The sequence below is a fragment of the Pyrus communis genome, chromosome 12 (genome assembly GCF_041283825.1).
Source record: "Pyrus communis isolate YQ-2024b chromosome 12, ASM4128382v1, whole genome shotgun sequence".
Classification (NCBI taxonomy): Eukaryota; Viridiplantae; Streptophyta; class Magnoliopsida; order Rosales; family Rosaceae; genus Pyrus; species Pyrus communis.
The window spans coordinates 18,586,163-18,846,036 of record NC_142576.1 but is presented as its reverse complement, the minus strand read 5'-3'; the positions used below and the strand labels follow the sequence as shown (position 1 = coordinate 18,846,036).

The 259,874-nt window shown below is 37.7% G+C and overlaps 20 protein-coding genes, 2 long non-coding RNA genes and 1 pseudogene across 49 annotated transcripts in view; 6 read left to right on the top strand and 17 right to left on the bottom strand.

The window, feature by feature from the left end:
- The first annotated feature begins 13,363 nt into the window (after positions 1-13,363).
- LOC137746203 (zeatin O-glucosyltransferase) lies at positions 13,364-15,062 on the top strand. The gene has a single exon (XM_068486277.2). It carries the CDS (start codon positions 13,445-13,447, stop codon positions 14,864-14,866), a length of 1,422 nt encoding a protein of 473 aa, XP_068342378.1. The 5' UTR covers positions 13,364-13,444; the 3' UTR covers positions 14,867-15,062.
- A 19,438-nt stretch (positions 15,063-34,500) lies between these two features.
- Positions 34,501-38,684, bottom strand: LOC137746012 (uncharacterized). Of its 2 annotated transcripts, none has more exons than XM_088680734.1 (5): positions 38,145-38,684; positions 37,831-38,001; positions 37,623-37,754; positions 35,515-35,930; positions 34,501-34,855 (listed from the first exon to the last, which is right to left on the bottom strand). In XM_088680734.1, exons 2-5 carry the CDS (start codon positions 37,956-37,958, stop codon positions 34,827-34,829), a joined length of 705 nt encoding a protein of 234 aa, XP_088536860.1. In that variant the 5' UTR covers positions 37,959-38,001; positions 38,145-38,684; the 3' UTR covers positions 34,501-34,826. The 2 variants fall into 2 exon arrangements, with proteins under 2 accessions (XP_088536860.1, XP_068342156.2); XM_068486055.2 differs by having other exon boundaries at positions 35,529-35,930.
- Positions 38,685-52,137: 13,453 nt separating this feature from the next.
- Positions 52,138-61,562, bottom strand: LOC137745892 (nuclear pore complex protein NUP93A). Its single transcript, XM_068485925.2, has 15 exons — positions 60,984-61,562; positions 59,786-59,877; positions 59,470-59,536; positions 58,923-58,982; positions 57,891-57,980; positions 57,261-57,530; positions 56,816-56,911; positions 56,555-56,689; positions 56,264-56,317; positions 56,073-56,156; positions 55,223-55,309; positions 54,248-55,150; positions 53,602-53,783; positions 52,719-53,010; positions 52,138-52,485 (listed from the first exon to the last, which is right to left on the bottom strand). The coding sequence occupies exons 1-15, from the start codon at positions 61,083-61,085 to the stop codon at positions 52,408-52,410; spliced, it is 2,592 nt and encodes an 863-aa protein (XP_068342026.2). The 5' UTR covers positions 61,086-61,562; the 3' UTR covers positions 52,138-52,407.
- Positions 61,563-68,611: 7,049 nt separating this feature from the next.
- LOC148692439 (uncharacterized) lies at positions 68,612-75,573 on the bottom strand. 3 transcript variants are annotated; one of them, XR_015953965.1, is made up of 6 exons: positions 75,513-75,573; positions 73,202-73,424; positions 73,041-73,107; positions 72,366-72,427; positions 70,330-70,423; positions 68,612-69,655 (listed from the first exon to the last, which is right to left on the bottom strand). It is a non-coding gene; the product is annotated as an uncharacterized LOC148692439 (long non-coding RNA). The 3 variants fall into 3 exon arrangements; XR_015953967.1 differs by lacking the exon at positions 68,612-69,655 and adding an exon at positions 69,662-70,165; XR_015953966.1 differs by lacking the exon at positions 68,612-69,655 and adding an exon at positions 69,663-70,128.
- Positions 75,574-76,955: 1,382 nt separating this feature from the next.
- LOC148692438 (glutamate dehydrogenase 1-like) lies at positions 76,956-78,911 on the bottom strand. Of its 2 annotated transcripts, XM_088682040.1 has the most exons (5): positions 78,479-78,911; positions 78,071-78,184; positions 77,400-77,576; positions 77,157-77,270; positions 76,957-77,027 (listed from the first exon to the last, which is right to left on the bottom strand). In XM_088682040.1, the coding sequence occupies exons 3-5, from the start codon at positions 77,505-77,507 to the stop codon at positions 77,019-77,021; spliced, it is 231 nt and encodes a 76-aa protein (XP_088538166.1). In that variant the 5' UTR covers positions 77,508-77,576; positions 78,071-78,184; positions 78,479-78,911; the 3' UTR covers positions 76,957-77,018. The 2 variants fall into 2 exon arrangements, with proteins under 2 accessions (XP_088538167.1, XP_088538166.1); XM_088682041.1 differs by lacking the exons at positions 78,071-78,184; positions 78,479-78,911 and adding an exon at positions 77,676-77,786 and having other exon boundaries at positions 76,956-77,027.
- Positions 78,912-80,411: 1,500 nt separating this feature from the next.
- On the top strand, positions 80,412-85,915 carry LOC148692437 (enhancer of mRNA-decapping protein 4-like). 12 transcript variants are annotated; one of them, XM_088681286.1, is made up of 7 exons: positions 80,412-80,646; positions 80,790-80,851; positions 81,153-81,317; positions 81,670-81,753; positions 82,310-82,381; positions 83,052-83,105; positions 85,545-85,915. In XM_088681286.1, the coding sequence occupies exons 1-4, from the start codon at positions 80,553-80,555 to the stop codon at positions 81,700-81,702; spliced, it is 354 nt and encodes a 117-aa protein (XP_088537412.1). In that variant the 5' UTR covers positions 80,412-80,552; the 3' UTR covers positions 81,703-81,753; positions 82,310-82,381; positions 83,052-83,105; positions 85,545-85,915. The 12 variants fall into 12 exon arrangements, 10 of the variants coding, with proteins under 10 accessions (XP_088537412.1, XP_088537411.1, XP_088537409.1 ...); XM_088681285.1 differs by lacking the exon at positions 85,545-85,915 and adding an exon at positions 83,194-83,307; XM_088681283.1 differs by lacking the exon at positions 82,310-82,381.
- LOC137744152 (receptor kinase-like protein Xa21) lies at positions 85,251-93,125 on the bottom strand. Of its 8 annotated transcripts, XM_088681274.1 has the most exons (7): positions 93,055-93,125; positions 92,234-92,342; positions 91,886-92,159; positions 91,334-91,469; positions 90,922-91,103; positions 85,955-88,624; positions 85,251-85,826 (listed from the first exon to the last, which is right to left on the bottom strand). In XM_088681274.1, exons 5-7 carry the CDS (start codon positions 91,058-91,060, stop codon positions 85,459-85,461), a joined length of 3,177 nt encoding a protein of 1,058 aa, XP_088537400.1. In that variant the 5' UTR covers positions 91,061-91,103; positions 91,334-91,469; positions 91,886-92,159; positions 92,234-92,342; positions 93,055-93,125; the 3' UTR covers positions 85,251-85,458. The 8 variants fall into 8 exon arrangements, with proteins under 8 accessions (XP_088537400.1, XP_088537402.1, XP_088537403.1 ...); XM_088681276.1 differs by lacking the exons at positions 91,334-91,469; positions 91,886-92,159; positions 93,055-93,125 and having other exon boundaries at positions 92,234-92,319; XM_088681277.1 differs by lacking the exons at positions 90,922-91,103; positions 91,334-91,469; positions 91,886-92,159; positions 92,234-92,342; positions 93,055-93,125 and adding exons at positions 88,817-90,013; positions 90,127-90,915.
- On the bottom strand, positions 91,218-92,403 carry LOC148692436 (RHOMBOID-like protein 1; annotated as a pseudogene). The gene is made up of 3 exons (XR_015954132.1): positions 92,234-92,403; positions 91,886-92,145; positions 91,218-91,469 (listed from the first exon to the last, which is right to left on the bottom strand). The product of XR_015954132.1 is annotated as an RHOMBOID-like protein 1 (transcript).
- A 3,085-nt stretch (positions 93,126-96,210) lies between the features above and the next one.
- Positions 96,211-97,118, bottom strand: LOC137744481 (uncharacterized). The gene is made up of 3 exons (XM_088680942.1): positions 96,653-97,118; positions 96,316-96,388; positions 96,211-96,218 (listed from the first exon to the last, which is right to left on the bottom strand). Exons 1-3 carry the CDS (start codon positions 97,076-97,078, stop codon positions 96,211-96,213), a joined length of 507 nt encoding a protein of 168 aa, XP_088537068.1. The 5' UTR covers positions 97,079-97,118.
- On the bottom strand, positions 97,082-98,014 carry LOC137744480 (uncharacterized). The gene is given in 1 exon segment (XM_088680941.1): positions 97,082-98,014. A coding segment is annotated over 1 exon segment (933 nt).
- Positions 98,015-119,572: 21,558 nt separating this feature from the next.
- On the top strand, positions 119,573-127,052 carry LOC137744669 (putative calcium-transporting ATPase 11, plasma membrane-type). Its single transcript, XM_068484436.2, has 7 exons — positions 119,573-120,159; positions 122,946-123,000; positions 123,102-125,059; positions 125,146-125,304; positions 125,444-125,615; positions 125,712-126,010; positions 126,272-127,052. The coding sequence occupies exons 1-7, from the start codon at positions 119,989-119,991 to the stop codon at positions 126,575-126,577; spliced, it is 3,120 nt and encodes a 1,039-aa protein (XP_068340537.2). The 5' UTR covers positions 119,573-119,988; the 3' UTR covers positions 126,578-127,052.
- A 189-nt stretch (positions 127,053-127,241) lies between these two features.
- LOC137744670 (UDP-URONIC ACID TRANSPORTER 1) lies at positions 127,242-131,159 on the bottom strand. The gene is made up of 4 exons (XM_068484437.2): positions 130,572-131,159; positions 129,771-129,874; positions 128,352-128,580; positions 127,242-127,676 (listed from the first exon to the last, which is right to left on the bottom strand). The coding sequence occupies exons 1-4, from the start codon at positions 131,013-131,015 to the stop codon at positions 127,530-127,532; spliced, it is 924 nt and encodes a 307-aa protein (XP_068340538.1). The 5' UTR covers positions 131,016-131,159; the 3' UTR covers positions 127,242-127,529.
- A 3,322-nt stretch (positions 131,160-134,481) lies between these two features.
- Positions 134,482-135,276, top strand: LOC148692435 (uncharacterized). Its single transcript, XR_015953994.1, has 3 exons — positions 134,482-134,704; positions 134,903-134,984; positions 135,088-135,276. It is a non-coding gene; the product is annotated as an uncharacterized LOC148692435 (long non-coding RNA).
- A 2,668-nt stretch (positions 135,277-137,944) lies between these two features.
- LOC137744479 (putative CCR4-associated factor 1 homolog 8) lies at positions 137,945-139,868 on the bottom strand. The gene has a single exon (XM_068484283.2). It carries the CDS (start codon positions 139,504-139,506, stop codon positions 138,475-138,477), a length of 1,032 nt encoding a protein of 343 aa, XP_068340384.1. The 5' UTR covers positions 139,507-139,868; the 3' UTR covers positions 137,945-138,474.
- Positions 139,869-142,245: 2,377 nt separating this feature from the next.
- LOC137746090 (increased DNA methylation 2) lies at positions 142,246-145,019 on the bottom strand. 3 transcript variants are annotated; one of them, XM_068486155.2, is made up of 3 exons: positions 144,892-145,019; positions 142,918-143,964; positions 142,246-142,775 (listed from the first exon to the last, which is right to left on the bottom strand). In XM_068486155.2, exons 2-3 carry the CDS (start codon positions 143,936-143,938, stop codon positions 142,516-142,518), a joined length of 1,281 nt encoding a protein of 426 aa, XP_068342256.2. In that variant the 5' UTR covers positions 143,939-143,964; positions 144,892-145,019; the 3' UTR covers positions 142,246-142,515. The 3 variants fall into 3 exon arrangements, with proteins under 3 accessions (XP_068342256.2, XP_088538273.1, XP_088538274.1); XM_088682147.1 differs by having other exon boundaries at positions 142,918-143,940; positions 144,892-145,003; XM_088682148.1 differs by having other exon boundaries at positions 142,652-142,790.
- A 1,465-nt stretch (positions 145,020-146,484) lies between these two features.
- On the bottom strand, positions 146,485-149,494 carry LOC137745847 (threonine-tRNA ligase 2). Its single transcript, XM_068485878.2, has 5 exons — positions 149,308-149,494; positions 148,193-148,235; positions 147,975-148,066; positions 147,737-147,835; positions 146,485-146,736 (listed from the first exon to the last, which is right to left on the bottom strand). The coding sequence occupies exons 1-5, from the start codon at positions 149,380-149,382 to the stop codon at positions 146,719-146,721; spliced, it is 327 nt and encodes a 108-aa protein (XP_068341979.2). The 5' UTR covers positions 149,383-149,494; the 3' UTR covers positions 146,485-146,718.
- A 927-nt stretch (positions 149,495-150,421) lies between these two features.
- On the bottom strand, positions 150,422-154,454 carry LOC137745513 (glycerol-3-phosphate dehydrogenase [NAD(+)] GPDHC1, cytosolic). Of its 3 annotated transcripts, XM_068485477.2 has the most exons (7): positions 154,194-154,454; positions 153,843-153,949; positions 153,059-153,722; positions 152,447-152,668; positions 151,506-151,753; positions 151,144-151,283; positions 150,422-150,864 (listed from the first exon to the last, which is right to left on the bottom strand). In XM_068485477.2, the coding sequence occupies exons 3-7, from the start codon at positions 153,714-153,716 to the stop codon at positions 150,705-150,707; spliced, it is 1,428 nt and encodes a 475-aa protein (XP_068341578.2). In that variant the 5' UTR covers positions 153,717-153,722; positions 153,843-153,949; positions 154,194-154,454; the 3' UTR covers positions 150,422-150,704. The 3 variants fall into 3 exon arrangements, with proteins under 3 accessions (XP_068341578.2, XP_088537531.1, XP_088537530.1); XM_088681405.1 differs by lacking the exon at positions 153,843-153,949 and having other exon boundaries at positions 154,194-154,414; XM_088681404.1 differs by lacking the exon at positions 154,194-154,454 and having other exon boundaries at positions 153,843-153,967.
- Positions 154,455-155,626: 1,172 nt separating this feature from the next.
- LOC137730149 (uncharacterized) lies at positions 155,627-159,703 on the bottom strand. Its single transcript, XM_088680995.1, has 8 exons — positions 159,364-159,703; positions 158,641-158,821; positions 157,508-157,788; positions 157,056-157,293; positions 156,715-156,933; positions 156,502-156,600; positions 156,334-156,414; positions 155,627-156,232 (listed from the first exon to the last, which is right to left on the bottom strand). The coding sequence occupies exons 4-8, from the start codon at positions 157,242-157,244 to the stop codon at positions 155,732-155,734; spliced, it is 1,089 nt and encodes a 362-aa protein (XP_088537121.1). The 5' UTR covers positions 157,245-157,293; positions 157,508-157,788; positions 158,641-158,821; positions 159,364-159,703; the 3' UTR covers positions 155,627-155,731.
- Positions 159,704-169,130: 9,427 nt separating this feature from the next.
- On the bottom strand, positions 169,131-172,517 carry LOC137744476 (uncharacterized). The gene is made up of 3 exons (XM_088680940.1): positions 170,307-172,517; positions 169,820-170,216; positions 169,131-169,715 (listed from the first exon to the last, which is right to left on the bottom strand). Exons 1-3 carry the CDS (start codon positions 172,391-172,393, stop codon positions 169,131-169,133), a joined length of 3,069 nt encoding a protein of 1,022 aa, XP_088537066.1. The 5' UTR covers positions 172,394-172,517.
- A 7,865-nt stretch (positions 172,518-180,382) lies between these two features.
- LOC137745283 (S-formylglutathione hydrolase) lies at positions 180,383-185,214 on the top strand. The gene is made up of 7 exons (XM_068485213.2): positions 180,383-180,610; positions 181,361-181,478; positions 182,310-182,357; positions 183,077-183,273; positions 183,483-183,581; positions 183,665-183,730; positions 184,874-185,214. The coding sequence occupies exons 1-7, from the start codon at positions 180,464-180,466 to the stop codon at positions 185,054-185,056; spliced, it is 858 nt and encodes a 285-aa protein (XP_068341314.2). The 5' UTR covers positions 180,383-180,463; the 3' UTR covers positions 185,057-185,214.
- A 57,860-nt stretch (positions 185,215-243,074) lies between these two features.
- LOC148692434 (uncharacterized) lies at positions 243,075-247,516 on the bottom strand. The gene is made up of 6 exons (XM_088680939.1): positions 247,351-247,516; positions 246,156-247,297; positions 245,867-245,990; positions 245,431-245,491; positions 244,149-245,016; positions 243,075-244,064 (listed from the first exon to the last, which is right to left on the bottom strand). Exons 1-6 carry the CDS (start codon positions 247,514-247,516, stop codon positions 243,075-243,077), a joined length of 3,351 nt encoding a protein of 1,116 aa, XP_088537065.1.
- Positions 247,517-255,198: 7,682 nt separating this feature from the next.
- LOC137744475 (uncharacterized) lies at positions 255,199-257,499 on the top strand. The gene is made up of 5 exons (XM_088680805.1): positions 255,199-255,320; positions 256,074-256,328; positions 256,433-256,663; positions 256,747-256,931; positions 257,016-257,499. Exons 2-5 carry the CDS (start codon positions 256,087-256,089, stop codon positions 257,330-257,332), a joined length of 975 nt encoding a protein of 324 aa, XP_088536931.1. The 5' UTR covers positions 255,199-255,320; positions 256,074-256,086; the 3' UTR covers positions 257,333-257,499.
- Positions 257,500-258,393: 894 nt separating this feature from the next.
- LOC137744059 (uncharacterized) overlaps positions 258,394-259,874 on the bottom strand; it is a 2,151-nt gene continuing 670 nt past the window's right edge. Inside the window, exon 1 of the mRNA XM_068483919.2 lies at positions 258,394-259,874. This exon is cut by the window's right edge and continues 670 nt beyond it. Within this exon, the coding sequence (XP_068340020.2) occupies positions 258,685-259,874 (1,190 nt within the window). The 3' untranslated portion in view covers positions 258,394-258,684.

The following is a 259,874-nucleotide window of genomic DNA, read 5'->3' as shown; positions in this document are numbered from 1 at the left end:
GAAAGAAAGAGAGGCAGAGACATGGAGCTTGGGTGAGGATCGATTCTAGTTGGGCTAAAGCTACGTTACGATTGATTCCAGTTGAAGAGGATAATCTTATACCTTTAATTTTTTTTTTCGTTCACTAGGGGTGTTTTTGTTGGCGAGAGAGGGGGAGAGTAATCTTATACCTTTAATTTTTTTTTTTCGTTCAGTGTGGGTGCTTTTGTCGGTGAGATAAGGGAAGATTAGGGTTGCCTTCGGCGGGAGAGAGAGGTGGAGAGAGGGAGTTGGTGAGGTTGGGAGGGTTTGATTTCAGGTCGATTGATTGGGACCTGGTAAATCATATATCTTTATTTTTTATTTTTGTTCATTGGTGTGTTTTTGGACTGGACTTGGTTTAAATCGTGAATTTGAAATTTAGATTTTGTTTTTGTCATGAAATTTAGATATATAGGGTGTAAAACTTGTGTTGGGTTGTGATACATTATGTTGTAGTTGTGAAGTTTTGTAGTAGATAGACATTGAAGTATGCTTGGATGGGGGATGAAATAATATTTTTCTGTGGGCATGGTTGTTTTAGAAAGTTTCAGGGTCACACCAGTGTTGGAAATTGTGCTACACAAACTATGACATATGATGAATGTATCTGAATATTTGTGGCAGCTTATTAACATTTATGACAATAACACTTGAGTGACTTACAGAAGCTTGACATTACGATATTCTTAAAAAAGTGTGCAAAATGTACATAACAATGAGTCGTAAATATATAACAAGGCAAATTTGACCTTAAGGATCCTTGGGTGGCTTGTGAGCCGTTTTACTCGTGCTCCTTGTAATCACCACCATCTCCTACGATGTCCTCCACGGGTGAGGGCAAAATGCAGTCCCAAACATATCCCTTGCGGTTACCATGGAGATAGGAACGAAATTTCTCAAACCTATAAAAGAAAGCAAAGTCACACTCTTTCTGGAGCTGCTTTGTCGCCCATAAAGTGATTGACGTACAATATACATCTTCCTCCTCCTTTAGAACTAGTTTATCATGCTTACGCGTTGGGCTAAGTATTTGGCGTTTGTACTTGGCCGATTTGTACAACTCCTCGTACAACTTTGTTGTAACATAACCAAGGCGGACTCCTATTCGTCGTACTTTTGATGCCACACAGTGATGGACCATGATTAATTTCCGAATTTGATATTTACTTGTGCCATTTGATCAGTCGGATCAATGGAATAAACATTACACCCCGAATCACAAATGACATATGTGGTTGCCATGGTTGTGGATGAAGTGAGTGTTGGGACATGTATTGTCCTTCGCTTGTATTTATAGGAGATAAATTAAGATGTCATTAAATTATCTACACCAACAAAAATCTAGATGGACAAGATGAATATATGATGGTCTATTGTAGGTATATTCAGTTCAAATACAGTTTACAACCAGTTGATTCCAAATTCAGTCCAAATCCTTAACCTTTTTCTATAACTACATTAAGGATGTGTTGTGGTTGATAGGAATTATTTAGTTCGTATAGTCACATTTAATGGGGTGTGACATTTGACGGTTTTGGTTATGTGTGGGTTTATGAGCAGTTATGAATATTTGTGTCCACTCTGCTGCAGTTTTGTCAGTTAGGTCCTTCCAGAAGCACAAAATAAATTTTCATAATGACCATTGACACAAAATCTGACAAGTACATGGAAACATATCACCACTCCCACATGCAATGTTAAACACATAGTTTGAACATTTGAGAACTAAAAAACATGTTATCCAACCCCCACACCCAATGTTAAAGACATTGTACATGTGCTTGTGCTCCAAAAAACATGTACTTGTCCCACTCAAGGTTTTGAAAAACGCTAGGCGCTAGTCGGGCGGCAAGCTAGCGCCTAGCGCCTAGGCGGATTTAAGTAATTTTATTATATGTCATATAAATTAATTCAATTTCCTACATAATATGTGAATAAACATTGAATAATATGTTATTTTTTTTAGACCTTTTGTATTATTTTCTAAGCCTATAAATGTTTTTGGGCCTTTTTCATTAATAAAATGTAAGGTTGTGCCTTGTATTCCTTGTTTCACCTTTGAATAGAATTGTCCAATCCATTATAGATGGGCGCAATGGACCCTAACCAAAAACCCAAAGCCATCTAATCCATTTGTTATCCTATATTTCCTACAGTCTCCTTATTCCCAATCAGTGCATTCATCGACTCACATTTTTCACAATAAAACCCTAAACTGCTCACTGCAAAAATCATTGCCGTCGTCAGCCATATTACCACATCTGCAATTGCAGATCCATACTCTCTCTTTCGTCTTGTAAACCATCGTCACACTAAGAGGGAGATGGCAAGACTCGGGGAGAGAAGACGGCAAGGCGCAGAGCATCCATATTGGCCAACGTCCGCCTGCTTCTTGGTAGACCAGTCGTATTTTCTTAGGCCGCTCAGAACGTCCAGCTTCCTTCTAGCTTGCCCAAGCATCCGCCTTACGCCGCTTAATAACTTTCCCTATTTAGTAAACAATTTTGGGTTAATTAGGGTAGAGCACCGCCGTCTAGCGCCTAGGTGCCGCCCAGAGTGTTTTTTAGAACACTGTTCTCACTACCACATCCACTCTTAAAGACATTCTAGAAAGGATTGAGAACCAAAAAGAATGTACAAATCTCACATACAGAAACTTAATTCGGTGAATCATTACCAAATGCAAGGATCTCGTGTACGGTTACATTATGAATGGGTTGATTATTGGGCAGCACAAATTGGGCATAAAGCTTAAAAGAATTGATCCCTTCATGCACAACAAGTTCTTCCTCAATTCCACTTCCTCCTTAGCGTAGGTGCAACCCTTGGATTTCTCCAATGGTTGAGTTTGTTCAAGTATTTCATATGGTGGAGGGAGGTAAGAATCCCCGTTGCTTCTGTTTTTAATTCTTGGTTTGCCCTTTGAACATTTCTCAACTCACGACGAATAAGTTCGATTCCCCAACCAACTGAACATGTTTTCTCTTGCAAAAGAAAAGAGAGTGGTTTGAGCGATGTATTCTTGAAAACAGACGGTTGTAATGACGCCTACCACCACTGCATCTTGAGTGTGGCTGCTTGTTGCAGGCTTTGGTTTTATTTATTTTTTCAGGGGGTGTATTCATGGTGATTGGTTTACGAGATTTGGAATTGGGTGTTGGACAAACATATGTGGGATTGGGAGTATCAAATAGGTTAGATACATATAACAAATAAAATATAAACAAGCATGATGATTTACGTTTTATCTTCCCACAACATAACATTAAGCGGATGCAAAATTGATGAGTGTGAAGCCCATAATATATTATTTCTCACACTTGGGCAAACATTCCTCAAAATTTCAAGGTTCACAAATAAAAGTTTCAAAAATAAAAACATAAATAATGATCACGATTTTTATTTTATTTTAATATTCGAGAAGACATACTTATGTGAATATTAAAAAAATAGGTCGCACAAATATTAAAATGAAGCCCAATAAGATAATCCAAACTCAAATTCATGTTTTAATTCTAAAACAAAGTCGATTAAAATAATCACTTAGTTTAGTTATCTCAATAACATGAATTTTTCAACAATAATTTTAATCCAATTTAGGACTCAGAGAAAATTAAGGCAAGAGATTGGCACCTTTACTTATTTCGTTTTTTATTTTGCAAAATACACTATGGATATAGTCGAATTGTGGAGGATCGAACCAACTTTACAACGAACCCTAAGCTTAGGGATGACAATTTAACCCATCAAATTTGATCCCCGCAAGTAACCAATCCGAATGGTTCGGATTTAGGCATAAAATTTCGGGTATTTTACTGTTATGGGTAACCGTCAGGTAAATTTTTCGGTTTCGGGTTTGGTTATGGTTATTAGGGTATCCGCCCCAAACCCATACTCGAAACCGAACCATTTCATCTATGAATAAAAAAATATAAATATTTATTATATGAAAAGGGGTTGTTAATAATCATGCAGTATTAAATATGAAATTAATTATTTACTTTTATATCATTAATAATAGGAATTATATGCTTATAATTTTCAAGAGTGTAAATGTTTTCTTAGTAATATAAAATTTTAATAGTACTTATTAGATGCATTGTATCAATTGTATTAATAATAGCAATTTATTTAATATCTTTTTGTTTTTTTTTAATATTCTTCATTTAGTTAATAATATAAATAATTATATAAATATCATAATGGGGAAAACTGTTCCCCGATCAAAAATCCGTCACCTCACGGGTTTGGTTATGGGGAAAACCTGTTCAGGGATTCTACAGGTTCAGGTTCGGGGAAAATAAACGAGTTCGGGTATGGGGATGGCACATCCGAACCCAATCTGCCCCGTTGCCATCCCTACCTAAGCTTGTTGTGTGGCTTTGATACATGTAAGACATATTTTGGAATCACAACAACAAGACATTAGGATCACGAATATAATAAATCGAATCAATATAAAATAGAGAAGTAATTATGTGACATCCCACATCGTCCAGGGGAGTGGATCATGTAAGCCTTATATGTATATTCCCATCTCTACCTAGCACGAGGCCTTTTGGGAGTTCACTGGCTTCGGGTTCTGTAGGAACTCCAAAGTTAAGCGAGTATGGGGCGAGAGCAATCCCAGGATGGGTGACCCATTGGGAAGTTGCTCGTGAGTTCCCAGAAACAAAACCGTGAGGGCGTGGTCGGGGCCCAAAACGGACAATATTGTGCTACGATGGAGTCGAGCTTGGGATGTGGTGGGGGCCTGGGCAGGGATGTGACAATTTGGTATTAGAGCCAATCCCTGGCTGGAAGTGTGCCGACGAGGATGTCAGGCCCTTAAGAGGGGTGGATTGTGACATCCCACATCGCCCAGGGGAGTGGATCATGTAAGCCTTATATGTATATTCCCATCTCTACCTAGCACGAGGCCTTTTGGGAGCTCACTGGCTTCGGTTTCCGTAGGAACTCCGAAGTTAAGCGAGTACGGGGCGAGAGCAATCCCAGGATGGGTGACCCATTGGGAAGTTGCTCGTGAGTTCCCAGAAACAAAACCCTGAGGGCGTGGTCGGGGCCCAAAGCGGACAATAATGTGCTACGGTGGAGTCGAGCCAGGGATGTGACAAATTATGTTGAATTTATCTGTAGAACATGAAGGACATGTCACTTCTGGATGACAAAAGAATCGTCTTATGCATAAGAATGTCTTCTAATCTTTCCAAACTATATGTTCTTGCTATGAATAGGGTTTAGCACATACTAGAATGATTATTGTGAGAGCAGGGACAATCCTTGTATAGTTGCTGGGATATCTCTCAATTAAGCCTATTATTAAATAAGAAATCCCATTATCACGATTATATATTTTATATCCTACCACACTAAGTCTTTAATAAATAGGGATTACGTAATAGGTTAATTAGAGGTTAAGGATCTATTATTCTAACCACATTGGGCCATAAAATCACTTCGACAATCAAGTCACCTAAATAATACGTTACTCAAGAATCAAGTGATTGATTGACAAGTCATTGATACTCACAAATATGTTTACACTCTATAGACTCTCTGTCACCTTATGTTTTTAGCACAATGTTTTATTATATGAGTATGGAAAATGACGTTAAAATATGAGATGGTAGAGAGCCCATAGAGAGTCTCACTTTGACAGTCTCCTTAGCATTTCTCAATGAAAAAACTAGTTCTGAAAAATTTATTCGTCACTTCATGTATTTGTAAAGGTTGAAAGGTACTTATTTTAAAAACTGGACGAAAAAACCTACAATTATTTAACCACATACAAAATATTCACCAATTTCACGTGAAATGACAGAGGAGATCCCTCACGCATATAACAATTATAAAATTTAAATGTATGTCACTTGTATCACGTGTACTTATAAAGAAGGCATACATCAGCTACATGAAACAAAATATAACCAAAACAGTTTACGACATACATATTAATTTTCCTGTTAATTCACGTTATGTTGGTAATAAAGTTAGTTTAGCAACAAAAGAAAAGTTGTAGTTTAGCAACAAAAGAGACGTTCAACAATTACACGTGTGATGGCAAAGAAAAATAAAATAAAATATGATAATTAATCACAATCGACTATGACAGTTGATAATAAAGTTTATCTTTATGTCACTTCACGTGGTTAAATCTTTCAAAGAAAGGTTGTTCAAAAAAAAGAAAAAGAAAAAATTCCCTTTTAGAGCATGATTTCAAATCTTAGGCAGTGCAGACTACCATTAAAAAGTGTCGGCTGACAAACTTGGGCTGGCTTGCGACTACATGCTCGAAAACTAAACTTGAAAGTTCGAATCCCATTATGTCGATCGAAGAAGAAAATCTTATCCATCAGACAATCCAACACATAGGTTAGAAATTTGAGTTTTATGAAAGTGATTCTACTTCTTGAGTTTTATATATTAAACTCATGAATATAATTATTAAATAACAAGGCATTACTGGCATGTATGAGTATGGCAAGAAATGGAAATACGAAAGCATACGAATGAGAAAAATTGGGTATGGGATAAACATCTCCCACTGTGTTAGAACCTTGAATTTTCAGGTACCCCATACCAAAATTTAATGCAGGACCCACTTATTTATTCACCAAAAGAAACCTGCTAAATGACCAACTTTTTAAAAGAGAAAGAAAATAACCAAAAGTTGATTAGAAACTTCCACTATGCGTTCTGAATTCGAAACTTAGATCTTCTCTTTTTTAAATTATTGTAATAGTTTCAAACTTTTTCTCTTTCTCTTAATAATAGTAAATAAAAAAAAATTTAAAAAATACCAATATTAGATTAGAAATTTCAATCCCAATTCCTATGTATAAAAATCCATTTATCCCATGAGCAATCAAACATGTGGATAATTCCTCCCTCTTACTTTTCTTCATCTTTTTTTCAACGAGTATACATCTTGCAAAATGCAATCTCTAGTTCTCGACGGACTATTACTTACTAAACATCCTCATGCTAATATCTCGTGGGGCACTTCTCCTAGTTCAGTTTATGTATATCTGCAAGGAAGTCTTTCCGTATAAGAAAATGATTTTCGCATCCATTCTCTCTTTACACACTCTTAAATTTTCTAATCTTAAACTATAAAAAAGGTGCGAAGATCATTTCCCGTTCTATCTAATGCCAACGACCAAAAACATAGCGTGACATGTTGACACACCCCGACCCAGAATGTCCACTAGGACTCCGAATCGAGTTGTGCTGGCCGACACCTGGAAGGTGACAAAGCCATAAAGTTTAGTGATGTGGAAAATGTGAATAAATTTAAATCTAAAACTGCCTAAATATAAGAGTGCGCTGGTGAGCGGGAATAAACCCATTTCATACGTGATGATAGAGCATAACTAAAGTACAGTAAGGTAGGATAAGGATTATACCCTCAAGGGTGGCCACCTATACTAAGACTTGCCAAGAATCCTCGTCGATACAAAAGTTCAGCAACTAAAACCAGGAGGGGCAAAAAATAAGGGTGAGTGGGCCTGAAAATAAAGTTTTATAAAAACCTTTCCAAAAACATTGTAACCCCTCGCCGTAAAACAAGTATAGTTTCCAAAATATACTTACTATGTATAGTATAAAAATATTTACCATAGCCTGCAAAATCTCAAGAATTCATTACGGCACAATATCTCGAAACTAAGGATAGGATACCCAAAATCACAAAATCTTAATAGTAGTATAAGTAAAATCAGGTGCTCAAACAATCTATGCTAGCACACAAGTCAGAGTCGCCTAATGCAACTTGTACAACTGAACTGATACTCATCAATTTATGCTAGCACACGAGTTGGAGTCGCCTAATGCGACCTGTATGACATGACTGAGTGTAATCATAATATATGCTCTCGTGCTACAATCACGTGAAGACTGACGCTATTCGTGATTACCTACGGGTCGGAGTTGCCTAATGCAACCTGTACGACATGACTGACACCTACTTGGATCCAAGGCGAGGGTGTGGTGCGGAGGTGAACATACACGTGAAAGACTGGTCCTAACCCTGGGTGAGCACTAACACCGGGGTGCAGCAATGATGAGTAGACTACATAAATATAAGCATGCCATAACGATTCAATAATTTTAGTCAACATAATAAACTTACCTGCGCATCTCGTAGGATTTAGCATATTTCATAAATTCCGTCATTTCGCTAATTCTTATAAACTTTTGTCTAATCCAAGCACATGTAAGAAATTCTTTTTCAAATGCATAAATGGAAACTATAAATTACACACACACACACACACACACACTATAAAAAGGAAAAGACACACTTACTTGAAGTTCTCGCTACAACTCCTTAGCACAAATATCGAGGCATCACGAATGATCGTCGCCTAGAACAAATATCAAATTACGCCTCAGAATTCTTATCGATAGAACATGTAACTTACATAAAACACATCCCCAAGGCCATTCTATGATGATTTGTAACCCATTGATCAAAAGTCAACCGTCGGTCAAAGGTCAACTGTAAGGTCCACAACCCTACGTAACTCGATCCGGAACATCGGATTTCTGATCCGTAACTTCCCAAGAATTTCAATACGCTTCTAGAACAACATCCTAAAGTTTTAGAACGATCCAACGGTCGGATCTCCGCCAATCGCCAAAATTAAGTGACGGTCGACGTTTACGTTTACAAACTTAGAAAACCCATCCGGGAAGATCCATATGTCAGATTCCTGATCTGCCAGTTCCTAATATCCTTAAATATCACGTACTATAATATATTAAGGTTTGGTGACGATCCAAGGGTCGGATCGTTGAATCATAAAATGGTCAAGTGGCGTAGTATTCCATTTTAGGTTCAAACTATCGAACTATAACAAATTAGTACATCAAATTTAACTTAAAAAGGCAGCCTCGGCCCACTAGCCACGTGCCACCGCACGTGGCGGTCGGCCGTCCTGACTCGCTGGAAAATTGAACAACTCCAAAAATTCCCAAATTTTACAAGAATGAAGATCTCAATGAGTAGAGAAAGTTTTATACCTATGGCCAAGTCCAATTTGGCTGGAAAAAGCCTCAAATCGCCACGAACCCGTTGAAAACCCTAGAAAATGGTGGTTGTCGATTCGTTGTCTCCGATGCTCCGACGCATCGACCAAGGCTTGGGACTTGTTCCTAGGTTCACAAGGAGTTGAACCATGGTGGTGGTCGACGATGGTGACTTCAGACACGGCGGATCGCTGCCGTGGGTGCCCTTAAACTCGTTGGAGAAGACGACATGAGTTCGTCGTGAAATCTCCACTAACTGCAATCAAGTTTGTGTGGAATTTGAAGAGGGAATGTCGTTGAGTCGAATGGTGGTGGTGGGAGACTCCAACTCGCCGGAGAACGGACGGAAATAGCGACAAAAGAAGCCACCAGAAACTGGGTCAAGGGGATTCGACCCTGGTTGGTTGCTCTCCCCCTTTTCTCATTTCCCTCTTTGTTCTCTCGTCCCATTGGTCATCTCTTCACCTCCTTCTTTTGGTCGGTCCATCCTCCTCCTTTCCTTCCCTGTTCTCCTTTCCTGATTGGGCAATTCCTTCCCCCATCTCTCTTTTCTTCCTCCTCTCACCCGTCTCTCTCTCCCTTCCTCTTCTCTCAACTAATTTTAAAATAATAATATAATAACAAAATAAATGTTAAAATAATAATATAATAATTATGAGAAATATATACAATAATAATTAGTAATTTTTACAAATGTACTTTTCGGATTTGTAGTTCCGTAAAACCTTCGTCATAACCCTGGCCTTGATTTTGCTTGCGCCTATGAGTTCGTATTGTCGAGTGCTTTGAGAATACAGTAAAGTGATAGCCCATACACGTCACGAATAATGGTCAACGAAAGTCAACGATCTCGCCTCTAGTGGCATTTTCGTAAATTCACCCTTTTGAAACTTATAAAATTGTAAAATTAGGGACGGGTCGTTGGGTCCTCTACATGTACTACTATCCCTGTGTAAATTAAGATTCTTAGTTTGATGTGATAAGTTCATCTTATCACTGTTTTGCATGGTGGACCTTTAAGTTTCCGGCAGGCAGAAAAGAATGCTTTTCTACCTTCAGAGGAGCAAACTGTATGTTGAGAGACTGGTTGGTTCGGACAAGGATGTTGAATGACCAATTATTTGATAAATAATGCATAAAAATGTATATAAATCGTGGATTTTGAGTAGAAATACTAATGGGACAGGATTGTAAAGATGTGACAACAATTAAACTTGTGTTCAGAACTTTGTAATGGCAGTCTCGAATTGGTTGCACTTCAACTCAAACTTTTAAATAGTTGTTACGTGCACGAACTTACTTACCATATTAATAATAGAGGATTTGAAAGCTAACTAGATGTTTAATCCTTCAACATCTCGTGGCATCATGTTTTTAGAGAGGTAAACATTGTCGGTAACATCATTAGAAATAGTCGTTACGCAGTAGATGGAACTTATGGCATGTCACGTATGCATGAGGTTTTAACCATATGAAACGGAAAGTGTGCTACAAAGTATGTAAACACAATGTTAGACACACCTAAAAGGACTTGAAACTTTTACGTAAATCCCACAAAACTAGTAAAAAATATTTATGGAGAATACAAACACATATTAAACTTATTAATTTCTCATACATCTTTTCTATTTTATCCGTTAGTCCATTCATACATATATATGCAAGCACATGATTTCATACATCCTAAGAAATATATAATAAGGGAAGCCATGAATTAGCTAAGGTGACTGATAAGAATTCCTCATGAAGTCATACTTCCATGAGGAATCGGTCGAATAAATTATTTCTTGAGCTAAAAGCCGACTGACCTAGGGAATTTTATTGGTCTGAAGATTGTGGCTTTTTAACTCGAATTGGCCCATTCTCGTTATTTTAGACTCAAACACAGTGATTACATAATGTTTCATTTCAATAACTAAAACTGCAGTAGTCTATCTTTATTGGAAAATTAGCTAATATACTCATTATTTGTTAATTTTAAAGAATACTCACTTTAGTATACATAGAGTTGAACTTGAATTATTATTATTTTTTTTGTTGGGATTTTTGCCAATTTTTCCTATACATAAATGTGGGTGATGATTGTTCCACATAGTGAGGGAAGGGCATGTGTGGATTTTTTTATGCAAAGACTCAGATCCAGATGGCCAATCACCTCCTCGACACAAATACGAGCTCACCTCCAAATCAAGATTGTTGTGTTTGCCCTACTGTGTTGCCGACATCAAGGAGAATGTGATGCAGAAAATGTACACAAACTTTTGGTTAATGCATGTGCTCCAAGATACCAAATTTTGAGTTCTCAAAGCAACTATATGCTTGTCTCTCAGTGTACTATGAATGGTTTCAATCAAGCACAGTTAAATGATGGAAAAGTCGAATACAAGTTAACTAACGAGAGTGATAGAACTCGATCGTCTCTTCGAATTATCATTTTTGCAGTCACAAAGACTACGAGTTCGATGGGATTTTCGAGTTCTACTTTGCTTTATCTTAAATCTTGCATTATTTCCCAAGACAAGTCGAATACAAATTGGCTAAAGAAAGTGGAGATGAACTCGACCGTCCGTATCACATTCGCAGCCTTTTTCGCAGTTACAAAAGACTGCGTATTCAATGGGACCTTCGAATTCAACTTGCCTTCGCATAGTTATTAAATTATTTCTCCAAGACAAGTTGAATCCAAGTTAACTAGCGAGAGTGGAGATGAACTCGACCGTCCAATCACATTTGCAACCAATTTGGTAGTCATAAAACACTGTGAATCTTGCCTTAGCCTAGTTCTTGCATTATCCCATTGGATTTATCTAAAATAAATCAACCTTTAAGTGGTCTACTACATGTAATAGGAATGTAATATTGGAGAATTATGTTGATTATGATTTGATCTCTTAAAGTTATCAATCTTATATAAGGTGTCTTATTTTGGAAGCAGGATTGATGGAATCCTTAATTGGATATGATTATGATACATAACTTGGAGGCTAAGAAAGTAAGTTTAAGATTCCCCTAACTTTTAGCCTATATAAAAATACCGGTCCCTATAAGCCCTAGAACACACAACATAATGCTTCTCATAAAATAGTTGTACTCGGCTAGGTGTTTGTAGAAGATCTTGGTGTTGCCGTGCCCTTCTTCCTTTCGTGTTCAACTTCCTTAGCTACCGTTGGAATTAGATCAGTTACGCATTCGTATGTGTTTTAATTATATGACCTTATAAGCCTAACACCCAAGACAAGTTAAACCCAAGTTATATAGCGAGAGTGGAGACATGAAGTCGGCTGTCCAATCCCATTCGCAACCATTTTCGTAGTCATAAAAGACTCTGAATTTGGTGGACCCTCGAGTTGGCTGACAAATTTCCTAGCTAGCATCGAGTGAAAGTGGTGACGGTACCCCTCAAGTTCAACTTAGCTACCAAAGGAACAATGCTTATCAACCTCCCCAACCCACCAATAAACTCAGTCTGGCAACATGCAACCATCAAGTAACCGAAAAAAAAATGAAAAACGAAGCACAGAAACCCTACTGTTTAAGCAATCTAAGAAAACCAAAACTTTTGAATGAGATTACTCACAAGTGGTATGTCAGAAAACGACAGGGGCAAAGGTGGCAGAAAGGTGGCGACGGATCTGGCTAAGGGGTGGGTCTGTATGTATCTTTCTTGATGCCATTGTTGTTTATTTAACAAATGAGAAATGGCAACTTTTTAAATCCAAAAATGGATAACTTTTATAGTGCCGATGGCTAAGGACAAAAAGAGTGAAAGGGACATGGATTTTTATATTTTAGCCAACCTTTTTTTCTTAAGATAATTTGACCTATGAGTTTTGACCTTTTCACCTAAGATGCAATTAATAACTCATTTTCATGAAATTTGATTGTAAATTATCCGCGCCAAAGAAAAATTTACAATTGTAAAAATAAGGGAATTATTATTAGCACTTCAAAAATCTCATTTCACACTTTAAACTTTCTATAATTAGAAAGAAAAATATACTTGTAAGGAATGTAGAATGAGATTTTTGGAGTGCTAATAACAATATAAATTTTTTGGAAGTGTCAATAACTTTTTATGAGAGATATATTATTGGCACTTTCAAAAGTTATTTTTCCTTCATTACTAGTGCGTTTTTGTTTTTAGATGTAAAATTTTAGACTATCAATAACAACACCAAAACAAAAGTTAAAGGAATAAAAGCTTATAAATGTTATTAGATTCATAGTGATGTCCATGACCAATGAAACCATGTTAATAATATATATACGTTTTAAAATCCCAATTTGGTTCTATAAATAGAACCTCAAACCCACTTCAGATTCATCTCAAAACTGAAATCATTTAAGCATATTAACACTTTCATCCAAGTCTCATTTCATTGATGTATCATATATGGCTGACGGTGACCAACACCATCAAAACCAATCCCAAGTGGTAGTTGTCATGGTGCCGTTGCCAGCACAAGGTCACCTCAACCAACTCCTCCACCTCTCTCGCCTCATCTCCGCCTACAATATCCCCGTCCACTACGTTGGTGCCGCCACTCACAACCGCCAAGCCAAGCTCCGAGCCCACGGTTGGGATCAAACCTCAGTCTCCAACAAGATACAATTCCATGACTTCCCAACGCCTCCTTTCCTCTCCCCTCCTCCTAACCCCAATGCTACAAACAAGTTTCCTTCTCATCTCCAACCCTCCTTCGAAGCCACCGCCCACCTCCGCCAGCCCCTGGCGAAGCTCTTACGCGAGTTGTCACTCAAGGGAAGAAGGGTCATCGTCATCCACGACTCCATGATGGCTTCAATCATTCAAGATGTTGCTTCTATACCAAACGGAGAGTCCTACACTTTCCACTCCGTCTCTGCCTTTACGATTTTTTTGTACTTGTGGGAAGTAATCGGAAAGCCGAAAAAGCTCGAGGAGCTCGATGTCAAGCTCCCAGACGGCATCCCATCTCTCGAAGGTTGTTTCACTGTTGAGTTCAGGAATTTCATTGGTGAACAACATAAATACCAAAAGTTGAACAACGCAGGGAACCTTCACAACACTAGTAGAACCATTGAAGGACCATACATGGATTTACTCAACAGGATTGGTGATCAGAAGAAGCATTGGGCCATAGGGCCATTCAACCCTACAACGGTTGCGTACCCTAATAACAATTCAAATAGTAGTAGACATATGTGTTTGGAATGGTTGGACAAACAAGAACAAAGGTCAGTGATGTATGTGTCTTTTGGGACCACCACAGCCATGAAAGATGAGCAGATTCAAGAGCTGGCAATTGGGTTGGAGGAAAGCAAGCAAAGGTTCATTTGGGTTTTGCGGGATGCTGATAAGGGTGACCTTTTCAATGGTGGGGAGGTTAGAAGGGCTGAGCTGCCACAAGGATTTGAAGAGAGAATCAAAGGTAGGGGATTGGTGGTTAGAGACTGGGTCCCACAGTTGGAAATCCTGTCCCACAAATCAACAGGAGGGTTTCTGAGTCACTGTGGGTGGAACTCATGCCTGGAGAGCATCACCATGGGGGTCCCTATAGCAGCTTGGCCAATGCACTCTGACCAACCAAGGAACACTGTTTTGATCACAAAGTTGCTTAGAGTTGGGTTTGTGATGAGGGATTGGGATAAGAGGGATGAGCTTGTCACGTCACAGAACGTTAAAAATGGTGTGCAGAAATTTATGGGGTCTAAAGAAGGGGAGGAGATAAGGAAGAGGGCGGCGGAGTTGGGGGCTGCCGTCCGCCAGTCGAGGGTTGCAGGTGAAGCTTCTCACATGGAGTTTTCTTCCTTTATTGCTCATATCACCAGATAATAGTATTTGAGTACTCTATTTGTTATCTAACAGTGGAGCTTGTAGGCCCTTGAACTCAGTCTCGTACATTTCCATCGTGTCATAGCTCGAGATAAATTTAAGAATCTCAACCTCCTCCTTTCGAATCTCAAGTGTTTCCTTCACTAAAAGAAAGAAGAGTCCTATTTCGACAATAAAAAATAAAAGAGTTATTTTAGTTTCGGTCTATAATCAACCTAGTTGTTAGAATAAAACCTTATTTGTTTAAATAGTTTGATCAAGGTCCCTAGCATCATTTAAAAGATTTAACTCATGCATTTATGCATCCAATATCTCACAAATTATGAAATTTAAACAAATCCAAATAATATTGTTACAAATCTAACATTTACTTAAAAATCAATAACATAGTAATTTGTTCTTCACATAGTTCTAGCAAAAAAAAAAAAAAAAAAAAAAAAAGTGCCCATGTAAGTATTAATAGGAGTGTGCTATCCACATACCCCTTTTTACTTTTCACACACCATTTTTATTTCCCGCCGTTTGATCGAATGAATTGAAGAATATCAAATGACAGAAAGTAATTAGGGGTGTGTGAGAAGCAAAAAGAGGTGTGTGGATATCACACCCCTTATTAATATAGTGCAAGAAATAACTATTTGTTACAGTCGTATTAGATTAGAAATGTGATTGTGTAAATCCTAGGATATCCTTATGAGATCCTACCATATCTCTTAGACTAGATATTATCCTATTAGAGTTGTAATCTCATTGCGGTAAGGAATTTACCTTCCTACTACTATAAATAAAGGCGCAATGGGGTGATATAACACACCCCACAATTACACATCTCTCTCTTCTCTTTCTATGCCGCCGCACCCCATCTCTCTGGCCTCCATAATTGTTCAGTAAATTAAAACATATAATTAGCATGGGTACGTTCATAAAAAAAATATTGGTACAAATAAATTAAAAATATGGGTACATATTAAAATTCAAAACTATGGGTACAAATTAGATTGAAAATATGGGTACATATTAAAATTCAAAATTATGGGTACAAATTAAAACTAAAAATATTGGTATAAATTAAAAAAGAATACAAATTATAAATAGAAATATATGAAGAAAAAAAAGATTATATTTGAAAATGATTAATAATTTTTTACTTTAAAATTGACATATAATGACTTGTAAATAATTTAATATTAAAAAAAAAAAAATCAAGGAGCCCTTAATAAAAAATAAAAAAAGAATAAGGTTTCAATTAATGGCAATGATAAATGAGGAATAAAAACTTAATTTATCTAAAAATAAATAAGTAACAATTTTATTTTATTTTGTATATTTTTATGACACAAGCAAGCTACACGTGTTAGTCCTTTCGTTTTGGTCACGTACACATTTGAGTCCTTAAAAATCCACGTTCAGCGCACACTTTATACATGTGTACTCGGGCTAGCTTTTGCGTCAACTCCAATCACTTTCGTCCAAATTTAATAGGGCAGTTATTTGAACAACGTGTTTCTTTTTTCGGCATTACGCTATTCCAAAATTGGTTGCTTTCACTTTCATGCTGATTGGTAGATGAGAAATATCAAATATACACATCAATCTCGCGTTGGTTCCATTTTTTTTATTTTTTTTATTTTTTGAGTGGTGGCCTTGCCACGAAGGCTCATTTCGTGGCTGATGGTTTCTATTTCAGCTTTAGGGTTTTTTTTTTGTTGTTATTCAGCTAGTTACTTTTGAATCTTTTTATTGTCTTTTTGAGCTTTGTATTTAGGTTGTAGACTGTCCTTTGAACTATTTTTTTTTTTATATTAGTCTTTTTATTTAATGGAAGTAATCTAGTCTTTTTTTCAACGAGTATTCTTGCAAAATGCAATCTCTAGTTCTCTACAGCGGGCACTTCACCTAGTTCAGTTTATGTAAGTCTGCTAGGAAAAATTTTCCTTATAAGAAAATGATTTTCACAATTCATTCTCTCTTTACACGCTCTTAAATTTTCTAGCGTTAGACTAATTAAAATAAAAGAAAATCAAATGATAAAAACTAATACAAGTGTACTAAAAAATGTGCGAAAATCATTTTCCATTCAATCCAATACCAATAACCAAAAACATAGCGTGACATGTGGGTCCTCTACAAGGTACTATTATCCCTGTATAAATTAAGATTCTGAATTTGATGTGATAAGTTCATCTTATCACTGTTTTACATGGTGGATCTTTAATTTTCCGGCAGGCAGAAAATAATGCTTTTCTACATTCAGAGGAGCAAACTGTATGTTGAGAGACTGGTTGGTTCGGACAAGGATGTTGAATGATCAATTATTTGATAAATAATGCACAAAAATGTAAATAAATCTGGATTTTGAGTAGAAATATAAATGGGACAGGATTGTAAAGATGTGACAACAACTAAACTTTTCTTTAATACTTTGTAATGGTGGTGTCGAATTCGTTGCACAGTTCTAGATATTTCAACTCGAACGTTTAAATAGTTGTTTCGTGCATGAACTTACTTACCATGCTAATAATGGAGGATGTGAAAGTTAATTAGAAATTTTTTCCTTAAATATTTCGTGGCATCATGCTTTTTTTATTTAATTATTTATTTATATATATATTTTTTTTATTTAGAATAAACGATATTATCTACCTTAAGAGGTAGGGGGGATGGGCGAAGCCTTATAATGAGCCAGCACTATTGAAATTCAAATTCGTTTTTGGTGAAAATCGAACCTAAAACCTCTTACTTACAAGTAAAGATAAATATCTTTAAACCGTAATACCAAGTGATATCATGTTCTTAGAGAGGCAAATATTGTCGATAACATCATCATAAATAATCGTCACACGGTAGATGGAATTTATTGCATGTCACATATGGATGAGGTGGCACAACGTTAGACACAAAAAAAAAGGACTTCAAACTTTAACGAAAATCCCACAAATATGATATTGCCCAGCTCAGGAGCAAGTTCTCAAAAAATCTCCTTCACACATAGCTTCTGAAGGTCTATCTTGACAGCTAATGCAGTGGCTATACTTGGATGTCAGTATCATCGTAACTGCCACTATAAAAACAAGCTCATAATCGTCTTTAGTATTAGTTGTACTCAATGCGGTGGGTAAAAACTTAGAAGTGGCTAATGAAGTGGGTAAAGACGAATTCATTTTTTTGAAGCACTTATAAGGCTTTACTCATCTCATTTTGTACAACTGAAATCATTGGAAGACTCTGGTTGTAATTCCAAGCTTGTTAGAAGAAAAACTGAGCCAATGAAATATAACATCAATTTGAAGTTAAATTAATGACATAACATCAATTTACACACACATGTATATATGTGTAAATATATATAATCTAAAGAAACGTGATATGGTAGAATTTCTTTCTTGACATTAATCAAAACTAGGATTACAACTTTTTATGAGATCAGATACATTCCTGATCCTAAACTAAAGCCTATAAACAAGGAAGTCAAATATAGAATAAGTAAGTAAATAACTAATTAACAATTTACAATATTTACTAAATCAATCTAAGATAATATCTTCCTTAACACTTCCCCTCAAGTTGGAGTGTAAGTTAATGACACCCAACTTGCTGAGTAGTGTTTCAAACTGTGTTGAACTCAACGGCTTGGTGAAAATGTCAGCTGGTTGATCAGTTGTTCGTATATATGTTGTACGAACAATTCCTCCTTGAATCTTCTATCTTACCAGATGACAATCAATTTCTATATGCTTTGTCCGTTCATGAAATACCGGATTTGAAGCGATGTAAATGGCTGCTTGGTTGTCACAATGCACTATGACTGGTTGTGGATAACTCACTTTCAAATCCTTTAAAATGTTCTTCAACCATGTAATCTCACAACATGTAGTGGCCATGGAACGGTACTCGGCCTCTGCACTGGAGCAAGATACAGTAGTTTGTTTCTTTGTTTTCCAAGAAATTGGTGCTTGACCAAGCTGAATGCAGTAACCCATTATTGACCTCCTTGTATCCTTGCATCTAGCACAGTCGACATCACAAAATGCCCTTAATTGCAATGATCCCATAGAGGGCAAGAAAATACCTTGTCTCGGTGCATTTTTGATGTACTTGAGAACCTTGTATGCAGCCTCAAGGTGTGGTTGTCGAGGCTTTTCAATGAATTGACTTAGCATGTGAACGACATAGGCTAAGTCCAGCCTTGTTATGGTCAAGTAGATCAATCTACCTACAAGCCTTCTGTATGGTGATACATCGACTAGGAGCTTTCTTTATGTCTATGTGAGTGAAATGTTGCTCTACAGGAAATTGTGAAGGTTTGGCACCTAAAATCCCAGCATCATCTAATATCTCCAATGCATACTTCCGTTGGCACAAGGTGATACCACTTTTGGACTGTGCAACCTATATCCCCAAGAAATATTTGAATTGTCCCAAGTCTTTCAATTTGAATTGTTGCGAGAAATTGCTTTGTATCTTCAATTTCTTGCAAATTATTTCCTGACAGTATTACATCATCAACATAGACCAACAAAGCGATGAAATTACCTTGACGACTTCGGACGAATAGAGAGTAGTCAGACCATGATTGGTGAAACCTAGTAGCCTTGAGAGCATTGGAAAGTTTAAGAAACCATAGTCTTGAAGCTTGTTTTAAACGATATAGGGATTTATTTAACTTGCAGACTCGAGTTTCCCCTTTTCGTCCGAAACCAGGAGGCAAGTGCATGCAGACTTCTTCATCAAGATCACCATGTAGAAAGGCATTGTTGACGTCGAGTTGGTGCAAGTGCCACCCACATATGGCAGCCACACTAAAGAGCACACGGAGAGTGGTCAGTTTAGCAACGGGAGCGAATTTTTCTTGGTAATTAACCCTTTCGATTTGACTATATCCCTTCGCAACTAGCCGCACTTTGTACCATTCGATGGTCCTATCAGGTTTGAGTTTCACCTTATAGACCCATTTGCAACCTATCAAGCGTTTGTGTTGTGGTAGCAGAACGAGGGTTCAAGTGTTGTTGGCATGAAGAGCATCAATTTCGTGCTTTATGGCAGCACACCAGTTTGGATTTTGGATAGCCTGCAAAAAGGTGGTAGGTTCTTGGATGGTTGTGACGTTAGTGACGAAGGCTTTATGGGTTGGTTAGAGGCGATGGTAAGATAAGTAGTGAGAAAGAGGAATAGAAGTACCTGATGACTTAACCACATTTGTTGAAGATGAAGGAGCGGGCCTTGACAGGAGAAAGGTCTCGACATGAAAGTCCTGCAAAAAGAGCGGAAGTTTTGGTGGGGTATGGGCCCCAATTTGGCGGTGGTGGGGTAATAGCTACGGGTTAGACTGGAGTGTAAGTGGTATATGGGATTGTTGGGGAATGGGACATTAGTGGGCTAATGTCAAGAAGGGTGGACAAAGAGGATGTGGGATTAGGGATGAGATTAATGGGATGTGGGGTGGACATAAGGTTAGGCGGTATGTCGGTGGTAGGTGAATGAGATATGGTAGGTGACGTATCAAAGGATAATGGTGGAAAAGTGGGGTTGGGCAAATAACTAGGAGCAGCGGAATTATTGATAGTGTTGTATGGAAAATGGTCTTCAAAAAACGGTACATCCCGTGACACAAAAACTTTTTGGAGTGTGATATCAAATAACCAATAACCCTTTTGACCATAAGGATATCCAATGAAGACACAACGACGTGCACGTGGGTCAAACTTTGAAGGTTTTTATGCATGAATGGAGGCAAAACACAAACATCCAAAGACATGTAAGTGTGTGTAATTGAATTCCTTGTGAAACAATCTGTGGTATGGTGTTTTCCCTTGAAGTAGAAGTGTAGGTGTGCGATTTATGAGATTGGACGAAGTAAGGATGACGTCCCCTCAAAACCGTTTAGGAAGATTGTCTTGGAAAAGTAGGGCTCGAGCAACATTGAGCAAGTGTCTATGTTTGCGTTCAGCAACACCATTTTGTTGTGGTGTGTTGACGCAACTAGTTTGGTGAAGGATGCCTTTGAGGTTATAAAATGTGTCAAGTTTGAACTCGGGACCATTGTCACTGCAAACCATTTTGACCTTAGTGTTGAATTGATTTTCTACCATGTGAATAAATTGAACAAGGAGATCTTTTGTATCAAAATTTTGTTTCATCAAATAAGCCCATGTGCATCTAGTATGATCGTCTACAATGATGAGAAAAGATTTTGCACCTGAAATGGAAGCAACTTGATAACCACCCCAAATATCAACATGGATTAATTCAAAACATGACCTAGTAGATATAGAACTTAATGAAAAAAATGATCTTGTTTGTTTGGCCAATGGACAAATGAAACATTTATTTGAATCACAAGGTTTATTGTGCAAAAAGGGAAATAACATGGACACTTTGTGGGATGGGTGCCCAAGGCATTGGTGCCAAAAACTAGAAGATATGGTTGTAACAGTGTTGCATGTTCCTTTCCTTGGTGGGTTGAGATAGTAAAGTCACTCCCATTCAGTTCCCGTCCTGATCATCTTCCCCGAGTGTAGGTCCTGTATGTCACAAAATTGCTTGAGAAAAATGGTGATGTATAGGGAATCATAGGCGAGTTTACTAATGGAGAGTAAGTTTAACTTAAACAATGGCACACATAAAACATTATCAAGGATGAGGTTGGGAGAGAAAACCATTTGGCCAACATAAGTGATCGTAGCATGAGAGCCATTTGGTAATTCGACTGTGTGGTTGTCAACACGTTTCGAGGATTGAGAAATTTAAGACTACAGACGATGTGGTCGGTGGCACCACTATCCAAAATCCAAATAGTTTGCTTTCCATTACGTACGAAAGAAAATGTTTTACCTAAAAGTTCTTCATGGTTTGAAGAATTACCCACTTGGTTCGTGAAATAAGACTTGCTCTTGTTTAATAGTTGAAGGATTTGTTTGCAATCTTCCTAGGAAAAAGGGAAGTTAGGCATTGCATCCATTTTGTCGTGTGTCGTGACTCGGCTACTTTTAGAAGGGCAACCTTGTTCAGCTTCAGCAGCTGCCTTTCATTTGTGGCAAAACTCGAAGGAGTGACCCTTCAATCCACAGAACGTGCGCTTGAGATGTGCACACCAGTTCTTTGCACTATGGTTTGTCTTATTGCACTTTCCACAATGCTATCCACCATCTTCAGATTCATTCTCTCGCCTTGCACCCTTCACAGTAAACATACCAGCTTCTGGTTGGGCAACACTGCTCTTTCCACTTGAGGCTTCAGCTTGTGTCTCATGGCGAAGCATAAGTGCATAAGCCTTGTTCACAGTGGGCAACGGCTCTAGCATGAAGGTGTTGTTGCGAACCGTGGCATATGAATCATTCAGACCCATAAGGAACTTCATCATTTTTTTAGTTTTGACATACTACGTTATCTCCTTATTCATCTCACAATGGCATAGCGGGATCAAACACAAGGCATCATGTTCATCCCAAAGACTCATAAGTTTAGTTGCACATAGTTGTGAATTTCTTCTCCATATGAAATAGTTAAACAATATTCACATGAGAAAATCTTTCTTGCAGGTCGAGCCACATTTACCGTGCATCCTTGCAATGTATGACACTTCCTAAGATTTCTTTTGACATGGAAACAAGCAGTCGTGTTTTCACCAGGTTGATGCATCGATTTCATTGTTGTAATTCTTCAATCTGTTCATCACTTGGCTTCTTAATCATTCCATCAACAAGCCCTAATTTGTTTTTGACCATCAAGGCCATGGTCATGAATTGAGCCCACATACCATAGTTGTCTTCCACGAGCAGCTGTGGCACAAGTATTGCACTAGGTTGATCCGAGTGGTGGAGGTAAAGTGGATAATTGGGGTTTTCCCACTTCTGATCAAAGTCATGCCTTAAAAGGTTGACTTGTCTGGTTTGTCGCCTATGGCTATGTTTGCTAGGGTTTGTATTTCTTGCTCTGTGTTTTTCCCAGATCGATCACTTTGGTACCATCTAAAGAAATGTGATATGGTAGAATTTCTTTCTTAACATTGATCAAAACTAGGATTACAACTTTATATGAGATCAGATACATTCCTGATCCTAAACTAAAGCCTATAAACAAGGAAGTCAAATACAGAATAAGTAAGTAAATAACTAATTAACAATTTACAATATTTACTAAATCAATCTGAGATATATCTTCCTTAACATATAATATATATATATATATATATATATATAGACACACAATATGTTGATCCTAAAAATTACAATGCTTACGTGGCTTGCAAGTCGAGTAACTATGAGTTAACTACTTTCTTGTAAATGCGAGTATGTCAACTCACAATTGAGCTCGGTCAAGCGAGTAGAATAGATGTGGTGGTGGTATTAAATACGTTGCTGACTTTTGCACTTGAGCAATTATGACCGAGGAAGAAACATGTATGGGCTTGGGGTTCTAGAACCTGAATATAAGGTTGTCAAATCACTGCGAAGTCCAATAACTAATTCAGCTTTCAATGTGCCGAACGCAAGATAACACCTCACTTCATCGAGAAGTTAATAAGGTGACCTCTTTAGGTGAAAGAATTAGAAACTCTTCACTAGCCAAGACTTGGATAGATAACCAATCAACCAGAAGCAGTGTTGTTTACTCATCTAAACTGAAGGTGCTGCTAAATCATCTGGTTTTGCATAATGTTGTTTACTTATCCAAACTGAAGATGTCGTCAGTTGTCAACACAATGCTGCTTACTTATTTCCAAGATAAAGGTGTGTTGATGAGAAGGTTATGATAGTTAGTGTTTTTCTCAAGGGTGTAACAAGTGTTTTTCTTAGGGGTGTACTTATCGCCAAGCTGAAGGTATGTTTGTCAAATCTACACCGAAAAAACGCTCTTGAAGATATGTTTGAGGCTTCATTATCTTCTTTACCTTCTTTTTCAACCATACCTTTTTAAGATTTGGAATCGACGGGCCTTGTTTTCTTTTCAATAGACATCACCAATTACTTCTAGCCGCCAAGAGTTATTTCAACCTTTTAATGCGCAGTGGGGCCTGGTGTGACGGCAATACAATGCTCATGTTCCAGTTATACACCGATAGACACAATTGCCTGGTTTTCAAACATATAATTTGTAAATGCCTGATTTGCAGATGATTGCCCCATCATTGTTTTCTTCTTGACAAAGAAAGTTTCTACGATCTTCATAGTTATTTTAGCACTAGTCCCACTGGACGTGCCAAAATGTTGACTCTAAAAATTACAAAGTTTACATGGCGCATATGCCAAGTAACTATGAGTTAACTACATCTTTCTTATGAATGCGAGCGTGCCAACTCGCAACCGAGCTCGGTCAGGCGGGTAGAATAGATGTGGTGGTAGTATCGAATGCGCTACTGACTTCTACACTTGAGCTCTCGTCCTTGGGTTCTAAAACCTAAATACAAGGTTACAGATAACTAGTTCGGCTTTCAATGTGCCGAACATGAAGTAATTTGGTACCACCTTACTTCGTCGATAAGCTATGAGATGACCTCTTTAGGAGAGAATTAGAAACTCTTCGCCCGTTAAGACTTAGATAAATAACCAACCGACCAGAGGCAGTGTTGTTTACTCATCCAAAATGAAGGTGTTGCTGAATCATTTGGTTCTGCAGATCCAGTGCTCCTTACTTATCCAAATTGAAAATGTCGTTAGTTGTCAACATAGTGTTGTTTGCTTATCCACAATGTTCTAAAAATTAGTCTAGGCGGCACCTGACGGTGGAGCCCCGACTCAATTTAAACCAAAAGGCGCTTGCTAGGCCCTCTAGGCAGCTTTAATCTCGTTACAACCTTCACACCGGATCTACAACTCCCAATCTCAAATTATATCAGCGGAGCCTCAACAAAAATTCTGCAACTCATCGTTTGTGCATAGAAGGAAAAAGAGAATGCGAAGAAAAAAAAAAGAAACTTTGTTTTTTAGCATATTAGTCTGTGGCAGTGCGATCTAGATTTGAGATCCAATTAGAGGTTCTGAAGGAAGAAAAACAAAACAAAAAAAAAAAAAAAAAAAAAAAAACCTCAAAATGAAGAGTATTCCATTTTCCAAGGGTCAAAAGGTTGTAATTAGAGTGGGTTTGTTACGGTTACCATACCACAACCCACATATCGATTACCATACTGAACTTTCAGTTTGGTAAAATCTGTGCCAAACTTCCAGTCTACTAAACTTTGGTATGCCAAATAGGTTGGTTGGCATGGTATAATAATGTAATTGTTATTTATAGTATGTTAAACATAGTTATGGCATGGTAACTGACAACATCATCTTGTTTGAAGACATGTTTATGGCGCTTAGCAATGGTGAACCCAATTATTTTTTACTTACAACATCTAGATTGCACTTACTCCTTCCATATTACAAGAAGGTTCATCCATATTACAAGAAGGTTCATAAACCCAATTAACTTTAAAACAAAACCAATTAACAGAGATGGATGAGTGTGGAGTCAACAGCAGAATATGAAAGTGTTCAAAGAGAGAGAATGTGAGTTAAAAGGTTTTATTTTATTTTATTTTATTTTTTCCTGTCATTAGTTAGGTCAGGTGAGGGGATCAAAGCATACAAATATTGTAGATAAAATTATAAACATATATATATATATATATATATATATATCTATATATTATGTTATATAATTTATAAATTCTATATTATTGTATTTTTCAGTAAGATAAGGTAATGTCGTGGTAATAATGTTGAATATCAAAAATGTACGATAAAATTTTGGTTCGGTACAATACCGTGCCATTACCGATTTGCACAAAATCAGTATGGTATGATTGGCAGTTCGGTTAACATGGTAATTTGGTAATAAAATCCCCCCTAGTTGTAATGCAATGGGCTCTACCGTTTGGAAATCTTGGGTGACCTAAGAGGGGTTGGATGGAGGGGTCATATGGGTTATTGAATAAACTTTTGCTTTTTATTCTTTAAGAAACCACCCACCATGTCTATGTCTATGTGGGGTTTATCCTTTTTAAAAGCTTGGGATATTGTATATATGTGTTATATATATATATATATATATATATACACTTATATAAAAATTATTTGGATAATGTTTTTTTCTTACTTAAAAGATGATATATATTAATCATTCAATGTCAAATTAATATATTATATAGAAAATTTAATTAATTTATATTATATACTACTTAAATCCGCCTAGTCCTACCTAGGTGCTTAAGCGCTAGGCCTTTGCCGCTACCCGATTAGTGTCTAACGTCTTTTAGAACCATGCTTATCCAAGTTGAAGGTGTGTTGACGAGAGGGTTAAAAAAGTGAATGTTTTTCTGAGGGGTGTGAGAAGAGTTTCACGTAGAGCATTAGAGTTGGTTGAGTTCACGCTCCAAACCATGCTTTAAATGTCTGGTATGTTTGGCGAGTCTACGCCAAAAAAACACTCTGGGAGGTATGTCTAAGGCTTCAACATCTTCTTCATATTCCTCTTCAACCATACCTTCATGAGGTCTGGAATTGGTGGGCCTCGTTGTATTTTCAATAGACATCGCCGATAACTTTTGGTTGTCGAAAGTTATAGCTCTCGACGCAAGTGGGGCTTGGTGTGACGGTAATTTAATGATCATGTGCCAGTTCTACAACGGTAGGCACAATTGGTTGTTTTCAGACATTTGATTTGTAAATGCCTAATTTGCAGATGATTTCCCTATCACTGTTTTCTTCTTGACAGAGCAAGTTTATGTGGTCATGATCTTCATAGTTATCTTAGCACTAGTCCCACTGGGCGTGCCAAAATGTTGACTCTAAAAATTATAATGCCTACATGACTCGTATGCTAAGTAATTATAAGTTAACTACGTCTTTCTTGTGAATGCAAGCCCGCCAACTCGCAACTAAGCTCGGTCGGGCATGTAAAATAGATGTGGTGGTAGTGTTGAATATGCTATTGACTTATGAACTTAAGCGATTACGGTTGAGGAAGGAACACGTCTTGGCCTTGAATTCTAGAACCTGATACAAGGTTTCCAGATCACTACAAAGTTCAATAACTTGTTCAACTTTCGAAAGCTTTGCCTCCAATTGTTTGATTCTTTTGGGGCACTTTCACGGTGGACTTAGGAGATGCACCACTAAATCTCATTTGTTTCTTCTTGTCTGATTTTGGATATTCCTCAATCTAAATCGAGTGGATCCCCTTCTGAACCTCATCGGTGCTGATCTAGTCCATATCAACGATTGGGGATTTAGAGCAATGATATCCTTGCCATGTTCCACAAGCTGAGCAAGAGAAGTTAACCACTTCCAGTTACGATGTTTAGCAGGAATTTAGAAGGCATGTTTTATCAACTCCTGACGATGAAGTCCAATGTTTTTCAGATCGTTGTCTGGCCGAAGATTAGGCAAAGAGGTGTTATTAACTCATACGCTAGAGATGTCATCCTTCCAATTTCCATCCACAACGAGGATATCCTAGTACCAGTCCTTGTCTTGCCATGAAATATTGGTAATGTACGCCTACCATACAAGGGTGGGCCTTGGTTGGAATAAGTAGTAGTTGTCTGAACTTTTTTCGCACATTATACAATATATAAAACTCTTGAAGCCCAAGCTAGCCGTAAACCATTCGTTCAACAATTCGAAGCAAGAAATGACTCTAAAACCTGCAAGAGCCAAATTGTTGAGAGTCGTGTCATAGCTGATTAAGTTTCCTTTTAGGAAAGCTGGCAATGAAAGTTTTAACCATATGTCCAAGTACCAAGGATGAATTCCGATACATGGTTGTGGGGGATCAGAAGGTTCAGGTAAGCTACATGAGTGTTGTAACCAGACCTAACCTTACATTCGTTAAGAAGGTTCTAACGATGTTGTACATAGGTTTCTCCTTCTTCCTTACAATGAATCCTAACTGATGAGTCCATATTATATTATATATTTTAACCTAATCTTAGTATTAATTTGTTGGTTATTTTGGTAGAATTTTGATACTTTGGGTTATATTTTCAATGCAGGACATTCAACTTCCTCTGAAGCAAAAAGCGATCAAACGGATGAATTTTTTGGAGTGATTCCAATTGGAGGATGTTCATGTGCCTTTCAAGATGATTGTGTCAAAATTCCAGATTTTTCTACAAGCTGTTTGACTGTGGCGAAGAAATTAAGGCCCAGCGCGCAGCTTTCCCATATTGACGTTTCTGGACGTTTTGGGTATTTTGGGTATTTTGGAGGTCAAGATGGCGTATTTTGAGGAAGATTCCTTCTGAGAATTTGTAGGGGACGTCTTCAGCTTTAAAAAAAGACCTTTTGGAACCAAATCAAAGTTGATTTGTTAAGTTAAAAGTATAATTTTCTGAGAAGTCCGAATTTTAGTTTAAATAGGAAACTTTTTATTTTCTGTTTTATTATTTTATTATGTTTCCTAGTTTTATTCTAAGACCTTTTCTAGGAAGGATTTTATTTTGTAGTAGTATAAATAAGGCTTTTTAGCCATTAGGTTAGAGGAGGGGAGAACGCACGCACTATTTGGAGAATTACTTTGGGCGATTCAAGTTTATTTTCAAGGTGTTCTCTATTCATGTTCTTAATAATATTTTGTTTCATGATTGTTAGTAACTAGTTTCGTTCGCTAGGGTGAGGCCATGATTCTTAGCAAATATGTAGTTTCTTTTTAATTTTCTTATGAATTTATGCATGCAAGTTTTAGATTGTTAATCTTTGTGCTTTAAACTATCTATTTGTCTTAGTGATTCGCGATCATTAGGATATTTAGAAAAGTAATTTGATGCAATTTTGGCGGAGGGCTGTCCCTGAAATTGGCGCTAGCTTCTTGTGGTTAAGATGTGTAACTTCTTAGGATGAACAACACGTCTTAAGGGTTATATGGTTTTTCAAAAGGTTACACAAAACTTAATGAGTCTTGCATGTTCACATTCAATCTGGACGCCACAAACATGTTACATGTTAGATATACGTTATATGTTGGAGGTTCCAAGTAGGATATACTTTAGGAAAACCTAACCTTCAAAATATACATGTGTAAGTCATAAGTAATTGGAAAAACTATGTAATATTGTTAAGGTGATGACAGAACCCTAGTGCTTAAATAGATTGCAAAACTATTTTCTTTTGGTTTTCTTTACTTTGCCAATTTATTTAATTGTTTTTAATTAAATTCGTTTTTAATATTTTAGGTCATAAAATCAACATCTTTCAAACTTTGTTTTCAAATAACTAATTAAGATTTGGTTTTAATATAAATTATTCATTCAATCCTTGCGGAAAACGACATTGTTTGAGTTGCTATACTACGATAACCTTGTACTCTTGCAAGTATTTTTAAGTGTTTTTATCCCTACTTTTGCAGGTGGTAAAAAATCCTATCACTAACCATTGAAGGGTCGTATTGAGAGTTGTAATTGGTGGTTGGGGCAAGAAGGACGCTTGATGAAGCAGACATACTTTGTGGATTAAAGAATTAAAGAAAAAAGGGTTGAAAGAGCAAAGGATTTCAGATGAGTAGAGAAGAAAATGTTTTGAACTTTTTCTTAAGCTAAAGACTTAGGAATTTTGAAGAAGATGGAGAAGGAAATCCGACGATATTTTAAAATCATCCTACCGTAGAATTGGGATCATCTCACCTCGAGATCAACAAATTTGACGGCCGAATTTAATTGTGAAAGTAACGAATAGACCCTCGTTCTTCGTGCACACAAAACTAAGACATCATTATCATTGTGATAGTAATGGCATGTCTATCAAGACAAGATGCCTGAACAACATCTCGATTGCTTTGCAACATTCAAGAGGCTAAATAGCCATGCGTCAGAAGATTTGAAATGGTATATATTCCAATTTACCTTGAAAGACATAAGCTTTGGATAACTATCCATCCTCAATGGGAATTTCAGATATGTAGTTAGGAGTTATTGTGGGACCATGATTTTTCAAGGTCCAAGTAAGGCGGATCATAATACGAATACCTCAGAAATCCAGTCATGTACTCAACAGTTCCCACATCCACTGTTCTAAAAATCCCCACCTAGGACCATCTAGGCCCGCTTAGGCGCTAGGCAGTTAGTCGTTGCCTCGATTAGTTCCTAGGCATTTGAAAATTAAGAAAGTGCACCTAGACCTGCTTAGGCGTTTGCCTAGCCGGCCTAGGCGCCCGCCTAAACCCGCCTAGGTCTCGACTCTCACTTAGACAGAAAATCGATAAATTTCATTTTGCATTTTAATTATTCAATAAAATGTATGAGACTTGTTGAATACTTAGATGAACACTCATTATATGCTTGTTTCCCATGTTTTCAATATGTTATGTACCTTATAATATATGTCATTTTATTTTACAATTTATGTATTCCAATATAATTATGTGTCTTTTTTTAAAGTATAAATAGACACTTATTTATACAATACGTAATCAATTTACTTAAATTAGCTTCGCTTAGGCCCCAGTCTGCCGCTCGACTAGACCCTAACGTCTTTTAGAACTTTGCCACAATGGAGCTACATAGACAGAGCAACGATGTCACCATCAGCTTGTTCTGAAGCAGTGTGCGAAGTCTAATGACTTCGCTAAGATTGACCATGCTTGTTCCGTAAGACGAAAACCTAGTCCAGTAAGGAATTAGCAGGTTTCCTATATTCTTAGAATCCTTACAATATAAGGATTGGCATGCACCGCAAGTAATTACACTTCTAAGAGGATGCAATATCTACTCCTATACTTTGGGATTCTCCCAGTTTAATATGGATTTCATATCCTAAAAGGCCTTCAGCTCTGGTAACTTAATTGTCACACACTTATTATTTTGCCTACTTCTTAAGTCTCAAATATTTGCTTACTAACTTGATTGTCAAAAAACTTTTGACTGGCACCCCCACCCCTAATCCTTGGTTACTTACGGTTGCTTCTTTTTTTTTAACAGGTTAACGAATTTGTGCATCTTCCTTTACACACGATGGTGTGCGAATTTGGTTCCAACAATTGGTAAATCCATGCTCAGATTATGACTAGTCAAAACTAATTTTTCATTGTCAACAATAAATTCAACATCTAATGTTGTTACACGTGTCATTATTTATAACCTTTAAATGAGATATTTGGTTGTTGGGTTAATAAATGTAAGGATAGAGAATATTAGACATGAAAACCTCATCTGGTAAGGAATCAGCAGGTTTCCTATATTCTTAGAATCCTTACAATATAAGGATTGGCATGCGTCGCAAGTAATTACACTTCTAAGAGGATACAATATCTACTCCTATCCTTTGGGATTCTCCCAGTTTAATATGGATTTCATATCCTAAAAGGCCTTCAGCTCTAGCAACTAATTGTCACACACTTATTATTTTGTCTACTGCTTGAGTCTCAAATATTTGCTTATTAACTTGACTGTCGAAAAGCTTTTGGTCGGCACCCCCACCCCTAGTCCTTGGTTACTTACGGTTGCTTGTTCCTTTACAGGTTAACGAATTTGTGCATCTTCGTGTGCGAATTTGGTTCCAACAATTGGTAAGTCCATGCTCGGATTATGACTAGTCAAAATTAATTTTTCATTATCGACAATAAATTCAACATCTAATGTTATTACGCGTGTCATTATTTCGTTGTTGGGTTAATAAATGTGATATTTGGTTGTTGGATTAATAAATGTAAGGATAGAGACTATTGACCATTTGGATGTTATGGGAAATGTGGCCTCTACCATGATATTTTGAAACATACCATTACATGGTCTAACTGAATAATGCTAACAAAAAACCATTTACTGGTATTCAGGTAGTGAATTACACTAACACCCCCTGAGGTTTTTTGAGTTTTCACAAAACCCCCTCAGGTTTGGAACATTGCACAAACACCCCCTTCAGGTTTAAATTCACCTTAACAAATACCCCTTTGGTCGAAAATCTAACTATAAAAAGACAAATTTACCCTATAATTAATTACTTAACAAAATAAAAAAAACTTTTATAAATAAATAAAAAAATCAAATCAAATTAAAAGTTATACAAAACATTAAAAAAATAATTTTAATTGGAAAACCTTCCTCGCTATGAGGGATTGAGGAGGACTAGGAACCTGCCTCTATAGGAAAACCAAAGACGTGATTCACTTTTCTCATATACCATATGCAACGCATACAATGAAATCGAGAGGGAGAAAGTTTGATCACTTCCTCTCCGTCTCCAATCAAACACATCTTCATTTTTATATTTTTACACTTTCACATTTGAATTTAATTATTCATTGTGTTCCAATTAGAAACCTTTACTACAAGATCATTGTTTTTGTCAAATTGCCTGCGAAAATTCCTATTGCTTGGGTTAATATTTGAACATGGGCTGCAAATGCGTGAAAGCCCATAAACGTCAATTAAAGGAAAGACTTGTCCAAAGCCCAACATCAAGCCCATAGACAAATTGACACCTTCCTATTAATGCATAGGTCACGTGCCTATGATTTAAATGTCATGTGATGAGGACTAACTCACAATCAGCCAAAAAACACTTTTCAATGGCAATACAAGTAAAAAGCTGATGAGTCACTACCCTCCAATTGCTTTCGGGCAAGAGTGAAGCTACTGCAGTCGGGCTAATCTGCCTATAAAATGAGGAAAAGGCCCCCAGAGACAAAGACACTTAACCAATCAAACAAACAAACATACAAACTCTGCTCTCAAGCCAGATTTGCATCTAAAAGTGATAATTAGCCCAGATCTCAGTCATTTTCAGGATCATTCCCTACAAAAGCCATTTTTTGTCTAGTTTAAAAGCTCTGCTATCACCCCTAGCGGCGTAGTATCGGTTCCCTTGTGTAAACTTGTTTACCATCCATCCTTTTTAAGAGTATAAACCTTGTAAACTCTAAAAAGAAGTGATTGCAAGAAGTTCAACCTTACCTGACAAGGTGAATTTAGCTCAAAGCTCTTTGTTTGCTTTATAAGTTAATAGATCTACTACTTAATGTATTTTCCAATATGTATTCAAGTCATATTCATCTGTTTTCCTACTTTAATAGTCTCATTTGTGCTTGGATCTGGTCACTTTAATGGATATGCCTTCATTTAAAACCAATTAAGAAGCGAGTAGATGACTTAAGGGGATCTGGACTCCTTTCACTCAAACATACAAGATTATGAACTGAAAGTCCTTGGTCACAAGGCAAGAAAAAGAACTTAATGTGGACTTAACCCATCCACGACAATCCTTTGATAACAAGAAGTCTGAATAACTTGGGGCAGAAGTAATCAACTAAACACACTTGTTTCTACATATGCTATACTGAGATAGCAATGGCATGCCTAGCACTCAGTTAGTTTTGATTGCAAGCCTCAAGGCTTACACCTAAGGCCCTACAAAGGCACCTTTAAGAACTAACTTTGTCCTCTTCTTGCTGCACATCAGCAAGCAAGAGCCCGACTACACATTCAAAGTGCCAATCCCTTAGGGAGCTGTGCTGAGAGCCAATGAGCCCTTTCCAGAAAGATCTTTGCCCGAACACCTATGACTCTCGATTTTTCATCCGACTATTGAATACCCGCAAACGGGTCACTTTGAAGCCTGCCAACAACGACGACAACAATGTGGATCCAGTTAAGCTCCAACTCTAACCCATCACCCGATCTAATCTCTTCTCCTGCACCTCCAAGCACAACCCCAGATCGAGCATCTTAATCTTCACCTTAGTAGCCATCGCACTAGCTCTCACAGTATGCTACTTTCTCGTCTTCGCACAAATTCGAGAAATTTTGGTACTAAATGGTGCTGGATTGTCATCAACGGTGGGAGTATGGGCAGCCAGATACTCGTATTCAAGTACGAAGTCGACAACAGTAATGGCGCTGTGTTTGATTTTGAAAAGGACTAGTTTGGCATTGATGCGAGTCAATGCCGTGTTTGATATATGATCTGATATTCTTTTTATTTATTTATACAGTTATTATTTTTTGTAAGTAATTAATTAAAAGGGTATATTTGTCTTTTTATAGTCATATTATCAACCAAAGGGGTATTTGTGAAAGTGAATTAAAACCTCAAGGGGTGTTAGTGTAATGTTTCAAACATGAGGAGGTTTTGTGAAAACTCAAAAAACCTCAGATGGTGTTAGTGTAATTAACCCGTTATTCAGGCCATCTATCAAACGTTTGTGCTAAGATTCACCAACAAATGCGACACGCCGTTGATTACCTTAAGCATGACAGTGGTTTTCAACATGAGCTCATGTGCAAGAACGCTGTAGTTACCTGGAGCCATGATGTTCATAAGCTCTTGCATCTGCATTGCACTACCAACGCTCATGACAAACGCATAATCCATCAACCAAACACAACCCAGCTGTTCATGCATGTGCCTTCAATCGCTATGTCAAGATTCAATGAGTCCGAATTCTCGCTCGTGTTTCTCTTGTTCTGACATGACTTCAAATTCGACCTTAACCTCACCTATTCTTGATATTCCTGCTTTTGCATCGAGCGGGAAGAAGAAGAATTGAGAATCTTTTTGGTTTCTAATGTTGATGATCTCAACTACTGCGAACGAGACATAAACAGTAGCAACCCTGGAGGAGATGAAAGAATGTATGACTTATCTATGACGAAATATGAAATTATTTACTGAACAAAATTTCCTTTAGTAAAAATAGAAAAGTAGGAAAACCTACCAACGTATGAAAAGAGCCTCTCTTCTTATTTTGGGGATCAAATGAATAAACCTATGTTGAACTGAGGAGATTAGCAAAAGTAGACAAGTTGTACAAAAACAATGCAGGATCTGCTTCAAGTAACTTGAAGAATACAAATATGCTTTTAGCAAAGATTGATGTTAACATGTTGTTGGTGTAGCGTCGACTCGTGTAATATAAAACATCACCAAATCCAGGTATCAAGGAAGAATTGGAAGTTCCACCTTGTCAAAGGAAAATAAACTCACACCCCCCTGCTCCACATGACAAACCTTCACGGGAATGTTCCTGCATCGTCTCTCGAGGGCTTCTAGGTCTGCTTTGGATGGTGGATGACCCCTAAAAGAGAGAAGCCAAGCGTACATTTCAATATAATTACATGAGAATGAGACACTTAACGGATCATTCAATAATACAGAGAATTAGGAAAGAACTTTTTTTAAGAATGTTGAGTTCCAACTGATTTGTTTGGGCAAATGTTCAGTTCCTACCACCAATTCATATTGGGTGAAGAATCTAAACTCTTCAAATATGATAAACAGGGATCCATTAAAACTTTCAAGGTGGCAATATCTGTTAATTACTGTTAATTACTAGACATGTTTTTGTATTTATAAAGGAATTATCTGTTCATACTCACAAAATATTAGTACTCGTTTGGATGTGCTTCTAAAATGATTGAAAGCGCTTTTAAAAAAAAATTATTTTTGGGCTCTAAAAGCATTTGAAGTGCTTTCTGCAAGAAACACCAGTTATGTGCTTCTTCCAAGAAGCATTAAGTAGGATTTACTTGCATTTTTACTAAAGATTGGTTCTAAAAACATTTTCACCAAAAGCGCTTTCAATCATTTTAAAAGTACATCCAAACGAGCTCTTAGTCTTTGGACTATTCAAAGAGTAGGCATATCTGATGATAATGATTATCAATATCTAAAAGAAAAGGAAAAATGGCAGCTAATCACAAACAGAATCAACTTCGTTAAATTCTTACGATTTACCAAAATATGAATACCTGGTAAAGCAGAGCACAAAACTTGGGTCACCAGGAGAAGACTTCCTGAACTTGCTGTTTGGGAGATAAACATCAAAAACCAGCCTTGCTTCATCAATTTGCATCTCATTGAACAATCCAAAGACAGACCTAGACTCTTCTGAATCCAAGTCCACTGCCTCATCATTGTCACGGCAACCGTAAGAAGAAACAGATTCATGATTACTCTTCACAATCTTCATAGACCAGGGGATGCCATGTCGCCCAACAATGTAACCAAGAGATTTGAGTTGCCTATAAGCTTGAAATTCCTCCCAACTGCACCCGTGCTTTCCATTTGAAATCTTCACATACATGTCTTCCAAGGAAAGGCTAATATCACCATCATCCATAAGAAGCAAAGCCCCTATTTCAATCAAAAACCTTTAAAAGGACTGTTACAATTTGCTAACACTTCCATTTCAATGGGACAATGCACAAATTTCATGATCATTACCAGAATTCACATTTACATCATGCTGACAAGAGATGCTTTCAATTTGGTGAATTTACAACATCACTAGCTTGCCAATAGACGGCAAGGCAGTGATTGCCAAACATGTAAACGGCATTAGCTTTTGAAAAGGCTTTTGGCAGAGTCCCTAAGGCGGATGAAATTTATTCTAATGGTTTGAATTTTGTAATTTCACATTCTATATTATTTTGTACCTTTTGAATCCCTGTCATTGAAGTTTTATCCTTAATGTTAAATTGTGGTGTCATTCGGTTTGCTGTCTTTAGGTATTTGTTTTTTAGCACGCTATACGGTGTTTAGGCAATTATGTGAAACTTTTAGAAAATCATCTTTTAAAGGAACCATCAATGCTCCCGCAGTGATCAAGCATTCTTGCTCATTATTTGAGAAATAATCATACTCGTGTTGATGCTGGCTAGTACATAAATCTTTTGAGGCTATTAACAGAAAAGATGCAAGTCCTTCAAATTTAATCTCAATCTTCCTTCCTTTTTTTTTTTTTTGATTGCTTATCATCTTTTGTTTTATTTGTATAAAATTTGTTTCGTAGATCTCATAGGAGTTGTATTGACGGTTTGGAAAAATTTCAAGGTCCATCGCAAATTTGATAAACCTTCATATTGTGGTCCCATACCAAGCAAATCACTTTCCCAGACAGTTTTGGAATTTGACGAGATAAAAGAGACTGTTGTTTCACAACTAGTTACACTGCACCCCTTTACCAGACCATAATATGAAAATTTATCAAAACAGTTACACTGCATCCCTTTAAGACCAACCTTAAAACTTTCCCAAAACCCCGATATGCGGTCTATGAGTAATTCGAAACAAATTATATACATATAAAACCAATAGTAATAGGCAATTAAAGAAAAACAAAGAAGAGATCAAGCTAGCATACATTTTTTCGGTTAATTATCTCAAGATTTCTACAATGTCAACATCACCGTGAGCATAATTATTTCTCAAATGATAACCAAGAAGACTTAATCAGTAAAGGAGCAATGACCAGTTATTTGGGAGATAATTTTCTAAAAGTATTGCATAATTGGCTAAAAGACTTGTAGACTGCTAAAAAATACCTAAGAGAGGAAATTGTATGACACCGTAATTTAATATTCAGGATAAAATTCACTTCACCAAAACAAAACCATCACTCCCCAGGCTAATAGATGTGCAGCTCAACATTGTTTTCACTACATTTATTTAAATGTCCCATGTTTTGATAAATGTGCTGGTCAATTGAAGCTGGCATTCAAATACGCAGCCTAAACTTGTTCCTTTTCATTCAAATACCAATACCTTTTTAAATCTTGCATAAAATTATTGAAAGGAACAATTTCATAAGGTAACTATTAGGCTATCAAGACATTGAAAGGCATATATTCAGCTACAAACAGCATGTCCAAAATCTAAGGCTTCTCGCAGCAGAAAGTAAGACAATGAAATGGAAGGAAATCAAGATTGTTATAGTTGGGTTACTTCAAGTCCAATCTATTATATTTTACGGTTTTACCTAAACAAAATCTTTCAGTGATTTGCATGAAACTCCGCAGACACTACGACAACAATCAAAATTAAAATATAGTTTTTTCACTTACAAAACTTCGTCTATGGAGAAATAGAGCTTGCTACTACGAACAATTCCCGTGGTCCTCCAAATTGTACCCCTTTTATCAACAACCTCAGCCATGCCCGTCTCATCACTCCAGCGAGCCTTCAATGCCACTTTCCTGAAAATAAAGCTCAACATCAGAACTATACATAAACAAGCTATTCTCTAACTTTTTCATAAAGTTAATTAATTACCTGAATTGCGACTTGGAAGAAGACGCAGAAGCATAGTGATCTTCATGTTCATCAATGTCATTGGATTTTTGTGAATAGGCCTCAATAACACCCTCTCCTAAGTAATTCTCTCGGTCCGCGACCTCCATTGTACCAAATTCCAACCCAGAAGTTTGTTTTTACAGTATAATTCTGAGAAAATAACAGTTCTAGCACTTTAAGAAAAACAACAAATGCCTTCCCATTTAGTGTTATCAATCTAACATGAGGAGATTAAAAGAACTAATTTAAAAACAAAAAACAAAAAAAAGCAGATGAATGATTGTCTATGGTACCTGACAGTTGCCAATGTTGCTATTGATGCCGTCGGCCGGTGAATCTTGGACGGCTGCCAGCGTGCAGGGGTTGACAGTCGACAAACCTGCGCCACCCACCCCAGCCGAGCAACCAACTCCAGACCCGCATAGAGTCTTCAATGTTTTGGAGATCCTTTCAAGTAATTAAAACTTCTTAACACATCCTTCCCTGCTGAAATCGAAAAGTAGGGAGACAAATATATACGTATACAGATAGAGAGAGAAAGTTTTGGGGGGGCGGAGGAGGAGATAAACACGGGTGGGAAGAGGAGATATAAACTTCGGGGGAGGGGTGGTGGGCGGGGTAAGAGACTGAAAATGGTGGGGTGGAGGAAAACACAGCGCGGGGGCGAGACGGGGAAAGAGTTAGGGGAAAAGGTTTTTAGTTTTTATTGGCAGATTTGGATCCCATCTGGTTCCGGTTCCTAACGTAAATTGGCCGCATGTGTAATGAACGAATAAAATGTGAAATCTAAGATCCTCACAAAGTGAATTTGAAGAGCCTCATCCCTCTTTTGGCTAATATCGTCTTCTAAAAAGTCCGAGCTTTGATATAGGAGCTATATTTTTTAATTTTTTTATTAAACATTTGCTCTTTTTATGTATTCAATTAAACATTCTTCCTCAACAATTAAGGTGCCACATATTTTATATGTAATACTTTTTAATGCAATATTACATGATTTGCCATTTAATTTACCTATAATTAATTAATAATTATCATATCAATATCCTAAATCTCCTAAAATGTAGTAGATAAGTTTTAAAAATCTTAAAACACCTCAAACTTGATCTAGTTATGCTCCTGTGGGAGTCGAACCCACCGCATAGGTGCCCTGTTCTACCGAGAGATGCCTTATGGCATTAGGGACCTTCTTTCAGGTCAATTTCATGTTTTTTGGCACTCGGGTCTCGTCCTTACCACAGATTTTTTCTCATTGTTGGCCACCGCAGCAACATCAAAAGCCGGAAATGCTATATCCCTTTGATCATGGTACTATTACAAAGGTGCAACCTCCGCGCCCATTCCTTCTGGGGCCAGGGTCAAAAGTTTTTCCATCTCCGGGGATCAGATCAGGCAGAGCCTCTACGCTTTCTTCCTGCGTGTTCCGCCCACTCTTACCCCGGGTGCTAGCGCTTTCGCGCTAGGAGCATGACGAACCCCTCCTGTGGTATATCCGCCGCTCCTAAGTGCGCTTTCCCGGTAGTAGTCTCCCAACTCTGGACAAACAGTATCCTGTCGTCGTCACCTGCGAGTCCCTAGGAGCAAAGGTTCCCCGCGTTAGCCATTAACTTCACTCTCTTTGTGACTCCTCGATCAACCAACCTGTCTATATGGGAGCTAGGCCCGTAAACTCTTTTAGGAGTTCCAAACACGAAATAGATGACCGAGGGCCCTTCTAGATGGAGCCAGGTTAGGTCACTTCGATCGCTTATAGATAACGCAAGAGATAACTTATGACTTCGCGGATGGAGAGGGATTCGGAAATCTGGTTGGTCCAACCAAGAAAGGCACGGGAGTCTTTGGGCATTGCTTGGACTAAGTACAGCTTGAGTTGAGGTACTCTCCATTCTTCTTTGTCGGTCATATTCACTTCCTTCATGTTTCATTTTATGCACACTTCTTGATCTGAGTATCCGTACCAAAGGGTAAGTTTTTTGTTTTAGCACACTTTATACTCATCTTTCCATCATTTTCACCTACCATGGACCATGGTACATTTGGGAAATAGAATTTAGTGGTACATTTCCTTTTAAAGGATAGTTTGAATTGTGTACATAATTTAGCCGATATGTTGGTATGTTTCAAGTTGAAATAGATACGTTTTAATAAAAGGAAAATTAATCAAAAGAGCTTGAAAAGTTTTAGTTTTAATAAAAAAAAAATCATGTTATAAGTTCTGTTTAATGATTAGTACAAGACCCATATTAAAGTAGTCCAACTAAAAATGGCCCAACTATAATAAATTATGATTTGTCGATTTTACCCTTCTTGAGCAAAAAATTGTACACAATATGTAAACAAATAATTCACTCGACACAATTTCACCCTCGTTCATTTTTTTGAAGAGGGTTTTATTAATTTGAGTTCGACCCATTCTAGGCTATGCGCCTATTAATTACAACCCTTCTTTTGGGAAAGGAATACCCTTTGATTCTAATATGAATAAATCGTAACTTGGGGATTTGAGTGTTTATTTGATTTTGTGATTGCACCTAGGTAGAACCCTAGATTGCCTACGTACCCTCGTTGAGGGATCAAGTTACTCGTAGTTCCTTGGTATATGGTACTTGTTTGTATTTTATGCCTTGTGTAGTTTCAACACGTGCAGGCAAGGAGCATTTGATGCCTTGTACAGTTTTAGCTCATGCGGGCGAGGACTTTTAGGCCATTGGAGCATTTAATGCCTTGTGCAGTTTTTAGCTCATGCGGGCGAGGACTTTAAGCCATTGGAGCATTTGATGCCTTGTGCAGTTTTAGCTCTGTGCAATTTTAGTTCATGCAGGTGAGGATTTTGAGCCATTGGAGCATTAATGCCTTGTGCAGTTTTAGCTCATGTGGGCGAGGACTTTAAGCCATTGGAGCAATTGATGCCTTGTGCAATTTTAGCTCGTGCGGGTGAGGCGGGCTAGGACTTTAAGCCGTTGGAGCGATTGATGCCTTGTGCAGTTTTAGCTCGTGCGGACGAGGACTTTAAGCCGTTGAAGCGTAACGTAGCTTTGTGCCATTTGAGTCTTGTTACGGCTTTGTGCCGTTTGATATTTGATACAGCTTCATGCCATTTGAGATTTTTCTTCGGCTTCGTGCTATTTGATATTTGATATGGCTTCGTGCAATTTGAGATTTTTCTTCAACTTTGTGCCATTTGCCATTTGATACGGCTTCATGTCATTTGAAACTTGATGTGACTTTGTGTTGTCCGACCCTATTTTTATTCACGGGGTCCAAAAATATAAAGCTCACGTGAATAGAAAATTGTTGTTTTACTTCAATCTCACATGGAGCAACATTCCCTATAAAACTAGGAACTTTGTTGCATGAGCAGCATCCATTAATTGGAAGTCTAGGAACTTGTGCTTGAAGACTTCTCTTTTACTCTTTGTAGAATTTGTAATTACTTGATCAAAGTAGCAGGAGTGAATTTAGTTTATATAAATTAGGGATTTGTTTCGGTTTCACGGTTGCATCTAAAATTTGATATCAGACTACCTATGTACCCTTATCGGAATCAAACCGGTGTAGTTCGTAGATTTGGGATGACTTTGTGCTATTTGACGAGGCTTTGTGCCATTTTGATTTGATTTAGCTTTGTAGAAATTTTGTATCAATTATATGCCAACTGATACAATGGACGAATTTACTTTGGAGATCATGTCCATTGATTTCACTTGGAAAATTATACCAATTAATTGTTAATTAGTATAAACCCCCTTTGACTGCAACTTTGTTTTATGAGTTCAACTTGCTTCGTATTTGAAAGCTTTGCTTCAGATTTTTATTCCGCAACAAGACCAATTTAGAGTTCTCTACCAATTTCATTGGTAGCTCCGTGGTGGTCTTGTATTTGTTGCTTGGAAGTACTGATAAGCCTTTGTAGAATTAGCTTTGTCTTTTTGGTTTTTGAACAGATAGACACCCTTTTAATTGTTGGGTCTTTCATCCTTTGAACCATCATGTGATTGCCTCATTCCCTTCGTTGTGCAGAGGCTTTATTTGCACGACCAGGCTGAGGTATTTGCCATAATTTGAAATCCCCACCCAGGATATTATCATTCTTTTATCCTGTATCCACTTCAATCCTTTCATAATAGTTTGCTCGTTTAAACACGTGAAAGGATCAGGGGGCTTTGACTTCCCTACAACACACTTGCCCTTTTTTTTTGTCTTTTACTGCAATCCTCCACTACTTTGGCATCAACTTACCTTATCTTAACAGCAAGGCTTTCGGTGGAATAAGAAGGAAGAACAGCTATTAAAGCTGCGAAGCCAGAACATCAAAGCTAGCTACTACGGTATCGTCGTCTCGATTACTCTACAAAGCTTTCCTTGACGAAAACTTATTTATTTTCTTTTACTTTTGACTTGTAGCTTCTATCATTTTGTCTCCATTTCATCTTTTCTTTTTGTTTGCGTCAAATCTTCTGGCAACTTGGAAGACAACTTCCTTCATTTTTTATTCCCTGCTATAGCTTTCTTCTGCAGACTTTACAATCTTCATTTTTCCTTCTCTTTCGAATCCCTAGCACAAAAAGCTTTTGGTGGAACTCATATAAGACGCAGCTCCCATGTTAATTTTGTCCACGAGAATATTACGTTAACGCCTGCCGGTTTTCGGCTACAAGTGAGATTGATATAGAAGTCAGTCTTGCTGCTACTTGTTGCTTGTGTCTGTGATAGAGACAATCCTCGACAGAGGCGGGAGTCGGCAGGAGCCTCGAGTGTTTCTTGGATAGCTTTCTATGGGATTTAGAATCCCGTATGATGAGCACCCTTTCTTTCTTTTCCTTTGTCTTGTAACCTTTTCCATTTTGCCATGCTCATTTCATGCACCATATTCAATTAATGGGGCCCAAGTTCATAATGCTCACGTGAATGGCATTCTAAGTTTTGGAGGAGCTTTCACTTTCTTCCCTTGCTTTTGCCTTCGGATTTTGTAGGATTTTGAGAACATTGGCCGCTTGTTCAAGTCTTGCCAAGCATATCATTTTCCTCCAGGCGGGAGAACGGTACACGGCAGCTCCATGCTTTGGTATGTATCTGCATATTTTGACTCATAGGAGAGAACACAAGGGCTTTTGAAGACGACCACGACCCGTCGACTGAACTGGAGGTCTTCCTTTCTTGTTACTGGCGCAAGACTTACGCAGGATTGAGAGTGCTACAGTGGCTTAGTGCACGGAGCACTTAGATTTGATTGGAACTTCACGGGGTGGTTTAGACCACCCCGAAGAAATTCATGGGATGGCGCGCCAGGAAGGGGAGGTTGCTGCAGCTGCTTGTGACCGGTGATGTAACGACTGGGAAAAGTGGGGAGGTTTCAGTTGCGAACATTCAGAGGCCTACGGCTTTATATTTTGGTTTGAAACCGCAAATGATGGTGTTGTGATGGGAGAAGCGAGGAAGCCTTCCTTCGGTCTTGCTCCATTCTTTGCTGAGAACGGAGAGGGAACCAGAGTCTTTGGAAGTTTGACGAGGAAGAAGGAGTTGCCGGGAAGGATTTTGCAGAACCCAACCTTTTCTCTTCTTACTTTTTTTGAGAACTGGCATCCATTAAAACCAGGGCCGAAGCCACAACACAACAGAAGCTCACCAAGAGCAAGCAACAAAGGAAACCCAATCAACACGCTAAGGAGGAGGAACAACACAACCGACCCAGCACCCAAGCCACGGCCACCCCCTCCCCAACCAAAACAAAAATTAATGGGGACAGGGTAACCCATCCTTGTTCAATACATGGACTAGCGAAGATGGGGGGTGATTAACCCAATTAAAGTCGCACATCTCCGGATTATGTCTCGACGCCAACGAGTGCGCCGCCATATTGGCCGATCTCGGAACCCAAGACCAGCGACAATCCTGAAAGTCTCCCCTAAGGCGCAACACCTTAGAAATAACGGGGAAAGCCTCCCAGCTGCCCCGCGCAGAACCCTGAGCTAAACAAAGGATATTCTCCTTTGAATCAGATTCCACAATGATGCCCTCCAACCCCAACGCTTTGGCCAACTCACACCCAAGCAAAATCGCAGAAGCCTCGGCCACAGCCACACACGGCGCCCCAATTTGCACCCGTTTAGCAGCCACAAAATTCCCCTCGTGATTCCTGATTACAACTCCAGCAAAGCCTCTCTTAGAATTAGCCTCCCAACTCGCATCCACATTCACCTTCATGAAAGGATGGCACAGGGGAGCCCAGCGAGCAGGATGACTAGAGTGAACCAGACCCCTCTGAGGACGACCCTCAGATGCACCAGTCGCCTCCATAAACCCATTCATCGAGGTCACAATTGCCATAAGGACTTGGTTTGGAGAAATGCGCTTGTTGTCGTACACAAAATTACATCTGGATTTCCAGATGTGCCAGCAAGTAAAAGCCACAATAGACAAAATCCTATCAATTTCTTCCTTTGAGCCCAAGTTAGACTCAATGAAGGAAGTAACCCACGCTGGAAGATTCGAAATATCTGCTCTAGTCACTCGATAATTCAACGGGCCACCAAACCAAATCGGCTCAACCCACGGGCACAGGAGAAGCATGTGCTCCATAGATTCATCCTGATCCAAACAAATTGGGCAACGCGGTGAGGGGGAGCAACGGCGTTTGAACAAATTCTCCATCGTGGCCAAAGCGCAATTCAAAGCCCTCCACATAAAATTACGTACCTTCGGAGTAGTCATCAAATGCCAAACGCATCTCCAGACTTTGTTCGGGATTACAGAGGAAGACAAGGAGGCTCTACCAATCATAGGGCTCGAGCAAGCATGCTTCCAATGATAACCAGATCTCACAGAGTACACCCCATTCCTCGTAGCCGGCCAAATAATCCTATCCTCCCGATGCCTATCTCTGATGTAAGTATCCAGAATGGCCTCATAGTCCTCCGAAGCAATAAGAGGCTTAATGGCCTCAATATCCCAAGATCCGGACAAATCATTAATCATTGTATTCACCTGCATGTTCCTAGACACCCGCACGTCCCCAATGGCCGAAGGTTTCCCAGCAGGGATAGTCGGCAACCATCTATCTAGCCATAGCCTGACACTTCGACCATTCATTATCTGCCAATGAGCACCTCTCAGAAGAATCTCTCGCCCAACCAATAGACTGGACCAACCCCAAGACGCTCTCCCCCCCAACTTAGCATCCAGGAAAGAGCATTGAGGAAAATAACGGGCCTTAAGAAGCTGCGCCCAAAGCGAGTTTAGCTCATGAATCAATCTCTAGCACTGTTTAGCAAGCAGAGCATCATTAAAATCTTGAAAATTCCGAAACCCCATACCTCCTTCCTGTTTCGGGTACCCCAAAAGACCACGAGACACCCAGTGGATACTCTTCTCCCCCCCCCTTCTTTCCCCACCAAAAATCAGCAATTAAGGCGTCAAATTCCGAACATAGAGTAGTAGGGAATTTAAAGAGATGCATTGGATACGCAGGGATTGCTTGAATCACAGCCTTAATCATTATTTCTTTCTCTGCTTGAGAGAGGGTGCATTGTTTCCATCCCTGAACCTTTTCTAGAATCCTGCCTTTCACGTAAGCAAGCCCCTGTTTTTTTGATTGACCCCAGAAAGAAGGGAGACCAAGGTACTTCCCCGGATCCTCCGCCAAAGGCATACCAACGATGTGACTTAGCTCCCCCGATAGGCATCTCGGCACGTTAGCTCCAAAGAAAACGCAAGACTTCTGATAACTCACCTGTTGACCAGAAGCATTACAGTAAGCATCTAAGATCTTCATCAGACTGTCACAGTTTTGTTTATTCGCGCGCATAAAAATCAGAGTATCATCCGCAAAAAACAAATGAGAAATAACCGGGCCTCCATAGTTCAACTGGACACCCGTAAGCTGCCTCCTGTCCACCGCCTGTTGAATTAGCCTTGCCAAGACCTCGCCCACGAGGATAAAAAGGTACGGAGATAGCGGGTCTCCCTGGCGGATACCCCTAGATGGGATGAAAGGCCTCCCTGGCTGCCCATTCAGGATTATAGCAAATTCCACTGTTTTGACACATCCCATAACCAGGTTCCTCCATTGGGGACAGAATCCCAGCTTTTCCATGACTGCCTCAAGGAAATCCCATTCAACCCGATCGTAGGCCTTGTGCATATCAAGCTTCACTCCCATCTCAAACTTACTCCTAGCCTTTCTGAGTTTTAAAAAATGGAACATCTCATGAGCGATACCAATGTTATCTTGAATTTGTCTCCCCATCACGAAAGCGCTTTGCGTAGAGGAAATAAGCTCCGAGAGAAGAGGCTTTAAACGATTCGCAAGAATTTTTGAGACAATCTTGTAGGAGTAGTTGCACAAGCTGATAGGCCTGAATTGTCCGACCGAGTCCGGATTTGTAATCTTCGGTATCAACACGATATGTGTCGAGTTGAGACGTTGCGGAGCCAAATCCCCCTGCATAAAATCCTGCACAATTCCATTCACATCATTCATAAGGGAGTTCCAGAATGAGTGGTAGAAAATTCCCTGGAACCCATCAGGACCCGGGGCTTTCATGCCTCCCATTTGGAAGGCTGCCGTCTGGATTTCCTCCATTGTCACCGGCCTGACCAGGCCGTTATTCATCTCTGCACTCACCTTATTTTGTATGCAGTCCAGTGTCGTTCCCCACTCTCTAGGGCCAGAAGTAGAGAAAAGGTTTATAAAGTGATCTTCAATATACTTCTGAACCTCGCTCTGATTATCAATCCAAACTCCATTTCCATCTTTTACCTTTACTACCTTATTTCTCCTTCTCCGTTGAATCGTAGTGTGATGGGAAAATGCCGTATTCGCATCACCCTCCTTAAGCCACTTCACCCTCGATCGTTGTTGCCAAAATTGCTCCTCTATCTCCCACAATCTGTCAATACGCGCAGAAATCCTCTTGATTTCCTCCCAATTTTTGCTCCAATTTTGTTGAAGGGCCCCCAGCCTATTGAGAAGGCCGTCAAGAACTCGCCCTCTCAATTTAAATTCCTGCTGGCTCCACTTGTTTAATTTTACTCGGCAATCATCCATTTTTTTCTGCCATCTCATTATTCCATCGCCACTACATTGTTGCCTCCAACAGCGATCCACGATATCCTTACACCTCTCTTCTTTGGCCCAGTAAGCTTCAAAACGAAATATCTTCTTTGATTTCTTTACCCGAGGTTGATGTTGAATAATTAGAGGGCAGTGGTCCGACCCAATAACAGTTTCATGAATAACCATAGTATTTGGCCATCAGTCTTGCCACTTCCTATTAGCCAAACCCCTGTCCAACCGCTCCTCCACAAGTTGCCCATTTCTCATGCCTCTCCAAGTAAAGCAAGGCCCATGAAAGTCCAGGTTCATAAGCTCCGTACCATTAAGGAATTCCTCTAGGTACCTTGGACGATTATAGTTCAAACTTGTTCCTCCTAACTTCTCATAATCCCACAGGATCTCATTGAAATCTCCTCCGCAAAGCCACGGAATATTAGTCGGCTTAAACTAGTCTTTCATCCACCTCCAAAATTCCTCCTTTTCATTCCTATATGCAGTTCCGTACACCCAAGTAATCCGAGCCCATCGATCCGAGTCGACATAATTGATTGTAGCATCAATAATATATTTGGAAGTATAATCAATCGTCACCTCTAAAGAATCATCCCACCACATACTGAGGCATCCAGCTCTCCCAATGGGGGACACATGAAACCCCAATTGATACCCCATTCGCCTTCTTACTCCATCTACTCTATTATCTCTCATCTTTGTTTCAGCTAGAAAGATCATAGCAGGCTTGTGCTTTCGAATGAGCCCATGAAGAGCCCGAACTACAGTGTCCGACCCTAGACCACGGCAGTTCCAAACGAGGTGTGTCATGTTTCTCTTGCGGCTGTTGAGGGCCAGCCGCCACCACCCTGTTTTCCGTTGAGCTCCTGTTATGTTGTCGACTCAAGTATCTTCGGCTCAGAATTTTCTTCAATAATATCCCACTTCTCTTCTAACTGACTCTCCCCTGATGTCTTTTTCCTGGCTTCTGGTAATTCCAACTTTTTTCCTTCAACATTGCCCACCCCCAGCTTATTTCTTTTCAAAGGATAATTCCTTGTCTCCAAACTGCCCCTCTTAGCTCCGCTGCTCCACGCTCCTTCCGGTCTCCAATGTTGCCCACTAAACTCAATCCTCGGCACAGTTCCACTCAGTCGCAATTCATGTCTAGAAGCCGATGCAGTAGTATCTGATTCAGGTATTTTGCCCTCATTCGAACTACCTTCGTTGATATTGAAAATGTTTCCCCTTTTTCCCCTGCTTTGGCTTAGAATATTTTCTCTCATTTCCTGTATCTCTTGAAATCGGGCTGCCTGGGAGAGAAAATGTGGGCTAGGATAATTAAATATTGTAGTGGGCTGAGGGCCCAAACACCCCATTCCCATAAACACTTGATGGGCCACGTGGGCCATATTTCCATCTACCACCCACTCTTGAGAGATCCCATCCTGACCCTCATTTCTATTCTTCATCCTATGCCACGTTCTCTGACCTCTCCTTGTATTGTGTGCCTCCGCCTGGATTGTTGTCTCCCTCACTGGCCCTCCCACTTCCAGACGCCCAGTGGACTCCGTGGTCACCACGCGCCGTTGCATAATGTTCTGGTCCCCTCCTCTGATGGCTCTTGCAAGACTTCTCTCTCCCATATTAACCACCAGTGGTTTTGGCTTGACACTTTCATCTCTAATAGGTCCCGTTTTCGTCCATTCACCATACCCCGCAGTGGAGCTCTGCCCAGTCTCAAAAGAACACTCGTTATTTGCATGTCCTATCCTCCCACATTTGTAGCAGAAGTCCTGAAGCCTTTCGTATCGAAATTCAATCCACGAATCCGTATTACTCTCCCGCGGTATCCAGCATCCTTTAGCTAAAGGATTTTTTGTATTGATTATCACCCGTACCCTGAGGAAACCGCGAGCCTTTGCTGGGTCCTCAATCTCCACTAACTCTCCAATCTCTTTGGCCAATCGTCTCACATTTTTTTCTGTACACAAACATAGAGGCACCCCCCGGATTTGGTCAGCTCCATTGGGATTTCCTCTATCGCAAGCTCTGATGGCCACCTTTTAATGGAAAAGTTCTGCTTCATCACCGCCCATGGGACCTGACTCAAAATCCTCTCAGCCGAGCTTTCATCCTTCACTGTGATTATAAAGGTATTGTCATGGGCCCATTTAATTTCAAGGTCGCCCATCTCCTTCCACGCAGCTCTAAGGATGTTCCTGACTCCCCATTTATTCAGCACTTTGTTGGTTAGGGCAGTCCCCACCAGCTTTATCCCACGTTCCATTGTCGTTATCTCCATTGACTTCTCCAGGTGGACCACCAGCTCATCCACTTCCTGATTCGCCATTATCCAGAAACTATCTCTATCTCCCTTCTCCTGGCAATCAGCGTATATACAGTTTGCTTTTGTATACTCAGTGCTTACCTTGGTTCTCCAAACGTGGTCTCTTGCCTCTGATGTATTGCTTGTTTTCCTTTTTTCCAACTGAACAACAATCAGAAATACCACAGAGAGGATAGTAATATTTAGGCCTTCGTACCTTCCCAGAAGGTTTTTACTCCTGCTCCAGAGATCAGATTTAGCAGTAGGTAATCTGCATTTAATTTCATTAACTGTGTTAGGTGACATCCGGTAATAAATACCCCCAACCCCCTCCATCAATGATGGATTGAAGGTCCGCATCCCCCAGCACCCACACCCCAGAGCTCCAATAATTACAGGTGACCCAAACCCCTAACCAAAAGGAACTCCCTACCCCACCAGAATACACCTCTAGTCACCCCACCCTAGACAGAAAAAGAAAATAAAAGAAACTGAAAACTGTAAACCAACACTCCCACACGGAGAGAAGGGACACTCACCACGGAGGGCTCTCACAACGGAGAAAATTTTTGCTTCTTTTTAATTAGGTATGATGTTTGGTACTTTTCTCTTCTTATTTTGCAGAACCCAACCATTTATTTGTTTGCCACTCACATTCCCACTTTCCTTGAATTAAGGAACCCTTTGTTTTTTTTTTTTTTTTTTCACTTCAACAACCCCTAACTTTTTTAGGTTGAGTTCCAGATTTTCGTCTTTAATGGAGTTCATCATTGTTTTGCAAACTTTCTTCTTTTTCTTTGAAAAAAAATATAGATCCTCATGCTATTTCATTTATATTTTGTATTATTTCGTTGAAATGTGATTGTCAATAGTATTCATAGTGTATTCAAGGTACTGTTTTTCAATTTTCATCATCAGTGGAGTTCATCGTTTATTTCTCCAGAAAATAAATTTGAGATCTGCATGCTATTCAATAATAACGACGGGTCACTGTTTCTGAATTTTAAGTAACACTATTTCTGAAATCTAAATCACTCTTTTTGGATCCAAATGAAATAGACACACTGTTTCTTAAACGTAAACTAGAAAAGAAATAGTGAAATTCACTGTATTTGGATTCATCGCAAAATAAACACCATGTTTCTTAAATGTAATCAACTGATGCATGAAAGAAAAGAAACAGTCAAAGTTTAAAACATAGACTATTTCTAAAACTAAGTCACTGTTTCTGAAATTTAAGTCACTGTTTCTGGATTTTGGTTTTTTTTTTCCAAAAATAGTATTATGTTTTGGGTTATCCCAAAACAGTTTTATGTTTTGGTTGTTCTTTTTTTTTAGACACTTTTTCACTGGTTTCTGCCATTAAACTTCTTTGAACTTGTTTCGGTGGCTTTGTTCCAATGAATGCTTCCTTTTTCAACTTTTATTTGAATTTTGATTTGGTTGTTTTTGAAATGGGAGAATTCGATTTGATATGAAGACAGGGAGTTATTATGGCAATTTCCTGCTGGGTTGAGGTTGGTGAAGAGTCAAGACAATATCAAATCATTTAGGGAGATTTACAGAAGTGTAGATTTGTAGTGAGGGCTTGTAAGTTTGACCCGTGGACAATAGTTTGGGTGGTTTTTTATTAAATATTGAGCACTTTTGGTTAAATAACATTTTGGGATGGTTTTTGGTTAAATATTTGTTGGTCCAAGCTTTTTTCATTAAAGCTCCCTTTAATTTAGCATTAGTACGTTTCAAGTAGGAATGGATACATTTTAATTTAGCATTGATACGTTTCAAGTTGTTTTTGGTATGTTTCAAATTGGCATAGGTCAGTTTGATTAACAAACGATCTCATTTTTTAATATTTTTTTGCAGATATGATCTTTACAAGATAATTTATAATATAAACCGTTTTGATCATAAGAACGAAATTTCATAAATTGATAAGGCATATTGAGGAGGTAACTTCTCCTCATCCGTTGAGGAGTCAAGTTAATTCCAAAATAAATAAGTAAACTTTTGAAAAACCAAACGCACGTAGCATAAAGAAAACACTACCCGCTCACTCAATCAATCAATCTTGCGGTTGCATTTGGTCACTCAACTCTGACCTCTTCTCCAAATTCGTTTCATCCCAGCAGTGCAAGGTTCTAATTTCCATCTTGTTATCTTCTTTAGATAAACGACACAAGAATCTACAATAAATTTTGAGAATTGGGATTCAAACACAGGACCTCAGATGCAAAGGCGAATGTTAATAATCAACTGAGCTACAAGCCACTTGCTCCATTTTTCATTATCTAATTGTGTGTTTGTGCACTAGATTATGTTTTTAGTGCTTGTTTAAGTTTTGTTGGTAATCAATCAATTTGCTGATCGTAATTCTTTTTTAAAATGCATTATGGTCGTTCAAATCCATCAAATTTGACAAGGGAAATGATTTTTACACTCTTTTTAGATTATCACACACCGCTTTTTATTTCTACCATCCGATTAAATAAGTCAAATAGAAATGGTCAAATTAAGCTGGAGTATATAAAAGCTTAAAAAGGTTGTGGATTTATCAGACCAAGAAAATGGAGGCGCATCACTCCCTGCCGCTCCTCATATCGTACGATTATCCTTTAAATTTTACCTAGGAGCTCATTTCGGGAGCTAATTAGAGACGCTCCACGAGAATAATATTAACTTATGAGAAATGATGTACAAACCAAATAATGTACCACCAAATTTGTAAATTAAATTTACAAACCAAATGATATATCACCAATAGGATATAAGCACATTAATCAACACTTAAGTAATAATCCAATCGTCAACCACCATGTCATTTGGTTCACAAATTTGGTTTAAATTTTAGGTCTCCCTAACATTACCCGTTAGTTATTCAAATCTTTTCGACGTAGCAGAAAGAGATCAGTACAAAATAAGGGTCACTTTTTTCCAAACGTTCGCTATAAAATTGGGAATGAGAGTGACTTTGGTGCTCATATTCCACATGACAAATCAGACCCATCTCACTTCAGGTAGCCCAGTTGATTTCAAAACAGAGGAAACCGCTAATATCAAATTAACAACTCACTCATCAAAGTACAATTGCTACTTCAGATTGTCTTTTACAATTGGTAACACGCATTGTACTATCAACCAAACCGTACAGGTGTCTTCCATCTCTCGTGGTTCATCGGCTTCACAAGCTCCGCGCAACTTTCTCATACAAATCACGAGGCCAGTTCCTATTGGAATTGTTTGCTATGAAGCTAGCAATCTGCATAAACCCAATGGACAGGATACATCATGAAACAGACAACAATACATATGTAACGGAAGATGATTTCAATATAATTAAGCTTCTAATCCATCAACTTTATGAGTATCCCAAGTCACGCCTTAATTTTAACAATCAAACAGAGAATTGCATTATTTTTTACCAAAACAGAAAACAGGCATGGATAAGGATCTCATTAAGGTCTTTTATTTTGGGTGGTGGAAAAAGAATACCTTAGCCCTCAAGGCACGTAGAGACCCATCAGAATCCACCATGTTGTCCAGACAAGTGAGGGCGACCTTCAAGAGGTCTGGAACACAGGCTTGGACATGTGGAGATAAATTCTGGAAGACATCAGTGGTAACATCTGGTGTCCCAGGAACTAAGGGAAGAAATTGAAGCCTGGCAACCTCCCTTAAGGCATCAGCGTAATGGCCTCCTCTTGCCAACTTATGGATTGACAGTACGGCCTCGAGTTGTCTTAAAACAATGGACTGCTCTGAAACACTTTCCGTCTCTTGAGGACTGCACAGTACACTCAAATGACTCTTGCGTCAGAAAAATTGCATACACAGAAAGATTATCAGAAATCATCTGAAAAGAGTAAGTACGGTATGATTTGAAAATCCATCAAAAGATACAGTTTCCAAATTTATATTCCTTACAAAATAAACACGACCCTTTGTATGCACTTCACGTTCTTGATGATGTTACAATCTAAAAGTAGGAAAAACTCCAAATCGAAACTATTTAAATAGGATAGTGCTATACACACACCCATTTTTACTTCTCACACACCCTTGTTAATTTTTAGCCATTGATCTTCTTCGATTCATTCGGTTGGACGGCCGAAAATTGAGATGGGTGTATGAGAAGTAAAAATACGTGTGTGGATAGAAAGACATGTTTATTTCAATCATATTTCCGCACTTATCGAAATTAGATTTACATATTCAAAGAATTCTCAGTTTAAAAGACCACCTCTACATGAAGGTCTGTCGTGCTCAACTATTTATATTACCAGTATCCATCAAAATTAGCACCAGTATAAACAGAAACATTATTCAACCTAGCTGAAGTTCAGAGTAAACATAAGATGTTGAGTGTCAAAATGACCTGATATCAGGAAAGTATTTATGCATTTCCAAGATCTCGTTTCCAGAGTGAATGAGGCCAGCAGTTCGACTCTCACCATCCAATCTACCACGTGAAAGGGCACAAATTGCTTCAGAGAGGCACTTGTTAATAGTATCCAATGCCATCGAGAATGCTCCTATTCGTTTCTGAATTTCTATAGACTGAATGGACAGAGAAGAGAGGGAGAACACAAGATTCAAGAAAAGAGCAAAAGCAATTAAAGCATCAGAATATATATTTTTTTATTAAGAAAGAAACAGCATACAAAGAAGGAAGTACTAATACAGAAAAAAATATATTAACATTTGAAGATGGCAGAATTAAGATTAAAATCAATTATCCAAATTTGTGGTTAAAAGAATCCACTCCTAAGTAGTACACTGGTACTAGGCCCTATTCTGACGGAAAAGGATTAAATTCATCACCAAGGCCAAAAAATAAGAACTGAACAACGAGTAATAATTAATGTCCGTTTGAAACCATCAAAACAGCATATAAATGGAACAGGAAGAAGATATTTAAATAAATAACTAGTGTAAACAGGAAAGAGGATTAGTTCTACTTGCAACTTCTCCATACAAAACTTGCAAACTAAAAGCATGGAAAGCAGGGCAAAAAATATTACCTTTTCATACAACCCAGCTTCCTGACATTGGTGTGCAGCTTCAAGAAGAAATTGTTGCCTTGTTTTTACATCAGTCAAAAATCGCCCCAATTCACCTTCTTCTCCGGCACCTCTTGATCCAAGTAGTAGATAGATCCCACCATCCCGCAACAACAGCTCTGTAAGGAGCTGCTTCAGCATCAAATTTCTCTGCCTTTGCTGGTCCACGTTGCCTCTTCCAGACCATGACAACTCCCCACCACCAACCGCAGCAGCAGCTTGTGCATAATATTCTAATGCCACTGATAGATTACCAAGACGTAAATATACAGATCCATACTGCCTGATTATGCTTGATGCCTCTGCGTAAGCATCCATCACGCCCATTTTCTGTCCAGCGCCAGCACCTTCAGAAAGGAACCCATGGTCCACTAGCACAATTGATATGTGGGCAGCATCAACGTTATATCCCTCATCTCCAGTTTCTTTGAACAAGTATACCACGCCCGGTATCAACTGGATGCTTAAAAGCAAAACGTATGGGTACACAAGGGGGTCCTTCCCATTTTTTGTATAATATGATGGGTCGAATTTATTTAAGTACATCTGTAAATCATCCAATGTGTATGGTACCAAGCTCTCATTCATAACAATGGGTGCAGCTCCACCAGGGCAGTCTCTTACAGCAGACAATTTGAACCACAAGAAATCCTCTATAGTGTTGAAAAGGGTTGGTAGATCTCTTAGTAGGCGGTCGATTTGCCTACGAGAACCAGATACAAGAGCATATAATAACAACTTTTTCTTGTCATATGCAGCTCGGCCCACACGATCACCCATTCTTAACATTTTTTCACATTCTTCTGAAGCAGAAGCTGCAATCGCCACAGGCACCATACCTCCAGTATTAATCCACTCCGTAAGCTGTACAAAAATGAAGCATGACTAAGGCACTGCATTTGCTATAACATTATATGCATATGCAAAAGTCTTTACCAGAGGAGCAAATTGGTGTGAAGCACGAGATGACAGAGCAACAGATCTTGCCTCATCGTAATACCCAGTTCTCAAGCAAAAGTAGATCTGCCACATATAATAATAGAACTCAGTGAAAATCAACTTCTTTGGATGACTATTTCACAATAAAAACTACGATATATGTCCAATTAATTTTAATAAAGAAATTTTGGAAGGGAACAAAGGGAGCAGTTAAACATTCTATTAGAGATTCATTTTCTGCTTTCAAATTACTACTCCTTTTACAATAACAGGGAATGAACGACCCAAAGATACATTCAATAAATCATTGCGCCTTCTCCAAATTCTTAAAACAACTAAATGAATAACAAGAGGTAAAAAGATAGTAGAAGGCCTAAACAGTGTTACGAACAAATAGAATTTAACACCAACAAACAAATGAGACACTGCCATACGAGAGAATGAATATCTCCATCAGCGCAAGATAGCCTCAAGGATCAAAAGGGCACAAGTTCCTATAGGATTCTTGATCCTATATACATAGCAAACATTTTCGTAGCATTGAAGACAAGGGCAATGAGAAGACTCTGACATAAGATCTAAACAAATGCATACAGGCAAAGTTCCGTCTAAACATTTGATTTTCAACATGCCCTTAGTCTACATAAAAACTTTGTCACACAAAAAAAATGATCAAATGACATACCTACAATTTGATCTAAGGGATGATTCAGATTTATGAAATGTGTACATACAACTTGTAAGCTGATATATTAGTTATATTGAATTTGAAGTACATCTTCATAAATAAGGTCGACATAAACAAGAATGGAAATTGTAAGAAATGTAAAAGACAAAAACTGAAGACCTGCTGCCAAGTGGTATCAACAGGAGGCTGCCTGCGAGCATCGCCTGCATCAAAATCTAGAACTCCATAATCTCTTAAACGAATCTGCAGAAACAAACAAATACTGAATTGCATGATAAAGATTCTACAGGATAACAAAGCGCGTAAAACATGAATGGTATCAAAGTTTAAAGAAAAATATGATTACAAACCCGAAGAAAGGCACGGATTCTTTGTAAATTTCCAACTCCTCCTCCAAGGGCGGCCTGCAATGAGATCAAGAGGTGACCATGAATTATGATTGTTATGATGAAAAGTGAAATGTGTTAACAGACAATGCAAAGGAAAAAGTTGCTGCAGAAGTATAATTGTCCCGATAGAATTTATAGAGCAGAAAGTCCAAGAAAGTAACAAAAGGATAGCATGTAACCATTGGGACCAAGCAAATAAAAACACATGTATTAATCTGTTTCACAACCAACATACAGAAAAAAATTTAGTACCTGGCCCGGATGACTTTGAATTGTATCCATGATGTATTTTTCATGGCCCCATTCTAGGTGCCGCCTTGCCCCAATAACCAATGACATTCTTTTTGAAACACTATGCGGTAGGGTTAGATCTTCACCCATCAATGTCTGTTAACATAATGAGAATCAGATTGTCAACTGTTCATTATCTAATGAATATAGCTATGGAGACCTCCAAAAAAAAATACATGCTAACATCCAGCAGATTAGAAAAGCACATGTCTACAAGTATACCTGAAGAAGGTGCCATATCTTCTGCATGTTAACTGATTTTCCACCAGATCCATCAAGGCCTAAACTCTCATAAGCACCCTTGAAAGCTGTAGCAGGCTAATGAAAAGAAAATAAATTAACAGCAAACATTTACAGCAAATCTCATTATTTCGTAACATCACACGCATCAAATAAAATTTGTAGAAGGACAAAGCCCACCAAACTGAAAGGTGAATGCATTCAAGTCAAGTATGCATACTCTGCCATTGCATTATAGTTTAATAATTCGAAGCAGACTCTTGGGTATTTATCAAACAATGGAGCATGATCAAATTCACTCGAGCTCATAATTTCAGATTCCTCAAAATATGATAGAAAAAGAATTTTAAGCTTAAGAGAAAAACTTCCTTTAAGCTCATAATTTCAGATTCCTCACAATATCATACATTAAAAAAGAAAAACTTACTTTAAATGGTAATCCATGCTGCCTTGCGTTGTTCAGAATTTTTACAACTTCAGCATAGACAGAGGCTTTCTTGTCACGGATGGGCTTGCTAGCTAAAGGTACAAGCTCCATGCTAGATGGAGAAGATGACACTTGACGGCTAGAAGTTATAGATGCTATTTGACCAGAACGACTACCACTGCTGCTAGTATAAGTCATGTTAGTCCTGGGTAATGTCGAAATCTGGCTTAAGCTTTGAAGGAAATCACGTTTTTCCTTTTGCCAATCCTCCTGACAAATATCAAATTCCGCCATAACCAACTTTGAACATAGAATGAGTGTAAATAATCATCCAACTGATTTAAAACACTTTCATGCCAATTCTTTTCCTTCTCTAAGTAACTACTTTTTGTCAAAACTAAGGCAACAGGATCTTTAAACTGAAGCAGCTTGCAATCATTCATTATTTTGTCCAACAATAACTAAAAAGCAACAGAAAGAAGGAATTAAAATGATTCTCCAAGGATATCAGAGCATACACAGCCATGAGAGCGGCCATATATAAAAATAAATAAATAAAAACTAGTAAAATTTTAAACAAGGGAGACCCAGTGAATATGATATCACAAAAATCCATTGGGGTACACTAACCTCCAAAACCTTTAACATGTAATCATTAAAACTTCTAAGGTTATCCTTCTGAGCTTCTTGGAGAGCTGAGACCATTGCCATTTGATGGACCTAATCAGGAAAAAAATTGTATACATTAAGGTCAAGGAATCACCATCAATCTCTAGAAATCAGAACAGGTAGGCCCTAGAAAAGTGAAACAAAGCATTTTAAAGTATGAAAGAAAACAAATGCGTGCAACCATATTATATAGATCGTGCTCATACACCAATGAAAAATTAAACGCATGTCTCTAACAACGTTATATGGTATCCAAAAGAAGGCAAATTCGTAAGGCCATATAAATCATTGGTCAAATTTTTTAGCTGCACTCAGACATCACAATAAATAAATAAAAACTCAGACATCATAAAAATAAAAAAAATAAAAAAGAAAATTAGCTGACCAAAAAACAAAGTCATAAAGAAAGAAAATTAAGAAAATGAAAAATAATGAAACACAAATTTATCTCAATTATAGATGGAAATATAATTTCTCTGTATGAAGGACCGTTAGATGCCCCAAAGACAAATATTCAAAAACAAAACACAAGCATGTTTTCTTGGAGAGTAAATAAAACAAATGTATGTAGATTTTTACTTTAGAGAATGAAAACATAATTTGATAAAAATATAAAACTCATCTAAATGGTCCAACATTCAGTTTATCCGTACTTCATTACATTAATTACAAAACCTGAGTCCAGTCAATATGTAAGGACGCAAAATAATAATTAACCAGCAACAGGCATGATGAATAGTTGTATATGTTGGAGTTCCATCTTGTAATACCGACATTAATAGCCAAATTTTCTATAAGAAAATCTCGCTAAATAAATGCATAGTTTCTAATGTCTATTACATTAGTTCCATCGTGTTACCCCACAAGATTTAAAGCATGTATCAAATAAAATCATCTTTCAGAAGATCAGGGAGGACCCAATGTTAAAGTAATGAAAGAAACATACAGCAATCTAATCAGATCATTAGTAAAAAGTTATAGAGTTAAATCTACCTGCTGCAGATACTCTTCAACAGTTGTTGCTTCAGACGGAAAAACATCTTCAAATGTTGTCTTTTAATGAAGAAAGGGAAAACAACAGAAATAAATTAGTATAACAGGATGAGGAATGAGAAAGTATTTAAGAATCTAGAAAATTGCAAGAAAATTGTTCTCTAGAGGTATAAACCCAGGAGTTCTAAGCAGCCATTGACTTCACCTAAGAAAATAACTCAAAGCAAATACAGTTAATTTTGAGCTAAGAATTCCTTGATCACTATTGGACTTAGACAATAAATGAACTTCGTGTGTTAGTATATGAGGAGATTCTTCTCAATATTAATTCTTCTTTGACATAGTTCTACTACTTAGCTCTCTCTCTTACAAATATTGTTGAACACATGGAAATGCCTTGAGATTCATGAAACAAAGAAAGTTTTAAAATGTAGCATCCAAATTGAATTATCAAATGATTTAGTACAGTTGACAATTTTCAAGAAAAATTCTGATGACGCACATTTCTACAAAAAGTAGAATGTGTAGATATTGATCCTATTAGTACCTTCAATTCAAAGGACTTAAGGTCGCGTGCAAGCTGCTCTGCATTTAGTCCCTCACGTGCAAGAAGCCTGTAAAAATGAATAGGATAAAGTTGAACACATATACTACCTAATAAATTAAGCACCGGACACAAAACACAGAACAGAACTTGATATATACCCTCAAACTTATCTGCAATATCAAGTTTTGATTCACATTCTTATATTTTAAGAGCAACTAGAATTAAAGTGACTTATGAAAAGAAGAGATTTATCAACATGAAGGAAAGTGAATCTGAGAAATACAATATATTTTTGAGACAGAAATCATTCTAGTACCTTGTGGCAGCAACGGATTGTTGAGGAGCCTCATTTCGTAGGGTTTTTGCTTTGAGTTTCTTAGATAATGTTTCTAACTGATCTAAATTTCTCTGAAAAGATAAATATATCAAAACAGAGCCCATAAAAACAAGATAACTGGATCCATAGAAAGTATATCTCCTTTTGATCTCATTGTTATAATATACAGAAAGTTTTACTGTTTGTAGTCAGGATCATAGCCTGAATGCCTTGCTAAGATTGTGAACAAGAGTGGGGAGTGAGAGAGGGAGGGTTGAACCTGACCGCTATTTTTGGGCATAAATGAGTGGTTCTTTATGTCCTCTTTGACAATTAATTATTTTTATTTATTTAACAAATAATGTGAGACTCATAACTAAAATTCAAAAGGGTTGAAGTCCCAATTTATTGCTTTCCATAGGGTTTTTTCAGCTGCCTAATAAGCATAAATGGAAAATAAAAAAGAGAACCTAAAAATTTCAATATAAATGTATAAATTTGTTGAATTGGCTGAACTAAGAAAGGACTATTAAAAGATTCAAAAACTCATATTATCTCAGCATTTTTCAGCAATAAAACAAGATAAGAACTTCGCTATTTGTATCCTGCTAGTTTTCTTCCTCACACAAGTGTTTCATCAATGAGAAGAAAGTTTTCAAAAGAACATCTCATTCAAATAGACATTTATACATTTTCAGTCAAGGAATACCGCATACGAGAGAAAAAGTCACAAACATAAATTTCCATTCAGTATTGCATTCCCATTTGCGGAACACTAATAAGTTGAACCTTATTACTAAAGTAAAAGAACTTAATTTTGAGTCCTTATTAACAAATTAAGTGCATTCGCAGCGAACCTTTATAATCGCATCAGGCTGAAGATAACTGTATGCTCAAATTTGAGTAATGAATCATCCAAAATACAAATTTATCGAAACTCCCAATAATGAAAATCAAACACTACAAAATGAACTTTCCTTTCTTTTCCCGAATTTTCTAGGAAACCAAACACTGCAATTACAGAAACACAGCAAAAATCTGAACAGTGGATTGACAATGACTAAGCGGATTAACTACTTCCTCAATTGTTAGAGAACCCTAACACTAGAAATTTCTCACCGAGTCGTCAAATTCCCTTCGTTTTCTCGGTAACAAAACAAATGAAAAGTAAAACGAGAAGAAATGGGAGGAGCTGAACCTGTAGCGGAGGGAACTGAGCGGAAGGCGCCGCTTGTTCGAGAAGCTTGGTGGAGGAGTGGAGCAGATCGGTCCAGCTACTCATGTTTTGCTCCGTCGCCATGGCTTCTCCGAGAGAGGGAAAGGGTTTAAGACTTCTTCAAAGCCCTAACGAAACGAAATTTAAACAGGCACCGTAAAAACTGCAGATAAACGCTTTCGGAATGTTTCCAAAAAAAAAAAAATGCTTTCGGAATTTGTTGGGCGAATTATTAATCCCAAAGTTATTATTGGAAAAATTTTACCTCAAATTTTGTAAATCAATAGTTGTTGATGATTAGATTATTACTTAAGCATTAAAGTGTTTATTTTTCATTAGTGACACATTTAAGGATGGCAATTCAAACACTTAAACCCAATAACCGCGTTAATGGAACGAATTTGGAATGATGATTCGAGTATATTTTGGATATGGGAAAACTGGAAATATTATTTGGTTATTGTTATAAGGGTTTCTGATCTGTATCTAACTCTGAATCTGACCCGAATAACACACATTATGTATCGTATAATATAGTATTGTATAATATATATGTATTTTCACCGAACTCATTACTTTAAAGAGTTACAAAAGTTGCATTATATGAGAAAGTTCAAAAGTTTTAAACCAAAATCAATGAAAATTCAATGGTGCTTATAGGAGAGATCAAAAGATCATGCAACATCATTAATTTTTTAAATTCAATGCTCTAATTTTGTTGTCGCAAGTTCTAGAATTATTTGACAGCGATTGTTGTATTTGCTTTTGTCATCCTTTTCTTTTTTCATTGGACCAATTTATGATATTTACTTATCATGAACAACTCCAAAAATCAATGTTTTTTATGATTGGACATGGATATTTAATGACGAAATTAGTATCTATTGTTGCAGTCCTAATTAGATTAGAAATATGATTGTGTAAATCTCAAGAAATTTTTATGGGATTCTACCATATTTTATACTTTAGATATTATCCTATTAGAGTCGTAATCCTATGGGGGTAAGGAATTAACATTTCCTGCTACTATAAATAAAAGCGCAATGTGGTGAACAAACACACCTCAAAGATCACGCAATGCTTGCTGCATTATCTCTCTCTCTCTCTCTCTCTCTCTAATTCTTCAGTCAAATAGGCTTACAACACGTTATCAGCACGCTCTTAAGCTGTGTTAAAGAGAGTTTGTTCATCTTCAATCAGGGAGTATTACGTTTGAATCATTATTTTTATGATTAATTTATTATTTTATTAAATTGGTCTACATGTTATTGATGCAATTTACTTGTTCTGTGTTGAATTTTTGGTGTTCTTGATTGATTGCGATCTTCTTCTCTATGCACTTGTGCAAATTGGTGCATCTTGGAAGTGTGCGCACCAAGTGTTCGACGAATTGTGTAATTGAAAGTCTTCGTAATTTTTTTGCAAATCTCTCTACAATTTGTTCTTCTTCCTTCGTTTTTTCAAGATTCAGTATAATTTGAAACCCTAATTTTAGGTTTTTCTCAAGATTTTCTTCTGTGATATCCTTTTTTCTCATCAAGAATTATGAAAGCATGGTGACTGTTGCTCAATTACAGATTATGCAAATCCTATTACTAGTTTAATTTCTACTGTGTTGAATAATGTGACTGTTAAGGTTGATGATACAAACTATCTTGTTTGGAGTTATCAAATGGTTCTTCTTCTTGAAAGTCATGGCATACTTGCCTTTGTTGATGGCACACAATGTTGTCCATCTCGATTTGATGAAAGTTCTGATAAGGCAGGTGTTGAAATTGAGGCATTTCAGATCTGGAAAATGCATGATCATGCTTTGATGCAATTAATCATTGCCACTTTGTCTACTACTGTCATGTCTTGTATCATTGGCTGCACTAATTCTCATGAAATGTGGCAAAACTTGAAGGATATGTTTTATACTATCACAAAGGCTTGTATCTTTCAGTTGAAAATTGAATTACAGAATATAAGAAAAGGTATGATTCAGTCTCTCAATACTTGCATAGGATCAAAGATGTTAGAGATCATCTTTCTACAATTGGTGTTGTTTTTTATGATGATGATATTGTCATTCTTGCTCTTAAAGGAGTACCTGCATAATACAATACTTTTAGGATAGTAATTAAAGGCAGGGAAGATGTTATTACATTGATTTTCGAGCACAACTAATTGTAGAAGAAGCTATTGTTGAAGCCACTCCCACTACTTATTCGTTCATGTCTGCGATGATGGCAAAGGAGAAGGGCAAACTTCTGATGCTTGATGAAGGGTCATCAAGTAAAAATAGTTCTTTTCAGTCTGATAGTTCTCAGTTTCAGTCTGAGATTCATGGCAACTCTTCTTCTCAAAATGGTACCAATAGAGGCTATACTCACAATGTTGGGAATTATAATGCTGGTGGTTATAATGGTAATAGCAACTCTTTTAATCCCGAAGGCTATAGGAGTTACAATTACAGAGGCAGAGCTAGGGGAGAAATCAATATGGTAATCATCCTCGATTCTCTAACAATGGCTCTCCTAATGGTGGTGCTGGTATTCTTGGTCCAGCAAGGGGTCAACCACATGTTTCCACTTGTCCTGATCATGGTTATGACATTCCAATTTGTCAAATCTGCAACAAAAAAGGGCACATTGCTGCTGATTGTTTTCAAAGACACTCATCTACAACAGTGACTTGTTCTCCTATTCAGTGTCAAATATATGGCAAGTTTGGGCATTCTGCAATGCAGTGTTGTCACAGAGCTAATTACTTTTATCAAGGGAGATCTCCATCTTCAAATCTTACTGCAATGCATGCCAATTATCAACCCTCTGCTCCCCAAGAACAATTTTGGGTCGCAGATACAGGAGCAACTTTTCACATGACTTCTGATCTTACCTCTCTGAACACTGTAGCTTCTTTTACTGACATTGATTCAATCATTACTGCTAGTGGTTCAGGTTTGACCATCTCTCATGTTGGTTCTTCCACTCTACATGCTCCCAAATATGCTTTTCAATTAAAGAAAATACTGCATGTTCCACAATTATCTCAACGTCTCCTATCCATTTATAGGTTGTGTAAGGACAACAAATGTCGTTTTATTTGTGATGAATTTTGTTTCTGGATTCAGGAAAAGATCACAGGGAAGGTACTTTTTCAGGGACTATGTAGAGGTGGCTTATATCCTATACCCTTTTACATACCACAACACATTCTCAATCAAGTTGTCAACGTTCCTGCACCTCACTTGTCCAAGCAGTAACATTGCTTTCTTGGTCACCAAGTCAAGTCCAATTTGTGGCATTAACGATTAGGACACCCGTCCAATGTTGTAGTTTCTGCAATGTTACATCAGTCACAGGTTCTTTTTTCTTTGGACCACTCAAAACGTGTTTGTATATCTTGTTTATAAAGGAAGTTTACTAAACTTCCATTTCCATATCCAGCAAATAAAATTGTTCAACCCTTAGAAATCATACATAATGATGATGAATGTACCAGGTTCACCTAGATATTTCCTTGAATGAATAAAAGTGAGGTGTTCAAAGTGTTTGTGCGATTTCATGCCTATATACTTACTCGGTTTTCTATCTCTATTAAAAAATTTCAAAGCGATGGTGGAGGTGAATATTCTAGCAACAAATTTAAACAATTTTTGCTTGAACAAGGAATTTCTCACCCAAAATTATGTCATTATACACCTGAGCATAATGGTCTTACTGAGAGAAAGCATAGGCACATTGTTGAGACTGCCATTACCCTACTTCAAACTGCCAAAATGTCCTCTCAATTTTGGTTTCATGCTTGTGCTACTTCTGTTTATTTAATTAACAGAATGCCATGTCAAACCCTGTTTATGCAGTCTTCTTATACCTATTTGTAGGTAAACCACCAGTTTTAACACATTTAAAGGTTTTTGGGTGTTCTTGTTTTCCTCTTCTTAGGCAACATAATTATCACAAATTACAGTCTAAAACTGCTCAATGTGTTTTCCTAGGCTATGCTGGTCAATACAAGGGTTATATATGTTATAATCCCCTTTTGGGAAGACTTTATATGTCTAGGCATGTCTTATTTGATAAGTCTAGTTTTCCATATCCTACCTTGACATTAGTTACACCTGTTTCACAAAGTCTTACACATTCTCCACCATCTGTTACACCTGCACAGGTTACCATTCATAACACCATTATTCCTTATCCATCACCATCAACATTCTCCTCAACCCCAAGTGCCTCAAAATCTTTTGACTTCAACCCCTAGTGCCTCAGATTCTTTGCAAACACTTCCTAGTGCCTCAGAGTTCTTGAGAACCTCTAATCCTATACCAATGTCACATGTTACTACTACACAATCACCTATACCTGTGGATTTTGACTTCCTACCTGAAAGTCTACATGTTGTTCATCCAGTTCTTCTAGTTAACTTACACCCTATGCAAACTCACTCTAAAAGTGGGATATCCAAGAGAAAAGCTTTTCAGCTTCTGTTACTTCTGGGGATCCTTCTTTTATTGAACCAGGTTCGTTCAAATTTGCCTGTAAAGTAGTAAAGTGGCAGGCTGCTATGCAAGAAAAGATCAATTCTCTTCATGCTCGACAAACTTGGACTCTAGTTCCCCTTCATTCAAAGAAGAATTTGGTTGGCTGCAAGTGGGTTTACAGACTTAAAAAGAATCCTAATGGTTCCATAGTCTGACATAAGGCTCGGTTAGTTGCAAAAGGGTATAGCCAAGAGGAAGGCATTGATTATAGTGAGACATTCAGTCCTGTAGTAAAACCCACTACTGTCAAGTTGATCTTAGCACTTGCTGCACAATTTCAGTGGTCTTTGAGACAATTAGATGTCAAGAATGCCTTTGTCCATGGTGTTCTTAATGAAAAAGTGTACATGGCTCAACCTCCTGGCTTTGTTAGTACTGCATATCCTTCAAATTATGTATGCAAGTTGCACAAATCATTATATGGGTTAAAACAGGCTCCCAGAGCCTGTAATGAAAAGTTTACTAGCTTTCTACCTAGCTTGGGGTTCAAAGCTTCTTTTGCATATCCATCTTTGTTTGTTTAGACTTCTTCACTTGGTATGGTAGTATTGTTGCTTTATATTGATGATATCATCAGAACTGGTAGTGATTTATCTCTTATTTCTGATCTTATATTGGCTTTCACTAAGGAATTTGACATGAATGACTTGGGTCAGTTGCATTATTTTCTGGGTTTGCAAATTTCATATCAGTTTTCAGAGCTATTTGTTTCACGGACCAAATATACTCAAGATTTGTTACACAAAATGGATATGCAGGACTCTAAATCCTGTGTAACTCCATGTCTTCCTTCCCATAGGTTGATCAAGGATGATGGCAAGCCTTATAAACATCCAGAACAATACAGAAGCATTGTTGGTGCTTTGCAATATCTGACATTCACCATACCAGATATTGCATTTGCTGTCAATCAGTGTTGTCAGTTTATGCAGCAACCTATAGAATGTCATGTTGTTACAGTTAAGCGGATTTTGCGATATCTTAGTGGCATAATCAATTATGGTATTCATTTTCAGCCTGGAAAATTGCATCTTCAAGCCTATAGTGACGTTGATTGGGCAAGAGACCCTAATGATCGCAAGTCCACTTCTGGTTATGTAGTCTATCTTGGTTTAAGTCATATCTCTTGGGCTTCCAAGAAGCAACACACAGTGTCCAGATATTATACTAAAGCTGAATATAGGGCTTTAGCTATTGTTGCTGCAGAGTTGTCATGGATCAGACAACTTCTTTGTGATCTTCAAGTTCCTTTGTTTACAGCACCAATGATCTACTGTGACAGTATTTCAGCTATTGCTTTATCCTCCAATCCTGTTTTCCACTCTCGAGTTAAACACATTGAGATCGACTACCATTTTGTTTGAGAAAGAGTCGCCAGAGGTGATCTCAATGTGCAGCATGTCTCATCAAAAGAGCAATTTGCTAATATTCTAACAAAGGTTCTATCTAATTCATTGTTTGTTCATCATTGTTCCAATCTCATGCTTAGTTCCCATAAGCATGAGATTGAGGGGGATGTAAAGATATAAAGAACTTAGCTTAAGTCTCAGATGGTGACACTTGTTAGAAGATTATGTAATTCAGTTAGCTTAGTCTGTAAGCAAAGTCAGTAGTATAAATAGTCTTGTATTGTTACATTGGTGGTTAATGAAAAATACACAGAAAGACTTTTTTCTCTCTTGTTCTTCAATCTGTATCTCTTTCTGTCTCTAGATTCTTTATACTTTTGATTTGTGATCTTCATCCCTATTCATTTGATAATGCTCTCCATTGTTGAAAGTCTTTAACTTCTTTTTCATTTTGCTTGATAGCCATTTATACCCTGGAAAGCAATAAATATGTCGTGTTGCAAACAAGCACATAAAAAAGCATAACTTTGATTTGATGGTTTTTATAAGCTCTGGATGTTTTCTATATCGAAGATTGATTTTTTTTTTTTTTTGTCTTAACAATTTGGCAGATAGGAAAATTGCCTGAGATAGTTCCCACTTAAATTATGCCCTCTCTTTCTTTCTCTCTCTCTCTCTCTCTCTATCTCTCTCTCAATCTAAAATAGAGACATGATTCAAAATTAACATCACATATTGTTGAGAAGTCATGAAACAAAAGACATGTTGCTAAGATCCTCAAAAATTGAACAAAGTTATTTCTTTATGATTATATCAGTTTTAAGATTACCCACTGCCCAATAGTTGACACAGTCAATGCTTGGATGAATAGTAGAAGACACGTGCATGAGGCAGCACAGAGGGAAATCATTCCCGCTTCTTCCATGCTCTGGGTTCGCAACCTCTGCCGTTTCCAGCTTCGAACTTGGATCCGAAGGCCTCATGGGTATATTCGCTCTTGGATTCGAAGGCCTCATGGGTGTATTTGCTCACACTTCTCTCTCTTATTTCCCTGCTAATCATTCCAAATTTCATTTTTGTGTCAAATTTTAAATTTTGAAATCAAGGTAGGTTACAACCATGTGTTACACATTTGGGAATTTGAGTACAGATAGTATTTCAATTTTTTCCCTCTTTGTTTTAGAGATAATCAACTGTTATTAAACTGTTTTTGTAGTGATTAGAACTTCCTTTAGAACTAATGAATCAAGTGATAATGAGATAAGCTAATTGAAACATCACAAATATGAAGGAAAACAGGTTCTGCTTTCTTAAAGTTTCAATTTTTTTCAAGTTTGGAGGCTTATATCAATCTCTAACAATTGTTCGAATTGTTGTATCTAAGTATCCATTATACATTCAATTGAGCCAATGAAGCATGTGTGCCAACGAATTTTGAAGAATTTGGCTTGGTTTTCTCTCTTTGGTCTTTAATATTTAAGTGTGAGGCACTGTTTGTTGACTAATTAAGTCCATTCTCTAAGTTTTTAGTAGATATTGTGTAATTTGCTTTTAGGAGCACTTCTTTAAGTTGTCAAGTTCCCAAAATGTACAAGGAGACATTAAGTTTAACAAGTAACGACCTGTGGTCAATTCAAATGCAATGAAATTAGGGATTTTACACTTAAAAACTCAGTTAGCCTTTAGACCATAGGATTAGCATTTTGCACATGTGAGTATCATTGACCTGCTCATTTTATTTTTCTGGATAAGAAACAAACCATTATTAAAGGGAGAAGAAAGTGTACAAAAACAAGGTTTCTATAAGCTTGCACTCGTATGCCTAATATTTTAATTTCTTTTCTTGGCAGGTATTTTCTCTGATATTAGAGGCCACTAGAAAAAGTGCCCGCACGTTGTTGCGGGACTTGAATGCATCACATTGAACTCCATAAATAAGATACATTTTACCTGAATAATTCAATACAATCATGAATGAAGTGAGGGATAGATGAGCAAATGGGTTGGTAAGATATGTAGCTTTGTTTTTATATACATTAATTTGAGCTGGTTTTGAAAGACATTGTACGATGAACAGGATAAAACATAACGTTTTGGTTTCCTAATAAACAGAAGTAACATGTAGTTAACACAAATCTTGCCCCTGTAGTCAAGGTGGGAAAATATATATCTTGTAGGTTAGGCACATGTCTGAATAGTTGACAAAAAACATAAAAACTATTTTGTTTTTAGTTTAGCATTTTTCAACAACAAACGTGCAAAGCAAAAAACATGCAGGACGTTTGTTTCCGTAAGAAACATATGTAACATGCAGCCGATACATATTTTGGCCTTGCAGTTAAGACGGCAAAATATATGGCTTGTAGGTGAGTTATCTGTTTCGGTAGTGAACCAAAAAAGAAAAAAAGTGTTTCGTTCTTGTTCAAACAGCTAAGTCTTAAAGCAAAAATGTTGAAAGCTAAAAACATGTAGAACGCCCTACAACAATCGGAGATTGCGGCATTCATTTTTTGTGACAAAGGACATCTTCTGCACTATAGCAAAGAATATAAATGATAGTTTAATAATTGCTAGTATGATGTTTGTTATGTAGGTGTATGCGTGAAAAACAAATAGTAATTTACTTTCTTTGGTTTTTTTGGTTTGAGATTTTGTTCTGAGTGTGGCTATTGGCACTTTGTCTGCTGGTTCAATTTTGGGGACAACCAGATTGTGAAATTCTCTAGCGATTTTGGCAGAATTGGTTGTCTCGTGTTTGCTCGTTGCGAGGCTTTTTGCTGTGAATCAAGGCATAAATTTAAAAGGTTAGAGAGAAATGTAAGAGTGACGAAATAGTAGTGTGAAGGTTTTTAATGAGTAGCAATACATTTTTGTATACCCAAGAGACACATAGTTTGTAAGATTTACATATGAGATCAATAAGAAAGAGGAAAACTTTACCTGTCAAATTTGTTTGTTTGATCAGGAAACAATGCTCTCTTTGAAGTATTTGTGGGTGTAGCTGATTAGGGTTGATATAGTCGCTGGGAAGGTGTCAATGGGCTGGGGGTTGCTTCAGTCATAATTTGTTTTCCTGCGGTGGTAGCAGGTGTTTGTGGTGTGACTAAGGCAATTGTTGGGCTTGAGAGCGGTTGGTTTTGGAGTAGTCCATGAACGATGAAGTCAGTCTTCCCGAAGTCAATGTTTTGATTTCCAAAAAAGAGCTGGAAACGTTTTGTCTCACCGATCAAATTATTCAAAGCTGACGGAACTACGAAAGGATAGTGAAAGAAAGAACTATCGGACCTCTGGAGAATTAGAGGTTACAAATATAATGAAGAATGAGAAACAAAGCTTAGAACAAACGTATAATATAAGCCAAAATAACCAAATAGTCATTTTAAAAATGATAAAATCGCTTTGTCTGAAATGGAAAGCATGGGGAAACAATGTATTGAAGTTTAGGACATACCAAAGGCTTGATTGAAACGTAATGGCTCAGGACCCCTTGATTAAAGGCAGCAGCAAGAGCAGATTATTATTCTACGATGTGAGCGCGATCTAAACTGCAAAAAAGCAGTAAGACTGAGATTAAGAATTTGAAGTGCAAACAAACAGTTACAATAAAATTAACTTAAATTGTGATTGTATAACGGACTCAATCTGTGAAAGTTTACCAAATAAAGGGCAAGTTTCAGAACATTAAACATACAAACTGAAACACCCTCATCTCTCTGCAAATCTTACAAACAAAATCCTAAACGCAATCCTTGAAATCCAAACAGACCTAATTCAGAAACCGTTTCTCTCGGACACCCTATACCATAGAAAATGCACCCTATACCCCAAACATAATGCTCAGTGGCCAGATAGCAATCTGTGCAGGTTGATCAAGACGTCACTAATTAGTTTTTGCGAGCAGATGGTTAACCATTTTGCCAAATTTTTTTTTGCAGAAAGTGGACCATGTTTAACTTTAAAAGACGATCTCTATTTTGCCTAGACAGATTGCATCACCAATGGCTTGCCACATATTCACAAAAATGAGCAGTGCCGATTGACAAATGGACAGACCTGAATGGTACCAACCGAAGCACAACAATCCTCCAAAGAAAAACAAACAATGAAATGACTTCAAGAAAAATCTGTATCATTTATTCAGTGAAGCACCCTAAGTTGGAAAAGAGTAAAATTTAAATTGAAAAACAATAATCTAATAGAGACAAATTTATAACAGAAAACCAGTAGAATCTTTACAGAAACCAACAAAAATGGCTGCAAGTTAAAATTCTTAAAATTTGATATTTGGCTTTAAATTTCCCTAATGTTTATAATAATTAGTGAAAACAAAATTGGACACATCAGTTAAGAACACACCAAAGTTAATACACCGTTGTAACACGTTGCAATCATTAGTGCATGTATATAGAGACTCATCTGAGATGGGAAAAAAGCCCAAAAAAAAAAAAAAAATTGAAAATACAACAAAATTAATATATAAAAGCAAATGAGTGCTGCTTCACCAATCTGAAATGAAATGAAAGGCTTTACTGAAATGAAAGCCTCCTAGGTGCAAATAGAAATAAACTATATAGTTGGGCCTTCTACATGGTTAGATCTTTGGTCTCTAGGAATCATGCTAAAAGGCAGACTAATCAAATGATTACGCTTAGAACTATAATGTTGTTTGAATTTTTAAAAACTGTTAACTGATTGAGAAACCACACCATTTAAAGAACCCATGGAGATCAGAATAAGTATGAAATACTACATGGGTAAATGAACAGCCATTAATATAATTTTTTTTCTCAGCATGGCAACAACAATCAGAAAAAGAAAAGGAGAAAATCTATGGGATAAATTTAAAGTCTATTTGAAAAGTTCAATATATTTATTTGTCAAACTCAGTGATCAAACTTCATACTCATGCTTTCCAAAAAGAAAAGAAAACGAAAAACTGAAATCATTGACAATTCCAAGCAATATAGCAGCTATTATTAAGATCCAAAACGAATTGTGGAAAGTATGGGGACCAAACACTATTAGAAGTTGGAAAGATATGCTGATGTAGCAGTTTGACAACACAGTTTGGGAAACTTTGGGTAGGAAATATGCTCGCAAGGAAAACCGACAATGGGTGACTATGACTCTCAAAGCTGATTTATGTTTAAATTACTAAATTACCATAATCGTTGTTGGTTCGTTTTCACCGATGTTCTACTTTGTATTCAAGTTCTTGTAAAGAAAATTGGTCTTTTAACATGCTCTTTTCTAAATTTTTAAAAGGATCGTAATTTGGTTAATAAATTCAATTCCCAAATTGAAATTGCAAAGAAAGTAGATCCGTTAGATGCTCACGTCTTTCTTGGTACAGATACTCATATTGTGCTTAATTAGCATCACACATCATGATATTAAAGTTCTAATCATGTTAAACCTATGCCATGTAGCATATGCATTCAACTCAATACCCTAAAATTATAGCCAAAATTAATTGATAGACTTTACCAAAGCAGCAAGGTAGCAGTTGCAAAATTCACAGTAAAAAAAAGCTTTCACTTTGTTTCAATCTGCAAAATACCAAAAAGACATTTACAATTGAGGAAAGAAAACACATTTGATTAAAGAATGCACTTCAGCCATTATCAAATTGTCAACCGAGCGAAATGTATAACACTATACAAATTTACACAACCAAACTCTATACTTTTTATCACCTAAAAAAAACAGCAATTTACCTGACAATAAACATGAAATTGCATATTCAAATTGATTCGACAATTTTTAAAGATTAAAAAAACTGAACCAACAGACATTTTTTTGAATATCAAACTCATTGTGTCATCTGAATTCACTTATATACATAAGCTACCAACGCAATCACTCTGCTACCACATGTGGTAAGCTATTAATAGTAGAGGAAAAAAAAAATTTACAGAACAAACTCGCAATCAAAATGAGTTCTGATCTGAAATAAGAGCGTAGTGATCAAGCTATCCGATAAGAAACGATGAATCAAAGCGATTTTCTATCAAACAACTAAGCACCTAAATTGTAACGTCTATAGGGTAACCTGCACTTAAAGAATTAACCATGCCAAAAGCACGGTATAAATGAACAAAATTACAAACTCGACAAATAAAAAGCGTAAACGTTAAACAATTTAAAAGAAAAGAAAACAGCCTTTACTTCAGCACTTATTTCCTTCCCCGTTTCTTTTCCCAGATACTTCCTAGTGGGAAATATAAACCTTTAATTAAGTGAACACGTCAGCCAAAAAATTGACAGGATTAGAGCAAAAGAAAGCAATCGGCCCTAAAAAACCATACTCATACCTCCCTTACCCGTTCCCTTTCTTCCAAGTTAGGTTGCCTTGCTGGATTATGGCCAAGTGATAGATCTACTGGATGAGTTGAGACTTGGTTATGCTAACCTTGTTCTTGCCATTGCTGACGGTGACCCTATTAGAGCATCAGAGAGCCACAGGTAATGACTTCACCGATACTGCCTTAGTTCAAACTAAGCTATTAAGGCAAGAGAAACTAAGGTTAAGACGTGACCTGCAAACTGTGCAAGTGCATGTGAGTGCAAGGCTCATGGAGACAAAATTGCAATAGAGAAAATAGGTGAATTGGATCATCAAACGTTGTATCAATAAGTGAGATTGAATAGAATGGGGTGTCATTGTTGTGCTCAACTTGGATACTGGTATATACATGCTTTGACAGTTGGTACGTACATTTTTCCAAAGATATAATCAAGTTTATGGGAATATACATACATACATACATACATATATATATATATATAGATACGGCGGTTACTAAATAAGAAAATAATTGCATCCCTTTCAGATCTTATATGTATATATAAGCATTCGTTAAACTTCAGACATATGCAAAAATTTTGATAATGTTTAACCAATGAGACCTTAAATAGATATTCCATACATAGAACAATTACCATATGTGCTTACAACATTAATATCCATAAGCCAAATTATTCATATGTGAACATAGGCATCTGTAAAGTCTGAAAAACATTGGCTTGTTCATGACTTATAATCAAATACTGCACGAAAGTAATAAGAAATGTAAATCTATACTAACAACATGCCTGAGTCTTCTTCAACCTTAATTAAATGACAGAAGTAATAATTTGCAAATAGTAATTATATAGCTAGTCTTATCACAATGCAATCATGCTGATCTCTAATTGAAGGTCTAATAGTCATGCATCTTTGCAAATATACAATTATAAACCATCAGAAAAGAACATGACAGATTCAAACCATTATGCAAAAACAGCAACCAATGCAAACCATTAAGCATAGATTCAAACCCGAGCTTCAAACAAAATTATATAGTGTTAATCTACGTTTGATTAGCTTTACAAATTTGTGAGATTTCTACTTGGTAGTTCCATGAAGACTTTATGGTTTTAATTTTTTCAAAACTGAAGGGTGACTTGGGTAAGAATTCATCTGACTTGGGTCATAACATAACATAAAATAAACCAAAGTTTCTTGCAACATGACTATTAAAAACTTGAAACATAGTACACATAGGTAAGGTCTGAAGGCTCATTAGACCTACTTGGGCTTATAAATCTTCTCAAAGTTTCTGCTTCCCTAGAAGTTGGGTGGCTGAACCTAATTTTCAACCACATATGCAATTCGAACAACATGCCTAATATTGAAGAATATATCCAATCTTTAAGCACATTTACAAAACAGATTTAGAACACTATAAAATCCTCTTAGTGGCAGAATATAAACATAAAAATCCAATAGAAAGACAAAGCAGCATACCAAAAGCAACCAAGAAATGGGAAAATGGCGATCTTATTCTTACCCATGAAAGTACTCCCACTATAAACGTAAAAATCCATTAGAAAGACAAAGCAGCATACCAGCAGCAACCAAGAACTGGGAAAATGGCGATCTTATTCTTACCCATGAAGGTACTCCCACTACTTTTCTTACTTTTCAATTCAGTTTTGTTCACAACTCTAAGTTCATTTGCTATAGTATCCCTACTCCCACAGTCATAAAAATAACCTTACAAACAATATTAAGCAGCACTATTTAAGAATCTAAAAACAGGCCAAACTAACTACACAGAGAGGACAGAGACTGAAACATGGAGACATGCAACACAAAACCTGTAATTAGATCCCAATCACAAAATGCGAAAACAAAGTTCCTAATCTAACTATCCCTATACTAACAGCCCATCCAAGCAAATACAATTCTAATGGGGTTTAGAAAAAATAAACCAATCATCCAATTCAAATGGCGTTTGGAACAAATACACCAAACATTCAATTCGAACAGGGTTTGGTACAAATACATGCTCAGTTATCTCAAGGTTTATATAAATAGAGAGATACAGATACGTGCACAAAATAGAAAGAAAGCCAGTTCCATTCTAAGCTCAAATGACCAAATGGATGCTTAGTTATCTCAGCCTTCACATTAATGAATAGATACAGATACACACACTAAATAGAAAGAAACTCAGTTCCAATATAAGCTCAAATGACAAAAATTGAATTATATATTTTAAATCTAAGCATCAAAGCTTCACAAAAATAAATTAAAAAAAGTAGATACCTAAATAGGCTTTGAACAAAAATGACAGCGTAATTATATACCTCAAAACAGCATGGAACCAACTGCTTCCTCGAATGATCCAAATTTATAAAATATGCAAACAATGTAGATCCGTTAGAAACTTAAAGACTTTCAAATTTAAAGAGCAAATCTAAAGAAATTTTAGCTAAATGACCAAAGACGGACCAAAAAAAAAAAAAATTTACAAATATGATGAATCTAGCACAAACCAATTTGGTTCAACAAAGAATATGAAATCTTAAGGCGTACGTGAAATGTTGAGTAAACTGCAAGAGGCCTCAGCCAAGGGCATACAACACGGAATGACTGCAATACATTCAGATATAAAGGCAAATTAAATTTGTTTAAACTTGTCATAAAGAACTGAGTGAATAGAACATCAAAATGAGATTCTGTTCACTGATCCAATTTGGTGCCTACGGAAGAATTTAAGCATTCAGTTGATTAAATGTGTTAAATGCTATTTGTTCGTGGTGGAAATTTCATATAGCAATGCAAAAACCACATTCTGCAATTTAAGCTAAGTAAAGTACAACCCTCAATTAAACCCCAACTACAAACCTGAATTAAACCTTCAATTAAACTCCAAATTAAACTCTTAATAAAACCCAAGTTAAGTCAGCAATCAGGAAAGATAAAAATTCACCCATTCAATGTATTGTATAATTGAGAAAGCTATATTTCTAAGAAAGATTAAAACAGTTTTACAAAACACACCTACTGAAAAATCTCACATTTGTAAAGACTGGAAGTTTTTGCATGTTAATCGATCTTAACCACTAACATTACCTCTTATAATTACTCAAGCTATTATTCATCTATTTCATTGCCAACCCAAGCCCTAAAGGTGGAACCACCTGAAGTCAATACTTCAAGAGCTAAAAAGCAAGCATCAGTCTTCCTAAATTTTGATGCTTAAGATATATATTTCATAACGGACTGATCCTTTTATGAGCATGTTTATTTACTAAACTTCTATGGTAATAAATTTGGCTTTAAGTTTACTCATGTCACAACCCTGGTAACTACTGCATTCTATTTTGTCGACCCTTTTCAACTTGATATACACCCTCTCATTTCCCCACTCTCCTTTATTTATGATTTTCAATCTTGAGTTATGCACCCATCATACCTTGGATGTCTTTGGTTAAGATATTTAAATTTTAATCTTTATGGTACTTTAGGTATACACTGGTGCAAAAAGTGAACACCAATCAAATGAAGTAGCTTTAAACATAGGCAACTTATGAGTTCTTATCAGATGAAATAATCGAAACAGAGAAACAGGCAACTATATAACTCAGCAAAGAAATATTGCTCAACCTGTGGACCTATCCCCATTTATGGTGCTAGAACATCAGTGTGGATTCCAATAAGATCGTGTATCTTTTGCGTGAAAACTCTGGTGAGTTGCTCTTGTTTGGAAAGACTCAACTCCCTTGGATTACATCCTATAGCCCCTTTGGCACCCACATATGGGATGTTGGCTACCATCGGCTTGCATGTCATCAGTTGTGCCAAAGCATTCACCTCATCTGGATCAACATATGTTTTCCATAAAAGGATCCATAACAATTAAAGACAATCTCATGGCAATGAGTCTTGATATATGACAACCATTCACATTTGTTGTAGAAGTGGAACTTAACAAAGTATGCATATACCTCTGGGTGATATCTGATTCCTCCCTTCATGGGGCCTCTAGCATTGTCATGTTGAACCCTGAAGCTAACAAATGAAGCCAAACTGCCATCGTCTTTTGGTATAGTACACTCAACCTGCACCAAAGTATAGAGTTCAAAAGCAACGAAAGGAGAAAACTCAATAACCATATTAGTTTTAGGGTCTGAAATCTACCTATAATTAAGGTAAGGGATATACATAAGGGAGTTTATATGCAAAATTACCTTGATTTCCCTAAATGGTATAAGTAAACTTTTCTCAAGCTTGGAGTCCAATCCCAAAAGCCGAGCAGCAAACTTAAAGTTTTTGTTCGTTGCCACTAATGCATTCATCTTTGCTCCTTCTTCAAGTGTCTGCCTCAGAAGCTAAAACCAGCTACTTATCACCTCCAATCTCGGATTCTGCTAAAGAACAAACCACATGCATGAGGATTTATACAGTTCTTCGCTTTACCTAAGGTTATTGGACCAGAAATAAAAAACGAAATCAGAGTGCTTTACTTTGTGAGGTTTGATTTATAGAGGACTGGAGTTGGGTTTGGTTTTGGCTTGAGGCAGTGGGAGAGGAGTCGAATGGGCAATAATCTGAAATTACAGTTCTAGAAATCAAAATATATTACGGGAAATAACAAATAATTTGTGAAGTAGAGCAGAGGTGGGATTTACCTCAATGTTATGTAGAGGGTTTGGAGGATGTCTTCCTCATAGTGGTCTGTGAGACCAATTTGATAAGAAGTACTTTGAATCTTGTCAAACCCAGATGGACTTATATCAAACGTGTGCAGCAAAGCGAGAATAGTTTGAATCGATAAAAGATCTGTCCGTGTGAAAAAAATGAAATAACAAATGGGAAGCATTAGCTTGAAAACGGATAAAAGGGACATACATGTATATACCTGTTCCTCAACTTCATCTGATAGGCAAAGTTCATCAGGCAAACCTTCTAAAGCCTGACTGAGTCTTTCATGAACCACATGAAATCTAACCATGATTGCCTCGCTTTCAAGTGCCTAAATTACCGGAACAACAGATAAATTAATAATTCACGGTTCCAAATTTGAACATCTATTAATTTTCAAAGGGAAAAGGCCTAACCAGATAAATTTTGCTCCCTAGACAAAACACCCACAACCCCACATTTAAAAGGATAAAAAACCCTCCACAAATTAGATACCAGAAATAAGATCCCTTAAAATACGAAAAATTTTGGGATCGAAACACAACAATATTGAAGAAAAACAAACAATTCGAGAAAAACAGTGAGAATAAGGCACAAATCATAGAAAGAAGTGAGATTTAATTACCTCTTGAAGGAATCAAAGGGATCACGAAGCAGAGATGGAAGAGATTGATGCGGACTGTAGGACGCATGATCAAAGTCGCCAACCCCTTGCAGAGCAGCTGAGAATGTTTTAGGTTTCTAGCGTTTTCGGAAGACCCAAAGAATACACACACCTATGCTTTCCGCTCTGTATCTCTCTCCCTGTCCATCTCTCTCTAAACTGGGAGAAAATCTCATAGATCCTGTTAGAGCACCTACCTAAATATCTCTCTCACTCGGTCCAAACCCGTAGCTCACATCTCTCTCCAATCTGTTAGGCCCTGTGTCTCCCTCCTCTGTAGTCGTTCTATCCCCCTCTCTCCGCTCGCCACAAGCACACCCAATTGTCTCCGAGTAAAAAATGGGAGCGATCGTCTTTCTCCAATTTGTCAGCCGTGATGTCCCCCTCCTCTCTCTCGTCGAGTCAAAGCTGAAATGCAGCGAACAACTGAAAATTGGTCCTTAAGCCTGCGTGGCAATTTTGTAAATTAAGAGAATGCTGGTTAAAGCATCTGAGTGGCAATCTTGTAAATAAACTAAAATGTCATCCAAAACACTATTCATTTCTATAGTGCGATTTCGCCCCCTTCTTTAGACTAAAGTAATTACTTGGTGGTCAACGTTGAATGACCTATTTTTGAGAAAGGCATGGATTACTTTCAGGCATTTTCCATATAAAATTGGATCATGATAATATTTTGAGGCATTTCATTTCATTCCATGTGTGAATAGTTTTGAATTCAAAGTTTAGTTTTTCGATTTCAATCTGGTATATGATATTTGAATAGCAGATGCATTTTTAGTGTCATTCTAATTTTCTAACTGGTAACTAAGTAAAACAATATTTTGTCATTTTTCTTAAGGTAAATAAAATAATATTTCAAATCTTTTGTATGTAAGTACTATTGTCGATCCACAGCCACAAGAAATACCATCCAAAAGGGACTCAGGAAAAGCGATATTGTCGCTGGAATTGAATATGAATTGGTTCTTATAGCATTTATATCCATATATAGCAAGCAAAGTTTTACTTCATTGGTTCTTAGATGCTAGACCGTCTTTCTAGTTACTTTCTATAGAAATTATTCATGCCTGTTGTAGATAAAGATTTCAAAACTCGCAACAAAGTGCGGGCAAATTTTCTAGTTCAAACTAAACAAAGAACCAAATAAAAAACCATTCAATCTCATGGTAAAACGCCATACGATCAAATAAGAATGCAAATAAACATAGAAAACGAGACTAGCTACAACTAGAAGAATCAAATTTCTCATTGTCGTAGACAGCCATAATAAATAATTTCATCCAACTTTATCATTTAGATTGGAGGGTTCGCAGTGACTCTATTTTTGAGTCATCTTCAATTCGAAACACACACAAGCGTCGTCGTTCTCATTTTTGAACGAAAACTCTCAGACCACGTATCGTATATTGGTCTCTTTTTGTGGCTTTAGAAACCCTATAATTCTTTTGATCAAATGCAACTTAATAGAAGGAAGTGAGGCTATTAAAATGATAGAAATAACCTTGAACACAAATCACGTGTCATGCACATGACTTATTTTGAATGGAAAACTTAAGGGAGTTTGGATGAGATGACAAATTGATGATTTCAGACAGTTGGTATGACAAATTATTTAAAATTTTAATTTGTTGGACAAATTGAAAAATATGTAGAAGTTTATGTGGCATTTCAACAAATTTCACTTTTCCCAAATTTATCTATTCTAAAGTTGAGGAGTAATTGACCGTAGCTTAGCTATAGTCAAATCTTTGCCACTTAATTTCACGCTATTTACAACAATGCCAGCCAAATGGGCCTAGGTTGAGAGGGTAATTCTCAAAAGTTGAGAGGGTAATTTTGTCCGTATGGTTTAGAACAAATTGCGATTGGTTCGATGCGTGCGCTTTCTCATCTCTCACTCTTCCTGTTTCTGTCCTTGTCTACTGGAAAACCCACAATCTTTCATCTTCCTCTGCCTTTCCTCTCTCTCCGCTCCCCATATCTCTCGACATGAAGCACACAAACCAAGTAGTGACGATCGAAAGCCTCAAACATGGCGGAGGCGAAATGGAGATACAGTGACGGTCGACAACCGCCTCCGGTGTCGATGAATTTGGCCGTCGGAAAGCATACTCGCTCCAATTATGGTATTTTGAATTTCTCGATTTTCCCTTTATTTGAGTCTCCTCTCTCGTTTTGCGTTTGTTAGGGTTTATAAATTAGGGTCCTTAGGGATTTTAGGGTTTTCTTGCTTTTTTTATCTCTTCAGAAATTGCATTGTATTTCTCAGATCGGAGCTGTTCTTATTTTGAAAAAATCGGACTAATATTGATTTTAGCTTTCGACTCTCTGGTAATTACTCTGAACCCCCAAAAGATTTGAAATTTCTGGTAATTATTCTCATTGTTTTTGACAATTTGTTGTTAGAATTTGTATAAATTGCTGCCATTGTGTTGTGAAGTGTGATGATTATTTCAAAGAACACCGATTCTATCAATTACAATTCTGCAGATGGCTAATGAAATAATGGCCTGCTTAAGGAAGGAAAAAAAAAATCCTAGAAAACACCATCGGATGATGTTTTAATCAATTGAGAAAACTGTAATTACTCACATTTTAACAATTTAAGGTTTCTTAGTTCACTTCTTTGCAGGAAGCTATTAATTCTGCATCATCAGTGACTCAAACCTTAAGCAGAGAAGTGGCTGACGGTCTACGTAAGCTCATAGCTCTTGCAGCTGCACGAGGAAACTCAAGTGCAGTAAATCCTCAATTCACACAACTCACTAATGGAACTTTGGGTGGTCTTCATGAGAAGGTTTGTTTGATCATAAATATGTGGAATATGTGGATGTGTAACTCCAAATGTTCAATTTTATCAAATGAGTGTTGGTTAGTTGGCTATTTGAATCATGAAAAGCAATTTATTTTAGTTGAGCAAACATTATGCATGGACTTGGAACTTCTTCCTTTGAATTGTAGTTGGAAGGGTGTATGATAAATTTAGTGGGTTTTGAGCATAAGCTGGTTGCCAGCCCAATACAACTGATTGCATCTCGCAAGATTAATTTATCCACATTGGAGAATTTCTAATTATACAATTCCACTGCATTTTTTGTTCAAATTTAAATTTAAATTTAAATTTTAAAATTTTGGTTTTGATTATGCAGTTCATGGATTTCGTGCTGCTGCGGTATATTTAAATGCTGCTGTCCTCCACTGTTTGAGCCTGGGCCTCCTCCACCATCATAGTGGTATATTTTCTTAGGAACCTACTTTGCATGAATTATTTTGTGTAATTGGTTGACTTATATCTTTATTTGATCTAACTATTCCAACTTGGCTAATTTGTTTTTTAATTTTTTATTATATTAGAGTTGAATTTGGTATTTTGGGTATGTTATCTTCAGAGGCTTAGAAAGATAGTAATTTACTTTTGTCTTTGATTTTTCACTTATGGGATGTTGTGATGGGGTTTAGTAATTTTCAGTATTCTTCAATTATTTTGAATTTGCAAAATCAAATAAATCATGGAAATAAATTAATATTTCATTATTCTGTATGTAAGAGGACTTTACAATATGTCATCAAGTTTAGACCGACAACAATGAATGGCAAATTTAGGATTAATGCCTCTATTAATTTGATGTTTTCTCATGGTCGAGAAATATATACAGCTGTCTTATTTATTGGACAACATCATTCATCCTCTATATATAATATTAATTGCTTTTCTTAATCTATTTTTCCGTCAATCTTTTCTGCTACATAATTTCATTTGGTTTTCGATTTTGTGAAATGTTTTGGAAGCGGGAGCGTGTGAAATGTGTTGCTGCTGATGATAGTGCCAAATTTGGTGATACTCCTCAACTAGCAGAGCAGGTAATAGAGCTTCTTCCAACTCAAATTTAATGATTCAAGCTGCCTAAGATTTGCATAACATTCCTAAGTTGTAGTCGATGTGCCTGAGTGGTTGAGTGCTTGACTAATGAATGTAACCACTAAGATTTGGATTGTTTTTGGGGGGTAAGAAATAACATTGCTAATTTTGGATTTATGGGCTTGAATTTTTGTTGAGTATGTGATTTTATGTGTATTGATTGACTGATGAAAAAAATCTAGCCATAAAATATTGATTTTGACAATTTTGATTCTGAGATTGCCTCTTTATATAATGTACAATTTTTGTAGTTGCCTTCAATGTTATTGTCATTGGCTCGGGTGCTCAAAAGATCTATAGAATGTCGTTTTGCCAATAATGTAGGTATTGGGTTGAATATCATAAAAGTGAACATCTGTAACTATAGATCTGCAAATGTTTGGTAGATAGAGCAATTTGGGAATTTGTTACCAAAACATTGATGGATAACATGTATATCATTTTCTGTACTTGAATGTTGAATGTTGAATGCCTTATCATTTTGGTTTTTAACATGCCATTGTTTATCTATATCCAAAATGAGTCTAAATCTTTTCAAATAAATGTTTCTTTCTGATTTGAGAAACTGTAATTCACTTTTTATTGATCTTTTCCTATATATTTGATTTACAGAGCTCTTGGGTTGTCAATTGTGACTGGAAATTCTACTCCTCACATGGATCATAGGTAAAAAACACTATTTTCTTTTCTTATTACTTTTCCTTCAAATGTGTTTTATTCTGAGATTACCTCTTTATATATTGTAAATTTCCAGCACTTATGCAAACTTCAGAGCATAGAGGAAAGCAAATGTTTTCCATTTTAGGTGCAAAGAACCAAATATGTTATCTATGTCTTCAATGAAATGCTTTAGTGTTATTGCTTTTAATTGTTTAGTTTTAACTGATGCTTGGATGTTATTCTTCGTTTTGTCTTTTTGAACCTGAACGTATAATCAAATTGGAATAGATTCTATTTTTTTTAGTTCATTTTGCTTATCAGTTTATCTTATTTCTTTGAACCAAATGCAAATTCCAATCTTGCATTGTTAAGCCCTGAAATTAGAACAAAAAAATTTGCAGTTTTCTCTGATTGATTTCTGGATAATTTAGAAATGGGTATGTTAAATTGTGGGTTACGATTTCAAAACCCGCGGCGGAGCGCAAGCATTTTTTCTAGTATGAAACCTATTTTGCACAACCATTAACAAATTGTTTGCACCTTTACGCAATCTCCATTAGAAAAGCCACAAGTTTCTCAAGCAAGCAAATTGGCATCATAATATCCAAAGGGTGCAAATTAGCCTTTTCTCATTTTTTTTGTTTTCTTTTAAAAAAACACCAAGAAGCAGGTGTCACTATACCTATCCAAACATCAAATGCCCCTTTCTTTCTTTTTATTCTGCAAAACGGCCAAAGTACCTAGATTCTTCTTTTCTATAAGATGCTTGCTAAGGACCAACTAACTTAACTAATATTATTGGGGTGATTTTTAGTCATCACCCTCAAGTGGTGATAATGCTTACCACTTTATTTATTACCGTTACATGGGTTTAAATTTTGAGATTTTCTAGTTTAATAGAAAGTTTTTCATGCCACTTAGTATTACGGTCTAGTGGTATTCTCTTCACTTGTAAGTGATAGGTTTTAGCTTCGATTCTCGCCAAAGACGAAATTGAATCACGGTATTGTTAGCCCATTATGAGGCTAAGCCTATCACCTTCCCCTTGTAGATAATATCATTTGCTCGAAAAAAATAAAAATAAAAACTCTTTCATTGTCAAGATTGGTAGAATGACTGCTAAAACCATTGGATTAGAATTCAGAATGCATTCGGGAGAATATTGATAGCAACAATGCTAGAAAACCTTGTTTGTCATAGCCCATGGGCTTTACAGTTGGGGTTAAAATTCTACAAAAAATGGTCATTGGCAAACCCTATTAACCATACCAACCAACTTGAACCCAATTCTCTTTACTTATATGGAGGAGTTCATATAAGTGATAATATGAGATTTGTTCATATAAGTGATAATCTGAGATTAGTCCACTTTCAATAAACATGTCCAGTCAACTCGGTGTTTAGAAGAACATTGATGGGCTTTAGATCATAATGAACTATTGGTGTTTCGCTATGGTTATGAAAATTATCCAGTGCACAATAGCAACACCAATAACAATATCTAGCCTTTGAAGAAGATATTAATTCTTGGGTGTATTGATCTCTTACCTCTTCAATTACAGGAGGTGGATGCAAATCATGCAACCACTCCTCTAAACTCCTTTGGTGCATCAACTAATAAACTAGAGCCTTGAAATCATCATCGAGAAAACATGCATATATGACCCTTACAAGATTTTGATGCTTGATATTTCTCAAAGCCTCATATTCGGCTATGAAACTCTTTGATGCTCCGTGACTTAACATGTTAAACACCTTCATATCTACAAGTACAAGCTTAGCTCTATTGTTAGTATAAAGAACCCCCTTGTATAGAAACTCGAAACTGCCAAGTAGACACTGGCAAGTAGAGCAAGTCTGAATATTAAAAGGATTATTAATTTCAAGCTATGAGTTAATCTTCTTTTCTTGGAGCTCTTTAGACTTGCAATTGGGCAGCTTGAGATTAGGAATTCCCCTGCAGAATCTAGTGTTGTCAACAATTGAAATAGCACTTTGATTTTCGAAATCACCTTACACTGATGGTGGTCAAGTCTGATAGGAAACTCAACTCACCATCTTTACAGCTTCCAAGATGATTTTATTGAATGTTAAGGGTTAGGTTATGAATCTTTCAAAAATTTGGAATCTGTCAATGTGAATACTCAACAATTTCGTGGCACAAATTGGACTTTTAATCGATTTGAATATTACATAAAAATACCAAGTACAAGAAGTAGCAATACACTCTTCACACAATGAACCTCATTGGTGATTATTTACATTGCATACTTCCACATCTACTGTGGTAACAAAAAAGCTAGACTTCACTGGCAGTACACGAAATCTCTTTATCACAAAAGCACATAAAAAGAAGTTTCTATCCAAGAAAAGTATTCCTAATTGAATGAAGTTCAGATGCAGCATCATTGATATTCTTTAGTCGATCTGTTGCGGATTTTGCAGAACAAGCAATTCCAATTCTAAATATTGAACTCAAGCACACCTCAACTTTATGAATTCTCGCACTGCATTGATTAGGATTCTCGTTCGTGCCTCCTTGAAGAAGTGGTGCGTCTGCAATCTCAGTAACTCGTCCGGGGAGAGCCATCTTGACAAAATTATGAAGGTTCAAGCTATCACCAAACATGTTGTCAGTGGGTTTCTTCCCTGTAAACATCTCCAACAAGAGAATGCCAAAGCTGTATACATCGCCACTCGTTGACACCTCACTCACCATGCCATACTCTACAATTCAAAATCACAGTTGTGTATAAATAGTTCAGTTTGAATTTTGTAAATTCAATACTCCATAATAAGAAAGGAAATATAATGAAGTATATATCTAACATACATATATATATATACACACACACCTGGAGCTGCATAACCAACCGTTCCTCTTATTCCAACAGAACTTGTCTGACTCTGGATTGCTAAAACATTACTCGTTTCTTGTGAGAGAAACCTTGCTAATCCAAAGTCAGAAACATGGCTAGTCAATTCGTTGTCCAAGAGAACGTTGCTTGGCTTGAGATCACAATGAACTATTGGCGTTTCACAATGATTATGAAGATAATCCAGTGCACAAGTAACACCAATGGCAATTTCTAACCTCTGAAGAAGACTTAAATTCTTGGGTACATGATCTCTTAACTCTTTAGTTCCAGTAGGTGGATGCAGCCACTCCTCTAAGCTCCCGTTGTCCATGAACTCATGAACTAGAGCCTTGAAATCATTACCATGAAAATCAACACTTGAACACACAGTTATAATCTTAACGAGATTTCGATGCCTAATATTTCTCAAAGCTTCACATTCGGCTATGAAACTCTTCGAAGCTCCAAGGCGTAACAAGTTAAACACCTTCACGGCAACAAGTTGAGCTTTACCACCATCATCATCAAGAACTCCTTTGTACACAGACCCAAAACTACCAGCACCAATTAAATTAGCCTCTGAGAACCCGTCAGTAGCTTTGAGTAGAGTAGCATATGACACTTGCAAAATAAAGTTCCCCAAAGTGCTCAATGGAATTTCTTTCATTTTCTTTCTTGAAGAACAAAGAAAGAAATAGGAGAACACCATGGCTATTCCTAGAAGAGCAAGACCAAATACTAAAGGGAGTATTAGTTTCAAGCTACGAGACAATCTTCGTTTCTTGGTCTCTTTAGACTTGCACTTGGGAAGCTTTAAATTAGCAACAGGGCTGCACAAATTAGTGTTGCCAACAACTGAAATAGCACTCGCATTTTTGAAAACACCTCCAGTTGGTACCACTCCCCAAAATTGATTGAATGATAAGTTCAGATTATTCAGGATTCTAAAGCCTTCCAAAAAATGTGGAATTTCACCCGAAAAATTATTGCGAGAAAGGTCTAGATCTTGAATCGCTCTCATTGAACTCATAGACAAAGGAAGGGACCCATTGAAGAAGTTTCCTTGCAAATGCAGGACTTCTAAACTCTCACAACCACCAAGGCTACTTGGGAGTTCTCCAGATAACATGTTATCAGAAACGTACAATTCACTTAGACTTTGAATATTCCCAACCTCCGAGGGAAGGGAACCTGTGAAGAGGTTATTAGACAAGTCCAAACCAACTGATAAGGAGGAGAGTCTAAAAACTTGTTTGGGTATTGTGCCATTAAGGAGATTGTAAGAAAGATTCAAGAATTGCAACCCATGGCATTCCCCCAGGCTTGAAGGAATGCTGCCCTCAAGATAATTTCCATCCAACTGAAGATGGAATAACTTGGTTAAATTTCTTAAGGAAGACGGAATCTTTCCTGATAATTTGTTCATGGTAATTACTAATATTCCAATGTTTGAAAGCTTACCCATGTCAGAGGGGATGTTACCTGTGAAGCTATTATACGCCAAAAGCAATGATTCCAAGCTCACCAGGTTCCCTATCCCAGATGGGATACTTGCATATATTTGGTTATCTTGAACCCAAAACATTTCAAGTTTGGTTGAGAGATTGGATATTGACATGGGCAATGTCCCTCCAAAATTGTTGTTGTCAATCATCAACACTTTTAACTGCGTGGCATTGGTCAAGCCCGAGAGAAAACTTAAGTCACCATCTTTCCCGCTTCCAATATTATTACTTTGAATGTTGAACATGCGGAGGTTGTGAAGCTTTCGGAGATTCGGTACCCGTCCGATTAGGTTGTTAAACCCAACGAAAAAAACCCTCACACTTGTGACGTTGAATATTGAGGGAGGTATGGACCCAGCGAGTTGGTTTGAGATGACGTTGAAGATTTCGAGATTAGGAAGACTTTTGCCAATATCTGATGGAATACTCCCTTCAATTTGGTTTGAGTGCATGGAAAATGTAACAAGGGAAGAGAGGTTATAAATGGAGGAAGGGATGCTACCAGACAACTGATTTAACGCCAATGAGAAGAAGGTTAATTTTTTCAATTGGCCAAGAGAACTGGGGATGTTTCCCATCAAGTTATTAACAACAAGACTTAGGCTCTGGAGAGACGAAAGGTTTCCCAAGGAAGGAGGGAGCTGTCCCGTTACATTATTAAAATTTAATGAAAATTGTTGCAGCTTTGACAGCAATCCAATTTCTGAAGGAATTTTACCCACCAACTTGTTGCGAGAGAAATTCACAAGGATAAGGTTGAAGCAAAATGATATATTATGTGGAAAACTGCCACTAAATGAGTTCATGTCTAATCGCAATACCTGCAATCTACGCAAATTCCCAATTTGTAGAGGAATTTCATTGCTGAAGCTGTTGTTTTGCAGCCGCAGCTCCCTTAGAAAACTTAGATTTCCAATGTTTGGGGATAGTTTCCCTACCAGATTTTGAGATTGCAGGTCCAGTTTAGTGACCCTTTGGCGATGTCGTCGACTGCACGTCACACCATGCCACTTGCAAAAGTGCATTGATTCGTTCCAGGAGCTCATCACGTTGTAATTATGGAGATCTTGCTTTATTTGAGCTTTGACTGCTAGCAGCGTCAGCCTATCCGTCGCATTCCCTCCGAGTCCCAATTGCAGGGAGCTCCAACAGCAAACGAACACTGCACTGAAAAGCAAGTATATTAAGATCAATTTCAAAACCAAAACCCCCATTCCCGATCTGGTTAACTATATAACTAGAGAGAGAAGCAAAAAGAAATAGAGAGATGGGTGTTGAGTTGTGAATTTGGTGAGTTCCATTTGTTGCATGACAAGGAAATTTATATAAGGATATGATCATAGGAGCAACTTACACCACAGTTTCTGGTTCTTGAAATTCAAATATGATAAGGAACACTGGGACCTATTGTCTGGCACTTTCGGTACACCAAGGACCAAGACCATTAAAGCACCTTGAATCCAGAAGCTGACTGGAAACATTTGGCAACCATCCAAAATGAAAAAGCAAATACATAGAACCCTAGACGTCACGCTAGTGTCACTTAATATGAAAGTTACCTTGCAGGACGACCCTAGCTATGAATAGAAATTTTCTCTGTCTCTACGTTTTCTAAGTGGCTGGACTGTGAGATTGCTGATTTTCTCATAGTTCCCCTAGAGTATATCATTGCAAGAAAGCTTGTTGTGGATGCAACCTTTTTAAAAATTGTAACAGTTACTAGTGAGATCAAGCTTTCTTAATTTTCAAACTTCATGGGGGCTCAAGACTCATAAGCATTGACTGAAAATTGTAACATGAAGGTTAAGTCCCCATTAAACACGTTGTCAGTGGGTCTCTTTCCTGTAAACATCTCTAGCAAGAGAATTCCAAAACTTTAGACATATCCAGTTATTAACGCCTCACTTCCCATACCGTAGGTTATGGTTCTTGAAAATTCAAATATGCGAAGGAATAAGTCCAAGTAAATGATAACTTTGGCTTTTTTTAAGACGATTTCACTAGCTTACTTCCACTATTGGGACCTATTGTCTGGCACTTTCGGTGCGCCAAGGACCAAGACTAATAAAGCACCTTGATTCTAGAAGCGGATTGGAAACATGGCAACCATCAAAAATGAAAAAACAAATACATGAAACCCTATATTTAGGTCACATCAGAAGTCACGCTGGCGTCACCTAATATGAAAGTTACACTAGTAGGGCAAACCTACCTATGAATGGAAATTTTTAAGTCTGTATGTTTTCTAAGGGGCCAGACTGTGAGATTGCTGATTTTCTCGTAGTTCCCCTAAAGTATCATTGCAAGAAAGCTTGTAGGATGCAACCGTTCTAAAAATTGTGACAATTACTAGTGAGATCAAGTCTTACTAATTTTTAAACTTCATGGGGACTCAAGACTCAAAAGCATTGATTGAAAGTTGTAACATGAAGGTTTAAGTCCCCATTAAACACGTTGTCAGTGGGTCTCTTCCTTGTAAACATCTCTATCTAGAGAATTCCAAAACCATAGACACATCCAGTTATTAATGCCTCACTTCCCATACCATACTCTGCCATTCAAACATAAGAATATATTGTTAGCAAACTGAGAACAAAATAATTGATTTATGCAAAATTTAAAAAGAAAAAAAAAGGATATTGTGGAGAGGATGTGAATATTTACCTAAAACCACATAACCAATCGTTCATGTTATTCCAGCAGAACTTATCTAATTTGTTGAAGCTTTTATAATGGTCAGTTGTGAGAGAAACCTTGCTGATCAAAGTCAGAAACATGTCCAGTCACATGTTGTCCAAAAGAACAGTACTTGGCTTCAAATCACAATGAACTATTTTGTGACTTGCAATTCCATTTTGATAATCGACTATGAAGATAATCGACTAATCGAGAGCACAAGCAACATCAATGGCAATGCTGAGCGTTTGCAAAAGATTTAAACTCTTGGGTGCCTCTCTTGCTTCTTCAATATCAGTCGGTGGATGCAGCCACTTCTCTAAGCTTGCTTTTTCCATGTACTCATAAACCAAAGCCTTGAAATCATTACCAAGAGAATCAACACTTGAACATGCAGTTATAATCTTGACGAGATTTCGATGCTTGATATTTCTCAAAGCCTCACATCCAGATATAAAACACTTTGCTGCTCCATGGCGTAACAAGTTAAACACCTTTACGGCGGCAACCAATGGAGCCGTATCATCAACATCGAGAACTCCCTTGTACACAACCCCAAAACATCCAGCACCAATCAAATTAGCCTCAGATAACCCATCAGTAGCTCTTAGCAGAGTAGCATATAAAACTTGTAAATAAGAGTTTGTTATTGTACTTAAAGAAATTTCTTTCCTTTCCTTTCTTGACAAACAAAGAAACTTGCAAATAAGTGTTTGAGTGTTTGGTGAATACACAAGACTATTTTACCCAACAAAAATCAAGAGAAAGAGAAAGAATACTTACTCCAAGAATGAAGCATATCAATTAACATTCTATCAACTCTGAAATATGTACATGTATGGTCAACTGCAAAGCTCAGCATATAGCTGCTGAGTCCGGGAGGGGCTGGGATCCGACAATGAATATGTTCCATTTCTACCATTGCTTACGCACGTTAAGTTCAGCTGATTCCCTATCAGGCTCGACTGCAAGATTTGTGCATATATGCATATAAAGAACAATATGTCAGTACAAAACCAATTTATAGTACTAACAAAGTACATTGCAGAAGCAATTTCCTGACACAGAAGCAATTGGCATTAGACTAAACGGCATGCCAAACTAGAACGACTGAATGCAACCATGATCATATTAATAAGCAAGCACTTCTGTCTATCAAATATTAAGGCGGAAGTTAATATGCACAGAAAAGTGCCGCATATTATCAGACAATAAATATTTTGTGACTTGCAATTCCATTTTGATGTAGGGACACAGCTCAAAAAATGACACCGGGAACAGTGGTTGTTAGATTGACCCCTTGAAAAGGAGTAACCAAGCCAAGAGTATACCTGTCAAAATCATGATTTCTGTCAGAAAATGCCTGCATATACTGATACTACACAAATACGAGGAAAATGAACCTTTATTTCCAATAACAAAACAACAAAGTCTGCCAACACATGCAATCCAAAACAGCAAAGTAGAAGCCGCTATCAACAAAGTGATCAATTAGTATTACACAGAGAATAGCGATAACACAATGCCTTCTCCAAACCATTCTGATGAGAAACAATCAGATACAGAGCCTATTCGCAATGAAAATATTACAGGACACATGATATCTACATATCTTCACAAAATCCAGTTCTCTGAATTGATAAAAAAAAATGTGCACACGTCAACTGTGGCTACCAGATTCTCACGCAGGGAGTCGAATAGGTTCATGAAGTCAAACAGTTAAATCAGACATCGAGGAGGAGCTTACCCAACAATCAATCGTATCAAAGAGAGGACCCACAATACATATTGATACGTCTTGTGTTTAGATTTCACTGGAGTAGTAACACGTCCAGGGGAAGCATTCTGTTGGGTAAGCCATGTAAACTGGGGGTGGATCAAAAACAAAAATCCAAGAAGAAATCCAGACACAAATACTCCAATATGGGCAAAGTTGTCCACGTGTGGTAGAATTCCCACTGCTAAGGTTATTATGATGATGAAAAGGACAGTAAGCAATGCTGCTAACTGTGGATCGAAATCTGAAACAGTAGATCAAAGGGTTGTGCACATACTATAAAGAGGTGCATCATTGAGTATACAGAATTTTATTTACCTTATTTACATACATTGTCCAATTTGATGTGAGCTCTGAAAGCATGCTTCCTAGTAAACCAAAAAGTGCACCAGAAGCACCAACAGAATACCATATTGAATAAAAAGAGCTGAAAGCAAACTCCCACCAAAACCAGACATGAGATATAGGAAACCATATCAGAAAAACATTAGAATTTCAAACCAATTAGTTAAAACAGTTCATCAAAACAACTGTACATGATGTAGATCAGCATCAAACTATTATTTTTTCAATCTTTTCAAATAGACGGCATCTTAAAACATTTCAAAATGAGGCGCCATGTCTACATGTACAGGATATCCAAAACAATCTTTGTTCCCACAGATGTGATGGAAAACTGAAATAATCTCTCAGCTTCTGTGTCAAGCAATTTTATTCTGTCAAATGGAATACTACGTCTAAAACTAAAGTTTGAATCCCATGTTCGGTGTATAAACTCTTTTCTTTGCTCACCACTGAATAAAACGTCCTCTTGTTTTCATCAAACCAAACAACATACCGGTGTAAGTTATAATGCAACCAGCACAACATGACCACTACTCTAGGATTACAATTCAATAAACAAATGCATAGAAATCCTCTGTAGATTAATTGCAAGGTAGCTAAAGCCATCCGGAAAGTGTTTCTCTTCTAGATTTATGAAATAAGTTTTGCACTTGGTAACTAATTTATTATTCTACAACTTATGTCGTATGCTTTATCCTTTACTACAAACACTTATGGATGTGGCCATACATGCATGAATACAAGAATCAGCATATTGGCAAGCACATGGAAAACTCCAGCACATAACCACATACATGAGATCAGCCGCCATCCCTGGTGTTGATGAACCACTATCTGCACGTCTAGAGCACCCATCTTTTCTAATCTTCAGGATGAAAACACATGAGAAACAAGTTAGATATGCAACTGAGACCTATTGACCCTTATGGGGCATGTCTATAGCTCTTATTTCCAAACAGATGATAGCTCCCTCGCCCTTGTAGTGCTACTTTTAGCAGTTATAGACTTTGGATGATGCATACTGAAATGAGCACATTAAACAGCTTAAAAGAGTGACAAACAAGTCCTTCAAGAATGCACACCAGCTCTTACCAGAGATATTAAGACAAAACAATTTCCATGATCATTGTACCATTGGCCTCACAGACCAAGGAAAGTCGAACGAAAACAAAAATTTTGAAACCAAGTCGCTAAAGAACACTAATGTAAAACTTTAACCCTATAACATACTACAGGGGACATGTTGATTAACATAGCATTTCTGATACGCAGACATCAAATAGACATCAAGCATGGCCTGAATGTCACTAAATACCTAAAACCCTCATTACCCCTCAAGCTTCATGCAGTTCAACTATTTTCTTTACACATATATCTAATATAACCAAATTCCAAATCCACCAAGTCACAAAATTTGCCAAAAAATTAACTTTCACAATTACTCTTACCTAAAAAGTCTCAACCTTGATTGATCCCACTCTAATTTCACAAAAAAATTAAAAAAAAAACCAGTCAAACTATCCAACCCTCCTCGTCATTATTTCACCAAAAACACAAACAAAAGAAACTTACATGAAATGGGACCACCACTGAGTCAGTTCCCCACAATCCACAACTAAAATTTTCCAAATTTCCACATGCGAGCACCCAACAAATCCCAAAACACAAATTTCAATCCAAAACTGCAAACCCCAACAATTTTAAACACAGAAACTAACAAAAGAGTGAAGCTTTACGTGGTTGAAGACGGCCCAAGAAGTGGGTTTTCCTTGAAGAGCTGAAAGGAAAGGCGATGAGATTTTCAACGGAAAGGACTCCGCATCCCTTCCACCAAATTCACAAGTTCGGATCCGACCTTGATATTTGATTCAATTTATTAAGGCTTTTATAGTAGACTGGTTTGTAGTCGTTGGATCAAATTTCAATGACCAAGATCTTTAAACTTGATGAATTTGGTGAAAGGGAACCGGAGATGATACTTTTCCATTTTCAACCACTCTCATTACACCACGTGTCATTATCTATTAGTAATATTAGCTCAGATTTTTGTTTAAGTGTGAACTTTGTATGTTTTTTAGATATTTTTTGTTGTAAATTTTTTTTGGATTTTTTATCATGGGATTAATCATGACCATTGAATTTTTCAAAATTTTAATATCAAATGCGCCATAAAGTGCCACGTGGCACAACATCATCTTTTAAATTTCTTTTATCGTTTGAAATTTAATGGTCTGGATCAACAAACTGTTGAAAATCCAACAACTGTGGGGTGCCCAAATTGGAGCCGTTTGGTTCACTTTGGTGCACGGAGTTAAGGTTAGCCTTCTGCTTCTTGATGTCAGGCCCGTCGTTACTTATTGCCAACAGGCTACAAGGGTAGTTCAACAAGCTTCTTGGAGCCCACTAATTGCCTGCCCAATTTGGCACTGATGGACCATCATTTTTTTGGTCAAGGGCAATTTAACCCAATTTCCTGGTGGATTGGCAAGAATTATGATGAGCATAGTAGAATTTTCAGCAATGGAGTATATATACACCTAAAATAGTCAAGAAGAAGCAGTATAGTGTCTTTTGTTTGAACTTCTAATTTATACAAAAGTTTTATTCGAAATAATGTTATATTGTTAGATAATTTTAAATGCAAGTCATTACTACATACATGTAATCAGAATAACTAATAGAAACGGTATACTTTCTTTGTATAGCTTGTCTAGGCATATGAGACACACACACACACATACATACATACATATATATATATATATATATATATTTATTTATTTATTTATTTATTTATAACTTCAAAACGTGAATCAGCAACTTGATTTTGGTTTCAGTATAGGCATGCATATAGACATTTACACTTAATAGGACATCCATTGTATCTTTTAAGCAAACAACATGATACGTTTTGGAGGTTTTCATTTAATCTTGCAAACATGCATACTTAAGCCAAATTTATCCCACTAAAAATAAGTATATTTAGTTTTGTTAAGATGATATTAAAAGCAATAACTTACGAGAGTAGAATTTAAACTTAAATATAATAACACGATAGATATAATGCCTTACCAACCAACCTAATCTACATTTACGGAGTAAATATATGTATAGATGCAAACAAAATCATGAACATTATAATGCTCAAGTTGGCATGTATCTCATCAAAAACCTTATTATTTGGTTGGACGTAAGGACCATAATTTTCCCAAGGAAATTTTTTTGAAATATCATATGAACTTGTACACCTTTGTCAATGTGTCATATAAACTAAAATTTTAAGCAGTTTGTCATACTAACTTGTCAAAATCATCAATTTGTCATCTCACCCTAACTTCATTAAGTTTTCCATCCAAAATAAGTCATGTGCCTCACACATGGGTTGTGTTCAGGGTTATATCTGTCATTTTAAGATCTTTTAATAAGTTCTTACTTTTCTTTAGTAAAACCCTTAAAATTTGTGTTAGAGAGTATTCATGTAGATAGTTGTGTTCGAGTAGCATATATGTATCTACAACTCCATTTATGGCACCAAACCTTAACTCGTTTCTCATATTACAGAGCCTATATAAAATTTGATTTCGTGACATGCTAAAATGAACACACCCACTTTTTTATCTTAAACATATTTTGAGCAACCATAAGAGAATGCAACGCCTAATCATTTCATTGCTACCATATCAAAAATATTGTTTCATTGCTTGGTTATGTTCAAAATAAAAAACACCAAATACTGGGCGCTTAAAGTTCACAAAATTGTCTTCATCCAAAAAAAAAAAAAAATTGATATTAACAAAAAAACTCAAAATTCAAAATGATTTCCTTCAGATTCTACGGTTTTCAGGTGGCTTTCTTGAATTGTACACTGACTTGCCTCTTGCATTTTGTTTCACTCTACCCCCTTTTTTGTTTTTTTTTTTTTTTTTTTTGGAGGAAATACTCTACCCCTTTTAGAAACCTACAAACAATAAAAAAAAAAACCTGAAAAATTAACAGATGGCATTGGGTTATAAAAGTACACACGAGAAAGGGACAAAGACATAGGTCAAAAGAACTTGCATTAGATGCAGATTGTTCTTGTCCCTGATTTGGTGGAGTTTCACTTCCCATATTTCCTCCAGTGGCATGCTACAAAATGATCAATAAAAGAGTTACAGATACATCCGTCTATAAATACAAGACTAAAATTTAAAATACGAAAGTTTCCAGTGAGCACACCATTGTTTGTGTTTGCCCACTTTCAGTAGTTGGTGAGTTATGGCCAATTTCATTTGTCCCACAAGTTTGTCCTCTCCCAGCTTCTCCATAGGCTTATGAGATGATATTCCCCAATTTATAACAACCATATGTGACTAAAAATGCAGATAAATGAAACCATTAAGTTACTTTTACTTGTGAAGCTTGTCGTTGCCTCTTCCCGCATGTTGTACGATTATGACCTCTCTTTCCACACATTCCACAAGTGACCTTGCTGAAGCACTTAGGCAATTTGATTAAGGTTGATGGTGGTTGTGGCTCATCTTGCTCTCTTGCCGTCACCTTCTTTGGCCTACCAGCTTGCTTATGATACTTTGGAGGTGCAACGGGTTGGTGATTTGTAGGTGGCCAAAATTCTTGACTAGGCATGGCATGGATATAAGGAGTGTAGGCTCTCAAGTATGCTGCTTTCTTGTAACAAGAATGAACATTCTTGTATGGATCGTCCTCCTTTCTATATATTGCAGCAATTCCAGGAGCACAAGGAATTCCAGGGAGATCCCATCTTCTACATGTACATGTGTGTTTTGCTAAATCAACCACATATTGTGCTCCACTCATTTGCTAAATCAACCATATTGGTTTATCTCTTGCTCCCAATATTGCACTATTAAAATACTCGCATAGATTATTCAACAAGATATCACACTTAGATTATGTCCTAAAATAAGATCTGCTTCAATGACATGCTGGTTTGTCATCAAACCAACTTGTAGCCAATCCATCTTCAACTTCCATCTTAGTCATCTCCACTTTAAATCCTGGAATGGTGGTTGCTCTAGTTGCTGACCAAAGAATTTGTTTCAATGCAATGCCAACGTGTGTTTTCTTGAAATTGTTATATAAGTGTCGAACACAATGTATGTGTTCAGCAGTTGGGATAAGGTCCTTCACAGCTTTTATTAACCCCTTTTGTTTGTCTAACATAAAGACCCAAGCAAGCCCATTTTCAATACCCAAATCAGCGATGAATAGCTCGAGAAACCAAGTCCAAGTTCTTCTATCTTCAATTTCAACAATTGCATATGCTACTGGATACATGCCATTGTTGGCATCTATACCAATGGCAGCAAGCAATTGGCCTGGATGTGGACCTTTAATGTGGCATCCATCCAATGCCACCACTGGCCTACAACCTTCCAAAAAGCCTTTTTTCAATGCTGCAAAGCTTAAAAACAACCTCTGAAACCTAGGCCTTCCTCCTTCCATTTCAGTCTTCACCAAAATTGTATTGCCAGGATTTCTTCGCTTGAGCTCCTCACAATAATCCCATAACCTTGCATATTGCTCCACATAAGCCCCTTCACTCTTCTTAGCTGCCAGTGACCGTGCTCTATAAAGTTGAGCCGGTGTTACATGCAAATTGTATTGTTTATGAACAGTTTGTTGAAATTTTGACACTTCCAATTTAGGATTGTTAAGCAAATCCTCAGCAGACCTATGTGATAACCAAGTCGAGGTGCATAGTCTGAGCTTTTGCTTGCATAAATCACCCATGGACATCCCTCCTTTGTACACTTACCCTGAACTTTATAACGCTCTCTTATTGGGAATCTTATTTGTCTTCCATTCACACAACCATAATATGTCGCTGCTTGTCTGAACTCTTTTTTATTGGCAAATATCATTGCAGTTCTAAATTGTGGGTTCTTGATATCCAGATCACTTCTAAAAGGAATGAGTTGGCGCATTTTCTTCTTACTTTTCCGCTTCACTGGTTGTTCACCTACAGATGACACTACTACAATATTAGCTTTAGGTGGCGGATGATGGTGGCGGATATTAGAAAAATCATGTCGGATAAATTATATCCAACACCTTATTTAATTAGTAACGGATATTAGAAAAATCATGTCGGTTATGTCCTAAATATATTTAGTGGCGGATATCAAAAAAATCTTGTCGGTTATAACCGACAGTAGTTTTTAATCCTTTTTTTTTTTAATATTTTTTACAGATTCTGGCGGTTTATAAGTTAATGGTGGCGGTTATAACCGACATAAATTGACTATTTTATTATTTTACTTTCTGGCAGTTATTATTTTAGTATTCTGACGGTTATAACCGACAGAAATTAAAATTTTATTATTTTAAAATGTTATATTGATTAAAAATAAATAAATAAACACATATTTTAAATATTTTTTTTTCCACTCATGACCCTATAGTCTAATGAACCCAATTCCCACAAGCCATAAATTTTCTGAGAGAATAAAACAACAGACTACAATCTGAAGCTCTATCATTTTTGTAATAAGGATTATGCTCCTTCATAAGCAAGCAACAAGATACAAAGAAATTCAAACAATTTTTTTCAATGCGTCATGTCTTATTTTATTATTTTAAAATGTTATATTGATTAAAAATAAATAAATAAACACATGTTTTAAATATTTTTTGTTCGCTCATGGCCCGGTCGAATATAACCAACATGAACAAAGCAAAATATTGGACGGCCGCTAGAATAATCTCTTAATGTTTTTTTTTTTTTTCCAATTTTTTACACATGGTATCTCGGAGTATATACGAACATATTTGACGGTTGGATCTTTAAAACTAATTTTGTAGAATGCATATTGACACACCCCGACCGAGATCGGAGCGTGCTGGCCGTCACACAAAGGTGACGTAGCCATGTGCACGTGCGGAAGCTAATAAGTAGTAATATAAAAGTACGAATAATTAAAAACTAGCATACAAGTACTAGAATGAGTGCTAGTTAGTGCGATACAAATTCAGAGCAGGTCTATAGCAGTCCAAATAAAACGACAACAGTAGTACGCCCGAAGGCGACCCTACAATGTGGAGTGTCTGTCAGAACGCCGAAAAGCTCACAAGGGAAACCACCGCAACGGCTAAGCAACTAGAACCTGGAGGGGCGCAAAACAAAAGCGTGAGTGGGCAAAAACAATTCTTTCTAAAACCATTTACAAAATACTTTCTAACCCCTCGCCGTAAAACCTGTATACTTCCCAGAAAATAAACATATATACGTATGTGTAAACATGCAAAACATGCTCAAGGGTATACCAATCATGCTCAAGATATGCCATGCCACAATCTCAAAGTAATATGCAAGTGCCCAGGTATAACCATATCAATATCATGTAATCTGACAGCCGGAGTCACCTAACGTGACCTGTACGGCTGCATCTAGAGCTCAAATCTCAATCTCAATATCTAAACCTGCCCACGAGTCGGAACCACCTAAAGTGGTCTGTACGACAAGCCTGGGTGTAACATATATATACGCTCTAGTGCTACGATCACGTGAAGGCTGTGCGAATAATCGCGGGTCACCTACGAGTCGGAACCACCTATTGTGGTCTGTACGACAGGCCTATGCACCTAGCTTGGATCCAAGCTGAGCATAAGGTGCGGGAGGTGAACAACACGTGAAGGACTGTGCCCTACTCTGGGCGGGAGCACTAACACCGGGGGTGCAGGTTATGAGCTCTCTAGGCATCTCTAACCACTAATTAATGCAATCGTTAATTAACGCTTACCTGGCACTTACCTATGCCTCCACAGCACCCACATATAAATATGTATATGCATGCCACTACTAATAAATGTGATGATGCATAAACGATAATAATAACATGCATGGCATAAGGCAAATAACCCTTTTTAAATCAATTTCTGGGAATATAAATGTATATAGGTATATACGGAAAACAAAAGCCCACTCACTGGTATGTAGAAGGGTCGTAGCCCCCCTGCCTCGCGTGTGCACGCTCGTCCTCTGGGTACGTGTCACCTAAATGCGAAACAACTATAAAAACGTTAACTTTAAAGCACATAACCCGTTTCTCGTAATAACTTCTCATACATTGCTCAAAATGGACAAATGAATATACCAACGTGCTCTACACAATCTCAGGATCACAACCATATTTTTAAAATAATTTTTGGACCCCGCACGCGCCCCCACGCGCCAGCACAGGCACGGACCTACGCGCCCCCCACGCGCGGCCACGTGCCAGGCACACTGACGGTGTCAACAGACGCCGTCAGGAATATTCCGTTAAACTGACGGAATATTCCATCAAATCTAACCGGATACCGTCACTGCCGTTAGGAATATTCCGTCAAACTTGACGGAATATTCCCCTTTCTTCTCCGGCCTACCCTCGCCGGACTCCGGTCGCCGGAAACTGGGAAAAACTTTAAACTTACTAATCTCCTTCGTTTCTCAACCATTTTCTATGATTCTTGGACCAAAAGAAAGCCCTAGACTAGAAGAATCACGTTGGACCACTTTTAAAGGCTAAAAATTACGAAATCTTACCTGTGCAAACAACCAAAGCCGGCCAACTTCGAGTAGGACGATCCCGACGTCCAATTTCGTCCAACGAAGCACTCCGAGGCTCCTTGGGACACCACCAAGCTACCTATAAGCTTAGAAATCCCAAAAACTCAACGTATAAATTTTGCATGAACAGTACATAAATCGGGGCTTGTGAATTCGACGTGAAAACGTTGAGGTTCCTACCTGAAAATGGTATGGTTGTGCTCGCCTCGACCTCACGAGTTGAATGGTGTCCTTAGTTTCCTCGATCTGTCACGGTTTGAGGGGTATGTGTGTTGGTCCGTACGTTTTTAGGAAGAAGAAGAAGAATAGAGGACTCGGGAGAGAGAGAAGACAGAGGGAGAGAGAGAAGGATAGTGTCCGTGTGTGTGTGGGAGTGTGTGAGGTTCCAAACACATGCCACAACACAACAAACAACCAAAACGTGACGAAAGCACACTAGGGGTAAAATTGTAATTTCATACGTACATTTCGGTATTTCCGGGACGGGATGTCACAACCTTCCCACCTTAAAAGAATTTCGTCCCGAAATTCAAAACAACCAAATAACAACCCCTAGTGGTCAAAGAACAACCGGGGATACAAATCCCTCATCCGATCTTCTGTCTCCCACGTAGCTTCCTCAACTGAATGGTTCCTCCACAAAACCTTCACTAATTTCACTGTCTTGTTCCTCAAAACCTTCTCTTTCCAATCAATGATCGTCACCGGTTCCTCATCATACGTCAGATCTGGGTTAATCTCAAGCGGTTGAGGAGGTATCACGTGAGATGGATCAGCAACATAGTGTCGGAGCATAGACACGTGAAAAACATTATGCACTCTAGCCAACTCCGGAGGCAACTCCAACCTGTAAGCTACCTCACCAACTCGTTCGGTGACCATGTATGGTCCGATGTACCTAGGACTCAGTTTCCCCTTCTTTCCGAACCGCACAACACCTCTCCACGGTGAAAGCTTCAGAAATACCCAATCTCCGACCTCATATGTTCTGTCCGTAGCACGCCGATCCGCTAGACTCTTCTGCCTGTCCTGAGCTGCTTTCAGGTTAGACTTAATCACCTGAACATTCTGAGTAGTCTCCTCGACAATCTCTGGACCCACTAAAACTCTTTCTCCAACCTCTGACCAACATAACGGTGTGCGACAAGCTCTGCCATACAAGGCCTCAAATGGCGCCATGCCAATGCTCGAATGAAAACTGTTGTTGTAAGCAAATTCCATCAAATCCAATCTTTGGTGCCAAGCGTCACCAAACTGCAACACCGAAGCTCGCAGCATATCCTCCAAGGTCTGATTAGTTCTCTCTGACTGTCCGTCTGTCTGTGGATGATAAGCCGTGCTGTAAAGTAATCTCGTGCCCAAAGCTTCCTGGAAAGCTACCCAAAACTTCGACGTAAATCGTGGATCTCGATCCGAAACAATACTCACTGGGACACCGTGGTACTTCACAACCTTCGAAATGAACAACTCCGCTAAACGGCTCAGAGAATACTTCTCTCTCACAGGAATAAAATGAGCCGACTTAGTGAGTCGATCGACGATCACCCAAATGCCGTCAAAGCCATTATGTGTACGCGGGAGTTTGTACACAAAATCCATGGTGATATTTTCCCATTTCCACTCTGGAACGGGAAGCGGCTGCAACAACCCAAACGGCTTCTTCCTTTCTGCTTTAACTTGCTGACAAACAGCACACCTGCTCACATACTCGGCTATCTCCCTCTTCATACCCGGCCAATAATAAAACGGTCGAATGGTATGATACATTTTAGTAGCTCCTGGGTGCATGGCATAAGCCGAGATATGTGCTTCATCGAGAATTTCTTTCTTCAACTCCACACTCTTAGGCACGAACATTCTACCTTCTAGCATCAACATGCCATCCGAATCCCGAACTCTGAGGTCTCGCCTCCTTCCTTGCTCTCGAGCTTGAATAAGTTCTTGAGTCTCCTGATCAGTTACTTGGGCTTCAAGCACCCGATCAACAAGTATCGGCCTAACTTGGAAATTAGCAAGTAATGCCACATCTCGATCTTCGGCTTCTAGCCTTACCCCCGTAGTACGCAAGTCCACCAAAAGAGGAGCACGACTAGCGTACAACGCATTAATACGGCCCTGTGACTTCCTGCTAAGTGCATCAGCCACTACGTTCGCACGACCAGGATGATAATCAATCGTGCAATCGTAATCGCTGAGCAACTCCAACCACCTCCGCTGACGAAGATTGAGTTCCTTCTGAGTAAAGAGATACTGGAGACTCTTGTGATCCGTAAAGATCCTGCACTTTTCTCCGTAAAGATAGTGCCTCCACAACTTTAACGCAAAAATGATAGCAGCCAACTCCAAATCATGTGTAGGGTAATTCCTCTCATGAGGTTTCAACTGCCGCAAAGCATAAGCAATCACCCTACCATGCTGCATCAATACACATCCCAAACCATTCAAGGAAGCATCGCTATAAACCTCGAAATCACCGCTATCGTCTGGGAGTGCCAAAACAGGTGCATGAGTGAGACAATGCTTCAACTGTTGGAAACTCCGCTCGCACCTATCATCCCACTCAAATTTGACATCCTTCCTCGTTAACCTCGTCAGTGGTAAGGCAATCACCGAAAAATCCTTAACGAATCTCCGATAATACCCTGCCAAACCAAGGAAACTTCTCACCTCGGTGACGGTTCTCAGTTGCTCCCAACTCTCTACCGCTGCAACCTTCTGAGGGTCAACCAAAATACCCTGAGCAGAAATGACGTGTCCCAAGAACGCAACTTGGTCTAACCAGAACTGGCACTTGCTAAACTTAGCATATAACTGGTGTTCCCTCAACCTTTTCAACACCAAAGTAAGATGTCGAACATGCTCCGCTTTCGACTTAGAATACACCAGAATATCGTCAATGAAGACAATGACGAATCTATCTAAGTAAGGCTGGAATACTCGGTTCATCAAATCCATAAAGGCGGCTGGTGCATTCGTCAACCCAAATGGCATAACCAGAAACTCGTAATGACCGTAACGAGTCCTGAACGCCGTCTTAGGGACATCATCCCTATTGATCTTCAGCTGATAGTAACCAGACCTCAAGTCTATCTTAGAGAACACGCAAGCACCTCTCAGCTGATCGAACAAATCATCGATACGAGGCAATGGATAACGGTTTTTAATCGTCACCCGATTGAGTTGCCTGTAGTCGATGCACAGTCTCAAAGTTCCATCCTTCTTCCTCACAAACAACACTGGAGCACCCCAAGGCGAAGTACTAGGCTGGATAAATCCCTTATCTACTAACTCTTGCAGCTGAACTTTCAATTCCCTTAACTCCGCAGGAGCCATACGATAAGGAGTTAAAGAAATAGGATTGGTACCTGGAATCAACTCAATGGTGAACTCTACGTCTCGATCTGGGGGTAACCCAGGTAAATCCTCAGGAAATACATCAGGGAAGTGTCTGACCACTCTCACATCCTCTATTCTGCTAGTAACAACCTCATCCAGCACCACATGAGCCAGATACCCCTGACAACCCTTAGTTAACAACTTTTTCGCTCGTAGCGCCGAAATAACGCCATATCTCACCCCACTCTGCTCACCCACGAAGGTAACCACAGGTAGTCCAGGTCGGTGAAACGTAACCACTTTTCCATAACAGTCAATGTTGGCACGATAGAAGTGCAACCAATCCGTGCCCAGAATCACATCAAAGTCCACAATATCTAACGGGATAAGATCGGCTGACAAAGCAACACCCTCTACGATCACTGGACACCCCGGGTACACACAATCTACAACGCAACTCTCTCCCCTAGGCATAACAAACTCTAAATCATACCCTAGGGGTGTGGGGCGAGGTTGCGTCGCTTGAGCAAATGTATGAGAAATTACGGAATGTGTAGCTCCACAATCAATTAAGACTCTAGCAAAACAACCAAGAATGTTCAACGTACCCATAATCAAGTCTGGGTTGTTCTGAGCGTCCTGCAGAGAAATATTGTGAAGACGCCCTTGTCCCTGCTGACGCCCACCGCGGCCTCGGCTCGCCTGAACACCGCGTCCCTGAGCACCACGCCCCTGACTGGGCTGGCCTGCCTGTCTCGAAGATCCTGCACTGCTAGTGGCAATCTCCCCCTGCTGATACTGTCCTCCCTGATACCACTGTGAACCACCCGCTGGGGCTGGAGGATACGGCATATAGCCGCCCGAATACTGGGGATAGCCACCCTGGGAATAGGGATCCTGAGGGTACTGATACTGCCCTGGAGCATAAGGGACAGCATCACCCTGATAGTGGTAAGCACCACCTCGACCCGTCTGGCCGTAACTACTAGGACCCTGGATCTGCTAGAGTGGTGCAGGCGGTGGCATAAAGGTCTGCTGTGGTTTCTGCTGCTGCTGACCCTGGGGACAATTTGCCGCTCTATGTCCCACCTGTCCACATGTGAAACAACCGTTGCTACCACGTCTACACTCACCGAAATGTCGGTTGTTACACCTGCGGCAAATAGGGGCTCTGCCTCGCCCACCATCGCCCTGCCTCTGGCCTCTAGCGCCACCAGAAAATCTACCTCCACGACCCTGCCCAGTGGCACTGAAGCCACCACTCGAAGAGCTAGAACTAGCTCCACCTCTCTTGAAGCTCTGAGTCTGACGGGCCCCGAGCGATGCCTGGCCTTTGCCTTTGTCATCTTTCTTCTGGTTGCCGTCCTTCTCTTCATCAGTATCGCTCGACATATTCTCGGAGTCCTCGATCCTCAGTAGTATCTCATAGAAGTCCCGATAAGTCTCGCTGTGGACCGTAGACGCCATAGAACGCCACTTCTTCCTGGTGCCCAGACGGAAAAGACGGAGCATCTCCGCCGGATTACCAGCGACATCAGGGTGATAACGGGACAAGTCCGTAAACTTACGGTAGTACTCATTCGCTGACATCTTCCGCTGTTTCAGTTCGGAAAACTCCTGCTTCTTGCGGTCAATGTACTCAGGGGGTACATATCTTCTCCTAAACAACCCCGTAAACACGTTCCAATCGATCCTCTGATCTGGAGTCAACCTACGAAGCTCCTGCTCCCACCAAGCTGCCGACTCCGTATCTAGAAACCAAGCGGTCGTCTCGACCCACCTCTCCATAGGCAAGTTCCCCTGATTATGCAGCACCCGGAAAGTCTTCTCTATGTGTTCTAGCCAGCGCTCTGCGCTCTCGGGTCCCTCACTGCCCTTAAACTTATCCAACTTCAGATTGTACATGGTCTCCAGAGGAGTCCTCTGGGGAGGGCGCATCACTGCCTGAAGGGCTGTAGCAAAAGCTTCCCCCAACTGAGTAATATCGGGGAACATAGGCTCAGAAGAGCGACGGGGTTCCCGACGAGGCGGCATAGTTCTGACAGAAGACACCAAAATTATTAGAATACTCACAAGGACACAGGACTGCCAAACCTAGGCTCTGATACCAAACTGACACACCCCGACCGAGATCGGAGCGTGCTGGCCGTCACACAAAGGTGACGTAGCCATGTGCACGTGCGGAAGCTAATAAGTAGTAATATAAAAGTACGAATAATTAAAAACTAGCATACAAGTACTAGAATGAGTGCTAGTTAGTGCGATACAAATTCAGAGCAGGTCTATAGCAGTCCAAATAAAACGACAACAGTAGTACGCCCGAAGGCGACCCTACAATGTGGAGTGTCTGTCAGAACGCCAAAAAGCTCACAAGGGAAACCACCGCAACGGCTAAGCAACTAGAACCTGGAGGGGCGCAAAACAAAAGCGTGAGTGGGCAAAAACAATTCTTTCTAAAACCATTTACAAAATACTTTCTAACCCCTCGCCGTAAAACCTGTATACTTCCCAGAAAATAAACATATATACGTATGTGTAAACATGCAAAACATGCTCAAGGGTATACCAATCATGCTCAAGATATGCCATGCCACAATCTCAAAGTAATATGCAAGTGCCCAGGTATAACCATATCAATATCATGTAATCTGGCAGCCGGAATCACCTAACGTGACCTGTACGGCTGCATCTAGAGCTCAAATCTCAATCTCAATATCTAAACCTGCCCACGAGTCGGAACCACCTAAAGTGGTCTGTACGACAAGCCTGGGTGTAACATATATATACGCTCTAGTGCTACGATCACGTGAAGGCTGTGCGAATAATCGCGGGTCACCTACGAGTCGGAACCACCTATTGTGGTCTGTACGACAGGCCTATGCACCTAGCTTGGATCCAAGCTGAGCATAAGGTGCGGGAGGTGAACAACACGTGAAGGACTGTGCCCTACTCTGGGCGGGAGCACTAACACCGGGGGTGCAGGTTATGAGCTCTCTAGGCATCTCTAACCACTAATTAATGCAATCGTTAATTAACGCTTACCTGGCACTTACCTATGCCTCCACAGCACCCACATATAAATATGTATATGCATGCCACTACTAATAAATGTGATGATGCATAAACGATAATAATAACATGCATGGCATAAGGCAAATAACCCTTTTTAAATCAATTTCTGGGAATATAAATGTATATAGGTATATACGGAAAACAAAAGCCCACTCACTGGTATGTAGAAGGGTCGTAGCCCCCCTGCCTCGCGTGTGCACGCTCGTCCTCTGGGTACGTGTCACCTAAATGCGAAACAACTATAAAAACGTTAACTTTAAAGCACATAACCCGTTTCTCGTAATAACTTCTCATACATTGCTCAAAATGGACAAATGAATATACCAACGTGCTCTACACAATCTCAGGATCACAACCATATTTTTAAAATAATTTTTGGACCCCGCACGCGCCCCCACGCGCCAGCACAGGCACGGACCTACGCGCCCCCCACGCGCGGCCACGTGCCAGGCACACTGACGGTGTCAACAGACGCCGTCAGGAATATTCCGTTAAACTGACGGAATATTCCGTCAAATGTAACCGGATACCGTCACTGCCGTTAGGAATATTCCGTCAAACTTGACGGAATATTCCCCTTTCTTCTCCGGCCTACCCTCGCCGGACTCCGGTCGCCGGAAACTGGGAAAAACTTTAAACTTACTAATCTCCTTCGTTTCTCAACCATTTTCTATGATTCTTGGACCAAAAGAAAGCCCTAGACTAGAAGAATCACGTTGGACCACTTTTAAAGGCTAAAAATTACGAAATCTTACCTGTGCAAACAACCAAAGCCGGCCAACTTCGAGTAGGACGATCCCGACGTCCAATTTCGTCCAACGAAGCACTCCGAGGCTCCTTGGGACACCACCAAGCTACCTATAAGCTTAGAAATCCCAAAAACTCAACGTATAAATTTTGCATGAACAGTACATAAATCGGGGCTTGTGAATTCGACGTGAAAACGTTGAGGTTCCTACCTGAAAATGGTATGGTTGTGCTCGCCTCGACCTCACGAGTTGAATGGTGTCCTTAGTTTCCTCGATCTGTCACGGTTTGAGGGGTATGTGTGTTGGTCCGTACGTTTTTAGGAAGAAGAAGAAGAATAGAGGACTCGGGAGAGAGAGAAGACAGAGGGAGAGAGAGAAGGATAGTGTCCGTGTGTGTGTGGGAGTGTGTGAGGTTCCAAACACATGCCACAACACAACAAACAACCAAAACGTGACGAAAGCACACTAGGGGTAAAATTGTAATTTCATACGTACATTTCGGTATTTCCGGGACGGGATGTCACACATATTCTATCAAATTGATAGATTTAACAAACACTTAAGAGTTAATGTTATACTTCCATTAAATATAAAATAACATTTATCCACTAGTGTAAATATTTTAAATTGAAGATCAAATTCTTTCATTGCATTCTTATTAGATCGAGGAGTGTAGCTGTAAAAAATCATTAAAATAGGAGCTAAAATAACCGTTAAATTGTGATTTTTCGTTTATAACCGTCGAAAACTTTTGTTCTATAACCCAATCTTTGAATGTTTGTTTTTTGTGATTTTTTACGTATGCAATCTCGGAGTGTGTACAAACAAGTTTGACGGTTGGATCGTTAAAAAACGTTTCGTAGAATGCGTATCGCATCAAAACGGTAGATTAAACAAACACTTAGAGTTAATGTTATACTTCCCCATCAAGTATAAAATAAGATTTTGTGGTATCCACTAGTGTAAATATTTTAAATTGAAGATCGAATTCGTTCAATGCATTCTTATAGGGTCGAGGAGTGTAACTGTAAAAAATCATCAAAATCGGAGCTGAAATAACCGTTAAATTATGATTTTTCGTTTATAACTGTCGAAAACTTTTGTTCTGTTACGTAATCTCTGAATGTTTGTTTTTACGATTTTTTACGTATGCAATCTTGAAGTGTGTACAAATAAGTTTGACGGTTGGATCGTTGAAAAAAGTTTCGTAGAATGCATATCGCGTCAAAATGGTAGATTAAACAAACACTTAGAGTTAATATTATATTTCCATTAAGTATAAAATAAGATTTTGTGGTATCCACTAATGTAAATATTTTAAATTGAAGATCGAATTCATTCATTGCATTCTTATAGGCTCGAGAAGTGTAGCTGGAAAAAATCATCAAAATTGGAGCCAAAATAACCGTTAAATTGTGATTTTTCGTTTATAACCGTTAAAAACCATCAAAATTGGAGCCAAAATAACCGTTAAAAGAAGATAAAAACTTTCAATTTCTCATCTTCATATATAAAATGTTAAACAAGAGACCTTGTCCCAATCTAATCCGCCCTCTGTAAACAAACCAAATCATGTTGATTTATGTCATCTTTTATTTGAGATATAGATGGGAGTACTTTGTATCCCAGTAGGACTTTTTGTAATCCAATATGTTTATAAGCTGTCAATGGATGAATATGAGCTACGACTTCTATAATTCAATTTCCTTGTTAGTTTTCTACATAAAAGCATTAAACAAAACACATGAAGACATTAATATAAAACAAGTAGTCGACATTCTACACACAGACAGTATCTAAAGTTGAGGAGTGAATCGACTGTAGCTTATCTACAGTCAATTCTTTGCCACTTGATTTTACTTTGTTTACGTCACTACCATCAAATTGGGGCTGGGTGGGTTAGTGTGTTTTGGGGGTTGGGTTACTTTGTTTTGGGCCGCCCATTATGTGTTTGATGGGCTTTCCTAGATTCTTCATAAGGCTGCCCTTAGGGTGCTAAAATGACGGAAATATCTATCTAGGGTTAGGATCACGCGGTTGAGATTGAAGGGCTGCAGGGCACTTTTGTCATCTTAATTTTGGGACGGATTCGGATTGATGGGTAGGGGATTCTAGAGCAGACAGACGGATTCGGTCTGGAGCTCCTCCAATGGGAGATTGGAGATGATAGGCTCCGAAAGCTCTTTGTTGACTTTTCAAAGCTAAACATGATGGGACAGAGGTAGAAGACAAAGGCTTTCGATTCGTTCTCGAAATTCTAGGAAATAAATTGCTTGATGCCGCCATCGTCGTCACCACTTATCCTCCCTCTTCCCTATGAATTAAAACTACAAATTAAGAGCTAGCATATGAGATTTGATTTGATGGGTTGAGATTTGCAACCAGTTTGCAAGGTCTCCAACAACTCCTTGGGCGAGATCCAAGCTTTGCAGTTTGCACCTCCTTAAAACCATCGCCGATAAAGCTTAAAATTTCCTCCAACCCATCTTCAATCTTTAGGTTAAAATAAGCTTTGCGGAAAATATATATATATATTTATAGGCTAGATTCCTTTTAGAAATTAAGCCTAACTTAAATTATTTTGGACTCATCAAATTGTCATATTTCAAACATTTTATTTTTATTTTTTTATTTATAATCTAACGGCTATGACTTAATAAGATCAAACCTAAAGGTTAAAAAAGATTTAATGGTCCAAAATTAAATCTAACGTTTAAAATAATTTCACTTAAAACTTTATAATACCTAAGTATTTGTATGATTTTTAATTATTTACCAAATTTTTAATATTTTTATATTAAAATGTTCATAAAAATAAATTAGGATAAACTACATAAATTAAATCATTATTTAATAATTGTTGGCTAAAATTTTAAGTCATATCCATTGAAGGAGAAAAGCAGTTTCTGAGTTATAATTTAAAATTTTTTGGCTTAAATTCTTAAGCTTTATCCCCATGAGTTGGAGATGGTCTAAAAAACATAAGAGCTTTGCGATTAGACCTGACATCCTTGTCGTGCTTTTCATGTTCGTGTCGTTTTCGTGACATACCTGATATTTTAATGGGTCGTGTCGTGTAACACCCGTTAATATAAACGGGTAATATGACCCGACCCGAAATTGACCCGTTAGTATATGACTCGACCAGACCCGTTAAAGAAAATATATTTTAAATCAATAATTAATGAAAATGAAAACATAATTTGACAAAAAAAAAATGAAAAACATAATACTAAATTAGTATATGCATACTATATCGTTACAAAAATATTACTTCACAACATAAAAATAAAAAAATAAAAAAAATAAAATAACATTTGTCTTTCAAGTATTACATACTCCAAAATAAGAGCCTAATTAAAACATTAGTACATCATGAGCGTTTATATGAGATTTCACATGTTTCAGACTTGTACATTCATGATCATAAACTTTGTTTATTTTGAACTCCCTTAAAAATAATATTCATGAGGGTTTGTGACACACCCCTACCCGGAATGTCCACTAGGACTCTGAATCGAGCGATGTTGGCTGACATCTGGAAGGTGACGAAGCCATAAAGTGTAGTGATGTAGAAAATGTGAATAAATTTAAATCTAAAAGTGCCTAAAAACAAGAGTGCGCTGGGCGGGAATGAACCCATTTCACACGTGATGTCAGAACATAAGTAATATACAGTAGAGTGAATTGAGAATTATACCATTAGAGGTAGTCTCCAATACCAGATTTTCCAAGCATTCTCGTTGATACAAAAGTTCAGCTGCTAAACCTGGAGGGATGAAAATCAAAGGTGACTTGGCCTAAAAATAAAAGTTTTATAAAAACCTTTTCAAAAACATAATAACCTCTCGCTGTAAAAGAAGTATAGTTTCCAAAATATACATACTACGTATAGTATAAAAATGCTTACCAAATGTAGCAATATTTCAAGGATGCCATACGTCACAACTTTCGTAAATGAGTATATGACATCCGTAATCACATATTTTTGCATAATTAAACATATCACATTGAATGCTCATTGACAGATGCTGACACACAAGTTCATGTAGAGATATTCTGACATGAACATGATTGTGTGTAATAATGATATATACTCTAGTACTACAATCATGTGAAGATTGACGCTATGCGCAACACATACGAATCGGAGTTGCTTATTGCAACCTAAACGATAGGACTGGCACCTACAATGGAACCAAAGTGTGCATATGGTGCGATGTGCACATACACGTGAAAGACTAGTCATGACCGGGCAAGTACTAACACCGGTGCAACAATGATGAGCAAATAACTTAAATATAAGCATGCCACAACAATTCAACAATTCTAGTCAATATATATATTACTATTCATGACCATAAATATGATTAAGGCATCCCATAAGATTTATAATGCTTTCCTAATTCTCTCTGTTACGTCATTTCCTATAGACATTAATTTACTTATAGCAATCATATAAAAAATTCATGATTAGATGTATACATGGAAACTTAAATAAATGTGTATATACCAAAGAAAAGACGAACCCCTCGGCAAAAGCAAGGAGCATCGCGATACGCACAAGAATTTCAATAAAATTAGCTCAGATGCCTCGAGATGACTTGCAGAAAAAATTCTTTTTAGGTTTTTCCGTGACAAATGGTCCATTTATTGATGGGTGGAAATTCCTTGCACATAATTAAGGGAGCCAAATCATGTTGTAGAGTCAAACCCGCCTCGTAGCATCGAGAGTCCTTGCAATGTGTTTCGCCTAGAAACAAAACCATTTATGTAAATACATAACGTACTAATATATAAACGCGTTTTCGTACAAACTACAGCTACTAAAGGAACTATTTTAAAATGATTGAATTTTGGAAAACGCAAGGTGAATTTGGGTTTGGCACGTCAAGAAACCTGAGGAGAGACCTCGGGTTCCTCCACGTGCCGCACGTGTCGACCATTCCACACATCCACACGCACCCACGTGCCATCGAGTACGTACATACTCGGCTTCCTCATGAGTTCCTGCAATTTTGCAGGTTTTTGGTCCAACTTCCAGAGCTCCAAACGAGCTTATTTCTCAGCCAAAATCAGTAATTCAAGAACTAAATAAAAGCTAGGAATGTGAGGAACATAGATATACCATTTAAGGCTGAGGCAAGGTTGGCGTTGATTGGAAAAAATGGCATCAATATGGCCTAATGGCCACGGTTCTCCTTGAAAATGAGTTTCTTTCCCCGAATCATTTATGTATGAAACCCCACCAAAACAGACATCTAACGTCAACATTACTTCTGAATCATTACATGAGAGAGGGCAGAGATGATCTAAGGCTTACCTTGATCGTAGAACTGGAAATCTCGCCGAAGTTAGCGAGATTGGGTGGCGGTGGGGCAGTACATCTGTGGATCGAGAAGCAAAAAAACAAGAGAGAGTTTGTAAGAAAAGATGGCGAGCTGAATGACGAGGTGGTATGATCTGGCTCGCCAGAATGGCCATTGCCGTGAGTGGCTGGCGGTGGTGTTGGCCACTGCAACTTCTCTGTGTTTCACCGAGAGAGAAGAAAGTTAAGGAGAGAGGTCAAGAGAAGATAAAGGGGAATGAATGAGAACAGAATAGAGAGAGACAGAGTGGTGGTGACCTGAGGACTCGTCAGAGTACACATTTAACGGCGATAGGGATCGTTGCCCTGCGTTGCACAGAGAGCACGGAGAAATAGAGAAGACGGAGCTAAGAGAGGAGAGGGCTGAGAGGGTTAGAGCCTAGAGGGAGAAAAGAGTGATGTGGCAGTCATCTAGTGGATGAGTGGGAGGAGTGAGATTTGACAAAAAAATGAGAGAGTGTCACGAGAGATAGGGAGACACGGGAGAGGTGAAGGAATGGGGTGTGGGCCCCACATGTCACAAAATAATACCAAATATCTCTACGCATGAAATTACCAATTTGCCCTCCGCATTCAATGTTTTGTAAAATATTCATCGTAACTCCAAATTTGATTCTGCTTACGCCTACATGTTTGTATCGTTGAGTACTTCAAGAATATACTGAAATAGTAGCTTGTACACGTCATGAAAAGATGGTCAACGAAAGTCAACATCCTCGTCTATAAGGCCGTTTTCATCAATTCACTCATTTAAAATTTATAAAATCGTAAAATTAGAGACGTATCATCACAGTTTTTATGGTTTTAAAAATGCAAACGATGATGCACCCATCCTCAAAGCTTAGAGAATGTGATCACAAGCGTTTGCATATTTTGTCGTATTTGTTAATTATTATAATATTTTTAATGTATTTAGTATTTTTAAATTACTTGATCTTTTTATTTTTAATGTGTTTTATAATTTTTTTAATCTCACTCTTTGCCTATAATATACTATAAAAATTAAATAAATAAATAAAACTTAAAATTTTAAATTTATATAAATAATACAAGAATACACATTTAATATACAATATGTATACACACAATATGGCTATTGTAGTTTATAGTAAGTTTTTTTAGTAGTTTAAAAAATTAAAATCATCAAAATAACTTTTTTCTTAATGTGTCAAAAATAGTTACCTGCGTGTCATTCTCATGTAAATCTGTTAAGGACCCGTTATTAACTGGTTCTTATCATGTGACCCGATAACGATCCGATTAATTATCGTGTCGATCCAAAACCCATTATTTTCGTGTCGTGTTAATGGATCATGTAAGAAATTACCAAGTCTATTTGAAATTAGATTTGGAGATGGTCTTAAAAAAATATTTTATTTCATAATTCGAGTCCCTGATACATTATGATTCTGTCGACTGTAAAAACATCCTACATATTTGCATATCAACAAAGTCAGTTCATTTTTTCATTTGAGAGCTTCTAGACCCACTTCATTGTTTTATTTTTCCACCACCTTAAAGAGTAAAAAAACTAAAAAGTTATTTCCCCACCAACTTTTATTCCCAAATAACCTTTAATATATATATATATATATATATATATATATATATATAAATTTATGAAATTATAAATTTGTGCGAATAAGAACATAAGTATGCGAATTCAAATTAAAAAGTTTGATGGCAAAAGCTGTGCTAATACTAATCGTAATATAGTAGGCAAAATCAAATATAAATTCAATGCCACCAAGGTATGCAAATCCTAATGGAAAACCACAAAGGTATTCAAATTTAAAAGAAAAACTTCTACAACGACAAATTCAAATGCACAATGCGGCAAATTCAAATGACCAACACCCAAAATTATTCTTCTACCTCTTCAATAGAAATATAATCTTCAACCTCTTCGATAGAAGCGTCAACTTTTACCTCTTTAATGAAATAGTTATCTTCTAAGTCCATTATTATTATTTTTTTTGTTGTTGTTGCTTTCTCTGAAGGAAAAGAGATGGAAAGATGAGTTGCGGTTTAAGGTAGACAAATCGTTTTTAAACAGAACGTGGGAGTTATCACGCCCAACCGTTTGTTATAAAGGAAATAACACAAAAGACGATAATTAATGTCCATATCAGTCATTTGAAATTAGAAAATTCATTCAAATGTGGGTGGCAAGATAACATCACTCATTCATTTTTTTAATTAATAAATTAAGATGGAATTTGACAGGTATACCCATCTCATTTTTGCCATATGGACGTGCGTCAACAAATTTGATGGAATAGACAAAACACCGCTAAAGTGGAACAAAAATTGCCTTCCAAATGTCATCCCCTCAAGATGGTCTAATAAACATTGGGTAATGCTAGGGAGACTACATTTTTAAACTAAATTTGAAAACTAAATGATTTGTCACAAATAAGAAATAAGCACGTTAATTTAATTAACACTTAAGTAATAATCTAATCATCAACTTTCATGTCATTTAGTTCACAAAATCTAGTCCAATAATAAAAAAAAGTTTACAAAATTTTGTCTACAAATTTAGGATACAAACTTTCTTCTAGTTTAGGAATGTTGTCACTTAGTGTAATGTTATTCTTCTTTATTTGTAAGTGAGAGTTTTAGGTTCGAATTTCGTAGATGATGAGTTCGTTACCAATTTAGGACTTATTTGGAAATGCCTTTAAAATAACTGAAATCGTTTTTAGTCATTTATGCAAGAAACACCAGTTATGTGATTCTTCGAGAAAATATTTTAAGTGCTTTTTCAGGATTTACTTGCATTTTTATTAAGAACTGATTTCCAAAATATTTTCATAAAAAACACTTTTAATCATTTTAAAAACACTTTTAAACGAACTCTTATTTTTCAAATTTAATATAAATATATTATTGTATAAAAGAAAAGGGCCAGGTGGAGGAGGAGCAGCTCAAAAGATAGTGGAAAGAGGGCCAAACCCGGCATTGAAAGTGTACGGGGATGGAAGAGGATGCTCTCATCCAATTCCCAACGTTTGATGATGTGTTACAAGAAAGTTTTTTAACTCATTAGTGTTTGTCCAAACTTTGGATAGGGACATTGAGGTGCCTTTCCCTATCATTTTTTAATGATGTATCATTTCATACTTTAGGTTAACGGCATTTCCGCCCCTCTTTCCAAAGTTATTTTTTTAAAGTGTTGGATACTTCCCTACGTAAGACAAACGTTGTACAAATTACACCATAAAAATATTAAACTACAAAGAAGAGTGTACCTTTTTAATTTGTCTATTTTTTAATAATTTCTTTTTATTGTTCGTCTCTAAAAGTGATGTCAAAACTGTCAGATAGACATATAACAGTAAATATGGCAGCAATTTCTCTCCAATCGAGCTTCAATTTCTTACTTGTCTTGAGTCAATTGAAGGCAAAGCCTTCTACTATCAAATTTGACAGTAGCTGTCAAATTTATTTTTATAACTCTTCAATAAAGGTGATGCAATATATAATAAATTTTGGGTGTTTTAAGTATTAGATTGGTTGTCTTAATAATTGGACTCTACAAAGCGATGGAAAAAAAAAAATTATAGAATGACATTATTATTTAAAATATTAGTGAAGCAAAAAAAATTGTACAAAATGTCAAATTGCCACATAAGTGATCAAATATCATTTTGATGCTTTAAATTTAACATCTTCTTTAGAGATGCTGTTAACACCCAATTTAAAATGAGTTCACCTATTTAATTAAAAAAAATTATGACTAAACTTCCCATATTACCCCTTTAACTTTAAGTTCACCCAACCAATCTTAACTCACCCAACCATGAAATCTGAACCCTTCTGCCTCAACCCTTTTAACCTTACGACGACTCCATGTTCGATAAGAACAAGCTTCCTTGTCCTATCTCATTCGCCTCTTTCTTTCCCTTTGCAATTTGCAACTGGCAGATTGAAGTTGAGGAAACCTAACTCAAATTGCATTGCTAAATATCGTGATCGACGACTACGATGTTTCCTGAAACAGTGACGCCCTTGTAGAGTAAGTCCTTTTACCGTTACAGTGACGCCTTCGTAGAGTACATCTTTTAAAATTGACAATGTCATACCTCATCTTACGAATTTGTGTCAATGTTATACCTTCCGTTAGCTTGGCCGTTTATTTCTCAGTTAAATGCTGATGTGTCTTGATCCATGACCCATTTTTTATTGAAAACTAAAAAAAATCATTTAGTATTTTTTAAATATTAAAATAATAAATAAAAGTTATTTAAAAAAAAAAAAAAAAAAAAAAAAAAACCAACATCACAACATCAGTTCGTCCCCTTCCCCCCTTCTCTCTCTCTTCTCCCGATCTTGATCTTCTTCTCCCTTCCTGCAACTGCAACCCAGAAAAAAAGAAGAGAAAAAAAAAAAACAATTTGTTTTCCCTGCTCCCCACCCCCTCTTCTCCCTGCACCCACTCTCCACATCCACCCTCTGCACCCATTACCTGCAATCCAAAAAAAAAAAAAAAAACCCAGATCCGTTGAGGTGGAATCGAGAAACCTTCGCTAGGCCGATTTTGAAGGTTGAGAACCTGGGCGCGGAGAAAATGGGGGGGAATGGGTGTGGAGGGAAGAGAGTGGGTGTGGGGGGATAGACGAATTGGGTTTTTTTTTCCTTCTCTCTTCTTCTTCTTGTTTTTCTTCTGCAGGGTAGGTGTGTTGGGGGGGGGGGGGGGGCGGGAACTGAGTTTTCCCTTTTTTTTTTTTTTTTTTCCTTCTTCCTCTTCTTCTTTCTTCTTCTTCCTCTTCCTTGGGGGGGGGGGGGATGAATGAACTGGTTTTTTTTGGTCCTTCTCTCTTCTTCTTCTTCTTCTTGGTTTTTCTTTTGCAGGGTGGGTGGGTGGGTATGTGGTGGGGGGAGGACAAACTGAGTTTCCCATTTTTTTTTTGTTTTTTTCCTTCGTCTTCTTCTTCCTCTTCTTTTTTTTTTTTTTTCTTCTTCTTCTTCTTCTTCCTTCGGGTTGGGTTGGGGTTGGTTTTTTATTTTATTTTATTTTTTTTTTCTTCTTCCTCCTCTTTCTTTCTGGGTTGCAGGAGGTTGGGTTTGTGGTTGGGGGGAGGGGGGACGAACTGGGTTTGGTTTGGGTTTTATTTTTTTTATTTTTTCTTTCTCCTTCTTCTTTCTCCTTCTTCTTTTTTATATTTTTATGTACTTTTTTTATTATTGTAATATTTAAATAATATTAAATGAAATTTTTTTTTGTTTTTAATAATTTTTTAATAAAAAATGGGTTCCGGATCAAGCCACGTCAGCATTTAACTGAAAAATAAACGGCCAAGCTAATGGAAGGTATAACATATACACAAATTCTAAAGATGATGTATGACATTGTCAATTTTAAAAGATGAGGTATGAAAGTGTCGTGACACCAATAGTTAAGGTAGTTTTTTGTACTTTACCCTAATTCCTAATTTTAGGAGTAAGAGTCGTAACTTCTCTTTGGGAGATAGACTTCTTTAGTATGAGAGGGGAAACTTGAACTTTTGGAGAAACAAAAGGAAAGAGGAAGAGAATTTGTTTTAATTCTGCTTGTTCATTTCATTTGTAAACGAATGTTTATATACAACTTTGACTTTCTAATAATAGCTAACTAAAAATAACAATGATGTTTAAGCCGTAAAACTTGACGTAGTAAAACCATGCAAAATTAAGAATTATTTAACATAATTAATTATAGTTATATTATCTTATTCATAAGATCCTCCTGGATCAGATGAGCTTCAGCTCGTTGAAGACGATGATTACTCTTTTTAGTCATTGAAATTGGTATAACTTCTCACTTTGTTATGCAAGATTTACTCCTCACTTTGGTACCCAATATTTGAAATCGATAGAAGTGGTGTGTAAGTTTGTTCACAATCAATTATTTTTATCATTCCGTGAAAAATATATGTAAAATAAGAACCAAAATGACAAAAATACCTTCAATTTAGTAAACATAGGTGAAATTGATATGGTAAAGTTGAGGGTATTTAACGGAGATTTTTTACAAAATGATCAAAATAATTAATGGTAGACAAACCAAGAGACCAGTTCTATATCAAAATGATTGATAATTGACAAACTGATGGACTAGTTCTATCAATTTTAAAAATTACGATCAAACTAAAATGTTATACCGAACTCGTGGATCATTCTAGCCAAAGAATGTGATTTTTATTTACTTAATTTTGTTATTATTTTATTTGCAGGGGTATATTTGGAATTTAGTATGAGAAAAATTTGTTGGTTTTTATTTGAAGTTTTGAAGAGAAACGCGTGTTGGTTGAATTTACTTCAAAATTGGTTGCCAATAAAGACTCCCTATGCAATATAGTATCGTCCGGCGTCCGCCTAGAAAATCAACCATGTGATTGTGAAGAAGTTTAACATCTTTTCAGGCCAAAAATGTGAAAAGTAAAATATTTTCCCATTGAATGGTATGCCCACAACAGCAATACATTACAAGTGTCCTCTACTAATTGGAGGCAGCAGCACATATCTTTTGCGCGTACATGTACGGAATCTTCGTCGTCCGTCCTATCCACGCTTTTGCTCTTCGCTCTCTTTCTCTCTGTGGATGTGTTGCTGGTGTGAGAAAAAGAAGAGAGCTTAACGTGTGGAAATGGAGAAGTTCTTGAAGGACTTCGAGGTGGAGAACAAGAATCCATCGGAGGAGGCTATAAGGAGATGGAGAAACGCCGTCGCGCTCGTCAAAAACCCTCGCAGAAGGTTTCGATTCGTCGCCGATCTCGCCAAGCGCTCCGAGGCCGAAAAGAAGAAGCTTCAAATCCAGGTCTCTCTCTCTCTCTCTCTCTCTCTCTCTCTTAAATCAAAACTGCACCGTTTTAATATCTAGAACTGGTAACCTGGTGTTTTGAGGCGTTTGCTTTCTTGATTGTTTGGCTGCCGAGAAAACATGCTAGGAAAATGAAAGAAACTGAAACGATTTTCAGCATTATGGTTTTGCCTGATTTATTCTTGATTCCTGTTTGCTTTTCTTCCCTTTGAAGCCAATTGGAGGATCAGTACTGCTAATTAAGACTGATAAAACTTCACTAATCGCTAGTCTTGCTTTCTTAATTCAATCGTCATCGTTGTACTGAATGGTGGGTGAGATTTAAAATAGTTTTTTTTTTTTTTTTATCTGAGTATATCGATATTTTTATAATAAGAAAACGAGAAGTTCGGTTAAGCCACACAATGGACAGCTTAATTTGATATCGAATTCACCATCCACGAAATTCGAATCTAATATCTTTCGTTTTATGTGAAGAAGAATACCCGTACTGAGTGGCAGATTTAAACTAGTATCTGAATTTAGGGCAAAAAAAAAGGCGAGTTTAAATTTCTTTTTTTTTTTTTTTGCCCCCAAATCTTCGTCGTCCGGTTTGTATTTTCGGTACACTTAAAAAATTTTCGCCTATGTTCTTGAAACAAAAGTATTCTCCTAAATTTTGGATATACAAAAAAAATTACCACATGCTTGATCAATTTTGTATTTTTGGGAGCTAGTGATTTCTTCATCAATCACATGATTGATCAATTTTGTAACAATTGAGAGTATCGGCGAACAATGCGCTGCGGGTTCGTGGCCCCACGCTCTTGTCTGAGTGTGTAGGCGGTGATTTCTAATTTAAAAAGATATCAGCCTGCATTCAGAGTTTCAAACTTTAGGAAAGAGAATTGTTATTTATATTTTAAAAATCTTATTTTTCACTTTAATTTTTTTTATAATTAGTAAAAAAAATTACACTTTAAAAGTGTAAAATGAGATGTTTAAAATGTTAATAACAATTCTCTTAGAAAAAAACTACAATCTTTGAAGAAACATTTTGTATTGTCCAAAGTCAAAGTCCTTGAAGAACGTTGAGAGAGGCGAAGTTTGCTGCGGATGCCGTGTTTTGCTAGGCCGGCCACTTTGGTCCCATTTGCTGTTGACAACTGCTTTTCATTTGGTCTATTTGGTCGGTCTTTGTTTTATTGACTTTTCTCTTTGACTATGTTCTTTAATTTAGCGACCGCCTTGGATTTATTATTAGCGCTTCAAGATCGACAAACTTTCAGGTTTTTTGATAGGAAATACAGGCTAATTTCTAGTTGCTTGTTTAACAGGGAATTTGCAAACTTGCTGGTCAGAAACGTTAAAAAACTAAAAGGGTTTTTCTGTTCCTTTTTGGTTTATAACAATTTAGTTGCTTGTTTAACAGGGAATTTGCAAACTTGTGGTCAGAAACGTTAAAAAACTAAAAGGGTTTTTCTGTTCCTTTTTGGTTTAAAACAAAATTGTTATACTATAGAATATAGATGGCTACGTTGGTCCTAAATTCAGCTAGCACTTAGCGGGTACGAATATAATAATGCGACTTTCTGACTCCAACGTCCAATGACGGTAACGCAGGAAATTTCTGGGAAATTTTTGTGGGATCACATGGACTAAATTGAAAACATTGACTTAGGGTAGGGGCAATTAAAAATGTTGGCTTTACCACGAAAGTAGTGGGTGGTGGCTATTAAATAAGATTGACTCCCTTTTTTAAATCCCTTGGAAAGGGTCAGGCCAACAAATGGGGTTATCATGGACTCGTTTTCCTACCTCATTCACCCCACCTGGACGAGAAATTTTTAAATATGACGGGAATCCGAGGGGTAGATCATATGTTTTTATCTAAGTGATGAAAATTTTTATTTTTTAAGTTATTAACTTTTTGACACACAAATCCCATCATTTGCATAATGACACGTGGTCACCTTATATGCCGGTCACACTGAAAAATCTCTCCACCTGGACACCCGAAATATTAGGATAAGTTTTGTTTATGTTTTTATCTCGTAAATGGATGATGGACCATATTTTGAAAATAGATTAACAATACTTGAAACCAACATGAAATTAACATATTAGGGTTGAATATTACTTGACACGAAACCTTTATATGACGTGACCCGCCAACATGGATTATTTTGACATGACATCCATTTAACTAGTAATGTAGAAAAAAAAAATTGATTTTTTTTCATTTCTAATACATATTGTAGGAATCCTTATAGAATGAGAAGTCATTTCTTAGGATTTGTTAGTAGCAACGGAAAACCAATTTACTCTTATTTACTAATGTATTGCTAGGTTTTGTGTAAAATTATATTAGCTTAGTTTTAAGTTCTAGTTCTCAACAGTTGATCTCCATTAGGTGATATCAATTTTTTGTTAAAACTTGTGTCAATGATTGTATTCGCAGACCTGAGAACAAATTTTATTACCCTGTATACAAAAAAATTCTCATAAGTTCCTTGAAGGAGGCCGTGTTTCTCATGTATAGACAGCTGAGTTGCATTGATAGTAGCCATATGTGATTTAACAACTGATAATGTGACTTATTTTATTTAAGGACTACATGAGAAAAATAACTGCATATAATGTGTGTAGAACTGCAGACACACATGTAGCTATAATCCAGCCGCCGGTTACTATTATTGTCAGTTGAAGCTTTTTCACCCTTTGATAGTTCCTGCAACTATAGGTCTGTATGACATGGTTATCATTACTTTTTTTGACTTTGTTATTCTTATTTGATTTACCAGGAAAAGATTCGAGTTGCTCTTTATGTTCAAAAAGCAGCACTGCATTTCATTGATGGTATCGTCTTTAAATTTATAGCTCAACTGAAATTTCATTGTGTGTTTGCTGACCTCATATATTGAATCCTTTTTCTCGCTTTGTTTGGTGATGTTGCGAAGCTGGTGATCGTGGATCTATTGAAAAGCTAGGTCAGGATGAACTCAAGCTGTCAGAAGATGCCAGAATGGCAGGTTTCAGCATTCACCCAGATGAACTTGCATCTATTACACGTGCCCATGATATTAAGGCCTTGGAAAGCCATGGTGGAATTCATGGGATTTTAAGGAAAGTCAATGTCTCGGTAGATGAAGGTGTCAAGGATAGTAATATACCAATCAGACAAAATGTTTATGGCTTAAACCGTTACAAGGAGAAACCTCCCCGAACTTTTTGGGTGTTTGTATGGGAAGCACTACAGGACTTGACATTAATAATCCTTATGGTCTGTGCTGTGGTTTCAATTGGAGTTGGAATTGCCACTGAAGGCTGGCCCAAAGGCACGTACGATGGTCTGGGAATTTTAATTAGTATAATTCTAGTGGTTATGGTTACCGCCATTAGTGACTACAAGCAGTCTTTGCAATTCCAGGATTTGGACAGGGAGAAGAAAAAGATTTTTGTTCAGGTCACTAGGGATGGAAAAAGACAAAAAGTTTCCATTTACGACTTGGTTGTTGGAGATATTGTGCATTTGTCGATTGGGGACCAAGTTCCAGCTGATGGACTTTTCATATCTGGGTACAGTTTGCTGATTGATGAGTCAAGCTTGTCAGGTGAGAGTGAGCCGGTGAATGTATCTGAAGAGAAGCCTTTTCTTCTTTCCGGAACTAAAGTGCAGGATGGGTCAGGTAAAATGCTAGCGACTACAGTTGGTATGAGGACTGAATGGGGAAAGTTGATGGAAACTCTGAGTGAAGGAGGAGAAGATGAGACCCCACTGCAGGTGAAGCTTAATGGTGTTGCTACAGTTATTGGTAAAATTGGTTTGACTTTTGCAGTGTTGACATTTTTGGTATTGACAGTAAGATTTTTGGTGACAAAAGGACTTAACAACGAGATCACTGACTGGTCTTCAACTGACGCCGTAACCCTTTTGAACTACTTTGCTATTGCGGTAACTATAATTGTTGTTGCAGTTCCCGAAGGATTACCATTAGCAGTGACGCTGAGCCTTGCTTTTGCAATGAAAAAATTGATGAATGATAGGGCACTTGTAAGGCATCTCTCAGCATGTGAGACAATGGGTTCTGCTAGTTGTATTTGCACAGATAAAACTGGAACATTAACTACAAATCATATGGTAGTTACCAAAGTATGGATATGTGAAAAATCTGTAGATGTAAAAGAAAATGACAGTAAAGAAAGGTTGATATCAGAAATATCTGGAGCATCAAGCATCCTTTTGCAGGTTATATTCCAAAATACAAGTTCTGAGGTTATTAAGGATGATGGAAAGACCTCCATTTTGGGAACACCAACAGAGTCAGCACTATTAGAGTTTGGTTTACTTTTAGGTGGCGATTTTGATGCCCTGCGTGGAGAGGTTAAGATTCTTAAGGTCGAACCTTTCAATTCTGTCAGGAAGAAAATGTATGTGCTTGTAGCTTATCCTCATGGTGGAACACGAGCTTTTTGCAAAGGTGCATCAGAAATAGTACTGGGAATATGTAACAAGTACATCGACTCTACTGGGGAATCTGTTCATCTCTCCAAAGAAATGGTAAAGAATATCACGGATGTCATAAATTCTTTTGCCTGTGAAGCATTGAGAACTCTATGCTTAGCGTTTAAGGATATAGATGACTCTTCCATCGTAAATGGCATCCCAGATGATGGCTATACATTGGTAGCAGTTGTCGGTATTAAGGATCCTGTGCGCCCGGGAGTCAGGGAGGCAGTTCAGACTTGTTTAGCTGCTGGAATCACTGTACGTATGGTCACTGGTGACAATATAAATACAGCTAAAGCCATTGCTAAAGAATGTGGCATACTCACGGGGGGTGGTATAGCAATTGAAGGACCTGAGTTTCGTAGCATGTCTCTGGAGCGGATGAAAGCTGTGATACCGAAGATTCAGGTTAGTAAACAATTGCTTGAAAATTTTCACCCTCAATATATATCAAAAGATGCTTCAAATTTTCTAAATGTTCCGTGTGGATACAGGTAATGGCCCGGTCTTTACCGTTGGATAAGCACACATTGGTAAAAACTTTGAGAGATGAATTTGGTGAGGTTGTTGCAGTGACCGGTGATGGGACTAACGACGCTCCCGCTTTGCATGAGTCAGACATTGGACTTGCTATGGGCATAGCAGGAACAGAGGTTTGTATTCTGCCACATTATCCTTTTCCTTCAATCCTGTGATGTTTTGCTTCTAAGTAATTCTTGTTTCCTCTTTCCATTTCCTCATCCATTAACATGAATGTTTTCAATTCTAAATTATTCATGGATATGTGTATAGGTTGCCAAAGAAAATGCTGATGTCATCATATTGGATGACAATTTTAAAACTATAGTAAATGTGGCCAGATGGGGACGTTCAGTGTACATAAACATTCAAAAGTTTGTGCAGTTCCAGTTAACAGTTAACGTTGTCGCTCTAATGATCAATTTTGTTTCTGCATGTGTCTCAGGTATGTTGTCCAGCAGATTTTTCTTATATGAAATGCCGTTATATTTGTTTGGAGCTGAACTGACACGAATAATGGCAAATTCCGCATCTCTTTCAGGATCTGCTCCCCTTACAGCGGTGCAACTGCTTTGGGTGAACATGATTATGGACACTCTTGGTGCTTTGGCACTGGCAACAGAGCCTCCAAATGATGGACTTATGAAAAGGCCCCCAGTTGGGAGGGGTACCAGCTTCATCACCAAGGCTATGTGGAGAAATATCATTGGTCAGAGTATCTATCAACTGGCTGTCCTTGGAGTTCTCAATTTCTCTGGGGAGAAGCTACTAGGACTTACTGGTTCAGATGCAACTGAGGTTCTCAACACTCTGATATTCAACGCATTTGTGTTTTGCCAGGTAAATATTACTGGTTTAACCAGTACCCTAGTTTTATCCGTGCTGCCGTGCATCTTCCACATGGTTAACTTTAGTACTGACCAGCATATAACTTGTAGTTTTGATGTTATTATTCCTAATTAAGCAGATGGTTTTGGGCCTGTGGTTGTTATTTCCCCTTGTGTTTGTTTTCCGAGATCGACAGAATGCTGCTGAAAAGCTTGTAGTAGTAATACTCAAGTCCCACGTATGTATGATCTTGGCTTTCTTTTGTTCTAACAGGTGTTCAATCAGATAAACAGTCGTGACATAGAGAAGATAAACATATTCCGTGGAATGTTCGACAGTTGGGTATTTCTAATCGTCATGGTTTGCACAGCGGCGTTCCAGGTTATCATAGTAGAGTTCTTGGGAGCTTTTGCTAGCACTGTGCCACTAAACTGGCAACTATGGTTACTCAGCATTTTACTTGGAGCAGTTAGCATGCTTGTTGCAGTTGTGCTCAAATTAATACCTGTTGAAAGGACAACTAAGCACCATGACGGATATGAAGCGCTTCCTTCCGGTCCTCCAGAGGGCATGGTTTGAATAGGAGTGTTTCAGACGCCCTGCTTTCCTTCACAAGGCTAGACGATGTCTGCTGAGTACTGACTGAAACTAGTACGCCGTGAGATAGTCAAAAGGCCGTTTTAAGTTGCAGAACTTTTTTGTGTTGTTGAAAGTGACGGTCCTGTGAAAGCTCTGCTCGGTATTTTGTTTTTGTTTTCAAAAAGATAGAAAGGTTTGGTTCAGTCCGTAGATTTGCTAGCATTTTTCCTTTTACGAATTCCCCACCCACAAAGTAATTTGACGACGCTTGAAATCGTCGAAATCGTTGTTTAGAAATTTCGGTTATCTGATTGAACCTCGGTATAGTTGGTTAGAAAGAGAAATTTATACTGTTCTTAAACGCTTGTGTGAAGGTTTTACGCGATGTCATAGTGCTTACAGTTGCAGTATCCATCTGCATATCATTTGTATGTCAGTGAAGATTATAAATTGAAATTGTGTTCATGTAAGACAATGAATTGTGTTGGAATAGTTTTGTGAATCATTCCTGTTTGACTGCATTCCTCTTCGTTTGTAAATGAGGAATCTAGGCTTTGAATTTCATGTAACTTGAAATCATCAAAACTCAAAAAACTTACCTTTCAAGCGACGTGAGGTAATAACCAACGCAGTTCGAAGAGTTTTACTTGGAATGAACCGGAGAGACCGGAAATACATTAGCTCTATGAATAATTAGGATTGAATCTGGTACAAAAGGAGTTGCTTGTATACATAATAATACACCACCACAATGGATTCTCTTTCTTTCTCTAATACACCATCACAATGAATTCTCTCTCTCTCTCTCTCTCTCTCTCTCTCTCTCTCTCTCTCTCTCTCTCTCTCTCTCTCTGCTAAAACAATATTCGCTAAGAATCTACGTGCACATAATCTCACTAACAAAATACTTAAGCCTTCAAAAACAAAGAATTTGGTAAATGTCAAGGATCACTTATCTGAGCCTCCGTTTTGCTTCTCCATAGGCAACGACTCCCATAACAGTTATCATGTAACCGCCAATGCCGATAGCAGTCACGGGGTTCTTGAATAAAAGAATTGAGATAACAACAGCCACTGCGCCTTTTGCATTGCCTAATACCTGATTGTAAAATAATTACCATAAAACAAAATTATACGAGTCCAAGAACGAGCCAAAAATAAATAAACATGTTGTTCACCTACAAAAAATTGATTCAGCTGCATTCGAAATGTGTTTGTACTGCATTTAAGACTTATGATTATGTGCAAACACAGTTGCCATTCGACTGGCCTTTTACACTTCGAGCTTACAGTCATAACTAGCTTCGACCGGCAGCAGTTTAATCAATGTTTTGATCCTATTCCCAATAGAGTTGACACTTTATGGGTGTACAATCACACAACGAGTTGGATTTTGTGTTTTGATTGCTCGGTTTTGGGGTAGTCAGTGTTTTCCTACACTAAAATACAATTCTAATTTAGTGGATTTTTTGTGAAGATTTCCCTTGAAGGACCTACAATATAGACCGTTCTGAACTGTGGAGTAGCTTCTAGGGTGAATGTTTGCATTTTATTTGAAAACGAGGAATTTGGTCATAATTCATAAATCGAGCAATGTTCTTATGCTGCTAGACTGTCAACCTGGACCATACATTCAAGAGAAACGAAAAACCAACCTGATTAATGGTGTGTGTTGGTTTCTATCTACTAAATTAGAGCAATCAACATATTAATTCGAGAAATAATTAGATTGGGCAATATGAATTAGGAAAAACAAGGTGAAGGAAGTCCAAACCTGAAGCGTTAATGCACTTGTATGTTTGGTCACCAAAAAATTTGACAAATTAGCAGAATATGCCATCACTGAATTAATCAAAAGAAGTAACCACATGAATTTATGCTCCCTTCCAAGTGACAGAGTGGCATCTACGACATTGGGCTCCATTATAAGTGCAGCAGGCAACAACACTAGAACAGCAATCGGAGACATGTACAGCAGCAAATTCATTGAGTTCAACTTCTCCCTGTTCAGTGTTAAGACATAAACAGAACAAGTAGTAAGAAAACACCACAGCAAGAAAATAGTGATTTAATTTGGCTTGAGATAAAGATGGAACAAAACTGAGAAACCTACAAACTGAACATATATCACAACTATTTGGAAAATTATAGTTTTGATTGCAGTGTGTCCGTTGATTGCCAATCAAATAAAGCAAGGGGATCATATCTAAATGCATCTCAAAGAAAAAGTTTACAATTAAGAAATAGATAACTGCCTTCAATCTTAAAGAGAATGTATCTAACACGTATGTGTAGGCTCTAGTAACTGGTAAGTAACGAAATTAAATAAGCAATTAGGAATACAACACTTAATGGTCAATATTCAAACACTCATTGCTTTCTTTACCTAAGAAGAAAAATTCACGCTTGAGGTGGTCTAGCCCTCAGTCCTAATTGTAAAATAGGTCTAACAGCGTGCAATTAGTTATTTATTTCAGTCTAACCAGAATCTCTTTGGACACATATATTTATGTCCGTCCACAAAGAAATGATTTTACATGATTCCTACAAATCTGAAATATCTGTAACTACGGCACAGGGTGTAGCATTCACACAAGGAAAGAAGACACGTAAGCCCCTGTATCCTGAAAATGGCCCTTTTGAGCTCTCTCTTTCTTCTGATGATTGAATCGTCCACAATGGTGAATTTTCCAAATGAAATATGAGTTTCAGGACTCTTCGGGGTTCAAGGTAACCAAGAAAATGGCTGTGCGTGATGAAATTATAGAAATCTCCATTATCTCATCCCTTGCTTGAATCTTTTGTGAAGAGAAAATAGGTAATAATAAAGTATTTTAAGCACAACAGTAGGATTCTAACACATTCTGAGATCAGCCTCCATATGTTATTAGAGTTTAACCAATCCACGGTATTTACTTCCTTCCCTACAACCAGCACAGTTCTGGGTATAAACTAAGAAATAATTGCATTAATAGTTAAACTATTATTTTTAGTTGTGAATGTTATTTATACTAAGTTATCATGCCTTAACTTTTCAAAAAAATTTCCTTACTATGAAAAGAGTGAGATTTAATCCCTTCTTAAAGATTCTCAGGTGGTAAAGGTTAATAATCAGAAACCGTCCAAATATATAAGGTTAAATATAAAAGAGTTCAGATGACAGATTATACAGTGAAAAGCTTTAAAGTTTTACCCTTCGGAAGAAAGTAGGATACCCTGAAGAACAGACTTAAAGGCCCTTGCAGCAGTTGCACTAATGCACATAACAAACCCAAAGAAGTGAAAACTTGGCTCGCCCTGCCACCAACCGAGAAATTTCCATCATTCCATTAAAATTGGAATCAAAGCACATTGCTGATATAAAAAGTGAAAACACAGAATACAATATAAGCCAGAACAGTAAACCGAAAAAACAGGCTGTTACATTCTTAAAATTCATTAGATACATATATCATATGCCAACACAAACTTTAAACACCAGCCTCGCATGATAACAACAATATCCATGCATGGTTTTGGATATGAATGACCCCTCATTTCTCGAATTGCTTACTTCTGCCACGATAAAGGTTGCATTGTCCATTATCAATTACAACTACAAGTGACACTGTTTTAAGAGAATGGTGCTTCTCCGATATTTGTAATCTGTCTATACCAAAATCTTGAGCCAAATGTATTTCCGGTTTCAAGTTTAAACCAGATAGAATATCTAGAACAATGCATCGCTGGTTACTCCCGGTGGCTGAAATTCAGATCTGGATCAGCAAGTATCATATCTTAACTACATTTTCGACCGAAAACTAATTAAACTAGGTAAATCAATAAATCTCGTACCAAATTCACAGCAAGATAAACCCGGGAAATTAACAGCATTGTACAGAGACCAAATCAAAATAATCCGAAAAACGAGCTTATGCAGAAGCAAATAAAAACCAATGCTAAACAATTAAATAGCGATTAAAATTCATGATCCAATTAACAAAAAAAGCATTACCCCACTGGCAATCACCACCCCAGCAACAACAGGCACAAGAGCAGCATAGGTAACCCAGGCCTCCCTCTTCAAGGTCGCCAAATACGCAAACAGGGCGGTGAAAAACGGCGTCGTTGCACCGACAGCCTGATTGAAAGAAACAGCAAGGTACCTGAGAGAGATATTCCCACCCACGACCGACCCACAAAAGACAACGCTCAAAGTGGCAATCTTGAGGAACTGGGACCGAGATTTGATGGTCTGGAGAGGCACAATCTTGAGGAAGACGATGGAGAGGTAGCTGAGAACTGCACAGGCGGCCATGTGGCACATTGTGAGGAAGATTGGGAATCGAAAGCCATAGTTGGAGAGTAAGAACTTGTTGAGTAGGAGGACGCCGATGTTTGATGAGTACCAGAGGATTATGAGGGAAGATATGAAAATGGCTTGCTTCTTTGAAGACATTGCTCAAATGGGTTGAAGGAGGAGGAGAGATTTTGTTTGGTGGAACAGGTGCTTGGAAGCCTTGGATTGGATTTGTTTGGAGAAGAAGCTCTGCTCTGAGCTTCAATGGAAAGTTGTTATTATTTCTGCACTCTTGGTCTTTGGCTTTTTCTTTTCTTTCCTTTTTTTAATTTTACATCTTTCTTGCTTTATTATTTTATTAGCCCCTTACACACGCACATAAGCGTTTGGTATTAGTCTTTTTATATTAGATTATGTTTTGTTTTATTTATTTTTATTTAAATAGCTAATTTATATTTTTATTAAAAATTATTCCCAAAAAAAAAAAAACATGAAACATAAACACCCACTAACGTTGAATTTTTTTTTTCTTTCCTAAAGTTTAAAATCCATTCAAAATTAAAAAGTGGTGAATTAATTTAACTCTTTTTGGTTCAATTTGTATTTCTAAAATTTTATAAGGGCACTTTATGATATTTTGAATGTTTTATTTTATTAGGGTGCTTAATTTATTCATAATAAAATTCTTGTTAATTTTTTTGGCTCACTTTTATACTTTATAAATCGCAGTTTTTCAAGTACTCATGAGGTAACAAAATTCCTATCACGTTAGTAATTAATAAACAGATTACTGGTCAGACCGACTAAAGCATAAAATAGTAAGAAAAGTTATAGTTCAAGACAAAAATGAAATAAAAATAATATGAGTTCAGAAAGTCAAAAAATGAGAAACTTAGTAGTAAAATGGAAATTACATTTTTTTTTTCTTCAGTTTTTTATTTATTTTACTTGAGTATTCGAATAAGCAACGTTGGCTTGCGTATTGTTGTTGGACGGCGACTCGTAGGTGGAAGGAACATGCAAACGTGGCAAGCAAGCATTAGCCACGGCTGCTCTGACAATTCATGTTCCAAAACAAGTATTGACGCGTGGCAATTGTAACATCTTACGTCAATAATGTAACGTAATATCTTTAATAGACCAAATTTTAAGCTTAAATTTGCAATGTATGATCAAGTATATTAATTAATACTTGAACAATAATTTAATATAAGTATATTACTCAATATTTATAATATTTGAAAGGCTTTCTAATTTAAATAGTTTTCAACGTTGACATACTTCTTTATTTTGGTTCTTCAGATTTGAAATCAATAGACATGAGTTTGTCCACCATCAACCATTTTGGTATGAAAATTCTCTTAAATAAGAACAAAAAAAATATGAAAATACCTTAAATTTGATAAAGAAATATGCCAAAATGATTTGCAAAATTAAGCTATTTTTTGTTATTTTAGTCTTAGACAACTTATGTCACATCCCGGCCCGGGCGGGACCACTTCCCGAGCCCGACTCCACTACCGTAGCACGATATTGTCCGCTTTGGGCTTACCATTCCCTCACGGTTTTGTTTTTGGGAACTCACCAGCAACTTCCCAGTGGGTCACCCATCATGGGATTGCTCTAGCCCCTTTCTTGCTTAACTTCGGAGTTCCTAGGGAACCCGAAGCCAGTGAGCTCCCAAAAGGCCTCGTGCTAGGTAGGGATGAGAATATACATTTAAGGATCACTCCCCTGGGCGATGTGAGATGTTACAATCCACCCCCCTTAGGGGCCCGACATCCTCGTCGGCACACCACAGCCAGGTTTAGGCTTTGATACCAAATTTCACATCTCTACCTAGCACGAGGCCTTTTGGGAGCTCACTGGCTTCGGGTTCCGTAGGAACTCTGAAGTTAAACGAGAAGGGGGCTAGAGCAATCCCATGATGGGTGACCCACTGGGAAGTTGCTGGTGAGTTCCCAAAAACAAAACCGTGAGGGAATGGTAAGCCCAAAGCGGACAATATCGTGCTACGGTGGTGGAGCGGGCCCGGGAAGTGATCCGCCCCGGGCCGGGATGTGACAAATTGGTATCTGTCACATCCCGGCCTGGGGCAGAACGACTTCCCGGGCCCGCTCCACCACCGTAGCACGATATTGTCCGCTTTGGGCTTACCATTCCCTCACGGTTTTGTTTTTGGGAACTCACCAGCAACCTCCCGATGGGTCACCCATCCTGGGATTGCTCTAGCCCCTTTCTCGCTTAACTTCGAAGTTCCTACGGAACCCGAAGCCAATGAGCTCCCAAAAGGCCTCGTGCTAGGTAGGGATGGGAATATACACTTAAGGATCACTCCCCTGGGCGATGTGGGATGTCACAATCCACCCCCCTTAGGGGCCCGACGTCCTCGTCGGCACACCACGTGACCAGGGTTAGGCTCTGATACCAAATTGTCACATCCCAGCCCGGGCGGGACCACTTCCCGAGCCCGACTCCACTACCGTAGCACGATATTGTCCGCTTTGGGCTTACCATTCCCTCACGGTTTTGTTTTTGGGAACTCACCAGCAACTTCCCAGTGGGTCACCCATCATGGGATTGCTCTAGCCCCTTTCTCGCTTAACTTCGGAGTTCCTATAGAACCCGAAGCCAGTGAGCTCCCAAAAGGCCTCGTGCTAGGTAGGGATGAGAATATACATTTAAGGATCACTCCCCTGGGCGATGTGGGATGTTACAATCCACCCCCCTTAGGGGCCCGACGTCCTCGTCGGCACACCACAGCCAGGTTTAGGCTCTGATACCAAATTGTCACATCCCGGCCCTGGGCGGAACGACTTCCCGGGCCCGCTCCACCACCGTAGCACGATATTGTCCGCTTTGGGCTTACCATTCCCTCACGGTTTTGTTTTTGGGAACTCACGAGCAACCTCCCGATGGGTCACCCATCCTGGGATTGCTCTAGCCCCTTTCTCGCTTAACTTCGAAGTTCCTACGGAACCCGAAGCCAGTGAGCTCCCAAAAGGCCTCGTGCTAGGTAGGGATGAGAATATACACTTAAGGATCACTCCCCTGGACAATGTGGGATGTCACAATCCACCCCCCTTAGGGGCCCGACGTCCTCGTCGGCACACCACGCAACCAGGGTTAGGCTCTGATACCAAATGTCACATCCCGGCCCGGGAAGTGGTTCTGCCCCGGGCCGGGATGTGACAACTTACCCCAACTTACACCAACTTGCTCTAACTCTTGAGGCAAATATGATTCAATGATAAAAAAAAAAATCTAACAGTTCAAATTTAAATCCAACGGCTAAAGTAATTAAAAAATTTATTTTATGTGTTTCATATTCTTTTATAGTGTTGCACGAGTTTTATGATGCCGATTTAATGATTTTTAATATTTATTGGAATCTAAATATTTTTAGGTTAAAATATTCATAAAATTAATTTAGAATAATCTACATAATTTTTCATTTAAAAAAAATTACTTTAAGAAAAAAATTATTCTAAATTCACTTTTATAATCGGGCTAAAAATTTAACCCATAAAATTTTTTTATGAAGGGGAATAATTATTTTTGAGATAAAACGTCTATTTGAAATGTTGGGTCTATTTGAAGGGACGTGTTGTCTCCGCCTTCAACCGGGTCTCCCCCGATTCGATTCAGTGCCGGCTTAGCCACAGATGAAGTACTCGACAAGCATAGCATACTGTCGTGTCGTAGAAGGTGTAAGTGCCATTGGAAGTGTTAAATTTGAGTAATAATTCGAATAGCAAAATGTGGGAATTTTGGCAGAGCAAACTCAAGAATACGGTGGTGATGCCTTGTTTATGTGCGGATGTTAAGAAAATCAAATGCTTATTTAGGTTGGTTGGAGCCTTTTATTTTTCTATCTGTTGATTGAGTGAAGAAATATGTTGTGAAAAACTTGCATTAGATGTTCTGGTTATGCTAATGTTAACTGAGTTATTTCATCCTTTTGGAAACCTTCACCGCACGGCACCATATAGTATTACTACTTGGATCCCAACTGTTTACCTCTTTTCTCTTGTTGATAACTCTAGATGTGCAGTCGAGGAAATGTAAATACCTACAACGACTTGATGGATAATGGAGGCGAGACATGGTTACAGATTTGCAGCAACGGTAGGGACTTCATTATCATATGAGCTTTCTTTTCTCAACTCGTGTAATTACGTACTAGACTTAATAGTTCATCCATCTATTTAGATGCTTTGTCTTCTTGCAGGGGTCATATTTTACCAAAGTGATTGGAACCCAACACTGGATCTACAAGCAATGGATCGATCATAGAGCCATCGGTTGGGTCGTGCAAAAGCTCAAAGTTTTTGTTTGCTAAATCCATTCCAGCCGTAGACTTTCTGGTTTCTTTAGAGCCATTTGTTTGTGGGGTTCTCTGGAGACGCCATGCATGCTTGTATGGTATCTCTCTTGTTCCCTCTTTACGTAGTCATTTAATCAAGTTATTAGTTTAACTGAAATGTGTTCTACTTAGTCATTTAATCAAGTTTGCCCAGATTCTGGAGGGTGGGAGCTATATTGGGTGCCTGGAGAATCCACCAAAATGTTGTACTGGGGCCAGCATGCAGTTGATTTGCATTTCGAATTAGCTGCTGATATTGGTTGATATCACTGAAGGAAGATTTGTGAAAAACTAGTTCATTTGAGCAACATCAACAACATGCAATTAACAATTAAAAGGCGGAATCATGTTTATATGCACTCAAAAACAAAACTTAACCCATGAACTTCAAAGCCTAGTAGATAGGTGAACCAAGACTCAACTCAAAACAAAGTGAGTTGAGAAATCAATACCTTTGTAGATTCCTCTTTGCATAAGCAAAGGCTAATCACCCAAAGAGAGGGCCTTCATTCCTTGCATCTTAGATCCATGGATTTGGATGGATGAAAAGGTTTCTCCAAGTTCCCAAAATTGAGAACCTCTAAGTCTCCACACCAAGGCATATTGTAGAAGAAATGAGTGACCTTGGAGGAGTTTGATTGCTAGATGATCCCTCCAAGGTGGCCGGCCTCTTTGAGAGCAAAGGGAGGTTTGTGTTCTCATCTTTACTCCTAAGAAAACCCTAAGGATGAAATGGCTATAAAGATGTCTTTATACCACCTCACAATGGAGTGGCAAATTTGCAATTAAGCCAAGTTCACTACCCTCCTCTAAATGGCCGGCCTAAGGGGATTTATTGGGCTATTTGGGTCTTTGTGAATAATTATTCATTAAGCTGTCATATAACTTAAGTCAATGAACTTGACGTTCGAAGCCCATTGGGCCTTAAGGTCCAAAACTATCCCGAGGTCTTTAACGAACTTATTCGTTTGATTAATTAACATATTAATTAATCCTTGCCATAAATAATTAAACCATTTAATTATTCTTACTCATCTTCGTTGAATCTTCAATCTCTACCTTACACGGTGTACGATCCATTAGGTTCCTTTTAGCGAGGCAGTGGGTGATTCAAACTCTTTCAAATCGATTGTGAATTGAAACTTACTTTCAATTCTCCCGTTAGTGATAATACACTTTTAGGGCTTCCACAAATCATGGTTGATGCCTAGCAGCATGTCATGGTTACCCAAGCTAATCAGAAGAGGTAGAGAACCTATGCAGTTTTAGGATTACAAATGCAATACGGTCTTTCTCTAATACAATACTCTTGACCACATTGTTTGGTTTGATAGTTTATTCATGTCTACTATCCAATGTAAGTCTTGTGCTTATATGATTACCTTGAATGTGATTTGGAACACATTCCTAAATCTCATTCATACTTTGGCCAAAGATTCTTAATCATATCATAGAGTATTCTCCCTCAAACAGTTTGAAGGTTAGAGATCCCTTGTTGCGCATTCACTTGCCTCCATGGCTAAGTGGCTTAACCCCAACGATGCCATGGACACCCTCCTGATGGAGTGACTTTGACATAATCAAAGATTAAGGACCTAACCACAAGACAACTGTGATGCCTCAGGTCAAAAGACTAATTTGCATTATCCCAACCATGAGTTCTCATGTGACATGAATATGAGAACTCTTCGTTGATCGTGTTCAGTGAACTCATTCTCTATTGAGCACCTACGTACTTGTCTTGATGTCACACACACCAATGACTCGAGACTAGTCACTCTCCCTGAGAGAAGACATAGCACGTACTGATCTTAACGGACTGTCAATGCCCAATTGACAATCCTATGATCAGGAACGTTTAGGATGTGTCAACGAAAGAATGGTCTCATGAATCTAACTTCTTTAGATCACATTCTTCCAATCACATATTCCTTGGACTTATTGTTTAAGCATATAACATTTATATGAGACGGCTCAAACAATAATGTTTGCCCTTAATATTAAACTAGATTAGTTTAACATGTGAAATGTCCATAAAGTATCATCATATGATTGGTTTTAGGGCACATTTCCAACAATCACGTCTTAATGTCAAACATGTATGTGGCTGCTGGAGGGTGGAACTTTGTCGATAAGGTGAGGAAGTGAAAAAGAGGCGTCAAGAAAATAGCTGCCTACATCTCAGTTGAATGTAACGGAAACTTCCAAATGTTCTATGTTGGAGACCGGTTGCCAGAGTCAGCAGAAATATATAAGAAGTTTAAGGCCTTATTGAGAAAAGTGAAGAGTATGGGTTACATTCCGAATAACAGTTCTATGTTTCATGGTATGGACATGGAGGAAAAAGAAGCAATGCTGACAAAGTGAAAAGCTTGCCGTTGCATCGTCTTATAAATCTAAGAATTGAAACCCCCGTTAGGGTGGTGAAAATTTGAGGGTGTGCGATGAGATGACTGCCATAGTTTTTGTAAATTTGTTTTGAAGGCTATCAAAAGCTAGATTGTCATGAGAGATAAAAGTCAGTTTCATCATTTTAGAAATAGAGATTGTTCGTGCAACAACTTTTGGTGATGACTTGGAATTTATTAAGGTACAGAGGCTTCAGTTTCACAGTAATAAAAGAAGATGGAAGGTACTTTCCCACTTACTGCAGAGATTAAAGGTTTGAATGTAGATTTAGGGTTGAAGATTCACACAAGGTTGCAACTGATGGTGGGAGCATGGAGGACCTTCAGAGTGCAGTCTATCCAAAGAGGAAGATCTTCAGAAGGAGAACATAATTGAACTGAAGCAGTTGGCGGCACAGCAATCAACCTGACAACTAAGTTTCGGAAAGATGTTCTGGTTGAGAAAATAGCCGAAAAGCTTGGCTGTTGTTAATTTTAGACCTTGGTGTACAGATTTGTTTTTCTCTATTGTCTCTCCATTTTGTTCGGAATAGGTCAGATTTGCACTAGCTACCGTTTTGTTCACAAACTTTTACTTTCACATTTGAGATTCTGTATAGCGCATACAAGATTTGTTGAAACAAGTTTCTGCTGAGAGTAAATGGATTATGTTTTGTATGTAAATGTGCACTTGTTATTCAATCAAGTTGAATAAAAGGAATGGAAATAAGAAAATTGAACTGATTGAAATAAACTTGTATTCCATTAACCGAATGAATGAATGAATGAATTACAATGTATGGACAATTACAAGAGTGTTACAAATATGGATATCATATGAACTATATATTCTAACAACATTAATTCACATGTGAATGTGGTTTTCAGGAAGGGCTTGAGGCAAAGCAGGAAAAGGACTACATGGACGCCGATGCAGAAACACGGGAGGAGGATGACGGTAAAGCATAACTGGGGCGGCATGATGGCGGCTCTGGCATGATTGATCACGGGAGAAGGGGTGGCGGATGAGAATGACGGGTCTTGTGGGGAACGCAGGGACAAGAATCACCGAATGAGGAGGAGCTCTGTGTACAGTGTGTACAGAGGAACAAAGATACTTAGAAGCACCACAAATCTTGGGACTAAGACTGTAGAGAAATCCCTCGTACATTCCAGGCTTCAACCCAAATTGACTCCTCATCTTCAGGAATAACTCAGCCGTCAACAGACTGTCGGAACCCGCTTGATGGGCATCCCCGCAACGCTGCACTCCGAGGATTGTTGCCATCCTTTCGAGCCCAATTTCGCCCCCAAATAGGCCCGGGCAGTACTTGGCCATAAACTTCAAGTCGTAGACCCTCTCGAACAAACGACCTGCCACCTTTGCGAACTCAGTGGGGGAGCTGGGGATGGTCTTCCTCGTCACCAGCTTCATTACATAGGCCGAGTCGTAGAGGCCGTGGAAGCTCACCCATACAAGCCGCCCCCTGTGCACCCTTAAAATCTCAACGAAACCCTCCACAAAAATATCCGAATCGATGCCGAACTTCCCAAATTTCTCGAGATCCAAGCCATTGGCTTTGAGGAGGGCGATGGATTCTGGAACATGGGGGTCGGTTTCCTCGTCAAAACCCCGAAAGTTGAACTCCCAGGTACCGCCGACGTTGCCGCGGTCGTCGAACAGGGTGATACCCAGTTGGATGAGTTTGAGAGAATCGACGTTAAATGCGAGATCTTGGTAACGGAGGCCCTCGGAAGCGCCTCTGGGGGTGTTGCGGAGAAACCCCGGAAATTCGGTGTCGAACGAGACGATCGGAAAACGGCAGAGACACCGATCGACGGAGGCGAGTTCTTGCTCAAAATTGTGGGTCCAAACAGATGTAAGTTTCTTCCTCATCGCTTTGTTCTTAGAAGTAACCAGATTGGTATTGCGATCAAATCGATGGAGATTGAAGGAGAAGAATGAATTACTCAGAAGAATGAATGACGATCGAAGGAAGAAGAAGACAGTTGTTTTTTCTGCTCTCTATATCTCTCTCTCTGGCAGTAGCAAGTAGCAATTGTTTGTAAGAACTCCAATCTTTCCTTTTTATAGGTTAAATCATCGAATCCCAGGAGGAGAAGGAGACTCAGACCGCTTATGTTACCGTTACGCGTTAGGATTTGCCTCCAATTTGAAACTTTGGCGTCAAAGTAGCGCCGTGTGCTACTTTAATTACCAATTTGTCCTTTCTTAAATTACTATTTTCTTTTGTACTCGTCTCACTAATGTAGTTCACTTCACTCTAATTTCTCATTTATAATCTTGTTCTCTACTTGCACACTTGTTCATTTTTTCCTTTGATTTTCTTTACATTATTCGATTTAGTGGTTAGAATTAAACATGGATGGATGTACGAAGAGAAAACAAAGTTTGTGTAAATTAGTACCCATACTATTTTAGGAGAATATTTTTGCTCACCATCCTCAAGTGATAGTGATACTTATCATCTTATTTATCACTGTTAGATGAGTTTAAATTTCAAGATCTGTATAGTAGATAGACACAAATCTAAAAATTGAAACTCACCCAACGAAAATAAATATTCATCACCATTGTATTTTCGTTTTCTATTTCAAATGAGTATTACTCTTAGATCAGCATATTCATGAGTAGCGATAGCAGGGTTTTGCCCAAAATTAGATTTTGATCTAGGTGTTTTAGGGTTTCCCTACAACGCCCAAATGAAATTGAAAATGGGTTATCGGATCTCCTATTGTGTTCATAGTTGGGTACTGCAATAAAAAGTTAAATTTTAAGTGTTGATTTCATTACTTTGCTTACTATCTGTTTAAGACCTTTTGTTTATCCTTAACCCTTCATTGTTAGCCAATACCTGAGCCCCGTTCCAACCCTTAAACTTTTATCTTGATTGTTGTGTGTTTGAATATGTGGAGTTGGAAATTAGTATGAGCATATAGGATCCCTGATTCTCGCTTCTAAGAAGTGACATTTAGTTTATGAGATCATATATATACGAAGTATTAGTAATTCCAGAAAGTGCCTTCATTTTTATAACATATGTAAGTGTTAATCTACATGTTTACATCAATCTTCTCACGTATACTTAGTATAGAGAGTGTAGCTAGAAAATCTGTATGACAATAGAGAGGATATCCGGTGAGGAATTTGTTAAATTCTCTAAGACGTGTTACTACTTTCAAATGTTGATTTAATTGATTAATGGCGAGCTAGTGAGTGGTTGCTGGGGTTAATTATAAGCTCAAGAGTAAGATGGCTAAAATCTATGTAAGGACTACGTAGTGATTTTTTACATGTCATGGTTCGTTGGAAATCCCTGAGGCAATTGTTGGATGGTTTAGGTTTTTGTTTTGTTTTCTTTGTTTTGCTTGGGGATTAGCAAAAGATAAGTGTGGGGGAATTTGACAGGAGCATACTTATACGACCTTGTTATCTTATTTGTTTTCATTTACTTAGTCAATTTCCATTTGTTATAGTGATTTAAGTTATATTTCGTTTTATTGTAGGTTTAGTTGGTAAAGTTGACAATTAGAGGTCAAATGGAGCAACTAGAAGCAGTTTTGGACTTGGATTGGATAACATGCGTGGATAGCATATGGGCGAGACGTTTTTTGAGTTTAGAAGGTGTTAATCATGTGCTAAAATCTGGAGGAATTAAAGTTGAGACTTGGAAGACAAGGAATTAAGGTGTTAAACATGTACTAAAATCTGGAGGAATTAAAGTTGAGACTTGAAAGATAAGGAATTGCACAACGAAGATGAGTCCTAGTTGGAGTGTAACACTATTAGGAGATAAGCAGTTTATGTGCACCTTATCTTATTAATTTTTTGTTTTTTGTTTTTTTTTTCCGGAAACAAAGTACGATGTTCATTAGGTAAACAAAGAATACATACATCTTGAGGATAGTGTACTCACTAGGCCTCGATAAAAACCTTGCCGGGGCTTTCAACCCGGTCTAACGAAAAGAATGTCCCGAACAAATTGGAAGCTATCCTCAAATGAACAATCAACGTCAATGAAACAATAAATTACAATCCATCCTTGACTAATATAACCTAAATCAAATCTGGAGGTTCCTCAAACCACATACACTCCTAAGAGCTACTAAGACCCATCCTAGCAAGACGATGCGCCGCCTCATTTCCTTCCCGTTGAACAAGGTTGATCATCGAGTGCGGCATTCCTGCAATAAAGCATCTCAAGTCGTTGACAATCGGTCCAAACACTCTCCAACTGTTTCTTTAGAGTCCTAAAACAAGTCTAGCCGCACGATTACTTTCCCTTTAAGATTCAGCCGTGCCCCATTTAGGGTTGAACGCCCAATTCACATACACATAAGCTCTTCTCTCTCTTTGTCGTTCCTCTCTCTCACCCACTCCCAATTTATTTTGTAATTTTGAAATTCTAGAAACTCTTGCTAGTTCGATCGAAATACTCAAAATTTTCAGTATTGGCAATAATTTGGACCTGTCGGAACTTAACTTGGAACCCCCCATGTCAGTTGAAGGGTGGGCGTAGGGTTTAGCCCTCCCTTCTTTTGCATCCAAATTCGGATTCATCTCCGTGTAATTTAAATTAGATCAGAACATCGCTGGATCCTCCGTCCCTCCCTATTGTCCAAATAAGTTGGAAATTCATGCATCATTTTTTCAACCATTTTCTCTAGTTACCATATTACAGGGTTAAATATTTATTAGGCTGCCATTTTACCCGTGCCTCAGTTGATATCGCGCATTGAGGATCTAATGACGATAGCAGCTGAGGCACTTGCAACATTTTGCAGACATCAATTCAATGACAATATCACGCAACGGAATTTGGCAAGAACAGAACTCCTTATGTCAGTGTTCCTAACAAATATACAGCGGCTCACTAAACTTCAGCTACGCATACTTACTACTGACATCTTTTCGTTTCATCACAATTCCCTCCAGAATTCCATCCGTCCCAAAATTACCAGAAAACTGCTGCGGATTAACTGGACCAGGTAGCTGAAACGAGATAGAAAACTGCCCAGAAGGGCAAAGATTCTGTGTTTGCATTTCAAACATCTGAGAGTACCTGTGGACTGTCTTCTCGCCTGTTACCGTCACTCCTCTTATCAATACTTGGCCCTCATTTTCAACTTCACAGCTGAATTCCCCTGCGGATCATCGCTCTACATCATTTGATTACGTATAAAAGTGGTAGTATCAAAGAGGCAATACAGGTGGCCACAGAGATAAGTATGTGACTGCGATATGAGAGAGATACAAGAGATATCTAAGTTGTAAAGAGAAACTTACTTTCATCTCTTCTCACTCCAGGAAGAGATACACGAAACAGGTAGGAGTCATCACATTCTCCAATGTCAATGAGCCCTATCGTTGGTCCCACCTTCGCCATTGCCGCACTCCCAGTCAATGCAAATCCATCTCTTGTGGCAGCTACAATATTGGACAACTCTTTTTTAGTTGGAAGAGAAGGAAGAAAAATCATAGCACGATCAAGTTTCTCCACAGGCTCAGAGGTTTTTTTATTTGTGTGCGGGGACATATAACTACGCATCATAGGAGTACCACTATCTGGAACGGTACTGATAGGTGCTTCAACATGCATAGGTTTCAGAGGATCCTTCAATTCCATGAGATCCTCTAAATGTTTTGTTCCCCTAGAACTTTGGCAAGAACTAGCGGGAGGTGACTCACCATTGGACTTCGGCTCCTGCTCCAACACATTATATAAAACACTTCCATCAGGAACAGTATGCAGCTTTGCAGCATCTCTATCCAGAAGAAAATCCTCCAGTCCAGTAAGCCTCTTAAATCGTTCGATATCCTTTGGCTTAATGTAATATATTTCTGGGTTATGAATAAATACAATGTTCTCAAAGATATCATCTTTGTTATTGAACTGTGAATGGGGGTGGAGGAGAAGAGGAAAGAGATCTGTAAACTGAGGGTAATTGGCTGTGGCATCTTCTCTATGGGTACGGAGGCTACCATGGAAGAACTGGCTTAACAAAGGTAATTTAGCAATGGCAGATTGGTCAGCCTTCCGAAGAACATAATAGTACACCTGCTCTACCTCTGCCATTTTCAGGCGGGAGCCACCTAGTTGCTCAATAGTATATGGTGGAAGTCGCTCAGCTATTCTCTGCAACACCGACTTTGATGGCCTCTCTCCTTTAAGATCAGGCCCAAAGTAGGTACCGATAATGAAGTACAAGAGAAAGCGCTGATCATCATTTGCCATCCTACTTTGAAAATTGTTAAAATCTAACCCTGAGGCAGGATTAGATCCTGTCGCCTGAGACGAGCCATCCATCACTGCTGGGGATTAAAATTTAGAATCTGCAACAAGCTCAAATATAGTAGGATCATATAATCAAGCAATTACTGTGACAGTGAAAATATTTCAAAGTTTTATTTCTCTGTGAGACAAATGAATATGGTGCCATCCTTGTTCCAGACCAGCCAATGTTTTCACTTACGTGGCTTAGCACTCAATCTTTCTCCACATACCCCGCAACCAACCCACTCACACATAAGAACTCACCAATAGCATACTCTAACAAATACAGTCCTTCTTGAAGATTACCCCTATCTCTCTCACCCACACAAAGCAGATGAAGCGCAAGAAATGACAATGTAGTTCGCATAGAACACCATTATTAACGGAATTCATATGTAGAATGTCTTAATAACCACTAATATGGCAAAGGAAAACAATCTGATCGAGAAACGAAAGAAAGGAAACGACTGAGGACCCAGATTCAGCATGCAACAGTTGCAGTGTCTTTCGAAAAGCATCAGTGAAAAAACTGACAATGAAATTCTACATGAAATATATAGACTGGAGAAACCCACATGCAAATCCCAAAGAAGCATTTCATTTCAGGCTAATCCTGTGCATATGAGTGGCAAGAAATAAAGAGTTAAACATATGCAATTCATCGAACACTTATCAGACAAGTTTTCACATGCATTATCATCACAACAATTTCCATAATTTTTTTACCAAATTGCAATAAAAGTAACTTGGTTAACCAAGTAAACAAATTAGTGAAATAAAACCCAGGAATTATTAAACCCAATTGGTCTTAAACCATTTCGGAATCATGGAAATTAATTAATGAGAGAAAAGAACAAAAATCAAGCTACCCATTTGCTGCAATGCAGAATCAAAAACAGAGAGGGAGAGAGAGGGGGAGAGAGAAATTTGCTTAAAAATAAACCCAAAAGAGTAAAATTAAGGAAGAGAGAGGAAATGAAGGATACCGGTTGCCTGAGTGGAGGAGGACCGGAGGAGCCGCTTCCGCCTGGAGAAAAAGAAGTCGTGGAGAGATGAGCGTCAGAGAGGAAGGCGGAATTGGTTATCGCGTCAGTTTACTGCTTTTAGCAGCTGGATGAATAGTGGTTGTAAATTATTGAACACTGTAAGGGTAGCTTTGGAATTAGCTGTGTCATTTGACTATGGTCAAGCTGGGCTGAAATGCTTTTTGTATTTTTGGGCTCCACTAGGATTAGTCTTAACCTTCCGAGTGTAGGAATATTTATACTAACTATCTTCAAGTGATAGTGTTGCTCAACGTCTTATTTATCATAATTTGATGAGTTTAAATTTTGAAATCTGTGCAATGGATAGACAATCTTAAAATTTAAACTCTTCCGGGGTGTGTGCGATACCATAGGATTTGGTAAAACAAATTGGCCAAGTAGTTAAGATTTTTCTCTTCCTCCATTATATCCGGGGTTCAAACCCTCCTCCTTCCTATTTTGTATAAAATTACTAGTAGAATATGATTCGTAAACAAAGACAAGGTATTGCAATTGACACCCACTGGTTATATGTTTCTACCCACCTTGTATATCATGAACATTTTCATTAATAAATGGACGGATCTAACAGCACAAAAACGTTGATAAAGTTCATTCCAAAATGCCTAAAAGTGTCCTCGAATGAATGGCTAGTCAATCTCCTTGAAGCGCAAACTCACCAAGACTCGTGTGTTCTCAAATATATGAGTGAGTCACAAGTCACTAACTCAAAGATGTATTTATCAATAAATTATAATTCAAGTGGAGTCATCAAGGAACAATCTACTTGAATTATTCTTGCAAATGCCTTGAATTATTCACAACACCATCCTGCATTTTTGTATGTATTTTCTTTTTAAACACAAAAAATTTAAGCGTGTTTAATGAGCATGTTTAGAGTGTCAGTAACAACACACCATACACCATAAAGTAATATTGTTATACAAAATGTTTTTTTTTTTTTTTTTTTTTTTTTTGAAAAATCGAATTTTATATAAATGAAATAAGGGCAAAGGTCCAATGTCATTTTTAAGAGGGATTGCTTTATAAAGTCATTTTTACACTAGTCTTTTAATATTTTGACCTTTTTAAAAATCTCCATCTAGTCACTATGCGATTGGCCATCATCCCAATTGATCCTTAGGCGTTTGAAAATAAGAAAGAGCGCCTAGACCATCTTAGGCATCCACCTCGTCTGCTTAGGCACCCACTTAGCCCATCTAAATCTGCCTAGACATTTGTCTAGGTCACAACCCTCATTTTGACAGAAAATCGGTATCTTTCATTTTGCATTTGTTTTTTTTGTCAATAAAATGTAAGAGACATGTTGAATGTTTAGATGATACTTATTATATGCTTGTTCCTTAGATTTTCAATATATTCTAACACTTTATAATCTATATGTCATTTTATTTTACAAATTATGTATCCCAATAAAATTATGTATTTTTATAAGTATAATAAATTTGCTTAAATCAACCTAGTCCGCCTAGACACTAGCCTAGCATGTTTTAGAACGTTGAATGTTTCATATTATGTTTAAAAATTGTGAAATATGACGAAGGGTTGAGATCTCCTCAATCCCAAGTAGCAAGGCTACATTATGTAATCTAGCATCTCTCTGCCGGAAAGGCAAAAGCTAAAAATACGTACAAGATGTTGGAATCATGCGGTATAACATTTATCAATAATTATATATTTATAATGTAGCAAATCCAGCTCAAATCTGTTAGCGAGGAATAATTATATAGGTTCACGATCATATGCATCCGACTTCCATGTCCCCAGTTACTCGTGCATCGTTACCTGTCGAAACAAAAGGAATTAATTACATACACGCACAAATTCAGAATTCAGATATTAACTGGATGCGCCATGTATTGTATAAAGCTTAACAAAAGCATCTAAAACGGACTGAAAATATCAAACTGAAAGACAAATCATCCTTATGACCCCTCTTTCAACAACCAATGCTGCAAATATGTATTTGCGAAAAGAAAATGGAGGAGTTTAGCGAAACTAATGAAAAGTGTTTATAGTTATTCGTAGTATCGTACTCTCTAAATTTGACTCTCAGTCAATCAAAACCCAGGTGATTGACTTCTTGCAGGGATATTCAACTTCTATTTATATTACCATACAATTGTTTTTGCCTCTTGACACGCTCTGAATGCACACAGGCAAGAAATTTTGGCAACACACTGATTCACGTATAAAACGCAAGAAAATTTCACAATGAACAATCTTCCCAGTAACTAAAGGGAGATAAACTATTGCTCAAACCAGTGATGCTAACAAGAACACCTATATGTTGGGGTTGTTTGGCTAGATAAACATGCCATGGACGTGATGGGCATAATCCCACATTGGAGATGTACCACAGCAATCGACAAGTTAAAAGTAGGTGGTCCACATCTAAGAGCTACGTAACCCAAACCTAGATGAGTCCACCGGGTCTAACTCAACCCAGTATTAGTTCTAGGTGCTTAAGGTGCTTCATCGGAACTAGGTATGGGACGCACTTGATTAAATGCAAGCAAACCAATGGTCAAAAAGCCAAGGTGTCAACTCAAGTAAAATTGTTGAACGACTGAAGGTTGGCATAGCATTGTGACCTCATCAACCCAAGTCCAATAATAAATTCAGTTTTTATCTCTTTTTTCTTTTCCTGAATAGATGCTATGCTATATTTTCTAACATATCATAATATTTTTTTCTATAGGAAGCAAATCCCCAATCTGAAAGGACGACGAAATACCACTATCTTTTTCCACACAATCCGTATGAGTTATAAGTTATAACTCACTTTCATTTTCTCCAACTTGTCATCACCATCTCTCACTGCCTGAACAAGATGTTGTATGCGGTATTGGAGCTTTGCATTTTCTGCAGCAAGCTTCTTGTTCTGCAAGTCACCAAAAATGAACAAAAAAAGATCTTCAGATCTCCTCAATACTTTCCAACTGAGACCCAAAAAAAAAAAAAAAAAAAAAAAAAAAAAAAGAAAGAAAAGAAAAGATAAGATACAATTGATGCAATAATACCTTTTCTTCTTCTAAAGACACCTTCGCACATGCATCTTTTATCTGTGACTGGAGTTCGTTGATCACCTTTGAAGAACCATCAGTTGCAGAATCTGCAAGGTTCCATAACCAGCATCCAACAAAAAAAATTAAAACAAAAGAGAAAAGAGGAAAAGTGAGGTCCTGTGTTCTTGGCCATGAACAAAACACTATTGCACAATGGGTGCCATTAAACCTACCCTTCTTGCTTGCGAGGGCAGCTTCAAGCCTTGATAAGCGGTCCTATGTAAGAAATATGCCAAGTTAGGAAGATTACAGCGGAAAAATCAAAAGTTTCAGTCACCAAACATGCTACATAAACTAGAAATATATACTTTTCTCGTAGAAAACATCTCATCTACAAAAATGATAAGGGCTATATTGGAAGCAATGAAAGAGAAAATTATTCCAAATAGGAGAAGGTAAGTCTCTATCATCAAACAATACATAATCAATCAAATATTATTCATCAGCATATCATTACATTAGTCTGTGCACGATAGAGTTTTATGCCTACTTTCATAGAGTCTGCTTTCAGATCAGTTGGAGCAAAACAAATAAGAATGTGGTGGTAATAAATCCCTTGGGGGATAACGAAAAGTCAGAGTGAATCGACAATTATTGAAAGCTGTGAATTTCAGAACAAGGTCCTGAAACCATCAATATCAGCTTTAAAAGCTTTAAAAGCTTCTCAACTACAACTCTATAAGTAGTTAGGTACTATCAATGTCTCATTGGAATAATGGAATGTGTAGGGTAGACATTATTTTTGCATTCATGAATTACAAATAATGTTACGTTTCCTTTTGTTTTGTACTTGTCGAAACAAAATTATTGATATTCTTTCAAACAAACTTATGCAGAAAAGTACGGGATTCATTCGTTTCTTCCCAATCATGGACTTGTGGCATATTTCAAATAGCATTAGACAATTGCACTGAACATGAAGACTTGTAAACACAACAGTTCTTAATCCAACAACTGAGTGAGAGAAATTGAGACTTATCTTCATCCACTGACCATGAAGATGAAACCCAAAAATTTTTATTTTGGTTACATTAGAGGGAATCGAACCTATAACCTTTCCTAATCCAAACCCTAGACTTCATCTTCTTAATTAAAGAACCTACAACATATAACCTATCCTAATCGAACCCATGATTCTCAGATACAAACAATCAAACCCAAATCGCCAATTACTGACGCCATTAACGCTCCACCTTCACGATAAATAAATACATACATATATATATAGTTGAGCAGAGTTGAGAAGCATAAGGATATCAAGGCTACAAGTAAAAGGTGGGAAACATACCTCGGCTTCAGAGGCCCTCTGGTAAAAGGGCTTCAAGGTTTCTTCGGCGACGCTTCGACTCTCACTCTCCGCCATTGCTGGAGGTTGGTTGGGTGGCCCTACACTCTCCGATACAACAGAATAGGGCGCCGCAGCGTTCAGGTTCTTCAGAACGGCTTCAACTATTAAAACTGATATTTTTTACCAGAACGAAAGGTTTTCGTTTTCTTCTTTTGGAAATTGCACAAATGCCACTTTCATTGTTTCACTTTGTGAAACTAGCCACATAAAGCTAAATGTTTTACATTTAACCACCTGTACTTTGTGCGGGGTGACAATTGGCCCCTCTGTACACGTCCCATCCATATTCACTTCAACTACCGGTCCATGTGACAAGTTGAAGACATTTTTATGAGAGTGTAATTCCCTCATGTGAGTGTAGTTAATATCATTTGTTAAAAAAACACGCCTTATAGCCGTTGTTTGCAACATGGTCTGATGACGGTGTAGACTCGGTGATTAGATTTTATTGTCACTGAAAGGAGAAGAACGGAAAACGCCTTTACTTGGTGCAAGTTTTTTGGATCACAGTAGTCGGGTCTGAATTTTTGCTCTGCTCTAAAATTATATTGTTAAATTGTTGTATGTATCATGTGTTTACTGAAAATGGTTCTCAATCATAACTTGGACATTATACTATTGATTCTTCTTTGTTCTCCTTCCTATTCAGTTCACATTCAGTTCTTATTTTTACGTGTAATACGAGTAATTTTCCAGTGTGACGGTAACACCAGACCAAAACAGTCAATCTTGTCCTAAAAATGCCACCCAAACCACGACTTCGCACCCAAACCAGCTCGAACCACTTCCAAGCACAAAGAGCCTCTTCCACTAGGAAATGACACAATCCCAAAATTTACCAAAAGCATTCAAGACAACCAGTACTGGATTTCTTGAAAGCTATTTTGTTGTAAACGAAAATGTTCATGTTAACGCAAGAAGAAAGCGTTTTCGTCCTTCAGTTCCAAGGGCTTGAGATAATTTACATTGTACATAAGCATGCAACCACAAGCACCTACACTATTTTAGGCAGCAATTTACTCAAAAGAAAGATGCTCAAGACCTAAAAACGATGTTTTTCTGTTTCCGTATGGTCGGAAAATGGTATTCCTTCATCTATACAAATATGTGATACATCGGTTTTTTGTATCTTAATAATATGAGACACAATACAATGCAAATCCAGCTCCCATACAAGAGCTATGAAAATCAATTGGGCTACTAGCAAGTTCACAACCAAAAAGCAAGCTATCATATCCTTAGGAAGCAAAAATAAGTTATATATATGATTAACATTTATCAAAACCAACATGCTTATTTTCACCATGCAGTCCTGTAATACCATGCTTTCACAGGGATTATATTACCACTTTATCTTGCAACCGGAAACTAGTCAAAGGCTGTCCGAGAAGGGAAGGCCTATAGAAGACATGGCTCTGTGCAATCTCAATGCGTTCCCTGGGATCGTTCAAGTTTTCATCCCTCAACGCTTGAAGAATAGCTTGTGATGATTGCTCCCTGGTGATCAAACAATACACATGGCCAAGGATTCATATACTTGTAAGAGTTACTGAAAAATAAACGCAATCTAGGCTTAATTTACACATGCATTGGCAGACCATCTGATTCGGGTTATACAAAGTAATGCCAAACATAATTCGGGTTATACTAAGCAATGCAGGGTGATCTTTTGAATTACGCAAAAGCCTCTTAGTTAATTTTCTCATGGTCAATATTTTTTTATACTTGAGTGCGGTAAAAATAAAAAGGGGAAATGATAAGTTTGCAGGACGTTACCTTGTTATCAATATTTTATATAGCGTCTTCAAGATGGGGCAGAGCTCTACGGGAGCAACAGGCTTGTTTTCCTCAGGATGCAACACATTTAGGCTCGACTGACTGAGAAGTTCATAAAATGCCTTGACTGCAGAGACACCCTAGAAGGAGAGGTGACAGAGCATTATTGATCAGTAACAAGTTAGAAGAAAAGTGCTTTTAACCAAATCTGAATAAATTCCTCAACAGAATGACAAGGGCACGTTTTAGTGAGACCAGATATTTGCTAGTGCCCTTACACAGGAGTATTCACATTCTTCGTAGATTCTTGCACTTTAATATAATGTCATACATCTTCTTGAAATGAAAATAACAACTGATACCTGAATCATTCCTTTGCCACTGATGTTTTCACCCATATCCCGGTTTAGTTCTCCTTTGGCTAACATTTGCCCGTACCACGCATTGCGACCTTTCAACAGGGTTACATATGTGTCAGCCAGCAAAGGCCCTGCAAGCTTCTCAGGCTCTTCCGCCAACAAATGAGTGATAAATATCATCTCCGAGGTACAATGTGCAAAGTATACAGATTTGCTGGTAGCACTTTCCTTTGTGAGAGCTGCTGCCATCCCTGAGAAAATTAAAATAAAAAACGGCTGCAAGTTGCAAATCAGAAGGTTCATTTATGACATCCTACTACAGTATGTATACCATAAAATTTGAAATTGTATTGTTTCCTACACTTCCTGGAAGCTTCGCTTAGCATGCGGGGCAACTACAGTTCGTAAACAAATCTCATGTTTATTCCAGCACAAATTTTCTTGAAGTGCCTGAACAAATTCTTGCCAGGACAAACATGAAATTCGTTCAGGCACTAGCATATAAATAAGGGAATCAGGATAACCTCTTAGAATAATTCACAGCTTCATACACCTGATACCGTGTTAATGAGGACAGATTTGATGAGTAGTGTTCTTGTAAAAACAGGACTCTGAATCATATAAAAGCAAACTGTTCTTCAGATTGTCCTCATTAATTAACACGTATCAGGTGTGCGTAGCTCCGAAATTTGATGAAGCTGAACAAAAATTACCACTACTGAAATGAAGATGAACAACAATAACCAAGCAGAAAATTTGACATCTCATTCCCTTTGTTCCTTTTTCATGTTTCTGAAAAAGGACATTTGCACATTAACATGATTGGTACCAGAAATAGTTCCTTGTAATTACCTTCAATCTATGACACCTAAAATTCATTCCTTTTTATTAGACGCTGCCTTTATTGTTTGAGATAGATCTATCAGAATGAATTGTAGATTTACCTGCTCCGATGGCATAGACATTCTTTAAGCCACCCATGACTTCATGTGTAACAAGATCACTATTGTCCCAGACAATAAAATGGGGTTGCCTTAAGAATTTTGCAAGAGGTTTTCTCCACTTCTCAGCTCCGCATATTCGAGCATTAGCATATTCCTTGTTGTAGATTTCTGAGGCAATGTTTGGGCCACCCAAATAAAGTATGTTCTCTATAGGTACACCAGCTGCGAGTCATACAGAAAAGAATGAGCGGAAATGTGAAGTCGAAATAACATTATAACAGTGAAGGAAAAGTGTAAGTAACGTATGATCTTCCAATTTCCATGCAATGTTAGTTGAAAGCTGAAACATAAACAATCAACATGATTTATCAGGTTTTAAAAATGCAATAACACTTAAAATTCGTGTAGATATAAAAAAAGGAACAACGTAATAATCCATGTAAAAAGTTCCATAAGATTGACCGTGCGAAAATCCATTAACCATTTACCAATTCAGCTAAAGATAAAACCAGATCATATAAACCATCTCTCCTTCCTTTCTTCCACCGTACTGTAAAGTTAAACCGAACGTGCTAAGGGGTGACAGTTAAATTTAAAAGAAAAGGAACATACTCGCCCGATGAATAATTCGCGTGGGAGTTATGATATGCGGGAGAGGCTCCAGTGCAGCTTCAATACCTTTGGCCAAAGAGATGATAATAGGATATGTGATTCTTTCCTTCCAATAATTACTTATCTCTTCAAACACCTCTTTTGTTTCCGTCGATGGCAAGCCATTCACCACAATGTCAGCATCCCAAACAGCCTCCTGTAAACTGGTTACAACCTTCAAAGGACACAGAGGGGTATCGATCATGTTCAAACAAAATCCATCTTTCAAAATCTCATCGGCATAAAGAGTTCGATCCCCCAGCCTCGCCTCCACATATTTCAAATACGCACAACGCCGGATCAACCTCCTCAACACATCCTCCCTCGAGTTGATCACTTCAAAAAGATGTTCAGCTGTGGCTCTATCAACTGCTCTTCCCGTTCTTCTCCATATCCTTATCTGAACCTTGTCTCGAAATTGACCATAGCTATCCTGCAACACAGCAGCAAAAACACTGCCCCATGCACCAGCACCGACACCAACAATTCTCAAAGGATCACCATTAGCCTTTCCAAGGCGGATTCGGAGCTCGTCAAGCTTCTCCTCCAATGCATTAAAGTTCTGAACAGATCCATTCGGGTATAAATTACGATTCATAGCATCAATGCTCCCCACCATCTCCAACTGTCAAAAAGAACACAGAAAACCAAAATTCCCAACCACTTACTTCCTTATGCAGGATCTTCTATAATTCCATGGAACTTGAAAAATTCTCAAACTAGACAGATTTCAACAACAACCCACCTTTGATATTTATATCATCTTTCTCTCCCAATACACAATATTCATCTTTTCACTCAGATTTTCCGACCCACCAATCAAGATTTGTTGCTAACCAAATCCAGCTGAAACTGATACAAACAAGAAAAAGGATAGGACTTTATTCTATGCATGCAAGTATCTTTCTTCATTTTTATTTAAGAGTTCCAAAGAACATGCCAAAAAAATAAATAAATAAAGCCCAAATATTCAAATAGTGACATCGTTATCTCCGCCTGAGGTTGTTCATCTACCAAACCATAAATTTCAAAAAACACTATGTGAAAGCTCATAAATTAAACAACAAGAAAAAGAAAGTCCAATAAAAAAGCCAACCTTGTCGGATAAGGCTTTCCGGTCATAAAGTTGTTTTGGGTTGTTCACTTAAATTCCTATCAGTCCAGACCCGCCAGCATTGGCGGTGGATATCATGCTGGAAAATTGAAGCCGGACAGACGCCGAAAGTGCAATGGAGGTCAGAAAAATGTAACTTGCATGAAGAAGCTTTGAATCATTGAAGGGAGAAGGCATGACAGCAGAGACAGGATGAGGAGCATAAAAAATAATAAAAAACACACATAAAGGGCATTAATGGGTGCAGTTATGGTTGAGTTGGGTGCCATAGTCATTAGGCTTTAGACTCTGCCAACTTCCGCAACGGTCATTAATATTGGATGATTTTGATTGGTGTTTTATCACACGTCAAAGAGCAATGCCAAGTAAACTAAATTTACAAATTAAATTATGTTTCATTGATAAGAAATAAACATGTTTATCAACACTTAGATAATAATCCGAACATCAACTTCAATATCATTTGGTTTACAAATTTGATCTACAATTTAGTCTCCGTAACATACCCAACGCTGAAACCCCATGATAGCACTATATTAGTAGCAAAAGATGAACCAACTTTAAGTGTGAAAATATAAAGTCTAGATATTTGTGTGTACATTATTTACACAATACTCATAAAGTCTACATGCTGGTAGTTCCTAAAAAATTAGTTTATATGTTGATATTAACCACACACTTTTCGTCCAATCTGTTTACGTTTGATGCAATTCAGAGATTCGTTGTCAATCTACAAACAACAGTGAAAAAATTGAAACTCAATGAGAAGTTATCATTAGTAATTAATATTGTTATTATTTATTAAGAATCATCATCATTAGCCGATTGAGACTTCTTTGTAAACCTATATTCCGCATAAATACACTTTGTTGATCAATGGACACTAGTACAAAAAATACTTTGGGTGACGTAGGTCCTTCGTCGCGCAAAGTAAAAAAAACGTCGCTCAAAAATTTGTGTGACGAACCTTCGTTGCGCGACACGCCTGTGAAAGAAGGTTTTGCGCGACGAAGAAGTTACATGCGTCACGCAAAGTGTCTTTGCGTGACGTAGTAACATGCGTCACGCAAAGTGGGTTGGCGTGACCAAGGTGTGCGTCACGCAAAGTGGGTTGGCGTGACATAGGTGTGCGTCACGCAAAGTGGGTTGGCATGACGTAGGATGCGTCACGGAAAGTGGGTTGGCGTGACGTAGGATGCGTCACGCAAAGTGGGTTGGCGTCATTCAAAGACACTTTGCGTGACACATACCTACGTCACGCAAACCCACTTTGCGTGACCTATGGAACTTTTTCGTTGCGCAAACTTTTAATGTTTTTTTTTTTTTTTAATTTTTTTGACAAAAATATTTTTGATTTATTAATATTTTTGATTTAATTTTTAATAAATATTGTAATTATTCTAAACAATAAACAATAAACCAAGAAAAAAATTTAATTATAAACCATATGAAAATGTGCATACAAGATGTATAAACAAAAAAAGAAAAAACTACAACAAGTAGTCTTCTAGGTTTGAAAACTACTGGGTATTGGGTAGGTGAGGTGGCTGGGAGGTCGAAGGTGGAGTAAGATCAGGTGCTGGCAGCTGGATTTGGAGACCGGACACCGCTAAGGCCTGTACAATCATACTCATTTGGGCCTTCATCTGTTCGTTCTCAGCTCTCATCTGCTCGTTCTCCGCCTTTATATGCTCGCTCTGGGCCCTCATCTGCTCACTTTGGGCCTTTATCTGCTCGTCCTGGGCTGCAAGCTGACCTTTTAGGGTTGCCACTTCCTCCTTCAGGGCGTTGACCTCTCCTGTGGTCGATTTGGAAGAAGAGGCACCCGTCTCACGAACCCGCGCCTTCCCCATACCCCGAACAACCTTGCCATGACGACGACCGTACTTTTGATCCAGGACCTCAGTCATGATCTGAAAACCTACATCCTCGGGTAAAGTGACGTCCTCCATCGGGGTTTCCGAGGGAAGTTGCGATGTTGCTTCTTGGAGAACAGCATCGCCCTTTTCCACCATAGTAGCCTGTAATAATAAAGAAAAAACGTATAATGGTTAATAACAAAATATAAATAATATTTGAACGATTCATAAATATAAGAATAATAACAATTACATCTACTTACATGAAGCTGCTCAGCGATCTCATTGCTAGGTCGAACGTAAACGTCCTTGAACACATCGATCTCTGGGAACTTAGAACCCTCCTAAAAAAAAAAAAACCATTAGGAAAATTTTATTAATCAATAATAAAAAATAAATTGTATAAAATTTCAAAATTAATATACTTTTACCTGACGTCGTGTCTCAAGCCTATACGAAAAGGGCTTCGAACCGTAATGGTGGAGAAGTGTCTTAGACTCCCGAGCTATCTTGCCAGCAACAGATTTCTTCTGTTAAACACACAATATACATGTTAGTGCGACTATTTGAAAGAAATTATTTTAAAAAGCTTAAAAAAATAACTAAAACTTTAATGAATTATTATTAAAATATTAAGTACATACCACAAATTTTGGGTCCGTAAAATGGTTGCAAAGCCATTCCCAATCCTCTGGCCGGTCCTCCAACTCGGATGGGCAACCCTCTAGGCGAGCAACCTCTGGATCATTAAATTTCTTAAAATGCGCATGAAGATCGCTCTTCCAATTTTTGTACCGATTTGCGAAGGTCTCGTCTAAGTAGGTGATGACCTCAGGGGATATGTCCTTAAAATCAAAATTGACCTACAAATAAAACAACAAAATAATAGTAAGATATTTAATAATATTAAGATAATATACTTTGGTTTATAATATTTGTAAACATAATTAAAAAATGATAAAATGCCAAAAATTAATATACTAACCGACAACTTGTCTCGCACCAGTATCTTCGTCTCCTGAGGAATTTCTGCCCAAGTCTCCCACTGCATAGGACAACAATTCCGAATAACACAACCACAGCTAGTAGCGACGATGCTATGTTGCTGTGAGGTAGCCGCTCCACGATGTCGCGAGTCATATGCAATCTTGATCAAGGAGGCAGACAGGTACATTCTGTGTCGTCTTCAGCATTCGATTAGGCCCCCTGGTTTTTTTTTTTAGCTATCCAAAAAAACTTAAATGGTGAAAATCCTAAGCTTAAATTTCTATAGAAAATTTTGCAAAACCTCCCCTAATAGTATATCATTTCCCAAAACCTTAAAAAAGTAAAATAACAGTAATTCACAACCCGCAACAAATTTTCACAATCATAAAAATAATAGTTTTAAAATGAAAAAAAAATACAACGTAGTGAGAATTAGGAAAAAAAAACTACCTGGCTGGGAGCCCCCATCCTCAACTCTGGATGATGAGGAAGTGTGAACAGAAGGCTCCAAATCGCAGCGGTGCCGGTGAGGCCGCCGTGCACTGAGCGACTGAACCGACACTGATGACGTCGATGATACAGGCACCTGGGATGCCGTAGCAGTAGCCTCAGTAAGGGGTGTAGGCTCCCCAATCAATGGAGCACTCACGGATGGAGCAGTAAATGCTGATAATGCGGGAGGCGCATTGGTCACACTCCTACGACGAGTGATCAACTGCGACATCTATACACTTTTTGAAGAAAGCATTCAACTCAACATCATTTGAAAGACAAACTTATCAGTAAGAAATTTAACAAAAGAATAGAAAACAAAAGGCGAAAGCATAAATCTTTTCTCGCTAAAAAGAAGGTAAAAGGCTTAAAAGCATGCCACACAAAATGCTGAAAGAATACCTTTTCAGCTTTTATAATATTTGCTTAATGGAATATAGGATTTCAAGGTTCAACCACCAAGTTCTTGATGAGAAATATGTAACAAAAAGAAATTGTGCAAAGGTCTAATTAAACCAATGTCATAACAATGGAACGAAAAGTTTCACATGCCGAAACTGAAACACACACTACACTGCTACAACTTAGAAATTAAAATGCCAATTATCTAAAGTTAGTCAATTCTACTTCACATATCACACATCACAACTTAGTCAATTCTAAACTTAGTCAATTCTAAAGTTAGTCAATTATCTAAAGTTAGTCAATTCTAAAAACTTCACATATCACACATCACATATCACATATCACAACTTAGTCAACTTAGAAATTAAAATGCCAATTATCTAAAGTTAGTCAATTCTACTTCACATATCTAAAGTTAGTCAATTCTACTTCACACATCACAATAACTCAATTTTTTCCGACTAATGACAAGTTCGCTTCTAAATGCAATTGGTTTTCTCAAATCATCTTAAACCCAAATGCTCAATGTCTATACAATCACAAATTATGATTCAAAATAATTGAAATTGTGCTAAATGGCTATACAATGGCTGTATAAGACAATAAGGTCTTAATCACATTGATCTAGTACAATCGAAAAGGCCTCCGTGCATGTTTTTCCAAATATACCCAGGTTACAGAAATACCTTGTTCAGCTGGTAATGAACTTTGATTCCCTGTAGTATCCTTTTGGAGATGTTCCACCATACCCAGGTCACCGATAAGATTCCCAGAGGGAACACACTCTTTCCAACCCCAAGTGTAAACTTCACTAGTCTCTGTAGAATGTAGATTGACCAATAATCCCAATTAGTTCACATTCTGGTCCTGTAGAAATTCATTACAAATAAATTGTTTATGTATGAAAAAGACATGAAGCCCGTGTTTATTCATCCAGAATTCACTACAACCACAAATAAAAAACATGAAGCCCGTGTTTATTCATCCAGAATTCACTACAACCACAAATAAAAAACATGAAGCCCGTGTTTATTCATCCAGAAAGCACAGGAAAAACAAATTAAAAACACCAAATTTCCACTTTTAAATCTTCTTTTTGTCCTATGATGTCAAATAACAACAATGATTCAAATAACAATAATCATTACTAAAAAATTCGATTCATAATTCGATTCAAATAACAATAAACATTTGAGCACAAATTCAATTCAATAGGGCAGGGGACTGAACAGGGGTGTGCGGGTGGTGGTAAATGGGGACAAGTCGTTCCCCCCTTAAATAAATTTGTTTTTCAATCACAAAACGAAACAACTCTGGGCTCTCTAGTTTTCAAAGTACTCAGAAATCAACATGCAATTTCACCCTAATCCCTAAATAACAAAAACCCATCGCAAATCACAAACCCTTACCTTGATTTTGGGACTTGATTCCCATCGGCTTCGAGATTCGTGTGGCTACCCGTCGTTTAGAACGAGAAGGAAGAGAGAAGTCTATGGGAAAGAGAGAGGGAAGACAAGTCTGGGTTAAAGATTTAGGGATCAAGGTTGCGAAGAGAAGAGATGAGCAAGAGGGAAGAGATAGAGGAGACGCAGGACTTTACTCCTGCAATTTGATTTGCAATTTGAGCGAGAGGAAAGTCTGCAATTTAAGCAAGAGGAAGAGGAAAAGAGGTCTGCAATTTGAGGAAAAGAGGTCTACGGAAAGAAAAACCGAGAGGAAAAGAGGATAGGATATATGGTTGCAAAACTTGGAAAAATTGAAAAAAAACGCCTATTTTTCGCTATGGACCGCCAAAATTATCAATTGGCGTGACATAGGTATACAATTTGACGTCATGCAAAGTGGTTTTGCGCGACGATTAAAGAATCGCGCAAGGTTTTTTTTTTTTTTTTTTTTTTTTAAAGCATTCAAAAAAATTACCAAAAATGTGACTTTACTCCTTTCAAGTTCAATTTTTATTTCACATAAACCCCACAATAATATATTATTCTAAAAAAAATCCATCATAATTTTTTTACATATATATCATTCAATTTCTTAAGTGTTATAAGTACAAAATAAATAAATTAAAATCTACTTAGTAAATACATATACCATTGCACTTGATGGGAAACACATCCTACGAAACTAGTTTCAACGATCCAACCGTCAAACTTGTTTGTAAATGCTTCGAGATCGCATGTGCCAAAAATAGCAAAAAAAAAACATTTAGAGATCAAGTAACGCGACAAAACTTTTCAACGGTTATAAATGAAAAATAACGATTTAACGGTAGTTTTAACTCCGATTTTGATGATTTTTTACAGCTACACTCCTTGACCCTATATGAATCCAATGAACTAATTCGATCGTCAATTTAAAGTATTTACACAAGTGGATACCACAAAATCTTATGTTATACTTAATGAAAGTATTAATAAACTCTAAGTGTTGGTAAATCTACCATTTTGATGGGAAACACATTGTACGAAACTAGTTTCAACGATCCAACCGTCAAACTTGTTTGTATATGCTTCGAGATCGCATACGCCAAAAATAGCAAAAAAAAAAAAATTTAGAGATCAAGTAACGCGACAAAACTTTTCAACAGTTATAAATGAAAAATAACGATTTAACAGTAGTTTTAACTCCGATTTTAATGATTTTTTACAGCTACACTCCTTGACCCTATATGAATCCAATGAACTAATTCGATCGTCAATTTAAAGTATTTACACAAGTGGATACCACAAAATCTTATGTTATACTTAATGAAAGTATTAATAAACTCTAAGTGTTAGTAACTCTACCATTTTGATGGGAAACACATTGTACGAAACTAGTTTCAACGATCCAACCGTCAAACTTGTTTGTATATGCTTCGAGATCGCATACGCCAAAAATAGCAAAAAAAAACATTTCGAGATCAAGTAACGCGACAAAACTTTTCGACGGTTATAAATGAAAAATAACGATTTACCGGTAGTTTTAACTCCGATTTTGATGATTTTTTACAGCTACACTCCTTGACCCTATATGAATACAATGAACTAATTCGATCGTCAATTTAAAGTATTTACACAAGTGGATACCACAAAATCTTATGTTATACTTAATGAAAGTATTAATAAACTCTAAGTGTTAGTAAATCTACCATTTTGATGGGAAACACATTGTACGAAACTAGTTTCAACGATCCAACCGTCAAACTTGTTTGTATATGCTTCGAGATCGCATACGCCAAAAATAGCAAAAAAACAACATTTAGAGATCAAGTAACGCGACAAAACTTTTCAACAGTTATAAATGAAAAATAACGATTTAACGGTAGTTTTAACTCCGATTTTGATGATTTTTTACAGCTACACTCCTTGACCCTATATGAATCCAATGAACTAATTCGATCGTCAATTTAAAGTATTTACACAAGTGGATACCACAAAATCTTATGTTATACTTAATGAAAGTATTAATAAACTCTAAGTGTTGGTAAATCTACCATTTTGATGGGAAACACATTGTACGAAACTAGTTTCAACGATCCAACCGTCAAACTTGTTTGTATATGCTTCGAGATCGCATACGCCAAAAATAGCAAAAAAAAAAAAATTTAGAGATCAAGTAGCGCGACAAAACTTTTCAACAGTTATAAATGAAAAATAACGATTTAACGGTAGTTTTAACTCCGATTTTGATGATTTTTTACAGCTACACTCCTTGACCCTATATGAATCCAATGAACTAATTCGATCGTCAATTTAAAGTATTTACACAAGTGGATACCACAAAATCTTATGTTATACTTAATGAAAGTATTAATAAACTCTAAGTGTTAGTAAATCTACCATTTTGATGGGAAACACATTGTACGAAACTAGTTTCAACGATCCAACCATCAAACTTGTTTGTATATGCTTCGAGATCGCATACGCCAAAAATAGCAAAAAAACAACATTTAGAGACCAAGTAACGCGACAAAACTTTTCGACGGTTATAAATGAAAAATAACGATTTAACGGTAGTTTTAACTCCGATTTTGATGATTTTTTACAGCTACACTCCTTGACCCTATATGAATCCAATGAACTAATATGATCGTCAATTTAAAGTATTTACACAAGTGGATACCACAAAATCTTATGTTATACTTAATGAAAGTATTAATAAACTCTAAGTGTTAGTAAATCTACCATTTTGATAGGAAACAAATTGTACGAAACTAGTTTCAACGATCCAACCGTCAAACTTGTTTGTATATGCTTCGAGATCGCATACGGCAAAAATAGCAAAAGAAAACATTTAGAGATCAAGTAACGCGACAAAACTTTTCGACGGTTATAAATGAAAAATAACGATTTAACGGTAGTTTTAACTCCGATTTTGATGATTTTTTACAGCTACACTCCTTGACCCTATATGAATCCAATGAACTAATATGATCGTCAATTTAAAGTATTTACACAAGTGGATACCACAAAATCTTATGTTATACTTAATGAAAGTATTAATAAACTCTAAGTGTTAGTAAATCTACCATTTTGATGGGAAACACATTGTACGAAACTAGTTTCAACGATCCAACCATCAAACTTGTTTGTATATGCTTCGAGATCGCATACGCCAAAAATAGCAAAAAAAAAACATTTAGAGACCAAGTAACGCGACAAAACTTTTCGACGGTTATAAATGAAAAATAACGATTTAACGGTAGTTTTAACTCCGATTTTGATGATTTTTTACAGCTACACTCCTTGACCCTATATGAATCCAATGAACTAATTCGATCGTCAACTTAAAGTATTTACACAAGTGGATACCACAAAATCTTATGTTATACTTAATGAAAGTATTAATAAACACGAAGTGTTAGTAAATCTACCATTTTGATGGGAAACACATTGTACGAAACTAGTTTTAACGATCCAACCATCAAACGTGTTTGTATATGCTTCGAGATCGCATACGCCAAAAATAGCAAAAAAAAAACATTTAGAGACCAAGTAACGCGACAAAACTTTTCGACGGTTATAAATGAAAAATAACGATTTAACGGTACTTTTAACTCCGATTTTGATGATTTTTTACAGCTACACTCCTTGACCCTATATGAATCCAATGAACTAATTCGATCGTCAACTTAAAGTATTTACACAAGTGGATACCACAAAATCTTATGTTATACTTAATGAAATTATTAATAAACTCTAAGTGTTAGTAAATCTACCATTTTGATGGGAAACACATTGTACGAAACTAGTTTCAACGATCCAACCGTCAAACTTGTTTGTATATGCTTCGAGATCGCATACGCCAAAAATAGCAAAAAAAAACATTTCGAGATCAAGTAACGCGACAAAACTTTTCGACGGTTATAAATGAAAAATAACGATTTAACGGTAGTTTTAACTCCGATTTTGATGATTTTTTACAGCTACACTCCTTGACCCTATATGAATCCAATGAACTAATATGATCGTCAATTTAAAGTATTTACACAAGTGGATACCACAAAATCTTATGTTATACTTAATGAAAGTATTAATAAACTCTAAGTGTTAGTAAATCTACCATTTTGATGGGAAACACATTGTACGAAACTAGTTTCAACGATCCAACCATCAAACTTGTTTGTATATGCTTCGAGATCGCATACGCCAAAAATAGCAAAAAAAAAACATTTAGAGACCAAGTAACGCGACAAAACTTTTCGACGGTTATAAATGAAAAATAACGATTTAACGGTAGTTTTAACTCCGATTTTGATGATTTTTTACAGCTACACTCCTTGACCCTATATGAATCCAATGAACTAATTCGATCGTCACCTTAAAGTATTTACACAAGTGGATACCACAAAATCTTATGTTATACTTAATGAAAGTATTAATAAACTCGAAGTGTTAGTAAATCTACCATTTTGATGGGAAACACATTGTACGAAACTAGTTTTAACGATCCAACCATCAAACGTGTTTGTATATGCTTCGAGATCGCATACACCAAAAATAGCAAAAAAACAACATTTAGAGACCAAGTAACGCGACAAAACTTTTCGACGGTTATAAATGAAAAATAACGATTTAACGGTAGTTTTAACTCCGATTTTGATGATTTTTTACAGCTACACTCCTTGACCCTATATGAATCCAATGAACTAATATGATCGTCAATTTAAAGTATTTACACAAGTGGATACCACAAAATCTTATGTTATACTTAATGAAAGTATTAATAAACTCTAAGTGTTAGTAAATCTACCATTTTGATGGGAAACACATTGTACGAAACTAGTTTCAACGATCCAACCATCAAACTTGTTTGTATATGCTTCGAGATCGCATACGCCAAAAATAGCAAAAAAAAAACATTTAGAGACCAAGTAACGCGACAAAACTTTTCGACGGTTATAAATGAAAAATAACGATTTAACGGTAGTTTTAACTCCGATTTTGATGATTTTTTACAGCTACACTCCTTGACCCTATATGAATCCAATGAACTAATTCGATCGTCACCTTAAAGTATTTACACAAGTGGATACCACAAAATCTTATGTTATACTTAATGAAAGTATTAATAAACTCGAAGTGTTAGTAAATCTACCATTTTGATGGGAAACACATTGTACGAAACTAGTTTTAACGATCCAACCATCAAACGTGTTTGTATATGCTTCGAGATCGCATACACCAAAAATAGCAAAAAAACAACATTTAGAGACCAAGTAACGCGACAAAACTTTTCGACGGTTATAAATGAAAAATAACGATTTAACGGTACTTTTAACTCCGATTTTGATGATTTTTTACAGCTACACTCCTTGACCCTATATGAATCCAATGAACTAATTCGATCGTCAATTTAAAGTATTTACACAAGTGGATACCACAAAATCTTATGTTATACTTAATGAAAGTGTTAAAAAACTCTAAGTGTTAGTAAATTTACCATTTTGATGGGAAACACATTGTACGAAACTAGTTTCAACGATCCAACCGTCAAACTTGTTTGTATATGCTTCGAGATCGCATACGCCAAAAATAGCAAAAAAAAACATTTAGAGATCAAGTAACGCGACAAAACTTTTCGACGGTTATAAATGAAAAATCACGATTTAACGGTAGTTTTTACTCCGATTTTGATGATTTTTTACAGCTACACTCCTTGACCCTATATGAATCCAATGAACTAATTCGATCGTCAATTTAAAGTATTTACACAAGTGGATACCACAAAATCTTATGTTATACTTAATGAAAGTATTAATAAACTCTAAGTGTTAGTAAATCTACCATTTTGATGGGAAACACATTGTACGAAACTAGTTTCAACGATCCAACCATCAAACTTGTTTGTATATGCTTCGAGATCGCATACGCCAAAAATAGCAAAAAAAAAACATTTAGAGACCAAGTAACGCGACAAAACTTTTCGACGGTTATAAATGAAAAATAACGATTTAACGGTAGTTTTAACTCCGATTTTGATGATTTTTTACAGCTACACTCCTTGACCCTATATGAATCCAATGAACTAATTCGATCGTCACCTTAAAGTATTTACACAAGTGGATACCACAAAATCTTATGTTATACTTAATGAAAGTATTAATAAACTCGAAGTGTTAGTAAATCTACCATTTTGATGGGAAACACATTGTACGAAACTAGTTTTAACGATCCAACCATCAAACGTGTTTGTATATGCTTCGAGATCGCATACACCAAAAATAGCAAAAAAACAACATTTAGAGACCAAGTAACGCGACAAAACTTTTCGACGGTTATAAATGAAAAATAACGATTTAACGGTAGTTTTAACTCCGATTTTGATGATTTTTTACAGCTACACTCCTTGACCCTATATGAATCCAATGAACTAATATGATCGTCAATTTAAAGTATTTACACAAGTGGATACCACAAAATCTTATGTTATACTTAATGAAAGTATTAATAAACTCTAAGTGTTAGTAAATCTACCATTTTGATGGGAAACACATTGTACGAAACTAGTTTCAACGATCCAACCATCAAACTTGTTTGTATATGCTTCGAGATCGCATACGCCAAAAATAGCAAAAAAAAAACATTTAGAGACCAAGTAACGCGACAAAACTTTTCGACGGTTATAAATGAAAAATAACGATTTAACGGTAGTTTTAACTCCGATTTTGATGATTTTTTACAGCTACACTCCTTGACCCTATATGAATCCAATGAACTAATTCGATCGTCACCTTAAAGTATTTACACAAGTGGATACCACAAAATCTTATGTTATACTTAATGAAAGTATTAATAAACTCGAAGTGTTAGTAAATCTACCATTTTGATGGGAAACACATTGTACGAAACTAGTTTTAACGATCCAACCATCAAACGTGTTTGTATATGCTTCGAGATCGCATACACCAAAAATAGCAAAAAAACAACATTTAGAGACCAAGTAACGCGACAAAACTTTTCGACGGTTATAAATGAAAAATAACGATTTAACGGTACTTTTAACTCCGATTTTGATGATTTTTTACAGCTACACTCCTTGACCCTATATGAATCCAATGAACTAATTCGATCGTCAATTTAAAGTATTTACACAAGTGGATACCACAAAATCTTATGTTATACTTAATGAAAGTGTTAAAAAACTCTAAGTGTTAGTAAATTTACCATTTTGATGGGAAACACATTGTACGAAACTAGTTTCAACGATCCAACCGTCAAACTTGTTTGTATATGCTTCGAGATCGCATACGCCAAAAATAGCAAAAAAAAACATTTAGAGATCAAGTAACGCGACAAAACTTTTCGACGGTTATAAATGAAAAATCACGATTTAACGGTAGTTTTTACTCCGATTTTGATGATTTTTTACAGCTACACTCCTTGACCCTATATGAATCCAATGAACTAATTCGATCGTCAATTTAAAGTATTTACACAAGTGGATACCACAAAATCTTATGTTATACTTAATGAAAGTACTAATAAACTCTAAGTGTTAGTAAATCTACCATTTTGATGGGAAACACATTGTACGAAACTAGTTTCAACGATCCAACCATCAAACTTGTTTGTATATGCTTCGAGATCGCATACGCCAAAAATAGCAAAAAAACAACATTTAGAGACCAAGTAACGCGACAAAACTTTTCGACGGTTATAAATGAAAAATAACGATTTAACGGTAGTTTGAACTCCGATTTTGATGATTTTTTACAGCTACACTCCTTGAGCCTATATGAATCCAATGAACTAATTCGATCGTCAATTTAAAGTATTTACATAATTGGATACCACAAAATCTTATGTTATACTTAATGAAAGTATTAATAAACTCTAAGTGTTATTAAATCTACCATTTTGATGGGAAACACATTGTACGAAACTAGTTTCAACGATCCAACCGTCAAACTTGTTTGTATATGCTTCGAGATCGCTTACGCCAAAAATAGCAAAAAAAAAACATTTAGAGATCAAGTAATTCGACAAAACTTTTCGACGGTTATAAATGAAAAATAACGATTTAACGGTAGTTTTAACTCCGATTTTGATGATTTTTTATTCAACCATTTGTTTGTTTTGTTTGCTTCACCAATGATTGATAAAAAAGATTATAATTTCCAAATTTAAGCATAAAGTTTAGGAAAGTGATTAAATTATAAATAAATTAAAAAAAAAAAAAAAACCTACTTAGTGCCTCTTCCTCTTCATGCTCTGCTCCTCCATCTTCACGTCCATTTTTCTGACAGTTTTGCTGTGTATTTTGGGAGCGAGATCAGTTGCATAGTCATGTGTAATAATATTATCCATAGTTGGCATATGCATCTTTTGGTTTCTATAACAATTGAGATAAAAGCAGGCGTGAGCTTACTTCACATTTAAACTGAACTAATGCATCACCAGAAAAATCTTGATCTAAAAACTTTTTCACAGCTACTTCCTGTCATGCAAAAAGTCAACACAGGCCAATAAACAATTTGTAAATAATAGAACCCAATAGCGGCCATATTCCAGAATTATAATAATAACAAGTCTCATGCCATGAGCAACCCACATATTAAGCATTAACGTTTAGAAAAGTATCACAGTTCAAAGTACAGACATCTCAATGATTATTGACAAAATATCGATGTTTGAGAATCATACAAACACTTTGAGAGCTAGAGATACAAAGAAAATATGGGAAAGTATAAGATGAATAACACTTACAGTGCCATTCCAATCTGCATGATATACCTCGCCATAGGAACCTACAAAACCAGAAATTATATTGAACCTGTTTTTACAAAGTATTCCAAATTTAAGCAACAAAATTCTGAACCTGTGCTTACCAATGCCAATGCGTTCACCAATCAGAAGATCCTCCCATAGAATTTCCCACTCTGCAACTTCCCCTAGTGCGGGATGCCTCTCATAGTGACTATCACAACTAGTACACAGGCCACTATTGCATCTGTCCATTGGCTTACTCAATGATTCTTTATACTCGTTAAAAGCTTCGGAGTTCATTGGGGGATTATCAAGAACATGATTACAAATCTGGGTTGTTTCACTAGTTCCACCAGACACGATTACAAATCCCTCCTTAACAGTATCTAAGAGAAGAGAAAACTTGTTTGTCTCTGATTCATTTCGTTGCTCAGCTAAATCCAAGGAAGATTGTTTCAGCAAGTTATCAAAATTGGCATAGCTCACTTCAGCAGCAGTTTGAGTGGACAGCTCATTGCCTGATAATAATTGGACCAAATAATTATGAATCCCATCATCTACAAGTTTCCCATCTGCATTCATTTGACCAAGCAACTTGTCTTCATGCAGATATTGAGGATTCATATCCGAAAATAAATCTGCAGGAAGTGATAAGTTGCCTATCAAAACTGCATGAAACAAATCGAAGTAAAAATGGAGAATACCTTCAAACGATCACGATCAGATTCTTCCCGTGCCTTTTTTTAGTTTGACTTTGCCTCACCTCAATCTCCTGGTTTTTCCTTTACAAGTTTATATTAATCCTTATCTGAACTACAATAATAACTCTCGCTATCCTCACTACTATCATTTTCGGATTTCGATTCATCCTCATCTTCATTTGCCTCTTCCGGTGCATTGTATCATGGTAGATCACCAAGGTCAATTGAAATTGACTCTATTGGTATTTCGAATTCGGGAACTCCAGCTACTTCAAACGGTTCTTAGACAACATTAGTATCTCGGAGTGTTTCTTCACCAATTTTTATCAAAGATGATAACTGTTGGTCAGCGAGGTTGTCGTCGTTGTCATCTTGATTTAGTTCCGGAATATCATATAGCCCTCTTCGATCAATCTTCTGAACAACTTTCCAACCATTGCTGGCTTTAGGGTCGTCTAGAAAGAATATTTGTTTCGCCATAGTTGCCAAAATGTATGGGTCTTCATCGTACCAACGTCTGGTAGTGTTTACTGATAGTAAACCATGGTCTCGCTTAACACTCGTTCGGTTATGTGGGTTTGTATCAAACCAAAGACACTTAAACAGTATCACTTGACACCTGTCTTTGTAAAGCAATTGTACTACATTAGTTAGTTTACCATAAAAATCAATGTCTTCACTGTCGCCCGCACCCGGGACGTGGACACCACTATTTTGAGTAGACGACTTGTCATCACGTGTTGCCCCCAAGAACTTGATCCCGTTGACATGACAACCTGAGAACAATTCAACGTGAAGCGGTCCTCTTGCCATGTTATATAATTCTTCATCGTAAGAGGTTGAATTCAATTCCTTCAATTTGTTCATCTAATATAACATATACAAAAAGTTAACTTGTTAATGTAACCAAATTTGAAGACGGGCATGAACAAGTTGGAAAATATGCTGAATTCAAAACACATACAACTTACATGTTCGTGAAACCACGAAGGAAACAATTCACGGTGCTTCTTGGCATATAAATGTGAAGGATGTTCCCGCTTCATCAACCGTTCATGCTCTTCAAGGTATGGCAAAACCTCATCACAATTGTTAAGTATGAACCAATGCGCTACCTCCATGTCTTTTTTGGTAAACGATTCGCCTTTTACAGGCTCGCCGAATGGTCGCGCAATTTGGGCAAAAACATATAGTTTCTCTTTTCTGACACCACCGTCATTATTGCGTTGAGGACGATTGAAAGCTGTCTCAACATCTTGAAGATACATTGCACAAAAAGTAAGTGACTCATATGCGACCCATGCCTCCACAAGTGATCCTTCGGGCTTTGCCCTATTTCGGACACACTTTTTCAACTCACCAAGATATCTACACAAATAAAAGGTATGCTACAAATTATTCAAAGCGTTCGTTGATCATTAATCTGTTATATATATATATATACGCTTAATTAAGTACCTTTCTATTGCATACATCCATCGGCAATTGACTGGTCCAGCAAGCAATGCCTCATCTGGCAAGTGAATCATCACGTGAATCATACTTGTAAAGAAAGCTGGAGGAAATATCTGTTCGAACTTGCATAAGACGTTCACAATGTCGTCCTGCAATTGTTTAACATCCGACTTCCGCAAACACCTTGCAGTCAATTGTGAAAAAAATCTAGACAACAACACGATTGGTTTCACCACATCAAGAGGCAATAAGTGTCGAATACCAACTGGTAGAAGGTGTTGGAGTATCACATAACAATCATGACTCTTCATGTTTGAAAATTTACACCCTCTCATGTTCACGCAACGCGAGATATTGGAAGCATACCCATCTGGAAACTTTACAGAAGAAATAAAGTTGAAAAACTCTTTCTTCCCATTCGGATTAACTGTAAAAAAATGATGGCCTTTCTTCAATGTACCACCAACTTTCTTCATCCACAAGGATGGCCTAATGCCCATTCGTTCCAAATCAAGGCGAGCTTCGACCGTGTCTTTCGTTTTTCCTTCAATGTCTAGAATTGTCCCGACCAAAGTATCAAACACATTTTTCTCAATATGCATAACATCGAGGTTGTGTCTCAATTTTAACTTTGACCAGTATGGGAGCTCAAATAACATACTCTTGTGTGTCCAGTTCAGATGTGTAGTTGGTCTGGGCTTACTGACCCCTTTGCCAAAATGACCAAATTCCAAACGGTTTAATTGATCCAAAATCTCATCTCCAGACCATTCTCTTGGTCTTGGTCGAGTCTCTTTTGTGTCGTGGAAGGCTTTATCGTTCTGACGCCACTCGTTGTCCCAAGGGAGCCATCTACGATGACCAAGATAACAAACTTTTCCCGCATGCCAAGACGATGTTACGTTCTCCTTGCATATTGGACATGCCAAATAACCCTTAGTCATCCACCCAGAAACCATTGCATACGCGGGAAAATCGTTTACTGTCCACATCACTGCTGCTCTCATTGTGAACATTTGCCCAGTATACTTATCATATGTACGAACACCGTTTTCCCATAAATCTTTTAGCTCATCTACCAACGGCCGCAAATAAACATCAATGGACTTTCCTGGATCTTCAGTAATTAATAGAGTCAACATCATGTATTCTTTTTTCATGCACTTCCAAGGCGGCATATTATAAGGAAACACGACGACCGGCCAAGTGCTGTGGATTTGGTTTAGAACCCCAAACGGATTAAATCCGTCGGTGGCAAGTCCCAATCTAACATTTCGCGGGTCAGCTACAAAATCAGGGTACATTCGATCGAATTCTTTCCATGCTTCTCCATCTGCAGGATGCCTCATAACATCGTCATTTACTCGTCCTTCTTTATGCCATCTCATATTGGTAGCGGTGTGCATCGACATGTATAATCGTTGCAACCTAGGCTTCAATGGAAGATAACGCATTACTTTTTGTGGAATCTTGGTCTTTCTATTTTGTGATGTCATTTTAAACCTTGGCTCATTGCATACAGGGCATTTATCCAACTGTGTGTTCTCCTTATATAACAATATACAATTATTTACACATGCATGAATTTTTTCATACCCCAATCCAAGACCCTTCAACACTTTTTGGGCACTTTTATGATCTTCAGGTAAACAATTGTCCTTTGGAAGCATCCTCTTGATAACTCCTAAAAAGTAATCGAAACACTTGTTTGACAAACGAAACTTGATCTTGCCATGCATCAACTCCACAATTGCTGTGAGCATCGAAAAGTTTTCACACCTCGGATATAATTCTTGCTTGGCATTTTTCAATAGTTTTTCATAGTTTTTGAATGCCTCACTATCCATGGTTGGACGACCGTCATCTCCCCCTTCCTGATTGGTGTTGGTTGTAGCATATGGATAAACATCATTTAGAATATCCATAACTTGTTCATTAGGATCCACATTACATTCAACAGTCTCCACTCGTGTCATGTATGAAGACAAAGCTTGGTCTAATCGTTCTCCATGATGATACCAAGTAGTATAGGTCTCCATTATCCCATTTCTTACTAAATGAAATCGAACATTTTCGAATGTTTCCCTCATTGAGTTGTTACACTTCCTACAGGGACATCGAATATGAGTTGAACCTCGGTTGTGTCTAGTTGCGAATTCAATGAAATCATTTATTCCATCCAAGTACTCGATAGCACATCTATTATGATTTTGTATCCACCGTTTGTCCATTTTGCCTGCAATCCCAATAAAAGTACAACAACTTCAACTATTATCTTCTCACCTTATTCCTCCGGTAAGGGCCTATCCCATTCAAAAATACACAATTATGTGCCGTAATTTACGATTCCAATGGATTAAATTTCGACAGCATCTCCTTACAATTCTTCAAGTGCACGCAGTAGATACATAATATCCACTGTGTACTCGAAGAACATTAGGAAATGTTACCAAAATTTCCACTATCGAAACCTAATCTATGAACCGCAAACTACAACACATAACTATGCATTCCCAAACTGTCCAAAAAATGGGACAATTCAATAATTAATTGGACCGCAGGCATGCTTTTGCATCCATGCACAAAATCCAACTAACTCTCAAACGGGAAACTAAGCTTTTCTTGAAAAAAAAAGTGTATGAAGTTAAGTTGTATTAACTTCGTACAACACAAAACAATTTTGTAATTGATGTACAAAAATATGTGCATACAAATAAATTAAATCACAATAATTAGTGAAACTAAATAAAATAGATACAAAATATTAATCCTTGTAAACTATAATGTTGATGGCCTTAGTTTTTATTTGTTTATACTAATTATATCATCGAATATACATATTCTAGTTAGTTACACTCGAGTAATTTTGGTGGTGAGATAAATGTACTGTTAGAATATGAACACAAGTTTAAGCATATTTTGGCTACATATTGGTTTTAAAAAATCTTATTGAAAGATGTTTTGGTTGTCTTCAAGTTTACAAAGGATTGAGACTAAAAATGAATCCTAAATTACTTACTTGTATTAAAATTGGAAGATGATATTGAGTTTCTACAAGGATTTAATAAGAGAATCATAGCCATTGTTTATCTACATAAGTATGGCATATGCTCACAAAAATCAACCCGCTCATTATTGAACTAAAACCTATTGTCTTAGCATTGAGAATTTAATAGTGATGATAAGATTAGCTTTGAAGATCATGGCTTTTGTAGGGTTTCTATATAATTCTTAGTTGCAGCACATTGCATTTACCCTCAATTCAACCGTATAGCACAAATTAAGGAAATTTCAAGGGGAAACCAACATTTCTTACAATTTCTTCTATGTAAATATATAAGTTAACCTCGATAAAGTATTCAAATGAAGCCCAAACAAGTCTTCAACAATATATCTACAATCTCACTCCTTTTAATAGGTAAAATTAATAAAGATTACTTCAAAATTCAATCTCACAAAACTCCACCATTACCAAAAAAGGGCATAGCAAGTAAGCAAAGGTACATATACAAAAATCCCATATGCAATATGAAAAAAATACCTTCAAATTCGTTCTTCAATGATAATTGTATACAAAAATCCTGTACAAAACAAGTTTAGTAGTTTTAGTTTGAATTCTCAATTCAAAGTTGCATATAAAAAATCAAATTGCTTACCGGATACAAATAGATTAAGGAACGGAGAAAATTGGAGAACGTTTAGAACAGAGATGGGGGAGGGGGGGTAGCTGCTGCAACTAGTTTGCAGTTTCTACCACCCAAACTGATTAAGTAAAGGAAAAAAAAGTCGTTAACTTTGCGTGACGCATATGGCGTCGCGTAAAACAACTTTACGCGACGCACGTGCACTTACGTCGCGCAAAGCTGTTTTGCGTGACGTCACATACGTCACGCAAAGATGTTTTGTGCGACGTAAGTGCACGTGCGTCGCGCAAAGCTGTTTTGCGCGACTCATGTAGCCCTGCGTCACGCAAAGTCAACAGAAAAAGCGGTAAAACTTACTTGCTTTAGCGCCAAAATCTTGCGGGACACACAAAACGTCGCGCAAATGGCCTTTGCGCGACGTTTTGTGTTTAACGTCACGCAAACATACTTTGCGCGACGCATTTAGCTGCGTCGCGCAAGTTTTCGTCACGCAAACATGTTTTTGTACTAGTGGGACCAACATTTTCTTACCAACACATTTGTGGTTGACGTTGAGAATTCCTCTCATAAAGCCACATATGATTGTCCACAACTGAAAACATGATTTGGAAGGTACATACATGCATGTGTTATTGTTTTACTTTGAGATTTGTTTATAATGTTAGTTTGTTAGAAAAACCTAAATTTTATTGGAAGCTTCTAGCTTTTAAGTTCAAATGGAATCTTAGCAATATCAAATTATCAATAATCTTCATATTGATTGTTGGTAGATAGTCCTTAGTTCTGGCAAAATCTAGTTAGAATTTCGGCGTCACTAAAATTTTTGGTATGAACTATGACAGTAATCTTAATCATATACCATTACCCAATACCAACTTTAGAATATATGTTAGAACATGGTTGAAGCACCTTTCCTCAAAGTTAATATATGTGGGCAACCAACCAATTGAGATTGCGTTAAAAAATTATGGTTGACAAATCTTTTGTGCGTCATCCTGAACTCAATCAAATGACCAATACATTTTCTCTTCTAAACCTATAAACATATTGTAATCTTTTCATTCAACATGTTAAGTAACAACAGTTTAACCTTAAACTACAAACACAACTTTGAGCAACATCTACTCACAGGAATCCAGGGTTTCGGACCAACTCAATGAAACCAAATAGGGAAAGGTATTTCAAACTCCTTAACTGAATCCAATGAAGATAGAGTTCCGACCACTTAATGGAATTGATTAAGGAAAGGAATTTCAGACCACTTTAACAGAATCCAATGAAGATAGGGTTTTGAGCCACTCAACAAAACCAATTATGGTAAGGAATTCCAGACTACTCAACGGAATCCAACGAAGATAAGGTTTCAAACCACTCAATGAAACCGATTGGGGAAAAGGATTCCAAGCCACTTAACGGAATCCAAAGAAGATAGGATTATGGGCCACTTAATGAAACCGATTAGGGAAAAGGATTCTGGACCACTCAACAGAATCCAATGAAGATAAGGTTAACGGAACCAATTAGGGAAATGGATTCTAGACTAACTCTGGAGTGCGTATGGTCCCTCAATGCAGATTAACCAGACGGAGTCACCCCTAGAATGCGTATGGTCTCATAGTGCGGATTAACCAGGCGGAACCATATGCATGCATTTAATAGTATGATTCCCCAACGTGGATTAACCACGCAGAACCACCTATGTGTATAATGAGATCAAGTAGGTAGTGATGCCTCAATGCATATTAACCAAGTGGAGTCACTCTTAGAATGCGTATAATCCCCAATGCAGATTAACCAGGCAAAACCATAGACATGCATCCAATAGTATGATTGCCCAATGCGGATTAATTAGGCAGAACCACCTATGGGTATAATGAGATCAAGTAAGCAATGACACCCCAATGAGAATTAACTAGGCGAAGTTACTCCTAGAATGCGTATAATCTCCAATGCAGATTAACCAGGCATGACAATGTGCAATAGACATAAACATAAGAACAAGGTCCACTAACCAAATTAATTAGGCAGAATCATCCATGTACCACATTTAATCAAGTTCACCATGAACCACAATTGCAAGCACACATACATCTAGCCAACCAATATTAAATCAAACTGACATATAAGATATGCAGAATAATTCTAATGTGGTCCCTGACTTATCTCTTCATACTAGAATCTACACATTATCATTGTTTTCTCAATAAATAGGTAAATTCTGATAAGGTGCCACTTGTAGGCTCATAAGACTCTTATCAGGTTTCTTGTAATTCTAATTTCAGTATTTAAGACCGATTCGAGACAATTGATCAAAAGTCAACCCTTGGTTAACGTGGTCATTGGTAAGGTCAACAACCCTACATAAACCAATATGGAAGATCCATATATTGTATTTCCAATATGTAAGTTCCTACGATCCTCAAATAATGCGTACAACAATATATTAAAATTTCATAATGATCCAACGGTTAAATCTTCGCCTGCCACAAAGGTTTAATGGCGGCCATTTACGAAACTAGGCTCAAACGATGAAAGCACACCAACTAGATATTGGAAACAGATTCAGGGCATCAATATTAACTTAGAAACATAACTCGCCGGAATTAAAGATCAACATCAAAATGCATATAAATACACAAAAACAAATATCGTGACAAGTGGAGTAAGTTTTATACCTGACATAAGTCTAAACGTGGATGGAAGACGATGAAATTGTTAGAAGTCCCTCAAAAATTATGAACAACGCATGCACGGTGTGTTGTCGTTTGACGTCTGATTGAGGAACTCGTTGCATCACTTAAACAATGTGGCCTCGAATCACCGCCTTTAGTCGTTTCTTAAGTGAATCTTGGATGGGTATTGATCCTGGGGTCACGAGCTGCATTTTGGTGGTGGTGGCGATGATCATAGGTGCAGGAAAAGGAAGAAATCGGCATTTAAGGAACTGGGTTGTGATCAATCACCTCTCCTCCACGTCTGTTGCCGTTTAACTTTCTAAAAGAGGAAAGGCCACTCCAGCCTTTTAGGATATTCCCTATGTAGACTCTGTCAAAAGACAAAAATGCCCCTGAATTTAATGGTTGGTAATTTCTTCATTAAAGCTCTATTTTGCAAACGGTTTTCGTTCACGCGTTCGTGGGATAGAGATCTATTCGAAAATACTAAGGTTTATCTTGAAAAGTCTATAGAATTTTAATAACTAATTAAAAAAAATTCAAACTTTGTAATGAGTTAACTAAAGCTCTAATATGAATGAAAAGAAATAATATAAAATCCTGCAAATATGAAATACGTAAATTACAATAGTGAAATCCGAGAACGTATTTCACTCGATATGTAAATAATTTGATTTAGTGAAGCTAGTAGAAAAGACAAAGGTGATTTTCTGGTATAAAGTAACGAAGGCGGAACTTCGTATCTTTGGAGCACTAAATTTTACTTTCAAACCTTATTGGACATTAGGAATGAACGATGTGCACATGATAAAATGGACAAGCTTAAAAAGAATTGAGTTTAAGGATTTCTTCACACCTTTTTTCTGTGCAGATGATAAATTGGATAAAAACACAAAAATATAAATTTGGGAATGAAAAATGCATAATTCAAAACTGATAATGAGTTAACAATGAAAATACAGAGGACGGTATCATTTGGTATGCAGACGGGATGGGACGGAACAGAATGGGACGGGACGGGACGGGACAGGACGGAACGGAACGGAGCGGGAGCAAAGATGCCCTTGGATGGAAACAAGGAGGAAGAAGAAGGAGACAGAGAGGTTATAATTTTATGTTCCACAGATGTGCAACGAGTCGTTCCAGGGGGGTAAGGTGAAACGAAAATTCACCCAAAACTCGTCCCGTGGAACAGCTCGTTCCACCCGTTTTAGGCGCACCAAACGTGGGACGGCACGCCTTGTCCCACTCTGTTCCGTCCCGTCCCACGTACCAAACGGTACCGGAGGGATCGCCATGCAAAATTCCATCAGTGCCAGTTGCTAAAAATAATATTTTTATGAGAAAGTTAGTTGTTTCTTCAATATTCATTTCTTTATTATAGCTAGCAAAGACAACACAAGTAATATAGGTAAAATAAATAAAATAGAGTTTAAAACCACCGAAACTAGAATGAAATCAAAACAAGACATTTAGTATTGCAATATAAGTGGTTTTGACATACCCTTTACTAGATAAGCACATGAAACTAATAACTAAAAAAATTAGCTTGTACATCGATTACATTGCCCCTTCTCTATCCCAACCAGCTATTATGACTCTTGTATCATCAACCACATTTTATTCATAATCAGCTAAATCATCAAAAGTATCACCCATTTTAATAGCAACATTTTGATCCATAGGTAAATTGACTTGTTACTTGATCTAGTTGTGTTAAGTAAACAAGAGTTAGCACATATCCTTAGCCCCTGTAACTATGAGTTTCTACAATCTAGATAAGCTCTTTTACTTACTTTTGTTCCCACAGTTAAATTTATTTTATTTTATTTTATTTTTGTAAGGAAATAGTCATCAAATACTACACTAACCATCTTACTGGATAATGAAAACAATGAAACTGGTAAAATGCAATTACCAAAACAATGAAACTGACACTCGGAGAGCACCGATCACTACTTGTACCGAACAAAACTTCACTCACTTCTGAAGAAGCTCAGAGAGAGAGAGAGAGATGGAGACGAAGCCGAATGAGATTAGCAGCTCGAAGATGTTCGGAGGGTACAACAAGAGATACAAGCATTTCAGCCCTACGCTCGGCTGCTCCATGACTGCCTATTGCCTACGATGTCTAACAACAATCGAGAACACTTTTCTTCATAAAAATCATTTTGAAACAATACAATTTATGTAACATATCATGAAATTTTTTTCATATCAATATTAATTATTATGGTCTAATAAGTAATATTTCGGTGTCATGATCGAAAAATATTGCTAAAAATAATATTTTTAGAGCGAAGTTAGTTGTAACTTCAATTTTAATGTCTTTATTATAACTAGCAAAGACAATACAATAATATAGGTAAAATAAATAAAATAAAAGTATAGAAGCACCAAAATTAAAATGAAATTAAACAAGAAACTTAGTATTGCAGCATAGTGATTTTGACATAACTCTGTACTAGAACCTTCTTAACTCATTTTTACCAGTACCCATTACTATAAGTGAATCATGAAGTATACGACTATCGATTCTTGAGAAACAATTATGAAATAACTATATAAGAACATGAAATTAATTAACATTGCTATTTTTTTAATTTTCATTATTTAAAATATTGACTGTAACCATAATGAAGTGGTCATATAGAGTGGCGGAAGTGCCAAGCGGTGGCTTTCGGCAATATGGTGGTAGTGAAGGTGGTGTCTTTGGTGGTTATGATAATAATAGGGTGAAATAATGACGGAGGGTGGTCTTGGGGTGGTGGAGGAGTAAGGGTGCGGGCAGCGCAAGTGATGGGGTGGTGATAGTGGTGGTAAAGTTGGGAGTCATGATGAAGGTGGCGTCGGTGGTGATGACAACCACAAAATGTAACCGATGTGATAAGGTGCATGGTAGTGGTGGCAGTAGTGATGAAATCATGGTGATGGTCATGGTAAATTGGTAGTAGTTGAGGCAGTGCGGTGGTGGTGGCGGCGGTGATGATGCCCATGGGAATTACTGTGGTGACGGCGATGGCGACAATTGCTGTAGTGGAGTGGAGGAGATGGTCATGGTAAGAAGGTGGTGGTGATGACATGGTGGTGGAAGGATAAATGAACTCCATCAGAATCTTAAAGGGAGATGCTGGATTTGATGTGACGAAAAATTACTACAAAAGAACTAAAAGTCTATGAAAATTCATAACTTTATAAAATTCTTTAAAATCAATAAAAATTTTAATACAAAGTCTTAATTAAATATCACAAGATTTTCATAAATTTTATTAATTCATAAAAAGTCTTTATTCGATACAAGGTGATGTAATCCTTACAAGTCTAATCTAGAATCCACTAGATTTCAGAGTCGGAGTCCATAAAACTCCATATATGATACACTTACCTTAGAATATTGTTGGGTTAAAAAAGAGCTAATTAGACTTTGCACCACTTTGGTGTAGAGTAAATAACATTTTGGTCCGTTTATTTTAACATTGGCACTTTATTGCCATTCTTTTAGTGCAACTTTCAAGTTAACTTTATATCTTGACATATCACTCGTTTGATTTTTGCTTGCATGAAGTCAAACTATATTACTAATGACAAATACATTAACAATTGTTGTATGACTATTGGTATTATTTGTAACTTTAGGTATTAAAATGTTAATTTTCAAAAGACATGCACCAAATTTTTGCATAGACAAAAATACAAGGGTGTAAAATGCAATTACCAAAACAATGAAACTGACCCTCGGAGAGCACCGATCACTACTTGTACCGAACAAAACTTCGCTCACTTCTGAAGAAGCTCAGAGAGAGAGAGAGAGAGAGAGAGAGAGAGAGAGAGAGAAAGAGATATGGAGACGAAGCCGAATGAGATCAGCAGCTCGAAGATGTTCGGAGGGTACAACAAGAGATACAAGCATTTCAGCCCTACGCTCGGCTGCTCCATGACCTTCCACATCTACTTTCCTCCTTCCCCTTCCCCTTCCCACCGATTCCCTGTAAGTCCTCCCTCTCTCTCTCTCTCTCTCACCCATGTGTAACCTCTTATGAAATTTCATTTCCCAATGAATATACTATTTGGGTTTTTGTCTGATTGTTATATTGTAGGGTTATGTGGCTGAAATCTATTGTATTTGGTGTTATTTGATAATGGTTTTGCTATACTTGATTGAGAAATTTTGAATTTCGTATCCCTTAATTTAGTTTACAGACAGCTCGGGTTCTTATAGGGCAGACTAGTAACCGAATTTATCGAAAGTGAAATTAGTTATATGGTACCTATAACATTATAGTTGCAAATTCAATCATCCCTTATTACCATCATAGACAAAGAATTTAAGATAGGGAAAAGGAAGCTTCCTCGATTTATTATTTGAATCGATAGTTTTGTCTCACTGTCTTAAAAGCTATGAACAAAATGAAAGAGGAGATGTTTGTCTTACTTAGAATTAAAAGTAGGGACAATCGTTGATGCTTGTAGCACTACTTGAATTAGTTTTACATCATAAAATTTTCGCTGGGTGCAAATTGTAAGCTGAAAAGTTTTTCATAAAGTTTTCACTGGAACCTTCTATAGCTGAAACGATTTGCATAAATTTTCCCTTGGCATTGTTTGTTTAGCATTTTCAAACTACTTTCCCGTGCTTCTTCATGTTCTTGAGTTTATTTTTCGAGTTTTCTTTTGTCCATGTGATGCTATCAAAGTTTGTATGTTGCAATGTGTGATAATCAAGCTTTTTTATGAGAAGGTACTTTACTGGCTCTCTGGCCTTACCTGCACAGATGAGAATTTTATAACTAAATCAGGAGCTCAACGTGTTGCCTCAAGTGAGGGTGTTGCTCTGATTGCCCCTGATACATCTCCAAGTAAGTCGGCAGCCCTTCCTGCTTTTAATTTCCAATTGATTATTGTGTCTGTGATGCTAGCTTTAATTGCTTTTTGTGAATGTGAAAGAATTATTATTGTTGTTTGTCCCTTGGCTAGGTTTTCAGGGAAGTAGGACTGATGTTAGTTGGTAACCTTTTAAACAACTTGACTACCGACCACAATGGGCAACTGCTTGGGTCATGTATTCAAATGTCGTAGAATGTGACATAATCAAGTAATTTGATGTAATAACTATGGTATTTTGCCATTATGAGCGATTGACATCCAAAAAGAACACAAGTTGTCAACTTATAATGTGAATTGACCGCAGCTGTGAGTTTCATGGCACATTTTGTTGTTAGTTTCCCATGGATAATAATGACCTTTAAACGTTTTTATATCATAAATGTTCACTTTTTGTTGTAATATAGTTGGGCTGGACCTTGTTCCTTGTTGTGTGTCCTGACAAGTAGCCAAAGTCCCTCCAACTTTCATCCAACTTTGTCTAATCACTATAAGTTAATTACAGCCACTTCCCACAGACACAGAAATACAAAGGAAAAACAAAATAAAATTAGAAGCGTCACCACCAGTGAAAATGCAAAAAATTGGGGATAATATTGTATATTATTTGTAAATATAAAAAAAAATGCAGTAAATAGTCAAAACTACATCTTCTGTTACTAACTAACCCATTATTTCTTTACGGTCACTTTTTCATTTTCTTATGGTAGGCTGTCATTTTATATTGTTCCATTCTAAACCACCATGTATCTTTTGTTATTATGTTCCTATTGTGCTCACCACTTCTTCATGTAAACTCTTAAAAGGAGGCTTGTCTATAGAAGGAGAGGCGGATAGCTGGGATTTTGGTGTAGGTACGCAACATTAGACTGTTATATTTCATGTTATGAAGTATTACAGCAAAAATTGCCTTACGTTGTATGGGATTTGCGAATCTTTTACTTTACTCAGGAAAGATACCCTTTATCTTGCAATTGTATTTTAAATTGTTAAAACGGAAGCACTAACAGTTCTATAATTCGGAAAGGGAAAACAATATGGTCAAGTGTATCTTAAGGGTGAAGGGAGAGTCAATAGGGATCCCCTAGATAAGGCCTAAGTTTAAATCTAGTCAAGATGGATTAGGAGTAAATAGGGAAAACAAATACTGTATGCCCTGTTTTTATTTTTGGTAAGATGTCGAACCAGTAAAATGAGTAGAGAGGAGATGAGGATGTTTGAGGTGTATAAGCAGTAATACTGGAAAAGGATGTTTGTTCACGTACAAGGTGGATATAAAAATGTGTAGGTTCTAAAGAGGGAGAACTTTAGAGTTTCCCACAAATATTCTGATTTCTTGAGAGTTTCCATGCAAAAGGTTATATGTGTGTGTGTGTGTGTGTATATATATATTTACTTTTGGTAGTAATAAATTACTCAATGCATTGCTATATTTCATGCATTGCATGCAAACTCCTTTTAGTTAGCAAGAGGGACAAGCTTTGCCGGGTAGTGGGCGATTAGTTATAACTTTAGGTGTGAAGAGCCATCACTGAATTTTGTGTATGTGTGTGTGCATTATCTCCTCAAACAGGTGCTGGATTTTATCTCAATGCTACTGAAGAAAAATGGAAGAACTGGCGCATGTACGACTATGTTGTTAAGGAGTTGCCACAACTTCTGAATGAAAATTTTTCACAGCTTGATACATCGCGGGCATCTATATCTGGTCATTCTATGGGTGGGCACGGTGCTTTGACAATTTACCTGAAAAACCTGGATAAATATAAGGTAGGACCGTAGGAGACATAAATATTTTTCCACAATTTAGCTTGCTTTTTTTTTTCAAAGAAGAAGTTGACTATAATTTAGCAACTTCGTAAAGTTCAGTTTTTCTATAAAAGTTCCTGAGTTGCAGGGGAGCTTTATGCAATTATTGGAGTGGATTCATAGGAGAAACTTACATTGAATCTAACTCGTTTGTGTAATTCATTTTCCAGTCAGTATCTGCCTTTGCACCCATTGTGAATCCTGCAAACTGTCCATGGGGCCAGAAAGCTTTTTCAAATTATCTAGGTGGCAATAAAACCGATTGGGAAGTAAGATAATAATCTAATTGTCTCAGTTCTTATCCATAATCCTGTGGTCTTTAGTTTGTAACAAGTTGAATGCAAAAATGCAGGAATATGATGCCACTTCCCTTGTTAAGAAGTTTAAGGATGTGTCAGCTACCATTTTAATTGATCAGGTAAGATAATGATGTCATCTAATCTTCATCATGTTCTTTGTTGTTGTGACAATTGTTAAATTTTTGTGGTCTACCACTATTTTTGAAAGCTTGAGCTGTTACTTGTTAGGATGCACCCCAACTATTTTATTTTAAATAGTCCCTCTCTTGTCTGGTCCTCTTTCCGTGACTGGAGAGCCCGACACGTGGAATTCATCACAAATTGAGAGGTTTCAGCATCATTGTTGATTGGAAGTGACTTCTCCACTCCCCCCTCACCCACCCACCCACTCACCCGCCCCACACGCCCCCTGTTTAGTTACGGCCTTTGTTTTGAAGAAATCAAAGGAATCAAGGGACCAAAATAAATAGTGGCATGCAGAAGTCATTTTCCTTGTTGATTTAGTATGCCAAAACTTGTGGATTAGAATGGCTAAGATCCCTTAAATGATGGTATATGCTAGTTTATTTACTTTTATGAACTTTAACGTTCTTATTTTTTCAATAGACGAATTATGGAAAACTGAATGCTGCTGCTTCATCTCTCAAGAGTTTAATACTGTTGTCACCCAACATATAATAGTCCCTGAAGCTTTCCAATCTCATGTCCTTTGAGATTACCCTACTTCGTCTTTTCCTTTCCTCTCTTCTGTTCCTCTTTTCCTTGTTTTTCAGTTTGTCTTGGTTCTACATCACCTTTCTGCTGCATAATGTATCCTGGGTTAATTTCTGTTGTCATGCATTCTCATCAATATCACTTGAAATTGAACTTCGGCTAGGCTGAGGGCATTTGATTTTCAGATCATAAGCTTTTTGTCTGTAGACATTCCAGCTTCCTTTTCCACGCAAAGAAAAGAGAATAAAAAGACATATTGGCCCGGACTATACATGTGAAAGTGTCAATAAACCCCTTAATCCAAGAAGGATATTTTTTGGCAGCATCGCTGCAATACAGAAGGAGATTTGAAATAGGGAAATGAGGAGAATGAACTGTAATGTCGTTGCATGTTAATGTTTAAATATGCATTTTTCAATAATTTTAGTCCAGTGTCCTCATCAACTACTTTCAAGGATTGATCTTTTAAAATGTATAATTTCTTCTCTCATATACACTTTTAACTGCCTTTGTTGCATAGGTAGTTAATTACTGCTGCTTTTGTGTAGGGGGAAGATGATAAATTCTTGCACGATCAGTTGATGCCACACAAGTTTGAAGATGCATGTCGGAGTGTTGAAGTTCCACTCCTTTTGCGATTGCAGCCCGGTTATGATCACTCATACTATTTTATTGCCACCTTCATCGATGATCACATCCGTCACCATGGTCAAGCTCTTAATCTACCGTGAATATTTTGTAGCTTGTGAATTCGGAACTGTAGAATCCTTAATGCACTTTGTATGAACTATGGATCGTATCTGCTCCCATGCGCTCTCTATTTCGGTTTTTCGTGTTGTGACTGAGTAAACATGTTGACCCTAGGAATATATAAAATATGTTTCCCTGATATGGTCTGTGTTTGTGCCAGTTTCCCAGTAATCCAACGAGTAAGTGAAATATTGCACTTCAGTTAACTTGTTATTAAACTCTGCTGTAAGACTTCATTTTGACGTTGTAATGTTTTATATGAGATAACAATAGGCCTTTCACAGAATAGGGCTCTAATGACGTTTTAGTTCAACAATGCATTGTTATGCGTAACAAAAAATGGTCGATAAAATTTTCTTGAGAACTGTCCAATAGTGGCTTAAAAAAAATGTAAAGTGATGAATTTTCTCGTGTTCTCTAATATTATTCTGTATATGTGTGAAAAAACAATAAACTCACACAACAAACATAATTGAAAATTCACAAAAATTCAAATCAAAACTCGGATTTTCGTAATTTCAAAATATATTTTAATTTCCATTTGATTTTTTTCTCCATATATATATATATTGTGAAATGATATATTTTATTAAATTTGATGTTAGATTAGTCACCGACTTTTGGATTCGAATAAAAATTTTAACAGCAGAATTGGAAGCATCATTCCTACTTGCAACCCTATGCTAGTTAATTGTATGAAAGTGATAAGAAAATGATTAATTACACTAACACCCCCCAAGGCTAATCGAGTTTTCACAAAACCCCTTCATGTTTGAGACATTATACTAACACCCCCTTAGATTTTAATTCACTTTCAAATAACCCCTTAAATCAAATATCTGCTTATGAATATACTAATTTGCCCTGATAATTAATGATAAAAATCTATTTTTAATAAGAAAATATTTTAAAAATATATAGAATAAGAATATCCAATTAAAAAAAAAGAGAAAAATAAAACGTCAAGAGAGACATTACAGAGGCGCCTCCACTACTCGAGTTGGGAGTAGAACTGTGGAGCAATGCCTAGATCTGAAAAATCAGAGCCAAATTAAAACCTTTGAAGAACAATGCCCAGATCTGAAAAAACCAGAGCCAACAAAACTTAATAACCAAATTAGGTTGCATATTGTGTGGTTTAGTCGAACTCTCTTTCCCCTAGTGTAAAAATAACGATGTACTCAAAAAAAAAAAAAAATCAAATTTTTATAATTATAAGATTACTTAACTGTATCGAGGGGCATTGTGATCAGGGCTGACATGCCACCCCCCATGGCAGCACTAACTCCCTCAATTGCCATGATTGTTTTCGAATCCGGTGCATACGTGTTGACTCCATTATCATTGCTCAAATGACCTTTATTACCAAAGCAATACCCAACTCCACCCCAAACCCTTCTTTGAGTGAGAGAGTAAGATGCCCACCAAATTGCACTTGACAGTACATATGTCACAATCGATAGCCCAAACCCTCCAAACAATCTTTTTGGCCCCGTAGTCCACATTTTTTTGTTTATTGGGGACCTGCAGTCCGCGCTTTTACCACTAGACCACTTGTTGTGCTTTATTACCGCACATTTGAAATTAAGTAAAATGAAAGGGACGGTCAAAATTATTGAAATACTTCCTTTAATTGTATTCTTTCACTAAGAGGAAATATATATACATGAGCAGAACCTTAATTATAATAAATTACAGAAAATTTAGGAAACCTAATAAGAAAATGAGTCTCTAAATACAGTATCACATATTCTAAACAAAAGATGCGTGCAAAAATTATCTTATTTGATGTAATCACATTTGGTTTTGGTTGACTCGGTTATCTTCTTTCAGTGGAAGTTTTTTAGGAATTCTAAAGGATCTAGAAGATTTATCCTATTTGTACTTGTATTACTTGGGTGGCAAGTTTAGGTTTTTTAAAGGAATCCTAAGAGATTTAGAAGATTTATCCTATCCTATTTGTATTTGTATTACTTGGGGGCAAGTTTACTTTCTCTAAATTTTGGCCTACAACATCTATATATCCTTTTTGTTCTGATCGATTATCGTGAATCCCTACTCATATCAAACATCATGGCAAATAATTCATGGTCCGACCTTTCAATTCCAATTTTAAACCTAATCGCCGAACGTCTTTCTTACCATGATTATGTTCGATTTGGTGCGGTATGCAAGACTTGGCAGCGAGCTTTTCTCGATGGGGTTCAATTTCGACGTGAAAACAACAGTACATGGCTAATGGAATATGGCTGCTTCGACATTCGAGGAGAAATCTTCAGCATACTGGAACTCTCTGATCTTTGGACCAACCAGAATTACTGCCTCGGACATCTCGTAACGCAACAAGTAAAAGAATTATTCGTCGACGCAAAACCTTGCGCTTCAAGATTTGGTTGGTTGCTTCTGTCACGAAAGCTGGAAGTAGAAGATGGTAGTCGACTTTTCTTTTTCTATAATCCTTTTCAGAACAAGGTTGTCGAACTATCATCTCCCTTGAGTTTTAGAAACAAAGTCCCTCAGCATATAGCAACTTTCACAGCTTCTCCAACTACTTCTCGCGGCAATTGTGCTGTTTTTGTTGTTTCTAAAAGGTATAATCATGTTTATGTCCTAAGCACATATAAACTCGCTGATAGAACATGGAGAAATATCTGACCGTATTCTTCCGGATGATGATGTTCTTAAGGTAAAGGCAAAGGAGTTGGCCTATATGAATGGAACTTTATTTTGTACTTTTCATTCAAAGTCATCGAACACCACTTTATTGGGTGCCTTTAATGTTGCACTTGGAGCTTGGGACATGATGAATTGCTCGGTCCTTGAAAATAAGATCAGGTGCACGCGTAGGAAATGCAGTAAACTTCACCAAGTTATGCCCCGAAACTACTACCATTTGGTTGACGTTCCTTGTAGTGAGGTCTACTTGTTTGCTCGGCAAGAATTTCATGATTGGCATGCTTTTGAATACATTTGGTCCGCCAATAAATGGCTTGAGGTTGAGAGCTTCGAAAAAACATTCGAAAATCGAGCACTGTTTATGAAAGGCCCATCACCAATTGCAGTAGAGCTTCCACCACTGGGGGAGTTTTCATATAGTTTTGTGGGAACAATCTGGGTAGAATTTTTAAATAAGTATGCTGATTATAGTGATGGTGATTTGGAAACCAATTGCAAACCGGCATGTGATATATTGACAAGTTTTGCCAGTAGTAATTGTTTTCTTATGACAAGTATGATTCAACTTGTTCCGGAAGTAGGCATTATGGATGAGCATGCTGATGCTGATGACATTCAGATTCTCTCTCTCCCTTCGCAACCCTCAGTGTCCTGTTTTGTTGTGGTGGAGGAGGACATGACAAGGAAAGAGAGAGAGAGAGAGAGGGAGTGGGAGAGAGAGAGATGGAGGAGAAGATGGACTGGGAGCTGGAGTGGAAAAGAGATAGGAAGGCGGTCATGTACTTGGACCATGCCATGCAAGCGGATAACGAAAGGAAAAAGAGGAAGGAATTGGAGTTGCAAATTGAGATGGAGGCTGAAAGGGAGAGAAATAAAAGGAGAGAGAGGGAGAGGGAGAGGAATAACAGAAGGAGAGAGAAAGGGTGATTGAAAAGGAGAGGGAGAGGGAGAGGAAGATTGAAAAGAAGAGGGAGATGGAGAGGGAGAGGAGTAAAAGGAGAGAGAGGGAGTGGGAGACTGAAAGGGAGAGGAGTAAAAGGAGAGAACGGGAGATGGAGGGAGAGCAGGAAGGAGAGGGAAGAAGAATATAGAGAGGTAGAGAGGAAGAGAGAGAGGGAGCTGGAGGGCAAAAGAGAGAGGAGAGGAAAAAGGAGAGAGAGGTAGAGAGGGAGGTGAAGCTGGATAAGGTTGGGTTCAAACAAGGATAAACAAGTGCCATTGCAGAAGCTGGTTGTTATACATCTACGGAAGTGTAAATTGTTATATTCTATGCCTTCGGGAAGAACACGGTTGTCTTTCAAGTTGTGTTTTGGAAAAATATTTAGGTTTACAGTTATATATATATGTTCTTGAGTCAGGAAAAGACCATGCTGAATAAACTATTTGTGTATTATTCTTGTTTGAAAAGTAAGTGAAACTTTTCAAATTTCTCTTTAAACTAATATTTCTTAGCCTCGGCACAATTAGAGATTCTTTCATGTCACAAGGTATTAAAAATCCCTAGGGGATGAGAGATCACCTTGTCTAGTTCCTTTTTTTAGGGTAGAAATATCCATGTGTACTCCCATTAATTAGAAAAGAAGACGTAAAAGCGATACATTCCATAACGTTTTTATTTTAATTATATCTAAAAGGGCATTTTTTGGGGGGCAAAAGACCCAACATTTCAAATGCTACATACTTGTAACAAAATCTTTACATAATTATTAAAAACCGCTAAAATATAATTACATAAATAAAAAGAACAAAAATATTTTTTTTTATTTTGCATATAAGAGGTATCATCCTACATTGAATAACATATTAATCCTTTCTCCATGATGCTATGGTGGTGGCACCTTGTTTTTGGTTCTGCATTAAATGGTAAATCAAAGCATAGTTGGTGACTCCAAGGAATGCATATGTGAGAATTCGGACTTAGATTGGGATTCTAAACCTTGCTCGCTTTATACAGACAATATTGAGAGAGGAGGAAACTTGAGATCGAGTAAAGATTAAAATTTTTTTTAACCACTTGAACTACATTACTTTATTTTACTATTTTTTAACACAACATAAGTTAGTTAGAAAATCATCATTCTTGATATTCAAACCTAACTCTCTCACTTACAAAAGAACATAAATATCATTAGCCCCTAGCACTAAAGCCTCGTTTGGCACACCGTATAAAACATCGGATAGTAGTATATAATACGAAACAGGTTTTTAGTGAGTCTTGTACTAAATAAACATCGGATTGTTAGTCTGGCCTCGCCTATTTAATACCCCATACGCTTGCTTATTTATCCCAAGCAAAACCTTGGTATTATTTAGTCAGGTTCATCTTTCTCGCCTAAAACGAAAGCATGATCGCTCTTCTCCAACCCATTCGCCATTTGCTATGTAGATCGCGAACTCATTTCTCTCCCTCTTTCTCCATCCCCACCTCCGATCAGCATCAAGAAGATTTCGAACGGAATCCAAAGGTGGTAGATCAAACCCAAGTCCTGCCGGTCCTATTTTGGAGACATTTTATGAGTTTTTAGCTTAATTGTTCCATGATTTTGTTGATGTGTGGTGGGTAAGCTCAAAACTGGGCGAGATTTCATCTGGGTCTTTGATTTCAATGGATTAGAAACTCAAAATTGGGGTTTTTATTTCATATGGGTTTTTGGTTGCACTGATTCCCCTCTAAAGCATGGAATTTCTGCTTTAATGTCGTCATTTTGCTGGGTTTCTTGTTGCTGCCTTTGTGGTGGGGTTTGGTTCAGGGGAGCAGACAAAGACTAAGAAGGGAGAGAGAGGGAGGGATTTGGGGGGGGGGGGGGGGGGGGGGGGGTGCAGCGGAGATATCTGGGGAGCAAAAGAGATAATGTCAGTTTTTTTTTTTTTTTTTTTTTTTTCTTTTTTGTAAATTTTATTTTAAGTTTGATTCTCCTATCCGGTATAATACCAAACATAGTATCAATAATACGGTCATTTGTCTGATACTACACCAAACGCCCGATTAATTTAGTCATTACTATCTGGTGGCTATGTATTCTATCCGACAGTAATAGTCAGTACAGTCCGAGCTACCAAACGAGGCCTAAGTGACTTAGCTTACTATTGTTAAGTCATGAATTAGTTCTTAAATTCAATTATTTCTTTTTTAATGGTATCAAGTAATTTAGTTATATTTATCATTTTTGAAAAAGAAAAATCAAATCCATCATGCTAACTAGTCGTTGTGTGTGGTAATGGACGATTTACTTGGATAAGTGGCCAACTCTACACTAAGGGGGAGGGACATGGGTTTAGCCTTCCATTGGACTAGCAATAATGTTGTTCAAATTCGCCTTTGGGGGGAATTGAACCTAAGACCTCTCACTTACAAGTGAAGAGGAATACCACTAGACCTAGTACTAAGTGGCATCCACTCTTTTTGTCATCTAAGGTTTGGGCTTGGTTGAGTTCTACTTGACTTAACCTTCTAGGCCAAATTTGGCCGAAATGTGCGCTACAAATATTCCAAATCTTTTAGAATTTTCGATATCCACATGTTATTATACAATTTGTCGTAAAAATTTCACACAATTGCTCTTTTGCATTTTATTTCTCCATGCCACTCGAGGAACATATGCATTCAAAATTTCTTACATTTACTGCAATTTGTTGGATAATAAAGTATAATTGCTACATTTTTTACAATCAAGAAATAATTAGTGCACTTAAATACCTAATTTAATGTATAATCATAATCAAAACATACTAAATAAGCCAAAAACAAAATTCAGAAAAACCAAACTTAACATGGATATTAGTAATTGAACTATTAAAATATAAATTTTAAACCCCCCAAGTCATCTTCAACTTTTCGGCTAAAATACGCATTCGGAAGAAAATATACCCATGGGCTAGAATCTCCCTAGAAATTATGTGACATGCCTCGATCTTGATGTCCTACAGACATTAGGATGGTCAAGTGCTGGCCAACACCCGAAGGTGACGCAAGCTATTTATGAATGAAAATGCTGAGAACACATGAGATATGCACAAAAATTGTAGTAAGATAATAGAATGTGACTATTCATGCAATAGTAGAGTACTATCGCAATAACAATATTCAACTGCCAACAATGAATATAATGATAATGCATGACATGTTCAAGGCATATTCTAAAACAGTTTACAACGGAAGGTGTTATTACAAGAGTGGTCAAAGCTGAGGAGATAGCTCAAAGTCACTGATATGGGAATGCCTCATACGTAGGATCGTAGTCCTAGTTCCTATGTCTATGAGTGGACCAAGTTGATATATATAATACTAACCCCCAAAGTTGATATATATATATATATATATATATATATATATATAAAATACTGAAACAATTATCAACATACTAACCCCCAAAGTTTTATGAAAACATCGATAGCATAGTATGTAGTAGGTTTTCTGAAAACCCTAGCATGCCACAAAACATTCATAAAACATATCTCCTATATAATGTGCTAACTAGTGGTATCAGTATCGCCCGAAGGCATAGAGAACTCTTCATTTAGAGCACTTCATTTGCCAAACAGGCACCAACCTATGCCTGGCCAAAGCCAATATAAATATCATTTGCCAAATAGGCACCAATCTACGCCGGGCTGAAGCAAATATAAGTATCATTTTCCAAATAGGCACCAACCTACGCCCGACCGAAGCCAATATAAGTATCATCTGCCAAACAGGCACCAACCTATGCTCGGCCGAAGCTAATATAAGTATCATTGCCCGTAGGCAGAACAATGACCACTAGATACACACAAAAACATTGAACATAATCTTTCCAAAACATAATACATATATCTCAAAAACCTCTTTATAATATAAAGTCATCCATCACATATACTATAAAGAAGTGTGTAAAAACATTTTCTGAATAGTATAACGTCATCCATCAGATATCTTACACAGAACATGAGTTCGATAGAAAATATGGTATTCCAAAATATTTTAAGTAAACATAATATCTCATAAAACGTAGTCAATAAATCATGCTTTTCATGTATGCATTTATACTATTAAATATGCCTTTTAGAAAGGGTTCACTTACAGATACTCCGTCGTTGTAGAGCCGTATGAAATAGGAATGACGAAATCGCCGCTAATAATTGCACCTAAGCACATAAATAGTACAATTAATAAAACTATACTCAAACGATTGAATTTGGGAAAACGGATGTAAAAAACGGGTTTAGGACGTCAAAACTAGCCTAGGAGGGGTTCCAAATGAAACTCGAAAAGTCAACGGTCACCATTGACTGGTCAAAGTCAATGGTCAACGATCATCGTTAACCGAGTCAACGGTCAGACTGGGTTGGTCAATGGGTCACGGGTCAAACGGGGTTAACCGAGTTTGGGCTTGGTTCGGGTTGGGCCTTGGGTTTAGTGGGTCAAAAGGTTTTGGATTTAGGGTTTTGGGTTTAAGGCCTGAAGGGTTTAGGGTTTAGGATGAATGGGTTGAAGGCCCTGGGCTGCACAAATAAGGGCTTCGGCTTGAATGCTGGACCCAATGATTAGGGGTTAGGGTTTTAAGAGTCCATAGGCCTAAGGCCCTAACGGAAATGGCCCAAGGGCCTTTAGGTTTTTAAAATAAATAAATAAAAAGAAAACTAAACTGGCTAGGTTTTTGGGTCTAACGACTAACGGGCTTAAGGCCCGAGTCCTATACATGGCCCAAAGGGCCTTGATTTGATTGTGTTAGGATGAGCCAGCCCAAGTGTATAGTCCCGACGGGAAAAGGACGTCGGAGCTTCCCCAGCTCTGGTCGACAGTGGAATACTCCCCCTAGGGTCCGATCTAGGTAGCAACAAGAAGAGTGAGACAAGGAGAAGAGGTTGTTACCTTTGTATAGCCGAGAAAAGGTCAGGGGTGGCAGAAATCTGGGTTGGGTGTCCTCTGGGTGTCTCAGGGCTTTGCAGAGACAAGGGAGGAAGGGAGAGTGTAGCACAGTGATGGATGTGATCTGTATTGGGTGGTTGAGGTATCGCGCCGTCGTCGGGGTGTTCGATTGGGTGAATGGGTGCATGTGGTTTCGTTCTGGAAAGGTGGAAATGTGAGAGTCCAAAAGAGAGATGAGAGTGAGCGAGAAGGATGGAGAGAGTGAAAGTGAGCTGAGAGAAAGATATGTAAGTGCTTGCCATGTGGCAAGCAGTGATAGGAGGAGAAGTGTTTGGAAATCCCAAAAGGGAGTCGGATAGGGTAAGGGTTTAGGGGACCAAATTGAAAATTTACAAATACTTTAAGGGGAAAATGTGAAATTACATGAAAAACTTGGGGAGGGGTTTTACATTATGCCTTACTTAAATTATTCTAAACCCACCAAATTGGGACAAAATGAGATCAAATCTAATGGTTAAAAAAAAAAATGACATCCCAAAATTAAACCTAATGTCTAAAATAAATTTCACACTTACCTATGTATTTGTATTATTTTTAATTATTTATCGAAATTTAAATATTTTTATGTTAAAATGTTCATAAAATAAATTAGAATAATCTACATAAATTTTATTTTCAACAAAGTTACAGAAAAAAAAATTTAAGTTGTATCATTATTTAATAATTTTAGGCTAAAATTTTAAGCAACAACTATTGGAGGAGAAAAATAGTTTCTGGGTTATGACTTAAAATTTTCTGGCTTAAATTTTTAAGTTTTATCCCCAAGGGTTAGAGATGGTCTTAATGTGAGATTGCCACTCACATATCAACAAGGTTTGCCTTCTCCTACAACTGCTTCAACTATTTTATTTCTTTTGTAAATTAAAATGAAAAATTACACTTAGAATATATTTTTAATACTTAATTTTATATTGAGACAATACTTTTTAAATATTTTAATGAGAGATAAAAGTTAATATATGATATCATGGCTTTTTTTTTATTTTATTTATTTTTTATTTATTTATTTATTGAGAGTGTGAGTTATAAAAATATCCTTACCGTTTGGTACGTGGGACGAGACGGAACAGAATGGGACAAGACGTTCCGTCCCACGTTTGGTGCATCTAAAACGGGTGGAATGAGCTGTTCCACGGGACGAGTTTTGGATGAATTTTCGTTCCACCTCACCCCCTGGAACGACTCGTTCCACATTCGTGGAACACAAAATTATAAACTCTTTGTCTCTTTCTTCTTCCTCCTTGTTTCCATCCAAGGGCATCTTTGCTCCCGCTCCGTTCCGTTCCGTCCTGTCCCGTCCCGGCCGGTCCCATTCCGTTCCGTCCCGTCCCGTTTGCATACCAAATGATACCTTGTAAAGTCTTTTCACACCTCTCCTTCACTTCCTTCTCTCTCTGCAATTCCCCCACTCGTCACTGCCTTCACATCCAAAACCCATTGCCTTCTCCACACCCTCACTCCTGGCGATGAAGTACCGGTCTCCTTCCTCGTACGACTCCATCTACGTCCTTCCCCACCACCTCCTCTGCTCCGTCATCACCACCCCCAATTATACCTCCCTTGCAATCGGCTTCAAGCTCCACGAAACCAGATTGCTGCTGCCGCTGCTGCTCTCAACCAAAGGAGCAACACAATTTGTGCTTTGGCGTAGTACCAGACTCAACAGCAGCAGGCGCAGTTGCATAAGCCCAAGCTTCAGCAGACTTCTGCTTACGACAACATCGTTTCTGAAGAAGACTCCGATCATTAAGTTGAGTTGTAGTCGCATCCCGTGGGGTTTTTACATGTGAATTGTGTGTTCATGGAGTTGTTAATTGGGAAATCTATGTGTTTACTAAGTGTGAATTGGTAATTGCGTTTCAATTAGATGTTGAGTTGTAAACATTAACTCTTTAAACCCTCTCTCCTGACACTGATGCAACGCCAAAAAAAATCAAAAGATTGATCATCAAACTGCAGAAGCACAAGGTATATATATTGAACAATACATGATATATATATATATATATATATATATATATATATATACACATACACAATAATTTTCTAATTACGTTTTTTTACAAATTACATATGTCTTTAATTTGTTTTATCGATATTATCACGTTCATGGGTTTGTTTAGATGTAAATAAATGGATCGGTGGTACTAGAAGAGAAGCAGATGATGAACAGGTTCAATAATCTTGTTCCAAGACAATTTATAAGTATGGGTAGGGCTGAGAAAGATGAGCTTTCACAATGTTCTCATTAAGGATGCAGATCTCAAGATTGTTTCGGGTCGCCCCTTCAAATGACATGGTCAGGTCCGTGGAGTGCTGCAAGAGTACTAGTTATGTTCACTAGGATATTAGTGGAAGAAGTAGTGCTGCTGGGGGAGAAGATTGCCCTGACCAAGAATTTCATGGGTAGATTTCTAAGAAGGTTCCCAAGTTGATAAGCACTAGGGAAGTGTATCGACCCTCATATGAACCATGTCCATGATTAAAAAAGCTTGTGTTTAAGTTCGAGCATGATCTGAAAGCTTCCATGGTATGAAACTAGCTACCTTGACATCTGCTTGACTAATATGTTGTGTGTATCTACATATGAAATGTTACTTCACTCAGAAAATGTTCTCTCTTGGCTATCTAATTTGTCAATTGTGTACTTATTTCATAGGTTAAGTTGATATATAGCAACATTAATCTTTATTTCAACTTGAATTTTAGTAGTGTGATCATGAATTTCTTTTTCAAATTCTGTTGTATTGATGAGATAATGTATTTAGTTTGCAAATGCTTTGAAACCAAAACAAAAACCGTGTGAAATCAAACAAACCGCAACCCAATGGTTTGGTTTCATGTTGGTTCAAACTTCAAATTCGCACCGAAGGCTTCATCCCAAATCGTACAGAGCCAAATCATGTCCACCCATATACTTGAGGGAATTTGAAGCACACATTTACCAATAAAAAAATCACTTTAGCCCTTCAAGACTTAAGGTGGGGAGTTTTCCAACCACATTTTCCCTCTCATTATGGTAATAGTGTATGATGGAGTGTTTATTGTTTTTTTTTTTTTTTTTTTTTTTTCAAATTTGGCCACAAAGTCCGTCCCACTCCAGCATTGTTATCATGGGAAGAGACTTTGAGGAGAATTTATTGATAAACAAAAAAAAAAAATACAATATGACAAGGGGGACATGAGGCCAAACCCAGACCATTAAATAATTCATAACAACAATTGAAACCTTTTTTTAGCAAAACCTATAACAAGGAAGCTTAGAAAGGTTCTAAGAATAAGCAGCTGCAGCACAAGGAGGGCATGAATCCCACTAATGGACATTGGGGTGCTCAACACCATAATTGGCCAAACAATCAGCAACTTGATTACCCTTTCTAAAAATATGAGAAATCTAAACCAGCATGGAGGATAGTAAAACTCAATAGTTATGCCAACTGACCAAAAGCCTCCATGGGATAGATGTCAAGGAAAGTGAGGATGAAGAGAGAAGATGAACAACCAGTGAAGAGTCACATTCAATCCATAAGTTAAATATCTTTTCCGGGTGAAATTTCATTTTGCTAAAGATATTTAACTCTTCATTCCCGTCCTTGTCTCATACTTTCTCGGTTTATTCTTGGCCACCTACGATATTAAAACAAGTTCGTAGTTGGACTCGATGTTTCATTTGGACGGGATGTGCTAATTCTTGTGGATTTTCTATTGTGGCATGGAAAAAATGTTGTGTTCCCTTAAATGAAGGAGGTCTTGGCATTCACAATTTTTCAGCTTTAAATAAGGCCTTTTTATTGAAAAAGTTTTGGGATATTTTGGTTACCTCATCTATGGCTTCACGATTTTTTCAAGGTCGGTTTTTTAATTGTCTAACTACGAACCTGTTCAGTTCTCTTGCAAAAAGAGTGGGGAATGAAGAGTTAAATATCTTTTTTGCAAAATGGTCAAGGACGGGATTCTGCAAAAATGGTCGAAGATGGGTTAAACTGATTATGCAAAATGGTCAAGGATGGGATTTTGCAAAAATGATTGAGGACGGGTTAAACTGATTTTGAAAAAATGATCGAGGACGGGTTGAAATGATTCTGCAAAAATGGTTGAGGACGGGATGAATTGATTTTGCAAAATGGTTGAGGACAAGTTGAATTGATTCTGCAAAATGGTTGCAAACTAATTATGCAAAAGTGGTCGATGACGGGTTGAATTGATTCTGCAAAAATGGTCGAGGACATGTTGAACTGATTATGCAAAAATGGTCAAAGACGAGTTGAACTGATTCTGCAAAAATAGTCGAGGATTGATTGAACTAATTATACAAAAATGGTCGATGACTGGTTGAACTGATTCTGCAAAAATGGTTGAGGATGGGTTGAATTGATTCTAGTAATAAAAGATACAAACTGATTCTGCATAGAATTTCAAAACTGATTCTGTATAGAATTTCAAAACTTATTATGCAGAAATAGTTGATGATAGATTGAGTTTATGACAAATTTTAATTTTGTTGGAGTTGTGAAGGTTAGGTTATATTAACAGCACTAAATCCTTAGGTGTATGACTGGTATTTTAAAACATTGTTTCCATGTTTTTGCGCTAGCTTTAGTTGTTTTTATATTTTGTCTCTTCTTGACATGTTTAAAAACTAATGGAGTTCCTTAAAATATATTGAAAGCTTTTGTCTCAAAATATAAGCTCCCATATATATATATATATATAAAATATGTATTGATCTTTATGTTAGTAAATGTGAGAAGCCAACTTTGGTGTTCCAAGCTTCATCAAAAAATAATTGGACAAGAATGCCTTGAAAAAAAAAGGCCTCACATATAAAGCTACTTGTTGTGGCCTATTTGATGTGGTCACATTCGTATATATTTTTATCACATATTTCCTTTCAATTTTGTATATAAGAATGAGTTAAATGCACTAGATTTTATTATTTTATTTTATAGGCATTCAATACCGGAGTTGTGCTAAAAAGGAATGTAAAACAAGCTTTTCAGGTGTCTAGAGTAATTTCAGTTGAGCAAGAGTCTAACTAACTACACCACGACATGTGCATCACAATACAAAGCAGTTTTGGAGATCAAATAGACATGGGAATACTATTCAATGGAATTTATGAGACATTTAATTACTAGTTTTTTTTATTATTTCCATTTATTTTTCATTTTTATTAATAAGGACTTAAAATTCCATTAGAGCTAGGTTTAGTGGTCATTTATTTATCAATTTCTACTTAGTCTTTTCAATGCTTGTCGTGGGTGTTATAAGGAGAATCATTCTCCTTGTGATGGATGATTGAAGGAAGCCACCAAAAATATATCACACCATAGAAGGGCTGTGGCAAGGAAGGGAAGAGGAAGATAAGTATATAGTTTTTTCTTTTTCTTTTCTAGGGCTACAATGTAGTCTGATCATAACGTTGTTTTTTTATTTTTTATTTTTTATATATTCCATATTGAATATATCTTTTGCTTTTTGTAATGCGCTTGATTTTTATTTAGATACTTGATCACCATATCTAGGTTTAAATTAAGTTGATTTGATGCAAGTTAGAGTAGATGCCATACTTAACTTGGGTTTAGCTTCTTGCAATTGGTACCATAAACACCTATTTGGTGATGCCATATATTTATAAGGCTTCTATGTGGAACACTATCTGGAAGCCAACGTTCCAGGTAAGATCAAGTTGTGTGTTTGAAGGGCTTGCCTTAATATCCTTCATACCTGTTCTTGTTTGGAGAAAAATAAGGTGGCGGTGGACAATACTTGTGTTTTTGTAGTTTCTCTCTAGAGTCGGCACTACATGTGTTATGTTCCTATCTATTCGCACATTCTGTTTATTCCTATTCCAACATGAATCTCAACTCGAGACGGAAGTACATACCTTATTCTGTGACTAGTTTTCTCGGTGTGCAGCTTCCTTCCTCTCAGGTTAGTTTAACCTCTATATGATGCTTGTCCACTCTATTTGGAGGCAAGCGAACCTCTCTTTTATGGGAAAGCAAACATGAAAACCCTGACGTGGTGAGTTGTATGACGAGCCACCTGAATGAATTCCAGAAAGCCAAACCTATTTCTCAACCTAAACCTCTGCATTCTCCGGCTCTCTGGTCCTCTCCTCCCTTAAGATGGATCAAAATCAATGTTAATGGTTCTTTTTGTGCTGCCACAAGTATTGGGATTGTTGGTGTGATTTTTCGCAACAAAGCCAGTAGCTATGTTGGAGGTTTCACTCGTAAAATATCACACATGACTAACCCCCAAGATGATTGAACTTTTAGTCAAGGTTCTAAAAGATGCTAGGCGCTAGTCGGGGCGGTTGGCTGAGGCATAGAACATAGGTCGGATCTAGGCAGATTTAAGTAAATTTATTATATATTGGATAAATAAGTGCCTAATTATATTTAAAAAAAAAGAAAAAAAAAAGAAGACATAATTGTCTTGGCATACATAAAATTCAAAATAAAATGACATATAGATTATAAAGTATTAGAACATATTGAAAACATGGGGAACAAGCATATAATGAGTGTTCATCCAAGTATTCAACAAGTCTCTTACATTTTATTGACAAAATAAAATGCAAAAAGAAAGTTATTGATTTATTGTCCAAGTGAGAGTTGTGACCTATGCTGCCCGGGCAAGTTTAGGTGGCCTAGGCAAGCACCTATGCGGATGCCTAAGCAGGTTTAGGTGCTCTTTCTTAATTTTCAAATGCTTGGGGACTAATCGAAGCGGTGGCGAGCCGCCTAGCTTTAGGAGGCTCTAGGCGGGGATTTTTAGAACAATGCTTTTAGCTGCTTGGGATTGTGTTTGTTGGGCATTCAATTGGCGTTGGCAGTAGGTAATATTGGAGAGTGATGCTTTACAAATAGTTCAACCAATTGGAAGTTTGAATGAGGGATCCTCGGTCTCTGAATTTTTGATTGAGGATATCAATGTAAGTATGAGGGGCTTTGTATTCTCTCGAGTATGTCATATCTGTAGATCTGTCAATGTCACGGCACATCATATGGCCAAGTTGGCTTCAATTTCCAATTTCAATTTTTGTTGGTTTGAGGAACCTCCAGAGTTATTGTCGGATGCCCTCCTTGAAGATTGTATGCCTTCTTCATAGTTATGAATAAAACCACTATCGTTTCTTCTAAAAAAAAACTTTTATTTAATTCTAAAATTGAGTAAAAGATCATTCTACAAATACGAGAGAACATTTATCACATTTTAATATGAAGATAATAAAAATGAGCTAATGTGGAGTTAAGAATGCCATGCAACCATGCAAACCTTCTCTCTCATGTAAGCTGATAATCTTCTATCTTCCACACCATGCTTCACTTGAGCAAGTCATTATCTTGGTCATTTATGCTATCTTTGAGCCATTGATGTTACTAGGGTATTTGTTGGAAATGTGCCCTAAAACCAATCATATGATGATACTTTACGGACATTTCACAAAGTTAAACTAATGTAGTTTAAATGTAAAGGGCAAAGATTATTGTTTGAGCCGTCTCATATAAATGTTATATGCTTAAACGATAAGTCCAAGGAATATGTGATTGGAAGAATGCAATCTAAAGAAGTTAGATTCATGAGACCATTCTTTCGTTGACACATCCTAAACGTTCCTGATCATAGGATTGTCAATTGGGCATTGACAGTCCGTTAAGATCAGTACGTGCTATGTCTTCTCTCAGGGAGAGTGACTAGTCTCGAGTCATTGGTGTGTGTGACATCAAGACAAGTACGTATGTGCTCAATAGAGAATGAGTTCACTGAACACGATCAACGAAGAGTTCTCATATTCATGTCACATGAGAACTCATGGTTGGGATAAATGCAAATTAGTCTTTTGACCTGAGGCATCACAGTTGTCATGTGGTTAGGTCCTTAATCTTTGATTATGTCAAAGTCACTCCATCAGGAGGGTGTCCACGGCATCGTTGGGGTTAAGCCACTTAGCCATGGAGGCAAGTGAATGCGCAACAAGGGATCTCTAACCTTCAAACTGTTTGAGGGAGAATACTCTATGATATGATTAAGAATCTTTGGCCAAAGTATGAATGAGATTTAGGAATGTGTTCCAAATCACATTCAAGGTAATCATATAAGCACAAGACTCACATTGGATAGTAGACATGAATAAACTATCAAACCAAACAATGTGGTCAAGAGTATTGTATTAGAGAAAGACCGTATTGCATTTGTAATCCTAAAACTGAATAGGTTCTCCACCTCTTCTGATTGGCTTGGGTAACCATGACATGCTGCTAGGCGTCAACCATGGTTTGTGGAAGCCCTAAAAGTGTATTATCACTAACGGGAGAATTGAAAGTAAGTTTCAATTCACAATCGATTAGAAAGAGTTTTAATCGCCCACTGCCTCGCTAAAAGGAACCTAATGGATCGTTCACCGAGTAAGGTAGAGTTTGAAGAAACAACGGAGATGAGTAAGAATAATTAAATGGTTTAATTATTTATCTAAGGCTAGGATTAATTAATATGTTAATTAATCAAACGAATAAGTTCGTTAAAGACCTCGGGTTAGTTTTGGGCCGCAAGGCCCAATGGGATTTGAATGTCAAGCCCATTAACTCAAGTTGTATGACAACTTGAATAAACAAAGGGCTTGAAAGCCCAATAAACCCTATAGGCCGGCCATGTTAGAAGAATAGGGCTTTTGGTCCATTAGGTCACTTATTTGAAGGGACTATATAAAGGACTTTATAGCCTAAAATTCATTAAGGGTTGTTTTTGGGGAAAGGATGAGAACACAAGCTCTCCTTTCTCTCTAAAATTTCGACCACCTTGGAGGGATCATCTAGCAATCAAACTCCTCCAAGGTCACTCATTTCTTCTTCATTATGCCTTGGTGATGAATCATTAGAGGTTCTCAATTTTGGGAACTTTGGAGAAACCTTTTTTCATCCATCCAAATCCATAGATCTAAGATGCAAGGAATGAAGGCCCTCTCTTTGGGTGATTAGCCTTTGTTTAAATACAAAGAGGAATCTACAAAGGTATATATTTCAACTCACTTTGTTTTGAGTTGATTATTGGTTCACCATTTTACTAGGCTTTGAACATTCATGGGTAATGTTTTGTTTTTAAGTGCATGCTAGCATGATTCCGCCTTTAATTTGTTAATTGCATGCTAATGATGTTGCTTAAATGAACATGTCATCTTCCAAAATAATCCTTCAAGTGGTATCAGAGCCTAGGCCTAGTTTATAGTGGATCCTTTTGGGTTTTGTGATTTTTCATATTTTGTGATTTAAGTGTTGTAAATGTTACAAGCTTTGTTCTTGCTTTGAATATAAATTTTGCTTGAAAATTTAGCATCTCAAATGTTGTAGATGTATTTCATTAAAGCATGAATATTGGAACTAAAAGTTGGTGCCAAGTGTTTTGGGATTTTCGGCCAAATCCAAAGGGTGATTTTTGGGGTTCTTGTTAGTCTTGTTAAAATGGTTTTAAAGTGCTTTTTGGAACCCCTAAGTACCCTAGGATATTAACCCTCTTTTGAGTTGTGAAAATTTGAGTTTTTGGTGAAAGAAAACATCCATGGAGCTATTATGAGTTTTCATGTATGTTCTTCATATTTCTTGAAGTTCTTGCTAAGAACAAAAAGGTTTTGAAGTTTTGATTCAAAAGTTTTATGTTTTTCATAAAGTTTTGTTTTTCAAATGGTGGGTGATAGTTATTGGTGAGATGTGACTAAAAGAATTTTAAGGTTTTATAAAAAAACATTTTCTTACAAACCATCAAAGTCACCTTTGTCTCACCTACCAAAAACCACTTTCAAAACTTTAGATTTTTTCAAATTTTCAACAATATGGCCGGCCACCTTTGGAAAAGGTGTTGGAGGGACTTTTGTGCAATTATATAAAGTTTTGATACTTTTGTGTATTTGCATTTTGACCCCAAAAGTTTTTTTTTTTTGTTTTAACAAAGTGACCCAAATTGTTGTGGTCATTGTTTTTGGCCCAAAACAAAATGAGAACAAAATTGTTTTGTCTCTTTAATGAGAATTTGATTTTCATTGTATTTAGTTCCATTTAAATCAATTCTATGGATCCAAAAACCAAATGATAATTGTTGCATTCAATTTAATTAGTTAAAGTGTTAATTAATTAAAGGGTGATTATGAACCTTAGCCTACGATAATTGAGCTATGTGAATGGCCGTTTCAAATTTGTTTGAACCATGGGAATGAGTAGATTAGATTTTGGTTGTAATTTGATTTGATCAAATGTTGTAAAAGGGCATAAGCTCTTCTTTACTTTAAAGTAATTAGTTATATTCAATTGTTGTAAAGAGCATAAGCTCATATTTACTTTGAAGTACTTCTTTCTTGCTTTATTTGATATGCATGAAATGAAATAGTTGGGTCCAACGCCCTAAGACAACACGCCTTAATGTGATTAAACGCGTAACTAAAATCAATCTCCATCCCTAGTCCGAGATTCAACACAAGGCTCGTGTTGGATCTAATCAAAGGTTCATAGTCATCCTAAGGCCCTAAGGCAACTATATAGTCCATCAATGAATGCAAACCTTATGTTAGTAGTATCATATACTCTTGCTTTAAAAACCGTTTTAAAAGCTTAGTAGGAGTATTATATACAACTAAATCAATCATATGGACCAATAGTTGTAATAGGACCAAAATTGTTTTAATTATGATTAAAATGAATATATATATGTGATGAGACCTAAAACCCTCAACAAACCATTATTAAGTTGATAAGTGAGAGATGCTTTGAATATCTCTGCGTGGCCTTCCACCGTGGTGGGCTCCAATCGTTTGTGACTTGTACACCGGCTTCACCCTATCATGGGGGAGTACAAAGTGCATGCTTACACTCAGGAGGAGTCCATAAACATATGATGAGGTAAGTGTAGGCAACGAGGATGGCCGATATCATATCATTGTGAGGCTATTCTTGAACCCCTTCATGAACTAAGCATGGTGGGAATAACTTAACTAAGTGCAATGGTGCCGATATCGTATCATCGTGAGGCCACATTCTCTAGAGGCCAAACTAGATGGGTAATTACAAGAGTTGTAAATGAGTAAAGTGTTATTCTCTCATCATTATTTTTGCTAACCGATATCGTATCATCGTGAGGTGGGCTTGGTAATGGTGAGTCTCCCATACCCCGCTAAGAGTTCAACAAAACTCTCGAATTCTGATGAGGGATATGAAATTTGCCAAAATAGTGGGTGGTGCTATTTGATTTAAAGACTCGAATCAAATGGCTTAAAATCAATCAATTTATATTCGTTATGTATTTGTTTACCAATATATTTGCAAACGCTATCCAAAACTTGACAAAGAAAAGCCGAATGCTTTAATTTCCGGACTTAGTTCTACAATCCCATAGATTGTCTTTAATGGCTTGTAGATGTAACTAAGTAGTCTCATCCTCACAATCTTCCTATTGATAATGTATCATTGGAAGAATATGTTTGATAAGTCTAACATGAGAAGGACAACACTTTTAATGTCATAATTCTTCAAATACAAATTGTTGTATGAAGAAATAAGAGTTGCTTTGAACAACCCTTAATCAACACAAACTTTAGTGCTTGTTTCTTTGTTACATAAACAAGGAACTTTTGAAGTAAGCACAAGGGCATGGACGCTTTATGTGCCATGATTCTTCACTTACAAATTGTTGTATGAAGAAATGAGAGTTGCCTTGAACAACTCTTGAAAGTTTGTAATTATGTTTAGAACATAATGGTTGGTTGACAAAAATAGTCCATCAACATGGACTTATGATGATTTTGAATCATTGAGTGTTGAAGTGTTAAACCACTTAACGAGACGGAAATTAGGCAAGGACTTCACCTTTGTGTCCCTATCCTAATGGTTCACTAAGTTTATTGTAAACTATATAGTGAACAATAACCACACACTCTCCAAATTGTTTGATGTGTATAACACAATTGAAATAAGTTTCAAGAGAGATAGTGGGAGTTTAGGGACCATGACTATTGTAGTCAAAGGAGAAGTCAAATGAAGAAGGCAAAATGACTCCAAGGGAACAAACTTTCTTTATGAAAGGATGGACATTGGAAGGGGTATTTGCAAGAAATGTCTTGCAAGTGTCAAGAACACACCTTTCGAAGGTGTTGTAATATGTTCTTGAAATAGTTCAAAACAGTTGGTTCTTCTACTTGAATGCTTGATTCCGTATTAGTAACTATGTTTTACAATTGTTGTAAAAGTGTGCTAATAAAAAGTAGAAGATTAATGAGAGAAGAGAAAGTACTTCACATTCAGAAAGTGAATAAAATATAGATCTCTGCGAAAACGGATTGTACTTACTTCCTCATATGAACTACCAAAGAAATTGGAAAATACTAAAGATTGTCTTTACATTCCAATTTTAAGGAACTTAAATCCGTCACTATAGTAGAGATGGATAAATGTTTTGTTTGACAAAACATTGTTCTTTATTAATCAATAATTAGATTATTGTAATTTAATTGGTTGTCTCTATAGTAGAGATGATGTGGTAGTTTAACTGTTTAGAATACGATGATGCTTAAAACCCAAAAGGTTGCAAGGTAGTGACTAATCCCAACTGAGTTGTGATACCTCTAAAACATAAATTACGAGTTGGTCATAGATGGATGCTTTGGATCGTTAGATCCAGATCCAATACCTTCTTGTTAAAATTGTATAGAGGCGAAATGTTCGAATCTTTATTCTTTTGGAAAGAAGAAAGAATCACAAAGTTGTTGAGGTTAATTCACTTAGATGTTAGTGGCACTTGTCCACAACATAATACTACTCATGTTGTATGACATTCACCGAAGATCACTCTCGGTTGGACTATAGTTTATTTTGAATAAACACAAGTCCGAATACTTTGCAAAAGGTTTCAAAGAATTCAAGAAATGTAAGTAGATGAGTAAGACGTCTAAAGTATTTACCTCCTTAGATTTGATCCAAGGAAAAAGTAACACTTTAGATTAATTTCCTTGAAAAATATCAAGGAAAGTAGCATCGTAAGATAATGAATTTCTCCATTAGGAGAAGAATGAACATGAATAAGATTTAGTTCATTGGACATTATCAATTACCCATATATATATGATATATACTTCTAAGACAACCTAGTTCCTATACCACAAGCTCCAAGGTAGTCCAGAAGGATTTATAAACCGTCTCAGTTGAATGGTTTGAACTTTATGACTATGTCATAGAGTTGCACCTCTTAATTCGAAAGAAATAAGAATTAAAATCCTTATGACTACATTGAGTGTATATACGATATATACTCAAGGAAATGGTAAAGTACCATTTGACCCGAAATAATGAAACCTTCACAGCTAATTGGTAGCTTAAGGTGACTACACTCAAAGAGAATGGTTGACTTTGAAGAAACCATCTTTGACGTAGTCTTGGTTTCAATTAATTCGAAGATTGCTAGCTACAACTAAATGGTGATTTAATGTTTGGACATAATATGGGTTTCCGAAACCATTATTAAGATAGTCTTGATAATATATGTCTAAAACTATAAATCACAAGACAGGTTAGTTGTAGAGATCCATCCATCATGGATCTTAGCAAGCTAGTGGGAGCTATAAGCGTCTTATGAGAAAAGATCAATTGTTTGATTTCTCATAAAGATGTAAATGAATCTTTTGTTTACTAGGTTTACAAAAGATTAGTGGGAGTTAATCGTATTCCTAAATTTAAATATATATATATATATATAATATATTAATTTTTGGAAATGAAAAGAGTACTTCTTCGTTAAAGTTATTCTATAACGATAGAATATATATGGGAGATATAGTCTATATAATGGAATGGAAATCTATAATGATATATTTCAAGATATAATTGGATTATATCAATCCCTAAAATAGACAAGAGATGCTAGGAAGTTTCTCATTTGATGATAAACTTCAATTAGAATGACAATTCTAGTGAGACTAGGAAGTTGTTCTTCTCAAAGGGAATGTACCCTTTGACTCCCAAAGAAATAATGCGTAAATAGAATCCTTTATGCATAAGCAGAAAGGTGATTTATATATTTCATATTGTATGAAAAACATTGATATAAGATGTACCTAGAAAGGTACAAGACAATATCAGTGCAAGCCCAGGATCAGAACCATGGCAACTGTCAAGTGAGTCCTTAAGTATTTGAGAAATACTAAAGGATATATTACTCAATAATTGAGAAAGAATTAGAGTAACGTAATGGAAGCGTAAATGTATTAGATTATGAATCTAATCCATCATTGGATATTTCTTCATTATGAATGAAGAAATAAACAGATATCTCTTTATTATGACTAAAAAGATATTTGGATGGAAACATTAAAGTAATGACTTTAAGTGTGTTCCATTATGAATGCAAAATATATTGCCATATAGAAGTTTACAACAATGTTGTTTGGATGGGAAAGTTCATTTATGAACTCTCTATTCGGTTCCAACCAGAAAGTGTATGACACTAATGGGGCGATAGCTCAAGCCAGGGAATCAAGGTCTCATCAAGGTCCGAACTCAAATGAGAGACTGAACCACATGATTAGGAATCATGAATAATGGTGACGTCGTTATTCTCAAGGTTGCTTCTATGGATAACATATAGTTATCCATCTTGTTTAGGCCTACTACTTAGCCATTTATGAAATGAATTACAGAAGAGGTATCATCACTGATAACCAAGCTGATTGGCTCTAGTGCAAGTGGGAGATTGTTGGAAATGTGCCCTAAAACCAATCATATGATGATACTTTACGGACATTTCACAAAGTTAAACTAATGTAGTTTAAATGTAAAGGGCAAAGATTATTGTTTGAGCCGTCTCATATAAATGTTATATGCTTAAACGATAAGTCCAAGGAATATGTGATTGGAAGAATGCGATCTAAAGAAGTTAGATTCATGAGACCATTCTTTCGTTGACACATCCTAAACGTTCCTGATCATAGGATTGTCAATTGGGCATTGACAGTCCGTTAAGATCAGTACGTGCTATGTCTTCTCTCAGGGAGAGTGACTAGTCTCGAGTCATTGGTGTGTGTGACATCAAGACAAGTACGTAGGTGCTCAATAGAGAATGAGTTCACTGAACACGATCAACGAAGAGTTCTCATATTCATGTCACATGAGAACTCATGGTTGGGATAAATGCAAATTAGTCTTTTGACCTGAGGCATCACAGTTGTCTTGTGGTTAGGTCCTTAATCTTTGATTATGTCAAAGTCACTCCATCAGGAGGGTGTCCACGGCATCGTTGGGGTTAAGCCACTTAGCCATGGAGGCAAGTGAATGCGCAACAAGGGATCTCTAACCTTCAAACTGTTTGAGGGAGAATACTCTATGATATGATTAAGAATCTTTGGCCAAAGTATGAATGAGATTTAGGAATGTGTTCCAAATCACATTCAAGGTAATCATATAAGCACAAGACTCACATTGGATAGTAGACATGAATAAACTATCAAACCAAACAATGTGGTCAAGAGTATTGTATTAGAGAAAGACCGTATTGCATTTGTAATCCTAAAACTGAATAGGTTCTCCACCTCTTCTGATTAGCTTGGGTAACCATGACATGCTGCTAGGCGTCAACCATGGTTTGTGGAAGCCCTAAAAGTGTATTATCACTAACGGGAGAATTGAAAGTAAGTTTCAATTCACAATCGATTAGAAAGAGTTTTAATTGCCCACTGCCTCGCTAAAAGGAACCTAATGGATCGTTCACCGAGTAAGGTAGAGTTTGAAGAAACAACGGAGATGAGTAAGAATAATTAAATGGTTTAATTATTTATCTAAGGCTAGGATTAATTAATATGTTAATTAATCAAACGAATAAGTTTGTTAAAGACCTCGGGTTAGTTTTGGGCCGCAAGGCCCAATGAGATTTGAATGTCAAGCCCATTAACTCAAGTTGTATGACAACTTGAATAAACAAAGGGCTTGAAAGCCCAATAAACCCTATAGGCCGGCCATGTTAGAAGAATAGGGCTTTTGGTCCATTAGGTCACTTATTTGAAGGGACTATATAAAGGACTTTATAGCCTAAAATTCATTAAGGGTTGTTTTTGGGGAAAGGATGAGAACACAAGCTCTCCTTTCTCTCTAAAATTTCGGCCACCTTGGAGGGATCATCTAGCAATCAAACTCCTCCAAGGTCACTCATTTCTTCTTCATTATGCCTTGGTGATGAATCATTAGAGGTTCTCAATTTTGGGAACTTTGGAGAAACCTTTTTTTCATCCATCCAAATCCATAGATCTAAGATGCAAGGAATGAAGGCCCTCTCTTTGGGTGATTAGCCTTTGTTTAAATACAAAGAGGAATCTACAAAGGTATATATTTCAACTCACTTTGTTTTGAGTTGATTATTGGTTCACCATTTTACTAGGCTTTGAACATTCATGGGTAATGTTTTGTTTTTAAGTGCATGCTAGCATGATTCCGCCTTTAATTTGTTAATTGCATGCTAATGATGTTGCTTAAATGAACATGTCATCTTCCAAAATAATCCTTCAGTATTTCCTAAGACAATCTATCTCTTTCGAGATATCTCAGAACTTGTTGTGGAAACAAGAGGACGTTCTCAAAGCCTAAGTCTACCTCAACCTAAAAGTCCCCCAACATAAATTGGCAACTTCACTGGGGATAGGTCGCAATCTTCATTCAATGGCTCCCATATCTAAAAGAAACACAACCAGGAGTGGCAACTCCTCAGACGCAGGTGAGCCTGTTTCTTGACTCGACGAGTCTCAACGTGAAGGCTAGTGCCAGGAAAGTCAGGAACACCTGGACGAATATGACATGCCAAACATTATTGCAACCATTCATGCCTTGGGTGAAGCACAAAAAGAAATTGTTGCGTCTATGAAGGAATTGAAAAAAACTCAATCCTGATGCCACGCGAAAAAGCTAGTGATAAATACTGGACGCTCATGGAAAATTAACTCTAAAAGTCATATCGAAACACCCTAAAAGTCGTATCAAAATGCCCGAAGGTAAATCTGAAGAATCTCGTAAATCATCTTACCGATGTACTCAACTAGGGGTATCATAGTCACCCTAAGGCATATCCATCACCTGAAGGTGAAGCTGTATGACATTGGGTTACGCCAGTGAAGAAATATGGTAGGCCCCATCACCGGAAGGTGAAGCTATACGACTCTGGGTTACGCCAGAGAAGGAATATATATATATATATATATATATATAAACAAAACCCACTGACACTAGCCGTGGCTAGTGAAGTTGTTCGACACTGGTTTCGCCAGCGAAGTTGGAAGTATGTCATAAATATCCTCAACTGTGTCATATGGCCATAGACATATATATAATCAGGTTGTGTGTATGTGTTGCATGATTCCCTACTAGATAAGCACCAAAAACATAAATCACAAGCTTTCCAAATCATCGGAGCTCAAAAGCTCAAAGCATCAAAGATCATATTTCTCAAATCCATCATAAATCATATTCGTAAATCCGTAATATTTCATAAACGTAAATCCAATAATTCATAACCCTTCGTAAAACGTAAATTTGATAAATCATAAATAATGCATAGAACGTAAAATCATGAAATCATGTTTTTTGTGAATGCAAGCCTAGTATTTAATAAAGATCATGCAATTTAAGAAGGGGACCACTCACGGATACTCCGTCGTCGAAGAGCCATTCAAACTAGGGAAGACGGGATTGCTTCCAACCAACGCACCTAAACACAAATAGGGACCATTTATTAAAACTTTACTAAAATGATTGAATTTGGGAAAACAGACTTTGAATTCAGATTCGGGACATCAAAAAACCTAAGAAGGGACCTCGGGTTCACCCATGCGCCCTTACGCATCACCACAGGGCAGCTACCCAGGAGGCCATACGACTATTTGGGTCGTCGGAAGTTGGCTAGAAAAGTCGCCGGCACCACCGTGGACGGCAGCTGAGCACAGTGCCTCCAACGGAGGCGCGTGCACTCCACGCGCCGGCCATGGCAGCCTCACGCCTAATCCCACGTGCCTGCGAGTACAGGCATACTCGAGTTCCTCGCGAGGCTGGGGATTTTGCAGGTTTCAGGCCGACTTTTAGAGCTTATTTCGAGCTCGATTCTCAACCAATTCCAGTGATTTAAAAACCTAAATGAAGTTAGGAATGTGAGGAATCGATACATACCCATTGGAGGCAATGACATGGCCGGAGTTGGTCAGAAAATGTGTCTGAAAGTGGCTAAATGGCCACGGTTTCAAATTCTAGAAATATGAGAAATTCTTCCTGAGGTGTTTCCTGCATCTAACACTGGATTAACACTTACCAACTACTCTAATCTAACCCTAAAACAAAATTTAGAAGATTTTAGGAGCTTACCTTAGTCGGGGATGGCGAGGATTCGCCGTGGTTTGCCGGGGAAGATGATGAACATTGACTGTCGAGAGAGATAGTGAAATCGAAGAGAGGTGATAAAAGGAGGAGGGATGGTCCACAAATGGAGATGGTGCTCACTAGAGTGGCAAGGCTAGTACGAGTGGAGGCGGTGCTATCATTGTTGGTTGTGCGAACTAGGAGAGAATGTTCCAGAGATGAGGGGGAGAGACAAGGAGAAAGATAGAAAGTTCTAGAGAGAGTTCACTTGGCGAGAGAAATGAGAGAAAAGGGAGGGAAGAAAAAGAGAGGGCCAGGAGACATCAAAACAGGGGTAGGCCCCACTGGCACACCAAGCAAAGCAAGAAAAATATCTTGTGATACATAAAATTACCATAATGCCCATACATTTCGAATTTTGTAAAATCTAGGACAGGTTGTTACATCCGATGATTTTGTCAAACATTTCCAAGAAATTTCCTTTGACTGTTATGACGAGAAGGACAAGAAAGCTCTTGTGGAGATCTGCATCAGCAACATTATAGCTGACTACAGGGTGTACATAGAGAACATCGGTATCAGCTAATTCTCGAGGCTCTTGGAGGTAGTGAGGAAGACCAGTTTATCAGTTAAGCCTTCCATAAGGAGCACATGGAAAACTGACAAGAAGGAAGTTCATCATGCCCTAGTCGTGGATGACAGATCTAAATACAACCCATAGAAAATGAAAGAATAGAGAGCGATAGGGAGACCTATCATCCACTAGCATGCAGCGACGAGGAGTTCTAAGCCATCCTTGATACCATGCTCACAAATGGGGCCATCAAGCTGCTCTGGCTGTACAAACCCCCTTCTAGGGAAAACAGAAAATATCCCAAATACTGTTGCTAGCATCAGTACGTGGGACATCCCTCTATTGTACGCCAAACTTTGCAAAAGATTCTCCATGCAAAAATCCATAAAGGAACGTTAGAGCTGCCATGCAAGACGCAAGCCATAAACACTGACCATCTGCCAAAACGCCGAAGGAAAGAGATGGCAGTTGTCATTACATGTTCTTGGAGATGACGATGTCTACCATTCGTGGATCAATAACCCCAAGCCACCGAAAGCTATCTGCAAATCTTCTAGGAATATGGAGAAGGCTTACTGGTGTAAATAATCCAAGCTGCAAAGCTATGATACTTCATGGCCTCAAGCTGAAGGATGGGGAAATGAGGATGCAAATCTCATGGATTTTGCCCCAAGCCTAAGTGACGAAGTCTTCACCATCGATATGCCAGAAGAATACAACGAGGGAGCCCTGGAAGTGCAACTGTTCAACCAGGAAATGACGGTTGTGACTTTGTACAGCCTTCCTGATATGGAAACTGAACACAGTGGAGCGTTACCTTTCCCAAGGGCAAATGCCTACTTCAGCATAAGTCCTCAAAGAAAACCCGATGTTCAAATCCATATTCGACCAACTTGAATATGGTCCGAAAACAAGGACTATCGCTGCTAAAGCTCTCATGCATGTTTCCAAAGATTATGGCCCTCAATGCTATGGTGCCCAACCACAGAGGGTTTTCCTTAAGAACAACAACGTCATTATCTTCACCAACGAAGACATGGAATTGACTTTCCTTGACCACAGAAGACTAATGTACCTAGAAGGGTAGATTAATGACGTCTTCATCAGGCAAGCTTTGGTTAACACTGGATCTTCCGTTAATATTGTACCCTTGGCAATGTTCACTACAGCAGGTGTCCCAACGTTAAAGGTGTTAAAATCTAAAATCTTTATCAATGGATTCGGAAACAACAGTGATGAAACTATGGGATATATCGAAATTGACTTAAAGATATGCCCTATTAGGTTATTTACTAAGTTTTATGTGATGGACATCAATGTGGTTTACCACGCTTTGCTTGGAAGGCCATGGATAAATAAGCACAGACTCGTGCCCTCCACCTACTGCCAGTGTGTCAAATGAAGGATTGGCCTGAGGCTTATTCGTATCCCAAGAAACTAGATGTCGTTCAACCTAGACGAGGTTCACTATTCTTATACCGAATGCTATAATGACTTCTCAAGCACTAGAAGTGGGATATCACATGCCCTTTACCACTTTGGGAAGAAGTTCGAGATCTTAGTGACCAAGAATTCTTAGCCATTGTAGAAAAAGGAAAAAGCATACAACCAGATACCAATGTTTTTGCCTACACTCTACCTCAAAGCTCCAAGGTCGTGCTTCCCAATGATCGCGTCGTCTACCTCTTATGGTAGGTTGGGGGGCCTAACCACATTTTGTGGGAAAGCCCCGAGTATGGAGACATTGCACGCCAAGCAAATGAAGTTCCCAAGGAGACTAAACACATGCCTGCACCTGCTGCCAAGGACGAATCCCTTAAGAAAATCATGCCTACTCCAAAATACATGTAGGATGGATCCACTGCAGTGGCGGAAAAGCTTGAAGAGGTAAACCTAAGTGATGATCCCTCTATGCAAAAATTGAAATCTATTATTGTTTACTTATCTGTCAAGGAAAAGAAACAACTAGCCAGTTTGCTAAAGGAGCTCAAAGACATCTTTGCCTAGAGCTATGAAGAGATGCTTGGCCTTGATTTGAATTTAGTGTGCCACATGCTAAATACACAGCCTGAGATCAAGCCTATTGTACAACAAAGGAGGAATTTCCATCCGAAAATAGAAGCTAAAATCAAAGTTGAGGTAGAAAAGCTTCTGGCAGTCGGATTTATGAAGCCTATCAAGCACCTTTTTTGGCTTGCCAACATCGTCCCAGTAAAGAAGAAGAACACTGTCCAAATCTGGATATGCATAGACTACCGGGACCTCAATGCGGCATGCTTAAAGGATGAGTTTCCACTGCCCAACATAGACATCAAGATTGATTCTACTTCAGGGTAAGGAAGTGGAAGACTATGTCGACAACCTCATCGTGAAATCCAAGACCAGGGAAGGAAATTAGGAAGTGCTAAGGAAAGTGCTAATGAGATATCGAGCATATGGATTGAAGATGAACCCTAAGAAATGCACATTCGGTGTTTCCTTGGGCATGTTCCTAGGCTTTCTACTACATTAGCGCGTCGTCAATGTAGATCCAGACAAGGTGCACACCATTAGAGTTCTTATGCCTCCGTTAAATGCCAAGAAGCTAAAAAGCTTGATGGGGAAGCCGTCATACATTCAACGCTTCATCCCAGGATTAGCAGCAATAATAAGAGCCTTTGCCCAACTGCTTAGGAAATGGAAGAAATTTGTATGGACCAAGGAATACGAAGAAGCCTATCAACGGGTCCAACAACTAGTCACCAACCTTCCTACCATGAAGGCATCAGTCCCAAGCATTCCGCTTAAGCTCTACTTAGCCGCAACAAGCACTGCCGTTGGAGCCCTACTTGCCCAGGACAATCCAGCACGGAAAGAAACACAAATCTACTATATCAGCAGGCAGCTAAGAGGTGCCAAAACCCGCTATGAAAAGACGGAACGCGTCTGCTTAGCTTCTGTCTACGCATCACAGTGACTATGCCACTATTTCCTAGCCCATAAGTTGCACCTTATGGTAAAGTTTAACCCAGTAAGGTACTTACTCACTAGGCCTATTGCACTTAGGTATAGAACTTCAGGCCCCAAAATCTCTTCCTCATCCTCCTTAGGATGGAAGGGATCTCGTTTAGCATCAAGAGTCTGAACGACCATAGGAGTACTCGAAGGTTTTATCCTCATTAAAACATCGCAACACCTTTTGGGTGTAGTTCGATTAATGTACTAGGATTCTATCCGAACAATTCTCGATCTCCAAGCCAAGATAATACCGAGTTTTCCTAAGATCATTCATCTAAAATTTCGATTTCAAGTGAATGGCAATTTCCTTAAGCTCTATAGGAGTTCCTATGAGGCTCATGTCATCAACGTAAATTGTAACGATCATATATCTAGGATGTGACTTCTTGATGAACACGCATAGGCATAGTTTGTTGTTCACATAACCCTGACTTGTCAAATATTTACTCAAATGATTATACCACATCCGCCTGGATTGTTTCAATCTGTAGAGTGATTTCCTTAATCTAATCGAAAGAGTGTTCCATTGTCTAGAACTATTTGCACTAGTCAATGAAAGTCCTTCTGGAACTTTCATGTAGATTTTCGTATCTAGATCCCCATAAAGATACATAGTTACCACGTCCATAAGCTGCATATTCAGTTTTTCGAAAACTACCAAACTGATAACTTAACGGAACGTTATGATGTCCATTACTGAGGAATATGTCTGCTCGTAATCAATCCTAGGACTTTGATAGAAGCCTTGCGTTACGAGGCGTGCTTTGTATCGCACTATTTCATTCTTTTCATTACGCTTCCTTACGAAAACCCACTTGTAGCCCATGGGCTTCATATGTGCTGGAGCAGGAACTACATGCTCAAACACCTTACGTTTCATAAGCGAATCAAGTTTGACTTGGATTGCTTGTTTCTAGTTTGACCAATCAGTTCAACATAGGCATTCATCAACAGAACGTGGTTTAATGTCATCGCTAAGCATGACGTCAATAGCTACTGTGTACGTAAATGCATCATCAACGATCATCTCATTCTGATTCAAAACCTAATCTAATACTGCATAATGGTCTGAAATCTTGCGATTCTACCAGGCCATATGGGAGGTGAGGCCGCCCCATATTCGGGGACGATCCGACCTTCCAAGGTAGTATTATGGCATACGTTAAGTATGTACATCCTTGCAGGTGCGTTTGCAGCAGGTATTATATGATCTTGTCACTTTTGCTAGATCATTAAAAGCATCCGACATGCTTGGAGCAATGCCCTGAAGATCTAGAATACATCGCACTTCAGTTTCAGATTGAGAAGTGTGGGGATTTAAATGAGACATAGTGGGAGTAATCCACGATAATTCGCAGCGTTCGACAAGAATGTTAGTGATCTTATCTCCTAACGATAGGAAGATTGTCTCATCGAAATGACAATTCGCAAAACGTGCAGTAAAGAGATCTCTTGTCAAGGGCTCTAAGTAGCGAATAATGGATGGCGAATTATAACCGACATAGATTCCCATTCTTCTCTGATGATCCATTTTGGTATGTAGTGACGACGCTATTGGCACATAGACTGCGCACCTAAACACACGTAAATACGAGATGTCAGGCTCGTATCCAGTAACCAACTATAATGGTGAATGAGGTTGGGTAGTTGTGGGCCTTAGGCGGACCAACATAGTTGTGTGGAATATTGCATGGCCCCAGGCAGATACCGGCAATTTGGCTCGCATAACCAAATTTTGAGTTATCGTCTGAAGGCACTTTATGAAAGCTTCTGCCAAGCCGTTTTGGGTGTAAACATGAGGTACATGATGTTAACTTCAATCCCAACTGACATGCAATAATCATCAAAAGATTGTGACATAAACTCTCCAGTATTATCCAGTCGAATTGACTTGATCGGATAATTAGGGTGGTGAGCCCTAAGCTTAATGATTTGTGCTAGGAGTTTCGCACATGCATCATTGCATGTGGACGATAAGTAGACATGTGACCAATGTGTCGATGCATCAACCAACACCATAAAATATTTAAATGGTCCACATATTGGTTGGATAAGTCCACAAATATCCCCTTGAATCCTCTAAAGAAACTTACTCAGGTCGTGAATAAGCTTTGTAATTAAGGGTTGAATGTTCAACTTCCCAAGTTAGCATGCCTTGCAAAGTGAATGACTAGGATAAGATTTAAGGTGATGCCTATGTGATACTTTGAGGATACGACGCATCATATCTCATCCGGGGTGTCCCATTCGTTCATGCCAAAGCAGGAGAGTGCTCTGGAACCCAGGCATAGGGCTAACCACATGGTGGGTCTCCACATATCGAATGGTTGTTATGTACAACCCACTCGGGAGATGTTCTAGCTTTTCGTGAATACGCTTCTGGCCATATTTGTAAAAAGTGATACAAAGAAATTCAGAACCATTTTCTTCAGTGGTTTCAACATGATATTGATTATCTAGAATATCTCTAAAACTCAGCAATGTTCTTCATGAATGGGGAGAATAGAGTGCCTCTTTAATGGTTAATTCAGTACCATTAGATAACATTATACGGGTCTTCCCATATCTTTCTATCAAGTTGGATAGGCCTGAGAGGATTGTCAGAGGTGCATTTTTAGGTACGAAGTTAGTAAAATAGTGTTTCTCACACAAGATGGTGTGCATGGTGATGCGAGAATTATACGCACACAAATTAAACCCTATTTGTGACAATTGTAATAATGATGTAAGTAGGGATCGTTCTAACCGGGAATTAACTAGGGGTGCTAAACACTTTAAACTGACTCAAATAAATAAAACTAACCTTTAAAACACTTAACTCACTTAACAAAACTCAAAACAAGTCCACAAGACTCCAAATACTTAAAAACACAAAATAAGATAGATTGTAATGACTAAGACTTAACAAAATATGGGGGGATTGTATTTGGACGAAATTAAATTAAATGGACAGATTGTAAAGAAAACAGATTGTAAGACAAATTGTGATAGAATTGAATGGATGGGAAGCTAGCTAAGGGGTTCATCTCCACACATGTTATACTTGCATATAAAACGATTTCCAATTGCTTTTCAATAAACCATTAATTCTCAACGCCCCAGATTAACCGTGAATTGCACTAATTAACCCTCAGATTTTCCTAACGTTATTGAATTGGATGATTGCATACGACAACCCAAAACATTCCCCACAAGTCCCCTACATGATTGCATAATAGAGATACAAGCAAGAATCATTACGTTCTATGAAAACCATAAGCATTGACGAATCACTTGTTACTATGATTGCATGAAACTTATGCCAAGAATTTACTTAACGCGATTGAGATCATCAACCTTTACTACTTGTGAATATAAGTTCATAACTATTAGGTGAAACTCACTTATATTCTAGCGTCATATTCATGCATGAAAATTAAGCGTGCACTCTCAATAAACATACATAAATAAGTGTAATTCACATTGATAAGTAAATTGAATTCACAACTTATGAAACGCAATTAGAAGTAATCAAATCATATCGCAAACATAAACATGTATTTCGAATCCCCCCCTAGCCAAGGGGGGGTTTAGTTCCTCATACGTACAAGACAAAGATAAGTAAATTTAACCATTGAAATCGAGGAAAGGAAACACCTAAAAATTCCAACAACTCAAACTTGAATTGTATGAACGTTTAGGCCCTTTTCTCCTCCTCTTTGTTGCGGCACAAGGTCTAAGGATAGGTTTAGGGCCTTAGGTGTATGGATGCATGGTTATGGAGGGATGTAGTAGTGTTTTTGGGAATGGAAAGGGGAATGTTTTTGGGAAGGGGATGCACGGAAGATAGTGGAAAACTGGAATGTGGAATGCTGAATTGGTGCTTGCGGCTCAAAATGGAATTCCCTTTGGTGTGAAGTGTGTATGGTTTTTATAGGGAGAGAATGGATGGGAGAGCATGTGAATGACAGCTAGGAGGGAATGATTAAAGAGGGAATGCATGTGGAAATGTGGCTGATTGTTTTATGAAGGGGAAAGCTGGAATTGGTGATGAATGTGGCTGCAATATGAAATGGGAGAGCATGTGGGTGAATTATAGAATGGGGAAGCATGTGAGTGATAGTTAGGGTGATTGGTGGCTGCAATGATGAAGTGGGAAAGCTGGAAATGCAAGGGAATGTGCACGGCAAGGATGTGAATGAATGGGTGAATGGGTGAATGATTAAGAGTGCATGTGGGTGATGAATGAATAATGTCATGGTGGCTGAAATAATGGGAGTTAATGAATGGAAAAACAGCTAGGGAGTGAATGATTAAAGGGTGCATGAATGGAATGATTAAAGAGTGAATGAATGGGAGAGCATGTGGTTGAATGATGAAGTGGGAAAGCTGGAAATGCAAGGGAATGTGCACGGCAAGGATGTGTATGAATGGGCTAGGCCCTTTGTTTTATGTCCTAAAGTGCATACAAGGCCTTCAATTTCGTCCAACACTTTGGCTCCAAGCATAAGCTATCCATCCTTAGCCCAAAAGTGCTCCAAAAGGCTCCAAAATGCACTTATTTGCTCCTTTAGCCCTTAGAACCTGAAAACATACGAAAATAACTTAAAAGACTTAAAGAACTAAGAAATAACAACGTAAATGCACAAGAACAAGCCAACTAAGTTGCCTAAATATGCTCCTATCAACTTCCCCCACACTTACTTTTGCTAGTCCTCGAGCAAAACAAAACAACAAAAGAACACGAAACTAGACAAAACGAACAAAACACAACCTACACCTTCCAACATTTGCCTCAGGGATTTCCAATGCACATGACATGTTAAAAAAAAAATCATCATTCCCACAGATTTTAGTCATCTTCACACTTAAGTACATTCTTAATCATAGTCACCACATACTAGTTCACAATTAAGCATTTAAAACCATGTTTTGAATGTAGTAACATGCCTTAGAAAATTTGCTCAATTCCTTACAAGATATGCACTCAATTTTCACTCAGATTTTCTAACTACACACCCTAATCTAGTTACATGTGAGAAGATTGATGTAAACATGAAAACGAACACTCACATATATGTATCTCAAAGGAAGCAATTTTTGGAGTTAATAAGCATGTTTAGGTATGATCTCATGAATGGAATGCTACTACTTAGATGCGAGAACCAGTGACACCATATGCTCATACCAAGTTCAAACTCCACAAATTGAAACACATAACACTCAAGATTGAAGTCACGGGTTGTAATGGGGCTTGGGGTGTGTGGATAACAAAGAAGGGATATGGAAAACAAAGGTTCTTAAAGAAATAGTGAGCAAAGCACTTGAATCAACTTAGAATTCACTTTTGAATGAAAACTCAACTTTTGAACAAAAAGGGAGAATTTAGACAATTTAGGGCCAGATTTGGTGTTTTGGACCCTTTCTTCAACATTCAACACTTAATCACTCATTCTTTCATCTTTTCAAGCTCTTTTTTTTTTTTTTTTCTTTCTTTCTTTTCTTTTCTCTTCTGTTTTTTCTTTTTCATACGTTTTTCACAATTTTTTCTTTTCTTTTGAATCTCAAAACATACATAAACACTTAAGAACAAACATTCTCTCCCCCACACTCATTTTCTTTCATAATGTAACTCAAAAGGAATTCATTTAAGTCATGCTCACTATCTTTTAAGAACAAGGGTGTGGACTGTCCTAAACTAGGCTAGGGGAGGATAATGTGGGTTAACAAAGAATAAAGGCTAAACAAGGCTCAACGGGGTTAACTTAAACATATAATGAAGTAGGATACACGGCAATTTGGCTTTGGTGGTGGTCACTACACAACTTTTTCTTGAATATGTGTTATGCAAATCGATAACATGCTTCGAATGAAATGGGCATGAGTTCTAGCATTTGGAACTATATGATGAAACGCCTTCTAAGTAGTAACCAAGCAAAGAATGATGAGACCAAGCAACGACTTTAGAAAACAATAATGCACAGATTTTAACTCTCCAAATAACGTTTAGGCTCAAGTCTCACAAGGTTGTAGCGTTTGTTTGAGTTCCTTCCTTCAAGCATGTTACAAAAACGAATTTTTCTTTTATGATTGCATGTGAAGTCATACATTATAACCATAACCAAGCATATACCAAGAGTAAATCAAACTTTTCTCCATGTTTATAACTCTTTTTAACAGTCATGCAATTACAAACCAAATCCTCATCATTGTGTTGGAAGGTACCCTAAGACACAAACACACAAAAACGACTCAAAACACTCTTTTTAGGCTTTTCAAAACATGTTTTTCAAATTTTTATGTGATTTTTGGAGTTATAAAACAAAACATACTAAAACATTCTAAAACAGCTTAAAAACATTTTAAAACAGCAGGGAACAACACTTGAAGTTATGGGTGATAAAATCCAACGAATTTGCATCAACATACTTAGTTACCCCCCCCCCCCCCCCCACACACTTAAATCAAACATTGTCCTCAATGTTTTAAGCCTAAAATCATACCAAACAAAAGTAAACACAAAAACAGCAACTAAACACACTAAACATGGCAGAATGTAACTAACAAAGAGAAGAGTTTAGGGACGCAAATCTGGTTGTGGAGTGTAAATTCCATCTTCTCCTTGGTGATTGCATTGAGGCTTGATGTTGGTGATTCCACATGCTTAATCTTGAACTGGGCTGGAGGATTCTTTTGGTCTCCCCCCGAAGGTCTGAGCTTACTCCTTTTATCTGTTTCTTTGTTCAATCTTTCCAATTCGTATTGAAGAGGGTTAGAAGATAACTCAGCATATGCAGTTGTTGCGCTTGTCTCCACATGCTTCAATGTATCATTTTCACTTGCCTTACTTGCTCCCCTTGCAGAAGTGGTCCCTTCTCTGGAAGTGTATCAACCGTTGAAGATGACCACTCGAGAGCAACGCTAGGTAAGCAACCAGGGAATAGATTCCAGGTAGTCGGTTCCAGATCAGAAGACTGACTCCAAGTGCCGGCTGATTGATTTCTTTCACTTTGCTATGCGAGTAAGAACAAGGACAAAGGAAAAGACAGGGAAAGAGCATGATATGAGATACCTTTGCTTTCGCCCTTAATGATATGAGATACTTTTGCTTTTGAAGAAGTTCCTCCTGCCTCATCTGTTATCCAGGCATTTGGTATCTTCTTTGGGGGTACATCAATGGTTGAATAGGTGTTCTCAAAGGAAGAAGAAAACTGAGCATGTTGAGAGGTTTGGTTGTAGCTACATTCTCGGCCGAGAAGAAGAGTCATACATTTTTGGATGTATGCCTTGCCATGAATGTTGACATATATAGAAATTTTAATGGCAGAGGTAGTGCGGATGCGGCTCTGTCACCCACGCTTGTCAGCAAAAGTGTGTAGTTGGGATAATGGCCTCTATGCGTTTTCAACTTTGTCAGAGATCTTTTGACAAAGTTGCACGCGTTATCTGAAAAGCCGAGATTGTGTCTGAAGAGCGTCGCCGAGCTTTACGCAGGAAAATCCGGCTTTTAAGATTTGAAGAGTGATGTCTCTTCAACTTTTGAATCGGTGGCCGTGTCGCCTCTCCTTTAACCTCCACGCGTTTTCAACTTTGTCAGAGATTTTTGACAAAGTTGCACGTGTTATCTGAAAAGCCGAGATTGTGTCTGAAGAGCGTCGCCGAGCTTTACGCAGGAAAATCCGGCTTTTTGAATCGGTGGTCGTGTCGCCTTTCCTTTTTATAGAGGTATCGATCATCTCCAACATGCACACTTTGAAGATTGCCCATTTGTGAAAATCGTCTCCGGCCCTTTGAGATTTTACTCCATCCACCCTTCTCTTTTAACCCTTTGAAAATGGCTAACCCATTTAACATTTGCTTAGATTTGAGTCTCAGCAGTGATACGAGTGCACCGCGTCAAGGTAATGTATGGCACCCTTCTTTCATATCTTCTAATGGCCCTCTTACAGGTGAAGACTCCGTGATGAATGATGCAACAACAGCTACAATAGTAGCTAGGAACTTCCTCACTCCTAAAGATAGTAGGCTGCTTTCAGGACGGTCCGATGAGTTGGCCGTTCAAGAGTCCTTAGCTCTCAGTGTTCAGTGTGCGAGCTCTGTGTCCAACATGGGTCAACGCCTACTTGCTCGATCCCGTCAAGTTGAATCATTGATGGCAGAGGTGGAAAATCTTAAGCAAGAGATCAAGCAGCTTAAGCATGAGAATAGAAGTTTGCACGTGCTTGCAAATAATTATTCGACGGGCATAAAAAGGAAGCTTGATGAGCTGCAAGAATCTAAAGGCCAAAATCAAAGTGACCGTCAAAGGCTTTCGGCTTTCCTCCAGAGGCACCTTTTTCCTGGGTCATCTAGCGTTCCACCAAATATTGAGGCCTCGAATGATGATCTATCTTTGATGCCTCCCGAACCTGGAGTTTTGCCAAGAAATGGGGGTTCACGTAAACAACCTTTGTGAAAGTTACATTTTTTTTTTCCGCACTTGTAACTTCTCAGAGATCAATGCTTTATTTTATTCAGTGTATTGGGTTGCCTCCCAAGTAGCGCTTTCTTTATCGTCTTGCAGCCGGACGAAACCTTCATTTCTTACTTAGAGCCCACGGCATGGAGGGGTATGTCCTCCACGGTATGCTCCTTGAACACTTTCATAATATGGCTCACTGAATGGGCGGGGATAACGATCCTCCCTGATGGTGGTGTTTTGGTTCCGAATGTCCATGTACATGCTTCCACCACCTTGAAATTGATTGGGTACTTGCACCAAAGAAGGTAACAACCTATTAGTTGAAATGGGGATCGGAATTAGGATTGGAGACTTACTAGGATGTTGTGGCAATACCCCTAGGGCAGCCACCCTCTTGCCAATTTTAGCACAAGGCACGGCCATATTGGATGTTTTTAGGGTAGTGGCATGCTCGTTGTGCTCCAATCCAATTCCTTCCTCGATGGTGATTCTAGATGAATCCTTCTTGATTTGTGCGGATCCTTTCGGCCCTATGTCCTTATGCACATCTATGAAAAAACAAGAATGAACATCATTAGTATTCTTAATAGATTCAGAAACTTTAAAATTAATCATATCACCACCAAACTCCATAGTTAAGGCTCCTTTGGCCACGTCAATCTTGGTGTGGGCTGTTTTCATGAAAGGTCGTCCAAGTAAGAGTGGCGATGGTGGAGAGTGGGTTGAATCCTCCATGTCAAGCACATAGAAATCTGCAGGAAAAATCAAGTGGTCCACCTGCACCAGAACATCTTCCAAAACTCCTCTCGGGTATGCATTAGATCGATCAGCTAATTGAATAATGACACCATCATTTTTAAGCTCTCCTAGATTCATAGATGCATAAACAGAGTATGTCATGACATTAATTGATGCACCTAAATCTAGCATAGCATGTTCGAACCTTTTATTACAAATTACGTAAGGGATGGTGAAACTACCTGGATCTTTGCATTTAGGTGGTAACTTTCTTTGCAATATGGCAGAGACATTCTCACTTACATGTACCACCTCTTTCTCCCGAATCCGTTTCCTTGTTGTACAAATCTTCTTCAGAAACTTAGCGTACTTTGGAATTTGCTTTATTGCATCAAGGAGTGAGATATTGACATGCACCTTCCTAAACGTCTCCAAGATGTCTTTTACATCCTCCTCTATCTTGGCTTGCATAAACCTGCTAGGAAAGGGCACGTTTGGTGGAATCACATTAGAAACAATTGAGTTTGGACCTACCTTACATTTGTTGGACGGCCTAGGAGCTTGAAGTGGTTGCGGCAAAGGTTGCTCCACCCTTGTCGTGGCTTTGCCCTTGCTCTCTTCCTCATTCAGGAACCTTTCATCCTCTTCTTGGCTTGATTTTGGTGGTTGTGAGGTGGTTCCAACTTCCTTGCCACTTCTTAAGGTGATTGCATTGGCGGTTTCGAAACCACTCTTTGGATTGACTACCGTAGTGCTTGGTAACTTACCATTTTCACGGAATTGTCCCAAAAATTCAGCCATTTGGCCCATTTGCTTCTTTAGCTCATTAACCTCCTTTGCTTGGTTCTGCATTCCCTGCGCCATTGTGGTTAGTAACTGATATGTTTTATCATCATTCATAGACGTACCTGAGTTGGTTTGGGATGATTGTGCTTGAGGAGGTGGTTGTGGTGCCACTGGCCTTGGAAAGAAACCCGGGGGTTGTCGGAATCCACTTTGTTGGGCATATTGTGGTGCATCTCTCCATCTGAAATTGGGGTGGTCACGCCATCCCTGATTGTATGTGTTGGAGAAAGGATCACCCCTTGGTTGGTTCTGATTCCCATAACCCACGACATTGGCAGATTCCCACCCTCCATTCTCAATCAATTGAGGGCATTGATCAGATTGGTGTCCTTGAATGGAGCATACACCACAAATTGTAGCTCCTTGCACTTTAGGGCCTTCAACAAACTGCGATAACATAGACGTAAGGTTAGCCATCTGGGATTGTAACTCAGAAATAGAACTTACCTCATTTACATGCTGTGGCCGTGGGGTGTCTCTCTGCCCAACACCTTCATATTGTTGTGCATTGAGTGCTCGATTAGCAATGAGAGTTTTGGCATCCCTAGGTGTCTTGTCCACTAGAGCTCCTCCCGCGGATGCATCCAACATTTTCCGTTCAAGTGGTAAAAGACCTTCGTAAAAATATTGAAGAAGTAGCTCCTCCTTCATTTGGTGCTGTGGACATGAAGCAACAAGAGTTTTAAAACGTTCATAATAAGTTGGAAAAGATTCACCTTGGCTTTGCTGAATTCCACTAATCTTCTTGCGAAGAAGAATGACTCGTGATGTCGGAAAGAACTTCTCTAAGAAGGCTCGCTTCATACTCTCCCATGATGTGACAGTGCCGGGAGCCAACTCATACAACCAATCTTTGTCAAAAGGAGCCGCATCCGCACTACTACGTGTCGTTCAGAAAGCAAAGGGGTGTCGTTCAAAAATCGAAGGGGCGCCTGCTCAGAAATCGAAGAGGCGTCGTTCAGATATCGAAGAGACATTTGTCGACAAGGGTAAAAGAACAGTACCACCACTTGATATTAATTCTATATATGTCGACCTTCGTCTTTTATGGCAAGGCAAACCTGAAGAAAATGCCCAACTCTCCCTCACCTCTGAGGGCGCACTCCCAGCAAAGCCTCTTGAAATACTCAATTTTTTCTCCCCCAAAGAAGATACCAGAAACCTGGAGTACAAATGAGGCAGAAGGAAACAGTCGATCGAAGCATGTGGAGACAACCACAACAAATACATGTGCTGCTTCATTCGCCGTTTCTTCAAAAGCAAAGGTATCTCATATCATCAAGGTCTAAAGCAAAAGTATCTCATATCATGCTCTTTCCCTGTCCTTTTCTTTGTCCTTGTTCTTACTCGCATGGCAAAGTGAAAGAAGCAATCAGCCGGCACTTGGAGTCAGTCTTCCGATCTGGAGCCAACTGCCTGGAATCTGTTCCTGATTGCTTACCTAGCGTTGCTCTCGAGTAGTCTTCTTCAACGGTTGATACACTTCCGGAGAAGGGACCACTTCTGCAAAGGGGAGCGAGTAAGGCAAGTGAAAATGATACATTGAAGCATGTGGAGACAAACTTAGGCTGAGTTATCCTCCAACCCTTTTCAATACGAATTGGAAAGATTGAACAAAGAAACAGACCAAAGGAGTAAGCTCAGACCTTCGGGGGAGACACTAAAGGGAATCCTGCTGCCCATTTCAAGAGTAGCACAAAGGAAAATCAACGATGAGAGGAACCCCTGTGGAATCCACAACATCAAGCCTCATTGCAATCAACAGGGAGAAGATGGAATTTACATTCCACAACCAGATTTGCGTCTCTAAACTCTTCTCTTTGTTAATTACATTCTGCCATGTTTAGTATGTTTAGTTGCTTTTTGTGTGTTTACTTATGTTTTGTGTGAACCATATGCTTAAAACATTGAGGACAATGTTTGATTTAAGTGTGGGGGGGTAACTAAGTATATTTAATGCAAATTCGTGGGATTTTATCACCCATAACTTCAAATGTTGTTCCTTGCTGTTTTAAGGTGTTTTTAAATTGTTTTAGAGTGTTTTAGTGTGTTTTGTTTTATAACTCCGAAAATCACATAAAAATTTGAGAAAAATGTTTTGAAAAGCCTAAAAAGAGTGTTTTGAGTCGTTTTTGTGTGTTTGTGTCTTAGGGTACCTTCCAACACAATGATAAGGATTTGGTTTATAATTGCATGACGGTTAAAAAGAGTTATTAACATAGAGAAAAGTTTGATTTACTCTTGGTATATGCTTGGTTATGGTTATAATGTATGACTTCACATGCAATCATAAAAGAAAAAATTCGTTTTTGTAACATGCTTGAAGGAAGGAACTCAAACAAGCGCTACAACCCTGTGAGACTCGAGCCATTACCTTCTTTGGAGAGTTATTTTCTGTGATTCTTTGTTTTCTAAAGTTGTTGTATGATCTCATTATTCCTTGCTTGGTTGCTACTTAGAATGCAATTGTATCATGATAGAACTAAATGCTAGAACTTATATCCGTTTCATTCAAAGCATGATATTGATTGCATAATATACAATAAGATGAAGTTGTTAGTCAAGCCAAAGCCAAAAAGCCTATCCCTTTTCACATGTATTGTAGGATTACCCCTTTTGAGCCTTTTCAAGCTTATTTTCTTTGTTAACTCCTTGTTCTTAAAGGATAGTGAATCATGACTTAGAATGAACTCCTTTTGATCAATATACTGCAGAAAATAAGTGTGGGGGAAGATAATAGGGCACGGCCAAAGAATGAAATAAAGAAAAGAAAAAAAAAAAAAAAAAAAAAAAAAGAGTTGAAAAATAAGTGAGAATGATCTCACAAGCATTGGTTATTGAAGGAAGGGTCCAAAAGAGTGAATTTGACCCTAGTTGTTGCATGAATCTTCCCTTGTCTTTAAAAGTTGATTTCTGCCATTAAAAGTGAGTTTAAGTGTCAATTTCAATACTTCGCTTCCTATTACTTTAAGAACCTTTGTTTTACTTTACCTTTCTTTGTTAAACCATTACCCTTAGCCCCGTTACAACCCTCAACTTCCATCTTGATGTTATGTATTCAATATGTGGAGTTTGGAATTGATATGAGCTTATGGAATCACTGGTTCTCATTCTAAGTAGTAGCATTCCATTCATGAGATCATATTCATGTCATTATCGTAAATCCAGAAAATACTTTCTTTGATATAACATATGTGAGTGTTAGAATTCATATTTACATCAATCTTCTCACATATAACTAGTGTAGGGTGTGTAGTCAGAAAATCTGTGTGAAAAACGAGTGCATATCTTGTAAGGATTTGAGCAAATTCTCTAAGGCATGTTACTACATTCAAAACATGGTTTTAAATGCTTAATTGTGAAATAATATGTGGTGACTATGATTAAGAATGTACTTAAGTGTGAAGATGACTAAAATCTATGGGACTAATGATTTTTAACTTGTCATGTGCATTGGAAATCCTTGAGACGATTGTTGGAAGGTTTAGGTTGTGTTTTTCTTGTTCAGTGTCGTTTTGTTTTTGATTTCTTTTGTTTTGTTTTGCTCGAGGACTAGCAAAAGATAAGTGTGGGGGTATTTGATAGGAGCATATTCATGCGACTTAAATGGCTTGTTCTCGTGCATTTACATTATGTTTCTCTCGTTATTTTAGTCCTTTATGCTTCTTTTGTGTGTTTTCAGGTTCTAAGGGCCTAGGGAGCAAGAAAGTGCATTTTGAGGCCATTTGGAGCATTTTTGGGCATGGATTGGATAGCTTATCCATGGAGCCAAGAGGATGGACGAATTTGAAGGCCTTGTATTCACTTTGGACATAAAACAAAGGGCCTAGCCCATTCTCTCTTATTCTCTCCCTTATAGCCATGCAAAGAACCATCCATTCCATCAAAAACAATCCATCAATTCACATGCAAAACCACCATTAACACACATGCACCCAAACAAAGCCAACCTAGCTAACCCTACATGCATTCTTTATTCACTCTTCATCATTGCATTTATTCTCCAAACACTTTCAATAATTAAAACACATTTGCACATCCACTCATTCTTTCCCCAAAGCCGTGCATTCCCAATCCCTTTCCAACATTTCACATGCATTTCCACCTTGGTCATGCTTTCCCATTTCATTATTCATTCACTTTGCATTCATTCAATCAACCCACATGCACTTTAATCATTCAAACATGTAGCCACATAATCATTCACCCTATCCATTCTTTGTCACAAAACAATGTCACATACACTCATCATCACACAACCTAGCTAACCCTACATGCATTATTTATTAACTCTTCATCATGCATCAACATTTTAAATCATCAAAAACCAACCCATTGCCGTGCATAATCTCTCATCATTTCAGCCACATTTCTAACTCACATGCATCACATTCATTTCCAAACAACAATCACTTCAAATGCCATGCATTCACATGCATTTACACCACCAAAAACCCCTTTGCCGTGGGCTTTCAATGCCTTTCCAGCTTTCCCTTTTATTTTCCAGCTTTCACATGTTGTCCTAGCTGTTTTTCCATCATTCCTCCACACAAACACCTTAAACAAACAGCCATATACATCTTCACTCCTCCTATAAATACCCTTGCATTCCCATCATTCTAGATCATCTCATTTCATACACTTCACACAACACAAACACAACCCTTGTGCCGCAAATCCCCTTCCATTTCTGTGCAGTTTTTCTCCTCCATCGCAGCCACTATCCAACCACTTCCCATCCCTCCAAAACACTTCACATAATCCCCAAAGCTCACCTTAGACCTTGTGCTCCAACAACGAGGAAGAAAAGAGTGCCTAAACGTTCATACAATTCAAGTTTGAGTTGTTGGAATGTTTAGGTGTTTCTTTGATTTCAAAGTTTAAATTGAATTCTCTTTGTTTTGTACGTATGAGAATGGAAGAGAAGAGTGCCTAAACGTTCATACAATTCAAGTTTGAGTTGTTGGAATGTTTAGAGGTTTCTTTGATTTCAAAGTTATGAGGAACTAAACCCCCTTTAGCTAGGGGGTGATTCGAAACTATGTTTATATTTGCAATATGATTTGATTAACTTTCGTTGGAATTTCATAAGTTGTGGATTCAATTTGTTTAACCGTTTGATTGATAACTTATTTATGAATGTTTATTAAGAATGCGCGCTTAATTTTCATGCATGAATATGACGCTAGAATATAAGTGAATTTCACCTAATCGTTATGAACTTATATTCACAAGTAGTGGAGGTTGCTTATAAACAACCGCGTTAAATGAATTCTTGGCACTAATTTCATGCGTATTCCATAGTAACGAATGCCTTGTCAACACTTATAGTTTTCATAATGCTTAATGATCTTTGATTGTATCTTTATTGTGCTTTTCACGTAAAGGACTTTTGGAGAATGTGGTGAATTGCGTTGCGCTAACCCATCCAATTCATTAACTTAAGGAGAACTTGACGGTTAATTTAAGCGGACCTAATTAACCCGGAGTGTTGAGTTTCACAACTTATTGAAAGACCAACTGAGAATCAATATTTTATGCAAGTGTAACATGTGTGGAGAAGAACCCCTTGGCTATTCCATCATCCATATTTTTATCACCTTTGTATTTACGTTTTGCCCTTAATTATAATCTTTCCATTTAATTTAATCTTGCCCAAACACATTTCCCCCATATTTCGTTGAGTCTTAATCATTCGTATTTGTTTTATTTTCGTGTTTTAAGTATTTGGAGTCTTGTGTACTTGTTTTGAATTCTTGTTAAGTAAGTTAAGTGTTTTAAAAGTTAGTTTTATTTATTTGAGTCAAGTGTTTAGTATCCCTAGTTAATCCCCGGTTAGAACGATCCCTACTTATATCATTACTACAATTGTCACAAATAGGGTTTAATTTGTATGCGTATAATCTACGTATCAAGATACAAGCAAGAATCATTACGTTCTATGAAAACCATAAGCATTGACGAAGCACTTGTTACTATGATTGCATGAAACTTATGCCAAGAATTTACTTAATGCGATTGAGATCATCAACCTTTACTACTTGTGAATATAAGTTCATAACTATTAGGTGAAACTCACTTATATTCTAGCGTCATATTCATGCATGAAAATTAAGCGTGCACTCTCAATAAACATACATAAATAAGTGTAATTCACATTGATAAGTAAATTGAATTCACAACTTATGAAACGCAATTAGAAGTAATCAAATCATATCGCAAGCATAAACATGTATTTCGAATCCCCCCTAGCCAAGGGGGGGTTTAGTTCCTCATACGTACAAGACAAAGATAAGTAAATTTAACCATTGAAATCGAGGAAAGGAAACACCTAAAAATCCAACAACTCAAACTTGAATTGTATGAACGTTTAGGCCCTTTTCTCCTCTTCTTTGTTGCGGCACAAGGTCTAAGGATAGGTTTAGGGCCTTAGGTGTATGGATGCATGGTTATGGAGGGATGTAGTAGTGTTTTTGGGAATGGAAAGGGGAATGTTTTTGGGAAGGGGATGCACGGCAGATAGTGGAAAACTGGAATGTGGAATGCTGAATTGGTGCTTGCGGCTCAAAATGGAATTCCCTTTGGTGTGAAGTGTGTATGGTTTTTATAGGGAGAGAATGGATGGGAGAGCATGTGAATGACAGCTAGGAGGGAATGATTAAAGAGGGAATGCATGTGGAAATGTGGCTGATTGTTTTATGAAGGGGGAAAGCTGGAAATGGGATGGGAGTGCACGGCAATGATGGGATGGTGCTGGAATTGGTGATGAATGTGGCTGCAATATGAAATGGGAGAGCATGTGGGTGAATTATAGAATGGGGAAGCATGTGAGTGACAGTTAGGGTGATTGGTGGCTGCAATGATGAAGTGGGAAAGCTGGAAATGCAAGGGAATGTGCACGGCAAGGATGTGAATGAATGGGTGAATGGCTGAATGATTAAGAGTGCATGTGGGTGATGAATGAATAATGTCATGGTGGCTGAAATAATGGGAGTTAATGAATGGAAAAACAGCTAGGGAGTGAATGATTAAAGGGTGCATGAATGGAATGATTAAAGAGTGAATGAATGGGAGAGCATGTGGTTGAATGATGAAGTGGGAAAGCTGGAAATGCAAGGGAATGTGCACGGCAAGGATGTGTATGAATGGGCTAGGCCCTTTGTTTTATGTCCTAAAGTGCATACAAGGCCTTCAATTTCGTCCAACACTTTGGCTCCAAGCATAAGCTATCCATCCTTAGCCCAAAAGTGCTCCAAAAGGCTCCAAAATGCACTTCTTTGCTCCTTTAGCCCTTAGAACCTGAAAACATACGAAAATAACTTAAAAGACTTAAAGAACTAAGAAATAACAACGTAAATGCACAAGAACAAGCCAACTAAGTTGCCTAAATATGCTCCTATCACATGGTAGCAATATCAGCCAGACAACTAACTTCCCCACTAGTCATACCTAGAAATAAATTAATTGAATCGGTCACATGCATAAATATAAATCCATTCATTCAATTAATTAATCGAGAAAATAATGTCCCTAAAAATAATTATCCATAATTCAAAAGAAACCAAACCAAACAAATAATTCCAAAGACTTAGAAAAATTGTCTGAAAATTAAACCATAAAACTAAAAAAATTAGGGGGCTTCCACCACTCCTAGTGGGTTCAACCACTAGGGGTAAAAAGCACCCTAAAAACATGTCTAGAAGAATAAAACTTATTCTTCCATAGGAGCTTATGTCTCTTGAAAATCTGATATCTCCATATATGTAGTAGCATCTTCGGGATGTTCCATATGCCCAAAGTTCCTCTCACGACAGGAATGATACTTGGCAATAGCCTCGAGGGTAGCTTGACATACGCATGACCAATGATCTTTTGATCCACAATGGTAGCACATGTCCATTTCAGTAGAAGTCGATTCAACGGTAGCTTTTCCCATGTTCTTCAAGTTTGGGGCCTTTGGGGCAAAGGGTTGGCGCTTATAGGTCAAATTTCCTCCCTTAGGTGGGCCCTTGCTCTATTGACCTTGGACCCGTGGTGGGGCCTGCCTCCCATTTCCGTGGCCACGACGGGGTTTCTATCGGTTGTGGTTGCTAGAATTGGTCGCATACGCTTCAGGCGGAACGTTCGAGCTAGTGGGTCGAGCTTGATGATTTCTCATCAAAAGCTGGTTCTGCTTTTTAGCGAGAAGTAAAACAGAGATCAAATCCGAAAATTTGGTGAACTTATGTTCCATATATTGTTGCTGCAGGACAATATTGGTGGCAGTGAAGGTCAAGTAGGTCTTCTCCAGGAGATCCTCGGCTGTTAAGTCCACTTACAGAACTTGAGCAGTGATCGGATTCTACAAACTTCAGAGTTGTATTCATTCACAGACTTAAAGTCTTGAAAGCGTAAATGCTACCAGCTGTGTCTTGCTTCAGTCAATTAAACTTCTTTCTGGTGATCGAAACAATCGGCCAGAGCAAGCTAGAGGGTGCGTAGGTCTTCCTCAACAAGGTACTCAATCTACAGTGCATCATGGATGTGTCTTCAAATGAAGATCATTGCAGTAACTTTCTCAACTTCGTCGATGGGGTTGTCATCTGTAAGTTCTTGATGGTGGCTCTAATACCCTTTTCGGTGAGATGGAGCTTCACGTCTTAAACCCACTTCAAGTAGTTTCTTCCAGATACTTCCAGAGCGATGAAATTGAGCTTATTCAAGTTCGACATGTCCCTAAAATAGAGGGTACAACAAAAACCTGGTTAATCATATGGAAAGCCATAGACATATATCATAGAAGAGGTGGAGTCTATAGCATGTGTATGTTAGTCTATTTGCATGCAGGTGGCAAGTCTTTGAGGTATTTGAAGTGCTTACTCATCAATCTAAAGGAATCTTAATCATTTGGGCAATATTCTCACTCCAATACAACTTTATCAAGCTTCCAATTGTTCTAATGATATGATAATAAATGAGTTTCAGATGCCAATGGGGACGTAAGCGGCCAAGTAACAACAAGGGATATGATTACATTTTGTATAAATTAAGTAGAAGGTTAGGGCTGTAAGGCTTTTATTGGTCTTACATCTATTTAGAAGTCCTATTTGATTATCCCAGATTACTTGACGGTGAAGTAAAGCAATAATTAATGGGAATATCTATCCTATTAGGTCTTGGATTCTAGAGGTCCTAAAGATATGTATTGGCTTTTCTTTATGGGCAAGAAACCTAATACTCTCACCTATAAATATAAGGCTTAGGTCCTCACTCTTATACACAATATTCTAGCACAAAACCCTACCCCATATAGGAGTGCATAAGGCGTGCAAAGAGAGGGGAAGATGTTTGCTTGTTGCTGCCGTTTGTGATTCATCCTTGTGCTTTGATATAATGGCTTCTCAAGGTTAGTACTTTTAGTGTGCATATTATAGATCAACTTACATGTGGTATCAGAGCATAGGTTATATGCATCTAGAAGTCTAAAATAAAGATAAAAACCGTGAAGCATGATAGTTGATTAAATCCATATCTGCGCATATACCATCACTATAGTTTCTGCAGCCATATGTTCTGATATTATTACAGATTGATATACATGTTCTTTCATCAAAGAGTCTTACGACATGTACTTATTTAATTGCTCTTTACATGCTGGTGATTTTATTTGTCATGAGTTACATAAAATTACATGATTTACTTACTGCCGTTTCTCATATTAATAAGAAGGATTTGTATACTGATTAATCAAGATCTTATACACGCATGAGAATTGAATATTTAAGTTACTACAGAATTGAATATTTGACTTACTACTTTGCATATGATGATGATGATGATTACTGTTAGTTTGCTAAAGAAATCTAGGCATATTGGCATTAAGTATTCTGCTGCCTTGCCTATTCAATTGCTAAATGTTTGATTTTGAAAAGTTTGTAAAGTTGGCTGCGGCACATACATGTTGAAGTTAATTGAATGACTTAATGTCTTGCACATGTAATTTATCGTTGGGTTTAATTTGTTTGGATTTGGACATAGAGCATGTTTAAACTACTTGCGGCATATATTCATATTCATACATCTAACCTGCGGCATATAATTTCAGTTTTCAATTTCAATAGTGTATGCAATATTATAGTTCTGGTGAGTATGCAATTGAAATTGAATAAGAAACGAAATTAGCACATTCAAGATTAAATTAGCATATTCTTCCTCTCACCTAAAGTATGAATAGAATTTTACAGGGTAAATTGTCATTGTATTCCTGATTTGAAATATATATATATATACACACACACACACACACATACAATTCATGTTTCATAAGGAAACAAATAATAAAAGACTATCCTTCCTAATAAAAGACTCTTAGTATTTACAATATTTAGATTCACTTTTTTCCTAACATTGACTCACAATTTACACTCCCCCTCAAGTTGGTGCATAGATATCACACATGCCCAACTTAACAAGTGAGTCAGCAAACTTTCGACCACACACAGCATGAGTAAGAATATCTGCAAGTTGCTCATCTAAATTCACAAACAGTATGGACACAATCTTCTTCTCAAGCTTCTCTTTAATAAAATGTCGATCAACCTCCACATGTTTTGTCTTATCATGCTGCACTGGATTATTAGCTATATCTCTTGCTGACTTATTATCACAATATAGTCTCATGGTCTCCTTTGGTTTGAACCCTAGACTCCAAAGACATTTTTGAACCCAAAGAACCACACAAATGCCATGGGCCATGCCTTTATACTCGACCTCAGCTGAGGATCTCGATACAACCTTCTGTTTCTTACTTCGCCATGTAACCAAATTTCCTCCCACAAAAGTAAAATACCCAGAAGTAGATCGTTTATCACTTACATTTCCTATCCAGTCAGCATCTGTGAACCCCTTAACCCTTAAATGTCCATGCTTCCCATATAGTACTCATTTTCCTGGTGCAGACTTCAGATATGCTAAGATACGCATAACAGTAGCCATCAATATCATCTCCAGTGATAATCATGTCATCTACATAGATAATTAATGCTGTCACTTTTTCCTGTCTTCGTTTCATAAACAACGTGTGATTAGAATGACTCTGATGATACCCAATCTTTTTCATAACTTGAGTAAACCTATCAAACAACGCACGAGGTGATTGTTTAAGTCCATAGAGAGACTTATGCAAGTGACATACTCTGGTATTTCCACCAGCACTATACGCAAGAGGAAAATCCATATATACTTCTTTCTCCAAGTTCCCATGGAGAAAAGTATTCTTCACATCAAACTGTTTTAATGGCCAATCCATATTTGTAGCTAAAGAAATCAGAACACATACCGTATTCATCTTGGCAACCGGAGAGAAAGTTTCCTGGTAATCTACACCATATGTTTGGGTGTATCCTTTAGCTACCAACCTTGCTTTGTACATGTCTATTGATCTATCGGCAGCTTTGTATTTGATCGTAAATACCCATCGGCATCTAGCTGTTCTCTTTCCTTTTGGCAACGGCATCACCTCCCAGGTATTACTCTTATGTAACGCCAACATTTCCTCATACATTGCTTTTGCCCACTTTGGATCCTTTAGAGCTTCCTCCACATGAGTTGGTACCTGAACAGATTCCATATTGTCCACCAAAGTTTGGCGCTTTGGTGAAAGACCATTGCATGAGACATAGTTGGCTATTGGATACTTCATTTTTCCTTCCGGAGAGAACCTGATAGGTGGCACACCTCGATTTTATCTCGGTGGCAACTTATATGTACTTACATCATTACTTGCATTAGTTACATAATCATCCATAATATTTACCTCATGTATATCCAAAGAAGACAAATTGGCAGCACAGTGGAGCTAGAGAGAGGGGGCACATCAGCAAATTCGGTAGGTGGTTGCTGTGACTGTATACTACTCTCGGTAACAATCTGCCGTGGCTGCTCTAACAATACTTCAGCAGATGCAGGCTTCCGAACCCTACTATGTACGACAGAAACTGACTTAACCACTTCAGGTGGCTCGGTAGAAGCCATCTGTAACTCTAAGTCCTTCTCTGCACATGCTTCTTCACTGGGAAGCTCGACACATACTTCTCCACTAGCAGGTGCGGTCTCTGCAATATTGTCTCCCCCTAGGTCAAACCATTTCAGATCACCTTTAGCGCTCTCCCCCTGGTAATCTGAAGAGGAAAATACAAGAGCATAAAAATACTCTGATTCCAAAAATGCCACATCCATGGTAACATACATATGCCGAGTTTCCGGGTGATAACATTTATATCCTTTCTGGTGAGGTGAGAAATCGACAAACACACATCGTAAGGCACACGGATCCAACTTAGTACGATAGATTTTCTAAATATGCACACACGCCACACACCCAAATACCCGAGGAGTGATAGTATGAGTAGACACCACTTGAACGTGTTGAGTGAAGACTTGGAGAGGCGTTTGAAAGCCAACAACCCTTGATGGCATACGATTAATCACATAGACTGCATAAGTGACAGCTTCAGGCCAAAACACCTTAGGAACAGATGCCCCAAGAAGGAGAGCACGTGCTGTTTCTAAGATATGGCAATTTTTCCTCTCAGTAACCCCATTTTGTTGTGGGGTATGAGGACATGTCATTTCATGAAGAATGCCTCGATCACGAAGAAACTCTGACAACTCAAAATTAATATACTCACCACCATTATTGGAACGTAGAACTTTAATCACAGACGAATATTATGTCTGAATCATCCGAGAAAAAGATCGAAATACCATACCAACATCACTTTTACACATATAGCCAAGTCATACGAGTGCAATCATCAACAAATGTAACAAACCATTTAATCCCAAAAGAAGTAACAACGGGAGAAGGCCCCCCACACATCAGAGTGCACAAGTTTAAACTGCAAAGCTCTTTTATTCATACTAGGAGGAAACGAAGCACGATGGTTTTTAGCAAGAATACATGCTTCACAATGTAAGTCTGATTCATTTATTCTACTAAATAGACTAGGTAACATATGCCGTAAATACCCAAAAGATGCATGCCCTAACCGACGATGCAATAACCACACTTCTTGTAGATTACTAGAACGAGATATTCGAATGACATTAACTCTGCCATGAACAACGTCATCCACATAGTACAACCTCTCTCTCTTAGTGCCATGCCCAATTATCTACTTGGTCTGAATATCATGAAGTAGACAAAAGGACGGATACATTAGAACAACATAACTTAATTGTTCAGCCACTTGTGGTATAGATAATAAGTGATGGGATAAACTAGGAACAAGTAAGCAACGATGTAAAGGGAGAGAGAGGGTGAGATGCACGGTGCCCGTGCCACACACGGGTGCCATGGTACCATTGGCAGTTGTTATGTTTTTCTTATGAGACGTAGTCATGTATTGAAACATTTTTTTTTTTTATCATATGTCATATGATCCGTTGCACCAGAGTCCAGAATCCAACCTGTATGTTGCTCAGTTTTGGAGGCTAACCGAGCATGTCCCATAGTACCTGTGTTGGAAGACGAGTCACCCTGAGTACGAGTCAACAAAGTTTGATGAAAATCACCAGAACTAGGCTCAGCTGCCTGGACTATTGGTGTAACCACTGCAAAGGAGGCACGGCCTCCACCGGATCCTGCTACTCCATGTTCTTTGGCACGCAATTTCTTCTTAAATTCAGGGAACCAATTAAGCACCCCATGCTTAGTGAAACATGTTTCTTCGGTATGACGGGTTTGACCACAGAATGTATACTTCAAATCATCTTTATTTTCTTGTGTAAAGGGACGAGAATTAAAAGATTGATTAAAAGTATTAGGACGGGAAGTTGCAGGTGGCCGAGAAACCATGGCCATGGACGGTAGCCCCTTTTGGTTATTACTCCCACCCATCATAGTGGCATGTCGTTGTGCTTCACGCCTAACAACAGAAAAAACATCCTCAACAGATGGTAAGGGTTGAGTACGTAGAATATCACTATGTACTTTATCAAAGATGTCATCCAAACCAGCCAGAAAAGCATACACATGATCAACTTGAATTTCTTCTCGAAGTGTCTTGAAATCAGTAGCACATTCCATCTTGATTGCTCTTCATTGATCCAGCTTCTGCCAAACGGACTTAAGGTCAGCGTAATACATACCCACTGGTCAGCCCTTTTAATGAAGCCTGAACGACTTAACCTTCAATTCATTAATTTGAGAGATACCCGAACCATCATAATAAGTCCGAGCCACCTTTTCCCAAACTTCTTTAGCAGTACGCAGGTGAATAAAAAATCTCATGATAGCAGGTTCCATGGAATTCATCAACCACCCTTTTACTATTGCATTCCCTATTTCCCATGTCTCATACTCAACATTATCCTCAGCAGGTTCCTTGATACTCTCTGTCACGAAGCCCTTTCTACCAAGTCCAACAATATGCATCTCCAATACCTTAGACCAAAGAGGATAATTTGATCCATTCAACTTCACGGTATTTGGTACGGCAAAAGCATCGTTCTAAATAACAACAGGACTCGGTACCGAATTATTGGTTGGTGCGCAGGAACCACCTTCCAACTTCAAAAGTGATTCATCGCCTACATTTGCCATCACGACTTAGTGAGAAGGGGAGGAAAAAACAACGCACAATTGCACTAGAGACTCATGGCAACAGCAACAAACTGCTTTGCAAAATACACGGCACACACACAGCAGCAAATAACAGCAAACTCCTCTGCAAAACACACGGCACACACATAGCACAACAGCAAGACTGTGTGTTGCAATCCCAGGGTGCAGCGTAGACACGTCAAAGGCAGCGGCAGCGGAAGATATAGTTTCTAGGGTTACAGTAAGGTTACGGCAACTTGGCACTGATGCCAAATAGAATTTTACGGGGTAAATTGTCTTTGTATTCCTGATTTGAAATATATATACATACAATTCATGTTCCATAAGGAAACAAATAATAAAAGACTATCCCTTCTAATAAAGGACTCTTAGTATTTACGATATTTACATTCCCTTTTTTTTCTAACATTGACTCACAATTTACAGTATGAATATGTTAAAATTCCGCATAAAGAATTATGACCCATAAAGATGTCACGATTGAGGGATGACCTAGCTTACCGTCTAGCTACAACTATCCAATAAGAAATACCGTCTTTTCAATCCAACGTTGTAGTGACATAATTGTATTATAGACACTGCCAGTTAGAGTTTTTTGTCTACAAATGTAAACTTTTAATTGGGCATAATCTATAATGGAACAAGGTATTACATTGACTTATGTGAAGATCAGGCTCTTTTCAGTCTACAGATATAAAGGGTTTTGATAAAAGTTTTTCATGTTAAATTCAGTAGCCTTGTGAAAGTATTAAAGGCATGTTGATATTCTGTCCCCAGATGTTTATCAATTATGTATAAAGTTTTTGGGGTTAAAGATTAATAAAATTGCATATTCCGTGTTTTCCAGTTTTAAATCCCCTTTAAGAGATTGTAACAAGATATGGGATAAGAAATGTTACGTCTTGTTCAAGTTAAGTGTATTCTAGAACAGTTTATGTGAAGTATTTGAATGAAGGAGTAAATAGATCATGCTATCAACATAATCAAACGGGAAAGAGGTTAAGCTTTTTACCATGGTGGCTGCAAGTGACACTGAAGGAGTTTGAATCTGAAAGAGTGGTTTTGGTTGAATTGTTAAGACTATTAAGGTTTTGCGGACATATAATGACGTTGCGAGTATGTAAGATTGAGTCAATGAGGTAAACACCTGTTTCTTTTTATCTGAAAATCTTATATGATAAAATCGATTGCATTTCAGACTTTCCATTGGCTCAAGACAGAAAAAATATTAAGATTCTGGATTGATTATGGTTCTTCAAATTCAGTTCGGCGTCGCTAATATTTCCTAACAGTTATAATTATAAGGTTTATATTAAGTGAAGGATCAATGTAACAGTTTTTGGAATAACCTGAAATTTAAGTATGAAGAACTTTAATATGTCTCATATTAACCCGTGAAGTTTCGTTGTGATGCAGTATGTGGATTGTTTATTTCATTTTTTTAAAATGATATATCTAGGCAAGAGTCAAGTTTAACGGGATTGGTTATATGGGCAACTAAGGATTGTAACGCAGTCAAAGGGAAAAAGAGCGTCCCGCACCAATAAAATTACATAGTTAACTATCCTTTATCAGGAGGTTCAAAATTACATCTGGAGGTTCCTCAAACCAAATTCGTTTGTGATCGAAGGTAAGACCCCATTGCGCCAATCTGTGAGCAACCTTGTTTGCCTCTCTAGGAGCATGTCTTACTCTGACCTGTGGAATAGACCTTAAGGAAAATCTTGCCTCATTAACTATACATTGCCCCACAATGAAGTATTATCCTCGGCCTGCAAGTTTAAAGCAGCAAGGACCAAAGCAGCATCACCCCTAGCTGCTCCTTTTGCATATCTTTCACCAGCGCGATGGCTGCACGTGCTGCCTCCAATTCTGCCAACCATGGTGAAGCTATATCGTCTAGATGCATCGCTAATGCAGCCAAAAATCTTCCCTCATCACTCCTAAATACTACTCCAATTCCTCCCTTGTTATCCTTATCCTTCCATGTCCCATCAAAATTACATTTGATCCAACCCACCTCCCGTTTCTTCCATTTTTCTACAACCCCCATTTGTGTGCTGCTTTTGATTTGTTGCCCATGCCATTTTTTATATTCTGCCAACCAAGCTTGAGCATTATAATTGATATCCAGTGGGTGCCTTGTCGAGCCTTGCCACACTAACGCGTTCCTTTCCTTCCAGATATGCCATATCGTCATTAGTATGAGATCGAAATTGTCTCAAGCCAAAGATCGTGCCAAACGTGCAATCCAATCGACCCATGCAATATTTCTGGCTTCGTGAACTCGAAAGCCCAACGGACTAGAGAACCAAATGCTTGCCGCCATTGTACAATGCCCGCAACACATGCTCAATCGTTTCTCCTCTACCACTGCACAAACTACGAGAGGCATCTTGAAGGATTTTTCTCCTGATCAGGTTGTCTTTCGTGGGCATTGCATTCATACAGCTCCTCCATACACAGATTTTTATTTTTCCTGTCACACACGCTCTCTGTCAACCCAATATCTCAGATTCTTATGAAGATAGAGAGAGAGAGAGAGAAAGAGAAAGAGAACGAAGATTGTAGAGAGAATTCAGAGAGAAAATATGATTGTATTAATATCTGTAACTAAAAACAGAAGCTATTACAAGATGGTGTATTTATATCCTTAGCAAACCGACTCTTCTAACAAATATAACAGACAAGCTAATCTGTTTACATGTGGCATCATCTCAGCCTTACATTCTTATACTTCTAACATCCCCCCACAATCTCATGCGTGGAACTGCCAAGCATTAGATTGTTACAATGAATCTTAAACAAAGGAGCACTCAATCCCTTGGTGAGAATATCAGCAAACTATTCTTGAGAAGACACAAATTGAACAATCAATTTGTTCTTGGCAACCCTCTCTCGAACAAAGTGAACATCTATCTCAATATGCTTAGTGCGCTGATGTTGGACTGGATTGAAGGATAATGCAATGGCTGAAAGATTATCACAAAACAACACAGGAGAAGAACAAACAGAAACATTCAAGAAAGCCAGAAGTTGTTGTATCCAGTCTAACTCAGCAGCCGTGGAAGAGAGTGCCCGATATTCAGCTTCAGTAGATGATCGAGAAACAGTTTGTTGTTTCTTAGAAGACCAAGAGATGGGATTGGTACCTAAGAAAACAACTAAACCGGTTGTAGACCTCCTATCATTAGGATCTCCTGCCCAGTCAGCATCACTAAAAGATTTCAGACTCAAATCACCCTTGGAATATGTGAGCCCCAGATGCATAGTCCCTTTTAAGTACCTTAAGATCCTCTTTACTGCTGTAAAATGAGAATTCATTGGTGCTTGCATAAACTGGCACACCTGATGAACAGAAAAGGCAATATCAGGCCTAGTAAATGTAAGGTACTGAAGAGCCCCTACTATACTCCTGTACATGGTTGGATTGTTATAAGGCTGACCATCATCCTTCAATAGCCGATTATACGGGAGACATGGAGTATCACAAGCTTTAGAATCAATCATTTCTGTTTTATGCAGCAGATCCCTTATGTATTTAGTCTGTGATAAGAACAGACCATTTGTATGCCTAGTGATCTGAATACCCAAGAAAAAATGGAGAGTTCCCAGATCCTTTATATCAAACTCAGTTGTGAGAGAGTGAATGACCTGTGTAATAGCTGCAGAACTGCTCCCTGTGATGATTATATCATCAACATACAACAATAAAATCACAACAGATTCACCAGCATGCTTGACAAAAAGAGAGGAATCAGAATATGTATGTTGAAACCCCAGAGAAGGTAGAAATGCAGTAAACCTTTCATTCCAAGCCCGAGGGGCTTGTTTCTACCCATAGAGGGACTTGTGTAACTTACACACTAACTCAGGGTGTTTAGCATCTACAAACCCGGGAGGTTGAGCCATATAGACCTCTTCTTGAAGAACTCCATGCAAAAAAGCGTTTTTGACATCAAGTTGTCGAAGGGGCCAATCAAATTGAGCTGCTAATGCCAAAACTAACCTGACAGTAGTTGGCTTTACTACAGGACTGAAGGTTTCTCCATAGTCTAAACCAGGTTCTTGGCTAAACCCTTTTGCGACCAACCGAGCTTTATGCCGAGCTATAGATCCATCAGAGTGCTTTTTAACCTTGAATACCCATTTGCAGCCCACTAAGTTCTTTTGAGGTGGTAAAGGAACCAAACTCCATGTCCCTTGTTTATACAATGCATCTAGTTCTTCTGTCATAGCATTGAACCAAACTGGAACCTTGAGGGCAGATTTGTAAGTAGCAGGTTCTACCAAAGAAAGATCAACAGGTGGAGACTCATCAAATGTGGTCAAGAGTGCCTTCTTTTTAACAATTCCACTTTTACTCCTTGTTTGCATAGGGTGTAAATTGAGTGGGGGTATTGGTAATATAACTGGCAGACTATCAGGACTAAAATCAATGGCCACAGGGATCGCAGGAGAGGAATTTGCAGCTGCAGTAATGGACTGAGAAACAGGATTGGAGGTTACTGGTTGTGAGGGTACTAATGAAGGGGGAGTGGAAACAGAATGATGTAATGGTGTACCAACAGGACTATGAGATGATAAACTTGGTGACACAGGTATAGAAGATGTATGTGATGATGAATGAGATGGGAAGGTAACTAATTCATTAAGACTATTAGGGATAGGCAATGGATATGTAAAAGGTGCTGCTGTAGAAGACTGTGAAGATTTCTTATGGAAAGAATTAACTGTTGTCAATAAGGCTGAATAAGGAAACTCTGTCTCATCAAAGATCACATGTCTAGAAATGTAGAATCTTTGACTTAACACCTCATAACAGATATACCCTTTATATTTGGAAGCATACACAAGAAAAACACATTTGATTGTTTTTGGTTGCAATTTGGTAGTGTTGTAAGGCTTAAGAAGAGGATAACATGTACACCCGAAGACCCTTAAGTGTGAAATGACAGGTAAATCCCCAAACAAAAGCTCAAAAGGTGACTTATTTTGCAAAGTTGCAGAGGGCATCCTATTGATGAGATAGTTAGCAGTTTGACAACCAAATGACCAAAAATGGGATGGCAATTGAGCATTTTGGAGAAGTGTAATTGTGGTTTCTACCAAGTGTCTATGTTTCCTTTCTGCTAAACCGTTTTGCTCAGGGGTATAAGGACAAGAAATTTGATGGGAAATGCCTTTTTCTATAAGAAACCTTTGAAATCTGTGACTAAGGTATTCCCCACCCCCATCACTTTGTAACACTTGAAGTGAAACTGAGAATTGAGTCAACACAAATGAATAAAAACCAACAAATGTGTCAAACAAATCTGATTTATTGATGAGAGGAAACAGCCAACAAAACCGAGTACATTCATCAATGAATGTTACATAATATCTAAAACCATCAGCAGAAATACATGGTGCTGGCCCCCAAATGTCACTATGAACAACTTCAAAAGGTTTAACAGCCTTATTGACACTACAATGAAATGGTAGTTTGCTAAATTTGCCTTGTAAGCAACTTTGACACAACACAGGTAATGAAGATTTTGTACAAGGTATTTTAGCTTTACTGAGCATTAAAGACACAATGGGGTTTGAGGGATGACCTAGTCTACTATGCCAAAGAGTAGATGAGACAAGCTGACCAAGGAAGGCTGTGGGTTGCAAAATCGATTTCTGAGAAGCAGGATGATGATTGGCAAGTGAAGGGAATGTATATAGCCCATTACTGCAAATTCCTTTGAACAGGATCCTCCCTGTAGCCTTGTCCTGTATCCAAAAATTATATGCATCAAATATGAACCAACAGTTGTTGTCAAGGCAGATTCTATGCACAGATAACAAGTTTTGAGACAATTTAGGCACATATAGTATAGAATTCAGCTTAATGGGATGAATATGAGTTTTGAGAATTGTACTCCCAATATGAGATACTGTCAGACCTTCACCATTAGCAGTGTGCACTGTTACAGAAGTAGGATAAGGAGTGGCCAAGGTCAAATTGTTGAAGTCAGCAGTCATATGGTTGGTGGCACCAGAATCCGCAATCCAAACTTGAGGTGAAGCAGCTGGAGTGGAGGACAGTCCAGGTGGTGACTGTGAGGGTTTAGGAAACACAGTGTTCATTGCTTGCATAGGGTATTGTGGAGGAGAGGAATTAGGGAACATGCCAAACTGTGGTTGTGAGAGACGAGGATCTTTATCCTTGTGAAAACAAAACTGAGCCGTGTGATTCTGCCGGCCACAGATGTAACACTTAGGCTTGAACCGGAACTGATTAGGACAGAAAGGTGCAGTATGGCCTTCTTGATAGCACAGTTGACATGTATTATAAGGATCAGGATAACTACCATAAGCTTGCTGAGGGCCATGACCAAGAAGACCTGGACTTGGAGTTGGAAGCACTCGAGTTTGAGTATTATATGACTGCCTTGGCATGTTGAATCTGTTGCCTTGATTAAACTTGCCCTTGCCTTTGTATTTATTGTTGTATTGCCGAAAACCATAGTTGGATTGCCCAGAATGAGAAGAATGACCAGAAGAATGATCACTAGAAACCCTCTCAGTAGGAGAAGAATTGGTAGCCAACATTGCAGACAGCATCTGAGCATTAGTACTGGCATCAATAATTCCTTCCTCAGCAAGCAATTGAGAGCGAAAGTCTTTCAACGAGATAACCTTTTCTCTTCCACGAATGACACACCGAAATGTGTTATATTCAGGAGGTAATCCATTTAAAGCCAAAATCACAATATCTTCATCTTCAAAGAACACTCCTGCAGCAGAGAGATAATCTCGAGCCTCTTTGATTCTCTGCAGATACTGAGAAATTGTATTGGAGCCTTTTTTAATGTTTTGTAAGTCAGACTTCATCTGAAAGATACTAGTTCTTGAAACTGTCGAAAAATTGTCTTTGAGACGAGTCCAAATGTCCTGAGAACTAGTACTCCCTATAGCGCAAGAAACAGCTACAGGGGATAGTGTAGCTGTTATCAACTGCATAAGGGCACGATCATGCATTTTCCACACTTTATATTCATCAGATTCAACATTAGCAGATGAATCACTAGAACTGACTTCAGATGCACGGAAGAAGAAGATACAAAACGAGAAGGACAGGGGGACGAACCATCAACAAACCCCATAATTCCATATCCCTCCAGCATTAATTCCATTTGAAAATGCCAATTAAGGTAATTAGAGTCATCCAATTTGACATTCACAGAAGTGGACACAGAGGAAATCAACCCAGTAATTGGAGATTGCAAAATCTGAAGTTGCGAAGCAGTAACCATGGTTGTAAACAAAGAAACTGAGTGAAATAATACCTTTCTATGACTCAGACAAAAAAGCAAACACCTGGTGTGCAGTCGAAAAACACCCAGAAAACAAGAATCGTGACTTGATTTAGAAACCCTAGAATCTTGAACACCAAGAGAAATCACCAAGAGAAGAGACGATTCAGCTCCAGAGTAGCAGACGAAGACTTGTAGAATGCGGAAGCAACAAAGGATCGGATCTTTATGCGTGAGCAACAATGGCGATTGATACCATGTCAACCCAATATCTCAGATTCTTATGAAGATAGAGAAAGAGAGAGAGAGAAAGAGAAAGAGAACGAAGATTGTAGAGAGAATTCAGAGAGAAAATATGATTGTATTAATATCTGTAACTAAAAACAGAAGCTATTACAAGATGGAGTATTTATATCCTAAGCAAACCGACTCTTCTAATAAATATAACAGACAAGCTAATCTGTTTACATGTGGCATCATCTCAGCCTTACATTCTTATACTTCTAACACTCTCCACAGTGCCTTCCACAAAAATTTAATCTCACTTTCCATCGACGATCCGCTCGCAACCCGTGCACTCTCCTCTCCACACGAACGTGCCAAATGATATGCACTCTTGGTGGAGAACTTACCATTCTTTTCCGCATGCCAAATGAGCACATCCGGTGTTTTAAGAGAACTAAGTGGGATGCTACAAATTAAGTGGACTTCCTCCTCCCAAAAGATATCACATAAAAGAGCCATGTCCCAAGAAATACCTCTTTCGTCAAAAAGCAGGTTGTTTACCGTAAAAGAGTTTATCAAGGTGGTTGTTCAAGCCATCCCTGCATACCCTATGAACTTTTTTAGATTTCCAGATACTCTTTGCCAGGAGATTGACTTTGCGGTGGCACGGTTCTGGTGGGGTCAAAAGGAGGGGGAGCAGAAGATCCGTTGGGTGAAATGGGAGACATTGGGAGTGGGTAAAAGTGATGGCGGCATGGGTTTCAAGTCCCTTGGTTAGTTTAACTTGGCTCTCCTTCACAAGCAATGTTGGAGACACAGCAATGAGCCCAACTCACTCTGGGCTCAAGTGCTCAAGGGAAGATATTTTCCTAATTGCTCGTTCTTGGAAGCAAAACGTGGGAGTCGGGCATCTTGGGCTTGGGTTAGTCTCTTGGCAGGAAGAGAGATCATTATCGCTGGGTCTTATTGGCAGATTATGAGTGGGGACCAAACGATGTTGTGGGTGGATCGATGGATCCCGCCACTTACCCCAGGCCACCCAACCCCCCTGTTGGGCGCAAATACTGATTGTAATCAACTGGTCTCCACCGTCATTTGCCAAACTCTCGCTGCTGGTAGATCAACTCCATTAGGGGTGGTATCTCGAAGGGTGACCAAGCGGCGATTCTGGATACTCCTATCGGGGATGGTGCTAGGAGGGATAGGCTTATCTGTGCAGCGGATTGGCGAGGGCGGTATGCGGCCTCTGACGGGTTCTGAGTAGGGTAACAACCACAAAGCTCGAATCCCATCTTCGTCTTCAGGTAGTACTTGGCTTTGAATAACTAAGCCACTAGTGAATCCGGCTGTTGAAGTAGTCTCCATCCTTGCTTTGCCAATAAAGCCAAATTAAAAGCATACAAATCTTTGAACCCCAAACCTCCCTCACTTTCCATTTTACATAATTTTTGCCAACTAATCCAATGAATCTTTCGCCTCCCTTGGTTTCGGCCCCACCAAAATTGGACAACCATTTGGTTCAACTCATTACAAAATGTTTTAGGCAAAAGAAAAGTCTGCATACTGTACAGTGGTATTGCTTGTGCCACTGTCTTAACAACAACTCCTTGCCCGCACTACTCAACAAGTTGCCCCGCAATCCATTCCATTTTTTCCATAGGCGATCCTTTATGTAAGCGAATGTAGCCTTCTTTGCTTTCCCCACGAAAACCGATAAACCCAAATAGCAGTCATGGTATGCAACTCGAGACACGCTTAGAAAATCGGCAAGTACTTTCCCATCAATCTCCATGAGATTTCCACTGAATGCTACGCAACTCTTTTCATAGTTGATTGCTTGGCCCGAATTCATAAATCTTGAGCAACGCCTTGACCCTTTGACATTCTTGGAGCTAACTTTGAGCGAAAATAAAACTATCATCTGCGAACAAAAAATGGTTGACACTTGTCTGTAGTTTGAATCTATGCAATTTGGGAGTACATATATGTAACTTTGGAACAAGAGTAGGTTGATTAAGAAAAGGACTTACGGTTTGATTAGAAAGTACTTATTCGTTGAATTAGAAGGCAACTTGACTTGAAGATTGAAATGTTGAATCCAATAGGGGAGAAGAATATTATTGCAAAACTAAGGCAAAAACTTACAATTTGAATTATCTAAGATAACCCTGAAGGTAGTGGATTGTTATTTTATTGGTTACGCAAAACAATTAAGGTTTTATGTTTTTTCGGATCATAAACATACCATAAGTAGGAACTAATTACATAGAATGTGAGGACAATAGTGTGTGAATAAAGAATTTGTTTTGAAGAAGGAGAGGAGTTAAACATACCAATGTTGTAAACCTACAGAAAATAGACCAAAAGATGCTGTAGACGATATCGAATAAGAAGAAGATCAAGATGGAATCTCTATCGAAGGCCCTACAACAGAACAAGAGCCAAAGAGGTCTGAAGGTAATAAAGTCATCTACATGATTCAATTTTGTGTACTAATAAAGAGGTTATTTCTAGTTCACATTTTGGAGGAGGGTTGAAGCTATGTAAACTAAATTAGAGTTCATGAAAAACAATAAAGCGTGGGACTTAATGGAACCAAAACAAGGTATTGGGTCAATAGGACGTAAGTGAGTATTTAAGTGTAAGAAGGATTGAAGGAGCCAAAAACCTTGAGATATGTATATGTATATTAAGGAGGTTGAGTTTCGATGACAAAATTCTCTTTACAGGGAAAGAATATATGTACTTTTCGGTTCTTGCTTAATGTATGAATTGTTTTGGTTGATTGTCTTGACAGTTGATTCTCTTTTAGAGCAAACTGGGATTGTAAACCAAGAAATTTGGAGGTTTTAAAGAAGTAGGGCTTAGTAATGCTTAAGGGATTATAGTAAGAGAAAAGGTGAGAAAGCTCATTACTGTTAGCAAATTATGACTAAAGTAGTCGTGCTATTAGAAGTTGGACAAAAGAAATTTTAGAGCCTTGAGGTATTCAAGAGATTTGAAAGAGTAGAGATTAAGCATAGGCCATATGCAAAAGAAAATGTTGTGCTATCTCAGGGGTCAATCTAAAAACACATACTAGTTTTCAAGAGGAAAGAAAAGTTGGAAATAAATGGTTTATTCAGATTCCAATTTTGGTAGATTATATATTTCTTTTTAAAGTCAATTTCTAGTTTTGTGTTTGTATTAGAAATGGAGATGCAAAATTATAGACAAATGTTATGCAATCAACAGTTATTTTTCTTTACTATTTATATATGCTTAATTCGTGGATGTTATGGGGCTCTAACGCGTGCAGGGTAGTTAAAGTTTTCTCCATACCTGATGCCCTCAATATTTGCTAGAAAGAGGAAGAGTGAGGAAATGATATACAAGTGTTGATTATATTTACACTACAGATATGACTACATATATATTAATAGAGTTATTCCTTAGTTAGTTTCTTTAAAGCATGTCACTAGAATGGGAGAATTATCAAGCTTTAAAGATGCCTAAAATTAGTGGGAGCTATTTTGCTTTTCAATTAAAACTTCATGGATATGCATTAAGGATTGATGTGTTTTATTTCTAAATACTAGTCATTACAGCTAGCCAATTTTGAAGATTGTCTTTTCGACATAGGGGCTTATTTTAAGCATTAAGGAAGATCACGTTGTGATCGTAAAGAAGACCATGTATGTGTTAAGTGTGATACTTTATGTGTAAAGAGGACAACGTATCATATATATATGTTTGTCCATGACTTGTTGGTACTTTATGTGAATGTTGTTGCTTGTATGTGATTATAGAGGTACACATCCGCCGTATTGGATATCGTAGTCTATAGTCCTATGAGCTAATGATATTTGACACTAAGTTTGAATAGATATTGCTATCAAATAATCTTCCAAAGTTGTGCGTATCAAGAAATTTATTCTTGATCCAGAGAGCTTCTTGAATAGATGTCACGTCCAAGTGGAAGAATGTGAGACTTTTATTGGGCTTACAGATATTTAGGAGTCCTAATTGTGAAACAAATTAAGATGTAATTCTTCATTCCAACTGACAAAGGAAAAAGAAAAGAAAAGGCCATTGCGAAGTGAAATTCTCATTCCTACACGAGTTGGTAACGTTGGTAATATTTCTCATTCCTATACAACTACGGGTTGTGTGATGAGCTAGTGTTTTTTTTTTTTTCCTTTTTTTTTTCTTTTTTTTTCTTTTGTTTTTTTTTTTTTTGTATAAATCAAAACTCTACTATACGAGGGATATTTTACTGATAACGAAAAAAATTTATACCTAGTCAGGGGTTGACATAAACCTTACCCCTCATAATACCAAGAAAAGAGAAAAAGAACATGAATAAGAAGGGGGGACATAAACCTTACCCTCTAGAAACAAAAACAAAAACGATACAAGGAAAAGAGGGGGGGACATGAAACCTAACCCCTCTAAAGCCAAACCTAAAGGGTCTAAAACCTGCAAAACAGATCAAACAACACCACCACAAGGTTAGGAAAAAACAAGAAATGAAGACATACCTGCATGGTGAGATGCACATTAGGTTGAGAAGCGGAAGCTAGGCACGTCTACATAATCTGAAAACAAAGCATCACGAGCCAGCGGCATAGGGGAGTCATGCCACACCAAAGTTGGAGAACACAAGTCCGTGTTAGCAAATTTATCCACAACAACATTTCATTCACGATATATGTGATAGGTGTAGAAGGTCATATTCCGAATGCGGTCCAGACAAATAGACCATTGTGTACGAAGAGGTCAAAGAGGATCAAAATTGGTTGATTGGATAGCAGAAGAGTCACCTTCCAACCAAAGGCAATGCTATCCCACCTGATATGCAAACTTGACACAATAATAGTTGCTGATAATTTTGCAAACAATGAGTTGCAATGACCAATCCATTGGCAAAAACCACCAAGAAACTAAACATGGTAATCCCTAAAAACTCCTCCATATAAAATTATAAATTAAGTGTGATGAGAATATAAGAATCTAATTAGTAAGGTGATTGGTGAGTTACATTTTCGATTTGTATAACCATCAATCTTTCTATACTGATTTCATTGTTATGTGATTTTCAGTTAAAGACTAATTTTGTTTTCCTATCATGTTCACTTAGTGGTGTTATGCTAGAGTTGGAAGGCACTATAGGGGTAGAATTGCAATCTTCTTGACATGGAAAGGTAGTCTCCGTGCAACCACTCTAACCAAATACTTTACTAATGCTTTTCAACTATTATTATAATATTTGTGATATATTTTTTGACGTCTTTTAGATTTGTTTACCTTACCAATGCAACAATTAAGGTGTTACAAATTTGAGGACGAAATTTATTTGAAGGAGGGTACATTGTAATACCCCGTATTAAAAAAATATATATATATATATGTGTGTGTGTGTGTGTGTGTGTGTGTGTGTGTCTAAGTAATTATTTTTATTTCAAATGTAATGACTTTATTAGATTTCTTTATATACGTTATGAGTACAAAAAAAACCTCGTATTTTTGGCATGTAAGTTAGTAGGAATTTTTCACTACAAGAATAAATTAAAGCCTGGCTAGTACTTTTAAGGCCCCGCGTGACGAGTTTTGCCCGACTATTCTTTTCTGACGAACCTCTGTTGGGTAAAGTTTCCAGCAATAAGTGCTCCTTTTATCCAACAAAGATTTTCCCTCTGGCAAAGTGTTGTGTGTGTGTGTGTGTGTGTAGTGTGTACTGGAGATATGCATGCAGCTGCTTGAATTTGGTTGATTGTTGTTATCATTCATTATTGTGTTTACACCTCTTGAGAAAAATAATTTCTGCAGGATTTTTGCCCAAACGATGTGTGAATTTGCATCACATGTCAAGAGACATGCTAGTTTGATCAAAATAGGGATTAGTAGTGGGGCTCAGTTCACATCGAACATCACCGATCGGAACCGTTTATTTTTCAAGTTGCATTTTATAGATTGTCCTTGAAAAATATTAGCCAAATCGAAGATGTTCGAGACATCTAATTGAGTTCAAAGAAATTGACGAACACTGTGTACCAAGAAACATTGAAATTTTATTATGACAATAAAATTAGTAAATGGTTTCGGATTGAATTGATTTTTTTTTCAATGATGATCTATAAATGAAGACTTACAAAATAGACGTTCGGATTGTTGAAGTTCGTTGTATAATTGGCCCTATAACCAATGGCAGATTCAAGATTTGAACATCAGGTGGTCCTAATCAAGCTACGCTAGGTCCAAGTCGGGGCGGCGGGGTGGGGCTTAGTGCCTAAGCGCCTTGACAAGGCCTAGGCAGGGGCATAGCCATGTATTCGGCGGATTTAAGTAAATTATTATATGTCACATATAAATAAAATGCCTATTTACACTTAAAAACTGTACTTGTATTGAGAATTTGGGTTTATTATTTTGATTAGGTTTATTATTTAACATGTAACATACAAAATATCAAAAAAAAATTCTTTAGTATTTTTGTGAATTTGATGGTACGAGATAAATGTTAAAGTGATTACGAGTTCATAATACTTGATGAAATATTTTTCAAAGTTGAAAAGTTTTTTATCACCTACTGGCTCACTTTACAACCAACCCCAAACTTTTAAAATCTCACATACAGTACAGTAACCTAAACAGTATATTAACATTTGATAAAGTTTAAGAAGAATAACTCCAACTCACTTGAAGAACTCAAAATCTATATCTATACTTATCACACATACTATTAATTAATTTCAGAAAGTTGACAGGTTGTTTCTTTTAATTTCAAAATGGCCGATGTCGTTTTTATTTAATAAAAGGATAAACGGTGTCGTCTTCCTTGCCCTCACGCTCGGGACTATGAATGAATCTGCCCCCGCCCTAACTAGTCCTAATTTTTACAAAAAAAACTGAAGATCCTCTTGAGATAGGTAGAACTAACATTTTCAATAGGCGCATGCACTTTTATATAAAAAGGGACATTATGTTGTGTCTGGATTTTATGGCTAAAGACGTACATATGAATACAATATAGGATATTGACGCATTATATGTTGCACATCGTATTAATTTTTTTTGTTGATTGTGAACCTGTATGAGCTTACAAAATGCATTATTTACTTGATCCTCTGTATTCGAAATAGCGAATTCGACGGTTAACGAAAATGACATATAAATTATAATATACCGAAAATGTCCTATTATGCTCGTATGCTTCAGCCCGTGACATAAGTCGGTGGATGTTCACGAATGGGGAACAAAAATAAATCCTGATTTTTTTGGCTGAAAAAAAAGAAGATATTAGCTTTGGGCCAGAAGTTATGAGTTTCCGTTGTGGGCCAGAGCCCAGAGACTTCAGCCGGTTCGTTCTTAACAGAAGGGACGACGTCGTATCGCCCTCCTCTTATACTCTGTTCTGTTGGTCTTTCCCTCCATTTCCCACTTTCTACTTTACGAAGCAAGGAGCAACGCTGCTGAGAGAGAGAGAGAGAGAGAGAGAGAGAGAGAGAGAGAGAGAGAGAGAGAGAGCTCAGGAGTCGGAAGTGAAAATTCGCAGTCGCACCTCTAGAATTTCGTCCTGAACCGAAAACGATGAACATCTGTAAGCTTCTTAGTCCTTATCTCAGATTCATTAATTCCTGATACAGTTTGTTTATAGTTTGATTTTTTCTTGGAATTGAATTTTCTTGATGAGAATATTTTCAAGAATCGAATTGCTTGATTGATTAGGAGAATCTGAGTAGGTAGTATAATGTACTTCCCTTGTGTTTGATATGATGAAGCATTTCTTGAACCGGAGGAAATTGTTGCGTTTTTTTTTTTTTTCGATTGCAGCGTTGCAATTTTTATTTGGGGCAATTCTTCTTTAATTTAGGGTTGAAAATTTATGCCTGCACTATAGCCTCCCAGTTGATAACATAAAATCTTGTATAAGTAAGATTAAAGAAAACTTAGAAAACGACCAAGAATGGGGTTTGAGGACCACTCATTTATGGAATATATGTTTATACTGTATTTGTAGACTAAGAATTTGCTCCTGCACTTTCCTAAAACCGCATACATTTTGGGGATTAATTATAAAATTCCTCTTATGGTAGTTAATGATTAGAAGGGCAAGGAGTTGATAATGTGACTGTATTTATCTTGAGAGCATGCTCGAAAGGAGCGGGATGTCGAGGGAGTAGAAAGTACTCGGCTCAGACTTGTCCATTTTCATGGTTCATGCATATGTTTATAAAATGGAAGCCTATTGGAAGGCTGGAGAACCTAGGAGATCCATATAAAATGAAAGCCTATTAGAAGCTTTTTACGGGCATATCAGATCATACATAAGATTTTTTTTTTACTCTTGCAGGTTTTGGTTCAATATGGAGGTGCATATTCAGCCCATAACATGCCCCATCACAAATATCGTCATTTGGGAGCCTAAGATTGAAGAAAATGCTAAAAAGTTCTCAAGGTATCTCTCAGATTATGAAGAGTTGCAGATTCTTGGCGAAGGGTCCGATGGGGTTGTAGCGCGCTGCAGGAACTTATTAGACAACAAAGTCTATGCGTCAAAGAAAATTACTCTAGGGGTTCATTCTTTGGACTTTGAGACCATCCAACGGTAAGAAAATAAGAATTTGGAATTTACCGTGAAATTATATTTGTATTTTTAGGCTATTGTGTTCTTCTCGTTTAACTAAAAAGGCATTCTATGTACATATGCAGCGAGGTTGACATTGTATCGGGATTAAAACACCAAAATGTGGTGCAATACTACACCTCTTGGACTGATCTGACTTTTGCTGGTGAGAAAAGTCAACTTGAGCTGGAAGAAGGCCGAAATATGGATGATGATGGAAGTAACAGTTCCCTTGAAGAAGGACCTGGGAATACGAACAAAGACAAAGAGAAGCAGCAACTTCCATGCTTGTACATTGTACAAGAATGTTGTGAAAGGTACCAGATTGAGACTACCTAAACATATGTGTTCTGTATTTTTTTTCTTATGTTAACTTTGTTTGGTTAATCCTCTTTTGCAGAACTTTGAGTGAAGAGCTATTGAAGAGGGGGGGTAACATGACATGGGATGAGGCATCGACTGTTTTCACAGACATAACAAGAGGGTTGCTTTACATCCATGGAAACAATATAGTGCATGGAGATCTGAATCCGTTAAATATACTGGTAAAGGACAACAATTGGAAGATAGGAGATTTTGGGATTGGTAAGTGTTTCGAATTTGTTTATTAGTAAAAGTAAAAGATTGTGTAAACTTTTGGAAAATAATGTAACGCACGTGTTTATGCAGCACGAAAGCAGGTGGGTAATTGTTTCGGGGATGAGGAGATAGAAGAAGCATTGAAAGGTCGGACGTATGATGCCCCCGAAGATAAAGTGGATTTCAAGAGGGACATTTTCAGCCTCGGTATGATTCTCGTGGAGCTGATTGCACAACCAAGGACAGTTGCTGAAAAGTATGACATTTTCAAAAGCTTTAAGAAGGACGGAAAACTTCCTGAGAAAGTGAGTGGCCATCCACTTAAGAGCCTTGCGCTGAAGATTTTGGAAAACGACCCTGCAAAGAGGCCTTCGGCGGCAGAGGTTTTGCGTCATATCACTGTTTAGGACGCACATGGACATAACTGTTTTGTTGTTGTATAGTGCTACTCCACACATTCACTCACTCGTCCACAGCATGCTGAAGTAGATATTCAATGTCGTGATATCAAGGAGTTTCTTGTTATTCAAATGTTTCAGGTTTTGGTTATATACTTGATTGGTTGGTTGAAATTGATCACAATATATAGAATGAAATTGATTGGTTGCATGTATGGTGAAGGGCAGTACACATATATATAATCTTGTACAGTGTTTTGACGTCCATGATTAAATGTGTTTTTAGTATTCTATCGTTTGGGATACTCGTCGTATGAAATTAGCAATCTAAAATTAAGCTATTAATTACATGTTCTAAACTCGCAAGTACACATGATCAAACACATAGGATAGAAACCAAGTATGAGGTCATTCCAACGAGGATTGCACTAATATGTTATCTACCCAACAATTTAAATTAATTCTTTCACAAAAGCTATCAAATATGCACAAAAATGATTTAACAAACTCGTTTGAGATGACTTGAATCTAAAAGTATAAAAACACAATTTTTACAGAACTAGGCAAAGAAAAGTTGGCAACAAGGGTTTTGAAAATAAAGTCTGAAGGGTTTTAGGTTTCAATCACTTATCTTTTTCACCTAAGCAATCGACACATACAATGACACAAAACAAATTTAGATGCTTAACGTTTATCAACCTAAAGGCATGATTGATTTCCCTAAACAACAAAGTAGGCATTGGTGTCTACACTAACTCTTTTCATTCTCGAACTATATAGCATGGTATCTACTAAGTTGCACTCTGAGAAAGTATAATACAACGGAAATCGACAAACACACAAATCGTAGAACATGGTACCTATTCCGGTTATTTATGATATTTAATTTTAGGAAACGTAACTAGTTCTCTTGTTACTTGGCATAGGTACAAGACTCGATCATCCAAATTTGCTTATGTAACGAACTCAAATTACAAAGCTATCCTATGGTAACGAACTCAAATTTTCAGTGTATAGAACATGTGTGCTGGGTGGGCCTAAGATCCGATCACCACCTTTGAGAGAGAATATTTTATTTTAGTTTCCACTTAATTTCAAACAAATGTTAGTCATTCACATAATCTAATGGCTTTGAGAGTTACCCATAAACTTCCATAGCCATCCTTATTTCTCACCCCCAAACTTAAATCACACATTGTCCTCAAGGTGTGGAAATAATAGATCCAAATTATTATAAGCTATATAGTCAATAAAAAAAATAAAGAGATTATCATATCAGTCATCTATGCATAACTCGTGGCAGCAAACGCTGTCTAGGTTGATACGGACTCAGGTCTTTGCACTGGCGGTGATAATTGAGTCTAGAGAAGGAAGCTACGAACCTGTTGTTGTGGCTTGGGTAATTCCATCTCCTCCATCCCTGCACATAACTGCATTTCGCTAGGATAAAAAAAGGGTCTTCTGTCTTTATGTACAAAGTAAGAGTCCACATGCCCAATCCAGGAGTCTTTTTCTGTATCACACTGGCATGCTATTTCCGCACTCAAAATCTTTGCTCCCTTGGAAACTTCTTGTGCTGCTGGAAATGGAGAGCCAACACTCTTCTGAGCATGATCCAGACCATAGAAAGGCATCAAGCAAGCACGGAGCGTGAAGCAAGGAAAGTGATAACCCGGTACAGCTATGTTCAACCGTGTCTCAAGAAGCAGTTTCAGCTTTCTTCTACTTTCTAAGTCATAGCAAAAGATCAGCTTTCGAGTGCCAAAGAACAGCACATGAGAATTTGGACTTATTGCAAACGGTACCAGAGTATCAAGGTGTTGATTGTACTTGACATCCGAAGCGAAACGCACTTTCATTCTTAACGTCATGCCACACACACTATATCTGAGAGTCCATCTATCACCAGATTCACATCCTGGTCGATCATCATAAGACCAAAAATAAAAATTATCTGAAGCATCACGGTTTACATAACAGACAAGGTCCATTGACACCCCAACAAGACATCCCACCATTGTTTTGTCATCATCGTCATGGTCCTCCTCCTCAAGGACAGGACGAGGAGGGAGTTGAAGGGCACGAGCTTCAACAGTATTGAGATCAATACACAAAATTTTCCCTGAGGTAGCTAAGCTGTATAACACCCCACGCAAGTAGAAAAATTTCCTGCAAAGTTTGAACCTTTTGAAGCCCTCAACAAAAGTGGGGTCAAGTCGCAACCCATGTCGAACCCACTGTCTAGAATGCGACGAGAAAATGTCCATTGGGGTGGTTGTGGTTATGGAGGTTGGTTGTTGCTGGGAATGGAAATAACTAATTCGAACAACTCTGTAGTGATCTGACTCGACAGGGTCATAAGCCAAGGCAGCACAGAAATCGGCCTCCTCGGCTTCGACTACAGGAAGAGGGATGGAGGCGTGTTGCTTAGTGATGGGGTTGCTCACACAAAACTGGTAAGTTGTTGGGTTGAACAACAGAAGTAACCCATTACAAGAGTCCCTGAGATTGTCAGAGAAGTCACGTCTCTGCCACCGACACAGTTCACCGC

Bases quoted from the DNA above. Each gene is read 5' to 3' on its own strand.
- LOC137745513 (XM_068485477.2), bottom strand. From the start codon at position 153,716: ATGGTGGGGAGCATTGATGCTATGAATCGTAATTTATACCCGAATGGA. The intron at 151,754-152,446 runs GTAAATCTACAA...TAATTTTCTCAG, and splicing joins TGTCTATGCCATCGGAGCAG to GGATGGCAGCAGCTCTCACA. The intron at 151,284-151,505 runs GTATCAGTTGTT...CTCTCCTTCTAG, and splicing joins GTGGCAAAGGAATGATTCAG to GGTGTCTCTGCAGTCAAGGC.
- LOC137744669 (XM_068484436.2), top strand. From the start codon at position 119,989: ATGGAGAAGTTCTTGAAGGACTTCGAGGTGGAGAACAAGAATCCATCG. The intron at 125,305-125,443 runs GTTTGTATTCTG...ATATGTGTATAG, and splicing joins TGGGCATAGCAGGAACAGAG to GTTGCCAAAGAAAATGCTGA. The intron at 126,011-126,271 runs GTAAATATTACT...TTGTTCTAACAG, and splicing joins ACGCATTTGTGTTTTGCCAG to GTGTTCAATCAGATAAACAG.
- LOC137746090 (XM_068486155.2), bottom strand. From the start codon at position 143,938: ATGGATGGCTCGTCTCAGGCGACAGGATCTAATCCTGCCTCAGGGTTA. The intron at 142,776-142,917 runs GTAAGTTTCTCT...GATGATCCGCAG, and splicing joins TGGAGTGAGAAGAGATGAAA to GGGAATTCAGCTGTGAAGTT.
- LOC148692437 (XM_088681283.1), top strand. From the start codon at position 80,553: ATGGCGGAGGCGAAATGGAGATACAGTGACGGTCGACAACCGCCTCCG. The intron at 80,852-81,152 runs GTAATTACTCTG...ACTTCTTTGCAG, and splicing joins TTTTAGCTTTCGACTCTCTG to GAAGCTATTAATTCTGCATC. The intron at 81,318-81,669 runs GTTTGTTTGATC...TTGATTATGCAG, and splicing joins TGGGTGGTCTTCATGAGAAG to TTCATGGATTTCGTGCTGCT.
- LOC137744481 (XM_088680942.1), bottom strand. From the start codon at position 97,078: ATGAGTGGAGCACAATATGTGGTTGATTTAGCAAAACACACATGTACA. The intron at 96,389-96,652 runs GTAAAAGTAACT...ATCATTTTGTAG, and splicing joins GGCAACGACAAGCTTCACAA to CATGCCACTGGAGGAAATAT.
- LOC137746012 (XM_068486055.2), bottom strand. From the start codon at position 37,958: ATGGAGGTCGCGGACCGAGAGAATTACTTAGGAGAGGGTGTTATTGAG. The intron at 35,931-37,622 runs GTAAGTGAAAAA...GTCCTTTTAAAG, and splicing joins TTCTCCATAGACGAAGTTTT to GTTTTTGATTGAAATAGGGG. The intron at 34,856-35,528 runs GTATTCATATTT...TCTCTCTTTTAG, and splicing joins TTTGTGCTCTGCTTTACCAG to GGGTCATCCACCATCCAAAG.
- LOC137745892 (XM_068485925.2), bottom strand. From the start codon at position 61,085: ATGGCGACGGAGCAAAACATGAGTAGCTGGACCGATCTGCTCCACTCC. The intron at 57,531-57,890 runs GTTAGTGTACCC...GATATTTGTCAG, and splicing joins ACATGTTAAAGGTTTTGGAG to GAGGATTGGCAAAAGGAAAA. The intron at 55,310-56,072 runs GTCTTCAGTTTT...TATATGTGGCAG, and splicing joins TTGATACCACTTGGCAGCAG to ATCTACTTTTGCTTGAGAAC.
- LOC137744475 (XM_088680805.1), top strand. From the start codon at position 256,087: ATGGAGGTGCATATTCAGCCCATAACATGCCCCATCACAAATATCGTC. The intron at 256,664-256,746 runs GTACCAGATTGA...CCTCTTTTGCAG, and splicing joins GTACAAGAATGTTGTGAAAG to AACTTTGAGTGAAGAGCTAT. The intron at 256,932-257,015 runs GTAAGTGTTTCG...GTGTTTATGCAG, and splicing joins GATAGGAGATTTTGGGATTG to CACGAAAGCAGGTGGGTAAT.
- LOC148692438 (XM_088682040.1), bottom strand. From the start codon at position 77,507: ATGAATGCATTAGTGGCAACGAACAAAAACTTTAAGTTTGCTGCTCGG. The intron at 77,271-77,399 runs GTAATTTTGCAT...ACTTTGGTGCAG, and splicing joins TACCATTTAGGGAAATCAAG to GTTGAGTGTACTATACCAAA.
- LOC137746203 (XM_068486277.2), top strand. From the start codon at position 13,445: ATGGCTGACGGTGACCAACACCATCAAAACCAATCCCAAGTGGTAGTT.
- LOC137730149 (XM_088680995.1), bottom strand. From the start codon at position 157,244: ATGTACCTGTCTGCCTCCTTGATCAAGATTGCATATGACTCGCGACAT. The intron at 156,415-156,501 runs GTAAAAGTATAT...TTTTTTTTTTAG, and splicing joins GGCTTGAGACACGACGTCAG to GAGGGTTCTAAGTTCCCAGA. The intron at 156,233-156,333 runs GTAAGTAGATGT...TTATTATTACAG, and splicing joins AGATCGCTGAGCAGCTTCAT to GCTACTATGGTGGAAAAGGG.
- LOC137744670 (XM_068484437.2), bottom strand. From the start codon at position 131,015: ATGTCTTCAAAGAAGCAAGCCATTTTCATATCTTCCCTCATAATCCTC. The intron at 128,581-129,770 runs GTAAAACTTTAA...AACACTGAACAG, and splicing joins ATCCTACTTTCTTCCGAAGG to GGAGAAGTTGAACTCAATGA. The intron at 127,677-128,351 runs GTTTGGACTTCC...TTTTACAATCAG, and splicing joins CAAGTGCATTAACGCTTCAG to GTATTAGGCAATGCAAAAGG.
- LOC137744152 (XM_088681274.1), bottom strand. From the start codon at position 91,060: ATGGTAGAAATGGAACATATTCATTGTCGGATCCCAGCCCCTCCCGGA. The intron at 88,625-90,921 runs GTAAGTATTCTT...TTTTCAGTGCAG, and splicing joins TGATATGCTTCATTCTTGGA to TGTTCGTTTGCTGTTGGAGC. The intron at 85,827-85,954 runs GTGTGTGTGTAT...TTTGAATTGTAG, and splicing joins GGTTGGTTATGCAGCTCCAG to AGTATGGCATGGTGAGTGAG.
- LOC137744476 (XM_088680940.1), bottom strand. From the start codon at position 172,393: ATGAGGGAAACATTCGAAAATGTTCGATTTCATTTAGTAAGAAATGGG. The intron at 170,217-170,306 runs GTACTTAATTAA...TTATTTGTGTAG, and splicing joins TGGATGTATGCAATAGAAAG to ATATCTTGGTGAGTTGAAAA. The intron at 169,716-169,819 runs GTAAGTTGTATG...ATGTTATATTAG, and splicing joins CTTCGTGGTTTCACGAACAT to ATGAACAAATTGAAGGAATT.
- LOC137745847 (XM_068485878.2), bottom strand. From the start codon at position 149,382: ATGGCGGAGAGTGAGAGTCGAAGCGTCGCCGAAGAAACCTTGAAGCCC. The intron at 148,067-148,192 runs GTAGGTTTAATG...GGAACCTTGCAG, and splicing joins TGCCCTCGCAAGCAAGAAGG to ATTCTGCAACTGATGGTTCT. The intron at 147,836-147,974 runs GTATTATTGCAT...GGTGACTTGCAG, and splicing joins TGTCTTTAGAAGAAGAAAAG to AACAAGAAGCTTGCTGCAGA.
- LOC148692434 (XM_088680939.1), bottom strand. From the start codon at position 247,516: ATGGTTACTGCTTCGCAACTTCAGATTTTGCAATCTCCAATTACTGGG. The intron at 247,298-247,350 runs GTTCGTCCCCCT...GTGCATCTGAAG, and splicing joins AATTATGGGGTTTGTTGATG to TCAGTTCTAGTGATTCATCT. The intron at 245,492-245,866 runs GTCAGCTTGTCT...CTCAATTCTCAG, and splicing joins GCAACCCACAGCCTTCCTTG to TTTCACTTCAAGTGTTACAA.
- LOC137745283 (XM_068485213.2), top strand. From the start codon at position 180,464: ATGGAGACGAAGCCGAATGAGATCAGCAGCTCGAAGATGTTCGGAGGG. The intron at 180,611-181,360 runs GTAAGTCCTCCC...TTTTATGAGAAG, and splicing joins CCCCTTCCCACCGATTCCCT to GTACTTTACTGGCTCTCTGG. The intron at 183,274-183,482 runs GTAGGACCGTAG...TTCATTTTCCAG, and splicing joins AAAACCTGGATAAATATAAG to TCAGTATCTGCCTTTGCACC.
- LOC137744479 (XM_068484283.2), bottom strand. From the start codon at position 139,506: ATGAGGAAGAAACTTACATCTGTTTGGACCCACAATTTTGAGCAAGAA.